At 41.6% G+C, this 247,927-nt stretch overlaps 1 protein-coding gene across 3 annotated transcripts; it reads left to right on the forward strand.

Annotated features, from left to right (window-relative positions):
• The first annotated feature begins 71,299 nt into the window (after positions 1-71,299).
• On the forward strand, positions 71,300-221,221 carry ralyl (RALY RNA binding protein like). Of its 3 annotated transcripts, none has more exons than XM_014180970.2 (9): positions 71,300-72,263; positions 128,344-128,617; positions 191,749-191,824; positions 194,159-194,206; positions 204,974-205,161; positions 212,440-212,556; positions 212,920-213,089; positions 214,172-214,210; positions 218,631-221,221. In XM_014180970.2, exons 2-8 carry the CDS (start codon positions 128,362-128,364, stop codon positions 214,202-214,204), a joined length of 888 nt encoding a protein of 295 aa, XP_014036445.1. In that variant the 5' UTR covers positions 71,300-72,263; positions 128,344-128,361; the 3' UTR covers positions 214,205-214,210; positions 218,631-221,221. The 3 variants fall into 3 exon arrangements, with proteins under 3 accessions (XP_014036445.1, XP_014036444.1, XP_014036446.1); XM_014180969.2 differs by having other exon boundaries at positions 71,302-71,557; XM_014180971.2 differs by having other exon boundaries at positions 71,303-71,557; positions 212,443-212,556.
• Positions 221,222-247,927: the final 26,706 nt, after the last annotated feature.

Consider the following 247,927-nt stretch of genomic DNA (forward strand, 5'->3'; position numbering starts at 1 on the left):
AATACTGTCTGGGATATGCAAAGAAAAACTGCTGGATAATGTTATTATGTACTATACATAGCCCTACTTTATTGAAGTCCTAATGCTTTCTTCTTGTTCCAAGCCTGGAATATATGAACAGAGCACAAGGGAAACTAGCAAGTCTCTACTGTTTTATACCACATGTTAAATTACTTCTGTCTTGCAGTATGTTAATGTTTTGCTACCAGTCTTTCTCATTTTGGAGTGATACATACAACTGTAAGGACTTCGAAGGGAACTTGGGGGATTGTACCACTGCTACATCTTATATTTTATTTTCTTAAAAATACAACATTTCTACTCTAAATATATCAGACAAAATCACTAGGCTATTTCAGTTTCTCAGAATTCTAGTCACAGAACTGGTGGTTTTGCCATTTCAGATCTCTTCAGAACAAACTTTGAATCATCAATTTGTTCTTTGATTATTATTTCATACTGTATTTGTGAAACCTTTCAAGTCATCCATTAATAAAAATGAACTTTGATACCAACAGGCATCTTCACAGAGACTGTCTGGGATCTCTTCAAGGTGCAGACAGGCTGCTAATCCTTCTGTCTCACATCTCTAAAATCAAGGCTTATTTTTCATCCTGCAGGGGTTGTTGATGTTCATGAGCTTGGCATTTTGTGCCTGCAGTGAGATGAACTGCAGAGGAGGTGATGGGGATTGGCTAGACAGAGTGTTCTAACATGCATTAAATGTAGGTATCCATTGCATACTCCATTCCTTAGTTGTCTATGGTTGTGGTTTACCATTTTCAACTTTTCAGCTCTGTGATATTTCCCTTGTCTGTTCTTTTCAAATAAAATAGAATATGTTATTTGTCACATACACATGTTTAGCAGATGTTATTACGAGTGTAGCGAAATGCTTATGCTTCTAGTTCAAACTGTGCAGCAATATCTAATAAGTAATATCTAACAATTTCACAAGAAATACCTAATACACACAAATCTAACAGTATATACATATGAGATGAGTAATGCAAGATATGTAAACATTATTAAAGTGACTAGTGTTCCATTTCCAATGATTTCAAGTTTGTGTATGTAGGCACCAGCCTCTCTGTGCTAGTGATGGCTATTTAACAGTCTGATGGACTTGAGATAGAAGCTGTTTTTCAGTCTCTCGGTCCCTGCTTTGTTGTACCTGTACTGACCTTGCCTTTTGGACAATAGCGGGTGAACAGGCAGTGGCTCGGGTGGTTGTTGTTCTTGTTGATCTTTTTGGCCTTCCTGTGACATCGGGTGGTGTAGGTGTCCTGGAGGGCAGGTAGTTTGCCCCCGGTGAAGCGTTGTGCAGACCACACCACCCTCTGGAGAGCCCTGTGGTTGTTGTCGTTGCAGTTGCCGTACCTGGCGGTGATACACTTCGACAGGATGCTCTCAATTGTGCATCTGTAAAAGTTTGTGAGGGTTTTAGGTGACATGCCAAATTTCTTCAGCCTCCTGAGGTTGAAGAGGCGCTGTTGCGCCTTCTTCACCACACTGCCTGTGTGGGTGAACCATTTCAGTTTGTTATTCATATGTACGCAGAGGAAATTAAAACTTTCCACCTTCTCCACTGCTGTCCTGTCAATGTGGATAGGGGGGTGCCCCCTCTGCTCTTTCCTGAAGTCCACGATCATCTTTTTTGTTTAGGTGACATTGAGTGAGAGGTTGTTTTCCTGAAACTACACTCCCAGAGCCCTCACCTCCTCCCTGTAGGCTGTCTTGTCGTTGTTGGTAATCAAGCCTACTACTTCTGTGTCGTCTGCAAACTTGATGATTGAGTTGGAGGTGTGCATGGCCACGCAGTCATGGGTGAACAGGGAGTACTGACTTTTTCTGACTCTGTGCAGCATGCCACTGTTTGGTGATGAAAGTCTATGTACAGCAGGGTTATTTGTCCTCATTCTTCCACTCAGGGCAGTGTGTCTGCCTCTGCCACGGTACTGAACACTGGAAACGGTGGGCTGATAGATCGCAGGGCTGCCGGCATCCAGGGCAGCCAAGCACCGGTGCTCAGCTCAGCTCTCTGCGACACAGTGACACCCTTTAGCCCAGAGGTATGGCTTAGTGTGCTACTATTGGAGTGCCCCTGAAGATTTAATGAGCTAATTACAGCACAGTGCTGAACAGCTGATAAAGTACAGCATGTACTGTTAGGAATATTTCATTGTGGTTAGGGGAAAGGACGTGTGCAGGTCTTGTTTAGCAATAGCCCTTTTAACACCCAGTGGCTGGTAAAGAGATCTGCACTTAGCTTTTGCTCTAGTTGGGTGAAACATCCCATTGTATCTTTTTCTTCTGCATCCTGCCAATTGAAACAATGCCAAGCTGTAATTCTCTCCTCTCCTCTAGATCCCCTCACTGACATCAAGTGAAACAAGTCAATCTCTCCTGTCTCCGGAGGCAAGCTGCCAATTGATTCCATGAACATGTCTCTGGAGCCAGGAGGACTGAAATAAAAGTGATGGAACACATGCACAGAATTTTCAATTTAAGTGGAGAAGTACTCCTAGAACGTATCACTGTTGGTACACTTACAAATAACACAGCATAAACAACCTAACAGAAACATAGGGATATAGTATTCCAACAGTTTAGAAAGGTACGGCTGATAGCGCTTGCCTACAATACATCGTTTTTATTATTTTCATGCAGGTAATATTACCTGGAGGGTGCATAACTGACAGTAAAAGAGTAGACAATAAGTCTTGCTGTACAGATGAATCAGAAACAGACAGAACCAGCCCAGATGTGCTCCACCCTAACTGTTAATTAGCAGTTAATTGAAACAGGCCCAGTGGCCATCATCATCATCATCATCATCATCAGCTGTTCGGGTCTTGGAAACTCCTGGTCTTCACAGAGGAGTCACATTAATGACCTCTGATTGGCTACACAGCCTCTGATCCCCCCCAACCCCTCTCCCCCTAGTTACCAAGCTCCAATCTGTCCCTTTCTGTTAATTGCATGTACACTCTCAGTAATCACACTGGACCAACAGAGAGCCAAAGGCGCTGCTGACCTCTCACTCTCCACTACACTAAGTGTAGTCATTATAATGCAGTATGTGTATGAAGACTCAATATGCTTTATGTGGTTGCAATTATTGTGCAATGAGCACCCAGCCTACTACAAATGGACAGTCCTAACAATTACTGTACTGTATACACTGAGTGTACAAAACTTTAGGAACACCTTCCTCATATTGAGTTGCACCCCCATTTGCCCTCAGAACAGCCTCAATTCGTCGGGCCAAAGCGTCCACAGGGATGCTGGACAATGGTAATTCCAATGTTTCGAATAGTTGTGTCAAGTTGGCTTTATGTCCTTTGGGAGGTGGACCATTCTTGATACAAACTGTTGAGCATGATTTGTAGTTTTGACACACTCAAACCGGTGCGCCTGGCACCTACCACCATACCCTGTTCAAAGACACTTGAACAGGGTATGGCACACTGAATGGCACACATACACAATCCATGTCTCAATTGTCTCAAGGCTTAGAAATCATTCTTTAACCTGTCTCCTCCCCTTCATCTCCACTGATTGAAGTGGATTTAACAGGTGACATCGATAAGGGATTTGTATTTGTATTTATTAGGGATCCCCATTAGTTCCTGCCAAGGCAGCAGCTACTCTTCCTGGGGTCCAAACACATTAAGCCACTTACATCACACATAAAAAAAAAAGACAAAACAGTACATCATATAACATTATTACACCACTTTACATCTACAATACAAAATGTATAAAATCACCATACAACAATATTACAATGTATGTGTGCTAGCGTGTGTGTGTGCACATGCATTTTTCTGTATGTGTCTCTTCACAGTCCCCGCTGTTCCATACGCTGTATTTTTTTCTGATTTTTAAATCGGATTCTAACGTTTGCATCAGTTACAGTACCTGATGTGGAATAAAGTTCCATGTAGTCATGGCTCTATGTAGTATTGTGCGCCTCCCATAGTCTGTTCTGGACTTGGGGATTGTGAAGAGACCCCTGGTGGCATGTCGTGTGGGGTATACATGGGTGTCATAGCTTTCACCTGGATTCACCTGGTCAGTCTATGTCATGGAAAGAGTAGGTGTTCCTAATGTTTTGTACACTCAGTGTATATCTTAAAATCCCTATAAAACCTCCTTTGGGTATTTCAGCTCTGCCTTGTATAGAGTGTTAATAATTCAATGCGTTAGACATGTGTAATAAGGCAAACATTTCTAGCTATAGCACATCTTACAAAATGAAGAAAAGATGAAGCGCACAATGTCAACAAAAAAAAATGGGTTCTTTTTTTATTCTGAACGTTGCTGGTGGTTTGGTGTAACTATCAAGACTAACATAACCTACTTGAATTAGTGTTTAGCTGTGAGATGTGTTGTTATACACTGTATAAAGCTTGCCTAGGCTATATATTGCTATACATGTGCTCGATGTTACATCCTTGTAAAGAACCACAGTCCTAACGAGGTCTTCAGTTCCTATAGTTTAGCCAAACTCTGTCACTTGATCAACAGTTGACTTATCCATCTGTGATGAAAGACACTCGACATATGGCTGCCTAGTTAGCTCTGATTTATATACAATCCACCATTGGCCAATGCTGACTCACTACCTCAGTGATGAAAGCCAAACAGTTTTTTCTGAGACATTGTCCTCTCTTTCAGTCTACTTAGCCCCATAAAATTGTGAGATATTCCTCTCGACTCCTGTTAGTGTGGGCCATAGCCATTTATAAAGCAACGGCACAATTGACAGTGAATGCCTGAGTGCAGAGTTGGATGTTACAACCATTGGGAGCATTTTTGTACCCTAAAATAAAGCTGTCTTATAGGAATAAACCTGTATGAAATAAAGGAGTTAAAGCTAGTTTATGTTAAATACATTCAGAAAGTATTCAAACCCCTTGACTTAGTCCACATTTTGTTGTTACAGCCTGAATTCAAATTTGATTCAATTGAGCATTTTCTCAATTGAATCAAATTTGAATTCACACTTAAATGTCACACACAATACCTCATAATGACAAATAGAAAACATGTTTTTAGAAATGTTAGCAAATATATTGAGAATGAAATACATGAGTATCTCACTTATATAAGTGTTCACACCCCTGAGTCAATACATGTTAGAATCACCTTTGGCAGCAATTACAGCTATGATTTCACATTATTCTTTTAAGAAATTCTTCAAGCTCTGTCAAGTTGGTTGTTGATCATTGCTAGACAGCCATTTTACATTTTTACATTTACATTTTAGTCATTTAGCAGACGCTCTTATCCAGAGCGACTTACAAATTGGTGCATTCACCTATAATATCCAGTGGAACAACCACTTTACAATAGTGCATCTAAATCTTTTAAGGGGGGGGGGGTTAGAAGGATTACCTTATCCTAACCCAGGTATTCCTTGAAGAGGTGGGGTTTCAGGTGTCTCCGGAAGGTGGTGATTGACTCCGCTGTCCTGGCGTCGTGAGGGAGCTTGTTCCACCATTGGGGTGCCAGAGCAGCGAACAGTTTTGACTGGGCTGAGCGGGAACTGTGCTTCCTCAGAGGTAGGGAGGCGAGCAGGCCAGAGGTGGATGAACGGAGTGCCCTTGTTTGGGTGTAGGGCCTGATCAGAGCCTGAAGGTACGGAGGTGCCGTTCCCCTAACAGCTCCGTAGGCAAGCACCATGGTCTTGTAGCGGATGCGAGCTTCGACTGGAAGCCAGTGGAGAGAGCGGAGGAGCGGGGTGACGTGAGAGAACTTGGGAAGGTTGAACACCAGACGGGCTGCGGCGTTCTGGATGAGTTGTAGGGGTTTAATGGCACAGGCAGGGGAGCCCAGCCAACAGCGAGTTGCAGTAATCCAGACGGGAGATGACAAGTGCCTGGATTAGGACCTGCGCCGCTTCCTGTGTGAGGCAGGGTCGTACTCTGCGAATGTTGTAGAGCATGAACCTACAGGATCGGGTCACCGCCTTGATGTTGGTGGAGAACGACAGGGTGTTGTCCAGGATCACGCCAAGGCTCTTAGCACTCTGGGAGGAGGACACAATGGAGTTGTCAACCGTGATGGCGAGATCATGGAACGGGCAGTCCTTCCCCGGGAGGAAGAGCAGCTCCGTCTTGCCGAGGTTCAGCTTGAGGTGGTGATCCGTCATCCACACTGATATGTCTGCCAGACATGCAGAGATGCGATTCGCCACCTGGTTGTCAGAAGGGGGAAAGGAGAAGATTAATTGTGTGTCATCTGCATAGCAATGATATGAGAGACCATGTGAGGATATGACAGAGCCAAGTGACTTGGTGTATAGCGAGAATAGGAGTGGGCCAAGAACAGAGCCCTGGGGGACACCAGTGGTGAGAGCACGTGGTGCGGAGACAGATTCTCGCCACGCCACCTGGTAGGAGCGACCTGTCAGGTAGGACGCAATCCAAGCGTGCGCGGTGCCAGAGATGCCCAGCTCGGAGAGGGTGGAGAGGAGGATCTGATGGTTCACGGTATCAAAGGCAGCAGATAGGTCTAGAAGGATGAGAGCAGAGGGGAGAGAGTTAGCTTTAGCAGTGCGGAGAGCCTCCGTGACACAGAGAAGAGCAGTCTCAGTTGAATGCCCAGTCTTGAAACCTGACTGATTAGGATCAAGAAGGTCATTCTGAGAGAGATAGCAAGAGAGCTGGCCAAGCACGGCGCGTTCAAGAGTTTTGGAGAGAAAGGAAAGAAGGGATACTGGCCTGTAGTTGTTGACATCGGAGGGGTCGAGTGTAGGTTTTTTTCAGAAGGGGTGCAACTCTCGCTCTCTTGAAGACGGAAGGGACGTAGCCAGCGGTCAAGGATGCGTTGATGAGCGAGGTGAGGTAGGGGAGAAGGTCTCCGGAAATGGTCTGGAGAAGAGAGGAGGGGATAGGGTCAAGTGGGCAGGTTGTTGGGCGGCCGGCCGTCACAAGACGCGAGATTTCATCTGGAGAGAGAGGGGAGAAAGAGGTCAAAGCACAGGGTAGGGCAGTGTGAGCAGGACCAGCAGTGTCGTTTGACTTAGCAAACGAGGATCGGATGTCGTCAACCTTCTTTTCAAAATGGTTGACGAAGTCATCCGCAGAGAGGGAGGAGGGGGGGGGGGGTGGAGGATTCAGGAGGGAGGAGAAGGTAGCAAAGAGCTTCCTAGGGTTAGAGGCAGATGCTTGGAGTTTAGAGTGGTAGAAAGTGGCTTTAGCAGCGGAGACAGAAGAGGAAAATGTAGAGAGGAGGGAGTGAAAGGATGCCAGGTCCGCAGGGGAGGCGAGTTTTCCTCCATTTCCGCTCGGCTGCCCGGAGCCCTGTTCTGTGAGCTCGCAGTGAGTCGTCGAGCCACGGAGCAGGAGGGGAGGACCGAGCCGGCCTGGAGGATAGGGGACAGAGGAGATCAAAGGATGCAGAGAGGGAGGAGAGGAGGGTTGAGGAGGCAGAATCAGGAGATAGGTTGGAGAAGGTTTGAGCAGAGGGAAGAGATGATAGGATGGAAGAGGAGAGAGTAGCAGGAGAGAGAGAGCGAAGGTTGGGACGGCGCAATACCATCCGAGTAGGGGGAGAGTGAGAAGTGTTGGATGAGAGCGAGAGGGAAAAGGATACAAGGTAGTGGTCGGAGACTTGGAGGGGAGTTGCAATGAGATTAGTGGAAGAACAGCATCTAGTAAAGATGAGGTCAAGCGTATTGCCTGCCTTGTGAGTAGGGGGGAAGGTGAGAGGGTGAGGTCGAAAGAGGAGAGGAGTGGAAAGAAGGAGGCAGAGAGGAATGAGTCGAAGGTAGACGTGGGGAGGTTAAAGTCACCCAGAACTGTGAGAGGTGAGCCATCCTCAGGAAAGGAACTTATCAAGGCGTCAAGCTCATTGATGAACTCTCCAAGGGAACCTGGAGGGCGATAAATGATAAGGATGTTAAGCTTGAAAGGGCTGGTAACTGTGACAGCATGGAATTCAAATGAGGAGATAGACAGATGGGTCAGGGGAGAAAGAGAGAATGTCCACTTGGGAGAGATGAGGATTCCAGTGCCACCACCCCGCTGGCTCGATGCTCTAGGGGTATGCGAGAACACGTAGTCAGACGAGGAGAGAGCAGTAGGAGTAGCAGTGTTATCTGTGGTGATCCATGTTTCCGTCAGCGCCAGGAAGTCTAGGGACTGGAGGGTAGCATAGGCTGAGATGAACTCAGCTGTTGAGGTAGATTTTCAAGCTGATTTAAGTCAAAACTGTAACTAGGCCACTCAGGAACATTCAATGTTGTCTTGCCTAGCAACTGGCCTTGTATTTTAGGTTATTGTCCTGCTGAAAGGTGAATTTGTCTCCCATTGTTTGTTGGAAAGCAGACTGAACCAGGTTTCGTCTGGCTGTGATAGGACAAAACTGAGGATGGATCAACAACATTGAAGTTACGCCATAATACTAACCTTTTGCTTGTGCTTAGCTCAATTCCGTTTATTTTTATCCCCCACAAAAAACTCCCTAATCTTTACCGATGACAAGCATACATGATACAGCCACCACAATGCTTGAAAATACACTGCTCAAAAAAATAAAGGGAACACTTAAACAACATAATGTAACTCCAAGTCAATCACACTTCTGTGAAATCAAGCTGTCCACTTAGGAAGCAACACTGATTGACAATACATTTCACATGCTGTTGTGCAAATGGAATAGACAACAGGTGGAAATTATAGGCAATTAGCAAGACACCCCCAATAAAGGAGTGGTTCGGCAGGTGGTGACCACAGACCACTTCTCAGTTCTTATGCTTCCTGGCTGATGTTTTGGTCACTTTTGAATGCTGGTGGTGCTTTCATTCTAGTGGTAGCATGAGACGGAGTCTACAACCCACACAAGTGGCTCAGGTAGTGCAGCTCATCCAGGATGGCATATCAATCCGAGCTGTGGCAAGAAGGTTTGCTGTGTCTGTCAGCGTAGTGTCCAGAGCATGGAGGCGCTACCAGGAGACAGGCCAGTACATCAGGAGACATGGAGGAGGCCGTAGGAGGGCAACAACCCAGCAGCAGGACCGCTACCTCCGCCTTTGTGCAAGGAGGAGCAAGAGGAGCACTGCCAGAGCCCTGCAAAATGACCTCCAGCAGGCCACAAATGTGCATGTGTCTGCTCAAACGGTCAGAAACAGACTCCATGAGGGTGGTATGAGGGCCCGACGTCCACAGGTGGGGGTTGTACTTATAGTCCAACACCGTGCAGGCTGTTTGGCATTTGCCAGAGAACACCAAGACTGGCAAATTCGCCACTGGCGCCCTGTGCTCTTCACAGATGAAGCAGGTTCACACTGAGCACATGTCTCCAGACTCTGTCACGTCTGTCACGCCGTGGAGAACGTTCTGCTGCCTGCAACATCCTCCAGCATGACCGGTTTGGTGTTGGGTCAGTCATGGTGTGGGGTGGCATTTCTTTGAGGGGCCGCACAGCCCTCCATGTGCTTGCCAGAGGTAGCCTGACTGCCATTAGGTACCGAGATGAGATCCTCTGACCCCTTGTGAGACCATATGCTGGTGCGGTTGGCCCTGGGTTCCTCCTAATGCAAACAATGCTAGATCTCATGTGGCTGGAGTGTGTCAGCAGTTCCTGCAAGAGGAAGGCATTGATGCTATGGACTGGCCCGCCCGTTCCCCAGACCTGAATCCAATTGAGCACATCTGGGACATCATGTCTCGCTCCATCCACCAACGCCACGTTGCACCACAGACTGTCCAGGAGTTGGCGGATGCTTTAGTCCAGTCTGGGAGGAGATCCCTCAGGAGACCATCCGCCACCTCATCAGGAGCATGCCCAGGCGTTGTAGGGAGGTCATACAGGAACGTGGAGGCCACACACACTACTGAGCCTCATTTTGACTTGTTTTAAGGACATTACATCAAAGTTGGATCAGCTTGTAGTGTGGTTTTCCACTTTAATTTTGAGTGTGACTCCAAATCCAGACATCCATGAGTTGATAAATTGGATTTCCATTGATTATTTTTGTGTGATTTTGTTGTCAGCACATTCAACTATGTAAAGAAAAAAGTATTTAATAAGATTATTTCATTCATTCAGATCTAGGATGTGTTATTTTAGTGTTCCCTTTATTTTTTTTGAGTAGTATATGAAGAGTGGTAGTCAATGACGTGTTGTGTTGGATTTGCCCCAAACATAACGCTTTGTATTCAAGACATAAAGTTAATTTCCTTGCCAGATTTTTTGCAGTTTTACTTTAGTGTCTTATTGCAAACAAGATGCATGTTTTGGAATATTTTTATTCTGTACAGGCTTCCTTCTTTTCACTCTGTCATTTAGGTTAGTATTGTGGCGTAACTTCAATGTTGTTGATCCATTCTCAGTTTTCTCCTATCACAGCCATTAAACTCTAACTGTTTTAAAGTCACCATTGGCCTCATTGTGAAATTCCTGAGCGGTTTCCTTCCTCGCCAGCAACTGAGTTAGGAAGGACGCCTGTATCTTTGTAGTGACTGGGTGTATTGATTTAAAATCCAAAGTGTAATCAATAATATCACTCTGCTCAAAGGTATATTCAATGTCTGCTTTTATTTTATTTTTACCCGTCTAGCAATAGGCGCCCTTCTTTGTGAGTCATTGGAAAACTTCCCTGGTCTTTGTGGTTGAAGCTGTGTCTGAAATGCACTGCTCGACTGAGGGAGCTTACAGATAATGGAATTTGTGGGTTACAGAGATGAGGTAGTCATTTAAAAAATCATGTTAAACATTATTATTGCACACAGAGTGAGTCTATGTAACTTATTATGTGACTTGTTAAGCACATTTGTATTCCTGAAGTTATTTAGACTTGCCATAACAAAGGGGTTGGATATTTATTGACTCAAGACATTTTAGCTTTAAATTTGTAATTAATTTGAAAAATGTATTTAAATAAAAACATAATTTCACTTTGACATTATGGGGTATTGTCTGTAGGTCAGTGACACAAATTCTCAATTTAATCCATTTTAAATTCAGGCTTTAAACACAACAAAATATGGAAAAAGTCAAGGGGTGTGAATACTTTCTGAAGGCATTTTATGTTGTTCCTTGGTTTGACACATTGTAACTCCCTATCCACACTCATAGTCACTCTAGGTTAAAGATACCCAGGTTAGGACAACCTAATAATTCCATGAAAAATAAACAGATTAAAAAAAAATTGTATTATGTCACATTTATGCAACGAGTTATGGGATATTAGAATCCTCATCTTAAAGGGATACTTCGTGATTTTGGCAACGAGGCCCTTTATCTACTTCCTCAGAGTCAGATGAACTTCTTGATACCATTTTTATGTCTCTGTGTCCGGTATGAAGGAAGTTGGAAATAGTTTTTCGACAAAATACTGAAGTATCCCTTTAACCTTTGTCATCTTCAACCTATAGGTTGAGTGAAATAGGAAGTGGGTGTGTCAGTAAAGGGAGAAGCTATCTTGACAGAATTTTGTGGTTAGAAATATTTGGTAACTTGGACAATCTTTTTATGTTTAAAAGCCTAGTTTTCTCAACTCCATACATCAAGAGAAGCTTCCATTCTGTGGACTATTAACTTCCAAGAACTACCAACTGGGCACATACTGGTTGAATCAACGTTGTTTCCATGTCCTTTTAATGAAATTACGTTGTACCACGGTGGAATAGGCATTGAATTGACGTCAATGCCCAGTGGGTATAGTGTGGAAGGCTATTTCTAAGTCCAATTTATATATTTTGGGGGTTTCATTTGGATTATTACACAGACTAACAAATGAACTGGAAAGATTTCTCCGTATTTCATTTTCTTGCGGCTGGATTATTTCGATTTTAGAATTTGGGAGGGATTTCTTTATGGATTTTGGGACTGAACTGAATTGAACATTTAATTGGAAGACAAATACCTTGTTGCTCAACTAAAACAGACTTGATTTTGGATTTTCATTTGAGACTGAGAGACTGAGCCTACACATTTGAGTTGATTTTGGGGGTATTTTGATTTGATTATGTATGCCAGTTTATTCAACTGTAACACCTCATTCTTTTCATGACATTTGTGCCTTCCCTTATATTCCTATTAGCAGTGTTGGGTTTAGTGCTCACTGACCATTATAACGTCATCATTGTCAGTCGAACAGTTGCTTAATGATGTGCAACTATTTTCAGATTTGGGGGTTCATTTCAAGGGTCCCAGCCCAAGCAGTGGGCGCTCCAGTAAGCTCCAGTAAATAATGGTGCATGTGGTAACGATTATTGACCGCACATCAATCATTATTTAATTCCTCTGCTATCAATGAACACCCCTTTGTAATTGTCATTCAGCGAGGTTTCCTTATTTAGTTGGTGAGGGATGGAGAATGACTGGGTCAATGTTAGTGTCTGTTGTCTGGTTGTCTCCCCAGCCAACATGTTGAGCGTCTTGTCTACTGCAGTGCACACTAATTTAATTTGGGTGAGAACAAAGTAACTAGCCTAACGCACACTGACTTACAGATCGACACGGGATTGTGCTTACCTTGATTAAAACATTTGGATCAGCACAGTATGTGAATGTCCTGTATTACACTCCATCTCCTCTGATCACATTAACTCTTGAAGCATTCAACCCAAATTGTATCTCGATAAATAAATATTTTTGTGGTGGAGGTCTGAATGGAACAGAAAAAAATTCTGAATAGCAAGGCACTCACTTTCAAAACTTATAATTAATGTTTGAACTATTGACTGTCGAGCCATGACCACAAACATCTCTATGAATGCTTATTACATCATGGTTGATGGGCTTCTTGTCACTTAGGTAATTTATATTATACATTTCTTGTCCTGAGCACTTTTAATGATGAAAACAATTCGTTTTTTAGTTCTCCGCTTCTCCATTGTTGAAAATTCCATCATGTCATAGAGTCTACTATGACACCTAAAGCCACAGAAAAAGAGAGACAGTGAGTGACTCAACAGACAGTGCTTTATTGACAGTCACCACTGATTCTGACATTCCCTCTGAAGCAGACTTCAAAGGGGAGGACAGGTTTGCAATTCTCTCACGATTCTGTGAGAAATGTCCTTTGCTTGGCATGAAGAAACAGTGGGAGCCTATATTCAGTGGGCCTGTTGTGAATCTCATCAACTATGGCTGAAAAACACATTGTGCTTCATTAGGTGAGCGCTTGAAATAGGTTTGGTCAAAACTTAAGCATTATCTGATGATTACCTAAGTTACTTTGGTTACCTGAGGGTAAAATTCGTACATGTAATATATCTTGAATGTTGGAAATACAATCTGAATAACATTGGACTTGAAACACCCTTATGGAAAAACAACATGAATTTTACGTGATGTTAATGTGATAGCATGTGAAAACACGATCACATCTGAAATAAAATTTCAACATGTGATAACATGAAACGACATGTGATAACATTTGAGCACGTGAAAACCAAGGTGTCAAATGTCATTGAGAATATTTTACTTTAAACTGCTTAATTGACAGTACTTCAATTTAAACAGTCATGGTCTCATGCAGGTTTGATTTAGTTACCAGTTTGTTTCAGTGGCATACCAAGACTGTTTTTGGAACATTGTGTCATGGTTCCCTGGATTACTTGGTACTCCACCTCACTTGGGATTTGAAGTCACAGCCTCTTGGTTGCTAAGTACCTGAAGTTCCTGCTTCACCACCTGGTCTTTGGAAATGATGGAGATTGGCTTTTCATACACTGAGTGTACAAAACATAAGGAACATCTGCTCTTTCCATGGCATAGACTGACCGGGTGAATCCAGGTGAAAGCTATGATCCCTTATTGATGTCACTTGTTAAATCCACAATGTAAATGAAGGGGGGAGACAGGTTAAATAATGATTTTTAAGCCTTGAGACAAACTGTAGATTGTGTGTGTGCCATTCAAAAAGGGTGAATGGGTTAGAAAAAAAATATGTAAGTGCCTTTGAACGGGGGATGGTAGTAGGTGCCAGGCGCACCAGTTTGAGTGTGTCACCAACTGCAACCCTGTTGGGTTTTCCACTCTCAACAGTTTCCTGTGTGTATCATGAATGGTCTACCACCCAAGGACATCCAGCCAACTTGATACAACTGAGGGAAGCATTGACATCAACATGGGTGTTCCCTGTAGAACGCTTTCGACTCCATGCCCTAACAGATTGAGCAATTCAATTTTAGCAAGGTGTTCCTAATGTTTTCTACACGTATATTGCCAATAATACATTTTTGCACTTTGCCTAAAGTTTATACAACAACTTGAAGGTGTTATTTCTATAACATGACAGTATGCTGTTGCATTCTTATGTCAATTAGTGTAAAAAACAAACAACCATGGTAATATGACCACACTTGGGACTCAGCCTAACCTGGGATTTGTACTTAAAACCTCTTGGTTGTTAGCAACCTAAAATGTTTAGCTACAGTACATGTCCTGCTACACCATCAGATATGTGAGCATAGAATAGATATGGCTACAGACTTATTGGCAATAATATATTCCTGTACTTTGCTAAAAGCTGCTGAGAATCAAGTAAATAATTGTCCATTGATCACCACCAACGTTGCATCAACGTAAAACTAGCAGTACTCAACGACACTTGACATAGACTATACACTAATGCTTTGAACTTGCAACCTCTCGGATGAGTGCATCAATGTTTCTGCAATGGCATCAGGTTGACTCTTATTGCTTGGAACATGTATTAACAAATTCAAAATATAAAAGGTATGATTAGGGTACAGTGTTGATCCCTGGGGTACAAAAAAGTAAAAGGTACACTTCACAGGTACAGTAACTTGCAGGCAACTGGCTGCCACTAGCAATACATGCCAGTAACCTACTGTGCCTTCACTGACAATATGCTACATTACTTGCTAATTGGCAGCATACTGTTGCAGGGGCAGCCTATCAGAATTGCATGCATGGCTTATTGGAGGCGTGAATTTCAACTACTGTAGGTCTTTTTGGTCTCCCATGAGAGGGAATGCAATCCCAGTTAATCATGTCTAAATACTAGGCATTTACACGAAGTCCATGTGATGCCAAAGAGCCAAACAATATTTCATTAATAGCTAGTTACCATCAGATTGTAATACTCACTTCACAGCCCCACCATTAGGTCAATGAGTAACAGAAACTAGAGTAACTTAATGCAAAACATATAATTACTGACTTGCAGCTAGTTGACAGCAAGTTATTGAAAATTAAACATTACATTTCTGTGAACCAGCTGCCGTTAAGCTACTAGAATATGCACAGCAGCCTATAAACAGTGCAGTTCTTGATTGCCACAAGTTCTTACACAGCTAGCATCACAAACATTGTCCAAAGAGGTGCTTAACCTTGTTTCGCATAATGATAAACTCGTGCATTTCCACTGACAGTTGGCACAAATACAACATATTTTACACCATGCCCCCAAATATGTTAATGAGCCCCAGACAAAACAGTTGCAACACATGACTTCATATGGAAAATGACATGATTTCACAAGGGAAATCATGTGAAATCATGTGAAAACGTGTTTTCGGGAACACTTCACGTGACATTTCACATGTAAAAACATGTGAAAACATGGTTTTGGAACACCACGTGACATTTCATATGTGAAAATGTGTTTCCTTACATGTGAAAGCATGTGTTTTTGGAACACTTGAAATTCCTATACACATTCATTACCTATTATAAACTGAGTGGTTTGAGCCCTGAATGCTGATTTGCTGAAAGCCGTGGTATATCAGACCGTATACCATGGGTATGACAAAACATTTATTTTTACTGCTCCAATTATGTTGGTAACCAGTTTATAATAGCAATAAGGCACCTTGGGGGTTTGTGATATATGGCCAATATACCACGGCTAAGGGCTGTGTCCTAGCACTCCAGGTTGCATACTGCCTAAGAACAGCCCTTAGCCGTGGTATATTGGCCATATTCCAAAACCCTTTGGGCCTTATTGCTTAATAATACATCTCTGCACTTAGCAAAAGAGTGCCATCTGCACTGCTATTTTAGTTATACATTAATCTGACTATTCTCTCGACATTGATTTAATTTACATATTTCACCAATTTGAGGGTTTTCTATATAATTGTTTAATGTTGGTGGGGCATATTATTCTGATCCAATTTCATTTCTGAATCTCTATGATAAATATAATCATTTTTCTTGAGTTTAATTTTAACAAAGCTGAGATTCATTTTAAAGTCCAAACTGTAAGAATACAGGTGAAATCAGTTAGTGACACAGATGTGGTTTTGTAGCAGGAAGATCGGAAGGCCATAAACCAAGAGGTTGTGAGTTCAAATCCCAGGTGAGGACACGTTGAATAATAATGACTGTGTAAATGAACATACACAATGCGTGTGTCAAATATGTACATTGAAAACACTATGTTAAAAGTACTGTGTGTTTCATAACGATTCATTTTTGTTTTGACATTTGTTCCAAAACTAAGTTTTCACATGTGAAATGTCACATGAGAAGTGTTCCAAAAACACGTTTTCACATATGAAATGTCAAATTTGAAGTGGGCCAAAAATTTCACATGTGAAATTGTGTATTTTTTTTTTGTAAGGGCAGTATTATCATATTTGTACTTTTACCTTCAAGATATATTACATTTTGTTTCCTCACGCATATACTTCATCAAGGCAACATGAGAAAAAATCTGAACCTCTGCAATCCTAATTTGTCATACATTTTAAATGTTAATAGTAGTGATGGGGAGATTGGACTGTCTGTCGTGTTGTTGCTGCTAGAATAAAAGTATGATTATATTCTGAGCTTATCTTTCTTTCATTGAATTCCATCACTCTGTGAGTCATGGCAAAGGCTTCCTCATTTAGAATCCTTATCAACTTCTGCTTTTCAACTCTACTAGGCCTTTGTGAAAAATCTCTCTCACAGATGTTCCTCTCCCTCTCCCTCCTGCTCCATTCCTCCCTCTCCATCCCTGTGGCATTGAAGACTACACTTGATGCCCCAGACACATTACAGATGTCACATTCTCTGAATTGCCTTCTGTCTATTTAGTTAGTTGCCCACTCTTTGTTGACAGTAGCACCCCTGCAGTCTAATGTGCAACCAAAAAATAGCCCTTTGTTCCAAAATAGCAAAGACATTTAGTATGAAGCTAAGCCCAATGTTACACATCTAAAGCAAGTGTTAGGTCTTGTGAAAGTTCCTTGCTTTACTGTAGTGAACATTAATATACCTCCCTCGGCCACTTGATTAATTATGCCTTAACCGAAAGGCACAGTTAACTCTGTGGGGTAAACTTTGTCTTCCAGAGGCAAGCAGCTGACCCAAGTTTGGTTTCCAGTCAGTCACATATACGTTCATAGGCCTACATTAGCAAGCCTTTTTGAGGCCAACAATATCTAATATCTACCATGTCATATGTTGACATCAGTTCCCCAGGCTGATCCGAGGCATTCACTCATTTCCTGACTATAGGATGAGCAGTCCATAATCAATTCCAGAGGTAGCAAACTTTTTTGGTGATTGATAGCGAGTTGTCACTAATGGCAAAATAATAAAAAGTGTGGTACGGCTCAATCATGCCACTGGGGTACCTGACAAGCGATGGCATCTACAAAAGATGAATTCATTACACATGTCAATGCTGAAATAGTCAATGGACTGCACTGCTTCAATACATCACAATTTTAAGTAAAAAAAAGATATACAGTCCATTCGGAAAGTATTCAGACCTCTTGACCTTTTCCACATTTTGTTACGTTACAGCCTTATTCCAAAATGTTTTACATTGTTTTTTTTCCCTCATCAATCTACACACAATACCCCATAAATGACAAAGCAAAAACAAAGGAAATATCACATTTACATAAGTATTCAGACCCATTATGCAGTACTTTGTTGAAGCACCTTTGGCAGGGCAGCGATTACAACCTTGAGTCTTCTTGGGTATGATGCTACAAGCTTGGTACACCTGTATTTGAGAGTTTCTCACATTCTTCTCTGCAGATCCTCTCAAGTTCTGTCATGTTGGATGGGGAGCGTCGCTGCACAGGTATTTTCAGGTCTCTCCAGAGATGTTTGATCGTGTTCAATTGCGGGCTCTGGCTGGGCCACTCAAGGACATTCAGAGACTTGTCCCGAAGCCACTCCTGCATTGTCTTGGCTGTGTGTTTGGGGTCATTGTCCTGTTGGAAGGTGAACCTTCACCCCAGTCTGAGGTCCTGAGCGCTCTGGAGCAGGTTTTCATCAAGAATCTCTCTGTACTTTGCACCGTTTATCTTTCCCTCAATCCTGACTAGTCTCCCAGTCCCTGCTGCTGAAAAATATCTCCAAAGCATGCTGCTGCCACCACCATGCTTCACTGTAGGGCTGGTGCCAGGTTTCCTCTAGATGTGATGCTTGGCATTCAGGCCAAAGAGTTTAGTCTTGGTTTCATCAGACCAGATAATCTTGTTTCTCATGGTCAGAGTCCTTTAGATGCCTTTTGGCAAACTCCAAGTGGGCTGTCATGTGCCTTTCACTGAGGAGTGGCTATCGTCTGGCCACTCTACCATAAAGGCCTGATTTGTGGAATGCTGTCCTTCTGGTTGTCCTTCTGGAAAGTTCTCCCATCTCCACAGCGGAACTCTTGGTCACCTCCCTGACCAAGCCCCTTCTCTCCCAATTGCTCAGTTTGGCCGGGCAGCCAGCTATAGGAAGAGCCTTTGGGGTTCCAAACTTCTTCCATTTAAGAATGATGGAGGCCAGTGTGTTCTTGGGGACCTTCAAGGCTGCAAAAAATGTTTTGGTACCTTTCCGCAGATCTGTGCCCCGACACAATCCTGTCTCGTAGCTCTACGGACAATTCCTTCAACCTCATGGCTTGGTTTCTGCTCTGACATGCACTGTCAACTGTGGGACCTTATACAGACAGGTGTGTGCCTCTCCAAATCATGTCCAAATCAACTGAATTTACCAGAATCAAGTTGTAGACACATCTCAAGGATGATCAATGAAAACAGGATGCACACTAGCTCAATTTCGATTCTCATAGCAAAGGGTTTGAATACTTATGTAAATGTTTTCAGATTTTCATTTTTTATACATTTGCAGAAAACTCTTAAAACCTGTTTTCACTTTGTCATTTTGGGGTATTGTATGTAGATTGATCCATTTTAGAATAAGGCTGTAACATAACAAAATATGGAAAAGTCAAGGGGTCTGAATGCTTTCCCGAATGCACTGTATATTTACACTTTTAGATAACTGAACTAAATGACTATCGCCCTGTAGGACTCACTTCTGTCATCATAAAGTGCTTTGAGAGACTAGTCAAGGATCATATCACCTCCACCTTACCTGTCACCCTAGACCCACTTCAATTTGCTTACCGCCCCAATAGGTCCACAGACGATGCAATCGCGATCACACTGCACACTGCTCTATCCCATCTGGCCAAGAGGAATACCTACAGTATGTAAAAATGCTGTTCATTGACTATAGCTCAGCATTCAACACTATAGTACCCTCCAAGCTCATCATTAAGCTTGAGGCCCTGGTAGGAAACAATGTCTCCACTTCCCTGATCCTCAACACTGGGACCCCACAAGGATGCGTACTCAGCCCCCTCCTGTACTCCCTGTTCACCCATGACTGCGTGGCCATGCACGCCTCCAACACAATCATCAAGTTTGCAGATGACACAACAGTAGTAGGCTTGATTACCAACAATGACGAGACAGCCTACAGGGAGGAGGTGAGGGCACTCAGAGTGTGGTGTCAGGAAAACAACCTCTCACTCAATGTCAACAAAACAAAGGAGATGATTGTGGACTTTAGGAAACAGCAGAGGGAGCACCCTATCCCCATCGACAGGACAGAAGTTGAGAAGGTGGGAAGTTTCAAGTTCTCAGGAGGCTGAAGAAATGTGTCTTGTCACCTAAAACCCTCAAACTTTTACAGATGCCCAATTGAGAGCATCCTATTGGGCTGTATGACCTCCAGGTACGGCAACTGCACCCCCCACAACCGCAGGGCTCTCCAGAGGATGGTGTGGTCTGCAAAACGCATCACCGGGGGCAAACTACCTGCCCTCCAGGACACTTACAGCACCCAATGTCACAGGAAAGCCAAAAAGATCAAGCACAACAACCACCCGAGCCACTGCCTGTTCACCCCGTTACCATCCAAAAGGTGAGGTCAGTACAGGTGCATCAAACCTGGGACCGAGAGACTGAAAAACAGCTTCTATCTCAAGGCCATCAGACTGTTAAACAGCCATCACTAACACAGAGAGGCTGCTGCCTACATACAGACATGAAATCATTGGCCACTTTAATAAATGGATCACTAGTCACTTTAATAATACCACTTTAATAATGTTTACATATCTTGCATTACTCAACTCATATGTATATGCTGTATTTTATACCATCTACTGCATCTTACCTATGCCGCTCTGTCATTGCTCATCCATACATTTATATGTATATATTCTTATTCCATTCCTTTACTTAGATGTGTGTGTATTAGGTAGTTGTGGAATTGTTAGATTACTTGGTAGATATTGCTGCACTGTCGGAACTAGAAGCACAAGCATTTCGCTACATCTGCTAACCATGTGTATGTGACCAATAAAATGTTATTTTATTTTAGCACTTTTATGCCCTTGAAATGAATGACTTGAGGGCTCTAGATATTCAGAGGAGGAATAGTATGTGCAGTGGCTATTTTTGCATGTAAATCATGGTGTGTCAAACTCCCCCCAAATTTCTTTAGATGCATGCCTGCAAAGCCACTACACAGCACAACACTAAACAATACATTCAACGGTGACAAACGGTGCCCACAACACTGGGCGAAAAGTATCCATATCAGGTGATATCGTAACGTTTTGATGTTCTACAGAATACAGGCCATTTCCAATGCATATTTTGAGTTTTGTGGATAAGCACCATATCCTGACAGATTCAGAATCCAGATGTGTCTTTTAGACAAATATGATATTGGGATTACTCTGAATATCACACATGGACATTTCCTATTGCCTATTCAATATTCTGAGATACTGTATGTGACATCCTATTTTCTTTCTTCGTGTTGACAAATATTGATTGTATACATCACATGTGTGTTTTCTCAGTACAGTCAAGATATTAAACTATATTAATTCCAGATATGCTTCTCTTGGCTGAGGTTCATATCCGGATTTTGATATGCTTTTTGATTTGATGAAAATAAGGACGATTTCTGATGCATTTCTGAGCTTTCAGCATATGCTCAATAATTTGTCAAATATGACATCCATATTTTTCTTTCATGCACAAATCCTTTTTGATTCTCTCCAGATATCATACATGTAATGGCCGGTTATTGACTCATTAGATATCCTGAGATCGGCCTATGTGGACATTTTATTTTCTCTATATGATGAAAAATACTGACAGTAGGCCTACATAGTATATTTTCTCAGCACATACAATTCATATGCTAAAAAAGGACAATTTCTGACGCTTGTTCGAGTTTTGTGGACATGTTCAATACCTTACCAAATATTAAATCCAAAATATTTCTCATACAGAAGCTAAAGTTTTTATATTACATCTGCATAAAGACACAGGTAAACCCCAAGCTAACAGCTCTTGTAACTGGTAGCCTAGCAATAACAATCACATTTTTTATGATGCTGAATTCTAATTGTCATTTTTGAATTTGGGAGCCATATATGAGTTTGAAAATAGCGTGTGGTCGAACTGACAACTGGAGAAACAAAGAAGTGAAAAGCTGTAAAGAAAATACCTCAAAGAAGTGAATGCTAAAGTGAGTAGGTCATTTGAGATGTTTTATTTATCTTAATAACTAGAATCAAGAACATTAACTAATTTGGCCAGCAGCCAGTAGGGCTAGCTAGCTACTAGGCTTGATATTGGGTGAAAGCTAACTGGTAGCCTAGATCTCTATGGAGGACCTTGATGAAGAAGGAAAGGGCCAGTTATTCTCTTTACAAGTAGAAATGGACCGAATGTATGAAGATAGAGCAAAAGGGGCATTTGTAAGATCAAGAAGGAGATGGTTGGAGGAAGGTGAAAAAAATACAAAGTACTTTTACAATTTAGAAATACAAATTCTGAATTTGCATCTATTTATAAGATCAATATAGATGGCAAAGAAAATGAAAACCCCAAAAATATTTCAAAATAGGTTTCAGAATTCTATGGTAACCTTTATACCAGTAATGCCTGTCCTACTAGTGACAAAGACTATGCAAAATTCATAGATGAAGACTTCCAAAAGTCTTGTGATGAAATTATTTCTATCAATGAAATAAAAAAATGTATCAGCAAGTTAAAAGAGAACAAATCTCCAGGGAATGATGGCATTATCAGTGAATTCTATAAATATTTTCAGGAGGATATTATTGAATTTATATTTAATGTTTTTAAGGTGGCAATTGATTTAGGGGTCCTGCCTGTTTCTATGACACAAGGCCTAATTTCTGTAATACCCAAACCAAACAAAGATTCTATGATGTTAGAAAATTGGAGACCAATCACATTAATGAACAATGATGGAAAGCTACTTGCATCCATCTTTGCAGAAAGACTTAAAACCTGTTACGGCTAGAAATATTTAGACAACATCCGGTTGAAATTGCAGAGCGTGAAATTCAAATTAAATTATTAGAAATAACTTTCAAAAAATCACAAGTGCAATACACCAAAATAAAGCTTACCTTCTTGTTAATCCAGCCACCATGTCAGATTTCAAAAAGGCTTTACGGCGAAAGCAAACCATGCAATTATCTGAGGACAGCACCCCACCATACAAAAACATGAAAATCATATTTCAACCAAGCAGGTGCGACATGAAAGTCAGAAATAACGATATAATTCATGCCTTACCTTTGAAGATCTTCTTCTGTTGGCACTCCAATGTGTCCGAGAAACATCAAAAATTGTCATTTTGTTCGATAAACTCCTTTTTTATATCCCCAAAATGTCCATTTGATTCAGAAAAACACCGGTTCCAACTCGCCCAACATGACTACAAATTATCTAATAAGTTACCTGTAAACTTTATCCAAACATTTCAAACAACTTTCCTAATCCATCCTTAGGTATCCTAAAACGTAAAGAATCGATAAAATTTAAGACGGAATATACTGTGTTCAATAGCGGATAAAATCAAAGTGGCGCAAGCTACAGGTCGCGCACCCCAAACAAAAGAGTCCTCTTGGCTTGACACTCATTCTGAATAGCCGTACGTCTTCATTTCTCAAAGGAAAAACATCAACCAATTTCTAAAGACTGTTGACATCTAGTGGAAGCCATAGGAACTGCAACCAGGTCCCTCATAAATCTAGTTAACCATAGACATTTTTAGAAAACACTGAACTCAACAACAAAAAAATCCTGGATGGTTTGTCCTCGGGGTTTCGCCTGCCAAATAAGTGCTGTTATACTCACAGACATTATTTTAACAGTTTTAGAAACTTTAGAGTGTTTTCTACCCAAATCTACCAATTATATGCATATCCTGGCGTCTGGGCCTGAGTAACAGGCAGTTTACTTTGGGCACGCTTTTCATCCAGACGTGAAAATACCACCCCCTATCCCAAAGAGGTTTTAAAAAAGGTCTTGACCAAATCATTGATGATACCCAGTCTGATTTTATGAAGGGCAGACATATATGTAATAATATTGGACTAGTATCTGACTTGATAGACTACAATGAGCACATTATGGAAGATAGCTTTATTTTATTTGTAGACTTTTACAAGGCATTTGATACAGTTGAACATTTTTCTTTTTGAGACTTCGATTTTTTGGTTTTGGTCAATATTTTCAAAGTGTAATTAAGACACTTTTCAATAACAGTAACAGCTCTGTTAAATTATCCCATGGAACTTCAAAGATTCGACATTTGACGTGGAATTAAACAAGGATGCCCATTTTCTCCTTTCTTATTTTTATTGGTCACAAGTTATGGCACTTCATATAAAAAATGATAGTTTTAGGGGTATTCAGATACAAGACAAAGAGATAAAATGTTCACAATTGGCTGACGACACCACCATTTTTTTGAATGATCATAATGAAGTCAATTAAGCTATTGAGTGTATTAATGCCTTCTCACATGCATTAGGTTTATCTCTGAATATTAGGAAATGTGAATTATTTGCATTGAAAAGATGTGACTTAAACTCAGTATGTAATATCCCTGTAAAATATGTGATCACATATCTTGGTATTACAGTTAGCAAAGATCGGAAAGAAAGGGCCAACTTAAATCTCTTTCCAATTTTCTCTACAATAGGAGAGAAATTTAACTCCTGGTTATTAAAACCTGTTACGGATCCCTTAACGCTCCAATCCCATAGCGGGATAGATTTGACAACATCCGGTGAAATTGCAGAGCACCAAATTCAAACTACAGAAATATAAATATTTAACATTCACGAAAATATAAGTGTAATACATAAAAATAAAGCTTCACTTCTTGTTAATCCAGCCGCTGTGTCAGATTTCAAAAAGGCTTTACGGTGAAAGCACACCATGCCATTATCTGAGGACAGCGCCCTGCATACAAAAACATGAAAATAATTTTTCAACCAGGCAGGTGTGACACAAAAGTCAGAAATAACGATATAATAAATGCCTTACCTTTGAAGATCTTCATCTTTTTGCAATCCCAAATGTCTCAGTGACACAATGAATGTTCGTTTTGTTCGATAAATTCCTTCTTTATATCCCCAAAATGTCAATTTATTTGGCGCGTTTGATTCAGAAATACACCGGTTCCAACTCGCCCAACATGACTACAAAGTATCTAATAAGTTACCCGTAAACTTGGTCCAAACATTTCAAACAACGTTTCTAATCCAACCTCAGGTACCCTAAAATGTTAATAATCGATCAAATTTAAGACGGGATAAACAGTTTCCAATACTGAAGAAAAACAACAAGGAGAGTGCTCTTGTTCAAGCGCACCAAAAGACTAGAGACCTTCTGAGTGACACATAGAAAGAATAGGACTACTTCTTAATTTCTCAAAAGAAAAACATTGAACAATTTTTAAAGACTGTTGACATCTAGTGGAAGCCATAGGAACTGCAATCTGGGCCCAAATAAATCAGGTTTCCCATTAAAACCATTGGAAAACACAATGACCTCAAAAAGAAATTTGTTATGTTACTCTCACAGACATTATTTTAACAGTTTTAGAAACTTTAGAGTGTTTTCTATCCAATACTACCATGCGTATGCATATCCTAGCTTCTGGGCCTGAGTAACAGGCAGTTTACTTTGGGCACGCTTTTCATCTGGACGTGAAAATACTGCCCCCTATCCCGAATAAGTTTTTAAGAGATCTTTCTTTATCTGGACGTTTACTTTTGTCAAAATCTGAAGTTCTGTCCAGATATGTTCATTACCTCCCTTGCCATGGATGTTCCTCTGTCAGTAACTAAAATGGTTGATACTCAATTTTTTAACTTCATATGGAGGAATAAACCTCATTATTTAAGAAAAACAGTAATATGTAGCACCCAAGGTGAGGGAGGGTTGAATGCTGGATCTCTGGATTTTAAAACCGCTAATATAATATTTAAGATTAAATGGATACAAAACTATTTAAGAAATAAGGATTGCATTTGGAATATCACCCCTAATTTAATATTCCAACAGATTGGTGGTCTAGAATTCTTACTCAAATGCAACTTTGATATGGGTCAAATCAATTATTAAACAATTATTGAACTATATGATTATCCAGAATTTATTAGAACACACAATGTTACATTCACTCCTGAGGAGTATCAAATTGTTGTTAGAGTTATCCCTGAATGTGCTATTCTTCTTTTAGGAAAATATAACAATACTCCAAGTGCAACTGTTGAGGATTTTGTAGCCTTAATACAGTTAGAAGGAATTTACATTTTAAACTCTAAATGTAATAACATGTATATAAGGAAACTATGTCAATATGTTACTATTCCCTCTGCTAAAATGTACTGGAATGCAGCCCTAGGACAAGTGAACTGGAACAAAGTTTTGTTGTTATCTGGTAAATATTGTATATCTAATAAGGTGAAAGAAGTATCATACAAACTCATTCATAGAATCTACCCTGTAAAGACCTTTATTATACACAGATTTAAAATAGCTATTGATAACAAATGTGTATTTTGTGGTTGTGACCCAGAGACTCTTGACCATTTATTTTAGGACTGTTCTTATGTCAGAAGACGTTGGTGTGAGTTAGCAGATTTTATTTTAAAAGAAACTATAAATGTTAATTTGAAAGACTTTGACATTATGTTTTATTTTGATTCAAATGATATGGACCCTGATTTAACTTTCATTGTTAATTTGTTTATCTTTCATGGAAGATTCTTTGTCCATAAAATGAAGTGGGCAGAGAACAAACCCCTCTTCACATTGTTTAAGATAGAATTGAAATATTATTTTAAATGATCAGTAAATGTAAAAACAAAAAAGCAATACGCACCATAAAAGTATTTAACAAATTGAAAATTAATCTTGATATGTAGTCTGTTAGGTTTATGTACTCTTGTTTGTATATTTCTGTTTTTTTGTATTTGTTGTGTTCATAATTTTAAATTATAATAAAATAAGAATAATAATAACAATAACAATAACTGGTAGCCTAGCTAGCTAGCTTGGTAACAAATACAAACATTTCCTTCACTTCAGGGAGTTTTTTTTTGGAACCCCTATCAAGCCTCAAGGTGACAGCTAACATTTTAAAACATTTGGGTATATTTTGTATTACCGGTTAATATAGCTAACGTTAGCTAACTCATTTAGCTAGCAACTTGGCTAGCTAGCTTGTTCCAGTTAGCGTTCTCGTCATGAATGAAGCAGGAAGAGTAGCTACCTTGGGTATGGTTATGTGAAATGATAATATTTTCTTGCTATATCGACACAATTTTAATGAATGATTTATGCATTGACAGTTGGAAGTTGATCACAGACCAACACTACCACCACGTTGCGTCTGGACTGCGAGGGACCACCGCCGACGTCACTAATGACTCAATCGCATCCATCGTTGATAACAAACAGGGCAGGCAGGGGTATTGAGAGTGTGCAACTTATTTTAAATAAATAAAATACATTTTTAGCAAAGATTGACCTATGTTTACATTCTTACGGAAAAACGTATTGTGATTGTAGCTCTGGATTTGCTATGCTGCATTTTTCAAACAGAAATAGCCAAGATGTCCTTTGCATTAAATATGCCGATGTTTGCTTTTCCGTGCCTTGACGCCTCCTACTGAATATAGTTCAAATTTATGCTCTATGATGTCACCTTCATGTGAAGAAGCACAATGATTTTAGGCGCCTGAACAGGCAAAATAATTTGGGCACCGAACATTAGCCCATTTTTGATCAGACATATGATACCAATCAAAAGTTTGGACACACCTACTCATTCAAGGATTTTTATTTATTTTTACTATTTTCTACATTGTAGAATAAAAGTGAAGACATAAAAACTATTAAATAACACATATGGAATCATGTAGTAACCAAAAAAAGAGTTAATCTAAATATATTTCATATTCTTCAAAGTAGCCACACTTTGCCTTGATGACAGCTTTGCACACTCTTGGCATTCTCTCAACCAGAATGTGTTTCAATTAACAGGTGTGCCTTGTTAAAAGTTAATTTGTGGAATTGATTGTTGAGACAATCAGTTGTGTTGTGACAAGGTAAGGGTGGTATACAGAAGATAGCCCTATTTGGTAAAAGACCAAGTCCATATTATGGCAAGAACAGCTCAAATAAGCAGAGAAACAACAATCCATCATTACGTTAAGACATGAAGGTCAGTCAATGCGGAAAATTTCAAGAACTTTGAACGTTTCTTCAAGTGCCGTCGCAAAAACCATCAAGCACTATGATGAAACTGGCTCTCATGAGGGCCTCCCACAGGAAAGGAAGGCCCAGAGTTACCTATGTTGCAGAGGATCAGTTAATTAGAGTTTCCAGCCTTAGAAATTGCTGCCCAAATAAATTATTCACTGAGTTCATGTAACAGACACATCTCAACATGAACTGATAAGAATAAGAAGAAGACACTCGCTTGGGCCAAGAAACATGAGCAATGGACATTAGACCGGTGGAAATCTGTCCTTTGGTCTGATGAATCCAAAGTTGAGATTTTTGGTTCAAACTGCCTTGTCTTTGTGAGAGGCAGAGTAGGTGAATGGATGATCTCCGCATGTGTGGTTCCCACCGTGAAGCATGGAGGAGGAGGTGTGATGGTGTGGGGGTGCTTGCTGGTGACAATGTCAGTGATTTATTTAGAATTCAAGGCACACCAGCATGGCTACCACCAAATTCTGCAGCGATATGCCATCACATCTGGTTTGTGCTTAGTGGGACTATCATTTGTTTTTCAACAGGACAATGACCCAACACACCTCCAGGTTGTGTAAGGGCTATTTGACCAAGAAGGATAGTGATGGAGTGCTGCATCAGATGACCTGGCCTCCACAATCCCCCAACCTCAACCCAATTGAGATGGTTTGGGATGAGTTGGACCACAGAGTGAAGGAAAAGCAGCCAACAAGGGCTCAGCATATGTGGGGACTCCTTCAAGACTGTTGGAAAAGCATTCCAGGCAAAGCTGCTTGAGAGAATGCCAAGAGTGTGCAAAGCTGTCATCAAGGCAAAAGGTGGGTACTTAGAAGAATATAAAATATATTTTGATTTGTTTAAAACTTTCTTGGTTACTACATGATTCCATATGTGTATTTCATAGTGTTGATGCCTTCACTATTATTCTACAATGTAGAAAATAGTAAAAAGAAAGAAAAACCTTTGAATGAGAAGGTGTGTCCAAACCTTTGACTGGTACTGTATATATCCCCTGATATTGACCCTTTTCACCCAGTACAAACTGTTTCGGACTGCGGAGCTTTCCTTTGCACACCATGGAGTGAATCCTTACTACCGCTACACATGGCCTCATCTGGCATCGGAACAGTTAATTCAGCCTCATTTACTGCCTTTTTGAAAAACATAGCTGATATGGCCGACTTTCCTCAATAACAACCTGGTCTCAGAGCATTTTGTATTATTCTTTACGTAAGTCTGAGCTAGTCCATTTAGTATGATACGTTACATTTGGCATAATTAGCAGACGGTTACTTATGGCAAAAACGAAAGGAAGGTGGTTAGTCGAGGTGTATGGGTGCGTGTTTAACATGAATTCTAATCTCATCACGGATAACTTTAGTAACTTTTCAACTACTTAAAACTTTTTAGATACTTTGCAACTACTTAGCATGTTAGCTAACCCTTCCCCTAACACTAACCTTAACACTTTTAGCTAACCCTTCATCTAACCTTAACTATTTTAGCTAACCCTAACGTTAACCCTTTAACCTAACTCTTAACCCTAACCCCTAGCCTAGCTAATGTTGGCAAGCTAGCTAGAATTTGTAACATATCATATTGTCACGTCCTGACCAGTAAAGGGGTCATTTGTAATTGTAGTATGGTCATGGCGTGGCAGGGGGTGTTTGTTTTGTGTGTTTTGGGGTTGTTTGGTTCTAGGGGATTTTGGTTCTAGTTTTCTATGTTTCTTTTTCTATGTGTGGCCAGGTATGGCTTCCAATCAGAGGCAGGTGTCTTTCGTTGTCTCTGATTGGAAGCCATACTTAGGCAGCCTGTTTTTACTGTGTTTTTGTGGGTGGTTGTTTTCGGTATAGCCTATGTGCCTTACGGAACTGTTTATTGTCGGTTTGTTATTTTTGTTTAAGTGTTCACTTTATTTAAATAATAAAAGAAGGTGAGCACTTTACCCGCTGCATTTTGGTCCCCCTTCATCGACACTTGTGACACATATGTTTTGCAAATTCGTAACATTTACTTTTTGCAAATTCATAACATATTGAACGTTTTGCAAATTTGTAACATATTACGAATTGTAATTCGCAACATATCACACAAAATGGTCATCCACAAATTAATACATACCATACGAAACGTATACATACTGCATCATACTAAATATAGTGTCTCGGAGTTACAGAATGATAACCAATGCTCTGAGACCAGGTTTTAAATTAATATGGTTTCTACTGACTCCTTGTGGATTTCTGTAACTCAATAAGAACAGCATTCTCCTTCAATATTAACAAATGCCAACATGAGTTTTGACTTTTGAACCATACACAAACATTATATTTATGTTCAGTAAATTCATAATGTTTGTTATTATATCATTAAAACTTCGCTCTAAGCATAAGCAAGTGCAAACAAGCTGCGACAAGTTAAGCCGATTCGTTCAGCTCTTTCGAAATGGACAGTTACAGAAATTCAGATAGACGTTTGAACAGATAAATTCAGCAAGATGTTGAGACCTTAACTTTACTCTTCTTTAAGTCACCACAGACAGACAGACAGACAGACAGACAGACAGACAGACAGACAGACAGACAGACAGACAGACAGACAGACACTCAGCAATTAGCCTACCATTTGAAGTATTTTATTATGTGTTCTAAAAAGGGAGGAAAATACAATCACAAGGATCAATTTTTATAGACTATATATCGACGCACACACAGCGCATCGCGCAAACAAAACAACCCTCACAATATGAATTGGAATTACATGGGTCAATTACTGAACTTTTTTTTGAACAAAGATATTTAAATTGACAGATACTGTCTCTGGCAAACATGGTTATAGACCCAACAACATCATATATTATCCCTCTTACTGGCCAAAAGTTATACCAGAGACAGTTCATCACTTGTAACTCTACCAATGTGTGTGTATATGCTTACGTGCCCGTGTGGACCAAACAAATAAGAATATCTGAACATAGAACTGCAATCCGCACTGGCAATATTGAATATACTATGGAAAAACATTACTTAGAAGCCAAACATGGCCCATCATCCTCTTTGCGCTTTGTGGGTCTGGAACAGATCACATGCTATAGACGTGGTAACCTCCCTAAAATGCTCTCACCACGAGAGATGTTTTGGATTGATAGATGAAATACCATGCATCTTCGAAGTCTAATGATGATTTCTCATTCAGACCTTTTTTGTAGATTATATGGCTGCACTGTGTTTTGAATGCTTATGTCACAAGCGTAAGAGACAGACCAAGGCACAGCGGGTATAGTGCTCATCTTCTTTTATTAATGAGTAAAGTGAACACTTAAACAAAAACTAACAAACGACAAAACGACAGTTACGCAAGGTACTTAGACTATACGAAAAAACAACCACCCACAAACCCAAAGGCAAAAAGGGCTGCCTAAGTATGGCTTCCAATCAGAGACAACAAAAGACACCTGCCTCTGATTGGAAACCATACTTAGGCAGCCATTTTTGCCTTTGGGCTTGTGGGTGGCATCTATTTTTGTAGGCTTTACTGTGCAATAGGAAGTAAATAAATGCGCCCAAATTTCTGACATTTCCTACATGTCATCATGATACCTAAATGGTATTTTTCAAGTTTATTCTGCTAATCTATGTATTTCTATATGTATTTGTAAGTATATTGTAACAATTGTTGGTTCACTAATGTTTTTATTACCACAATGTACTGCCCTCACACAGGTGTGGGCAATTGTAATTATCACCTAGGCACATTTATACCACACTATGAGTCATAATACTCACAAAACATAACGGTCAAACAGGGAAATGGTTCCAATAGTTTTTCCACCATACATTTTTCCCATAGGGGATTTTAGAAACACTTAAACTAAGGTCTGTGTTTTGTGAAGGCTTACCCTGGCATGACTTTTTGATAACTGTGTAAATATCTCTCAGACAAGGTGACTTTTATCAATATATTCGGCTCTATTTACTCTCAGATTCGAAAAGGCTAATTAGTATCAAAGTAGACATCATGCTTAAAACCTCTCTAGGGTATGTGGGACGAATCGTCCCACCTAGTCAACAGCCAGTGGAATCGAGTGGCGCGATATTCAAATACCTTAGAAATGCTATAACTTCAATTTCTCAAACATATGACTATTTTACACCATTTTAAAGACAAGACTCTCGTTAATCTAACCACATTGTCCGATTTCAAAAAGGCTTTACAATGAAAGCAAAACATTAGATTATGTCAGGAGAGTACCCAGACAGAAATAATCACACACCCATTTTTCAAGCTAGCATATAATGTCACAAAAACCAAAACAACAGCTAAATGCAGCCCTAACCTTTGATGATCTTCATCAGATGACACTCCTAGGACATTATGTTATACAATACATGCATATTTTGTTCAATCAAGTTCATATTTATATCAAAAACCAGCTTTTTACATTAGCATGTGACGTTCAGAACTAGCAAACATACCAAAAACTTCCAGTGAATTTACTAAATTACTCACGATAAACGTTCACAAAAAACATAACAATTATTTTAAGAATTATAGATATAGAACTCCTTTATGCAATCGCGGTGTCAGATTTTAAAATAGCTTTTCGGCAAAAGCACATTTTGCAATATTCTGAGTAGATAGCTCGCCATCACGGGCTAGCTAATTTGACACCCACCAAGTTTGGCACTCACCAAACTCAGATTTACTATAAGAAAAATTGGATTACCTTTGCTGTTCTTCGTCAGAATGCACTCCCAGGACTTCTACTTCATCCACAAATGTTGTTTTGGTTCAAAATAATCCATAGTTATGTTCAAATATCCTCTGTTTTGTTCTTGCGTTCAAGACACTATCCGAACGGTGACGCGCGGACGCGTATCGTGACAAAACATTTCAAAATATTCCATTACCGTACTTCGAAGCATGTCAAACGCTGTTTAAAATCTATTTTTATGCGATTTTTCTCGTCTTTGAACGTCTTTTTCGTTCAAAGACTGAAAATGTAAAATGGCCTCTTCACGTGCACGCGCGCACCCGTCTCATTGTTCTCAGATCGACCACTATCCAAATGTGCTACTGTTTTTCAGGCAGGGGCTGCAAAGTCATCATTCAACGTTCTGGCGCCTTCTGAGAGCCTATGGGAGCCTTAGAAAGTGTCACGTTACAGCAGAGATCCTCTGTTTTCGATAAAGAGAGTGTAGAAGGCCAAGAAATGGTCAGAGAGGGCACTTCCTGTACAGAATCTTCTCAGGTTTTGGCCTGCCATATGAGTTCTGTTATACTCACAGACACCATTCAAACTGTTTTAGAAACTTGATGTTTTCTATCCAAATCAAACAATTATATGCATTTTCTAGTTTCTGGGCAGTAGTAATAACCAGATTAAATCAGGTACGTTTTTTTATCCAGATGTGAAAATACTGCCCCCTACCCTAGAGAGGTTAAATCACCAAAGCTTTATTCAAATATCAGCTTTGAGAGGAGAAAAACAGTGAGCTGGCATTCCCTTTTTATCTATGTATTGTAGGCAGGCCTACATTATTTTATCCATGATTTGGTCATGCGTAAAACCCCCTCCTTGATGGAGACTACATCTGTCCATGCCCATCATGAAACAAGAGATGAGAACCTCGGTGAATACCGGCGAATCTATTTCGAAGTTATTTTCCTGTAACAATTGTTTGTTTTCCATTTCATATTTGTAAAACCCAAGCCCTCTGTAGGCTACCCTTACTTACCCTAAGGCTACTATAACGAAGGCTGGTTCAACAGCAATATGTTGTGTTGTTTTTTATTCTGCCGATTTTATGATATCATTACATTTTACATGTATTTTTTGATAATTATTCACTGACCTGGTTTCATGGTGAGAACGTTAGTGGTGCGCATGTCATGCAACTTCTGGAGAAGTGTGAATGCGATCTGTAAGATGGTTCCAATATGTATATAAAACATTATATTTGGGAGCAGCGTAAGGGTGAGTGGACATTCCCCCTTTCTATTTACAATGGGTCTTTGTCAAGCTACTGTGAAGAGTTTAGTGTGCGTAAAACCCTCCATTCATATTATATGCCCACGGGAAGCAATTATAGTGCCTGTAAGTGTATTTAGCCTATTTAAAACAAGTTGTTTTCGTTTTGTAAAAAACATTATTAGAATTTTTCACTCTTTTAGTGAATTTAATCTTGCTTATTGACAACATTTGTCATGTTCATGCTCAGCCATAATGCAATTTACAGTAGGCCTAGCCCCTATATCAGTGTGAATGCTATGTATATATTTAAACATTGAAGCCATGCAATTATTTAAAACAGTGGTTCCCAAACTTTTTATAGTACCCCTTCAAACATTCAACCTCCAGCTGCGTACCCCCTCTAGCAAAAGGGTCAGTGCACTCTCAAATGTTGTTTTTTGCCATTACATTTACATTTAAGTCATTTAGCAGACGCTCTTATCCAGAGCGACGTACAAATTGGTGCATTCACCTTATAATATCCAGTGGAACAACCACTTTACAATAGTGCATCTAAATCTTTTACGGGGGGGTTAGAAGGATTACTTTATCCTATCCCAGGTATTCCTTAAAGAGGTGGGGTTCCACCATTGGGGTGCCAGAGCAGCGAACAGTTTTGACTGGGCTGAGCGGGAACTGTGCTTCCTCAGAGGTAGGGAGGCAAGCAGGCCAGAGGTGGATGAACGCAGTGCCCTTGTTTGGGTGTAGGGCCTGATCAGAGCCTGAAGGTACGGAGGTGCCGTTCCCCTCACAGCTCCGTAGGCAAGCACCATGGTCTTGTAGCGGATGCGAGCTTCGACTGGAAGCCAGTGGAGAGAGCGGAGGAGCGGGGTGACGTGAGAGAACTTGGGAAGGTTGAACACCAGACGGGCTGCGGCGTTCTGGATGAGTTGTAGGGGTTTAGTGGCACAGGCAGGGAGCCCAGCCAACAACGAGTTGCAGTAATCCAGACGGGAGATGACAAGTGCCTGGATTAGGACCTGCGCCGCTTCCTGTGTGAGGCAGGGTCGTACTCTGCGAATGTTGTAGAGCATGAACCTACAGGATCGGGTCACCGCCTTGATGTTAGTGGAGAACGACAGGGTGTTGTCCAGGGTCACGCCGAGGCTCTTAGCACTCTGGGAGGAGGACACAAGGGAGTTGTCAACCGTGATGGCGAGATCATGGAACGGGCAGTCCTTCCCCGGGAGGAAGAGCAGCTCCGTCTTGCCGAGGTTCAGCTTGAGGTAGTGATCCGTCATCCACACTGATATGTCTGACAGACATGCAGAGATGCGATTCGCCGCCTGGTTATCAGAAGGGGGAAAGGAGAAGATTAATTGTGTGTCATCTGCATAGCAATGATATGAGAGACCATGTGAGGATATGACAGAGCCAAATGACTTGGTGTATAGCGAGAATAGGAGTGGGCCTAGAACAGAGCCCTGGGGGACACCAGTGGTGAGAGCACGTGGTGCGGAGACAGATTCTCGCCACGCCACCTGGTAGGAGCGACCTGTCAGGTAGGACGCAATCCAAGCGTGGGCCGCGCCGGAGATGCCCAGCTCGGAGAGGGTGGAGAGGAGGATCTGATGGTTCACGGTATCAAAGGCAGCAGATAGGTCTAGAAGGATGAGAGCAGAGGAGAGAGAGTTAGCTTTAGCAGTGCGGAGAGCCTCCGTGACACAGAGAAGGGCAGTCTCAGTTGAATGCCCAGTCTTGAAACCTGACTGATTAGGATCAAGAAGGTCATTCTGAGAGAGATAGCAAGAGAGCTGGCCAAGGACGGCACGTTCAAGAGTTTGAGAGAAAGGAGAGAAGGGATACTGGTCTGTAGTTGTTGACATCGGAGGGATCGAGTGTAGGTTTTTTCAGAAGGGGTGCAACTCTCGCTCTCTTGAAGACGGAAGGGACGTAGCCAGCGGTCAAGGATGAGTTGATGAGCGAGGTGAGGTAGGGGAGAAGGTCTCCGGAAATGGTCTGGAGAAGAGAGGAGGGGATAGGGTCAAGTGGGCAGGTTGTTGGGCGGCCGGCCGTAGCAAGACGCGAGATTTCATCTGGAGAGAGAGGGGAGAAAGAGGTCAAAGCACAGGGTAGGGCAGTGTGAGCAGGACCAGCGGTGTCGTTTGACTTAGCAAACGAGGATCGGATGTCATCAACCTTCTTTTCAAAATGGTTGACGAAGTCATCCGCAGAGAGGGAGGAGGGGGGGAGGGGGAGGAGGATTCAGGAGGGAGGAGAAGGTAGCAAAGAGCTTCCTAGGGTTAGAGGCAGATGCTTGGAGTTTAGAGTGGTAGAAAGTGGCTTTAGCAGCAGAGACAGAAGAGGAAAATGTAGAGAGGAGGGAGTGAAAGGATGCCAGGTCCGCAGGGGAGGCGAGTTTTCCTCCATTTCCGCTCAGCTGCCCGGAGCCCTGTTCTGTGAGCTCGCAGTGAGTCGTCGAGCCACGGAGCAGGAGGGGAGGACCGAGCCGGCCTGGAGGATAGGGGACAGAGGAAATCAAAGGATGCAGAGAGGGAGGAGAGGAGGGTTGAGGAGGCAGAATCAGGAGATAGGTTGGAGAAGGTTTGAGCAGAGGGAAGAGATGATAGGATGGAAGAGGAGAGAGTAGCGGGAGAGAGAGAGCGAAGGTTGGGACGGCGCAATACCATCCGAGTAGGGGCAGAGTGAGAAGTGTTAGATGAGAGCGAGAGGGAAAAGGATACAAGGTAGTGGTCGGAGACTTGGAGGGGAGTTGCAATGAGATTAGTGGAAGAACAGCATCTAGTAAAGATGAGGTCAAGCGTATTGCCTGCCTTGTGAGTAGGGGGGGAAGGTGAGAGGGTGAGGTCGAAAGAGGAGAGGAGTGGAAAGAAGGAGGCAGAGAGGAATGAGTCAAAGGTAGACGTGGGGAGGTTAAAGTCACCCAGAACTGTGAGAGGTGAGCCATCCTCAGGAAAGGAACTTATCAAGGCGTCAAGCTCATTGATGAACTCTCCAAGGGAACCTGGAGGGCGATAAATGATAAGGATGTTAAGCTTGAAAGGGCTGGTAACTGTGACAGCATGGAATTCAAATGAGGAGATAGACCGATGGGTCAGGGGAGAAAGAGAGAATGTCCACTTGGGAGAGATGAGGATTCCAGTGCCACCACCCCGCTGGCTCGATGCTCTAGGGGTATGCGAGAACACGTAGTCAGACGAGGAGAGAGCAGTAGGAGTAGCAGTGTTATCTGTGGTAATCCATGTTTCCGTCAGCGCCAGGAAGTCTAGGGACTGGAGGGTAGCATAGGCTGAGATGAACTCAGCCTTGTTGGCCGCAGACCGGCAGTTCCAGAGGCTGCCGGAGACCTGGAACTCCACGTGGGTCGTGCGCGCTGGGACCACCAGGTTAGAGTGGCAGCGGCCACGCGGTGTGGAGCGTTTGTATGGCCTGTGCAGAGGGGAGAGAACAGGGATAGACAGACACATAGTAGACAATCTACAGAAGAGGCTACGCTAATGCAAAGGAGATTGGAATGACAAGTGGACTACACGTCTCGAATGTTCAGAAAGTTAAGCTTACGTTGCAAAAATCTTATTGACTAAAATGATACAGTACTGCTGGCTGGTGGAGTAGGCTAGCTAGCAGTGGCTGCGTTGTTGACTTTGAACGTGTAGCTGGCTAGGTAACCTCGATAGTTTCAGTACTACACCTTGTCATGATACAAAGCAACTTTGTAGCTAGCTAGCTAACATAACACTAATCAAGACGTTCCTTGTAATGTATTTAGTTTCTACAATGCCATCATTGTAAGCCTGCCACACACACACACTATACGATACATTTATTAAACATGAGAATGAGTGTGAGTTTTTGTCACAACTCGGCTCATGGGAAGAGACAGCTCTTATAAGACCAGGGCACAAATAATAACATAATCATAATCAATAATTTTGCTCTTTATTTCGCCATATTACATATAAAATCAAAAATTGTGAATAACTCAGCACAAGGTAATTTGAAGGGTGTGCTTGAAAGGATGCACATAACTCTGCAATGTTGGGTTTTGTTGGAAAAAGTCTGTCTTAAATCATTTTCCACACACAGTCTGTGCCTGTATTTAGTTTTCATGGTAGTGAGGGCTGAGAATCGACTCTCACATAGGTATGTGGTTGCAAAGGGCATCAGTGTCTTAACAGCGCGCTTTGCCAAGGCAGGATACTCTGAGCGCAGCCCAATCCAGAAATCTGGCAGTGGCTTCTGATTAAATTCAATTTTCACAGAACCGCTTGTTGCAATTTCGATGAGGCTCTCTTGTTCAGATATCGATAAGTGGACTGGAGGCAGGGCATGAAAGGGATAATGAATCCAGTTGTTTGTGTCATCCGTTTCGGGAAAGTACCTCCGTAATTGCACATCCAACTCACTCAGGTGCTTCGCTTTATCACATTTGACATTGTCCGTAAGCTTGAGTTAATTTGCACACAAAAAAATCATACAATGATGGAAAGACCTGTGTGTTGTCATTGTTAATGCAGACAGAGAAGAGCTCCAACTTTTCAATCATAACCTCAATTTTATCCCGCAATCCTAGATTCAAATCATTTAGGTGAGAAAAAATATCACCCAGATAGGCCAGGCGTGTGAGAAACTCGTCATCATGCAAGCAGTCAGACAAGTGAAAATGATGGTCAGTAAAGAAAACTTTAAACTCGTCAATAAAAATAAAAAAAAGTGTAAATACTTTGGCCCCTGATAACCAGCGCACTTCCGTATGTTGTAAAAGTGTTACATGGTCTCTGCCCATATCACTGCATAGTGCAGAAAATACACGAGAGTTCAGGGGCCTCGCTTTAACAAAGTTAACCATTTTCATTGTAGTGTCCAGAACGTCTTTCAAGCTGTCAGGCATTCCCTTGGCAGCAAGAGCCTCTCGGTGGATGCTGCAGTGTACCCAAGTGGCGTCAGGAGCAACTGCTTGTCTACCTGTCATGGCTTTTGCGCCATCAGTACAGATACCAACACATTTTGATCATTTGATGTCACAAAGCTGTCCAGTACTTTTAAAATATCCTCTCCTGTTGTCCTGGTTTCCAGGGGTTTGCAGAAGAGGATGTCTTCCTTAATTGACCCCCATAAACGTAACGAACATATACCAGGAGCTGTGCCAGGCCCGCCACTCATCCAGCTGTAACGCATAGAATTCACTGGCTTGTATGCAAAGCAGTAATTGTTTCAAAACATCTCCTGCCATGTCACTGATGCGTCGTGAAACAGTGTTGTTTGATAAAGGCATTGTCTGTATAGTTTTTTTGGCCTTTTCCCCTAGCATTGTCCCAGCCATATCCACGGCAGCAGGAAGAATTACGTTCTCCACAATAGTATGGGGCTTGCCTGTCCTAGCCACTCGGTAGCTCACCATATAAGACACTTCTAGCCCCTTCTTATTAATGGTATCTGTTGCTTTTATCCATGTCTTGCTACTCGAAAGTTGTCTAAATTCTCACTCAAAAAACTCCTGTGGCTTATTTTTCAAATTGGCTGATGGTTTAATTTTATTTTTGGCAGTGAAAAGAGGCTGCTCAGGCGAGAAAAAAAACACACCCAAATGTATAGCCCCGTTGGAAAATATAAATAGACTGTTTGAATATGTGAAGACACTTTTTTTATGTGAATCACATTTTTATTTGGCGTACCCTCGACGGCATTCCCAGTTTGGGAATACCTGACTAAGAACAATGTGGACTGCAAACAGGTTTAAGTTATCAAATTTAACAAAGATAGTCTACATTTTGTTATTTTGTTTCTGTAAGCTGTTTAACAAACTATACTGGACTAACATTGGAATTTGAGTTGATTCCAAGGCAATACATAAAAGACCATAAATACTCAACTTCAAGCAACCATATATTTAGCCATGGAGCACGTTCTGATTGGCCAGCACGTTCTAATTGGCCACCCACAACTTGTTCATTCATCAAAACCCAGCCCTTTCGCGCCAACGCCAGCAACTGCGGCGATAATTGTGCTTGTGAAAATAGCTCAAATATTTATGACACACCCCCGAACCTATAGCGCTCGAACATATCGCCGGTGCTTAGATTGATCATTGCATTAGGTTTGTTCAAATAGAGCCCTTTATATCTGAGTTCTCTCGAGAATGCAATGCATATTCATGGCATGAGGCTAGTAGCATAGCATTTCTGCATTGAATAGTCCTTTGACGTCAAAAAGTAAATCTGTGGCAGCACCCAAGGAGGGCTTGAACAGCCTAGCTCTCCAGTAGATTCTGCGGTGACGTAGTGTCCCCATGAGTGACAGAACCCTGAGCCAATCATGGCGCAACCAGAGAATATTAACAACGCCTATGCTCTGTGCTTTCACTTGCTGGCCCTCCACCTCAGAAAGCACTGAGCTAGGCTGAAACAGCTGCATTTTTGAGATGCCTTATTCAAAGAAAGAGACCAAGTTTGTATGCTGCTCTATTAACTCAATATTATTTCTTTACATTGTTGTTTGCTGAACTGATATGTGACACAAATTAATGCCAGAATTACATGCCAAACAGACCAATTACTATAGATTTTTCTCAAAGCAGCTTCTGCCCTACCTGCCCTAAATGACAGGTCGCCACTGCAAAGGTGAAATGAAAGGCATAAAAAAATAACTACTAATGAATGAAATATGCAAATGCATTCATTTTCTTTTTTAGTATGAGTGTGAATTATATATCACATATTTATCTTAGATCTATATTTCATCTTGTTCTCAAGATCAATGCACACCGTGGCATCATACTGGTCTGGTCGCAAGACTTCTATTCTTCACTTGGCTTCATTGAGCATACAGTACTGCTCCAAGATTCAATTACAAGGGTGATCCAATGAATGCCTAGTGCTGCCCTTACTTTCTGGTCAATGTCACTGTGGTTATGTGGGGGCAAATAAAGAGATGCCAATCACGACCTTGTTAGCCAAGCCTCAAAGGTGATGATCATGATTTCCCTTTGTCCCCGTGAACCTGTCCCCGTGAAGGTTTTTCCACAATCCTATGAAATAATGCTAAATGAATCTCAATGACACTGAGAGAAGTTTCTACTGAGAACAGCATGTGCCTTTCATCATGGCATGAGCAACAAGTCAGGCACAGTGTGGAGTCACCTAAACACTAAGTGTGCACATGAGGAAGATGGACAACAATATCTCAAAGAAAGTGATGGCAATATAAAGGAATATGGTATGTGCATGCACACAAAATGTGCCTTTAAAGTGCATTCTCTAACTTTTTTGTCCCCAGATTCAAGTTCTAAATAGGGGATGTGTAAGGTAATATATTTACAAAATAACTAAGACATGTAACAAAACAAAATAACAAAACTCATGTTTTTAACATGACCAGCTTCAGTTTGTGCACAAAGTGTGCCAGACATACAGTTGTGATGCATGGTTCCATCATCGGTGCAGTTCTCCCTCCCCAAGATGAGCCGTCTTACAAATCTCTCTGCTGTTTAATCCCACTATCACACTTTAGCAGTAACATGAAAAATACATTTACCCTCTAAGCTCTAACACTGAAGTTCTTTTTTTGACACATGCCTAAGGTTCTTTAGGAACACTTAATCAAGCCTACAAGGTCATTGTATTTCCAGGGAGCACTCAGAATGGTACAAGCAGATAAAACTTAAATGTTCAATTTAGCTTCCTTGCCAAACCCCTTAGTTCAATACGCAGGGCCTTATTCAATGTCATAGTTCTCTCTCATGGTGGGTGTGTCCAAGGCATGGCCTTTCGGTGTGATTCAGTGCAGACTATAGTGCCTCGCAAACTAAACTCCGTTTTGGCTGAATGTTTTATCCAGTTGTGCAATGACATAATTTAAGGATTTCTGAAATTATTTTAATCCCTTTCTGTACTCCCTTTGGTAGCAATTAATATGAGTAGAAAAAGTAGTGGCTAAGCTCCCTGTTTTTCAGTATCCCTTGCTAGGCAGTGAAGATAGTGCCATAGTCTGTCTGAGATAACTCTTTTGTCTAATTACCTTATCTTTACCTGTGGTTTCCTTTGAAGATAGCTGCCTCACAGTGTGTCCATGGGCATAATCAATTTTACATCCAGTACATGTTCTGAGGAGAACTGCCAAGCCTTTCAACTGCAATGTGTCTTTTTTTTTCTCATTTAATTTATTTCTGGGTAAAAGATACATAGTTGGATTTTTTTTTATATATATATTTTTAAATAGATTGATTTGGAATTCAGAAACTTAAGAAAATGGTTCAGTCTATTTACACATGTATTCTGTTTTCGTCAACAGGTTCCCAAGACAAGGCTAACAGAAGGCTAACACATAGTTGAGGTTTGTAATCTTATCTTTTAGGACAGAATTACAATTGCAAACAAGGCTGAGCCACTCAGGGGCATTTTGTGTTTTGAAGATTTGGGTGTGCCAAATAGACACAAAATTACCTGAAGACAAACACGTCTTTGCATATTTATAATCAGTAAGCAAAAGTCTTACACTTTTGGACTATTGTTAATTTCATGATCAGCACAATCCTCTCTCTGCTAACGATGGATCTATTGAACGTTTGCTAAACGAGGTGTTTTGGGAACCCCTTGTCAAAATGCACTGGTGTGATGTGATCCTTCATAAGTTCTATGGTACATTGTAAAGATCACTTCATATGGGATGGATCAGCTAATACTGAATCACTTGCTGTTTATTTACCTGTCCCTCAGTATATTATCATAAATTGCAATTCATTGGAGCAGTGTGCATACTAAAAAAATAAGCTTATTAGGTTTAATTAAATAGTTGTTCTCAGGCTCCCCGGTGATTGGGGGAGAGTCATTGATCTGTAGAAAACAAACCTTATTAGTACAGATTTGACTGTGATTTGGTTCACAACTAATATGTTGCAGTGCTAGGAAAAATCAAGTGAGAATTTTTGGATAGTAGTAGTTATATCAAGTGATACTCTCATCATCAATTGGTCCACAATCATGCACTGGACCACTGTAATTAAACTTACGGAATTGTGACCAGCCAAACAAAAATAATGTCCTATTCTTGGTTAAGGTTTTCTTATCATTACCTTAGTCTCAAAAGGGCTCATTCAGGCTCAGGAAATGTATGCCTTTCCTATGCACGCCTTTCCTACGCACTTCTCAGTCATTGGTATTCATGCTAACCTTATGCAGGCGCATAATGAGTTTTGCAGGCGTGGTTCCCTTGCGCGGGCTGAATACATTTTATTCAACAGCTGAAAACTCTCCCACTTGCTGGCCAACACATTTTCTCATGAAGCTTTAATTCAATAGTTTTCAGTACAACTGGTTTATAAATCTTGTAGATTATTTTGGCAGATTTTAGGATTAGGGAAGTATGTAGGACTCATAAAAAAGGTTTGGAGAGCCTTTATGTACAAAATATATTGGTGAATCAAAAATACAGTGGCTTGATTCATTTGGAAAGTTGCCATATTCAAGTTCAATCCATGAACTATTGGAAGGTGAAAAAAAGTGTACAATAGGGGTTGAACAATAGGCTAGTCCTATAAATGTACCCTGATCCTCAATCATCATGGAAGGGTAATGACAATGGTCCAGTCATCGTGATTTGTGCGTCAGGCTCCATGTTTAATAAAAGTTTAAAGATTGGAGGGGGGGTTACTAAGCTAACATATGGAACTGTTTTAATATGGTCATACCATGGATCGTTTAGCTATTTGATTTCGATTTTTAGGACCTCTTTAGGTATCCCCAAATAATATATAAATAATATTTGATACAATATTGAATTTGGCCTTTACTACTATAGCTCATAGAACGCATTGAATAACACATTCATAAATGGTCAAAATTACATTCTTTATGATACATTTTTTTACTAAGGTTTTGAAGTGTCTGTCCTATATCTAGGAGATATAAGAAATATGTGGTTTTTTTGTACACATATTTAACCCCTTATTTTTTGGGCGCAAAACTACCTCCATACTTCCATTCGTTTGTATGGGTTACCTTCAAATGAGTCCCGTCACACTTGTGGGGGTCGTAGAGCAAAATGGAGAACATCATCGTGAGAGTCTCCCCTTTCCTTAGTTTGTAGGCCAAACCGTTCAGACACTACAACGTTTTCATCAGAAGACCGATTTCCGTGATGTCTCATTGTTTGATGAACACCGTTGTTGTCACATGTGCTCCCTCTCTGGCCTCTAGGTCACCAGGCTGCTCATTATGGCGCACACCTGTCAACGTCGTTACGTGCATCAGCGCATAATGGCACTCACCTGGACTCTATCACCTCCTTGATTACCTGCCCTATATATGTCATTCCCTTTTACTCCTTCCGCAGGTGTCATGGTTTCTGTTTCAGTTTCCTGTCTGTGCGTCGTTCTTGTTTCTTGTTTTGTTTATTAAATTATGCACTCCCTGAACTTGCTTCACGACTCCCAGTGCACAGCTGTAGCTCGGTCATCTTCCAGCGCAGATGCGGGAAGGCTAACATAGGCAAATGTGGTGGATTGAGATGCGACCATTGCAAAAAAATGATATTTACAGCATAACTGATGGATTTTGATTGGGATGTTTGATATGTTTTTATTATTATTTAGATTGACGCATGGATTTTCAACTGTTATGTGTGTTCTGAATTCCGTAATGATTCAAATAGACTACATGTCCCAAATTATTAAACATCTTGTAATATGTTAACCTAATATGATCCACTATTGCTAGTGATCCTCAGGAACAACCACATGAACATGACAGAGGAAAGAAAGGTAACCTAACGATGTAATAGAATGAAGCAAAATGTAAGGAAACTAACATTAAATTCAGTGGCAGTGATACATATGTGTGTATAACTGAGGGAAAAGTCTGGGCATATAATTAACATATTCTAGAAATCATAAATCAACTCAGGTTTGGCACTAAACTTTAATTTGCGCATGGCTACAGAAGCCTATTGCTTGGATCTCCAAATTTTAGTTATAAGGCCAGCATTTCATAAACTTCACTGTGGAAAGGGTGATATGTTGATATGCTTCAGTTTGCTGCAATATGACTGGTTCCACATTTGTCTCCAGTGATCATGAGGTAAAATAGATCTAAAACAAGTGTAATTTATATTTACAATCACTTTATCCAAACGGCTTACTGATTTACCTAGCTCTTATCAATATCTCTTATCGATTTGTAAATTACAGTGCATGGAGAATGGTGTTAATTCTATCAGAAAAGATAAAGTAGGTGTTGTTCCACTTGGAACCGACCGGTTGCTAAACCTTATTTATTATCCGTATGAGGGAATTAAGTCAGAGTCAGAATTCAGTCCGAATTAGGTCAGAGTTCTGCGTTTCTGTAGATACTCTTCCACCACACTTTAATTTCTTTGATCTTCACCCACAACGAATAGTGGGTGAACAGCACGCTATTCTCATGCTTAAGTTCAAGGTCAGAATACGCTAGAGAGAAAAGTGCCTAAAAAGGGAATTACATTCCATATATGCGCTTAACTCAGGTTGTAATCAGCCCCCAAAGGAACACTGAAATACTCAAATATATTTCTCAGAGGTCCAAATTAATAAAACATTTACTCTTGCATTTGACGTAGCAACTATTCATGTGACTGCGCTTGAAAATGCAGCTGAAATCAATAATTAGATGAAAACCAAGTCTCTTGTGAATGGTTAGTGTTGTGAAAACGTAATTAGTTTTTATATGTTTAATAAGCTCCAATTCTCTGCAGAGTTGAGCAGTATTTCTGAGATAACCTGCTAATGCTGAAAGACGAGCAATGTGTTGTCAGCATCTGCCTTTTGCAATAAAGCATACACTGACTTTTTTTCACTTAGAGCATATCTTCATTAATGATTACAGTCTAAACTTGTCATGGTCATCTCTTGGGATGATATCCTAATTCACAATACTGTGCTAATCAACCATGGTCCCTAACTGTCACAGGGACCAAGATGAACAAATCAATATTGGCAATTCATGCGGGACATATTTTCAAAATGACCCTTTTCCCGATGGCCGATGCTGTGGACACGTAGGTAACTGCCCCCTTCCGCCCCCATCCCGCCCCACTGGAACCCTCTTCCCCAAAGCTAAAGATCCGTTTCACATTCTGCTCGTGTTTCTTTACCTCTATTTTATTTTATGCACACATTTTTGTGGTCACCTTCTCTTCACATTTCTCACTGTCAATCATGAATGACAATTCTTCAAGTTTTACCGGTGAAATGTCCATGCAGCATCTGCATGCCAACCATTTGATCTTAATCAGTTTTATGGAAATATACATTTAGATCTACTTAGCTATGTACAGTGTTGTTTAGAAGTGGCCGACAGTGTTGTTTTGAATTCTGTACAGTGAGTGAATTGTGTTAAGAAACCATAGTATACCTGTGTTTTGTTTCAATCAAAGCACATATTTTGCTGCACTGTTGAGTTGTGGCCGTATGAGAGAAATTCGCACAATCATCCTAAAATCTCATAATAAATTAGGTGGTGTTTTTTGTCTTACAGTAACATCCTACTACGCTTTTTTTATTTTTATTTTATTGAACATACAATCTACATGCAGTGAAGCCGCTCAACATTTACATTACATTCAGTCATGTAACAGACTACCATCCAGAGCAACCCACAGAAGCAACCAGGGTCAATGCCCTGCCCAAAGGCACATCGACAGGTCTCCCACCAAGTCAAAACGGGGACCCGGCCCAAGCTCCCAACCGTCAGGCCTTCAACCCTACAAGATCCCCCCACACTTCCTTGAGAGCTGCCCTTCAACCATCTGATACCCCACCCACCTCAATTTTTTTTTAAATAAATAATAATAATAAAATACTTCTCCCTCCATTCCAACCCCTCCCAAGCCACTGTCCCCAATGCACCAACAACCAACAAAATGAACAAAAGACAAAAAAGAGAAAAACAACAGAAAACAACAATGCAAAAACAAAAGACATCAAGGACAACAAAAATCTAAACAGCAAGGCCAACTGTATACATTTGAGTGCATGTGTGGCACTATTTGTGTGTGTGTGTGTCCATGTGTATGCACATGTGTGCGTTTGAATGCGAGCATGTGTATATGCACGTGTACACGCGTACAAGCACCTGCGCAGCATTATTCTTAGACAAACATGCATTGGATGTAACAGCGTTGCCCCTCTGTGTCATTCAAACCAACGTTTTCGTTGAGTTTATTTTGACTTATCTTTGACCGTCATTCTATCCCCCGTCCAGCAACTCCACTCCCACTTGTCTCCATTTCCACATCCCAACCCTCAGCTTCCCTCAGCTCATCCCATCTATCTCTGCTGGGCACCCTCTTCGGATGTCTACACGCCGTATATCTTTCAACTATGCTGTGATGTTTAACATACAATTTGAATCTCCCTAATCGAATAGAATCCACAGATTGCGTGTTGAAGATTAATACTTTTACTAAGAGTATTAGTATATTAATAATTGACTCACCAGATCTCTGCAGATCTCCTAACAATGCTATTTCTATGGTAAATTTTAGATTAATGTTATGGTTTTTCAGCCATTCCTGAAACAGAGACCAGAAACAGGCTGCCTGAGGGCAATACCAGAAAAAATGGTCTATTGATTTTGTATCCTTACAACAAAATCTGCAGCGCTGCGATGATTGCATGCCCCAAATATTCAACATTTTCTTGGTGGCAAGAATTCTATACAATCATTTTAGCTGAAAAGTACCAAGTCTTGAATCTTGCGTTGTTTTATATTGTCACGCCCTGATCTGTTTCACCTGTCCCTGTGATTGTCTCCACCCCTCCAGGTGTCACTTATTTTCCCCAGTGTATTTATCCCTGTGTTTCCTGTCTCTCTGTGACAGTTTGTCTTGTATGTTTAGTTAAGTCAACCAGTGTGTTTTTCCCCGTACACCTTTTCTATTCTCTTTTGCTAGTTTTCCTGGTTTTGACCACTGCCTGACTCTGGACTACTTTCCCGCCTGCCTGATCATCCTGCCTGCCCTGACCTTCAATCTGCCTGCCCTTCGGTACCTATTGGACTCTGAACTGGTTTTGATCTTTTGCCTGTACACGACTATTCTCTTGCCTACCCCTTTTTGGATTAATAAACATTGTAAGACTCCAACCATCTGCCTCCTGTGTCTGCATCTGGGTCTCACTGTGTGCCTTGATAGTACGAACTGGCAATGACAGACCCAGCAGACTTGGAATAGCTCCGCCACGATTTTTCCCTGCAGGGAGCCACCATTGGGAGACATGAGGAATTGTTACAGGGCCTTTCGGAAGGGCTCAGTTCCTTGATGGAACGCCACAACCATTGGTTAAAGGTTATTGTGGAGCAAATCAGGGAGTTAGCTCAGAGGCTGCCTGCCATCTCTGAAAAACCCCAATCACCCAGTAATTCTTTTCCCTATCTGTGGTGACTTTGTACAGCCTTTCTTGGCTCCCCGAGAACCCCGCTTACCTCCTCCGGAGCGATATTCGGGGCATCCTGGTACCTGCCGGGGTTTTCTTTCTCAGTGCTCGCTTATTTTTGAGCCACAGCCATCTTTGTTTCCTTCAGACCAATCAAAGTTAGTGTATATTATTACTGGGCTATGGCAGTTTGGGAGAAACAATCTGCCATTTGTGGTCATCTGGAGGAATTTATGGCAGAGGTGAGAAAGGTATTTGAGTCTCCGGTATCCGGGAGAAAGGTAGCCAGTAAACTGCTTGACTTACGTCAAAACTCCCGTAGTGTGGCAGACTACGCGGTTGATAGAGTACATAGAGGAGTCTCTGGCCACTGGGGCCGTCCGTCCGTCCGTCTGCATCTCCTGCCGGAGCAGGGTTTTTCTTTGTGGAGAAGAAGGACTAGACCCTGCGTCAGTGCATTGACTACCGGAGACTTAACAACATTACTGTTAAAAACCGTTACCCCCTACCTCTCCTCTGCGTTTGAACCTCTCCAGGAGGCCACCATGTTTTCCAAGTTGGACCTTCGGAATGCCTACCACCTGGTTTGTATATGCGAGGGGGGTGAGTGGAAGACAGCCTTCAACACAGCCAGTGGACATTATGAGTACCAGGTCATGCCATTTGGACTCATCAACTCCCCCACTGTTTTCCAGGCTTTGGTCAACGATGTGCTCCGGGACATGCTAAACCATTTTGTGTTTGTTTACCTTGACGACATCCTGTTTTTTTCCCGATCTGCCCAAGAACATGTACTTCATGTCATACAGGTCCTTCAGCGCCTCCTGGAGAACCAATCGTTTGTGAAAGCTGAGAACTGTGAGTTCCACCGCTCTACTATCACCTTTCTGGGATATGTCATTGCTGAGGGCAATGTTCAGATGGATCCTAGAAAGGGGAAAGCAGTAGTGGATTGGCCTCCACCAACGTCCAGGGTGCAGTTGCAACAGTTTCTTGGTTTTGCTAACTTCTACCGCCGTTTCGTTCGGGATTACAGCACCCTGGCAGCCCCCCTCTCGGCACTCACCTCTCCCAAGGTGCCGTTCAAATGGTCTACAGCTGTCGACAAAGCCTTTGTGGACCTGAAGCATCGGTTCACAACAGCCCCCATCCTCATCCATCCGGACCCCTCGCATCAATTTGTGGTGGAAGTTGATGTTTCGGATGTTGGAGTGGGGGCCATCCTGTCCCAGCAATCTGCCCACGACCAAAAGCTTCATCCCTGTGCCTTCCTGTCCCGTTGTCTCAATCCTGCAGAGAGGAACTACGATGTTGGCAACCGAGAACTCCCGGTGGTTAAGATGGCGTTGGAAGAGTGGAGGCACTGGCTGGAAGGAGCAGAACAGTCATTCTTGGTCTGGACCAACCATAAAAACTTGGAATATCTCCATACAGCCAAGTGTCTCAACTCCAGGCAGGCCCAGTGGGCCCTCTTGTTTACCAGATTCAACTTCACCATTTCCTACCACCCAGGGTCAAACAATGTGAAGCCTGATGCTCTCTCCCGCCTAAACCTTCCTCTGCCACACCCTCGACCTCCGAAACCATTCTCTCTACCTCAGGCCTTGCTGCCACTGTGGATTGGGGTATTGAGAACCTGGTGCGTGAGGTGCAACGCTCCCAACCTGGACCTGAAGGGGGCCCGGCTAACCGGCTGTTTGTCCCTAACCCAGTCCGGTCCTGGAATGGGCTCATTCCTCCAGGCTGAACTGTCATCCAGGGTCCCGTCGTACACTAGCCTTCCAACGTTTCTGGTGGCCCACAATGGTTCCTGACGTCTCTGCCTTCGTTGCCTCATGCCCTTCGGTACCTATTGGACTCTGAACTGGTTTTGACCTTTTGCCTGTACATGACTCTTCTCTTGCTGACCCCTTTTTGGATTAATAAACATTGTAAGACTCCAACCAGTCGTGAAGAGGGCACGACAAAGCCTATTCCCCCTCAGTAAACTAAAAGAATTTGGCATGGGTCCTGAGATCCTCAAGGTTCTACAGCTGCAACATTGAAAGCATCCTGACTGGTTGCATCACTGCCTGGTACGGCAATTGCTCAGCCTCTGACTGCAAGGCACAACAGAGGGTAGTGCGTAGGCCCAGTACATCACTGGGGCTAAGCTGCCTGCCATCCAGGACCTCTACACCAGGCGGTGTCAGAGAAAGGCCTTAAAAACTGTCAAAGACCCCAGCCACCCCATTCATAGACTGTTCTCTCTACTACCGCATGGCAAGCGGTACCGGAGTGCCAAGTCTAGGACAAAAAGGCTTCTCAACAGTTTTTACCCCCAAGCCATAAGACTCCTGAACAAGTAATCAAATGTCTACCCGGACTATTTGCATTGTGTGCCCCCCCCCCCCCCAGCCCCTCTTTTTACGATGCTTCTACTCTCTGTTTATCATATATGCATAGTCACTTTAACTATACATTCATGTACATACTACCTCAATTAGGCCGACCAACCAGTGCTCCCGCACATTGGATAACCGGGCTATCTGCATTGTGCCCCACCCACCACCCGCAAACCCCTCTTTTACGCTACTGCTACTCTCTGTTCATCATATATGCATAGTCACTTTAACCATATCTACATGTACATACTACCTCAATCAGCCTGACTAACCTGTGTCTGTATGTAGCCTTGCTACTTTTATAGCCTCGCTACTGTATATAGCCTGTCTTTTTACTGTTGTTTTAGTTCTTTACCTACCTATTGTTCACCTAATATCTTTCTTGCACTATTGGTTAGAGCCTGTAAGTAAGCATTTCACTGTAAGGTCTACACCTGTTGTATTTGGCGCATGTGACAAATTAACTTTGATTTGATCTGCCTCCTGTGTGTGTATGTGTGTATATGTATATGTATATATATATATATATATATATATATATATATATATATCTCAACTCATAAACCCTGTGCCATGGAATCGGTACATCAAAAATCTCTCTTGAGTTCAACCATAATATTTGGTCTATCTTTTCAAGGGGATGATATTGGAATTGTAACCAGGTCTGCAATGCTTATTTGAAAGATAATTTGAAAAAGGTTTCATTTTCAATTAATCGAAAATGAGACATGGCAATCTGCACAAAGGCAAAAGTCAATTTTTAAACAATGGGTAAGCTTTTCTTAGTAATCTACTTGAGAACCGTTTTGGATTCAAGTAAAACATTTGTATAAGTGAAGCTTTTAGAGAGGTTTGGTGTGTTTATATTTAATCATCTCAACCCACCCAGATAATATTCATTTTATAGTTAAGATAAAGAGTGCCTGTCTGGTTTAGCATCCCAGATAAATTTAAATATTTTTTTCTCATATGATATGAAAAACGAATAATCAGGAGTAGACAGTGCCATAAGTGAGTAAACTGAGATATAACTAAGAAGTTAATCGGTATAATTGTTTCATAAATAGACAGGTATTTATCTCTCCATGGTTGCAGGATTGTGTCTATTGTTACAACTTTTCTATTGACATTCATTGTGGAGAGCTCATTTATATATTTTGTGATATGAATACTAAGTATGTCTACTTCACCGTCAGCTCTTTTTATAGATAAACTGCAGGGTAATGTAAAAGTTGTATTTATAAAGTTCCAATAAGTAAGATGGTACACTTATCATAATTAGGTTTTAGTCCAGAGAGTCCAGAAAAGTTATCTTCAATGAGACATTGCAGGGATCTAGCTTGCGGACTTAATATAAAACTTGAGCCTTGGATTTCTAATCCTCTAATGTTATTTGATCTGATTTTAATAGCTAGCATTTCGATGGCCATAACGAATAGATATGGTGACAGCGGACACGCTTGTTTAGCTCCTTTTGACAATACAAAACTCTCTGAGAACAAGCCACTATTTACTATTTTACACCTGGGGCTACTATACATTACTTTTACCCATTGAATAAGAGAATCACAGAAATTGAAAAAAATCCAGGCATTTATATATAAAATCCAAAGGCCTTTTCAAAATCCGCTACAGTGGGGGGAAAAAGTATTTGATCCCCTGCTGATTTTGTACGTTTGCCCACTTACAAAGAAATGATCAGTCTATAATTTTAATGGTAGGTTTATTTGAACAGAGAGACAGAATAACAAAAATATCCAGAAAAACTCATGTCAAAAATGTTATAAAATGATTTGCAATTTAATGAGGGAAATAAGTACTTGACCCCTTTGCAAAACATGACTTAGTACAAGGTGGCAAAACCCTTGTTGGCAATCACAGAGGTCAGACATTTCTTGTAGTTGGCCACCAGGTTTGCACACATCTCAGGAGGGATTTTGTCCCACTCCTCTTTGCAGATCTTCTCCAAGTCATTATGGTTTCAAGGCTGACGTTTGGCAACTCGAACCTTCAGCTTCCTCCACAGATTTCTTTATGGGATTAAGGTCTGGAGACTGGCTAGGGCACTCCAGGACCTTAATGTACTTCTTCTTGAGCCACTCCTTTGTTGCATTGGCCATGTGTTGTGGGTCATTGTCATGCTGGAATGCCCATTCACGACCCATTTTTAATGCCCTGGCTGAGGGAAGGAGGTTCTCACCCAAGATTTGACGGTACATGGCCCCGTTCATCGTCCATTTGATGCGGTGAAGTTGTCCTGTCCCCTTAGCAGAAAAACAGCTACAAAGCACAATGTTTCCACCTCCATGTTTGACGGTGGAGATGGTGTTCTTGGGGTCATAGGCAGCATTTCTTCTCCTTCAAACACGGCGAGTTAAGTTGATGCCAAAGAGCTCCATTTTGGTCTCATCTGACCACAACACTTTCACCAGTTGTCTTCTGAGTCATTCAGATGTTCATTGGCAAACTTCAGACGGGCATGTATATGTATTCTTGAGCAGGGGGACCTTGCGGGCGCTGCAGGATTTCAGTCCTTCACGGTGTAGTGTGTTACCAATTGTTTTCTTGGTGACTATGGTCCCAGCTGCCTTGAGATCATTGACAAGATCCTCCTGTGTAGTTCTGGGCTGATTCCTCTCCGTTCTCATGATCATTGCAACTCCACAAGGTGAGATCTTGCATGGAGCCCCAGGCCGAGGGATATTGACAGTTATTTTGTGTTTCTTCCATCTGCGAATAATCACACCAACTGTTGTCACCTTCTCACCAAGCTGCTTGGCGATGGTCTTGTAGCCCATTCCAGCCTTGTGTAGGTCTACAATCTTGTCCCTGACATCCTTGGAGAGCTCTTTGGTCTTGGCCATTGTGGAGAGTTTGGAATCTGATTGATTGCTTCTGTGGACAGGTGTCTTTTATACAGGTAACAAGCTGCGGTTAGGAGCATTCCCTTTAAGAGTGAGCTCCTAATCTCAGCTCGTTACCTGTATAAAAGACACCTGTGAGCCAGAAATCTTTCTGATTGAGAGGGGGTCAAATACTTATTTCCCTCATTAAAATGCAAATCAATTTATAACATTTTTGACGTGTTTTTCGGGATTTTTTGTTGTTATTCTGTCACTCAATGTTCAAATAAACCTACCATTAAAATTATAGGCTGATCATTTCTTTATCTGTGGGCAAATGTACAAAATCAGCAGGGGATCAAATACTTTTTCCTCCCACTGTATATCTGGCGTGGCTTCTTAGATGTTTCATGTTCTATTAGTTCTAGTAGTATGTGTAATATCGTCAATGTATCGTTCATGTAAAAAAGCCTGTCTGATCAGGAGGAACAATACCTGGTAAAACATTTTTAATTCTGAGTGCCATGCATTTTGCTAGTATTTTGCATCACAACATTGAAATGTAAGAGGCCTCCAGTTTTTTTAGATGAACTGGATTTTTATATTTGCCACCTGGGTCTTGTTTAAATAGTGAAATCAGACCTTCCTGCTGATTACCTGACAGACTACCATTTCTTTAGGTGTTGTTAAAACATGCTAATGAAATCAAATTTTATTTGTCACATACACATGGTTAGCAGATGTTAATGCAAGTGTAGCGAAATTCTTGTGCTTCTAGTTCCGACCTTGCAGTAATATCTAACAAGTAATCTAACAATTTCACAACAACTACCTTATACACACAAGTGTAAAGGAATGAATATGTACATAAAAACATATGGATGAGCGATGGCCGAACAGCATAGGCAAGATGCAGTAGATGGTATAGAGTACAGTATATACATATGAGATGAGCAATGTAGGGTATGTAAACATTATATAAAGTGGCATTGTTTAAAGTGGCAAGTGATACATTTATTACATCCAATTTTTTAATTATTAAAGTGGCTAGAGATTTGAGTCAGTGTGTTGGCAGCAGCCACTCAATGTTAGTGATGGCTGTTTAACAGTCCGATGGCCTTGAGAAAGAAGCTGTTTTTCAGTCTCTCAGTCCCAGCTGTCATGACGTTGGCCTGTGGGTAAGGTTTATGACCCCCCCCATAAATACCTTTCCCCCTTCCCCTCTCTTACTGACCCTACTGAAGGACTGCTGTCCTGTTAAATATAGAGAGTCTGTGAACATCAAACAAATGGGGAAAGGTACCACATATTTTGTTAATAAAACCAGTTGGAAATATGCTTGGGAACGTAATGAGTATGTATGTCAGTTCGGTTGTCATCTGAGACATTATGACTGATGACAGGACGACATAAACTGTACCTGGGAAAGTATCCACCCTCTAGTTATCAGAGTCACATGGAATTGTTATGCAATTGAAATGTTTGATATTGAAAATGTTTGTTAGGAGATGAAATGTAATTTTAGCTTCCGAATGAGAGATTTGGGTTTTCATAAGGAAAGTGCCCTGCTCGATCAGTGGCCCAACCCTGTGAAGAGACAGGGGTTATAAACGATGAAACACCTCCCTCCCCCTCTCCACTATATAATCCTCACCAATATCCAATGGTATAGCGTGGCGCGAAATACAAATACCTCAAAAATGCTATAACTTCAATTTCTCAAACATATGACTATTTTACACAATTTTAAAGACAAGACTCTCCTTTATCTAACCACACTGTCCGATTTTCAAAAAGGCTTTACAGCGAAAGCAAAACATTAGATTATGTCAGGAGAGTACATTCCCAAAAATAATCACACAGCCGTTTTCAAAGCAAGCATACATGTCACAAAACCAAAAACCACACCTAAATGCAGCACTAACCTTTGATCTTCATCAGATGACACTCATAGGACATTATGTTATACAATACATGCATGTTTTGTTCAATCAAGTTCATATTTATATCAAAAACCAGCGTTTTACATTAGCATGTGATGTTCAGAACTAGCATACCCACCGCAAACTTCCGGTGAATTTACTAAATTACTCACGATAAACGTTGACAAAAAACATAATTATTTTAAGAATTATAGATACAGAACTCCTTTATGCAATCGCGGTGTCAGATTTTAAAATAGCTTTTCGGTGAAAGCACATTTTGCAATATTCTAAGTACATAGCCCGGCCATCATGGCTAGCTAATTTGACACCCACCAAGTTTGGCCCTCACCAAACTCAGATTTACTATAAGAAAAATGTGATTACTTTTGCTGTTCTTCGTCAGAATGCACTCCCAGGACTTCTACTTCAACAACAAATTGTTGTTTTGGTTCGAAATAATCCATAGTTATATCCAAATAGCTCCGTTTTGTTCGTGCGTTGAGGTCACTATCCAAAGCGTGACGCGCGGGCGCATTTCGTGACAAAAAAAATTCAAAATATTCCATTACCGTACTTCGAAGCATGTCAAACGCTGTTTAAAATAAATGTTTATGCTATTTTTCTCATAAAATAGCGATAATATTCCAACCGGGCGACGTTGTATTCATTCAAACACTGAAAGAAAAACATGGAGTCGTCTCGTGCACGCGCGCTCCAGTGTCATTGTTCTCAGCAGGACCACTCACAAAAACTCCTGCTGTTTTTCGCCCAGAGACTGGAGAGCTCTCATTACACTTTCTGGCGCCTTCCTAGAGCCAATGGAAGCCTTAAATGTCACGTTACAGCAGAGATGCTGTATTTTTGATAGAGATGCCCTAGAAGGAGAACAAATTGTCAGGCAGGGCACTTCCTGTATAGAATCTTCTCAGGTTTTGGCCTGCCATATGAGTTCTGTTATACTCAGACACCATTCAAACAGTTTTCGAAACTTTAGAGTGCTTTCTATCCAAATCTACTAATTATATGCATATTCTAGTTTCTGGGCAGGAGTAGTAACCAGATTAAATCGGTTGTTTTTTATCCGGCCGTGAAAATACTGCCCCCTATCACAAACAGGTTAAAGCTAGTGAGGGAGATAAGTGTTTCCAGTTTCAGAGATTTTTGTAGTTCGTTCCAGTCATTGGCAGCAGAGAACTGGAAGGAGAGACGGCCAAAGGAGGAATTGGCTTGGGGGGTGACCAGAGAGATATACCTGCTGGAGCGTGAGCTACAGGTGGGTGCTGCTATGGTGACCAGTGAGCGGAGATAAGGGGGTACTTTACCTAGCAGGGTCTTGTAGATGACCTGGAGCTAGTGGGTTTGGCGACGAGTATGAAGCGAGTGCCAGCCAACGAGAGCTTACAGGTCGCAGTGGTGGGTAGTATATGGGGCTTTGGTGACAAAACGAATGGCACTGTGATAGACTGCATCCAGTTTATTGAGTAGGGTATTGGAGGCTATTTTGTAAATGACATCGCCGAAGTCGAGGATCGGTAGGATGGTCAGTTTTACGAGGGTATATTTGGCAGCATGAGTGAAGGATGCTTTGTTGCGAAATAGGAAGCCAATTCTAGATTAGGTCGATTAGAAAGGCTTGCTCACTGAAATGTTTCAGGTTGCGTTTGACAGTGATGAGTGGAGGTCGTTTGACCGCTGACCCATTACGGATGCAGGCAATGAGGCAGTGATTGCTGAGATCTTGGTTGAAAACAGCAGAGGTGTATTTAGAGGGCAAGTTGGTTAGGATGATATCTATGAGGGTGCCAGTGTTTACGGCTTTGGGGTGGTACCTGGTAGGTTCATTGATAATTTGTGTGAGATTGAGGGCATCAAGCTTAGATTGTAGGATGGCTGGGGTGTTAAGCATGTCCCAGTTTAGGTCACCTAGTAGCACGAGCTCTGAAGATGGATGGGGGGCGATCAGTTGATTGGTGAGAGACTTGTTTTTAGAGATGGATTTTTAAAAGTAGAAGTTCAAATTGTTTGGGTACAGACCTGGATAGTAGGACAGAACTCTGCAGGCTATCTCTGCAGTAGATTGCAACACCGCCCCCTTTGGCCGTCTATCTTGTAGTTAGGGATGAAGATTTCAGAGTTTTTGGTGGTCTTCCTAAGCCAGGATTCAGACACGGCTAGGACATCCGGGTTGGCAGAGTGTGCTAAAGCAGTGAATAAAACAAACTCAGGAGGCTTCTAACCTGTTATGGATAGGGGGCAGTATTTTCACAGCCGGATAAAAAACGTACCCGATTTAATCTGATTATTACTCCTGCCCAGAAACTAGAATATGCATATAATTATTAGCTTTGGATAGAAAACACTCCAAAGTTTCCAAAACTGTTTGAATGGTGTCTGTGAGTATAACAGAACTCATTTGGCAGGCCAAAACCTGAGAAGATTCTGTACAGGAAGTACCCTGTCTGACCATTTCTTCCCCTTCTTGATTATCTCTATCCATTACAAAGGATCTCTGCTGTTACGTGACACTTCCTACGGCTCCCATGGACTCTCAGAAGGCGGCAAAAAGCTGAATCGTGGCTTTGCAGGCTCTGGTTGAAACAAAGTAGCGCGTTTGGGTAGTGGCTGGTTACAGTACTGTGAGACTCAGGCGCGTGCCCGCGTCGACAGAATGCTTTGTTTTCTTTCCTCTGTTTACCTAAACGCAGATTCCCGGTCGGAATATTATCGCTTTTTTACGAGAAAAATTGCATAAAAATTGATTTTAAACAGCAGTTGACATGCTTCGAAGTACGGTAATGGAATATTTAGAAATCTTTTGTCACGAATTGCGCCATGCTCGTGACCCTTATTTACACTTCGGATAGTGTCTAGAACGCACGAACAAAACGCCGCTATTTGGATATAACGATGGATTATTTGGGACGAAACCAACATTTGTTATTGAAGTAGCAGTCCTGGGAGTGCATTCTGACGAAGACAACAAAGGTAATCAGACTTTTGTAATAGTAAATCGGAGTTTGGTCAGGGCTAAACTTGGTCGGTGTCTAAATGGCTAGCCGTGATGGCTGGGCTATCTACTGAGAATATTGCAAAATGTGCTTTCACCAAAAAGCTATTTTAAAATCGGACATATCGAGTGCATAGAGGAGTTCTGTATCTATAATTCTTAAAATAATTGTTATGTTTTTTGTGAACGTTTATCGTGAGTAATTTAGTAAATTCACCGGATGTTTGCGGGGGGGTATGCTAGTTCTGAACGTCACATGCTAATGTAAAAAAGCTGGTTTTTGATATAAATATGAACTTGATTGAACAAAACATGCATGCATTGTATAACATAATGTCCTAGGGTTGTCTTCTGATGAAGATCATCAAAGGTTAGTGCTGCATTTAGCTGTGGTTTTGTTTTTTGTGACATTATATGCTAGCTTGAAAAATGGGTGTCTGATTTTTTCTGGCTGGGTACTCTGCTGACATAATCTAATGTTTTGCTTTCGCTGTAAAGCCTTTTTGAAATCGGACAGTGTGGTTAGATTAACGAGAGTCTTGTCTTTAAAATGCTGTAAAATAGTCATATGTTTGAAAAATGGAAGTTTTCGGATTTTAGAGGAGTTTGTATTTCGCGCCACGCCCATCATTGGATATTGGAGCAGGTGTTCCGCTAGCGGAACGTCTAGATGTAAGAGGCTAATGTTAACATGAATGAAACCAAGGCTATTACGGTTACAGAAGTCATCGAAAGAGAGCGCCTGGGGAATAGGAGTGGAGCTAGGCACTGCAGGGCCTGGATTCACCTCTACATCACCAGAGGAACAGAGGAGGAGTAGGATAAGGATACGGCTAAAAGCAATGAGAATTTGTTGTCTATGACGTCCGGAATAGAGAGTAAAAGGAGCAGATTTCTGGGGGCGATAAAATTGCTTCAGGGTATAATGTACAGACAAAGGTATGGTAGGATGTGAATACAGTGGAGGTAAACCTAGGCATTGAGTGATGATGAGAGAGATATTGTCTCTAGAAACGTCATTGAAACCAGAAGATGTCATAGCATGTGTGGGTGGTGGAACTGAAAGGTTGGATAAGGTATAATGAGCAGGGCTAGAGGCTCTACAGTGAAATAAGCCAATAAACACTAACCAGAACAGCAATGGACAAGGCATATTGACATTGAGAGGCATGCTTAGCCAGGTGATCATAAGGGTCCAGTGAGATTCAGACAGCTAGCCGGGCCATAGGTAGCAAGCTGGCAGAAGATGGAGGGAGGTTCCGTCTGTAGATTAGTGGGGTTCCGTGTGGTAAGGGGGACCAGTCCAATTGGCAAAATAGTTATAGTGGCCCAAGAAAATTGTCCAATAGACCTATTCAGATAGCAGCCGATAAGACAGCTAACAATTAGCGGTTAGCTCCGGGACCGACGTTAGCCAATAGTCACTCGGGTAGCAGCTAGCAAGCTGCAAGATCCAGGTGGAAATGTCCAGAGCCTGCGGTAGAAATCCGGGGTTTTGGAGAGAAAATAGGTCCAGGATGCTCTGGTCTGAGTCGCGCTGTACAAAACTGGCGATAGCTTTTCAAGCTAAGGGATAGCTGATGACCGCCAACCGTGGCTAGCTGAACTCCAACGTTAGCCAGTGAACTGGCTAACCTCTGGCTAGCTTCTGTTGTGGATTTCAGATTTGAGGTAAATAATATATATTTTTTTTTATTGGTGAGGCGGGTTGCAGGAGAGTGTTTTGAGGTTGAGTTTTTTGAAAATATATATATATATATATATATATACATACATACATACATACATACATACATACATACATACACACACACACACGGGACACAACAAGAGGAGGACAAAGGACATCTGACTGCTATGCCATCTTGGAAATATGATCTAACTTCATTAAATGAGCACCAGCAGCCTGTTCTCTGGGCAACCAAACGAGTAGAGCAGAGACTGTGCGTAAAGTAGAAAATCTTGCACATGTGCAGAAACTCCAGACCTTTAGCTATTGGAAAGAGGATTCTAGAGAATCTGGACCCACAGCCACTATGTTTCCCGATTCCCTGTTAAATGTATGTGCACTAGTGTTGTGTTACGATAGACGCCACACACACACACATATATATATATATATATATATATATATATATATATATATATATATATATATATACATACATACATACATACATACATACATACATACATACATACATACATACATACATACATACATACATACATACATACATACATACATATATATACATATGGTGACCTAAACTGGGATATTTCTTTTTATATATATATAAAGAAAGCATCCTGAGTAATTAATGCTCAGAACATAGCATTCATGGGACAGTAGACTTCACAACACAAACTTCCCATCAGTTCAATGTTGACAACTTTACTTCTATCTATCACAACGTGACAGAAAAAACAACTAAGTATAGACTCAAGTGTATTAACCCATGCAAGGGTGACATTTAAAGAACAGTGGTGTTTCAAAATCTGTTCAAATATTCTTCAGAAAACATACACGCAAAAAAACAAGGTGACCTTCAAAGAAAGTGTTGTCTTCAGTAAGGTCATCAAGCTTAAATAATTGTTGTTATTCAAACTGTTTTTATCGCAAAGTGTTTTTGTTTAGTTCATTTTGTTTATATTCACACAATTCCTTTCTCACAGAGCAGCTTCAGGTAACAATAACTTAATAACTACATGATTTATGGTTAATTAATTTAATGAATAATTCATTGATGGGTTTTGAATAACTGATGTAAAAATACCCCAGCTAATTGAAAAAAAAATATTATAATGGAAGGTTCCACTAATTGGCTTTCTTTATGCTTGACATCTGAACTTTGTATTTCACCTGGAATGAGCTTAAGTCTTTACCTGAATATTGACACATTAAAATGATAAGGCAGCAAATTAATCAGGAACACAGGCTGTGTCTACACAGGCAGCACAATTCTGATATTTTCCCACTAATTGTTATTTTGACCAATCACATCAGATCTTTTCACATCAGATATTTTTCAGAGCTGATCTGACTGGTCAAAAGACCAATTAGTGAAAAGAATAGCAGAATTGGGCTGCCTGTCTAAACGTAGCCATGGCCTACTGTATCATATACAGTGGTTAGTAAAATTATTGCATCAGGAGCATTGCAGTGCCCAAATGGCATTGTTGTGAACAGCCACAGCCACAGTAGTGAAAAGCGTGTGCCTTTGATGTAAATATACTTTGTATGTCATTATACTCTTCTTCAACCCACTTATCACACTATAGCCTACATCTTTAGTGATATTTTTCCAAATCGAAATGGGAAGCACAGTGACAGTTCATGGGACATCTAATAATTTCCTGAAATAATTGCCTCTATGAATCCACTTGACTTTAGACATTGTAAGTCATTTTGTCTGGGGATAATTCCCCTACACTCAGCTTTTATCTTATGGAATTTGTTCATTGAAAGAATTGGCCAACTTCGTCACTTCAAGATCCATCATCACTCTGACATTTGCATTTTCTCTCCCAGGCATGCCACGATGGCTTTACATATATATATTTTTTATCCAATGTAGACCTATATTACTGATGAAGGCAGAGACTATTCTCAAAATTTCTCAATATTTTTATGCATTAAGTTTTTCTTTTTACTCTGGGCATGTTCTGAGCTTACACCGAATATGAAATGGTGATGGATTGTTTACATCATTGGAATGATCAAATTTCCAGACAGATTAAGTCATTTAGTTTCCAAGTTGATGAAAACAAGAGGGATTGTGCAGCTCACCTACCGTTATACGCTCTAACCTACCCAGGTGGGCCTTTTGGTGTTCAGGAAAGTGTTTCCCTGAAGGTGTCATGATGTTGCCAATGTGAAATGGATAGATAGTTAGCGGTGCATGCTAGTAGGGTTCACTCAGTGACTTCACCTGCTCGGAGACCTAGAAGTATTTGTTTTGTGGCATGACTAGTTAACTTCATGGAGACACATGTCGATGTGTTGATCAGAAGGTCTCTGGTTTGAGGCCAGGTAGGTGCAAGGAGAGGGGTGTAAGCAACGATGTTACACTCGGCCATTAACAAAATAATTACATTTACATTTAAGTCATTTAGCAGAATAATAATGGATTTCTTTGTCTATCCAGCTCATGTAATTACCAGAAACATATCTAACAATGTTTTGAGTAGCCTACTTTTATTCACCATAACAGGAATATACAATGTCATTATATACAGAAATATTTACAAGTAGGCTATGCAAGCTGCTAACTTAATGTTTTGAAGGTAATGAAATTAAAGCAGTGGAAGGTTTGAATTTAGAACATGCAGCTGTCAGGTTACCATGACAATGTTTGCAACAACAGGGTCAAAGTTGAATGTCTCTTGCTCCTATTTAAAAGGTGAATTCAGACAAGAAAGAGGTAAGAAATGGTGCTGTTTGAAAGAAACATTGCCCAATTGTTTTTATTGGCAACATACCGTGTATCCAATGTGAAAGCAGTATAAGTCATCTCCAGATTTGAGATCGCCCCCAGATGAACTTTTCTGCTTCAGTGACACTTACAGTTGACTTTAGTGTGTGAAGTTGATGGAAGAAGTCTGAGCATTGCATCCAGACAGGTTGGTTGCTACATACTGTATTTGCTACATGCTTCATTACATGCATATAGGGTAACGTGGGGTAACCTAGCCCCCCTAAGAACAATGTCCAATTGCTGACACAAAAAAGCAACGTTTGGTAAATATGTGGTACGTGGGTGATGGTCATAAAGGCAAACTATGAAGGGAAATAAGTGGCTACAGTTTCCACATTTTTTGTTATTTAATGAAATGTTGTTTTTAGAAAACGGGCATCTTCCCCAAGTACCGGGGTAACTGCTCCCTTACTTACCTTCATTACCTTGAGGTGACAGAGAGAGTGAAAGCTACTTTATCAACAACCACTGCAAATTAAACCATTTTTATCCTAACCTCAGGCTGATATGGGATCGTTTAATGTATTTCTATCTTCTTTACCTCTACAAAGCTAATGCCTTGTCACATCTCAGAGATATCAAATCATTGCATTTGTCTTCACCTTCACTCTTGTAATGTTGCCACCCAGACTCTGGAGGATGTTAATGGGAGGAAAAGCGGGAGAGATTTGTTTATCATATTGAAGAGCAGGGCCCTTGTGATGTTACTGTAGTCATAACAAAGATAGACAGGACTGTAACGATCTAGAAGGGAGCATAACTGAGGGGCAAAAAGACACCTGTAAATGTATCAAGAGTCATAACAATGACATATGAGGGATTAAATGTGTTAAATAAAAGGTGATGGTCATGGGTGTAAAGACACAAACAGAACCTCCCACCTTAGGCACAATAATGCCATGTCTGTATCATATGAGTATAGAAGGCAAATTGAAACACACAGGGGCTAAAGCGATTTTTAAGTAACTTATTAAAAGCCAACGGACCGATATTGTTTTAGCCACGCCTAATTAATTCACTACTAAGTCTCAGTTTAGCCAATTTCATGCTCCTGTGATCTGACAAAGTGCTTAAATGGTTTAGCATCTGCGAAAAACTCCAATAAGGCGTCCGTCATTAGTAAGGGTGCATTCATAAGAGTGGCTTGATCTCTCTAAGCATTCTCCTGATCTACCCAGAGCACCATATGGTCCAGTGTGCAACATAGTCAAGAACAATGCTAGAATACAAGAACATAGTCGAGGAGAAAGTAAGATGGCATTCACACATATTTAGTGTCTCACACACACACACACATATCTATTAACCATAAGGATGGTATAAATAAAACATTAATACAATCTGTTCATCTCTCAAGGCTGAAACCTCACCTCCTGCTGACACTGGCTATGTGTATGATATAAAGATCCACATTACAGTGTTCCTTTGTGGCCTTGTGTAAAGGTCACTACTCCATAGTTTTAGTGGGTGGGCATAACTGAGACATTTGAGTGAGTGTGTTATCTGTGAGTTATGCTAATTAGGTAGATTACAGTTGTGTAACAAGGGAAATACGACGACAGATGTGGATGTGCTTGTTTGGCAGAACCTCTCCTTGTTTTGAAGCACAGTTGCCATGGAAATGTTGTAACTATTTTCCGTGTGTTTATGTCTTGTCTTCTGAGCCAATTATTTTGCTCATCAGAATGTAACATTGTGAGTGACTTATTTTCAGAGCTCCTTGTGTCACTGACTGAATGCAATTAATCCGATATGCAAAGGCCACATTTGTTTTTGCAAGTCTTAATTTTAAATTAACCAGAAGCAGAACAGCTTTATAATACAGTATAGCATCAATAAATTGGCATAGTGAAGCATACCTGATGGTAAAGTGTGTGTGTGCATGAGCAAGTGATCACATGTGAGCAAGGAACACTGATTCATTCTTTTGTATAAAACCTCTCGACAACACATCAAACCCTGCGTTGGTAGGACAGGAAGCGAAGCATATGTTCACTGCAGAGTGACAGAATATGAAACACCTATAATTGGGTCTCCTCTACAAACAGGCTGTGTGAGAGAGAACCTCAGTCTGAGTAAAGGAGAAGTGGGAAGTTGACTGTTGCAGTGAAAGAATTGGAAATATGCCTGTATTCAACAAATGTTGAAATCACATTGCAAAACTAACATTTGCAAAAGAAAGTAGTTTACCAAGGATATGTCACCAACTTTAGTGCATGCAGATCTGAATATCAGCAATGTAAATACTATCTAATTCAAACACATTTCTGGAAGCTCCAACCTGTAACAGTAGGGACAGTGTAACAATGAGGGACTCAGTTGGGTTTGTGGCTTTTTCCATGTCAGTGTTGCCAACTTCACTTACTTAATTGCTTGATCTTTTCAGACCCCAACAGCAGAAGCTACAAGACACAAAGTTCAATAATTATATGGATTTTGATATTCATTTTGTGAATGCAAGACTAATAAGAAGGGTTTTGTCCATTTTCTCTTCTTTGCTGTCATTCTTTTCAATAAGTACTGTATTTTCTCTCTCATGTTTCCTGTAGCTTTCAGACTCTTCATTGTTTAGGGCCATTATGCTCAGAAGCAGAGAGCTATCTGTGCATACTCAAAATAAAGTGCTGTGCTGTATTTAGTGTATCAGACAGCCAAAGTCTACCGACAGCTCCGGAAATCTTTTTCAATTGAGAATCATCACCATGATGCTACATATACAAAATGGCCTGCCATCAAATATAAGCTAATCATAGACAACACCAAATCGCACACAACATGGAATGCGATGGGGAGCAATAATCACCTAGTAACACTTTGCATCCAAATACATTCAATTCAATAACATATGGAATGAAATTCTCATCTAAGTCCTTTGCTAAAGTATGTTCAAACATCAGAATACGGAATGTAGATAACAGAACGAAGATGTAGACCATGTAGCCATGATCCTTTCCCTATGTCAGGTAAATAGTGCAAACCCCCTTTAGCGTGACATCAGTGGTGATAAGACCACATCAAGCTAATGAGTACAAATCCTAGCTGCTTCCTGCTTCCAGGCTGGCTATGGCATTGAGGAACTGAAGTAGAATTAATTTACCTTGATAAACACAGAAAGGTGAGGTTCTGCACTGGGATGGGTCATGTTTGGCATGTGCTGAGTATAAATCATCATTAAACTGTGAAGACATATTGGATTACTTTTATATGTTGGTAAAATAAGAGGCAGAGCTTAGCCGACTTATCAAAGCAGACTTAATTTTTTGTTGGGTTCTAAACCTAGCTCTTCATTAAAACATACATTAAAATACCCAACATTGTTAATCAAAGTTAATTACCCTGATTTTCATGCATGCTATTGTTCCTTACCAACTCTGCCATATGTTATTTATTTCCTCTGTCTTCTCAGACTTAGTGGCTGCGTTTCTACATGCCCACCCCTAGCAGGTGTTGAGTATCTGATATGAAAGGAGCATAATTTGTACCTGTGACAAATAAATTTTTTGGGAACCTATGCGATTCACTCTTAGCATTGAAAATAGGAAATCCAAGTGGGAGTTTATACATCATTGGAAAATAAAGACATTCAAACTGTAGGTGTCTTTTATTGTACTTATTTTTGATTGGATTAACATTGTAAGAATGTTTACAACGTAATCCCTGGTTACATTCCCCAGCCTTAAGGTAAAGTCACCCCCATGTTACAGTATTAAAGACAAACAGGTTCATTGACTTAACCAAAGGTCAAATTTAGCTTATTTCCCAGAAAGCACAGTTGGCGCACTTATAATTCACCCACAGAATTGACTTTGCTCAAGCTGATTCTAGTTAGGGAGAGGAATCCACTAGCCCATAAGCCCTACCTGAATCTTTATGGCATAATATGAATATTTCATTCCTAAACCCATTTTGCCAGACATGGACACACTGTACCCAACACGCCTCCATCCCTCCATGTTTGGCTGCATTGGAGATTCAGTAAGACGTGTGTTTAATAGTAAATACTTTCAAGAGACGTCTCAGGTAGGACACATGGTGTAACCGTGACCAAGAGAAGTTGTAGGATACAGGATATTTTAATTCTCTGTGTAAGTTGCCTAAAAGGGTTATTTGGCTGTCCCCATAGGAGAACCATTTGAAAAAAAAGGTTTGGTTCCAAGTAGAACCCTCTTTGTTCTATGTTGAACCCTATTGGGTTCCATGTAGAATCTAAAAGAGTTCTACCTGCAACCAAAAACGGTTATACCTGGAACCAAAAAGGGTTCTCCTATGGGGACAGCCGAAGAACCCATTTGGAAACCTTTTTTCTAAGAGTGTAAGGGTGATTTCTGAGACTTTCGAAGGTGCTATTGTTTGCCTTTCCTTGTGGGGCAAGGGCCATTATGGCCACCAGAACGGACGCAAACAGCAAGTTGAGGCAAGCAAAGACCAAACTGTCCTTATTATTGCTGCCAGAAAGAAACATTTAGGATAAGCATCATTGTGTGGATGAGCAGAAGATCAGCCAACTCCTGCTTGGAGAGAGTGCAGCTGCTGGCAAGCCTTTGCTTATTTAGTCAAATCATGCTTTAAAACTAATGGGAGTTGGGGAGGAAGCCAAGGGAATGTGGCGTATATAGGTTAATGGAAAACGAATTACAAAAAAAATATGAATAGCTGCATAGTCTGTGTGCATCAAGTGAGAAAATGTGTTTATGACTGAAAAGAAAGAGAAACAACTCTGTGTATATATTACCAATGTGTATTTGCTACTACCTCAAAAAAAATCACATAAACGAATGCAAGAAAATGACAGTTATCGCATGATCGTGCTTTAAGATGTGCATGAGCACATATGATTATTGATTAACACATGCTGTGTTGTTTGAACAGGTAAATAAATAGTTTGCACATTGGTGCCGCGCTGACACCACAAAGGTCCTTTTTCCATTGTGATATCAATTAACAGAATCCGTTCATCTCAGACTGTAAATTGTGTGAATATGGCATGGGAAGAACCCAATCCCCAATAATGACTTGTTAATCCGAGCACCGTTGTGTCTGTGCAGTCCATTTGTTTCTGAATTGAGTGCAATATCCATTGGCAAAAATTACACATTTCCTAGGAGTCCATAACAAAACTATCATTTAGAAAATGCTAAATCCATAATTGTGACAGTGGAAATTAATTCAGTCCATATTGTGTATTAATCAACGCAGCGGGAGCTTGGACTCTGTTGGCAAAGCCGTGACTGGGCTGTGACCATGTAAGGAATCAGTTTCCCTTGTCTAAGTCTGAGAAATTCAATCTCATTCCCAGCAATAAAACTCAAAATGCCATAAATAGTCAAACCTTAATCAATGGTCTCTTTTGGGTCTTGTGCCATGTGCTTTGGCTATTAATTCATTTTAGAATATGGATTAAACCTTCACTTAAAAATTCCCGAAATGATTCCCATGGTGTGCATTTGTTTCTTCAGCTCTTGCGTGTATTTGATTACAACATTGTATGAAGCTGAGACACGAGTTATTACCATAGCAATCAAGCTCATTTAATTTCCAAAACATGTACACCTGCATAGGAGAGGCCATACAAATAAAAATGTCCAGGTTTTGCTCAAAGCGAAAAGGCAATTATTAAGTGGAAAGTTGTATTTTCAGGCATCTCAAACCGCATATGTTTTAAATGCCTCAGGTGATATCCAGACATTCATTTTTTTCATCTCTCTCGGGAGACATCACAGAGAAATCTCAATCAAGCTTAAAAGACAGTCAAACAGGTAGCATTTATGTCCTTAACAATGATGACAGACAATCATAAAACATCAAACGAAAGTCAAATTAAGCAGGCCTCTGAAAATTATGAGAGATAATTTTGACATTTAGTATGGGAATATGAAGGTAGAATTCCATAATACAGTACCTCTTTTTAGAAGATAAGACTAATCTCCCTGCATTTTACTATTTTATTTTTTATTGCAGTTCAGTATGAAGCTCCATATAGTACAACAATTTAAAAAAAAGGTTAAAGCATTCGGTTAAACAGAATATTTTATATTGATTAGATACGCACATAGACTGACAACAATGAATCGGTCCATAATTAATGCACACACATTTATTGATTCATGTTTCCCTTGGAGGATGAGGATGTTGAGTGTTCAGAGGCCCAAAGGTTGATTGAACTTTGACCCTGGCTGTCTCTGTGGCTTCTTTATGCTTTATGGTCTTGGGGGAAAATGGTTTCAAAGGATGTGACATATTTACTGTATTTCTGACTATATTTACTGTATTCTCTTAACTCAAATGAATCTGTTCTTGGGTCAAATTGTTAAATGTTTCCTTGTTTTTGATCATTGACATTATCGAGCTAAACTAAGCCAGTTGTTATTCATAACTCCAAGGGGTCCAGGTTTAGATAACGGGGCTGGCTAATATTGGAATATACAGTACAGTGGATAGGGAAAGCTTACCATATCGCTGTGACAACAATGATAAAAGCCGTTATTGATATATCTTATTTCAGATATTCATAAAGGGCATTCCTTTAACCTTGGGGCTCTTTGTACGATGCATCAGCAAGTGATAAAGAATGTTCGCCGCCACCTCTGAATAAAAATGGTCTGTCATTGTAAACATTATGCCTTATATTCTGTTTATTGTGATGTACATAAAATCATGTCAAAGTTGATGTAAAATCACATGTAAATAACAATCGTAATATCACACTGCTTTGTTTATTTTGTTTTAACCAGGTAGGTTGACTGAGAACACATTCTCATTTACAGCAATGACCTGGGGAACAGTTACAGGGGTGAGGAGGGGGATGAATGTAAGCTAGGGATGATTAGGTGACCGTATGAAGGCCAGATTGGGAATTTAGCCAGGACACCGGGGTTAACACACCTACTCTTACAATAAGTCCCATGGGATATTTTAGTGACCACAGAGAGTCAGGACACCCGTTTAACATTCCATCTGAAAGATGACACCCTACACAGGGCAATGTCCCCAATCACTGACCTGGGGCATTGGGATATTGTTTTAGACCAGAGGAAAGGGGGCCTCCTACTGGCCCTCCAACACCACTTCCAGCAGCATCTGGTCTCCCATCCAGGGACCAACCCTGCTTAGCTTTAGAAGCAAGCCAGCAGTGGGAGGCAGGGTGGTATGCTTTTTGTAATAAGAAAAAAGATTGGCTGCAAAGGGGGAAAAAAATGCAACCATGCGTAAGTCATAACCTATTGTATTATCTTAACAGGCAAAAATGAAAAAGATATGGTTTCCATTTTGTTATCTTCCTTGTTGGTTACTGGACTCAGGGAAATGTAGAAAATATCAGGGTTCGTATGTATCAAACATCTCAGAGAAATAGTGCTGATTTAGGATCAGTTTTGCCTTTTAGATCACAATGATTAAGAATACATGGGCAGGGGGGACTAGTCCTAGATCAGCACGCCTACTGGCCTCTGATATCATGATGATCTGATGGGATCACTATGTGCCGTTGAGGGGCAAACCACAGCCATGTCCACATATGGCTTTGAGGCAAACTACCTGTTACCACCCATATTCCATTAATGAGTCATACTGTAGAGGTCTGGGACCCAAGGCTTCCAATGGTTCTTCCTATAAGGTCATCAAGACCACTAGGCACAGATAGGCATTAATCTGATGAGTACAATATATTTTAATGAAAAAAGTCAGATACACTCTGGAGCAGGAACGACAAACTATGACAGGTGCCTCTATGATGTAATCTTAGCAGTTAGCACATTGGGAATGTCATATTGAATGACATTAAATGTCCCAGTAGTGTATTTAGGTAAATGCGCTGGTTCTGAATCTGATGGACTGTTGCAGGTACACAATGCTGTCGAATTCCACCCTGGGGATAGCAGTGTGTTCTTAGATGTTAGATCACGAATAACAAAATAACATGCTTTACACTGTAGCCTTTAGAGAGGTATGTGACACCATAGTCATGCACACTATTGGCATTCAAACTGCATGGTCGAACAGCTTTCATTTGCCACACTGATTTAGAGTGCACAGCTAAAGTGCAGCGCAATGCTGAGCAAGCATGCACTGAAAGGAGTAATGTTAACTGTTGCCTTCAGTGCATGGACAGCGCATCTTGTATTTTCAGTTACCGAAGAGTTAAGTCTACTGTTCACATTCAGTGCATGCTTAGTCTGATTAACGTTGCTGTATGCTACTTTACCTGTGCAAACTCTACAAGCCACTCCTGGTACACTTGTAACAAGAGTGGCTTATACCAAACGAAAATAGCCAATATCATACAGCAAGACCTACTTGGCCTTACAAATCGCTGGGATACAGCAACAATCACGTCCAAATGACTGCTAGGTAGTGAAGGAATCAACCAGAAGTTGAAAGAACAGCCTTGATGTTACGTAGGCTCTGACATCGAGTGAGCGCTGCATCTTTAAAAAGAAAAAAAAATCTAGAAGAAAAAACACAACCAGCTCAGTCATAACTGTAGAATGATAAGGACTACCTCTTTTACTTTTGGAGAGCGGCGAGCCGTTCGGAGAGTATTCGGCTTCAGCTGTTCTACGCTAGTCGCTCATTGCTGGATGTCGGGCTGATTCTGAGTCACATGACAGAACCGGAGGCTGAGATCTAGAGAAAAGCACATCATTTCGGGCTTGCACCGCCATACTGTATTTTGTGCCATATCACATTTTTATTGCAACATTTTACTCCCGCTCGGTGAGTACATTTCCAATGGCTTTTTCTAAGCATTTTTTGTCTTTTTAATTACTCTTTTTATTTTTCCTCCTTTTGCTGGTGTTTAAGATGATATTTGAAGTGGTGGTTTTTAGCGTTTTTCCATCCAGGCTTCAAGTTTTTAGCATGCAGTGATTCTGAATCTTGTGTACCGAGATGGGTAACGGTTTGCATCGGGCACTGGAGATTCGTGCTTGCAGTCTTGTGAAATCATGAAACTGGTTTTTCAACCAAGCGGGTTGTCAGTCTAATATTTTTCTAATGTGGTTTTACTGGTGGTTTTCAAACATTTTTATTTTTTGTTTCTGTCGACTTTTGCTGTTGCTATGCTTTGCTTTGTATTTTGCAGTGTTGTTTATACGAGTTTTGTGATTTTGGTGTCTCGGTGCTCACTGACCAAGCCTTTGCTTTTATTTTGGTCCTCTTTTCTTTAAAGGAGTCATTTTTAAACCTGATGACGTTTTAACTTGAAACTTTTCTTGCAGCTCACTGATCACAGGTTTGTTTCTTTTTGTGTTTCTTTCATTTTTTCGATTTATTATACTTTTGCAGATATCAGTGTCAAGTATTTTTGGAAGTATCATTTTTCATAGATGGTGCTGAGTGGACGAGGAGTGTTTTGATTCTTGGGTCAATGCGTTTTTGTTTTCTGTTTCAACGAGGATGAACAGACATTCTCCCTTTGCAGGTATATAATGAGTGGATTAGTTGTCACACCTTTAGTGCCTGTGTATTTGCAATAAAAAGCAAGGTGGTACAGAAATATGCACCTGTGGCTGATGCATTATTTTGTGAGGGAATATTGCGTTTATTACTGTATAGGCCTGATGCATTTGAAGGTTGTCTGAAGGTTTTGCACAATAATACTTGGTAATAGGCCAACTCAATGAAAACGAATAAAAAACACATGCAGGTTGGTACAGTATAATGAGTTTCCTTCTGATCAACAATCACCAAGTCGCCGCATGAAGATGGTAAAGGATAACACTTCTGATGTAAGAATGTAAGTACGGTTCTCTGAAATTCTACCATGGTCCCGATAATAAGTACAGCAGATCCAAAGTCTATTGCTCACTTTATTAAATATGCACCATATGACATGCCGTAGCCTATAGGCTATCCAGGCTGTTGCACCGATACAGTTTAGCTCCGCGGAAAATAAACCGGCGCTCGAGCCAATTACATCCACATTTCCTTCAGAGTGCATCATTGTGGATTAGATGAAGAAATGAGTGAGAAAATAATTGGCAATACAATGCACGCGCATAGGCTACCCTGTGGACTAATGGTACTTAAACAATGCGTCCGTGCATGGTCTTTCCGTTGAAGGCAATCCATTTCGATACAGCTTTTAAAGGCTATTAGGCATGGTCCTTATTCCCTTTACCCCCTCCCCTCGCCAGTCATGGTCTGTTTGTGTGGTTCACACTTGTAGTCAATCTCTTTGTTATGATTGCAGTAGTGAAGGTACACTGTAGAGAGGTGTTGCTATGTGGTTATTGTGATTTGGTCTAAATTAGATTATGATTTGGCATATTTGTAGTAATAGTAGCTGTAGGTTACTGTTTACATAATAACAGCCAACTCCAAAATGCTGTATAGGTATCATAATCTATCAATAAGATGTATGTACCCTCTGTAGGTGTTGAAAGGTATTTCTGCCATATTGATAAAAAATACCTCCAACACGTCTCCTGCTGGGCGTTATGATGAGGCTGCATTACTTCCTGCAGTTGTTGTGTCTGCCCTCTAGGCAGCTCCCCTGTTATCTGGGCCCAGCCAGCCTCGCACAGCCCTCGCTATAAATGAAAACTGAAAAATATGATAGCTCATATGTGGAGATACCTTGGCTCTCATCATGAATAATACCTCTGACAGGAAAGTCCTGTTGACATAGAGTTGAAGTCGGAAGTTTACATACAGCTTAGCCAAATACATTTCAACTCAGTTTTTCACAATTCCTGACATTTAAACCTAGTAAAGATTCCTTGTCTTAGGTCAGTTAGGATCACCACTTTATTTTAAGAATGTGAAATGTCAGAATAATAGTAGAGAGAATGATTTATTTCAGTTTTTATTTCTTTCATCACATTCCCAGTGGGTCAGAAGTTTACATACACCTAATTAGAATTTGGTACCATTGCCTTTAAATTGTTTAACTTGGGTCAAACGGTTCGGATAGCCTTCCACAAGCTTCCCACAGTAAGTTGGGTGAATTCTGTCCCATTCCTCCTGACAGCTGGTGTAACTGAGTCAGGTTTGTAGGCCTCCTTGCTCGCACACGGTTTTTCAGTTCTGCCCACAAATGTTCTAAAGGATTGAGGTCAGGGCTTTGTGATGGCCACTCCAATACCTTGACTTTGTTGTCCTTAAGCCATTTTGCAACAACTTTGGAAGTATGCTTGGGGTCATTATCCATTTGGAAGACCCATTTGCGAAAAAGCTTTAACTTCCTGACTGATGTCTTGAGATGTTGCTTCAATATATCCACATAATTTTCCGTCCTCATGATGCCATCTATTTTGTAAAGTGCACCAGTCCCTCCTGCAGCAAAGCACCCCCACAACATGATGCTGCCACCCCGTGCTTCACGGTTGGATGGTGTTCTTTGGTTTGCAAGCGTCCCCCTTTTTTCCTCCAAACAAAACGATGGTCATTATGGCCAAACAGTTCTATTTTTGTTTCACCAGACCAGAGGACATTTCTCCAAAAAGCACGATCTTTGTCCCCATGTGCAGTTGCAAACCATAGTCTGGCTTTTTTATGGTCGTTTTGGATCAGTGGCTTCTTCCTTGCTGAGTGGCCTTTCAGGTTATGTCGATATTGTGATACAGTGAATTATAAGTGAAATAATCTGTCTGTGAACAATTGTTGGAAAAATTACTTGTGTCATGCACAAGGTAGATGTCCTAACCGACTTGCCAAAACTATAGTTTGTTAACAAGAAATTTGTGGAGTGGTTGAAAAACGAGTTTTAATGACTCCAACCTAAGTGTATGTAAACTTCCGACTTCAACTGTACTTGCGTGCCTTGTCCATGATGTGTGTGTGTGTGTGTGTGTGTGTGTGTGTGTGTGTGTGTGTGTGTGTGTGTGTGTTTGTTTGTTTGTTTGTTTGTGTGTGTACTGTTCAGGGTCACTGCACACAACCCAACTGGCTGGGTCAAAATAGTCCAGTGTATGTTGTGTCCAATATTTATCCAGCGCTGGGTTACCAAATAACCCAAATTGATTTGTTTTTAACCCAGTCAGTTGGGTTTTTGAGGGTGTATTCAGAATATTGTTGTAGTTTTATCCCATGTAGCCATTGAAAAGGTTAAGGCTTCTAACTCTGTCAGTATATTCTGTATCCATGAAAATGCGCCTTCCTCAGATCCCCATGTCATCAAAGCTGCAGGGTGTGTGGGACAGGAATCAAAGAGTCTTTCAACAGAACTGTCTGATCTCTTAGAGGATTGGCCACAAGTAACCAATATCTGAGTCCATGAAAAGGAACTCAGGGCTTCAAGGATGGTGGCATGCATATGGGATAGGAAGCTATTTTCACTTCTGTTACCTGAGTTCCCAGTTACACATCATGGTGAAGAGAATCAAATTAAATAAGTCATGAAATCACATTCTAAGGTTTGGTGGGAAAGCAGGGCCTGTGAGTTTAGCCTCTGGTATATGAAGGCCTTCATTGCAATGTAGTTATCAATTATTCAGTAGTTCTTCATTTTGATTGTTGAATATTCTTTGCTTCATCTCCTTGGGCTTTAGAGCTTGATATTAGTGAGTGTGTGCATCCTAAATGGGACCCTATTCCTTATCAAGTGTGCACCACTTTTGACCAAGGCACATAGGGCCCTATATAGTGCACTATATACTATATAGGGGATAGGGTGTCATTTGGGACGCACAGATTGTTCTGTCATTCCTGTTGTCAAAGACACCAGCCACCCAAGTCATAGACTGTTCTCTCTGCTTCCGCACGGCAAGCGGTGCCAGAGCGCCAAGTCTGGGATTAAAAGGCTCATGAACAGCTTCTATCCCCAAGCCATAAGACTGCTAAACAGTTAATCAAATGGCTACCCAGACTTTTTGCATTGACCCCCTTTTCCTTGCAGTGACATTCTTGCACTGGCTCTATGCACACTCTCTGGACTCCACCCACATACTCACACATACTGCACTGACACACAAACACACACACACTCACACAATATATACGCTCCACACACACACACACACACACACACACACACACACACACGCATATATACGCCACACTCATACATAGACACACTTTCACACTCTTCATATATGCTGTTGCTACTCTGTTTATTATCTATCCTGATTGCCTAGTCACTGTTACCCCTACCTACATGTACATATTACCTCAACTACCTCGTACCCCTGCACATTGACTCGGTACTGATATACTCTTTGTATATAGTCTCGTTATTGTTATTTTATTGTGTTACTTTTTCCTTTATTTTTTTGCTAATCTTTTGTTACTTTTTAACTCTGCATTGTTGCGAAAGGGCTCATAAGTAAGCATTTCACAGTAAAGTTGTATTCAGTGCATGTGACAAATTTTTAATTTATTTTCATTTTTTATTGCTCATTCGCAGCCACTCTTTTTTTTTAACCTTGTATGGGCTCTGGCTCCATTGTCTATGTATGGCAATCTCCCATAAATAAATTATTCCTTATTATGAAAACAAACTCCCATATTTTGCACTCCACTCATATCTTAATGAGTGGTTGGATTATAAATGAGTAAAACAAATATTTTCTCTCAATGAGGCGTTCCTCTTCTTAGCTCCATTCTCCTTTTGAAGAGATAAACAGCTTACCCATTCCGCTTTTTTTAACCGTTATGTACCTCGAGGTCCCCTTTTCTTAGCTGTTAATTTGATAAGTGAAAGGATATCTCACTTAGTAATCATATTCTATACAATTAAACCCGTATCTGAAGAATTGGACCGGACTGAACGACTTTTCAGTGCCAATTATGTGGAACCATTTGAGTTATAATTCTCCACTTAAATGAGCCGTTCATGACACATTGGGACTCAATTGTGTGTGAGGATTGCTGATGAAATAGTGGTTTTAGAACAAATGACATTTCATTAGTTCGTTAATATCATGATTGATTATGGAAACTCATTTAGAAAGACACTCTTATCCAGAGCTTCCCATGTTAGTTTTATATTTTGTTTTTAATGATTGTGTATGCTGAAGGTGGTAACTTAATAGCGTAATGCTTACTTCTGGGCAAGCTTATCCACATACTATTGCAAAAGAGCTTCTGAATAGACACTACTGAAAAAGGCAAGTTGTCACTCAGTCTTGATATTGCTGTTGTCGACTGTGGACAACAGCAGTCAATTTTGTGCTGCATTACGGGGAGTGACTGAATCATCCCCCCATGATTTCACCTCTCTGTTTAGGACAGTATGTCTCATCTGTCTGTCTTCATGGCTCTTTATAAGGTTGACCCCCCACTTACCCCCATCTATCTGGAGCTAAAGCACACTGCATCTATCTCTTCTCTATTGAATGCGATCAGAGTAGAGCCCCACAATATTGATGATAGGCCTAGTCTATATCTACCCGACAGCAATATCAACTCTCTCTCTGTCTCTTTATTTTTTTATTTCGCTCTTGCCCCAGCTGAGTAAGTGTGTGTGTGTGTGTGTGTGTGTGTGTGTGTGTGTGTGTATATGAGTGTGAAAGAAAAGAATAACTGAAAGCACCATGTCACGCTCCATTCATTTTAGGTCTGGCAAATTAGGCATTGCACATAATCTCTTTCTTTCCTTCTTTCTCTCTATTCTGTATCCCCAAATCCACTCTTGGGATGATTCCTAAATGAGTTTTGGAGAAAGAGAAATCATATTTGCAGCGAGTTTTAGTCTTCTTCATCCTTCAGACCTAATTTACTCTCTTCTCTATTATCATTGGGTTGTGACTGGTGTCATTTTTCAAATAGTTATATTTCTCCCATATCCACCAGCATGGGACCAGGGATGTATACACACCAAATACCCAACAAATCACAGGGAACAGTACACTTAGTGAATTGCCTTTACGTGTGCCAATACATTTACAGTATATCACACATTATCTGTCCTTGCTTGGAAAATATTTATGATTCAAAGTTATTTCCCCTTGCTCACAGATTCACTGAATCTTAAACAGAAACCCAACTGGCAAGAGACCATCCAACGGGTTTTGTCATTACATTTTTTTTATCGTAAAACGTTTTCTTGGTGTTAGATACAGTCTGTGAACAAACTTAAAATGTATGACTTAATGCTTCGGATTACGGGATGGCAAGGCCATATTTTACCATAGTCTCTTCCAGTTAAAGTGCTGTTCAGATTCAATTAGATCTGTGGACCATACTTATTTAATGGCTAGCTCAGAATATGAGCTTTCCAAAAGTTATTTATATATTATAGAGATCAGTCCTTTCAGGAGCCCAGATCATTTATAAACCCCATCATTGGATGGTGCGGTAGTTGAATTTCCCAAAGGACAGCATAGCTGACATAAGTTGTAAATATAGAAAAAAATGAGTTGCCTGGTATTGCGTATGTATCTTTAAAATCTTGGAATTTTCAGAAACCATAATTGTTCAGGATATCGGTAAGCGTACGGGTTCCACATTTGGATCATTGGTGGGATGAAAAGGGGTACCCTCCAGATCGCAAGGTATTATTGTGAAATATTGGAGTATGAGCATGCCATTTTGATTCCAAGTTACTTTGTTTTTCAATTTTGCACCAAATAGAAATTGTTTGAGCAATAATAGGACCAAAGCATAGTTTACATTGTTTAAAGGATATATCAATGAAGACCACCTTTGCATTTTATTAGGAAATCTGCAGTTTTGCATACATGGATGTATATAATTATGGTATGTGGGCATGTAGGGTAATTTGCACCACCAAATTAAATAAAACACTGAATTATATGATGTCTATGGATTGCACACCAAGTGCTAACTTTGGCTTGTTCATAACCATAGAGACAGTGATTGAGCAATGAAGCAAATTTCAGGACCATGGACTGGTTTTGTGATAAGGTACTTTCAATCATGGACAGTTCAGGACAATCGACACTGATTTTGTGAAAAACTATTTCAGGACCATGGACAGTGATTTAGTGATAAAGCCCATTTCAGGACCTTGGACAGCGCTTTTGTGACATTCTTTTCAAACCCAAGGACAGTTCAACGTTAGAGCATTGCATGATAACCCTTTATCAGAACCACGGACAACTCCAATTTCTGCAGGAGTACATTTCTGCACCAAGGACTCATAATAACTGTACACTTATCTCTAATTAGAACAAATATACCAGACTACTATATACCAGACTACTGTAATACAAAGATAACATTTTCTGGTGAGAGTGAGTGTGTTTGCTTCTATTGCTCTCTCATTGTGTATCGATGTGCACATTATTTTATCCTTGCAGCTGATTATATCGGGATTCACTTCATGGAATCGATTTCACAGCCTATTTCAGTAGCATCCCTTCCAAGATCAGACTGAATGTCATTTTAGAGAATGATTTGTCTCGCTTCAGGTGCACAAGCTTTTCCAATGTATATACTTTTCTCAATGTATCATATTTGCTTGCAGGAAAGAAAAATCGTAATTAGTGTCAAAAGACTTACCCTCGGGCTTGAGTACAACTAGACAGTGACTGCTCAACAGTCTCAACATATACATCTTCTCACACTCTGGATTGTATTATGTTCGTAAAATGCTAGAGAAATGATTGGGCAAAACAAACAAGTTAACACGCCTGTACGCACGAATGCAAACACACACGCACGCACACACACAGAGTACACACACACCGTTGCTAGTGATATTTTGGGAATATGTGGAGTGAGTAATGACAACATTCGTGACACAGTAACGCGCTAACTGGTTTTGACAGTCACACACAACACAACTCACCATTTACGTTGCTGTAACAAGCTTTGATGATGACAATGTGTCTTCATGACATGTCTGTGCGCTCTGTCTGGTTTGGGTGCTGACAGTGACTTCCCTGTCTGTGTGTGTGTTCTGTCTGTATTTGAAGTTGACAGTCCACGTGTCTCACTCCTGTGTCCTAATGGAGACAAAGATGGTTTCTGACTCTTGAGTACACAAAGCTAAAATAATGGTGACATCTCAGTGTCTTTGACTTCAACACACTCACATTCATCTCTATTTCAGATGTGCTGTCTTCATTCTATTTTGATATATTTATTCCTGCCTTTCTCTACCTCTATCTCCATCCTTTTTTGAGCCTGTCTCAATCCGTCTGAGCTTAGCCATTGGAATACACCAATAACTTAATCTCTTACCTAAAATAGTTGGCTATATTGAACGATTTAGTAAATAGTTTAAATCTCAATATTTCTTTATTGTGATGTTGTTATATGAGAGAGTTCATATAGAGCTCATTCCAATATGTCCCTTTTAGACACATTTATTTAAAGTGACGTTTAGGGGAATCTGCTGAATTTTGGATGCTGAGAGCTGGGTCTTCACAACCAAATTGTACTTTTGATATTTGGTCGTAAGAGAGTACTCAGTGAAGCATTTTCTACTTTAAAGAGCTCAGTATTTTACAAAGGGTTCCACCTAAATACAATGATTCTAGGCATAGTAAAAGCAAAGGACTTGATCCATGTTCCTCAAGCACGTATCGGACATGGCTATGTGACTGTGTGATATTTAGAGAGTCTGGGAAAGAACAACAAACAAACCAACAAGGAGGCAGATGAGAGGTCTGTGGCCCTCCAGAGCAGGTGGTGAAGGCCGACAGATGCTGCAGAGAAGCACTGAAGCAGATAATGCCCTGCCTGGCTCCCCAGATGACCTCTGGGACCCGATTTAAGGAGGATTTTTCCCCATCTAGGTCAGCTCCATGCTGGCTCTACCACTGGACTCATCTGTTCTGACTAGTTCTGTTGGACTCAGCTGTTCTGACTGGTTCTGTTGGACTCAGCTGTTCTGACTGGTTTTGTTGGACCCAGCTGTTCTGACTGGTTCTGTTGGACTCATATGTTCTGACTGGTTCTGTTAGACGCAGCTGTTCTGATTGGTTCTGTTGGCTGGTTCTGTTGGACTCAGCTGTTCTGACTGGTTCTGTTGGACTCAGCTATTTTAACTGGTTCTGTTAGACTCATCCATTTTGACTGGTTCTGTTGGCTGGTTCTGTTGCATTCAGCTGTTCTGACTGGTTCTGTTAGACATAGCTGTTCTGGCTGGTTCTGTTGGCTGGTTCTGTTGGACTCAGCTTTTCTGACTGGTTCTGTTGGACTCAGCTGTTCTGACTGGTTCTGTTTGGAGTATGGTAGTAGGTGCCATGTGCACCGGTTTGAGTGTGTCAAGAGCTGCAACGCTACTGTGTTTTTCACGCTCAAAGGTTTCTTGTGTGTATCAAGAACGGCCCACCACCCAAAGGACATCCAGCCAACTTGACACAACTGTGGGAAGCATTTAAGTCAACATGGGCCAGCATCCCTGTGGAACGTTTTCAACACCTTGTAGAGTCCATGCCCCGACAAATTGAGGCTGTTCTGAAGGCAATATTAGGAAGTGTTCTTAATGTTTTGTACACTCAGTGCACTACTTTTGACCAGGACCCTGGTCAAATTCAGTGCACAAACTAGGGAATAGAGTGCCATTTGAGACAAAGATTAAGAGTTTGTTGTTAGTCAGACCCACTACTATTCAAGAGTTTTCCACTAGACAGGGTTTATCATGGTTTCATAACATCTCCTCGCTCTTTCATTTCACACTTTCCACTACATCTAGTGTGTTTCACTGCCTGTCTGTATTGGTTTGAGAGGGAGTGGCGGGAGTGTGAGAGATAGAGACAGTGTGTTATAGTGTTAGGGTTCTTCCTTTCTAGTTAATCTGCCTGTTCTCCATTGGGGTGTCACACCGTGTCATCTCTGTACACCTCACTGTGTCACAGAATCACACCATGTCTTCAAGGTTGGTCACACAGCTATGCCCATAGACGTTCACCCTCTGTCACCATGTCCCACTATATCTCTATTCTGTAGCGTTCACCATGCACAATGCAATCAAGAGCTAAGATACTCCAATACTAAGAGATTTGCACTTTGCCTTCTGGGGGCAAATGTATCAAGTGTCTCAGAGTAAGAGTGCTATTTTAGGATCAGTTTTGCCTTTTAGATCATAATGAAAAAGGTTACATTGGCAGGGAAGACCTGATCCTAGATCAGCACTCCTATTCTGAAATATTTGATACATACGGCACTTGCAGTATTTCTGAAATAGAGGTGCTCCCTGAGTAAGATATCTCTGCACACTTATGAGGATCATGACCTCAATTTCCAGAGTCTATCACCAGGAAAACAGAGGTTCATTCAATGGGAGAGAAGGAGTGAAGGGAGATGTGTTTGTCTTTAAGCACGTCCAGGAAGCAAACCTTCTCGGGCCCTCTCCCAATGGTTCACTCTAGCCCATCGAAAGTTCATTTTTTTGGTAGTGATCTTTGATTTTACTCCACAGGATGTTGTTTTGAACTGTGTTCCTGATGATGATTAGCCTCAGGGGAGTGCAGGAAGTAGACTCACTTGAATCTAGTGTTTGGACTGATGTAGTATGCTATGACTGCTGTAGTGATTGGAATTAGTAGCTGTCCATGAGGTTGATTCAGTGTGTGAACCCTCGACAATGCTCTTAAAGGGCCCCAGAAAGCCAGGGCTAACAGGGAATCAGGATGTGTTCCAAATAGCACCCTATTCCAAATATAACTTTTGACCAGAGCCCTGTGTCCATGGGGGAAGAGTGGAGAAGTGTCATGGGGGTAAGGATATGGATGCAGCTAGGGAAGTCAGACATGAATGTGCTGTACACATTCAGTGGTAATGAGAACCAGCTGGGGGCTGTGAATGGTAGAGCTATGACTATGATAATGTGTGAGTGCGTGCGCGCGTGTGTGTGCGCGCATGTGTGGGGTGGGTGAGGGTTTAAGCATAGCAGTTGCCTCACTCATTTCATTCCGTCTGCATAGTAGGTTCCCTTTAAAACCTATGAAAAAGCCCAACCATCTGGCTGTTCAAAACATCACCATTCTAAAGTGGAACAAAATTGTCCTCTGATTTAATTTCCCTTCGCTTAGCACAGCAATTTTCTCTGGGATATCAATAGCTTGTTGACATCTTGCAGTATGCCACAGTCCATCAGGTGACGTGTGTAAACAAGACTCCATTCTCCCTATTGATTTTCTCTCTGTTTTTGACATCAGATGAAACCAAGGTGCTTAGTGGTTATTGTTCTATTAGATGCCAGGAGCCATATTGCTCCTTAATTGTTAATTTCCCCTGTTCAAATGAGTATTTAAAGCCATACGCCATTTTTGCTCCACAAACACATTGACTCGGTTGATGAATATGGCTATGATCCACTGGTATTACGGGAAATGGATGCAAGTGTTCACATTGATTGCAATAGATATATAACAAACCATTAGCATATTGCATCCAGAAGTAATTTAGAACATCGTCAAATGATCCTCCTCCACGCATCTCCAATGACTTATGTGCTCTCTGTCTCACACACACACATACACATACACACACACACACAAACACACACACACTCACAATTTTATCAGCATTTGATCTCAGGTAATGTGGTCCACTAAGCCGCTCTCCTGTATATCAATACCGGCATCTGAAGTTATTAAGTGTGTAGGAGGATCTAAGAAAATTGTATTAAATCGTGTGTGTGTGTGTGTGTGTGTGTGTGTGTGTGTGTGTGTGTGTGTGTGTGTGTGTGTGTGTGTGTGTGTGTGTGTGTGTTCCACATTCCTATCCTTCAGTGCAATTTCAGGTCCTTTGTTGTTTTGATTCAGCATCCCTCTCACTCTGAGATTGAAAAATCCTATCCAATATGTCCATGGATTAAACCTTGCACAAAAAAAGGTAGTAGAAAGCCATTATTTGTATGTAATGAATTGCTTTGTCTGTTAAGCAAACAGTAGCGCAGGGTGTATTTGTCTCTATCGTTATTATTTTGCTGTACTGTCAAAGACACATGACAATAGCATCGTTAGAGATTACCAACATAATTAAGTAATCAAGCAGACCCATTATGCAAATGGTGCTAATTAGAGACATGGGTTTAAAATAGTCCTCTGAATTAGTCACAACACTTAGATAGTGATCTCTCAAACAAATGTAATCATGGTGCTAATTAGGTCAGTCAACGAAAGTTGAAACAATTTGAAAAGCAATTCCAGTTTCCAATTACTTGTTCAGTGATACTGCCCTATAACTGGGTAGAATGCAAATATAGTACTGTCGGAGGATGCAGAGAGCTCTTTGAGCTTTGAATATGATCTCATGAATATAAGACTATGTCGCTATCATGGACTCAGTCATCCTTCATTAAGTGAGGTTGAATGTATTGTGGATATATGTATATTTGTCATAGTTTGATATTCAGAGCACAATGATGTAAATGTTGTCCTGTCCATGATGTGAAATTCCTGTCCACCCTATTCCCTATATAGCAGGGGCATAATTTTTAGAAGTGGGGGGGACATCACATTTTTGAATTTTTTATTTTGTTATTATTTTTTCCTGTCAGATAAACCCTCCAAACAGCCTACCCGACCGCTCAGAGTCGTCCGCATGGTCCTAAAGCACACCGTTGCCCCGTTTTTGTATCACATTCTAATAATAAAACTGGGACAAACAAAAATGCAATTTCTTTCACTGGGGACATATCCCCCCCATCCCCAGTGAAAGTTGCGCCCCTGCTATATAGTGCCCTTGTTTTGTCCAGACCCATATGGATACAGAACAAATGCATGCCTAGCAGTCCAATCTAGCTCCACCCATTATCAGGAGGACCTGCTAGAACCTGAGTGAATAGTCCATCCTCATTCGTCACATACTAGCGTAGCCTAGTGGTTAGAGCGTTGGACTTGTAACCGCAAGATTGCAAGTTTGAATCCCTGAGCTGACAAGGTACAAATCTGTCGTTCTGCCCCTGAACAACCCACTGTTCCTAGGCCGTCATTGAAAATAAGAATTTGTTCTTAACTGACTTGCCTCGTTAAATAAAGGTAAAATAAATAAACATTTTACCTGTAGAATCATCCCAGTAGGTTAGTCTCCTCTCTATAGCTTATCGTTGAGGGGTGTCTGCGCCCTAAGCGCTAGCCTGCTGAATACCATCAGAATAATTCAATCATTATCAGAGATCTCATTATGGGGCCAGCGCCGGGGCTTTAGCAGTCAAATTCCCATACAGTACAGTGGGTCAAGTGATTGACAGACTGAAGGTTCTTTCAGGGTGAGTTCATCATTAAATTGCGTTTCACTTCCCAGACTGTCTGAGTTGGCATTCACCCATCCAGCCTCACAAGTTACTTGGATATTTTTAATCCTCTGTGTGTGTGTGCATTTCTTATGGTAATCTGTTTTATAATCTACAAGGCATGAAGCAGCAAGGCAACTATTTCTGTGTATGTATTTCCAGAAGAAGACCATTGACTATTCACATGCAGAAATAAAGAGAGTGATGAATTGAATATAATTTCTTTTTTGGGGCATCGGTCTTTATTCCCTGTCTCCATCACTTACCAAAGCTCCTGACTACTACTGCCTGAATTTGATATCATTAAATTCCTTGTTCACTTTTCACTTCTTTCTTTTCCAACTGCGTTTACACAATATTTTTTTTTTGGAGACTTCTTCATCAATAGATATTCCTTCTCTGATGATAGAGCTCCTGCGGTGCACACAATAGGCTTTTTTTTGGTAATATCTCAGAGCCCAACATGTACTGTATATTGTCACATAAAAGCACTTCGCTCTTGAAATGAAACCACAAGCTAGCTTCAAGGCCTTCCTCTGAAGTTTTGATAGTGGTCCCATTGCGTTAAGTAAGTAAGTAAGTAGATAGGTAGGTAGGCAGGTAGGCAGGTAGGTAGGAAGGAGCATAGTGTACTGAAGTTTTCCAAAGAATACACACAAGGGCTCTCCTCATGCAACTGCAATCAGAGAGTTGGTTCTGGATCGTCTCATGAGAGTGCACTCGTGGATCATGGTGTGCATCTTTCTTCATCTCTGCACACTTAAAAATAAAGCAGCAAGTTGGACCCCAATAAGGTTCTTAAGAGCGATGCCATATGGGAACCATTATAGAGTCTCTGAAGAACCATAAATGGGATGGTTCTTTGAAGAACAAAAATCCCAAACCAGAAATGTTTTGACCCTCCAGGACCTTATTTGCATATTTCCTTTCAGGTGAATTTTAGAGCTACAGTACTAGTACCACACTTGACTGTTTGCTAGTGACAGAGACATGGTTGTTGCATTCATTCATTTTCAGTCCTGTGGTGTTCACCAAGTGAGATTCTAAGTGAATATATTGTCATTAAAATGAATTTGTTTAAAGGTCCAGAACAGTCATTTGGATTCCCATTTAAAATAACCTTTTGAGTGACTAAAATGTCACCGTAATATTTTTTTTGCAGATAGAAATGCTTGAAATTGGTGAAAAATAACATCTTCTCTCATTTCGAGCTACCAAGAAGTTTGAAAAGACAGGCTTAGTGGGCGGGGAGCTTATATTCATGAGTTTGCCTTGACTGACAGCTCTTTGAAATGCCTATGTCAACAAACTTGGATGCAGTGTGCAGCATTGCAGTGAAAAACTCTCAAGCTAATTTGGTGATATACAAAGCAATTCGAACATTGAAATTGCATCAATGATATATATATATTTTTATACAGCTCCTGTTTGACATGTCTCTTGTGATGCAATTCACAGCAGCACTGACAGATGTGTTGACATGACAACTACGTCAGAGTTTTGAACGACTCTTTTGTTCCATGCTGTTCCCTTTTGTTCCATGCTGGCTGAAGACCTAGCTAGCCAGGAACTAGCTAACACCAGACACAGATGATAGGGGAAACATAAGTATCTTTGCTACAGATAAATAGTGTACATTTTTTATTATATTTGCTGACACCCTACAGTCAAACGTTGGCACCAGTAGAGTAGCTATATAAACCACTCTCCTCTGCAAACCCACCTTCTCCGATGTTTGTTAAAAGGCGGAACTTATTTAAATTAGTTAAGAAAATATCATGTTACCATTGGTGTATTACAAATGTTGTTATATAATCCCTGAATCCAAGTGTTTGACATGGGGGAGGGGACCAGTAACTTTATGATCAAATTTATCAGTGTAGAAGCAACAGTCATTGTTCATACTTTGGTCATCATACTTCGATCTGGTTTCATCCAAATATTATTCAATTTCATAAAAAACATGATTTTGACTGTTCATGACCTTACAATACAATACATATTTAATAAGGCCTTCTTTTGAGGGCCTAGTTTTATCCTAATACAGTGGCCTGAAACTCATAGTTTACAAGTCACATTAAGCTGGCTTGCAAAGTGATGTGTAATTCCTATTAGAATGCAGCCAGAGTGAGGATATCCAACATTTTAAATTTGTATTCACCCGCAAACTGCATTCAGAAAATGACTGCCAGGATTCAGAAGACTAAAATATGAGAATACCTTAAGCATCTTAACTGGAACAACCATTCCAGTAATGGGTGCAATATAAGTCCAAGTAACATATTGGAATGGTTTAGAAAAATGTATGTTATTTATATTTGAGTAGCATGATTAATTAATCAATCACTGTACATGCAAAAACATAGATATTGAAACAAACAGTTCTAAAAATTAACCTGCAATAGAGCATAGTGGAAAATATGATAATGATGGGCATGGTTTTGGTTCAATTCTGGTTATTAACACCAACACTGGGGTCATTTTACACCACTGGGTGTTGTCTTTACAGTGTTAATTTAACTCTTGAGTCAACACTAGAAATGTTACACTGAAAAACCAACACTAGTTAACACTGGCCAATTTGCTGTGTGGTATGAAAGGGGCACATCTGCAGGCTTAAATACATTTGTAAAACACTTTTAGAATTCTGAAGAAATGTAGATGCCACAAAAATAACCCCACACTTAACTCAAATGTTATTTATTCAGGCAAAAGTTATCCAATGAAACTGAGCAAGAGCTGAGGAAGAACCATTTAAGAACCTTTATTTTTTTTCAGTGTGGCCCCCAATGGAATACACTATTTCACACATTATTCCTCTCTCATACACTCCCCCCGTCTTTTACATACTTCTCCATGCTCTCATAAACTCCCCTCTCCTACTCTATTACTCACAACCTTTCTCCCACACGTGACTCTGGGCCCCCTGAAAAGTTACCTGTGGCCTGTGAAGCTTTGGTCATTTAGTGTAGCAGTTTTGGTCATTCAGAAGTTTTGGGCATTTAGCAGATTTGTCATTTAACAGCTTTGGTCATTTAGCAGCTTTGGTCATTTAGCAGCTTTGGTCATTTAGCAGCTTTGTCATTTAACAGCTTTGGCCATTTAACAGCTTTAGTCATTTAGCAGCTTTGGTCATTTAGCAGCTTTGGTCATTTAGCAGCTTTGGTCATTTAGCAGCTTTGTCATTTAACAGCTTTGGCCATTTAACAGCTTTAGTCATTTAGTAGCTTTGGTCATTTTGAGCATCCACTGTGGTCCTGTCGATGCGTTTTTCTGGATTTTTTTGTTGTTATTCTGTCTCTCACTGTTCAAATAAACCTACCATTAAAATTATAGACTGATCATTTCTTTGTCAGTGGGCAAACCTACAAAATCACTTTTTTTCCCTCACTGTATGTACAGTTGAAGTCGGAAGTTTACATACACTTACGTTGGAGTCATTAAAACTCATTGTTCAACCACTCCACAAATTTCTTGTTAACAAACTATAGTTTTGGCAAGTCGGTTAGGACATCTACTTTGTGCATGACACAAGTAATTTTTCCAACAATTGTTTACACTTATAATTCACTGTATCACAATTCCAGTGGATCGGAAGATTACATACACTAAGTTGACTGTGTCTTTAAACAGCTTGGAAAATTCCAGAAAGGGATGTCATGGCTTTAGAAGCTTCTGATAGGCTAATTGACATAATTTGAGTCAATTGTAGGTGTACCTGTGGATGTATTTCAAGGCCTACCTTAAAACTCAGTGCCTCTTTGCTTGACATCATGGGAAAATCAAAAGAAATCAGCCAAGATCTCAGAAAAAAAATTGAAGACCTCCGACAGTCTGGTTCATCCTTGGGAGCAATTTTCAAATGCCTGACGGTACGACGTTCATCTGTACAAACAATAGTACGCAAGTATAAACACCATGGGACCACGCTGCCTTCATACCGCTCAGGAAGGAGACACATTCTGTCTCCTAGAGATGAACGTACTTTGGTGCGAAAAGTGCAAATCAATCCCAGAACAACCGCAAAGGACCTTGTGAAGATGCTGGAGGAAACAGGTACAAAAGTATCTATATCCACAGTAAAACAAGTCCTATATCGACATAACCTGAAAGGCCGCTCAGCAAGGAAGAAGCCACTGCTCCAAAACCGCCCTAAAAAAGGCAGACTACGATTTGCAACTGCACATGGAGACAAAGATCGTACATTTTGGAGAAATGTCCTCTGATGACCATCATTATGTTTGGAGGAAAAAGGGGGAGGCTTGAAAGTCGAAGAACACCATCCCAACCGTGAAGCACGGGGGTGGCAGCATCATGTTGTGGGGGTGCTTTGCTGTAGGAGGGACTGGTGCACTTCACAAAATAGATGGCATCATGAGGAGGAAAATTATGTGGATATATTGAAGCAACATCTCAAGACATCAGTCAGGAAGTTAAAGCTTGGTCACAAATGGGTCTTCCAAATGGACAATGACCCCAAGCTTCCTTCCAAAGTTGTGGCAAAATGGCTTAAGGACAACAAAGTCAAGGTATTGGAGTGGCCATCACAAAGCCCTGACCTCAATCCTATAGAAAATTTGTGGGAAGAACTGAAAAAGCATGTGCGAGCAAGGAGGCCTACAAACCTGACTCAGTTACACCAGCTCTGTCAGGAGGAATGGGGCAAAATTCACCCAACTTATTGTGGGAAGCTTGTGGAAGGCTACCTGAAACATTTGACCCAAGTTAAACAATTTAAAGGCAATGCTACCAAACACTAATTGAGTGTATGTAAACTTCTGACCCACTGGGAATGTGATGAAATAAATAAAAGCTGAAATAAATCGTTCTCTACTATTATTCTGACATTTTACATTCTTAAAATAAAGTGGTGATCCTAACTGACCTAAAACAGGGAATTTGTACTAGGATTAAATGTCAGGAATTGTGAAAAACATGAATTTAAATGTATTTGGCTAAGGTGTATGTAAACTTCCGACTTCAACTGTACATAGACATGGAATCACTGGTCACTTTAAATGGAACGCTAGTCACTTTAATAATGTTTACATACTGTTTTACTCATTTCATATGTACGGTCCCTTCGGAAAGTATTTTGACCCCTTCACTTTTTCCACATTTTGTTACGTTACAGCCTTATTCTAAAATTGATTAAATAAAACTAAATCCTCAGCAATCTACACAGAATACAACATAATGAAAGCGAAATCAGGTTTTACAATTTTTTACAAATGTATTTAAAATAAAAAAACACATACCTTGTTTACATAAGTATTCAGACCCTTTGCTATGAGACTCGAAATTGAGCTCAAGTGCATCCTGTTTCCATTGATCATCCTTGAGATCTACAACTTGATTGCAGTACACCTGTGGTAAATTCAATTGATTGGACATGCACACACATGTCCATATAACCACCCAGCCAAACTGAGCAATCTGGGGAGAAGGGCCTTGGTCAGGGAGGTGACCAAGAAAGCGATGGTCACTCTGACAGAGCTCTAGAGTTCCTCTGTGGAGATGGGAGAACCTTCTAGAAGGACTTTCTGGTAGAGTGGCCATGCGGAAGCCAATCCTCAGTAAAAGGCACTAGACAGCCCGTTTGGAGTTTGCCAAAAGGTACCTAAAGACTCTCAGACCCTGAGAAACAAGATTCTCTGGTCTGATGAATCCAAGATTGAACGCTTTGGCCTAAATGCCAAGCGTCACGTGTGGAGGAAACCTGGCACCATCAATACAGTGAAGCATGTCGGTGGCAGCATCATGCTGTTGGGATGTTTTTCAATGGCAGGGACTGGGAGACTAGTCAGGATCGAAGCAAAGATGAACGGATCAATGTACGGTGAGATCTTTGATGAAAACCTGCTCCAGAGCGCTCAGGACCTCAGACTGGGGTGAAGGTTCACCTTCCAAACAGGACAACGACCCTAAGCACACAGCCAAGACAACGCAGGAGTGGCTTCAGGACAAGTCTCTGAATTTCCTTGAGTGGCCAGCCAGAGCCCAGACTTGAACCCGATCGAACATCTCTGGAAAATCGCTGTGCAGCAACGCTCCCCATCCAACCAGACAGAGCTTGAGAAGATCTGCAGAGAAGAATGTGAGAATGTCCCCAAATACAGGTGTGGCAAGCTTGTAGTGTCATACCCAAGAATACTCAATTTTGTAATCGCTGCCAACGGTGCTTCAACAGCGTACTGAGTAAAGGGTCTGAATACTTATGTAAATTTGATATATCCATTTTTTCATACATTTGCAGAAATTTCTAAAAACCTGTTTTGCTTTGTCATTATGGGTTATTGTGTGTAAATTGATGAGGGGAAAAATGATTTAATCTATTTTAGAAGAAGGCTGTAATGTAACCAAATGTGGAAAAAGTCAAGGGGTCTGAATGCTTTCTGAAGGCACTGTATATACTGTATTTTAGTCAACGCCACTCAGACATTGCTCATCCTAATATTTATATATATCTTAATTCCATTCTTTTACTTTTAGATGTGTGTATTGTTGTGAATTGTTAAATTCTACTGCACTTTGAGCTAGCAACACAAGCGTTTCGCTACACCCGCAATAACATCTGCTAAATGTGTGTATGTAACCAATCAAATTTGATTTGATTTGACTCTCACATTGACAGAATCCTGAGTGAATGTGTTGAGAAACATTCTGTCAGAGAGGACTCCATGTGCAGGGAGTGAGGGACAGGTTCTGAAAGGGTTAACTATGTTGGTAATCTCTAATGATGCTATTTGACCTCGTTAGAGATTAGCAATTTGATCAGGTGTGGATTAGCATGTTAGCTAGCAGTAGGACAAGAGTAGGGGTGTGAGAGAAAGAAGCAGCCTTCTCATGCTTGGTTTGTCCTTATGTAAATCACAGAACACTCTGAATCACAGACATCTTTTGCCTCTGCTTCTCTCTCCACTGAAGAATGTTTGCATTGTCAGGAAGTTTTGCAGTGTTCTCATGGGAACATTTGAATGTATGTATTGAATAACAAAGACACTAACAATACTGAAGAAACAAACAAACACAATGCAAATATTACAGTACACATGAAAGCAATAGGGAATAAATTATTAAGGAAACATAAAGCAGTAGACCTGTTCTTTTTGCACTATTTATATGCTTCCCATGCGTACATTTTGTTTTTGCATCTTTTACTTTCGGTTTTGTACAACAGCTTCAAAAATCTGAAAATACAATATTTTTGATTATGGAAAATATATTTTACAGCAGTTTAGATGGTACAATGATTTGCTACACTATACTTGCTTGTTTTGTCACATAAACTGAAAATAGGTGAACTAGTCGGATTTTAGCAACCAGGAAATGGTGGAGACATTTCTGCATAGTTCATCTTTAATACATTGTGGTAAATGGGTTATTAAAGCTTTAACATTGTCACAGTGTTTTAGAATAGCTACATTCATTCTCCCATTTATTTTCTCAAAAAAGGAAGATGGCCTTGTCAGAAAATCACAGGAACAAATGCCTCTGGGCTTTTCTCTAACATCAATCTTCATTTTTTTTCTAAATTTCCTTTTCTCCTTTTCTCTGTGAGCCTCACCAGCTGTTGTTGCAGATGGGCGAAGCAGGAACAGACCCCACTCTAATAACACTATCTATTCCCACATAAGCAGACAAACAAATGGAAGCAGCTTGGCTAACCATGTGAGAATAGCAGCAACCTTTTATAATTACGCAGACAGAGAGGTATAGTGATTGTGATGACGTATGAAATGTTAGACACCTCCAATACAGCGTAAATAACCTGAGAGAAATAGGGTCGCACAAGCCACATTTTTCCTCTTGTTATCACTAGCTGTTTCCCTCTGTCTAGCTCTATGCTCACGATCTCACCATATTTCACTCTCTACCTCTCTTGCTTTATTCAGTACCTTTTCTCAGAATGCTCTTCTTTTCCTTTATTCTCTGTCACGCTGCTGTTTATTTCTATCAATGCTTCTCTCACTCATTCCCTCATCTCCTTTCCAATATCATCCGATACCTCTGCTTTGGATTGGGACCTTCGATAAGGAGGAGAGAAATGAGTGACCCTTTTTCTCTCCTCCTTGTCGAGGGTCCAATCTTGCCAGCGTGTGACGCTGACATGTAAGCTTTTAGCTCCGTAAGCGCAGAGATTTAAGGCAAAGGTGGCTTCTATTGAAAGGCCTTTGTGAGCATCCGCCTTCTACGTGGTGATAGCATCAAGTGTCACAGAGCAGAGTAGAGGTTTGTTGTGTGTGTGTGTGTGTGTTAGGAGATTCAGACTGAAAACGTTGACTTTAGATCAGATTTAATTCAAGACCAACCTAAATACAAACTGAGGATAAATGGTGTGGGGCTATTTTATGAGAAAGTCACTGTTATACAGTTCTAAAATGTGGAAAATCAGTTGTTGTGAATTGTAATATTCATTAATTATCTACCTAGTAACTAATCTACTGTATTCAGGCTGGTCAGATATTGTTAATTGCTTTAGGAAGAACAGGAAGTAGTGGAGTTAATGCATGGGTCTAACGGTGGTCAATTCATCATTAAATCTGCAAAAGAGTAATCAGTCTCCATCCAGTGTTTGTTTACATAGCCATTCATCCTCCACCATCTAAAGAACCCTCCAACTACAATGTATCTTCTGTTTTGCAGGTACTGTCTGCAGCTGCTTGGAAGTACTGTATTGTCGCTGTCTGATCAAAATCTCGTAACTACATTTTTGCCAATGTAATATTTTTTGACATTTATTGAAAACGGTAACTCCTCTCAATGTACTCTGAACATTTCATGACTCTAGGACCAAAAACATGTATTCAAAATAGCTTCTAAAGTTTAATAATTGTATGTTCATTAAATATGCAATATGTAACTTTTTGAGCGACCCCACCAAATTCACATAGACATTTTTGTCTATAGATCTGTCATTCTCATTGAAAGCAAGTCTAAGAAGCGCTAGATCTGTTCTATGTGCGCTATTTCTTTTACTTTTGGTTTTGAACACCAGCTTCAAACTGCTGAAAATACAATATTTTGCGTTGTGGAAAATATATTACACAGCATTCAATGGTACAGTAATTCTCTACACAAAGACTGCTTGTTTTGTCTCAAACTGAAATTAGGGAAACTATTTGAATTCTAGCAACCAGAAAATGGCGGCAGCGATTTCTGCATGTTGCACCTTTAAAAGTTTCTGCTTTGGAGATTAGGTTTTCATCAGACAACGACGGTATAGGTCAAGGTTTTATATCTAGACTAAAACTGTATTAGGCACAACATACTGTATGTACTAGAGCTGTTTGTATTGTTAAGGTGGGTGTTTTAGATCATACTTACTATTGTGTGTAGCCTTTGTTATTTTTAGATACAAAACTAGACAGCACTTCAAGTAGTTGACAATTATCAACCTTAATATAATCAGTAAACTGAAAGTCTTTTTTTGTTGTTGCTCAACTGTCAGACGTCACAAGAATGATGATAATGAGTGACACTGTTAACCCAATGGCAAATGAAGCAACATGAGTAAATAGGCACAACCTTAAAGCCAAGATGCATCAAAATAGAAAGCTAATTATAGGTACACCATGTATATTTTGGCTGTCCGTCTTCATATTTAAATGCCTTTTCCGCTGTCTTTGACTTCCTGCCCTTGTCAGTCTTAATGAGGAGTGGTCGAGTGGATCACATGTCTTTGTGGAGCCACACAGGGTAATGTACTGTGATGCTCTGAACAGAGGGAGACAGGCTCCATGTTGAATTGGAGTGACTGAGTAGTTTGAACCTTATTGATCTCTCAGATCAGAAGTGTCGACTGGCGGACCTTAGTGAAGGTGGACCTGACAATCAAGAGCCCGTAACGTTGAAATATCATATTGATTGAAAGTAATGGGCTCATTTTAAAACCAAAATGGAGGCAGTTGTGTATGTGCGTGCGTGTGTACTGAATGTGTGTGTAATGAATGTGTGTGCATTTGGGCTCTCTGGCCAATGGGATGACCTGCCTCATGCATTGAGCGCCCCTCAAGCTTTAACCCCCTATTCCACGTAGAGCTGTAGCTTAGCTGTGACTGCAGCCTTGACTAGCTCCGTAGCTGACTTGACTCTGTGCCAAGTTTTTTTTTCTCCATTTGGCCATCAAGGAGATTCACAGCCCCCTTTGAGAGGATGGGTTTATAATAAACAAACAGGATGAAGCCAAGAATGATGTTTGAAGGCCCAGATAAGTAGAACGGGTCATACCACATCAGCTCAATGGGGTCGCACAGAGTAGTGACCTGGCACCATGAATTCCATTGATAATATTTTAAAAGCTTGTGTGGACAAAAAAAGAAAGGGTGACAAAGGGATGGACTAGTTTTGGGGTGAAACACGAGTCAGAGGAATCCATATTTATGATTTATAATTTTTATTACAATCTCTATTAGCTGCTGAAGAAGCAGCAGCTACTCTTCCTGGGGTCCACACAAAACACAAAATATTCACTGCTGTGTTTGAATGATCAAGGTAGAGGAATCGAGGTGTGGAGAGAAAGCTTTGATAGTAAAATGACTGTCTTTCTTCATTGAAAACAATGTCGTGGGAATCTATTTACCTCAGACGTGTCAATATAAAATGAGGTGGAATGGTTCTTAATGATGAAAGGATGTTTTGAAAGCAGAGAGGATTGTGTGGAAGAGATACAGCTGGATTCGGGGGTCATAGCATCTCCTGAGTGGCATGTTGATACTGACAGACAGCCCAGACTTTTTTATTTATCCAGTAAAGCGCTGTATAGAATAAGAGGATGTACAGTGCATTCAGAAAGTATTCAGATCCCTTCACTTTTTCCACATTTTGTTACATTACAGCCTTGTTCTAAAATGTAATAAATATTTTTTTCCCTCATCAATCTACACACAATAACTCATAATGACAAAACACAGAGAGTTTTTTAGAAATGTTTGAACATTTTACATAAGTATTCAGACCCTTTTACTCAGTACTTTGTTGAAGCACCTTTGGCATCGATTACAGCCTTGAGTCTTCTTGGGTGTGATGCTACAAGCTTGGCACACCTGAATTTGGGGAGTTTCTCCCATTCATCTCTGCAGATCCTCTCAAGCTCTGTCAGATTGGATGGGGAGTGTCGCTGCACAGCTATTTTCATGTCTCTTCAGAGATATTCAATCGGGTTCAAGTCCGGGCTCTGGTTGGGCCACTCAAGGACATTCAGAGACTTGACCCGAAGCCACTCCTGCGTTGTCTTGGCTGTGTGCTTAGGGTTTTTGTCCTGTTGGAAGGTGAACCTTTGCCCCAGTCTGAGGTCCTGAGTGCGCTAGAGCAGGTTTTCATCAAGGATCTTTCTGTACTTTGCTCCGTTCATCTTTCCCGCAAACCTGACTAGTCTCCCAGTCCCTGCCACTGAAAAACATCCCCACTGCATGATGCTGCCACCACCATGCTTCACCGTAGGGATGGTGCCAGGTTTCTTCTACACGTGACGATTGGCATTCAGGCCAAAGAGGCCAATCTAGGTTTCATCAGATCAGAGAATCTTGTTTCTCATGGTCTGAGAGTCCTTTCGTCTGGTTGAGTGCAGCAGAGATGGTTGTCCTTCTAGAAAGTTCTCCCATCTCCTCAGAGGAACTGTGGAGCTCTGTCAGAGTTACCATCGGGTTCTTGGTCACCTCCCTAACAAAGGCCCTTCTCCCCCGATTACTCAGTTTGGCCAGGCGGCCAGCTCGAGGAAGAATCTTGGTGGTTCCAAATGTCTTCAGTTTAAGAATGATGGAGGCCACTGTGTGGGACCTTCAATGCTGCAGAAATATTTTGGTACCCTTCCCCAGGTCTGTGCCTAGACACAGTCCTGTCTCGGAGCTCTACGGACAATTCCATTGACCTCATGGCTTGGTTTTTGCTCTGACATGCATTGTCAACTGTAAGATCTCAATTTCGAGTCTCATAGCAAAGGGTCTGAATACTTATGTAAATAAGGTATTTCTGTTTTTTATTTTTAATAAATGTGCAAAACAATTTACCAACCTTTTTTCGCTTTGTCATTATGGTGTATTGCATGTAGATTGATGAGGAAAATAAATAATTGAATACATTTTAGAATAAGGCTGTAACTTAACAAAATGTGGAAAAAGTGTAGGGGTCTGAATACTTTCTGAATGCACTGTAGTGTATATCAGCTTCTAAATGTAAATGAATCATCATTTAATGTTGCACAAGCATTTGAAATGGTTTCTGCATCATCATGATGTTGATTTCACACTACGTTGAGGTAGAAATCTGAGTATAATGCTTGTATGGATGTCAACCACAACACATTAATGTCATCGTCACTAATCAACTGCATTACAGTTAAAAACAACGTTGACTACCACCACTGAGTTCTGTATGCTAGCTATGATAACCAGCTTGTACAAACAGGAGTTAGCATTTAGCAGTCACTTCTTCTAAACCTGGAAAGGGACAACTTCTAAATCTTATGCAGCGAAAACAGCCAAATATATCCAAATTGGACTTAAGTACCCACATTGTGGGCCCGTTACAATACATAAATCATGACGTATTTGACGAATATACACTTTGTTAGAACAGATTTGTTGAGTGTGTGCCAATCTGGTCATGGTAATGGTCTGCGTTCCGTTGACCCCTTTACCGCATCTATGTCATAAACCCTCAAAGTTCCAGAATGGGTGAAAATGGCAGCCGTATTAGTCAGGGAGAAATCCAAACCAGTCTAATTGGAATGAATGGCAGTGGAGGCATAATCCTGATTTTTCTTATGCAGGAAAATAAAAGTAAGGCATGTGATTTATCATAAATTGTGTAATATAATTATTTTCAACCTAAAATACAATTATAAATAAAGTTTGAACGGGTTTAATCAAATATTTTCTGTATAAATAGCCTCTAAAATATATGTGAACAGACCATAAATGTCTAAATGTTTTGTTTTCTTCCAAAGCTATAAGTGCTATTATATGATACAATATCAGTACCTGTTGCATTTACAATTTGTCTTTCATTAACTGATTTTAGCCAGTGTATGCATTGTTTGGAATGTTGGCATATTGGCAGTTAATTTGAAATATGTATGGAATCCTTCCTCTAAAACTGGTTGGCTGGCTAACTAACAAACATGCAGTGCAGATAGCCTAGTGGTTAAGTGCATTAGGCCATCAACCAGAAGATGCTGGTTTGAATTGCTATTTTTAGACAGCACTTAAAGTAGGTAATAATTATCAACCAAAAAATCTGCAAACTGAAAGTCTTTATTTTTTTGCTCAACTGTTAAATCCCACAAGCATGATGATAATGAGTGACACTTAGTCCAATGGCAAATGAAGCACCATGAGTAAATAGGCACAACCTTAAAGCCAACATGCATTAAAATAGAAAGCTAATTTTAGGTACACCATGTATATTTTAGCTGTCCGTCTTCGTATTTAAATGCCTCTTCCACTGTCTTTGACTTCCTGCTCTTGTCAGTCTTAATGAGGAGTGGTCGAGTGGATCACAAGTCTTTGTGGAGCCACTCATTGTAATGTGCTGTGATGCTCTGAAGGCAGGCTCCATGTTGAATTGGAGTGACTGAGTGGTTTGAACCCTGTTGATCTCTCAGATCAGAAGTGTCGACTGGCGGACCTTAGTGAAGGTGGACCTGTCAATCAAGAGCCCATAACGTTGAAATATCATATTGATTGAAAGTAATGGGCTCATTTAAAAACCATATAGGGAATAAAATGTAGGCAGCGGTGTACGTGCGTGCGTGTGTACTGAATGAGTGTGTACTGAATGTGTGTGTACTTGGGCTCTCTGGCCCATGGGATGACCTGCCTCATGCATTGGGTGCCCCTCAAGCTTTAACTCCCTATTCCAGATAGAGCTGTAGCTTAGCTGTGACTGCAGCCTTGACTAGCTCCGTAGCTGACTTGACTTTGTGCCAATTTCTTTCTCCATTTGTCCATCAAGGAGATTCCCTGGCTGGCTAGCCAGCTAACAAACATAAAGGGAAGATAGCCTAGCGGGTAAGCACATTAGGCCAGTAACTGAAAGGTTGCTGGTTTGAATCACTTAGATAACTAGATGAAAAATCTGTCGATGTGCACTTGAGCAAAGCACTTAACCCTAATTGCTCATGTAAGTCGCTCTGGATAAGAGTTTCTATTAAAATTCATTATTTTACACTATCTTATCACAGCACTGGCAAACCATGGTTGACCAATTCCCTGACCAAAATGGCTGACCTTTAGAAGGTTCATGTAAATTCTAGTATTCTAATTCCTAACTCTATGGTCAGACAGAGTATCATGGTGTGTATCTCTAGTCAGTACAATCCTGTTGACAGAAATCTGCTTCAGCAGCCTCTGTACTGGATGTGAGGCAAAACTCACAACATGTTTATTTTTAGACTCCAGAGTGCTGATTGAGTTGAGAGTGATTTATTAAGCAGGGGGAGATTGACGTTGCTGGGTTTTAGACATAACACTGGAAGGTTAGCCACATAAAGCAGACCTTTAGGAGTAGGAGGGAAGAGGAAGGGAGGCTTCGCCGTTCACTGCACTGACTGACGCACGTAAGTGGTCACCTGGGGGCCTTACTTAGAAACCGTGCCTAAGTACCAAATATACCCCAAAATGTGTGTGTGTTAGAAAACGTGTGCTTTGCTATATTATACTGAACAAAAATAAACAGCAAAAAAAGAAACATCCCTTTTTCAAGACCCTCCTCAAAGATAATTTGTAAAAATCCAAATAACTTCACAGATCTTCATTGTAAAGGGTTTAAACACGGTTTCCCATGCTTGTTCAATAAACCATAAACAGTTAATGAACATGCACCTGTGAAACAGTCGTTAAGACCCTAACAGCTTATGGACGGTAGGCAATTAAGGTCACAGTTATGAACACTTAGGACACTAAAGAGGCCTTTCTACTGACTCTGAAAAACACCAAAAGAAAGATGCCCAGGGTCCCTGCTCATCTGCGTGAACGTGCCTTAGGCATGCGGCAAGGAGGCATGAGGACTGCAGATGTGGCCAGGGCAATAAATTGCAATGTCCGTGAGACGCCTAAGACAGCGCTACAGAGAGACAGGGCGGACAACTGATCGTCCTCGCAGTGGCAGACCACGTGTAACAACACCTGCACAGGATCGGTACATCCGAACATCACACCTGCGGGACAGGTACAGGATGTCAACAACAACTGTCAGAGTTACACCAGGAACACACAATCCCTCCATCAGTGCTCAGACTGTCTGCAATAGGCTGAGGGAGGCTGGACTGAGGGCTTGGAAGCCTGTTGTAAGGCAGGTCCTCACCAGACATCACCGGCAACAACGTCGCCTATGGGCACAAACCCACCGTCGCTGGACCTGACAGGACTGGCAAAAAGTGCACTTCTTTTACGAGTCGCGGTTTTGTCTCACCAGGGGTGATGGTTTATCATTGAAGGAATGAGCGTTACACCAAGGCCAGTACTCTGGAGCGGGATCGATTTGGAGGTGGATGGTACGTCATGGTCTGGGGCGGTGTGTCACAGCATCATCGGACTGAGCTTGTTGTCATTGCAGGCAATCTCAACACTGTGCGTTACAGGGAAGACATCCTCCTCCCTCATGTGGTACCCTTCCTGCAGGCTCATCCTGACAGGATGACAATGCCACCAGCCATACTGCTCGTTCTGTGCATGATTTCCTGCAAGACAGGAATGTCAGTGTTCTGCCATGGCCCGTGAAGAGCCCGGATCTCAATCCCATTGAGCATGACTGGGACCTGTTGGATCGGAGGGTGAAGGCTAGGGCCATTCCCCCCAAAAATGTCCGTGAACTTGCAGGTGCCTTTATGGAAGAGTGGGGTAGCATCTCACAGCAAGAACTGGCAAATCTGGTGCAGTCCATGAGGAGGAGATGCACTGCAGTACTTAATGCAGCTGGTGGCCACACCAGATACTGACTGTTACTTTTGATTTTGACCCCCCCCCCCCCCTTTGTTCAGGGACACGTTATTCAATTTCTGTTAGTCAGTTTTTGTCTCAGTTGTTGAATCTTGTTATGTTCATACATATATTTACACATGTTAAGTTAGCTGAAAATAAACGCAGTTGACAGTGAGAGGACGTTTATTTTTTTGCTAAGTTTATAAATGCAACATGCAACAATTTCAACGATTTTACTGAGTTACGGTTCATATAAGGGAATCATTCAATTGAAATAATTCATTAGGCCCTAATCTATGGATTTCACATGACTGGGCAGGGAGACCAGCCATGGGTGGGCCTGGGAGAGGCCCACCCACTGGGGAGCCAGGCCCAGCCAATCAGAATAAGTTTTTCTCCACAAAAGGGCTTCATTACAGGCAGAAATTCTCCTCAGTTTCATCAGCTGTCCAGGTGGCTGGTCTCAGATGACATTGCAGGTGAAGAAGCCGGATGTGGAGGTCCTGGGCTGGCGTAGTTACACATGGTCTGTAATTGTGAGGCCGGTTGGGCGTACTGCCAAATTCTCTAAATCGACATTGGAAGTGGCTTATGAACATTAAAATTCTCTGGCAACAATTCTGGTGGACATTCATGCAGTCAGCATGCCAATTGAACGCTCCCTCAAAACATGAGACATCTGTGGTATTTTGTTGTGTGACAAAACTGCACATTTTAGAGTGGTCTTTTATTGTTCCCAGCACAAGGTGTACCTGTGAAATCATCATGCTGTTTAATCAGCTTCTTGATATGCCACACCTGTCTTGTAGATGGATTATCTTTGACAAAGGTGATATGCACACTAACAGCGACGTAAACAAATTTGTGGACAACATTTTAGAGGAATAAGCTTTTTGTACATATGGAACATATCTGGGATAAAAAATGGCTCATGAAAAATGGGACCAACACTTTACATGTTGCGTTTAAATTTTTGTGCAGTGTGTATATATATATATATATATACACACACTGAACAAAAATTTAAACGCAACATGTAAAGTGTTGGTCCCATTTTTATATCGATCCCTGCGGTGTAGAGGGGATACAAGTCTGGATGCTTCAATATACTGAACAAAAATTTAAACGCAACATGTAAAGTGTTGGTCCCATTTTTCATGAGCCATTTTTTTATCCCAGATATATATATATATTTCATATCTTAAAGTCTGGCAGCCTGCAGCAAAGATACGCTCTGGGACTGACCTAGTGACATTCAAACAGAAGGCGTGTGGCATAGAGCAAGGCACCCTGGGACTAGGGCATTGGCCCTCCAGACATGCCAGATGGAGTCTCAGGAAGGGTGATATAAAGCGTGCTAACAGCCCCTGAACACTTCCTCAGATACAGGCAAGCACTGTGGCAGGCAATATGAGAGATTAACCTCTCGATATCTATATTGAGCACACTGCTGCATCACATGCATAAAACAGCACAGATGTAGGCATAGAGATCTACATTACACAGACATACACTGTACATGATGATGATAATACAACTTTACTCCTATTATCCAAGCAGTCCGCAACCCCACTATCCTTCAGAAAGTTGGTGATCTAGTTAGTAGTGTTACAGGATATTGGCAGATATGTGTGGTAGGTCAAAACCTATTTATGCTAACATCGATACACCTTTCCATGTAGTGTATTGATCGAACAGAGTGCCACAGCACTAGCCTACAGATAAATATATAAATAAACAGTGTATTGACCGAAACTGTACAGTAGGTAAAAAGCCAGCAACACTACCAATTACACACCCATACCCATATCGATCACATAGACTTCAACTGTAGCACTGTCCTTCTGAGATTGAAGCATCCAGACTTGTATCCCCTCTACACCGCAAGGATCGATATATATTGACTAATGAGACTGCTTTATGAGATTCACCCTCCGAGAATAATTATTGCCTCCGACTAAGCAGCGGCTGTATCCAGGGACATTGGTGTTCTAAGACAACAGAGCTCATCTTTTTTAAAAAAACAAACACAGTAGAATCAAGAGGATATTTTTTGTGGTGAAATTTTGTCATCATCGATCAGAGACAAACATTATTTGATGATGCAGGGAGAGGTATGTTACAATTAGTGATGCTCCAATATTACATTTTTGGCCGATACCGATATCCGATATTTTCCTTGCCAAAAAGCCCTATACCGATAACCAATATAAAAAATGTAGCGGCCTTTTAAGCATTCTAGTACAGTTAAATTGTTAACACACACACATGGATGCAGCGGTCTAAGGCACGGCATCTCATTGCAAGAGGTGTCACTACAGTCCCTGTTTCGAATCCAGGCTGTGTCACATCCGGCCGTGATTGGGAGTTCCATAGGGCGGCGCACAATTGGCCCAGCGTCATCCGGGTTTGGCCGGGGTAGGCCATCATTGTAAATAAGAATTTGTTCTTAAATGACTTAACTGCCTAGTTAAATAAAGCTTACACACAGACACCACACTGACCAAAAAGTTATTTTGTTGGCATTTACGTATGTCCCCATTACCAGTAAAACATAATCAAAACATATTTCTTTCACTTACTTGCTGTGCTGTTTCGTTGTTTATTTGTTCAGTCGTTTCATTCTCAACCAGGATTTCTATGGAACGCCGTTTGAGTCTTTGCGTGTCAAAAAATATACTATTTAACACTATTTGACGTGTCAAATAACACTATTTGACATGTCAAATAAGTTTGTTGACCAATCAGGACCTGAATATGACTGAACGTCACAATAATTTAACGCGTACATACATTTTCTACGTCGTTATTACACATTGATGACACTATCACTCGTATTTCATATGTCACAACGATTCATCGATACGTATGCTATGATGCTGATAAAGTTGTCTCGCGCACCTACAGTACTGGTCATTTTTTTTTAAAAGCATGGATGCAAACAATGTTCTTCCCCAAAAACATATAAAAACAACAATCTGTTTCAGTAGCTATAGTTAGCTAGCTAACTATATATCTAGGTGTCATCTAAAATAACCCTCATTTATAAGACAGTTCTTATTTGATTAATGGTGGTTGGACCCATCTATGTGAAGCTAACCACAATAGTGGACTTTGCGCTTAGCCTTCAAAATAAAAGTATGGCATAATTCTACTATTTGTATTCATTTGCATCACTGTCAATTACATACTTTTATTTAGATTTTGAAGGCAAACCGCAAGTTGCACTATTGTGGCTGGCTTCACAACACATAACCCGGTCCGGTCGACCCTCACTAGCCAGATGAAGCTTGCTGGCTGCTTATAATGTTAGCTTTGGGCAACAGGGTTAAGTAGCTGGCTAGCAATTTATTGTCATGAACTGAAGTTCAATTTCAATAGGTGAACAACAAGTGGCAACCTAGCTAATACTTACTCACAAAGATTCCTAAATCATTGCTAAGAATAATGAAAATGACTGCAGTTTCTACTGGTCATTGTTTTCAGGCTGGTTGTATTGGTGCTAGCTAGCTACCCCAGAAGTTGCGGTCGAACAAATGATGCTTTATTACCAATGCGGTATTGTAAATACATTGTTCGTGTCCGGTGTTTGCTTGTTTGTAGACTTTTTTGTACATCTTTGACAGTGCTAGTGTATATTTTTTGACACGCAAAACCCAAACGGTGTTCCATAGTATGTATGTCTTGAAGCTAATAGCAGTGACACTATTACTGTGTAACTCCAGAAGGGCAACATCTGAAAAATAGCGCACTTGGTAGTGTGTACCGGTGCTCGACCAGTCGGCGAAAGCCAACATCACCCATGACCGAGAACGGTTGATTGGCAAGGGCAATGAATTCCATTATCTTGGCTTTAATGGATTTCGCCTGTTGAGTTGTCTCGCTGAAATGTTCTTACTCTTTCGAATGACTGCTCGACTTGTTGACTGCTCAATCCACAGAGCAGACATTGTGGGCTAGGTTATGAATGCTTTGTTGCACGTGTAGTGGAACATTTTACATGTCGTCATTATGGCATGTACCTACGTTATATAGGTATGCATGTCAGCTTTGACATCGGTTTTGCACATCAACGCTAAACTAGACATCGGCCAATAACGATGTTGACATTTTTAGCTAATATCGGCCGATTCCGATATGTTCACCGATATATCGTGCATCCCTAGTTACAATAATTGTCAAATATTGCCGTTGTTTGGTATAAGACACATACGAGGTGTAAAGGTACAATATGTTCCATGAATATATCATGCAGACCACAGTGAAGGGCAATCTTCGGTTATTGAGCAGACAACAGCCTTCTTGTTAAACTAAGCCTACTGATTGGGTGGTACAAAAGACCATCTTGTGCTTGTCACACATCGATGTTTTTGTTAAGTGTTATAACACCACTATCAATACCATATCAGTACGCTACTCACTTATCAGTACTTATAGAGAACAAAAATATAAATGCAACATGTAGTGTTGGTCCCATGTTTCATGATCTGAAATAAAAGAGCATTTGTCCTTTGCCAAGATAATCCATCCACCTGACAGTTGTGGGATATCAAGGAGCTGATTAAACAGCATGATCATTACAAAGGTGCACCTTGTGCTGGGGACAATAAAAGCCCACTCTAAAGTGTGCAGTTTTGTCACACAATACAATGCCACAGATGTCTCAAGTTTTGAGGGATAGTGCAATTGGCACCCTGACTGCAGGAATGTCCACCAGAGCTGTTTCCAGATAATTGAATGTTAATTTCTCTACGATAAGCCTGCTCCGAGATCGTTTTAGAGAATTTGGCAGTACGTCCAACCGCCTCACAAAAGCGGAACATGTGTAACCACGCTAGCCCAGGACCTCCACATCCGGCTTCTTCACCTACGGGATCGTCTGAGACCAGCCACCCAGACAGCTGATGAAACTGAGGAGTATTTCTGTCTGTAATAAAGCAATTTTTGTGGGGGAAAACGTACTCTGATTGGCTGGGGCTGGCTCCACAGTGGGTGGGTGTATGCCCTCCCAGGCCCACCCATGGCGGTGCCCATGCCCAGTCATCTGAAGTCTATAGATTAGGGCCTAATGAATATATTTCAATTGACTGATTTCCTTATGTGAACTGTAACTCAGTAAAGTTGTTGAAATTGTTGCATGTTGCATTTATATTTTTGTTCAGTATGTATCAGTATCGTATTAGTACTCCAAATCGCAAGCTTTAAATGCCCAAAATATGTTTTCATAAGTGCACTGCTTACTCATTCACTTGTATTTAACTTTGTGGTACAATAGTGCTCTTTTGAATTATCTGACATCAGCACACTCAGAGAGAGATCTAGGGACATATTTCACATTCTTGCCTCGTCTCAAACCTTTCTCTGATACAACTGTCACTTTTCATTGTGGCCCTTTTCATATATATATTCATGAAGTCTAATAAGAAGAACATTTGTTTTGTTTTTATCCTGTTTATCATGTTCTGAAGGGCTATTTCATTTCACACCAAACTTGAACTTCATCCCTCTCTTTCTCATATTCATCTCCTCTGTCTGTTACAGACAATCTCCTTTCATAAATAAGCTCCAGAGAGAGTCATTAATTACAGGAGAAAGTCATTACATGTCTTCCGCATACTGAATGATGAAGCTCAGCGGAGACTCGTGTGTTAGTCGTTAATACATTCATTACCGGGCTTCAATCTGGCCTTCATCAGGAACAAGGATACAGCTGCATAATCAGCCTTCTCTTGATGCTGCCCAGTGACAAGACTTCCTTCATGAACGTGTTGGCTCCTTCACATCACAACCAACACAAACATTCCTAATTGGCCTGGTGCTCTTTAGGACACTTTGTTACTCCTGGGGAGAAACACACATTGGAATCATAGACCCTCTTGCAAAGTGAAGATTGAAGTGAAGGCTGAACAGATTCAGTATGTTAGACTTTATAGGAACTAACTATCTATGGCAGAAAGTAATTTGTACCCAGTGTTCATGTTTGAAGCTAGTAGAAGGACTATAACATATTTACTCCACCCTCTCAAACCCATGTATTTACAAGTCAATTAAACAATTCAATTATTTCATTCTCTCTACATAATGATAAGTCCTGTATAATATGCATTCAGAGGCTATTGATAGTGCATATAACCCTATAACCATATTGATGAAACATACAGTAGATGGTACACACATACCCTCAACTGCAAGGGCGGATAGCCAAAAAGCAGCAAACAGTACAATGCTATAAATTAAATGTAACAAAATGATTTGCAGCAGGTATTCAAGAGCACATTAAGTATCTCATAAAAAGTCAATGGTTTTGTGCAAGCTCAATTTGAGAGAGCCAGAACCCCTTTTGACAGCCTGCAAATGGAGCGTGGCTTATAAGGTATTTTCTACAGTGTGGTAGCATGCCAGTTTCTGAATAGCTTAGTGCTGGCTAACAGATTAAACTGTCTATAGGCATTGAACACAATGGGATCGTATTACGTGGGGAAATTATGTTTTTATGCTTCTGACGTTATTGCCTCATTGTGAAGGAACAGAACATTGGATGGGGAGGCTGAAGAAAAGGCTGCAGCAAGTCTAGATGCACACCACTGGTGTTTGTTTGTGTGTGTGTGCGAGATAGACAGAAAGTAAACATGTTGTGTGTGTGTGTGTGTGTGTGTGTGTGTGAGAGAGAGAGAGAGAGAGAGAGAGAGAGAGAGAGAGAGAGAGAGAGAGAGAGAGAGATCATCCAGGACCAGAGTTCCCCACATTCCTCAGAGAGATGGGGAACAGTAAACACTAAGCTGCCTGCAGCCCTGTCATAAATATTATTGGCTTTGATATGATGAGAGCCTCCAAATAATCCTCTTGCACTCTGTTAGGCGATTTGGAGAATGAATGTACACTGAATAAACATATGATGGCATATTGTGTGTGTGTAAGAAAATAATAACTGAAAGCACCATGCCACACTATGTGTGTCATATTGAGAATCAACAACTTCTGCCTTTGGTCAGTGTGGTCAATATACTTTAAATAAAATAATAGTTTATTTATGAATGTTTTCCGATAGCTAATGTAGCTATAGAGTAAATACCCTGCCATCCATCCACTCTCCCATAATCCTTACTCTGCATTAGAAGGCCTATCAGCACTTCTCAGTTCTCACTCTGTGTTGCATTATTCACTAGGTACTTCATCCAATGGTAATAGATTGAGCTGACAGATTTTGTGTCTTGCCCAGATTTGGATGCAACTGGTAAAAAGCATTAAATGAGTGAGAACATTTCCTATGTTAGTAGCCATCACATCATACTGTAGTAGGAATATTTTTTTATTCTCTGCGATTATGAAATACTTTGCTAAACTAATAATTAACACAGGATATGCCATATATGAAAATAAAGAGTATGGGCACTTGAAGAGTCTCCTTCCAAAGCGCTATATAAACACATTTTTCACATTTGTGTTTTTTCATCAGAAATTATTGTTTATGGGTACCCCCATTTGTGTGTTAAATATTACTGTTCTCAGATTTTGTATTCATACATTTTAGATGTGTATTAAAATGGGTTTTGTTGCAAAACGCTATATATCCATTGTTTAGATAGAATGGAATGTGTAAAACATAGCAGTACTACTTATTCCTCTGAGAGTTTGCAACGAAACATGATTGTTTGTCCCACTGAAATGAAACCATCAAGTGATAGATTAAAAAAAAAATACTTGTCTGTCATTGAACAACCCCATGCCATGATAAATTCTGTAGTAATCAATAAAAGCTAATTTACTAACATTTCTGAAAATGGAAATTTTGCGTTTTGTAACGAAACTCTTCACTTTTAAACCCACAACAACTACTATTCTTTTACTTGCAATGTTCAACGTGTGTATAACTGGGTTTTGCCCCGTGCAGTGGTCAGGTTAATAAAGTTAATTAAAGTGCTAACATGTTCTATTGCTTTAACTCATTCATCTTGATGACTTTAATTCAATCACAGCAGATAAGGCAAAACGTGTTGACAAGTTCCTAGAGCAATACCAAGAAGCACTAAATATGTCACTTACTTCATTTGTTTTCTTTATTCTTGGTGTTTACCTTATCTTGGTAACTGTCTGCCTCTCAGACTTATCACTGGAGTCTTGTTAGACACTGTATTACAGCAGCAATTCACAGGGTCACATTTGATGATATGAACTTCTGATAAATTATAAACATGGTGGATGGCAAAATGAAGAGGCGAGAGGGGGCCTCCATTTCAAGCATTAAAGACTGTCCCCTAAATGGTCTATTTGTTTGGAACATATACGGTGTCAATGTACTCTTGTCAAGCATTAGGCACATTAACACTGTTTTTAAGTGTCATTCACATTACGGATCCTACTGACATGAAATAACGTTACTGTCGATCATGTTTCAGTTTCTATGCAGTACAAATGGTGAGGTGTAAGTGTGGCAGGGTGTTATGATTTTTGTGTTGAAGGGTGAATGCAGAAGTGGGAACATTCCTGCTCACGTTTAGTGTTATCGCCTGGCTTTAGCTCACCCCTCCAAGACGCTCCTGTCACTAAAGCAACAGGACTAGGAAATGGTTTGAATACTATGCTGCTTTATCAAGTCTGACCTCCAAAACAGCCAGGCTGACATTTGGACTGAGATTGCTGGTGGACTTGGTTGAATTCAGCTCATAGACTGTAGTGAGGCTACTTTTATTAGGATTAGATTTTGAATGGTTTCTTGATGACCAGATAATGGGGGATTATTTTAGGAGGTCAATTTGACATTAAGTTTACATATGTGTAGTTTCTCCCTAATGTAATTCATTGGCATAAAAAATCAGTTTCCTGTGCTGTGATTCAAAGGAGAAGACATACCGTAGTAGAATTTGGTTTAAATATAAATGTGCTTTTATGCCTGAGGAGTTGCACAGCAATTTATGTTCAATTAAATTAGTCATGTTGAAAATTATAATTAGTCTTGTTAAGTGAAAAGATTGCCCAATTCCATATAGTGATAAAGCATGTCACGATTATAGCTGCTAGACTAGTTTTATTTTATTAATAGGGAACGAATCAAGACATCTAAAAGTATGAAGCAATGTACTTCTGAAATCAGTATAACATGGCATGTGAAGCATAGTTATGCTCTCTGAAAGTAGTGGGGTCCCTGCTGTTAGTAATTCCAACTTCAGAATGCACACAAGCAATTTTTTGTATGTCAACTTCATCACAAACACCTTTGTGAGACACAATCACAAAATAAAATCAAATTGAACCAATGATGAGACACTTTCTTTGACATCTGATTTTTGCATTCCTTCACATGCATTGTTTTTTTTCAGAAGTGGGGAATGAAATTGACTCGTCTACAAAGATTTGATGTTTTTCAAAGCACCCAAAGTTAAAATGTTCCTTATCTTTAACTACACTGTAAAGGGGTTACCATGAATTTGACAGTAATTTACAGGCAGCTCGATTGCTAGTCAAATTCTGTATTTAATAGATTGGCTAGCTCCTTTGAACAGAACAGTGTCCTGACGAGAGGGCACATGTTCTACGCCAGGCGAAATCGCGCATCATTAGCTCATTGTCATGGATGTATCCAAATAAATGGCACTAGAAAACAGCTTAAACAAACGCAAATGCAGCTACTTTGCTGTTATTCTGGCTGCACTGTTTGACATGAACGTGTTAGCCATAGTTGGCTAGCTAGCAAGTAAGGGATAAGAGTGTTGCCAGCCAGCATGGCAACGGAACATTTGGAACAAACACGTGGGTCGTGTATCTGGCAACCTAACCGATAGAATGAACGACCAGACGGCTTGGCTAGCAACCATAGATTTGTGTCGGGACTAGGCCTATATTTTCACAGTGGGGTGACATAGTAGCCTATGAATACATTTATCAAAATAATGTTTTTTATTATATGGTAACCCGTTGTAGAAGAGCAATTTTACACTTTAGATTGTGCCAAACTATTTTTTTAGCACGGCTGTGCTGATCTATGGTACTTGGCGGACTGCAGCACAGCCGTGCTAAAAAAGTAGTTTAGTACACGCACTTGTGTACAATTGCTTTAGTATTCTGTGGAGTGGAATTACAGTACCAATCGAAATCTAACAATTTTAGGGCGGCAGGTAACCTAGTGGTTAGAGAGTTACGCTAGTAACCAACAAGGTGAAAAATCTGCCGATGTACCCTTGAGCAAGGCACTTAACCCTAATTTGCTCCAGGGGTGCCGTACTACTATGGCTGACCCTGTAAAGCAACACATTTTACTGTCATTTACAATATACTGCTGTAAAACGTTTCAGATACCTTTTTGTTTTACTATTGATAATACCTCAAATTACCCTATGAATAGCAGTTTTTCGTTACAGTGTAGTAGTTCTACTACAACTGTAAGTATCAAAAAGCAAACATTGATAATTAATAAAGAACTCCTCAACTTTTGGCTTTATGACTTGTGTCTTTTGCATATGATCTATTCAGGTAATTAACTACAGGGAGATACATAAAGGGCTGCTGCAATGCCAATGTGTTTTTTTTATCTCTCTGTGGAGAGGAAGACAGGAAGATACATGTTTCAACAATCCTCAAAGTACACACAAGGAAGAGAGATTGCACTGTCAAACTGGCCACATTTTTAAAGTTATACTTTGAAGACTGTGCGTGCATGAGCACATGCGTATGTGCATGGGTGTGTGTGCATTTCTTATGATAATCTGTTTTAGTCTACAAGGCATGAAGCACTAAGGCAACTATTGCTGTGTATGTATTTCCAGAAGCAGACCATTGACTATTCACATGCAAGAATAAGGATAGAGTGATGAATTGAATATAATTGGTGTCTTTGTTCTCTCTGTCGCCATCACTTACCAAAGCCTACACACAGCTCCCAATTACTGTGTGTGTGTGTGCGTGCATGGGTGCATGCCTGCGTGCGTGAGTGTGTAAGTAGTGAGAGTGCACCTACTTTCTATACCAGTGGTGGTCGGTGCCATTTAAGATTAGGGAGGACTTATTTCTAATACAACATATTCGATGACTGTCATTCATATTCCATTCACCCAACTCATTCTAACATCGATTGTCAAGCTGGTATAAATGATTCGGGAGACAGGCGCAGGAATGCGTAATATTTGTTTTTATTATGCTCCAAATTTCAGCGTGCCGTGTAAAGCCACGGGGACGAAGACCAAACAAACACGTAACAAAAACACAGGGTTGAAACCCAAACAAAAGAGAGAGGAGTACCTTGAATAAATAACACTAGTGCACAATGATTGTCACACGGGACGAGACCTGTAATCATCTGCGCAATCCACAACGGTACGAAAGCCCAAAACACACAGCACAGGTACTCACATGCACCAAAGGACATTGTAACAATAATCGACAGGACCATGGTGAACAAAGGGCACATATATACAAATACAATCAGTGGGAATAGGGGCCAGGTGTGCACAATGAAAGTTCCAGAGGGATCCGTGACAGTACCCCCCCCCCGTGACGCGCTGCACCAGCAGCACAACAACACCAGTCTCGAGGACGATCACAGGAATGCAGTGCAGGTCGATCAGGACCCGATGCAGCTGCCGAAGTTGCGTCGTCATCGTCGGACTGGCCAGTTGCCGCTGCCGAAGGTGCGGCGGCGTCGGATGGACCAGTAGCAGTGGCGTCGGACGGACCGGTTGTGGCGGCATCGGACGGGCCAGTTGTGGCTGATGAAGTTGCGTCGTCAGACAGACCCGTTGTGGCGACGTCGGACGACCCAGTTGCAGCTGCCGAAGTTTCGGTGGCGCCGGACGGACCAGTCGCAGCGTCGTCAGACGGGCCATTCCCGCTGTCTCCCTCAATGGTCGATTATTCTGTCACGCTGGTATAAATGATTCAGGAGACAGGCGGCAGGAATGCATAATAGGGTTTTTTATTACGCCCCAAATTACGGTGTAACACACAGCACAGGTACTCACACGCACCAACGGACATAGTAACAATAATCAACAGCACCATGGTGAACAGAGGGCACATATATACAAATACAATCAGTGGGAATAGGGACCAGGTGTGCACAATGAAAGTTCAAGAGGGATCGGTGACATTGATAGGTTTAGGCTATTCCATGATACTCGAATTTGAACTATAGCCATCATGAGGTTGCTATAACCCAGCCTACAAATGAAAGCTTATAACGTAGGTGCACAGGTCGAGAGGACAAATTGGAGTAATCAAGACGACTGATGGTGACACGCTCTTGCTTCCATCTAGCTGATCTTGGTTGTAATCATTAGTCCAAACAGTTGCTAAACGTTGCATTTTGCAACTAAAATGAGAGTTTCTTTTAGAAAAAGTTACTGTAGGTCCATCCCGTTTTGTTCTGTTTCCCAAGCCTCTCTTTGGGTCAGTTTCTACCATAGAAGACTCAAACCAGTTTATCGGGAAAAAAATATATGAAATTCACTGAGTAAAATGGTCCTCCTCTGAGGAGCCTCCACTGTTCTATACTTATTCAGCTTGTGTCCACACACAGTGAGTTTGTTACATCCGTCATAAAGATTGGACCAAGGTGCAGCGTGGTAGGCGAACATTTTACTTTTATTTAAAATGAACACCGACAAAACAACAAAATACAAAACGAACGTAAAGTTCTGTAGGCTACACAGCAACTATACAAAAACAAGATCCCATAAACTAAGGTGGGGAAAGGGCTGCCTAAGTATGATCCCCAAAAAGAGACAACGATAGACAGCTGCCTCTGATTGGGAACCATACCTGGCAAACAAAGAAATAGAAAAACTAGAATGCCCACCCAAATCACACCCTGACCTAACCAAATAGAGAAATAAAAAGGCTCTCTTAGGTCAGGGCGTGACAGTACCCCCCTCCCCCAAAGGTGCGGACTCCGGCCGCAAAACCTGACTCTATAGGGGAGGGTCCGGGTGGGCATCTAGCCTCGGTGGTGGCTCCGGTGCGGGACGTAGACCCCGCTCCACTCGCGGATCCGCGATCTTCGGTGGCGACTCTGGTGCGGGGATCATCGCCGGAAGCTCCGGACCGTGGTTCGTCGCCGGAGAAACTGGACCGTGGATCGTCACCGGAAACTCTGGACCGTGGGTCGTCACCGGAGACTCCAGATCGTAGGTCGGCGCCGGAGACTCCGGACCGTAGGTCATCGCCGGGGACTCTGGACCGTAGATCATCGCCGGGGACTCCGGACCGTAGATTGCCACAGAAGGTTCCAGACTGGGAACCCCGCTGGAGGCTCCGGACTGGGAGCCGTCACTGGAGGCACCAGACTGCCGACCGTCGCTGGTTGCTCCGGACCGCCAACCGTCGCTGGAGGCTCCGGACCGCAGACCGTTGCTGTAGGCTCTGGACTGCAGACCGTCGCTGGAGGCTCCGGGCCATGGATCAAAACAGGAGGCTCCGGTCCATGGATCATCACAGGAGGCTCCGGTCCATGGATCATCACAGGAGGCTCCGGTCCATGGATCATCACTGGAGGCTCCGGTCCATGGATCATCACTGGAGGCTCCGGTCCATGGATCATCACTGGAGGCTCCGGGCCATGGATCATCACTGGAGGCTCCGGGCCATGGATCATCACTGGAGGCTCCGGGCCATGGATCATCACAGGAGGCTCCGGGCCATGGATCATCACAGGAGGCTCCGGGCCATGGATCATCACTGGAGGCTCCGGGCCATGGATCATCACTGGAGGCTCCGGGCCATGGATCATCACTGGAGGCTTCGGGCCATGGATCATCACTGGAGGCTTTGTACTGCGGAGGCGCACTGGAGGCCAGGTGCGTGGAGCCAGCACAGGGCGTACCAGGCTGGGGAGACGCACTGGAGGCCGGGTGCGTGGAGCAGGCACAGGTCGTACCGGGCTGGGGAGACGCACTGGAGGCCGGGTGCGCGGAGCTGGCACAGGATATAGTGGGCCGTGGAGGCGCACTGGAGGTCTGGAGCGTAGAGCTGGCACAACCCGTCCTGAGTGGATGCTCACTTTAGCCCGGCAAGTGCGGGACGCTGGCACAGGACGCACTGGGCTGTGAAGGCGCACTGGCGACACAGTGCGTAGAGCCGGCGCAGGATATCCGGGACCGAGGAAGCGTACTGGAGGTCTGGAGCGTAGAGCTGGCACAACGCGTCCTGAACAGATGACCACCTTCGCACGGCAAGTGCGGGGGGCTGGCACAGGACGCACTGGGCTGTGGAGGCGCACTGGAGACACGGTGCGTAGAACCAGCACACATTGTACCGGAACGGTGACACACACCTCAGGACGAGTGCGTGGAGGAGACACAGGACATACCGGACTGGGGAGGCGCACTGGAGGCCAGATGCGTGAAACTGGTGCATATGACACCGACTGGTGTCACGCTCCTCAGCACGCCCGCTCTGCAGCGCTCTCAACGCCAACACCTCTCTCCGGAATCTTTCATCGAGTTCCTCACTCGACTCCCTGACTGGCTCTGGTTCACCCCTCGGCTCTGCCGACCACTCCGTGTGCCCCCCCCCCCAAAAAACAAAATTTGGGCTGTCTTTTAGGACTTGCGTCCTGGTTTCGAACCCCGGAGTCGTCGTTGATCCTCCTTCGCTGCCTCCACCTGCTTCCATGGCAGGGTCTTGTCCCCTGCCATAACCTCCTCCCATGTCCATGATGTCCTCCACTCCCTTTTCTCCCGGGCCCAGGATCCCTGCTCCTTCTGGCCACACTCCTTGGTCCTTTGGTGGTGGGATCTTCTGTTACGTTCGTCGTAAAGATTGGACCAAGGTGCAGCGTGGTAGGCGAACATTTTACTTTTATTTAAAATGAACACCGACAAAACAACAAAATACAAAACGAACTTAAAGTTCTGCAGCCTACACATCAACTTTTCAAAAACAAGATCTCACAAACGAAGGTGGGAAAAAGTCTGCCTAAGTATGATCCCCAATCAGAGACAACGATAGACAGCTGCCTCTGATTGGGATCCATACCTGGCAAACAAAGAAATAGAAAAACTAGAATTCCCACCCAAATCACACCCTGACCTAACCAAATAGAGAAATAAAACGGCTCTCTAAGGTCAGGGCGTGACAAAGTTTGTGTATTCAGACAGTTAATCTCAGCCTGTGATATATTCCACTGATATATGTGGCCTTGCAGTGTGCAGTGATAGACTCACTCTTCAGTAAAAGATGAACAAATCCGGAGTAATAAAGCAAGCCACTACCCTCAATGAAACAGCAATGACCATCTAGCAGCTCTGGGGACCCATGGAGGTGTCCCCTGGGCTCTGCATGGCTACATCCAGAACCTTCTCTCTGTCTTGTATGTTTACCCACTAATCACAGCTCTGAGTCATTGGTCTGTCCACTAAATTAGTAGGCAATTAGACCAGTCATTCAGGGCTACAGACCCTCTACTGCACACATTTAGGTTTTTAATTGAAAAAAATATGCCATCCTATTTTCTGGAAGGTTTTCTGATAATGCATCAGTAATTTAAAAAATAACTTTTACCCTTCACAAACAGATTATTTTTGGTTGCCTCAGGGCAACGTGGTGCCATAAGGGTCCTAAAACACAAAGGAAAATCCGATATTTTCAGAACATTTATTAAGTGAAACATAGTAGAAACAAGCACTCTTTTTGTAAGAAAATGCAAGTTGGGCATAAACTAGTATTTCATTGCCTCTCAAACCTGATTCTGGGGTCCATTCTTCCTCGCTGTCACTGTCCTCAAGCTCACTGTCCTCACTATCAGAGGGTATGATCCCTACTGCTCGATTAGGCTCAAAACATTGACCAAGGCCATCATTTTACATCAAATGGCATGTCTTTCATTGAGCATGATATTACCCTGAAAAGTAGCCTAACTGGACATCGTTGCCCCAAGGCAACCAAAAAAGTAGCCTAACAGCAAAACAATTCCCCAAGGCAAAAAAAAATATATATATATATATATATTTTTTTTTTTTTTTTTGCTGTTTTGCTGTTTTGACTAAATAAGCATTTTTGATAGATTGTTTTATATATTTTTATATATATATATATATATATATATATATATATATATATATATATATATATATATATATATATAAAAATATATAAAACAATCTATCAAAAATGCTTATTTAGTGGTTCCTAGACAAGTGTTTTATTGTGAAGTTATCTATTTAAAAATGCAAAAGAATGAAATGTATCTTACCCTTTTCTCACACCATTCGCTCGGGTCACTCTGCTTCCTGAAATAATGTCCCTCCCCCAATTTATACATCATACCAACTTCTGCACCTCATTGGATTGTTTACAGACATGTCATCACATATTGTCATGTGTAGGATTTTTTTTATTATTTATATGGGCGGATGTCAGGGGCAAAAAGGTTTTCTCTTGCCTGAAGGCAATGATGTGCAGTAGAAGGTTAAGAAAACAGTGGGGCATAAAGGGCAATTTTTCCAGAATACCACCAGAAAGGAGATGAAGAAAAAAGATAGGAAGAAGAAAGAGAGAAAGACTGTGGCTAATATGGAGAGACATACTTAGCGTGACGGTATCTCTCATTAACCCTATCTGATTTTGCCTCTTCGTCATTCCTCTTATGGAGTGCTTCCCCAGACTTGAATAATTCAATGGGCTGCAGACATCAAGTGCACCTCTGCTGAAAGATTCATACACAGTGGATGGAGGAGCCATCAAATATGGAGGACCCTTTATTTGGGCTTTCTCCATTACAAACACTGTGCAATTAAAGGAAAGTGCTATGAATGGGAGTAATGAGGATTCTGCCAGGAGAGGGTGAGGGCGTGAACCATGCTTAATATAGACACCATGCACTGGCACCCAATTAAATAATGCAGTTGAACATATAATTTACCTCTCGGAGACAATTTACTTCTCAGCCTGAAGCATGTTTTAAGTTGAACCATTCAGCCAGCAATGGGGATATGTATCTACCTACAGGGATAGGTATCTACAATGTTCCCTTTCTTAGAATTGACTGCGTTTTGACAGAGCACTCTCCTTGGAGTCAAAATATGGCATCTTGGTTCATAGAGAGTTAATGTGTTTGTTCCGGTTCAGACTGGTAAATGATTGGGTGGAATCGATTTCTTTGTCTGACTTCCCCACCTGGAGGACTTGCATGTCTCGCATGAATTATTTGACAACAAGGCTCTGGTTGGACAACTCCTTCTAGCCCAGAGGAGAATACATGTTACACCTTCCTCCACAAACCTAAAACTGGTATATGGGTGGTTATCCCTTTATCTGCATTTCATTTGAATTGCCCAATGTTCTAACATTCAGTAGTTAGCCTACACATTAAGCTTATAGGGGATCAAGTGATTGAACTCAAATAAACAGTGAAAATTAGAGTCGGCAGCGATATGGTTTTCGGACATGCTGTTAGTCAAATTGTTGATTGTTGATGTGTTTTCTCAGACTTCTAATAGATCACATGATCTCAGGGAAAGGACCTAAGCCTGTCTGACAGACAGATCCATCAACATGCAGTTGTCAGTTAAGCTTCTTGTTCATCTCTGTAACCTCACTGCAGGGCTCCAAAAGACAAAAACATCAGTCCTCCCCAAATAGAACAAAGCAAGCTAGGAAAGAAAAATAACCAGTCTTTTTACAGCGGAAAGGGGGAAGGATATTGATTCACCAGGTACAGTGTAAGAAACTGTGGACTTTTTGCAAGAAATCAGTCTCAAAGAAAAATATGGAAAAAACTGCAGGTACATAGTTACAGTAAAGATGAGATTAAGATTGTCCTAGACAATTCATGGGGTCATCCTCGTGTCTGGACAACATGATGTAGCCAAAGTGTTCAATTATGACTATGAATATAAGATATTGCAGGGGCGTTAATGACAGCTAGATATCCTAGAATCTCCCTTAATGGCAGCACTTAACCTGTGATTGCACAATCGTTCGACTGATTGGTGTGTTCTGGCAGCTGTAATTACCAAAGTGTCTTCAGCCAACGGAAGGGCAAAGAATGCAGGCTAGGGGCAGTCTCTGTCTCAATTAGTCTTCTCTGTTTTATCAGCCTCACTCCAAACACACTTCAATGGCACCGAGAAGGACGTCTGTCCCAGCAAAACACAGCTGGTGGGTATGTCCTGTCGTCCTTAAAACAGAACTGGAGAAATTCAGTGAGTCCCAGAGAAGATTAAAGCTGTCATTGAATTCTGGGAGATTCTTTGAAGTTGATATTGGGTATCTTGAATTGATGTTACACAAAGGATTATACAAGCCCTTTTATGCATAATACAGAGTAACATGATACTGTAACTAATGTACTTTTTGACAAACTGCACACTTTCTTATCAGGGTATTCCTAAATTGGGGGGGGGGGGGGTTGGACTATGGTCCAGAATAAGCTATGCATGATGGAAGCCTCTAAATTTCTCCAGGTAGAACCTTTTTGGATTCCATGTAAATCCCTCAGTGGAAAAGGTTCTACATGGAACCCCAAAAGGTTCTACCTGGAACCACAAGGGTTCTACCTGGAACCAAAAAGGGTTCTTCAAAGGCTTTCCCTATGTGACAGCCAAAATAACCATTTTAGGTTCTAGATAGCACCTTCTTTTCTAAGAGTGCACCTTGCATCAACCTTTAACAGAGTACAATATGTTAATGATGAAATTACAAGCCAATAAAAAAGATGCAAATTGACAAGCTCTTCTGTCTGTGCTATGGATATATGTCGATCATGAGAAAAGCATGGCGAGGCAGAAAAATGGCAGGGGAACGCAGTAGTATGCAGATGAGCTCGAGGGCCAGAGAGGTTCAGTAATTCTACAAGAATCTAACCTTGAGTTTGTAGCAGAGGTACGCATCAAATCAAACTGAATTGTGTGGCTAGTCTTAGTAGATAGTTCTCTACTGTATATGCACATACTGTGGAAAGCAAATAGTTTGAGGCATCGTTATGACATACACACACATGCGTGCACAACATGCACGCACACTTGCGCACACACACACACATAGACAGACACACACAACACACACGCACACATATACATACCTCAGAGCTACTTCACAGCTGTGTTTTTCTGAGTGAGAACAGGGGAGGGAAAATCAGAAGCAGGTCTGTGTGCGCTCCCTGTCTACCTCATCGTGCATTACTTCTGCATGAGAAATATGCACTGTAGAAAAAAAAGAGGTTGAGACGCAGAACTACCAACATGGCATCACTGTGGTGTCAGAGATGAGAGGAGTACTGCAGTGAAGGAAAGTGGGTGGTGGTCTGGTGGATGAGGAGATTCCTTACTCATGGGTCAAGTCAAGACTACTGATGTTTCACATGCTGTCAACATAGCACCATTGGAGAACAGAGAAGGAGAATCTAATACAGAGTAGAGATAATGTACAGTAGTTGGATATTTTTATAATGGTACACTGCAGAAACACATAAAACTTAAAGGGTCAGTATTTGAAAATAGCGGCACAATTCCCAGTTCTGGGAGATGGTCACTTCTGGTCACTAACTCAGTTGGGAATGTTGCCTTTTGTGTTTGTCTGAGTATTTTTGTCCATTTGCAAATGATTTCCATTTCTTCCTCCTTCTAATCAGACTCAGGCTGTCTCAGGCAAGCCTTGAGAGACACAAAATGGACTGTCATCATGCTGATAAAGACAGGCATTTCAGCACTTACAGCTCTTTCAGAGCACTTTCAGACTCTTTGTAGTCAAATGTTTTGATTTCCACCAAGCAAATATGTCTCAGACAACCGCCAATACTTTTGAGTGAATATCTTTCAAAAAGTGTTATTGATGAAACAAGAATGTGTTCCCTCAAATGCTAATTGTCCTTAAACCCCACTCATCGGTGCCAAAGAATGTTTCACCATCAGATGGTATCAGTTCTGATAGAAGCATACCTTTGATAACCAAAATGTACTCTGTATATTATATATTCAAAACTTTGCTTGTTGAAGGAGCCACTAATAATATTTGGACTGGCGATTATCTGTACTAATGAAGAGTTGAGACACTGTTTTACTTCCCCTGCAGAGTGCAACATAAGCTAATGCTAATTTCTTCCCAATTAAAGCACTTTCAGTTGCACCTGGTACTAAGAGTTCCAATCATGACATAGATTCTAACGAGGGAAGAAGAGCATCCCTTGAAATCAAGTACACCCAAAACAGCTAAGACTCAGTCACTGCATTACCAACCTTAAGCATGTGTGTATGATTGCCTGCTTTGACCCGACAAACTGATAGATGTTTGGTGGTACCTTTGAATCAAATTGATACATCTCTGCTGTACCTCAGATCGCATATCTGCAGATCGATTCAAATAGATACTGAACTCGGTGACATTCACACTGCCGTTACAGGCTGACAATGTTGATACCATCTGTCTCACACTGGTATATTCCAAGCGAGGTAGTAGCTAGACATATGTCCAATGTCCAAGGGTAAGCTGGGGGCAAGCGTTTTGCAGACCAAGGCATGTTTGCAGTAGATAATGGATTGGCCTGGAGCCCACGGATTTGACCAATCACCTGAGGCAATACACAGGGGTCAAATAAGTGGGGGTAGACAGAGAGGTGAGATCTTCAGGTTAAGTCATCAGAAGGGGAACCTGTTGACTTCACACATGAGCAAACCCTGAGCTGACTACAAGCATTATCATCACTCATCCCAACGTCTGTCTCCAATGCAGAGGGTTTTTCTTCCATTTTCCCTTCTATCGAGGAGATTTGCATGTCCATCTTTTACGAAGAAGTTGGTTTCAAATTCTGATAAATGACACCTATGCTGGGTTAAAAACAACGCAATTTGGGTAAATATTGGACAGAACACACGTTGGGTTATTTTGACTCAGCCAATTGGGTCACAAACAACCCATTTTTTTCTTGAAGTTGGGTTGTTGTTGCTGGTTTATTAAGCTATGATCCAACAGGGCAGATCAGAAGACCGGAGGCGTGACTTAGTAGGTGTGTGGCTTTCAGATAGTTATTTTTGGCCACCTCTGAGAGTAAATGTAAATCCAGTTCTGTTGTATTGTCAGCACATGTTAAGATTCAGCACTAACACGTTTGTAGCTTTAATAAGGCTTACGCAAGAGTATGAGTTTCTTAAGTGCCTATGCATGTCCTAATGTTGGGATAGTTACCAATATGTTATAATAGTGTCAGGAATTTTATATAAAGATAATTAATGTGCAAAAACAGAAGGAACATTTTTATTTTCAGCGTACCAACTTATCATGATGAACATGAATGACCGAAAATAACTTTCTGAAAGCCACGCCCCCAATAGCCCAATTCTTTGAATTAAGAAACATGGGTTAATTTAACCATCAGTTGGGTTTTTATTCACTTTCATGCTACAGTAGGTTGACCCAGCAGATCAGTCTTTAGAAGTGGTGACCTAATGGGGGCGTGCCTTTCAGATAGGTATTTTTGGCCAACCGTGACAGTAAATGTAATTCCTATTCATCATATTATGTTAGTACACTGCAAATTAAAATGCCCCTACAATATTTTACACATTATGTATTTTAATACGCAATCATTTACATTATTGTTTAAATATTCTAAAACCAATAACTATCCCAACTTTGGGATATACGTAATCACTTGAGAAACTCAACTTCTGCAAGTGTCATTAAGCTACAAAAGTGTCAGTGTTCAACTGTAACATATAGTGTATGGACAATACAACAGAACAGATTAACCGGAATAACATTTACTCTCACGGGTGTCCCAACTGGCTGGGTCAAAAATAACCCACTGTTTACCCAGCACTGGGTTGTTTTTAACCCAGCATTTTTTAGAGTGAACGTGCCAGCCTTACCAATCAAGTGGAACTGCGACCAGACAGGGATTGATCTTTTTTTTATTAGCACTTCTTTGTGTTCAGAGAGATTGGTGTAAATAATGTGTAGCTCGACCGTACGTTGGAAAGCAATTAAATCCAGTCACTGCAAAAGTGTTTCCCTGTCCATCATGGACAAGTGATTCCGTTCAGGCAATTTCGAGTTCCACAGTTATCCATTTGGTATTTGCAATGCTCCCAAACACACACTCCTGTAGCTCCCTTTCCTCCCCTTGTCCCACACCACACCTTTGTTCAAGGTGAGGAGAATACTCCTGCAGGGAAGGGTTTTAGTTCCGTGTTGGAAGAAGAATGGTGTTCTCAGTCTTAGTAATGTCATGTTACGGAATTCATACACTGAACATTAGCTACAACATGGACATCGCAGCCGACAATAGTGACATGTTGTCCCACATTCCACAGAAGGCAATGAATAAACCGAACCTAAAGCAATTGCATATCTTTGAGTGAGGGTTATAGAGAGAAAGACCTTTTGCATATTGCATGTCATGGTCCTTGAGTTATTTTAGGCCCATTGCTGTAGAATGAGGAAGGCAAGAGACAATGTATTATCGGCAGTCTATACTCATTACACTAATAGAGTGAAGTAATTTACTGTATCGAGGGATCTTGATGCGGTGTTGTGCACAGTGTCCAGTCACAGTGGGAAAAACAGGTGAGTGTTTGACTGAGCTTTTTCAGGCTGATTGTCACTATGACAGGCTGCCTTGGCAACAGTCAGAGTAGGGCGACTGTGGCAGAGGGGAAAATGAGCAGTGGCAGAGTTGTAAATTACACAGAAGTCAATTCTGGAGAATAGCTTAATGAACCCACAGGCAGACCTCTTCAAAACTCAAACGGTTCCCTTTTGAGAACCTTCTCTACCTTGGTACAATCCATTACACTGCCAGTCCTAGCACTTGCCCTGCGAAGTCTGTCATCCAACTCTCTCATCCTGTGAGGCTTTTACTTTGCATCAGTCTGTTATGCTGGTGAAGGTTATGAATTTCAGTCAACTCTTGGAGAACCAATATCATTATGGCCTTATTTCAGAGGCAGAGAAATTAGTTGGAGAGTATTTCTGTTAGGCTTATGACCAGGGGATATTGGGAACAGGGAACTAGGACATTGCATAGTGGGCTAGTCACTGAAATGGCTTAGGTCATTGTTAGAACTTTTGCTGTACCTATTCCCACAGCATTTAGTATTTCCCATACATAATCAGTTTGCGCCATGTTTGACGTCCAAGTTGTTATCTAATGTTCTCTTCATTGCAATGTCACTCAAGTGGTTGGACAGTTTAATGCAGGTTGTAAATAAAGTAAACAGCAACAGGAACAGTGGAGATAAAATCTATTAAGAGGCCCGTGCTGAAAAAAAGACCGGAACTCTAACAGTGATGAGGAGGCCGTGGTGAGGAAGAGGGCACATGTGATTACCCACGTGTGATTTATCGGAGATTGAGAGGCAATCTAACGGTTCAACGCTTATTTGTGGACTTTGTTAATTCCCTGTCCACAACGTCCATTTGGGTGTCAGAGTTGCCGGCCTAAATTACTGTTCGATGCTCATCATGACAGTAAAGTCATAAAAAATGAGTGTGCGTGTGTGTGTACCTGCACCAGCATTATTTTATTGCTTGCCAATAAATATCAAGGCTATAAGAGAAGGTAACTCACAGCAGTGTAATCAAGCTTAGAAACAAGTCAAACACATACTTTAACCTAGAGTCGATGTCCGCTCCCCCGCGGAAATGTACTTAGCATAATAAAGAAATACCCATAAAATCTGACTATTTAAACTAGAGATATCTGGGGTTTTTTGCATGGGCTGCATCTCAGTCCACCACATACGCTAATGGTGGCCTTCCGCATCTGGGGTGGAAGGTTGCCGAGCTACAGCGATGTTTGTCAGACCATGAGACATTCCGAAAATTGGTCTTCTCACGAAAATGCCTGAGCGGTTTGGCCTACAAAACTAATACGGCCACTCTATGGAAAGATGAGACAATCACGATGGTGTTCTCCATTTTGTTTTACGACCCCCCCGTCACGGGACTCTTCTGAAGTAGGTACCCGACGATCTGCAAACTTCTGTCTGTAGAGTCCGAACAGTTTGGGCTACAAACTAATATGACCCCGCTATGGAAAGGTGAGACTCTCAAAAACACATACATGTTTTGCTCTCCACAAGCCTCACAAGACTCGTCTGAAGATAGTCCGGTACTAGTTTAAAAAAATTATGGAAGTATACTTGTAAGCAGTGCCAAAGACAGGGGTTAAATATGGGTAAATGATCCCCACGCATAAACTCTTAAGGATTACAGGGGTTGCTGTGAATTTGACAGTAATTTACAGGCAGCGTGGTGGCAAGTAAAATATGCCAACTGCATTATAAATACTTTATCAATGGAAGTACTGTGTAATGACACACAGTACAATACAGTAAAATTTACTGAATTATACATTAAAAAAGTAAATGCTACCGTAATTGGAATGAATGGATGAATGAATGAAATTCATTAAGGGAGGGAGTTTGTATTTCACAGTATTTTACTGTAATTACAAGGGATTGTTGCAAGCATTTTTATGTTTTATGTCACTTGCACTTTTAGAGGCCTTAACAAAGGAATCCAAACTGGGCAAAACAGATCAAAAGGACATGGCAAAATGCTCAACCATTTGAGGTTTAAGCCTTGCTGTCCCTCCAATCTGTCCCCTACACATTTTAAATTTCCCGAACAGTCATTCTGATTTCCATGTAAAATAGCCTTCCAAGAGACTAAAATATCTCCCATAATATTTGTTTTGGATAGAAATGCAAAAAATGTGACAAAAGCAAACAAGCTTATATTCATGAGCTTGCCTTGACTGACAGCACTGTCAAAGGTGTTATCTTGTCAATGGAGAAATGCTCACTAACAGGGATATAAACACATTTGAGAGAAATAAGCTTTTTGTGCATATGGAACATTTCTGGGATCTTTTATTTCAGCTCATGAAACATGGATCAACACTTTACATGATGCTTTTATATTTTTGTTCAGGATATATTTGCAATGTAGAGTATCTATGGAGATATATAAACCACACCCCTCTGCAAACACGCCTTCTCCGATGTTGGTTACAAGGCGGTACTTATTTAAATTAGGTAAGTGAATATGATGTTACAATTGGAGTATTAAAATGAGAGTTAGGATGAAGGGGATGTCAACCTACCCTCTTAATAGTCCCGAATCCAAGTGTTAGACATGGGGGAGGGGACCAGCAACTAAATGATCAAACTTTATCAACGTAGAAGCAACAGTCATTTTTTATACTTTGGTCATCATACTTTGATCTAGTTTCCTACAAATATCATACATTTTCATGAAAAACATAATTTGACTGTTTATGACCATTCAATTGTTGGGGCATTATAACCACATATGAGTCAAATTGATACAACATTCTTACTCACGGGTGCAACAAATATAGCCTCTTCCAAGACACGCCTAAAAACGGGTTAATGAGCCAGAAACAACAATACCATGCACCCACTAATTAATGGTCAAAAGGTTTTTGGTGCTCCAAAGATATGGTACGGTACTGTATTCTGTGGGGTATAATTACAATACCATTTGAAATACTGCATTTTTCATACAATGCACTATAATTTACAGTATACTAAAGTTAAACGTTTCAGAGATTTTTACTGTTGATAATACCTACAATTACCGTATATATTACATATATTATAGTACACACACACAAACACACACACATTGCAGAAAGGTTTTCTTCTTGGATTAACCATATTTCCTTTGATTGTCTCCATTCTTTGATACTTTAGATTTAACACTCACAGGACAGTAGATGATTTTGAAGTGTAGATGGAGTGTGTAATGGCTTACGCATATACTGTACTATCGCAAGTCAGAGAAAGCCATGAAGGAGTGGTGTTTATGTTCCTGAGTGGGCTGCTGAACAGCCACACTAGAGTGATCTCAGTCTCAGGTGTAATGGACGACTGACAGAGAATCTCTCCCCTGTAAATCACATGGCTGCTCTCTATTTAGCGGCTGACTGAACAGCTTCCTCCCTCGGCCAGGTACAAAACAAGCTAGTTTTGGAGAGAAACTTCACTCAATGGTCAGGGACAGTTTTATTGGTAGTATTTCACTTGGGCACATTGCATCTTATTGAAGGTTAGAAATAGTCACGCGTGTCAAATGGTGGGAAATATGCATGTTTAGCCATGAGATTCAGGTTGGAAATAATGCCATTTTACCTGTTTATAAACAGATCATGAAACCTTACAAAGGGTGAAGTATTAGTCAATTAGTGTACTGAAATGTAGCTATAAGTTATAATTAAGGAAATACATAAACTGAGAGGAGAGTGAAATGTGTAGCGTTGTGCAAATTCTGGGAGATAGAGATGTTTTATCAGACCACAGACCACACATTGTGTTTGTCTGAGCTTTGAGGAAAATGGGAAAATTTCAGCTGGTAAGTCACCTTGGTGGAAAATGAATGAAAACCTACATTTCTGGGACCTCACAACAATGCAACAGTGCATGTGTGCGTGTGTGCGTGCGTCAGTCAGTATCTGTGTTACCATGGTAACTAATCCTATTTACTGAGAATTGGACCCATTATTCAGGTATTTGGTCTCCTGTCTCAGGGACACTGAAGCAAGAGACCAGGACGATCATTGATTGTTTTCTCTGTTACTGAATATTGCACTTAATTCTGTTATTGTATTCCAAGGTCAATTCAATTATACAGCATGGTACTCTTTTAGACATTAACAACGGTGGCTGCAGTTTGCTTGTTTGCCACGGGGTAAATGCTTATGTGGTCCCCTATATCACAACAGGTGTCATTTTACTCACATTATTGGTTGTGCAAACCTTTACAACAACTGCTCCCCGGGCGCCGATGACGTGGATGTCGATTAAATACGGAAGACACATTTCGGTTGAATGCAGCCAGTTCTGCAACTGACTAGGTATCCCCTTTTTCCCTAGTAAAATGTCTCAATCAGTGCGATGAATGCTAGTCTGAGAAATTCCATTGAGATGCTGAAGACAGCCTTGAAGGAGATTAGTGAACTTCGTATAGCAGTGACAAGCATGGTGTTTTGCGCTCTAGGTGCAGGGCTGTCACATCGAGAAGCATTGAATGAAGTGCTGTTCAGCCCAAATCTGTGTATTGCAAGCCTATTCCTGTTGACACAAGGACTCTGTGCAACCCGATGATATCTTTATAACTGACAATGCTACAATGTTATGTAAGGGCCATGACAAGTTCACTTAAAATGGTTGTGAGGGCGGCATTCAGAACTCATACTTCATTTCAGGAGACATTTTGACGTCACAAAAAAAAAGAGATACTGTTATAAAAATAGACGTATCACTTCAAATAGTTGTGCAAAATGTATTCAAAACAAATTCGTGACTGATCACTAGTATGCTCAATATGTGATATAAACTTTTTGCAGTCGTATCACATGGTTTAGTTGTCTGTGGTGTTCATTATTGCTACTCTCACTTGACCATTGCACTAGCATAAAATAAACCAAAGTTGAACATGCTGTCTTCTCTCCATTCACATTAGATCAACTCTCAGCAAAGGGGTTGGGGTTGACTAGTGACTCTAAAGCCCTCTACTCCTTGTATCTGTCTGTGTCCCAGGAGGGCAACCGGAGGAGGATGACCGGTAAGATTCAGACCAGCAACGTGACCAACAAGAATGACCCGCGCTCCCTCAACTCCAGAGTCTTCATCGGCAACCTCAACACCGCCATCGTCAAGAAGACCGACATCGAGGTCATCTTCGCCAAGTATGGCAGGATCGTAGGCTGCTCTGTTCACAAGGGCTTCGCCTTCGTCCAGTACATCAGCGAGAGGAATGCTCGCGCCGCCGTGGCCGGAGAAAACGCACGTATCATCGCTGGACAGTCGCTCGGTGAGTTGCCATTTTGATTTTCCCTGGTTTTCCATGTGAGCATCAGATTTTCTTTCAGTGTTGAGTGAATTGATTTTACAGCTTTTAGCCATCATATAGCCAGGAAATGGCTTGGTAAACTAGGACATTTGGTTTCAAGTGCATTATGTAATGCCTGCATCTGTACTCATTGCCATTGAACACAGCAATAGTTTTATTATAGACTGTGCTATTTTAGAGTAATGGACTATATGTCCCTCATGGGGACCCATCATGCCTGAGACGTCTTTTAGGCTTGTTTAGATGCTCTCATGGTTCTTGAGGTTGAAGAGTATGTATGTCGTGCTGTTCTCAGGAAAGGGGACCTGCTGAATCCATTAGTTTAAGTAGTAGTGTATGTCAAAACAGTTAGAATGTGGCTCACTAAAGTATGTCAAGTTTCTTTAAGAGTTCCTGTGGCTAAAACCACTAAAGGAAAAGCACAGACCTGTTTTCTTTTTGGAAAAATTCCGGCAGTAGCTACCTCTTTGTTCACTCTGTTTCAAAATGTTTTCTTTCTACTGGATATGACCTTGGTTGACACACTGCAATGCTAGTTTCAGTTTTTTTTGCTGTGCCACGGTTTGCATTTAAAACCCTTTCTGTGACTCTAGAGCTATGGATTTTGTGTAGTTGATTCTCTAAACGGCAGCCATTTTGGTTCTCACTTTTAAAAATGTCTTCAGTGTGTTCCCTCAGGAGACATAAAGATAAATTACAGATGCGCTGCAGCAGTACACCGTCTAACTGAAATCCCTGACCTCTCTTGGGACCACTACTTTTAACAAGGAGGTGCTACAGATAACTTACCCTTTAAGTGCAGTCTCATTATCCAATTGACCTGCTTTCAGAAAAGTTGTTTTGTTTTTGCAATGCAAATCTGTGGCACAAAAAATCAGCTCTCTATACATAATGCAGAGTATAGCCAAGAGACCACTATTAAAACTAGCCCATTTGGTTAGATGTAATTGCATGCAAGGGCAGTGAGAGTGTGTCAAAGAGAGAGAAAAAGTAGAGGATAAAAAGGAGAGAAATTATGGTGTTGTGGAGAGAGGAAGCAAGAGAGGGAGTGAAAGAGAGAGAAAGCGAGACAGAGAGTGAGAGTGTGAGAGAGAGTGAGAGAGATGAAGTGGGAGAGAGAGATCCTCCCATGCCCCTTATATAATCTTCCACCAACACACAGGTCTGTTGGTTATTACATGAGTGATAGCTGGCTAGATGACTGATGATGGCTAATGCACTGAAAATGTCTTTCAGTATTTTAGGCCTCTCACTTGCAGTTTCCGTGTTAGCGTGAACTTGTGCATTCAGAATGTAAACAGAACAGACAGAACCATTGGCTAATGGAATCCAGTCAGGGAGATAGATACCATCGCCAAGCCTCTATTACGCCAAGCTCCCTCTTTCTCTCTCTGCAGTCATGGTGAGTGTCCTGGAGAGCCCTGCCGGATGTTACATATTTATACTGTCCGACATTGCTTTACGATAAGCAACTTGAATATAAATATTTATTTTCATAAAGCCACTCGCTTTGCGGTTTCCTGAAGACGCACACAACCTCAGGCTGTTTTCTATTTACAAACCCCATATCAGAATACAAATGTTGAAGCTATTCAGCGTTCAATACTCTTGTCACTAGCTCTACTTTGGTGATTCTGTCACTGAAGACCCATTAGTAGAGAAGGAGACAAAGATTAATCTCAGGCATACTGATGTGGGTTTATGGAACTACCTGAAATGCTGTGGTGTCCACCAAGGCAGTGTGTGGTTGTTTTTTGGGTGTTACATAAAGACCGACATTACTACATATTTCTGTTAACTTTCCCAAATTTCACAGGTTTTCCAGAAATCCCGGTTGGAAGATTCCCAGATTTCTTTCTTATTCCCTCCAGATTCTGGGAATCTTCTATCCGGGATTCCTAGTAAACCTGCACATTTTGTGTAAATTACAGGACATTTGGAACCCTAATGATGACCCGTTTTGTCACAAGGTTATCATGATACATTGCCTTCCAAATAATCTAAAAACTCCTTGAATACTTTTAACGTGACAGGTAATTTTCCATTAGATTTTTTTGCAGATGACACTGCATTTCTTGTGCTCTACTGCTCTCTGCTCTTTCTACCTACCTTATGAATGGTAGTGCACGGTATTTTCATCACTTCCCAAAGGTCATCGACATGATCACTCACAAATCATGTGGCAGAGTAATGTTTGAAAACACATCCCCGATTGATAATTATGGATACTCATTCTCATTCTCCTGGACTGATATGTTTTATTAACATTGTGTAGAGTTGTGAATGTGCAGTACAATTATATATCGAGGACCGGCTCTCCCAAATGGACTACTGCTGAACCTGTTCTCCCTCTCCATAAATTCTCATTAAAGGAAATGGTGCTGTTAAGCCTGTCAGTTGCTTGTGGCCTAAACACCATGGTGAAAATAGTCATATAAGTGTGATGTGCCATTGTAAATCTTGCAAAAAGGAGAGAGTTGCAACCCACTACTAGTGTTACGGCATTGGAAGGTCAATTGTCATTGTCTAGCATTAGGGGTTATGACATTTGTCATGTCTTGCAGGCTATTTGATGCCTATTTTAAGAGCCACTCTACCCTTCTCCTTCTCATTCAGTTCATGTTGTTAGAGTAGTCCTCCCCTTTGGCTGATGGCTGTGTGGAAGTTTCCCGTTGGCACCATAACGACAGCTAACATTCATGCCACCATAACGCATTATCTGAGATGACAGTTCCCTTACCTCACCCTTCATTGGGCTGCCGTGGTTACGTCACTACAGAGACCGACTCGCAGCCCTGAGCCATCCCAGCATGCAGTGTACCTTTCCATGTGTCAGCACAGCGCAGTGTCCAAATCCACATATGCTCAACGAGAGGAACTCCAGGAGGTCCTGAGGACGACACAACACGCTTCAACCTACATTTCTGCCTGCAGCACTGCAACCTCAGAATAGAGAACGACCAGAGAAAATAAATGCTTTTGTCTTGGAGAGATGCTTACTGGACTCTTGCTGCAAGTAGACCTGAAAGGAAATTGAATTAGCATTCCATCTATAATTCATCAAAACATACGTCCTCATTTTATATTTATATCGATTTGTCGTACGTTTGAGATGGCAGATCTTGTGCTTCATGTCTTCCTTACTGAATCCATAAATTGACCAGTAGCATTCTCAGCTTAGTTTTCCCCTGTTTCTAGTGTTGTTTGTTACAAGACTTACTGCATTATGGAAGTTCTTGAGAGCTTAATTGAGATTGCACTGAACCTGTCAAGGTTATACCGTACAAAGGTATGTGAATATGGATGAATTTTGTATGATGCTGCCCAGCTTGCTGACCGGGTTGGAGTTGGTTTAGTTTTCCCTCTTGACTACTACAGCATCTTCCCTTACTGTAGGGTTTGGTCAATGGGCAGGAGGTTTTATAACGACTGTGAGTTCCATACACTGTAAAAACAAGTGTTTAGGATCTGAACACATAACTAAACACTTTTCTGTAACACTTTTTACATGTGTCAAGTCATTTAGAATTTCAATAAAAATAGTGTGTGTTTAGACCTGTTTATTTGCATTTGGGTTTAAAAAATGAAACACTGGGGGTGTTGTTTTAACACTGTGGTGTTTACAGCTGTATTTGCATATTTCCCAGCATCCATTTCGAGTGAATGTGTGTGGTACCCACCCATGATTGTGTTAGTCAGTGAGAGACACATGGTTGTTGCATTCAATAATTTTTTATTTAAGGGCTTTCACTAAGTGGTTGCTTAAGTGAATGTGGTTCAATTAAAAGTTAATGATTTATTACTTTATATTACACATGTCATAAGGCCTTTAGATATGGCTTAGTTATCCACAACATTGTGGTCTGAAAATCCTGGCTCATGGGTCTCATCAGACCTCAATGTCACAATATGATGGTTTGTGAAATTATTATTAATTCCTATCAAAATACAGCCAGAAAGACAATATCCAACAATTTCAATATTTTATCACCCACAACCTGAAATCAGAATGACTGGTATGGTGAAGGACTTAACAGATAAGACTACCGAAACCTAAACTGGAACAACCATCTCAGTAATGGGTTCAATTAGTTTAGAAAATGTAAATTATTTATCTTTGTGTAGTATAAGATCAATTAATCATTCAATGTGTATACTCTAGATATTATAACAAACTTTTCAAAAACAAATCCAATAGTCCGTGACTGCATCCCGCAATTTGGGGCATTCAGATGAAGGAACGCCCCCATTCGAGCATCCCATTGGTTCCTTCATGAACACTCCCTCCCCTCGAGTATCCCATTGGTTCCTGCATGTACAAGACAAAGCAAGACAAAGGAGCTGATCATGGACTACAGGAAAAGGCGGGCTGATCAGGCCCCCATTAACATTGACGGGCTGTAGTGGAGCGGGTCGAGAGTTTCAAGTTCCTTGGTGTCCACATCACCAACGAACTATCATGATCCAAACATACCAAGACAGTTGTGAAGAGGGCACGAGGAGACTGAAAAGATTTGGCATGGGTCCCCAGATCCTCAAAAAGTTCTACAGCTGCACCATCGAGAGCTTCCTGACCGGTTGCATCACCGCCTGGTATGGCAACTGCACTGCATCTGACCGTAAGGCGCTACAGAGGGTAGTGCGTACGGCCCAGTACATCACTGGGGCCAAGCTTCCTGCCATCCAGGACCTATATAATAGGCGGTGTCAGAGGAAAGCCCATAAAATTGTCAGACTCCAGCCACCCAAGTCATAGACTGTTTTCTCTGCTACCGCACGGCAAGCGGTACCGGAGCGCCAAGTCTAGGACCAAAAGGCTCCTTAACAGCTTCTACCCCCAAGCCATAAGACTGCTGAAAAATTAATCACCAGACTATTTATATTGACCCCACCTCCATTTGTTTTGTGCACTGCTGCTACTCAATGTTTATTATCTATGCATAGTCACTTCACCCCTACCTACATATAGTTTATTTGGTAAATATTTTCTTAACTCTTCTTGAACTGCAATGTTGGTTAAGGACTTGTAAGTAAGCATTTCACGGTAAGGTCTACACTTGTATTCGGCGCATGTGACAAATAAAGTTTGATTTGATTTTGATGAACGCACCCCCTCGAGCACCGCATTGGTTTCTGCATTAACGCAAATAACTACACAGTAGAGTAACAACAACACCACGCAATTGCAAAGATTTATTGAATCAAATGTCCTATTCAGTTGTGTTGAAATGTAGGTGACATACGTTCCTAACACTGAAATAAAAGGCATGGAAGTCACATCATTTTCTAATGACTAAATACGCTCTAAATAGGACGATGGGAAAGTAAACATTAGGGTTTAAAGTCATTAGTGTTCAAACATTAGTGTTCTCCTGGTTGGAAACGGCTTCGAACAAGTTGACTTTCATTTTTAATTCTTGTGATAACACTTATTTTCAAATCTAAATTCCTGATATTTACATTTTAAACACTGACGTTTAGGTTATAAACATGTCACATGTTTCATGATTTTACAGTGTGCCCAGATGTTCTGGAGAGAAAAATTATAATCATTGATTGACTAATTTCTATCTTGATGGAGGTAAAGAGAATATTACAAACAGAAATATTGTTTTGTACCTCTCCTGTGTCTTGTAGTGTTTGTTGTAACTGTGTTTAGTGTTTGTGAGCCTGGTGGCAGCAGGATTGTGTGGCTGGCAAGGAGAGATGGAGACACTGGTAGAGGAGACTGATAGGATAACACAACATGCTGTTAGAGTGGCCGGGTATAAAGAGTCCTGAGCCTCCAGCTTCAAATAGAGCGAGAAGGAGAGGAAGAGAAAGGGAGAAAAATAGAGAGAGCGTACAAGCATTTCCAGAGAGACTCATCATTAATGTTTTTCTGTTTCCCCCTTTTAATTCTATGGAGAGAAATGAACAACCGAGTCCAACAGAAATGTATTCACACATCACAAACAATAAATGTTGATATGATGTTGTGTTACCTCCAATCATCTAATAGTGTAACTCTATATCACCTGCTGCCATCCAAAGCTCTAACCCAAGGTGCAATGGCCAATATATGGCCCATATTGTATGCACACCTTGTGTGCACTTCACCTGAACAGTAGAGGGGCTTCTGCTATTATATTACAGCGGTAATGAGCACAGTGAAGGGTAATGAATGATGGATCACCTATCGCTGTGTCTCCAAATGGAATTGGCAAGAGTTAGGCACATACATAACAAAGTGATTTAGATGCAAAATCCATCCTAAGCGGATTACAGTGGCAGCGACTCCGCAATCAATCGTCATTTTGGGCCAACATGATGCATGGCAAGTAGAAACACACATAGAAAATAACCAGTGGAGTGGAGGGAGGGAGGAAGGTAGGGAACGAGGGAGGGAATGAGGGAGTTAGGGATGGACGGAGGGAGGGAGGGAGGGAGGAGCAGGATGAAATGACAGTAGGGCCTCTTCCAAACTCTACATAGTATCTGTGTCTGCCTCTGTAATCTCTCTTTCTCTCTTGCTCTCTTTCTTCATCCCACTCTCCCACCTGTCTGTGCCACATTGCTTTTGGAACAGGAAGGAAAGGTCACACCATCTCTTCACAAAATGGCAGCTTATCCATCTCCTCCATTCAAATAAATCATTCAGTCCCACAATCTTACACACTACCATAGTCAGCAGATTTAGTCAAATGTTGAACCTGAAAAGGTCCACATGTCCCTATGGATGCTGAACAAAAGAACAGCATGGAGCTTTGAAATGATTTAAGAATAAGCTTCAGAGGCTAGTATGTAACCAGTGATGGCAGATACTGTATTAGGCGATCACTCGAGATACATAGGTGTACGATAGTTTCCATGAATCAAAAGATACTCGGGATTTTATTAGTTGGGGGCCTATTCAATCCGTATTGCAGAAGTACAGCGTAATTGAAATTTCAAGGCAATGTTCCCGCGTTAGCGGAGACTGCATTGACGGTAAACGCTGCATATGTCGGCTCAATTGGAAATGACCTTTACATTTCCATTGTGCAATCTATAATGCTTCAGTGATGTAGATTGAATAGAGCCCTTGATCTTCAAGGTTACGCCAAGGAAACACGAGGACGTTTCAGTCAGGGGTGTGCAATGCCGTTTCACTATGGCCCTCACCTATGGCCCTCACCTATGGCCCTCACAAAGTTGTGAGGGCCATAGTTAAGCAGCATTGCACAACCCTGACTGAATGGAGTTCCGTGGGGATTGTAGTATGGAACTAGAAAGGCCAATCCTTCCTGATCCACTGGACTGAGTTTTGCCAGGACTAACCCCATAAGACCCACTCTCTGTCTTTTATGTCCCTGTGTTTGGTTCTGAGGCTTCGACTCTGTGTAGTGTGTGCGTGGGCGTGTGCGTGCGTGTGTGCGGGAGGGAGGGAGGGAGGACATGAAGGAGGTTTCTACTCTTTGCTCTCCTCCACAGGCAAAAAAATAAGGAATTTAAGACACCTCACTGGAATGATAATTTCAAAACAACTCTCTCTCTCTCTCACACACACACGCACACACAAACTTGTCTGTATAGTAGAGAGTCCTTGTGGGTGATTAAAATGCACCCTGACTGTCTGTCTGCTCTCTCATTAATCACACACTGACACACTGAGGTGGACTCACAGTGTGATCACAGTGTGTGAATATACGCTGTGTTCTCATCACACCACTCCACACAGCTATTATGATGAATATTCACCTGAAAGAGCTCCACGTAGAACCATAACACTTAATATAGAGCATGTAAGAACACTGTGACCATAATGCTGAAAGCAGTGAGTCTTCAGCGGGATACTGCAGACACAAGGCTGAATATACAGCAGAAAAAGGGAACTGCACAGGGATCCTATTCTGTATATAATAGGATAATAATTCGGAAGATACAGCACACAGTGTGCTTTGAGAGAGAGAGAAATAAAGAGAGAGAGAGAGAGAGAGAGAGGGAGGGAGAGAGAGAAAGAGGGGGGGGGGGGCTTGGCAGGTCTATTAAAGCTCTGTGTGCTGTGACTCTGATTCACTGCTCAGCTTTTCCAGCCTCCTGAACCCAGATTTCTAATCACAGAATTAGCAGTGTTTGTCCTGCCAACATGCAGCCTATAATCCATCTCACTTTGCCCAGGCTGTGCTTCTGTATAGCCCCATGGAGAGGTGTGTGTGTGTGTGTGTGTGTGTGTGTGTGTGTGTGTGTGTGTGTGTGTGTGTGTGTGTGTGTGTGTGTGTGTGTGTGTGTGTGTGTGTGTGTGTGTGTGTGTGCGTGCTTCTGAGTCTTTGTTGGCCAGCAATGACCACAGCAGGGCTGAATCCACTCAGCTAAACATCTCTCTCTCTCTCTCTCTTTCTCTTTTTCTCACTCTCCCTCATACACTGTAAACCCCAAGGCATTTTGAACTCAAAGTCAATGAAAAGTCATTATTACTTAAAATGTTCATGTGATACTGACTCAAAACTAAATGAGAAGTCACATCAACTCTAATTTTCTTTCCCTTTATGCTCTACTGCAGGTAGATCTTTTTAGAATAGTTTTTAATATCTGTGTTTTTGCATGTCCGTTGAGAAATTGATTGATTGATCTTATGCTACACAATAATAACATACATTTTTCTGCTGAAATGATTGTTCCAGTTTAAATGGCTTAGGTATTCTCCTCACACTTTTCCTAACCCTGGCAGTCATTATGAATGCAGGTTGCGGGTGAATACAAATGTCAACTGCTGGATATCCTAACTCTGGCTCGATTCCAATATGAATTACACTTCACTTTGCAAGCAAGCATAATGTGACTTTTCGGTAGGGTTGCAAAATTCTGATACATTTCCCAGGTTTTTGAGAAATCCCTGTTGGAATATTCCTGGATATCCTTCAACCAGAATTTTTGGGAAAATCTGGGAAATTTGGGAAAGTTACTGGAATTTTGCAATCCTACTTGCAGGCCTGAAGTGGCCTGTATATCATTAGTTTCAGGCAGACCTTCCCAAATTCCTGGAGATGGTCTAGCCTCTTTGGTGAGGCGCCAGGCAGCCTGGGAGTCCTTCCGGAGAGAAACGAAGACGCTGGCAGAGAGGTGGACGTGCGGGGATCTTAGCGAGACGCAGATCGACCCGTCCACCATTAGCGAGCATACTACTCGCAAATGTTCAATCATTAGTGAATAAACTTGATGAACTCAGAGCGAGGATCTCCTTCTGGAGGGACATCAGATTCTTCCACATACTCTGTTTTCTGAGACTTGGCTTTCCCCCGACATCCAAATGGATTATATGTAACCAGCGAGTTTTACAGTTCATCGAGCGGACAGGAAGAGGGCTCTCTCTGACAAGAACAAAGGCAGTGGTGTCTGCTTTAGGACCAATAACAAGTGATGCGATGGGGGAAATGTACAGGAACTCCCAACTTGGAATACTTGGTTATCAAATGTTGCTCTTTTTACCTTCCGAGAGAGTTCCCAGGGATTATTGCCACGGCTGTGTACATCCCGTCCCAAGCCGACACAAAAAAATGCTCTCTAGGATCTTCATTGGACAATGAACAAAATGGGGATTGCGTACCTGGAGCCAGTGTTCATTGTTGTGGGGGACTTTAACAAAAGTAATTTAAGGCCCTCTCCTGTCCTCCTTTCGGCATATGTGTGACTCTATTTTGCTTCTCCCCGCCTACAAACAAAGACTCAAGAGGGACGTTCCGGTGGTCAAGTCTGCGCAACACTGGTCTGACCAATCAGAATCCATGCTCCAAGACTGTTTTGATCACGTGGACTGGAATATGTTCCAGGTCATTTCTGGCGATAACATCAATGAATACGTCAACTCAGTCACTGGATTCATAAAAAAATGCATAGATGATGTGATACCGATGGTGACTTTCAATACTTACCCGAATGAAAAGCTGTGGATTGACGGCAGACCTTTCAGAAAATTGAAGGAGAGAGATGCTGCTTATAAACACTGAAAAGTGACCGGGACAAGCCTATGGTTAAACAGTACAAATACGATCTACGCAGATCGATCAAGGTGGCGAGACAAAAGTATAGGGACAAAGTGGAGGAGCAATTCAGCGAGTCATACACAAGGCGTATGTGGCAGGGGCCTCTAACAATCACAGATTACAAAAAGAAAGCCAGTCACATTGCGGACAACAACGTCGCCCTACCAGACAAGCTAAACACCTTTTTCTCATGCTTCAAGCATAACGAATCTGAGCCTCTGAGGATAGCCCCTGAGGACGACACGGTCTCCATGAAGGACGTATGTAAGTCATTCAAACATGTTAACCCTTGCAAGGCCGCCGGCCCAGACGGCATCCCTAGCCACACCCTCAAGCATGTGCAGACCAGCTAGCTGATGTGTTTTCTGTCATTTTCAATCTCTCTTGCTCAGGCCGTTATCCCCACCTGCTTCAAGATGTCCACTATCATCCCCATTTACAAAAAAGGGAAACTAACTGAACTGAATGACTACTGACCTGTAGCACTCCCTTCTGTCATCATGAAGTGCTTCGAGATGCTAGTCAAAGACCACATGACCTTCTCATGCCCCGGTACTCTCGACCCTCTCCAATTTGTCTACCGCCCAACAGATCCACGGACGACACAATCCCGATTGCACTGCATACTGCCTTGACCCACCTGGACAAAAGGAATACCATACTCCTCCCTATGCAACTAGTCCTGAACTTCCTGATGAGCCATCCCCAGGTGGTGAAGGTAGGCAACATCACCTCCTCTTGTCACCAGCAAAGCACCATCACACCTCCTCCTCCATGCTTCATGGTGGGAACCACACATGCAGAGATCTATTCACCTACTCTGCGTCTCATAAATACACGGCGTTTGGAACCAAAATCTCAAATTTGGACTCATCAGACCAAAGGACATTGCGCGTGTTTGTTGGCCCAAGCAAGTCTCTTCTTATTATTGGTGTCCTTTAGTAGTGGTTTCTTTGCAGCAATTTGACCACGAAGGCCCCATTTCACGCAGTCTCCTCTGAACAGTTGATATTGAGATGTGTCTGTTACTTGAACTCTGTGAAGCATTTATTTGAGCTACAATTTCTGAGGCTGGTAACTCTAATGAACTTATCTTCTGCAGCAGAGGTAACTCTAGGTCTTCCTTTCCTGTGGCAGTCCTCCTGAGGGCCAGTTTCATCATAGCGCTTGATGGTTTTTGTGACTGCACTTGAATAAACTTTCAAAATTGTTGACATTTTCTGGATTGACTTAAAGTAATGATGGACTGTCATTTCTCTTTGCTTATTTGAGCTGTTCTTGTCATTATATGGACTTGGTCTTTTACCAAATAGGGCTATCTTCAGTATACCAACCGTACCTTGTCACAACACGACTGATTGGCTCAAACACATTAAGAAGGAAAGAAACTCCACAAATTAACTTTTAACAAGGCATACCTGTTAATTGAAATGCATTCCAGGTGACGACCTCATGAAGCTGGTTGAGAGAATGTCAAGAGTGTGCAAAGCTGTCATCAAGGCAAAGGGTGGCTACTTTGAAGAATCTCAAATATAAAATATATTTTGATTTGTTTCGCACTTTTTTGGTTACTACATGATTTCATATGTGTTATTTCATAGTACAATGTAGAAAATAGTAAAAATAAATAAAAACCCTGGAATGAGTAGATGTGTCCGAACTTGACTGGTACTGTATATATATACAGTGCCTTCGGAAAGTATTCAGACCCTTTTACTTTTACCACATTTTCTTACGTTACAGCCTTAATTCTAAAATTGATTACATTTTTGTTTTCTACACACAGTACCCCATCATGAAAAATCAAAAACAGATTTTAATATATATATATATATATATATATATATATATATATATAAAACTGAAATATCACATTTACATAAGTATTCAGACCCTTTACGCAGTACTTTGTTGAAACACCTTTGGCAGCGATTACAGCCTTGAGTCTTCCTGGGTATGACGCTACAAGCTTGGCAGAGCTGTTTTTGGGGAGTTTCTCCCTTTCTTCTCTGCAGATCCTCTCAAGCTCTGTCAGGTTGGATGGGGAGTGTTGCTGCACAGCTATTTTCATGTCCCTCCGGAGAAGTTTGATCAGATTCAAGTCTGGGCTCTGGCTGGGCCACAAGGACATTCAGCGACTTGTTCTGAAGCCACTCCTGCGTTGTCTTGGCTGTGTGCTAAGGGTTGTTGTCCTGTTGGAAGGTGAACCTTTGCCCCAGTCTGAGGTCCTAAGCACTCTGGAGCAGGTTTTCATCAAGGATCTCGCTGTACTTTGCTCCGTTCATCTTTGCCTCAACCCTGACAAGTCTCCCAGTCCCTGCCACTGAAAAACATCCCCACAGCATGATGCTGCCACCACTGTGCTTCACTGTAGCGATGGTGCCAGTTTTCCTCCAGACGTGACTCTTGGCATTCAGGCTAAAGAGTTCAATCTTGATTTCATCAGACCAGAGAATCTTGTTTCTCATGGTCTGAGAGTCTTTAGATGCCTTTTGGCAAACTCCAAGCGGGTGGTCATGTGCCTTTTACCAAAGAGTGGCTTCTTTCTGGCCACTCTACCGTAAAGGCCTGATTGGTGGAGTGCTCAGAGATGGTTGTCCTTCTGGAAGGTTCTTCCATCTCCACGGAAGAACTCTAGAACTCTGTCAGAGTGATCATCAGGTTCTTGGTCACCTCCCTGACAAATGCCCTTCTCCCCCAATTGCTCAGTTTGGCCAGGCAGCCAGCTCTAGGAAGAGTCTTTGTGGTTCCAAACTTCATCCATTTAAGAATGATGGAGGCAACTGTGTTCTTGGGGACCTTCAACGCTGCAGACATTTTTTGGTACCCTTCTCCAGATCTCGACACAATGCTGCCTCGGTGCTCTACAGACAATTTCTTCGACCGCTTGGTTTTTGCTCTGACATGCACTGTCAACTGTAGGACCTTATATAGACAGGTGTGTGCCTTTCCAAATCATGTCCAATCAATTCAATTTAATACAGGTGGACTCCAATCAAGTTGGAGATATATCTCAAAGGATGATCAATGGAAACATTATGCACCTGAGCTCAATTTCAAGTTTCATAGCAAAGGGGCTTAATACTTATGTAAATAAAGTATTTCTGTTTTTTAATTTGAATACATTTGCATAATTTATTAAAACCTGTTTTTGCTTTCTCGTTATGGGGTATTGTGTGTAGATTGTTGAGGGGAAAAAGTTTATTTAATCAATTTTGGAATAAGACTGTAACGTAACAAAATGTGGAAAAAGTCAAGGTGTCTGAAGTACTATATATGCCGTCTTGCGATCTTTTTCATATTCTATTATTTTACTTAGTATTATTACTATTATTATTATTATTGTTTCACTCACTTCTCTTTAACCTGCATTGTTGGAGCTCACTGCGTAAGAATTGCACTGCCCTGCATTTACATATGCAACCCTGTACATGTGACTAATAAACTCTGATTTGATTTGGGTAAAGCTAGGCCTCAAAATAAGTCCTCATGAGATATGTAATGTATTGTCATAAAGACTTTAATTATAATGATACTATTGAACTAGGAACTCACTTTGTGAAGGCCACTGGACTGAAAATTAGTGATGCACCGATATTACATTTTTGGACGATACCGAAAACCGATATTTTCCTTGCCAAAAACAAAACCGATAACTGATATTTACATTTTTAGCGGCCTTTTAAGCATTCTAGTACAGTTAAATAGTTAACACACACACATGGACGCAGCGGTCTAAGGCACTGCATCTCAGTGCAAGAAGCGTCAGTACAGTCTCTGGTTCGAATCCAGGCTGTATCACATCTGGCCGTGATTGGGAGTCCCATAGGGCGGCACACAATTGGCCCAGCATCGACAGAGAACGATTGATTGTCAAGGGCAATGAATACCATTATCTTGGCTTTAATGGATTTCGCCTTTGAGTTATCTCGCTGAAATTTTGTTACTCTTTCATATGACTGCTTGACTTGTTGACTGCTCGATCCACACAGCAGACATTGTTGGCTAGTTTATGAATGCTGTGTTGCATATATAGCACAACATTTTACATGGTGTCATGTACCTTCGTTATATAGGTATGCACGTCAGCTTTGATATCGTTTTTGCACATTGGCTGATACCGATGTTGGCATTTTTAGCTAATATCGTCCGACTCCAATATGTTCACCGATATATCATGCATCCCTACTGAAAATGATCAAATTCAACAACCATGTCTCTGTCACTAACAAATACTGTCATGGGTGGTAACTCTACAATTCACTCGAAAAGGCACACTGGGAAATTATATTGGAGGCGTGGCTTAGTGGGTTCGTACTCAAAATGTTCAATCTGATACAACTAAAATCTTGACCCGCCACACTACAGGGTCACAGTGACTCTATCGGTTTGAGTAATGACTACAGAATCACTGTATCCATTTCCTGCAGTCAAATGACCTACAGTAGTGACTCCATGAGTGGAATGTTATTCATATTTTTCATACTTTCATAATTAATAAACAATATTTTTTAAATCCTGCCAAAAATCCGGTGTTTCTATGTGAAACAGTTTTGTTATATTTCAGTCTTGATGTATAATGTAATATTGGGATGCAAACTCAAAATTGAATAGATTTCAACTCTATATCTGACATGGTACAGGTGCAATGTTCTCTCTCGCCAGCTCCCAGGGACTGCTGCGCAGAAGCAATATCAGCCTGCAGCAGAGAAGCACGAGATTGAACTTCACTCAAATTTCTAGTTTTTCTCTTTAGTTAACATTATCAATGCTTCCCTCTACTGTGGGAATTGCCAATATTATCCACTTTCAATGCAACATACCGAAATAAAATGAATTATGCAAGACTTAGTATGCAAAACTAACTATGAAAGAGATTTTCTTGTAGGCAGAACCCACCGGAGTAGTATTCTATTGCATTGACAGGCAGGACTCAGCCCATACTCTACAGACCAGTGCGGCATAACCAGTCACAACTGCAGCATCCTTATATGCAAATAGTACATTGCCATATATGGATCTGTGCCGTTCACTTTGAACTGAACTGTGTTTACAGCACGAGTGGTCGTGAGTAGATGCGCTTGTTTTGAGATCAAAGCGAGAGCTTCATGTAGCCATGTGTGCACATTTGTTCATATTCTTTGATAGTAAGTGTGTTACTAGCCCAGTTATAGCTAATTTCTAGTCAGCAATGGGGGAGTGGTTGCTTCTTACAAGAGCACACAACGTGTGTGCATTTCTAGCTATGTTTGAAAAGCAAGTCAGGTAAAGAGAATTTGTTATGTCTTAAAGGGGTAGTGTTGTATTTTGAGACAGGCTTGAATAAGCTAGCAAATAAGTAGCAAATATGCAGAGGGTAGCATAATTTGTCTGATTCTCTGTAATAATGGTATGGGAATAATAATTCACTTTATTTTGTAAAGTAGTTTCTTGCATCAAATAGCACATTTTCAGTCACCTCCTTGTCTGAAGGACAAGTGGATAAACAGGTTAATGTCAAGCGCTGCATATTTTTTCCAAAAGTGTCACAGAATGTAGGCCTACGGGCTACAGTAGGCTGAATGATAGAACAGCTGTTTCCATGTTCAAATGTTATGGGATGCATTTTCTCCATTGTTTTTGATGGTAGTCCACTCTGATAGGCCTAGATTATGATCAAATAGCCACAGTAGCCTACTTGGCCACTGTTATAACTGTAACTTAAAGCGGGTACAGCCTCAGTGTTCACAGTAAATCCGAGCCAGAAGTTGCACAGAATTTTCACAACGTTCAAGTTTGCACTCAGCAGACCTGACATTTGCTCAGTGCCAAAACATTTTTTGAGGGAACATTGTACAGGTGTCTTCTTTTTTTAAGCCCATAACCATCTGTGTGAGGTGCATACTTTTGTTTCAAAGCAGATTTGTTTAAGACTACCAAGAAACACTCTGTGTGACCCTGATTTAGCCCACTGCAGTAAAAGGTTATTAAGTAACTGTACTCAGATATATTAAGTACAACGGGTTTCTTCAAAAGGTTTGAGTAATGACAAGTTTACAGTGTACACAGATTTAGACTAGACCAGGGACATCATTGAGAAGATTACTGGTAAAGTGGAAAAAATACAGATGTGTGCTATAATTACACAACAACTTCAGTCTTCATGCATCCTTCCTCCATTTCATTTTGCATTTGATTCTCGCAGCAATTCTACATTCATAGATATAACATTTGAGTTTGAGTTCAGTAATCAACTTGAATGGCCCTGAAGATGTTTGTTTTCTTAGGGCAAAAAAATTGTTTGAGTGTGTTAAATGAATAATACATAATATGAAGAAAAAAAATGATGTTATTTTGGGTCATGTTGACAACTAATCCTTCTATTTTCATTTTCAACTGAGACCACAGATTGGCTCTGACAGATTGATAATCATCCACGATTATGAGCACCTTGAGGCATTGAAGAATTAACAAACCACTCAATGGAGATTGTGTCATGTATTGTTATTGCAGTGTGTTCTAACTGTGTAGCATGTCTGCTTGTTTTTTTAAACATTTTTGTTTCTCTTCTTCACTCCAGTTCTCTCTTGGTGTATCTTCCATCTGACTGGTCTCTACAAGCTGCAGGACGACCGAGGTTACAGTTATTCCCCTTAGCGTTACACTGTGCAGTAAACAGCACACAGAATGTCTGTCCACTTTGAGACCGCATGGGGGAGTGTGGCATGAAGGACCAGCTCATAGCCCAACAAGAAACACTGTCTTCCAGGGACACTCATTACAAAACACACACATGCGCACACACACACACACACACACACACACACACACACACACACACACACACACACACACACACACACACACACACACACACACACACACACACACACACACACACACACACACAGGCAAGCAGGCACACACACATGTGCACACACATACACACGCACACACACACACACACACACACACACACACACATACACAGCTCGGCTCTCTTATACAAACACAGAAGAGTCCAAGCTGTGAGGAGACTGCAGAAGTGCTGAGTTTGAGTTTTATCAGGTCATGGAAGGCTGGCATTGCAGTATTTCCCCTGGATAACTTTATCAAAGATATATGCTTGCTTACAGATGAGGTCTGGAGTTCACATAGAGGTCAATTACACCTGTGGGAGAGGGGTGGGGGGGGGGGCAGGACAGACCCCTCCGTGTATCTTCGTGGATTTGCTATTGGTCACTTGAGGGGGATAATGAACCAGTCGCGAGTTTTGTCATGAAAATACAGAACTCTTTTAAGAGTTTGAAGTACATAGGCTACATGGACATTTTGCTATAAAAAAATAGGTAGGGGAACAATTTTAGTGGTTTGGAATTGGTCCATTGAATCGTGGATTTCCAGGAAATAAAACTCCATCTCCTAGTATACACAATAATGTTTTCTAATGGACTGGAATAGAAACTCTCTTCTGCAAGAGCATGGTTGATAATGGCTTGGAACAGATCCCTGGACTACAAGGGCATGGTTTGAACTGAGTTTTAACGGGAATCCTGAGGGTATGTACTGTAATGGATTGGAACGGCTCTTTGTCTTTAGGATTAGGACTAATGGAGATGTCACAGAGTCAGCCAGCGCGACAATGTGTGTGAGGTAGAGGCGAAGACTGTGTGTGTGTGTGTGTGTGTGTGTGTGTGTGTGTGTGTGTGTGTGTGTGTGTGTGTGTGTGTGTGTGTGTGTGTGTGTGTGTGTGTGTGTGTGTGTGTGTGTGTGTGTGTGTGTGTGTGTGTGTGTGTGTGTTACAACAGGACAGCAGGTGACCTTTAAACGGAGCGAGCCTTTACAGCAGAACAGATCTTTATGGGCCTCATATGGACCCCTGGAATAGAAAAGCTGCCCTTTTTGCTCTCCATCAGGATTGATCTGCTCGCCATGCTTGGCTCGTTATTAACACCATAATCATCGACTGGTTGTGTCTGAGAGCCTATTCAACTGAGATTATATGACAGAATTAACACTAGGAGCGCGATAAGAGCAAATACAAATTGTAAAGATTACGTATACTGTAGTCTACATCGCGGTTCATGGTTTCTAATAATTCATGCTAGGATAATTACTTTGACCCTTGAGGTTTTTCTGTGACTGTGGAATTGCTCTTCTGACTCCCACAGATTAAGAATGGCTTTGACACATTTTCTGATGTACGCAGCCCAGGCCCGGAACAAGATGGACATTGTAAACAAAATAACACACTCACACATAACACACACACACACACACACACACACACACACACACACACACACACACACACACACACACACACAGTATCACACAGTACTGTATAGAGCCATAACTAAATGCAATTCTCTTCCACCTCAGGTAAATCAAGCTAGCAGTAAAATCAGATAAAAAATACATTTTTAAAAAGATAAAACAACACCTCACGGCATGGCACACTCACGGACTGTGAAGAGACACACTCACACACACCCACACATTATTCTTAGTAATGTAATGTAGTATTGTAATATTGTAATGTAATAATGGAGCAATGTCCATTTGTATAATGCACAATCATTTGTTTGATGTAACGTTTTATCTCTGTTTGAACCCCAGGAAGAGTAGCTGCTGCCTTGGCAACAGCTAAGGGGGTTTCTAATAAAATACTAAATACTAAACTAACACACTCACACACAAACACAATTAGCGGCTAAGCTACGGGGCAGTGCATGAGTCACTGCAGTCACTGGTCTTCGGTGTTGTCTAATTTGCGAAGGAGCAGGAAAGCCTTGGGCCCGTCTGGCTACCAAAAGGTCACATCAAGCATATTTCAATAGACACACATTACCCCCTAGTTTATGTTGAATCACCTCCAGTTTGTTTCTATAGATACCACACATTCATTCATTATTTTACAGCATTTCTAACAATGCTACCAGCTAGCGTTAGATTTTATAGCATTGTAGACACCATCTTCTTGACCTTTGACTTCAACCAAGTTATTTTGTGTCTATATGCCAGAGGAGACGCTCGAGTCTATTTGGCCAAATTACTGATGGAGCAGAAACTGTGCATAACACTGCATTTAGAGCACCCTGAACAGCTCTGTTAAGTCGTGTGTTCCTTAAAGTGTGCCATTGCTCTAGCCCTGTGGGATCACTGAGCGTGCAGTACAGTGGGACCACTGAGCGTGCAGTACAGTATGTGTGTTCTCTAAAGTGTGCCATCTCTCCCAGGCCTGCCTGTGTGACAGCATTATTAGTAGACACTGTCCATAATTATTCAACTTGTAGTCCTGGTAGAAGAGGAGCTGAGCTGACTTATTTGAGAAGTGGGACTGCTGTTGTCAAATGAAATTTGGGTCTGGGCTAAGATGATAGGCTCTTGTTATAACTAAAGTGGAACTTGATAAAATATTAATTACTTTTGAAATGATGCTGAAGAAATTCTCAATCAAGTCTTGTGCTTGTTGAATGAATGAATGGTCTTTATGAAAATGCTAGACATGCCTTCCAGCTCTGTCGAGATTAGATGTTCTGCTCCTTTACCTTTGTGGTCCTGAAGCGCCACTCTGTGGGGGAAATTGGTACTGTTACAACACCTAGAGAAATGAATGCGTTATGCATATTTGATATATTCTCCTTAGATTTATTTGATAATCTACATTTAATCATATTATACTGAACAAAAATATAAACACAACATGTGAAGCTTATTTCTGTCAAATTTTGTGCACACATTTGTTTACATCCCTGTAAGTGAGCATTTCTCCTTTATCAAGATAATCCATCCACCTGACAGGTGGGGCATATCAAGAACCTGATTAAACATCGTGATCATTACACAGGTCCGCATTGTTCTGGGGACAATAACAGGCCAAAAATGTGCAGTTGTATCGCACAACACAATGCCACAGATGTCTCAAGTTTTGAGGGAGCGTGCAATTTGTATGCTGACTGCAGGAATGTCCAACTGTACCGGGCAGATGGCAGACAGTGTGTATGGCATCGTGTGGGCAAGCTGTTTGCTGATGTCAACGTTTTGAACAGAGTGCCCCATGGTGGTGGTGGGGTTATGGTATGGGAAGGCCCATTGTTGTGCCATTCATCTGCCGCAATCGCCTCATGTTTCAGCATGATAATGCACAGCCCCATGTCTCAAGGATCTGTACACAATTCCTGGAATGTTCCAGTTCTTCCATGGCCCGCATACTCACCAGACATGTCACCTATTGAGCATGTTTGGGATGCTCTGGATCGACGTGTACGACAGCATGTTCCAGTTCCCACCAACATCCAGCAACTTCGCCAGCCATTGAAGAGGAGTGGGACAACATTCCAAAGGCCACAATCAACGCCCTGATCAACTCTATGCGAATGAGTTGTGTCGCGCTGCATGATGCAAAAGATGTTCACACCAGATACTTACTGGTTTTCTGCATTATGCACCTACCTTGATTTAAAGTATCTGTGAGACATAGACAGATTGAGAGAACTTGCCTCAGTTCCTCTTACTGACGCACCATAACTCTTTTGACTTACAAATGTAATTTACCAGTACATCACAGAATTACACTGAGTATAATTTCAATGTATTCTTTGATAGGTTGTTTGTTGGTAGCATTTGAGAGGGAGTAGGGCTAAGGTTAAAATGTTGGCCATGTGTGACCCAATCATAGTTTTTTTTCTGGATTATGGCAGTATTTCCTTAACCTTTTACTGCAGTGGGCTAAATCAGGCTCAGTGTTTCTTGGTAGTGTTAAATAAATCTAGTACTTTGTAACAAAGTAATACACCTCACACACATGGTTATGGGCCTAAAAAAGAAGACACATGTACCATGTCAAATATAGAGTTGAAATGTATTTAATTTTGAGTTTGCATCCCAATATTACACTTTATATACATCATAGAAGACTGAAATATAACAAAACCGTTTGACGTAGAAACACACAATTTTCTGCGTTTTTTTTTTAATAATGTTTATTCATTATGAAATGATGATGATTTATAACATTCCACCCATGAGGCCACTAGGTCATTTGACTGCAGGAAAGGGCTACTAGGATTCAACACACACAATAATTAGTGTGTATGTAAGCCATTTTCTCTCATGTTCTTCCCGAAGCTGTGGCTATTGCTGTGCTGTACAGTGCACTCGGAAAGTATTCAGTCTACTCATCAATCTACACACAATACCCCGTAATGACGAAGTGAAAACAGGTTTTTAGAAATATGTTAAAAATAAAAAACGAAATACTATATTTATATAAGTATTCAGACCCTTTGCTATGAGACTCGAAATTGAGCTCAGGTGCATCCTGTTTCCATTGCTCATCCTTGAGATGTTTCAACAACTTGATTGGAGTCCACCTGTGGTGAATTCAATTGATTGGACATGATTTGGAAAGGCACACACCTGTCTATATAAGGTCCCACAGTTGACAGTGAATGTCAGAGCAAAAACCAAGCCATGAGACAGGATTGTGCCGAGGCACAGATTTGGGGAAAGGTACCAAAACATTTCTGCAGCATTGAAGGTCCCCAAGAACACAGTGGCCTCCATCATTCTGAAATGGAAGAAGTTTGGAATCACCAAGACTCTTCCTAGAGCTGGCAATCGGGGGATAAAGGCCTTGGCCAGGGAGCTGAACCTGATGGTCACTCTGACAGAGCTCCAGACTTCCTCTGTGGAGATGAGAGAACCTTCCAAAAGGACAACCATCTCTGCAGCACTCCACCAATCAGGCCTTTATGGTAGAGTGGCCAGACGAAAGCCACTCCTCAGTAAAAGGCACGACATCCCGCTTGGAGTTTGCCAAAAGGCCCCTAAAGGACTCTGACCATGAGAAACACGATTCTCTGGTCTGATGAAACCAAGATTGAACTCTTTGGCCTTTATATATTCATAATTCCATTCCTTTATTTTGGATTCGTTTGTATTGTGTGTATTTTTTTGAAATTGTTAGATATTACTGCACTGTTAGAGCTAGAAACACAAGCATTTCGCTACACCGCAATAACATCTGATAAACATGTGTATGTGACCAATATAATTGGATTTGATTTGATTTGAATGCCAAGCGTCACGCCTGGAGAAAACCTGGCACCATTCCAACGGTGAAGCATGGTGGTGGCAGCATCATGCTGTGGGGATGTTTTTCAGCGGCAGGGACTGGGAGACTAGTCAGGATCAAGGGAAAGACGAACATAACAAAGCACAAAGAGATCCTTGATGAAAACCTGCTCCAGAACACTCGGGACCTCAGACTGGGGCAAAAGTACACCTTCCAACAGGACAACAACCCTAAGCCCATAGCCAAGACAACGCAGGAGTGGCTTCGGGACGTCTCTAAATGTCCTTAAGTGGGCCAGCCAGAGCCCGAACTTGATCCCAATCTAACATTTCTGGAGAGACCTGAAAATAGCTGTGCAGAGACGCTCCGCATCCAACCTGACAGGTTGTGATGTTTTTTATTTGTAATACATTTGCAAACATTTCCCAAAAACATTTTTTGCTTTGTCATTATGGGTTATTGTGCGTAGACTGATGAGGGAACAATTTGTTTTTAATACATTTTAGAATAAGGCTCTAACGTAACAAAATGTGGAAAAAGTCAAGGGGTCTGAATACTCTCCGAATGCACTGCACGTGTCCACTTTTAGGATATCTTTATAACCCCTACTAATGCAGTTAATAACTAATAACTCATCTTTAGCAGAGGGCCCAGCTCATCATGGTGATAAAGCCCAGCTCATGTGTGTCATCATTAAGAGAAAAAGAAAGTGATTTTTTTACTTGTGAAATGTGGTTTTGGAACACTTCACATGCCATGATATTTTACATAAAGTTTCACTTGGATATTTTTCACATGAGATTTCACAGGTGATGCCATGCAAACGAAAATGTGTGGTTAGGAATTTCCGGGAATGTCAAGCAGTCGCATAGTTTTCAACTTACATATTTGACATAGAATACCAGTCAGAATTTTGGACACACCTACTCATTCAAGGGTTTTTCTTTATTTTTACTATTTTCTACATTGTAGAATAATAGTGAAGACATCAAAACTATGAAATAACACATATGGAATCATGTAGTAACAAAAAAAGCGATAAACAAATCAAAATATATTTTATATTTGAGATTCTTCAAAGTAGCCACCCCTTGCCTTGATGACAGCTTTGCACACTCTTGGCATTCTCTCAACCAGCTTAATGAGGCAGTCACCTTTTTTTAAATTATATATATAATTGAGAAAAAAAAAAACCTTCCAACTGACCCTACACTCATTAAAAACACATTACCTCATTCCACTACTTTGACCCTATCTGCTCCTGCAGGAAGGACACCACAACTCAACACACCCTGTAACTCTTCTGAAGTCAAATCTTGTATACCCAAATACTTCTCTGCAGCTGCCACCACAACATCTATTTTATGTGATTTATGTTCCATTTCTGCGGTACAGTTGATAACCATTGAAATGAACGCTAAAAGGCTAACCTTACTGAAGCTTACAGTATATCACTCGTTGGCCTATCCCGCTAATCTGGCACAGATCTACTACTCACAGGGATCTTCTAAGTATCCTTCACCCTTGACCCATCCTCCTCTACTTTCTTCAATGCCTCAGCATATGACACCTTCTGCACTACTCTGACTCTGGCCACCTCAACCTAGAATCTCTCTCCTGTGACACACTGACCGGAAACGTTGCATTTGAAACACTGCAGTGGATTCGGCACAAAAGCTCTAACAAGATAACTGATATATTCTAACATGACTTTGTCTGGTAAATACTCAGATACTCTGACTCAAAACTCAAAAGGCCTGACAGTGACTCCTCTGTTTCACCTCGCTCACCAACGGGGTCTGCGTTGCACCAAACAGCGGGCATCACAAAAAACAGGAATCTTCAACTTCAATTGATCCACATCCACAATTCGCTCTACCCCATACCATCACTCCTTTCAATCGTGCCCTATTCCTAAGCACAAAGCAAGAAACAGATCTTGACCCAAGTTGCGTGACATGGAGCGCCCGATCCCTCAGGGCAGAATAAACACAAACAAATATCACAAGTCCACCAGCGGCAGTCAGTGCCGTTTAAGATGAGGGAGGATTATTATTTATTTTTTATTAGGAGCATGGCCTTATTTCTATTACAGCATATTGGATGAATGTCATTCAAATTCCATTCACTCAGCTTAATGTAACATCAGTAGGTTTAGGCTACTACATGATACTGAAATTATCCCTGTACCCATCATTTGGTTGTTACAACCTAGCCTATGAATGAAAGTTTACGACGTAGGTGGACAGGTCGAGAGAATTTTGAGTAATCAAGATGACAGACAGTGACACATTTAATATCACCTTGCACACTCTTGCCTGCATCTAGCTGATCTAGGATGTAATCATTAGTCCAACAGTTGCAAATGAGGGTTTCTATTGGACCAATTCAGGTATGTTTATCCCCGTTTCATTCTGTTTGCTTCCGTTTAAGAAACGTTTTTCAACAGAATCCGCGGATTGAATACATCCCTGATCACACACAAACAGTTCACTTTCATAGCAGCCACATAAAAACAGCATGATCACTTTGCTCATTGTATATATAATTCCTTCTTGCAACTATTTACGCATTGTCCTCCTCTCACGTTTTCCCTTCAGCTGTCGGTTACCAGGTGAAAGAATCTTTCCAAGCCAAACCTTCATATCATGACCGCTATCCACTACAAACAGCCTACATCATTGTCACGCCATATTCAACTAGAACTAATACAACTAACACGTTAGTAAACCCACTACAACATGCAGTAAAGTGTACATTCAGAAAGAAATTGAGCAGTTACACCGGTGGGCCCCGGTGGCAATAAATTAATAAAATCAAAAGCTTAACTTGATTTGGAAGAGTTCCAGTGTTGGATAACCATAGCCAGGTAGCTAACAAAGCATCCCTCTCTGTTTGAGCTGGGTATTTGAATAGGCTAACTAACTCTCTCTCTCTCTCTCTTTCTCTCTTGCTTCTACTTAATTTTTTAAGAAATTAATTTGTTCAAAACTGTTAAACTATTGTCTTTCTCTCTCTTCGAGTCAACTACTCACCAGATCTGATGCACTGCAGGACTCGCTAGCGGTAGCTTATGCTTTCAGATTGGGTGGACATGTCAGTTCATGCAGCGAGAGCTTTTATAAGTCTATGGAAGGGGTTGAGAACCATGAGCCACCTAGGTTTTGTATTGAAGTCAGTGTACCTAGAAGAGGATGGATCTAGTTGTCCTCCGGCTACACCATGGTGCTACCCTACAGAGTGCTGCTGAGGCTACTGTAGACCTTTATCGCAAAATCTGGTGACGTGACTATACACTGCTCAAAAAAATAAAGGGAACACTTAAACAACACAATGTAACTCCAAGTCAATCACACTTCTGTGAAATCAAACTATCCACTTAGGAAGCAACACTGATTGACAATAAATTTCACATGCTGTTGTGCAAATGGAATAGACAACAGGTGGAAATTATAGGCAATTAGCAAGACACCCCCAATAAAGGAGTGGTTCGGCAGGTGGTGACCACAGACCACTTCTCAGTTCTTATGCTTCCTGGCTGATGTTTTGATCTTTCACTCTAGTGGTAGCATGAGACGGAGTCTACAACCCACACAAGTGGCTCAGGTAGTGCAGCTCATCCAGGATGGCACATCAATGCGAGCTGTGGCAAGAAGGTTTGCTGTGTCTGTCAGCGTAGTGTCCAGAGCATGGAGGCGCTACCAGGAGACAGGCCAGTACATCAGGAGACGTGGAGGAGGCCGTAGAAGGGCAACAACCTTGCAGCAGGACCGCTACCTCCGCCTTTGTGCAAGGAGGAGCAGGAGGAGCACTGCCAAAGCCCTGCAAAATGACTTCCAGCAGGCCACAAATGTGCATGTGTCTGCTCAAACGGTCAGAAACAGACTCCATGAGGGTGGTATGAGGGCCCGACGTCCACAGGTGGGGGTTGTGCTTACAGCCAAACACCATGCAGGACGTTTGGCATTTGCCAGAGAACACCAAGATTGGCAAATTCGCCACTGGCGCCCTGTGCTCTTCACAGATGAAGCAGGTTCACACTGAGCACATGTGACAGACGTGACAGAGTCTGGAGACGCCGTGGAGAACGTTCTGCTGCCTGCAACATCCTCCAGCATGACCGGTTTGGCGGTGGGTCAGTCATGGTGTGGGGTGGCATTTCTTTGGGGGGCCGCACAGCCCTCCATGTGCTCGCCAGAGGTAGCCTGACTGCCATTAGGTACCGAGATGAGATCCTCAGACCCCTTGTGAGACCATATGCTGGTGCAGTTGGCCCTGGGTTCCTCCTAATGCAAACAATGCTAGACCTCATGTGGCTGGAGTGTGTCAGCAGTTCCTGCAAGAGGAAGGCATTGATGCTATGGACTGGCCCGCCCGTTCCCCAGACCTGAATCCAATTGAGCACATCTGGGACATCATGTCTCGCTCCATCCACCAACGCCACGTTGCACCACAGACTGTTCAGGAGTTGGCGGATGCTTTAGTCCAGGTCTAGGAGGAGATCCCTCAGGAGACCATCCGCCACCTCATCAGGAGCATGCCCAGGCGTTGTAGGGAGGGCATACAGGCACGTGGAGGCCACACACACTACTGAGCTTCATTTTCACTTGTTTTAAGGACATTACATCAAAGTTGGATCAGCCTGTAATGTGGTTTTCCACTTTAATTTTGAGTGTGACTCCAAATCCAGACCTCCATGGGTTGATAAATTGGATTTCCATTGATTATTTTGGTGTTATTTTGTTGTCAGCACATTCAACTATGTAAAGAAAAAAGTATTTAATAAGATTATTTCATTCATTCAGATCTAGGATGTGTTATTTTAGTGTTCCCTTAATTGTTTTGAGCAGTATATTTAGTATAGTTTTATCTACAAAGGATAACTTTTTTTTAATGTTTCACTATTTAGATTTTTATGACATTCACTGAGGAGGATGGGCCTCCCCTTCCTCCTCTGGGGTCCACAACAGGTTACCTTCACTGATTCAACACCCAACTCCTTTCCCACCCACCTTGAAACCACAAATGGATCCACCCAAAGGCGAGGATCCACTTTCTCCAAAAATGTCACTCCTACTGGACCAGATTCTTCTTTATCAGGTCCATCCATGCCAGGCTCGGGCTCTGAACTCTTCACAACACCTTCCACCTCACTTAACTCGCCCTCATTCACTTCCATTTCACCTCCAGAACTCAGTCTGGCGTACGGTTCACTAGGTTTTCACTTGACACCTATCTTCTTCGACACACCACCTCTTTCCTCCATCTTCAAAAGATTCAGACTCCCTCATTCTCTTCAAACTCTTCTTCCTCTCATTTTCCCTCCATGGTACATTCCTCTCTTGCTAGATGCGCAATTATACAGGAATTACACTCAAACATTTGACTGTGTTTCTTCTCATGTGATTTAATCCTTGACATGGACTCAGAACATCCATTTTCATTGTTTCTCTATGAATAATTGTAATATTGATAGTACAAAACAGAAACAAATCCCAAACCAGGAAAAATTAAACAGAGAAAACAGAATTCAGGAAAATAGAATTAGAGTTGTTTATTAGCCATTATTTTACCAGGTATATAGACAGAAAACATATCTCTTGTACACCAAGGACGCGGGAAAGAGAAGAATGTGCCTGTTTGAATGCTATAAAAATATATATATATATCTCATGATAGAAAAGGTTGGAGACGCCTGCCCTAAGAGTCCTCCAAAATCATCATTTAAAATAATAATTATTGGGTCAGTGGAGCCAAACACAGGCAAAGTATACACCCTCCAAAGGAGGTGAGTACAGTATCAAAAGCAATTGAACTAACCAGCTAATTTACTAGTGGCTAATAAGCAAAAGGAACTCATGGCCTTGGACCTGACCTGACACCATGTATTTATGCCGTATATCAACCAATGGCAGGCATTGGTTGATATACGGCATAAAGAAGTACAGAACGGTCTCTAAACTATAACATACAGAATTCCATCTAGCCTAATTAGGGGTCAAAGGCATTTTGTAAGACAGCTGCCACAGCCCCCCAGGGGCCAAAGCAGTGGTACCTCAATATCTAAATATTTTCGGGGTACATCAAATCAAATCAAATATTATTGGTCACAAACACATGTTTTGCAGATGTTATTGCGGGTGTATCGAAATGCTTGTGTTTCTAGCTCCAACAGTGCTGTAATATCTAACAAGTAATATCTAATAATTTCACAACAATACACACACATCTAAAGTAAAAGAATGGGATTAAGAATATATAAATATTTGGACGAGCAATGTCGGAGCGGCATAGACTAAAATACAGTAGAATAGAATACAGTATAGACATATGATATGAGTAATGCAAAATATGTAAATATACTGCTCAAAAAAATAAAGGGAACACTTAAACAACACATCCTAGATCTGAATGAAAGAAATAATCTTATTAAATACTTTTTTCTTTACATAGTTGAATGTGCTGACAACAAAATCACACAAAAATAATCAATGGAAATCCAATTTATCAACCCATGGAGGTCTGGATTTGGAGTCACACTCAAAATTAAAGTGGAAAACCACACTACAGGCTGATCCAACTTTGATGTAATGTCCTTAAAACAAGTCAAAATGAGGCTCAGTAGTGTGTGTGGCCTCCACGTGCCTGTATGACCTCCCTACAATGCCTGGGCATGCTCCTGATGAGGTGGCGGATGGTCTCCTGAGGGATCTCCTCCCAGACCTGGACTAAAGCATCTGCCAACTCCTGGACAGTCTGTGGTGCAACGTGGCGTTGGTGGATGGAGCGAGACATGATGTCCCAGATGTGCTCAATTGGATTCAGGTCTGGGGAACGGGTGGGCCAGTCCATAGCATCAATGCCTTCCTCTTGCAGGAACTGCTGACACACTCCAGCCACATGAGGTCTAGCATTGTTTTGCATTAGGAGGAACCCAGGGCCAACCGCACCAGCATATGGTCTCACAAGGGGTCTGAGGATCTCATCTCGGTACCTAATGGCAGTCAGGCTACCTCTGGCGAGCACATGGAGGGCTGTGCGGCCCCCCAAAGAAATGCCACCCCACACCATGACTGACCCACCGCCAAACCGGTCATGCTGGAGGATGTTGCAGGCAGCAAAACGTTCTCCATGGTGTCTCCAGACTCTGTCACGTCTGTCACGTACTCAGTGTGAACCTGCTTTCATCTGTGAAGAGCACAGGGCGCCAGTGGCGAATTTGCCAATCTTGGTGTTCTCTGGCAAATGCCAAACGTCCTGCACGGTGTTGGGCTGTAAGCACAACCCCCACCTGTGGACATCGGGCCCTCATACCACCCTCATGGAGTCTGTTTCTGACCGTTTGAGCAGAAACATGCACATTTGTGGCCTGCTGGAGGTCATTTTGCAGGGCTCTGGCAGTGCTTCTCCTGCTCCTCCTTGCACAAAGGCGGAGGTAGCGGTCCTGCTGCTGGGTTGTTGCCCTCCTACAGCCTCCTCCACGTCTCCTGATGTACTGGCCTGTCTCCTGGTAGCGCCTCCATGCTCTGGACACTACGCTGACAGACACAGCAAACCTTCTTGCCACAGCTCGCATTGATGTGCCATCCTGGATGAGCTGCACTACCTGAGCCACTTGTGTGGGTTGTAGACTCCGTCTCATGCTACCACTAGAGTGAAAGCACCGCCAGCATTCAAAAGTGACCAAAACATCAGCCAGGAAGCATAGGAACTGAGAAGTGGTCTGTGGTCCCCACCTGCAGAACCACTCCTTTATTGGGGGTGTCTTGCTAATTGCCTATAATTTCCACCTGTTGTCTATTCCATTTGCACAACAGCATGTGAAATTTATTGTCAATCAGTGTTGCTTCCTAAGTGGACAGTTTGATTTCACAGAAGTGTGATTGACTTGGAGTTACATTGTGTTGTTTAAGTGTTCCCTTTATTTTTTTGAGCAGTGTATTATTAAAGTAACTAGTGTTCCATTATTAATTAAAGTGTCCAGTGATTTCAAGTCTATGTATATAGGACAGCAGCCTCTAAGGTGCTAGTGATGACTATTTAACAGTCTGATGACCTTGAGATAGAAGCTGTTTTTCAGTCTCTCGGTCCAAGCTTTGATGCACCTGTACTGACCTCTCTTTCTGGATGATAGCAGGGTGAACAGGCAGTGGCTCGGGTGGTTGTTGTCCTTGATGATCTTTTTGGCCTTCCTGTGGCATCGGGTGCTGTTGGTGTCCTGGAGGGCAGGTAGTTTACTCCCGGTGATGCGTTGGCAGACCGCAACACCCTCTGGAGAGCTCTGCGGTTGCGGGCGGTGCAGTTGCCATAACAGGCGTGATACAGCCCGACAGGATGCTCTCAATTATGCATCTGTAAAAGTTTGTGAGGGTTTAAGGTGCCAAACCAAATTTTCCTCCCGAGGTTGAAGAGGCGATCTTGCGCCTTCTTCGCCACAATGTCTGTGTGTGTGGACCATTTCAGTTTGTCAGTGATGTGTAGGCCGAGGAACTTGAATCTTTCCACCTGCTCCACTGCGGTCCGGTCGATGTGGATAGGGGGGTGCTCGATCAGCTCCTTTGTTTTGTTGACGTTGAGTGAGAGGTTATTTTCCTGGCAAAACACTCCTGGGGCCCTCACCTCCTCCCTGTAGGCTGTCTCATAATTGTTGGTAATCGGGTCTACTGCTGTTGTGTCGTCTGCAAACTAAAAACTACATGAATCTACCTCTGTGCCACATTTGGTGTGTTTAGGCCCATCTAAAAAAAAGGCCCTCAGAACTGTAATACTGTATTACCAACAGTGACCATTGTGTAAAATGCCATGACTCCCAGGGGCTAAATATGTGGTAGCTCCATATCTAAGTCTTGTCAGGGTCCATAAAACTATTGACAATTGAGTCAAACAAGTCCATGTCACAAAGATGATAATGGGATTGAAACTCACAACCAACCAATACTTCTGCTTCTTTCACCCCTTCATACCTGGTTGTGCCCCTTATTTGAAACCCATTCCACTCACTCCAATCTCTCATTAGGAAATATTAAGCTGCCAATCTGAGAGAAGCTCTATCCAACAACATCCATCATCCATGCTGTATTAATCTCAAACTGGCTGCCATTACGCTGAGAAGCAGCTCTCCACAATGGAACATCAGGAGATGATAGCCTTTTCATCATTAACCATATTACATGATGAATGCAAAGCTTAGTGGGGTGGATGGAATGAGAGAGGATGGGAAGCGTGAAGACAATTAAAAGAGAGGAAGGAAAGAGAGGAAGAAAAAATTTAATGTGCCCACAATTTTCTTTTTTTCCTAAATTTTTCTCTTTATTTCTCTCTCTCGCACTCACTCGCTGTCTCTCCAAATATCATTCGATGGGTGCTGCGTCTGCCATTAGAAGCTCCATTATTTTGAGGAGACATTATGTTGCGTGGGGCAGGTTTCTCTAACCCCGCTGCCATGTGTGGTTTGTATTATCTCTGCTGGCTCGATGAGTGACTGCGAGAGTGATAGAGTCTGAGGCATATTAGATTAGTCAGTTTCTAATGCCTGTCTGAATAGCAATCGGCAACATTTGAATATTTCTTAATGTGATGCTTTGCACTCTGCTGCCCCTGACAGATGGAGAGAGAGAAATGGATGGAGAGGAGTGAGAGAGAAGAAAATAGAAGGAAATGTTTGCTTACAGATCTTCGTGACAAGAATAGGAAATTATTTGTCTCTTTTTCAAGACAGTTTCTATAGAGTTCAATGTTTGATGTGTTTTGCTGTAGAAAACTATACATACATTATAAAACTATAAATAGACAATACGAATATTACTATATTTCTGGATGCATGGTTGATTAAGAACTTGAGTTGAAGGTTGTGGTAGGGTGACATGGTACTGTGTAGGCTGTCATCAAAAAATTGAAATAATTTGAGATATATTTACTGGGGAGACAAGAAAATGGAGGATGTGATTAAATCCAGCCATGTACTGTACACTGAGTGTTCAAAACATTAGGAAAACCTGCTCTTTCCATGACATAGACTGACCAGGTGAATCCAAGTGAAAGCCAACATCCCTTATTGATGGCAATCCACTTCAATCAGCGTAGATGAAGGGAAGGAAACAGGTTAAATAAGGATTTTAAGCCTTGAGACAATTGAGACGTGGATTATGTATGTGTGCCATTCAGAGGATGAATGGGCAAGACAAAATATTTAAGTGCCTTTAAACGGGGTATGGTAGTAGGTGCCAGGTGCACAGGTTTGAGTGTGTCAAGAACTGCAACGCTGCTGGGTTTGTCACGCTCAACACTTTCCCATGTGTATCAAGAATGGTCCACCACCCAAAGTACATACATACAAGCCAACTTGACACAACTGTGGGAAGCATCGGAGTCAACATGGGCCAGCATCCCTGTGGAATGCTTTCAACACCTTGTAGTGTCCATGTGCTGACAAATTGACACTGTTCTGATGGCAAAAAGGAGTGCAACTCAATATTAATACAATATATTTGTACACTAAGAGTATGTGAGCTGCAGCCACTGCTACTGTTGCTCAGCTCGCCACTGGGGGATGCTCATTCCCATCTCAGGCTCTAGAAGCACTATGACTCTTCATGTAAAATTAAAATAGACCAAGGATAGGAGGCATTGCGTTAAAAGGAATAGGCCTAACAGTATCCCATAGAAAAAGTAATGGTTTATACTATTCTCGATAATTTGCAGGATTCTGTCCCCAAATTGCCCATGTTTTTGTTCAGACCTGGTTTTCATGACTGAGTTGAGTTCTCTCAATTTGTATTTTTCATAGCATTAAATGTAACAGATGCTTAGCCTAGACGAGAGCACCTGTTCTAATGCAAACTGTAGCAGTGTGGTGCTTCTAATGCAAATTTGATTGACGATCAAAACTTTCCTCTAAACGAGGTTGCAATGCAGGAAATTAGTTTGTACTTGTCATCAAAGTTGAGTTACAAAGACGAGTGCGTGCATGTGTGTGTGTTTGTGTCTGAAACTATTGCGCAACACATCGTGCAGTACAGTAAGTTCCTCTAATGAGCTATTAGAAGTTATGCGCCAAAGGTTAATGAGATTGGATGGTTTTACCAGCTGGAAAAACCACCATGTAGACATTCTATCCTGTGGACAAATTGCTGTATCTCTGTTCCAGTGTGTGTCATTTGACTACAGCAAGCCTCGTCTGTAACATCAGTGAATCATAGTGGAGAATAGCAGACTTCACATGGTGCACATGAACTCTGAATGGTATACATTTTCACCAAATTTGGCAAAATACAAAAGATGGCACAGTTGGTAATCTAAAAATGACTTTTCATCCAGATCAAGTTTGTGGCCTGAGATAGTGAAGATCAAAGGTAAGCCCCACATCAACAATTGAGCCCCTTGATAAAAGTCGAGCAAAGTTTAAATGCCACGGGATAGCTGAACATCATTGCCAATCAGGTGAATCCCTTCATGGCAGCAGTGTATCCATCTGCGAATAGATTTTTTCAGCAGGATAATGCCCCATGCCACAAGGCTAGGATTGTCCCTGAATGGTTCCATGAACATGACAGTGAATTCAGCTTACTGCAGGGGCCTGCTCAGTCCCCAGATCTCAATCCAAGTGAGCATCTGTGAGATGAGATGGAACGAGCTATTCGAAGTAGAGATCCACTACCAGCCAAATTGACACCACTGTGGAAAGCATTGGAGTTAACATGGGCCAGCATTCCTGTGGAACACTTTCGACCCTTTGTAGAGTCCATGCCCCGACGAATTGAGGCTGTTCTGAGGGTGAAAGGGGGTGCAACTCAATTTTAGGGAGGTGGATTTAACATGTGACATCAATAAGGGATCATAGCTTTCACCTGGATTTACCTGGTCAGTCTATGCCATGGAAAGAGTAGGTGTTCCTAATGTTTTGTACATGTACTCAGTGTAGATGAAGGGGAGGAGCCAGTTTAAAAAAGGGATTTTTAAGCCTTGAGACTATTGAGACATGGATTGTGTATGTGTGCCATTCAGAGGGTGAATAGGCAAGACAAAATATTTAAGTGCCTTTAAACGGGGTATGGTGCCAGGTGCACAGGTTTGAGTGTGTCAATAACTGTAACGCTACTGGGGTTTTGACGCTCAACACTTACTTATGTGTATCAAGAATGGTCCACCAGCCAAATGACATACAGCCAACTTGACACAACTGTGGGAAGCATCGGAGTCAAAATGGGCCAGCATCCCTGTGGAACACTTTCAACACCTTGTAGTGTCCATGCCCTGACAAATGGATGCAATTCTGAGGGCAAAAGGGGGTGCAACTCAAAATTAGGACAATATATTTGTACACTCAGAGTATGTGAGCTGCAGCCACTGCTGCTGTTGCTCAACTCGCCACTAGGGGATGCTCACTCCCATCTCAGGCTCTGGAAGCACTGTGACTCTTCACGTAAAATTAAAATAGGATAGGAGGTGTTGCGTTAATAGGAATAGGCCTAACAGTATCCCATAGAAAAAGTAATGGTTTATACTGTTCTCGATAATTTGCTGGATTCTGTCTCCAAATTGCCCGTGTTTTTGTTCAGTCCTGGTTTTCATGCATGAGTTGAGTTCTCTCAATTTGTATTTTTCATAGCATTAAATGTAACAGATGCTTAGCCTAGACGAGAGCACCTGTTCTAATGCAAACTGTAGCAGTGTGGTGCTTCTAATGCAAATTAGATTGACGATCAAAACGTTCCTCTAAATGAGGTTTCAATGCAGGAAATTAGTTTGTGCTTGTCATCAAAGCTGAGTTATAAAGCAGAGTGCGTGTGTGTGTGTGTTTGTGTCTGAAACTATTGCGCAACACATCGTGCAGTACAGTAAGTTCCTCTAATGAGCTATTAGAAGTTATGCGCCAAAGGTTAATGAGATTGGATGGTTTTACCAGCTGGAAAAACCACCATGTAGACATTCTATCCTGTGGACAAATTGCTGTATCTCTGTTCCAGTGAGTGTCATTTGACAATAGCAAGCCTTGTCTGTAACATCAGTGAATCATAGTGGAGAATAGCAGACATCACATGGTGCACATGAACTCTGAATGGTATACATTTTTAACAAATTTAGCAAATGGCAAAAGATGGCACAGTTGGTAATCCAAAAATAACTTTTCCTCCAGATCAAATTTGTGGCTTGAGATGGTGAAGTTCTAGATCAAAGGTAGGTCTACATCAAGAAGATTCCTGAATATATTAATCTCAGAACTATAATCAAAAGAGTATATATTCTATTCCTTTTCATTTTCAGTTGAGGAAAAATCTTGGTGGGTACATTGAAAGACTAGCGTTTGTATTCTGACACACACATTTTACTCCAAGAGACTATTTTCGTCTACAAAAATATTTAGTTTGAACGGGAAAATATAAGATATAAACTATACATTGTATGGATTATCATGATGCTCTCAATAATATGATACCCTGCAACAATCCCTTAAGACCAGTAGAGGGCCCCACAGGAAAGGAATGAATGATGGCTTGCCAGTGGAACGTTTCATTATGTTTTTAACCCTTGCCTCAAGGAAGGCACACTGATTATAGCGTTCATCAGTTTGTTGATTGTTTTTTGTACAGACGGGAACACCGATTGACTGTGTAGATTTGTAGGCTGTAGGTAGGCTAAATGCATAGTGATATGTGAAAAAATGGCAAATAAAAAATCTGAGTGTCCATTATGTGCAGAATTTACATTGAATCCATTTCGTGGGAATTCATCCTCCTTCCATTTGAGGAGAAAAAATAAACAGGTGTGATTTATCATTTTAGAGGAGAGCTGTAGACACAGAGCTGTAGAATATTGATGGGCTTCTAGCTATTTCCATACAATGCAATTGGATTTTATATTGTTCATCTTCACTGCATAATTCTTTACAGGCCCCCTCAAAATTGTAATTCCACCCGCATAGAGACAGTGCACAATAGCTGAATAAATAGCACAAGATCAACATACTGATCCCCTTCTGCTTTGTCTCCTTAGCAACCCAATCCCCTTTATAGCCTGATAAAAATGTCCTCGAGTATATGCCTACCCAGAGATGGTGCATGATTGAATATTGTAGCGACCCTGTCTAGAGGCTAGGTTTCCATCCAATTGGCGACAGATTTCCATGCGAGTAGTCTAAAATCCGCATAAAAACAATATGCGCATTTTCCCACAAAACATGTTTCAATCAAATTGATTTATTACAGATAAAAGGATGTGCGTGATGAGGTAATGCACATGTACCGAATAAATAACACAAGTTAAATGGTTTCTATTGTATTTTCAACTCTACTGATGGTTTTCTCATCAAAAATGTTGCGTTATATATAGCAGGTGTGCAAACTAGCATTGGCACGTGCGCTCGAGTGCACATATAGCCTACATGATGAGATTATTACGGACAAAAGAGCGAGATTATTTTTTTTGTCAAACGGCAGCCAAGCATCGATGATCAGGTCACCAAAATATTTATTGGAAACGAGCATAAAGCTCATCACCTATCACCACCCTGTGATTTTCATAAGAACGTATTTTATCTGTAGCCTATTCAACTGCATGCTTTCCCGACGAGTCGTTGTGGGAGGACAACACAACATGTCATCGCGTGTCTCCACGTTTACTTCGACCTGATGATTATTAAATCAATATTTGCACATGAAAGCGTTTCCACTGAAAGCGTTTTCATTTTACTGCCACAAAAAGAACACACCTTGTCTAGTGTATTCTGTTTTGTCAACATTTGGAAAGTCCAGTCAGGGCCATAAATATTTGGACATTGACCAAGTTATTATTGTTTTAGCTGTCTACCACATCATATTGGAGCTGACATTAAATCATGAATATGAGCTGAAAGTGCAGACTTTCAGCTTTAATTTCAGGGTGTTTACATCCAAATCTGGTGAATGGTGTAGGAATTACAGCACTTTTTTATATTTTGTCCCCGCTTTTTAATTAAGAGACCAAAAGTAATTGGACAATTGCTGCTCAGCTGTTCCATGGCCAGGTGTATGCTATTCCCTCATTAGTTAATTTACAAGTAGGCAGATAAAAGGTCTAGATTTGATTTCAAGTGTGGCATTTGCACTTGGATTCTGTTGCTGTTAACCCTCAATAAAAAGTCCAAAGAGCTGTCACTGCCAGTGAAGCAAGCCATCATTAGGCTGAAAAATCTAAACAAACCTATCAGAGAGATAGCAAAAACATTAAGTGTGGCTAAATCAACTATTTGGTACATTCTTAAAAAGAAATAACGCACCGGTGAGCTCAGGAACACCAAAAGGCCCGGAAGACCTTGGAAAACAACTGTGGTGGATGACAGAAGTCAACAATCAAGAGAAGACTTCACCAGACTTCATCCGAAGCATACCACCTCATCTGTGAAGCATGGTGGAGGTAGTGTTATGGCGTGGGCATGCATGGCTGCTAATGGAACTGATTCCCTTGTATTCATTGATGATGTGACTGAAGTGTTTAGGGATATATTATCAGCTGCAGTAAAGGCCTGGCAGAGCATCACCACGGAAGAAACCCAGCATCTGGTGATGACTGTGGGTTCCAGACTTCAGGCAGTCATTGACTGCAAAGGATTTGCAACCAAGTATTAAAACTCTCAATTTAATGTATGATTATGTTAGTTTGCCCAATTACTTTTGAGACCCTAAAATTGGGGGGCTATGTATAAAAATGGTTGTAATTCCTACACAGTTCATACAATAACTTTGACAATACCCTTAAATTAAAGATGAAAGTCTACATTTAAAGCACATCTTGTTTGTTTCCTTTCAAATCCATTGTGGTGGCGTACAGAGCCAAAATGATGCAAATTGTGTCACTGTCCAGATACTTATGGACCTGACTGTATACCGAAACATATTCTGTTTCCATCAGGCCTGTAGTGACATTTATTTATCCGACATGTACTTTACTCGCATAAAAAGGTTGGCTGGAAACCTTGTTATTGGTAAATAAAATACAGTTTTTGTTGAGTGAGTTAATTGTATTGGCACAATAACACATTGTGGATGCCCCTCACAAGCGCATTCTTCTGAGTTGATGTACCTCACCCTTAGGAATTTACTACGCTTGTGTCAGAAGTGGGATTGGGCTGCAGTTGGGCAATTGGTTATGCATCTGGGTGGTAGTCTGAAAGGGCGTGAAAGAAACACAATCAGCCTACTGCAGTGGGTTACCCCTAATAGCAAAGGAGCACGCCTTGTAGACAGATGCTTTTGGTCTCCAATGGGAGAATAAAGTAGTAGACTGGATGAATTACTATTTATCATTAATAATAGCGACAGTAATGGTTCATAATATGTCCAAATTTAATTACAGTGCTTTCAGAAAGAATTCACATTCCTTTATTGTTTTACATTTTCTTGTGTTACAGCCTGAATTTAAAACTAGTTAAATTTAGATTTTTTGGTTACTGGCCTACATACAATACCCCATAATGTCAAAGTGGATTTATGATTTATGAAATGTTTACAGGTTAATTAAAAATGTAAACCTGACATGTCTTGAGTCAATAAGTATTCAACCCCTTTGTTATGGCAAGCCTAAATATATTCAGGAGTAGAAATGTGCTTAACAAGTCACATAAGTTGCATGGACTCTGTGTGCAATAATAGTGTTTATCATGATTTTTGAATGACTACCTCATCCCTGTACCCCACACATACAATTATCTGTAGAGTCCCTGAATTTCAAACACAGATTCAACCACAATAACCAGGAAGGTTATGTAACTAGTCAAGTCAGTTAAGAACAAATTCTTATTTACAATGACAGCCTACACCGGCCAAACTCGGGACAACGCTGGGCCAATTGGGTACTGCCCTATGGGACTCCCAATCACGGCCAGTTGTGATACAGCCTGGATTCAAACCAGGGTGTATGTAGTGACACCTCTAGCACTGTGTAACGGTTGTCTTCTGTAGAAATGGACCAAGGCGCAGCAGGTACGTGAATACTCATCTTTAATTAAAATAAAGGAGTAAAGCATCCACTTAACAATTCAAACAAAGTAACAACAGCTACAGTTCTGCAGGCTAGAAACGCAGTGCAAAAAACAACCACCCACAACCCCAAAGAAAAACACACACATCTATATAGGACTTCCAATCAAAGGCAACTATACACACCTGCCTTCAATTGGAAGTCCCAATCATCCACCCAACATTTAACCAATACAAACATGCCACGACGTGACAGTACCCCCCCCTCAAGGTGCAGACCCCGGAATGCACCTACCAACAACAAAAAAAACAACACAAAACCCATAAACAATAACCCTAAAACAATAAGGGAGGGAAGGGAGGGTGGCTGCCGTCACCGACGGCACTGTGCTACACCCTCCCTCCCCAACCCACCTATCCTGGAGGTGGCTCAGGTGCAGGGCGTGGACCTTGCTCCACCGTCGGCGTAGCCCACTTCGGTGGCGCTGCTAACTGCGCCGGGCAGATGGGCCACTTGGGCTGACCCTGGCAGACGGACCACTCGTGCTGGGCCGGAGGACAGGAGGACCCCTCGGGCTGGGCCGGGGGACAGGAGGGCCCCTCGGGCTGGGCCGGGGGACAGGAGGGCCACTCGGGCTGGGCCGGGGGACAGGAGGGCCACTCGGGCTGGGCCGGGGGACAGGAGGGCCACTCGGGCTGGACCGGGAGGGCAGGAGGGCCACTCGGGCTGGACCGGCGGGCAGGAGGGCCACTCGGGCTGGACCGGAGGGCAGGAGGGCCACTCGGGCTGGGCCGGAGAGCAGGAGGGCCCCTCGGGCTGGGCCGGAGAGCAGGAGGGCCCCTCGGGCTGGGCCGGAGAGCAGGAGGGCCCCTCGGGCTGGGCCGGAGGGCAGGAGGGCCCCTCGGGCTGGGCCGGAGAGCAGGAGGGCCCCTCGGGCTGGGCCGGAGGGCAGGAGGGCCCCTCGGGCTGGGCCGGAGGGCAGGAGGGCCCCTCGGGCTGGGCCGGAGGGCAGGAGGGCCCCTCGGGCTGGGCCGGAGGACAGGAGGACCACTCGGGCTGGGCCGGAGGACAGGAGGGCCACTCGGGCCGATCCTGACAGGCAGGGCACCCTGGCAGATCCGGGCAGTCTGGCACCTCTGGCAGTTCAGGGCAGTCTGGCCACCCTGGCAGTTCAGGGCAGTCTGGCCACCCTGGCAGTTCAGGGCAGTCTGGCCACCCTGGCAGTTCAGGGCAGTCTGGCCACCCTGGCAGTTCAGGGCAGTCTGGCCACCCTGGCAGTTCAGGGCAGTCTGGCCACTCTGGCAGTTCAGGGCAGTCTGGCCACTCTGGCAGTTCAGGGCAGTCTGGCCACTCTGGCAGTTCAGGGCAGTCTGGCCACTCTGGCAGTTCAGGGCAGTCTGGCCACTCCGGCAGTTCAGGGCAGTCTGGCCACTCCGGCAGTTCAGGGCAGTCTGGCCACTCCGGCAGTTCAGGGCAGTCTGGCGACTGTTGACTGGCGGGCAGCTCTGACGACTGTTGACTGGCGGGCAGCTCTGACGACTGTTGACTGGCAGGCAGCTCTGACGACTGTTGACTGGCGGGCAGCTCTGGTGACTGTTGACTGGCGAGGCTGGGTTGACACACTAGACTCCTGATGCGTGGGGCTGGTATAGGACGTGCCAGCCTGGAGACACGCACCTCCATGCTAGTGCGTCTGGCGGGAAACACCGGACCGAAAGGGCGCACTGGCGGTCTTGAGTGCAGGGTTGGCATCACCCCTTCCGGCTCGATGCTCCCCTTGCCCTGGCACCTGCGGGGCGCTGGTACTGGGCGAACTGGGCTGTGCGTCCGTATAGGCGAGATGGTGCGCACCTAAGCGTAACATGGCGCCCTCCACCTTGTACGCAGCTCCCTGTAGTCACGGGTAGCTGGCTTACGGCTCTTCCCTGGCCTGGCCAAACTACCCGTGTGCCCCCCCCAAAAAAAATCTTGGGGCTGCCTCTCGGGTTTCCTAGCCAACCGTGTTCCAGCGTAACGTTCCCGATGGTTCCTCTGTCCAGCTGCCTCCACTCTCCTGAGTGCCTCCACCTGTTCCCATGGGAGGCGATCCCTTCCGGCCAGGATCTCTTCCCAGGTGTAGGCTCCCTTGCCGTCCAGGACGTCCTCCCATGTCCATTGTTCCCTTTTTTCTCTCCTGTGGCTTCCTCCTCTTCTGCTGCTTGGTCCTTTGGTGGGTGGTTCTGTAACGGTTGTCTTCTGTAGAAATGGACCAAGGCGCAGCAGGTACGTGAATACTCATCTTTAATTAAAATAAAGGAGTAAAGCATCCACTTAACAATTCAAACAAAGTAACAACAGCTACAGTTCTGCAGGCTAGAAACGCAGTGCAAAAAACAACCACCCACAACCCCAAAGAAAAACACACACACCTATATAGGACTTCCAATCAAAGGCAACTATACACACCTGCCTTCAATTGGAAGTCCCAATCATCCACCCAACATTTAACCAATACAAACATGCCACGTCCTGACCCCAAAACTAAAACACTAGCTCCATCTGCTGGTCAGGACGTGACACACTGAGATGCAGTGCCTTAGACCACTGCGCCACTCGGGAGCCCAATGCCTTGCAAAGAAGGGCGCCTATTGGTAGATGGGCACAAATAAAAAAGCAGATATTGAATATCCCTATGAGTATAGTGATCAATACACCCAGTCACTACAAAAATACAGGCATACTTCTTTACTCAGTTGCTGGAGAGGAAGGAAACCACTTAGGGATTTCACCATGAGGGCAATGGTGATTTTAAATAAGTTACAGAGTAATATTCCAAAACATGCATTCTGATTGCAATAAGGCACTAAAGTAAAACTGCAAGAAATGTGGTAAAGAAATTAACTTCATGTCCTGAATACAAAGTGTTATGTTTGGGGCAAACACAACCCATCACTGAGTACCACGCTTCATATTTTCAAGCATGGTGGTGGCTGCATCATGTTCAGTCTTCTTTCCAACAGACACTGAGAGACAAATTCATCTTTCAGCAGGGTAATAACCTAAAACACGAGGCCAAATATACACTGGAGTTGCTAATACCAATACAACATTGAATGTTCCTGAGTGGCCTAGATACAGTTTTGACTTAAATCAGCTTGAAAATCTAAACTATGGCAAGGGTTGAAAATGGCTGTTTAGCAATGATCAACAAGCAACTTGATAGAACTTGAAGAATTTTGAAAACAATAATGTCCAAATATTGTACAATCCAGGTGTATGAAGCTCTTAGAGACTTACCCAGAAAGACTCAGCTGTAATCGCTACCAAAAGTGATTCTAACATGTATTGACTCAGGGGTGTGAATAGTTATGTAAATGAGATGTTTCTGTATTTCATTTTCAATAAATGTGCAAACATTTCTAAAAACATGTTTTTGCTTTGTCATTGTGGGGTATTGTATGTAGATATGTGAAAGAAAAAAAAAGCTATTTAATCCATTTTGAATTCAGGCTATAACACAACAAAATGTGGAATAAGTCAAGGGGTATGAATACTTTCTTTAGGCACTGTACATCTATGCAGTATTATATGAGGACTTCTTTCAGTATTGAAAATCCACGAATCAAGTAACTACTGATGCAGAAGAATGAAGGGGATTTGAATAATTAACCCCAAGGCTTATCGTGGCTTGAGTAAATCGTCGTGTGTACTGCCTGCTTGGCTACTGGATATCCGTCCCCAAATAATTCATTCGAGAGAGCATCCCAAAATTGATGATGGGCCAGCCATGGGCTACTGGCATGATCCTAAAACGAAGAAACCCCCCTCTCTGAATGCTGCGATTGGTATGGCCCTTACTCAAGAAGTGGTTTCAATTCTCCCCTGAAAAGGCAGATTTATTTCAAGGCATATACCAGGTTGGATGAGGCTGACATTCTTGTGCATCGACGTTGTTTCAAAGGGGTTTTCATCTCGCAAAACTGGACCCGTACAGAATGACTATGTATAAAGGAAAGCGTCGTAATCAACGATGTAAGTCGCCCTCCATCCGTACCAGTCTACTTGATTAGAAAAAAAACATCTGTTTTTGTGTAGCGCGTGCTTTTATAGATTTTCTGAAGTTAACGATATGAACTCCGTTGTATTTGCTGTTTAGTTTTTTTTTTACAGTTTTATTTATTTTGATAATTCCGTAAAACTATAGATTTAGGGGATGGACCAACCAAATTCATCTGGGATTGGTGCGATTCGATAAGAACTATACATTTTATAAATTCACGTTTCAGTGTGGGTTAACGCTGAGCAATTGAATAATTTCACATTAACACGCAGATGTTTTCAGAGGTGTTAACAACTTGATTGTGAAATTAAAATTATTTAAAAAAAGTTATATTATAGCCTGTAGCTTTAGGTTATGAAACCTGTACTAGGCTATTATGAAATACAGGTATAGGTAGGGTACCTGATATTAGTGTCACTTTAAGTGTGAAATAATTAATTTCGTTTGTAAAAAGAGTTATTTTAATTTTAGTAAAGTTATTTATCTAAGACAAATATTAAAGTCTATGATAACAATCCTGTATTCTTGGGTAATGGGTATTGTAGTCAAATGTCAGTGAAAGGTGTCATTATAGTGCAATTGTGTGTGCATAATGAGATTGCATATTTGGGGTTAGGAACACAGACCAGATAGCATTGGTCTGTGCCTCTGAACAAAATGCTTTCTGCCTCTTTTCCATGTCTCAGTTATAGCTGGGATTTTGAGTTCTTAAATCGTAAATATCTAAGACTTTGCATTTAAGGAATCTTCTGAGATCAGCACATCCATGTGTTTGTGGCCATACCCACACCCTTGCAACTCAGTAGAAACAATTTACAATGTTCACAACTGGCTCTAACGTTATAGCATTTGAGAGAAATGTATTTTTGAATGTTTGCTGCAATAGGTTCTGTTCAAAGTCTGATAGCTACCCTTTTTAGACATCCTCTGTGCGTCACGAGTTTTGACCCTCCAGACGTCTGCAGCTGTCTTTTGTTTCAAGTAGGCATTTTCACCCAAGAGTCCTAGTTGCAGTCTGCAGTGCAGGGCAAATTAATGGAAGCCCGCCGTCTCCTGCTAAACCTCTGCAGATGTTATCTGTGTTCTGTCTGTCTTGCCCTGACAGAGAGGAAGCGGGATGGAATGATAGAAACATGGCAAAGAGTGGCAGCACTAAGATCCTTAATAGCACCCTGTGTCAAGCCAAAGGCCCAAATTAGTTCAGTGTAATATCGCCTAAACAATCCTTATAGCATACAACAGCAGCATATTACTGTATCTTCGTTTACATCTGCCACCATAGCAGATCCTTCCTTACATTGATGGTTAAAGGGATAGTTCACACAAATTACAAAATGACATATTGGTTTCCTTAGCCTGGAAATAAATGTATTGGGAGAAGTGTATTTTTTTAAATATTTGCTGCAATAGATTCTGTTCAAAGTGTGATAGCTAGATATGACAACAATCCATGCTTTGGTTTAGTTTCCCTGGCACGGTTTCCAAAATGCATTTGTGGCACAAATCCCGTTCAAGTCATGGGAAATCCTTCAAATCCAATTCATAGAATTTTTTGCACATCATATTCACATCATCTATAAGTGACTTTGATTAGCTTTTTTATTTTATTTAGTATTTTAGATACTTTCGGGTGATTTGGACATGAAAAATTGTAATATCAGTCCCATGACTTAAATGAGATTTGTTCCACAAATGCGAAAAAGAGCCAGGGAAATGAAAACCAAAGCATGGATTACTGTCATACCTGAAACCAATGTGCTATTTTGTAATCTGGGTGAACTATCCCTTTAAGGCAGGCCTATAACTTCCAAGTGCTCCCAGTCTTAGTGCTTAGACCTTGGTATTTTGGTATTTTATTAGGATCCCCATTAGCTGTTGCAAAAGCAGCAGCTACTCTTCCTGGGGTCCACACAAAACATGAAACATTACATAATACAGAACATCAATAGACAAGAACAGGTCAAGGACAGAACTACATCATCTTTGTTTTAAAGGCACACGTAGACTACATGTCAATGCATACACAAACTATCTAGGTCAAATAGGGGAGAGGCATTGTACCGTGAGGTGTTGCTTTATCTGTTTTTTGAAACCAGGTTTGCTGTTTATTTGAGCAATATGAGACGGAAGGAAGTTCCATGCAATAAGGGCTCTCTAAAATACTGTACGCTTTCTTGAATTTGTTCTGGATTTGGGGACTATGACATCTCCCTAGAGACACTCAACTCAATGATGTAAGCCTGAAAAGTGTCACTAGTGAAACAGAGATTGTGCTTGTCCTGGACATGTTAGGTGTCTGTCAGCATGGGTCTAATGAGGTCCCCTGTCTGATGAAGTTGGCTGACATATTAAACTACTTTTCTCCCCGAGTACCTCTCCAGTCTCCATATACACACTGACTACTGCCTCTCCACCTGTCTCATCACCAGCAGTGTGTGTGTGTGTGGGTGGACAGTCGCCAGGGCAAACACAAATAATTAGTCTCACACACACACACACACGCAAGAATGACTGGCAAAAATGTACACACATACATTCTGGTGCAAGAATGACTGCTAGCTTCTAGTTCACATATTTTAAACTTTATAATGAGGTCTGATTTGTGTGAAACCCCATAGGAAATCCACCAGCTATATAGAGCAACAGGCTTGTGTGACTGACATTTTCTTGTATTAGGTCTAATGTGAGAAGTTAATGGATATGTAAACGACTCGGGGTTGCCACAACAATATGTTCAACACTGAAGTAAATGGCTCATACTGTATAATATATGTCAGATGTTGTACTTACTTGGTAGCAAGAGCACTTTCAGATTTTTTAGGGCAACAAGGAATAACTTGATATTGACAACAAACAGACAAACCAGCAACCCTTTTGATTTGAGGTTCTCCCATAGCTTGTCAGTACTTAGATGTTATGTTCCTACCGTACTTTTATTAACTGACACTGTATATCTGTGTTATTATCAGATATGCTCTTTATCCCCATCTTGAAATGAAATATACATGTTGTACAGAGAAGTGCAAGGTGTTGTGATGTCAGCCCTGTTCAAAGAGATCTTTGTCATACGTTTGATACCAGAGAGTTAGCTAGTGACGGCCTATTTTTAGAGTTCATACTAGGCAGTCAGAGAGTTGCGGTAGAGAGATATACATTTGTGGTGGTAACCTGGTTATCATGGCCTATCATGATTACATGTATTTCAAACCACAGAATATCAAAGAGAAAACACGTTCTAAAATGTGTTCATATTTGTTTTCTCCTACACGCCTCATTGCTCACAATCAAATTATCACAAGCCTTTAAGCTAATTAGGTTCCTATCCCTCTAGGGCCTTGCACACTGCAATATTTATCAGTCTCTGAAGGGGAATATGGTTCAAGCCTGATTTCTCTGCTTTTTAACGAAGTGCATCATTGTTTACGGAATGGAAGTTAGCCAGCTCGCTTGATTTCACAGTTCATATCAAAGTGCTATCTCACCGGGATACCTTTTCCCTTATCTATTATTCCGGTCCCTGAGGGGCATGGATTTGGAGTTGATCCATTTAGACTATGTGGTACTCATAGTGTAGAGCTTCAGAGACTAACTGGGACAGGGGAATGAGACTAAGTCCTCTGTGTTCTGTTCACTGTAATGGAAAAAGGTGTCATAAAGTCCATGCATTTTCCACTGAATGGACAAGTCGCTTATGCAGAAGAGATAAGAAACTCTGCCAAGCATTTAACATCTGTTCCATGTTAACACTATTTATGGTTTATAGCCAAGAAAACCAGGTTACAATACAAAACTAAAATATAAACACAACATGTAAAGCAGGGCTGCCCAACCCTCTTCCTGGAGATCTACTGTTCTGTAGGTTTTCAGTCCAACCCTAATTTAGCAGTTCTGATTCAGCTAGTTAAGGTCTTGTTGAGCAGCTAATTAGTAGAAGAAGGTGTGTTAAATTAGGATTGGACTGAAAACCCACAGGATGGTAGATCTCCAGGAAGAGGGTTGGGCAGCCCTAATGTAAAGTGTTGTCCCATGTTTCATGAGCTGAAAATAAACATCCCAGAAATGTTCCATACACACAAAAAGCTTATTTCTCTCTCAGATGTTGTGCACAAATTTGTTTACGTCCCTGTTAGTGAGCATTTCTCCTTCGCCAAGATAATTCATACACTTGACAGGTGTGGCATATCAAGAAGCTGATTTAGCAGCATGATCATTACACAGGTGCACCTTGTGCTGGGGACAATAAAAGGCCACTCTAAAATGTGCAGTTTTGTCACACAACACAATGCCTCAGATATCTCAAGTTTTGAGGGAGCGTGCAATTGGCATGCTGACTGCAGGAATGTTGCCAGAGAATATAATGCTCTACCATAAGAAATGTCGTTTTAGAGAATTTGGCAGCATGTCCAACTGGCCTCACAACCGCAGACCACGTGTAACCACACCACCCCAGGACCTTCACATCTGGCTTCTTCACCTGCAGGATTGTCTGAGACCAGCCACTCAGACAGCTGATGAAACTGTGGGTTGCACAACCAAATCATTTTTGCACAAACGTTAAGAAACTGTCTCAGGTAAGCTCATCTGTGTGCTCGTCATCCTCACCAGGGTCTTGACCTGACTGCAGTTCGGCGTCGTAACTGACTTCAGTGTGGAAATGCTCACCTTCGATGGCCACTGGCACGCTGGAGAAGTGTGCTCTTCAGAGATGAATTCCGGCTTCAACTGTACCGGCAGATGGCAGACCGCGTGTATGGTGTTGTGTGGGTGAGCGGTTTGCTGATGTCAACGTTCTGAACAGAGTGCCCCATGGTGGTGGTGGGGTTATGGTATGGGCAGACATAAGCTGCGGACACAATTGCATTTTATCGATGGCAATTTGAATACACAGAGATTCTGTGACGAGATCCTGAGGCCCATTGTTATGCCATTCATCCACCGCCATCACCTCATGTTTCAGCATTATAATGCACGGCCCCATGTTGCAATGGTCTGTACACAATTCGTGGAAGCTGAAAATGTCCCAGTTCTTCCATATATATTCACCAGACATGTCACCCATTGAGCATGTTTGGGATGCTCTGGATCGACATGTACAACAGCGTGTTCCAGTTCCCGCCAATATCCAGAAACTTCGCACAGCCAATGAAAAAGAGTGGGACAACATTCCACAGCCCACAATCAACAGCCTGATCAACTCTATGCGAAGGAGATGCATGAGGCAAATGGGGGTCACTGGTTTTCTGATCTACTCTCCTATCTTTTTTTTAAAGGTATCTGTGACCAACATATGCATACAGTTGAAGTCGGAAGTTTACATACACTTAGGTTGGAGTCTTTAAAACTAATTTTTCAACCACTCCACAAATTTCTTGTTGGCGGTTAGGACATCTACTTTGTGCATGACACAAGTCATTTTTCAAACAATTGTTTACAGACAGATTATTTAACTTCAAATTCACTGTATCACATTTCCAGTGGGTCAGAAGTTTACATACACTAAGTTGACTGTGCCTTTAAACAGCTTGGAAAATTCCAGAAAATGATGCCATGGCTTTAGAAGCTTCTAATAGGCTAATTGACATCGTTTGAGTCAATTGGAGGTGTACCTGTGGATGTATTTCAAGGCCTACCTTCAAACTCAGTGCCTCTTTGCTTGACATCATGGGAAAATCAAAAGAAATCAGCCAAGAACTCAGAAAACAATTGTAGACCTCCACAAGTCTGGTTCATCCTTGGGAGCAATTTCCATATGCCTGAAGGTACAATGTTCATCTGTACAAACAATAGTACGCAAGTATAAACACCATGGGACCACGCAGCCGTCATACCGCTCAGGTAGGAGACTCGTTCTGTCTCCTAGAGATGAACGTACTTTGGTGCGAAAAGTGCAAATCAATCCCAGAACAACAGCAAAGGACCTTCTGAAGATGCTGGAGGAAATAGGTACAAAAGTATCTATATCCACAGTAAAATGAGTCCTGTATCGACATAACCTGAAAGGCCGCTCAGCAAGGAAGAGGCCACTGCTTCAAAACTGCCATAAAAAAGCCAGACTACGGTTTGCAACTGCACATGGGGACAAAGATTGTACTTTTTGGAGAAATGTCCACTGGTCTGAAGAAACAAAAATAGAACTGTTTGGCCATAATGACCATCGTTATGTTTGGAGAAAAAAGGGGGATGCTTGCAAGCTGAAGAACACCATCCCAACCGTGAAGCACGGGGGTGGCAGCATCATGTTGTGGGGGTGCTTTGCTGTAGGAGGGACTGGTGCACTTCACAAAATAGATGGCATCATGAGGCAGGAAAATTATGTGGATATATTGAAGCAACATCTCAAGACATCAGCCAGGAAGTTAAAGCTTGGTCGCAAATGGGTCTTCCAAATGGACAGTGACCCCAAGCATACTTCTAAAGTTGTGGCAAAATGGCTTAAGGACAACAAAGTCAAGGTATTGGAGTGGCCATCACTAAGCCCTGACTTCAATCCTATAGAAGATTTGTTGGCAGAACTGAAAAAGTGTGTGCAAGCAGCAAGGAGGCCTACAAACCTGACTCAGTTACAACAGCTCTGTCAGGAGGAATTGGCCAAAATTCACCCAACTTATTGTGGGAAGCTTGTGGAAGGCTACACAAAATGTTTGACCCAAGTTAAACAATTTAAAGGCTATGCTACTAAATGCTGATTGGGTGTATGTAAACTTCTGACCCACTGGGAATGTGATGAAAGAAATTAAAGCTGAAATAAATCATTCTCTATACTATTTTTCTGACATTTCACATTCTTAAAATAAAGTGGTGATCCTAACTGACCTAAAACTGAATTTTTACTTGGAATAAATGTCAGGAATTGTGAGAAACTAAGTTTAAATGTATTTGGCTAAGGTGTATGTAAACTTCCAACTTCAACTGTATCTGCATTCCCAGTCAGGTGAAATCCATAGGGCCTAATGAATTTATTTAAATGTACTGATTTCCTTCTATGAACTGTAGCTCAGTAAAATCTTTGAAATTGTTGCATGTTGCGTTTATATTTTTGTTCTGTGTAATTGTGATTGAATATGGCTAGGGATACACTCAATGCACCGATAATGAAATTCTAGGCCAATACCGTTTAGCAATATTTTCTCGATCATGACGGCAGATACTGATAATAATTATAGCAAACAAACTGACATGTTTTCTCATCGTGCGATAAGGCCAACTCATGCAAAGAACAGCGTTGTAGAAGTTACACAGAAAATAAACTATGGATGAGCAACCGGCATACCATAATGCACACAGGACCATACAAACATACTGTGCACACTATTAATTATCCAGAGACATACTGTTTACATAACCCTGCTTAGTTAAAAGAGGGACAGACGGACAGACTCACTGTTTTACTTTAATATGGTTTTTAATGAATTGCCTTGTTCTGTTTGATTTGCGGAGGTCTACAGGAAAACACCTTGATATGCAGAGTGCTCAAGCCTCAATGGCAGCCAAGTGTTTTACTGTGTAATGAAATCACAGTGTAACCTCGGGCTGCATGTAGCCTTTCCCCACTGTTACCCTCTTTAGTAGCCAGCCCTGATTAGTAAACAGGTAGGCTCTCTGTTGAAAGGTCTGGCATTGAGCCAGCAAAGAGGAGAAAAGAGACGGAAGTGTTCAAGTGACAAAGGACAGCGTAAATGGTTTTGGCAAGATGGGCGACGCTTTCTATATGTGACCTCGGTTGAAGGCCGCACTGCTCGAGGAAAGGGAAGGGATAATAATAGTGTCTCCGACTGGAGGGAAGGAAAAGTGATGTCTGTATTGCAACCAAACCAGGGTACATGAAGTCTTTATTTGTCTGAAGGACAGGCGGTGATGTTAAAGGCAGGCATTTTATTTTATTTTATTTTATTTTATTAGGATCTCTTTTTGTCCTAATTTGCACTAATCTTCCAAGACTCCTTAAACATTAAAATACAATTTATAATACGATCACATTTTCACATAAAACACACTGTTACAAACAGCCATAACACACTGACATATTGACCAGATAAATACTCTTAACAGTTTGAAAAGATAGATTGATTCCTTCATCTACCATAGTCCTGCACAACCTTCCGATTTATTATATTTAAATGGTTATAAAGTATTGTTTGAATTTATATGTTGAAAAGCTGGTTTACTGAGAAAAATTATGCTATTTCTTTATTGCTCTGAATCGAAATGTTATTTTCCCTATTTCTCTTTTCTGTCTGGAAAGCACATAGATGGTGGACAATCTATTCTTAGTATTTATTGAATGTCTGTCTCTTACCAACCGAATATTGTTCTGAATGGAGTTGGGCCGTTATAAAGGGTATACATTGTGAAATAAAATAAGCATGCTTTTTTTCAATTATCTTGCTGATTGATTACCAACCAAGCTCATTTTCCATGACTACAACAAAGAACCATATATCCACCTTAAAACAATCCTTGCTGCTTTGTTCAGTGCAATCGGCAGCCTCCTAATTTCACTTGCTGATGCATTTCCCCAGACCACAGAACAGCAGTTCACCTGACTCCCAATTAGTGCTTGGGTTATTTGCTTAAGAATCTTTCCCTGTAAATATTTAGCTATCCTTTTGATCATGCGTGCAGTTTAAATATATCTTTTTTTACATAGATTATTTATTTGAGATGACCATGATAAGCAGTTGTCTAGCTGCACCCCTAGTAGTTTGGTTTTTGCCACTTCCTCAGTTAGTACTCCCCCCATACTTAATTGTTCCTGGTGAAACAGACCAACATAACCTTGGTTTTCTTGGTGTTCAAAACACGTTTGTTCCGGCATACCCACTTCCTGATATTTCCCAGATCTACTTGTAGAATTTGCTGTACCTATTGTACTGATTGTCTTGCTGTATAAATTCTAGTGTCATCTGCAAATATAGTAGCTTGAGTTTCAGATAAGGCATAAGGAAGGTCGTTGGTATATATTAAGTAAAGAAGTGGCCCAAGGCAGCTGCCCTGTGGTATTCCACAGTTTAAAGCATGAGGGGAAGAAAATGACCCATTGATATAGGTGGACTGTTTCCTGTCAGTTAGATATGACTTTACCCGATTCAATGCTGCCTCCTTAAACCATAATGTAATAATTTTGTCAAAATTATTTCATGATCCACTGAATCAATTTCTGCACTAAAATAAAAAAATAGTACACCAAAACATCTGCCATTATCTATAGCATTGAGCCACTGGTCAGTCATGTCAACCAATGCAGTGCTAGTGGAATGGTTTGTCTACTCACAATACCCTCCGATATCTTACTGAGTGATGGAAGTAGACTAATTGGTTGACTATTGGCAGGCGTAATGGGTTCTTTGCTGTCTTTCAGGATTGGACACAGTTTAGCATGCTTCCATACATTTGGAAATGTCCCCTTTTCCAGTGACCAATTAAATATGTATTTCAGTGGAGCTGCAATCTGTAGAGCAGTATAGCCAAGTAAAGAATTGTCCATAAGATTATAACCTGTAGATTTACCACTGTCACACTCTGACCTAAGAGAGCTGTTTTTTCTCTGTTTAGTTAGGTCAGGGTGTGATGGGGGTGGGCATTCTATGTGTTTGTTTTCTATGTTTTGGCCGGGTATGGTTTCCAATCAGAGGCAGCTGTCTATCGTTGTCTCTGATTGGAAGCCATACTTAGGCAGCCTTTTTCCCTTGGTTTGTGTGGGTAGTTGTTTTCTGTTTTGTTAGATTAACCTGACAGAACTGTCGGCTGTCATTTTTGTTTATTTGTATTCAGTGTTCTATTTTCATTCAAATTAACGATGAGCACTCAACACGCTGCGCCTTGGTCCCCTTCATATGACGCCCGTTACAACCATTGGGTAATGACTACAATAGGTTTAACACCTCCTTTACTGACACCATTTGTAGACTAAAAGAGCCAGGGTTTTTTGCTCATAATATGATCACCAATCAATTGGACAATAGCTTGTTTGGAAGAATGGGTGTCAGCAAAATGATTGGCATTATCAGCTTGTTTTGTTATTGTTCTCCCGTCAATCTCCACTCTCGATGGGCATGATGAGATAGCCCTTTACTGTATTCCATAGCTTTTTAGAATAATTTTTACAATTAAATAAAAGCATTTTTGTAAAATAAAGTTTTTTTCTTACAATTTAATTTAACTGCATAATTACGTAGTGTTCTACAATTCTGTTAATCAATTTCTAGTTTAGATTTGGCTGCAAAGACTTTTGCCATATTTCTTTGTGAAAATGCCTCACCCAGTTCATCATCAATCCATGGAGATAGACGAGCCCCAACTGTACTCTTTCTTACTGGGGCATGATGGTCCATTACCTCAGTGAGCAAATCAATAAAACATTCTGTAGCGTGATTTAAATCATCCTCTAGATAAATCAGCTCCCAGGGTACAGCAGCCAAATCCTTTTGAAGTAGCTCATGATTAAATGTTTTAACATTTCTCTTGACCACAATCCTCAGGGGTTTCTTTGGAACCTTGGTGTTTATGGTTACGGTCACAATATTATGGTCTGTCCAGCCCACTGGCATTGATCTGGCTTTTAAGCAGTACAAAGGTATATTACAGAAGATCAGATCAATGCACGTGTCTGAACGGTGACCTAACTTAGTTGATGATCTACTATTTGTTTCAAACCACCGCTCTCTGCATGCCTTATTAATTTAGTTATATATGGAATTATTATGATCCTTTCAATTTATATTAAAATCACCCAAGATAAGTACATCTCTGTTACTATCTTTGGCCTGGTCAAAACCAGTGTATAAGTCATCCAGATAGGACACCTTAGACTAGAGCTTGGAGATCAATACACACATCCTACCAATATGGGTACCTGGTAAGGCAGATGTACTTGAGCCCATAGTGCCCCTATTTGACATACATTAAGGTCATCCCTCCTCTTAAAAGGTATATGATTCTGAATGTACAGTGCTACACCCCCACTATTCCTGTCCCTTCTAAATAGACTATATCCATGAATGTTCATTTGCCCATCATTTACAGATGTATCCAAATGCGTTTCGGTCAAAGCCAAAATATGAATATTATTTATGTTGACCAAGTTAAAAGCCCCATGTATTTTGTTAGGAAGGCTACATACATTAACCTGAGCTATATGCAGCCCTTTTCTTGTCAAGTGAAGATTTGTTATAGTTGAAGTTGTCATGATACACTACAACACACAAACTCAGATTTGAACATTGGATTACAATATCGAGGGAGTTACTCTGGTGTCCCAATACAATTGGCCGTTGATGTAAAGTTTATCCATCACCAAGGAGACTCGTTGGTTCAGGCCACGCTTTTCTTTCATGCTGGGCTTTTTTTCTCCTTTCATTGATCTCCGTGGGGAAAAAATAATTAATTCCAAAATCAGTGTTCCTGAGTTCACTGCCCCTGCTCGTCGCCATTACCTTTTGCTTAAAATGTTCAAAACATGCAATAATAGCCCAAGGCCTAATCCCAGAGGCCTTACCCATTCTATGGACTCTGGAGAATGTGGTATTACACACGACATCTGTGAGCAGTTTCAGTTGAGTTAACAGTGTCGGACAGTGTCCTCACAGCTTCTGCTGTTGTCATTCTCCGGTATCCCTGAAAATATGAGATTGTCTCGCATTGATCGACACTGTACATCCAGCAAGGTTTATTTAAGTTGTTTGTTCTCCCTTTGGACCACCTCCACCTTGCCATGAATATAGTCTATAGTACCTTTCAGCTCCGTGTTCTCATCAATCTGACATTGGCTGATTTCTAGACTGGCACATAATGCATTCATGTCCTCTCATAGTATATCCAAGATATCAAGTTTGGCAAGCCTTTCATTGATGGATTTTAAAAAGTCAACATTCATATCAATAAACCTCTCTTCACTCTCCACGCTTGGGGATGGTTTGACGCCATCATTGATACCGCTTGGCCAACTTGGCTTTGGTTTGTTTTGTTGATTGGGTTTGTTGTCCTTAACAGTGCTTGAATCCTCCAAAACCTGTGACATGTTTCTTTGAGCTCGTAAGTATCTCTCGTCAATCATCCGCTGGATGATTCAATGGATTCTGAATCATCCAGCGTGTTTGCAGGCAGAGTAAAACAATAATTAACAAAACGACGGATATATCTTTCCGGACAAATACATTCCAATACAAAAATAAAATCAAACGATTGTGTACTCACTCCTGCCTGTTAAATTGCAATATTTTCCGCAAACAATTAACCGAATCTGCCACCAATTTCACCTTCGTGTGTCAGCTTGATTTGGCCAGAGGGAATCAGAATGATATTAGCCAACTAGACAGCTGTTTCAGGTAATCTCTTTGTGGTAGCTATTCTGTCGGATCTTGAGCATAATACGTGTTCTCAGGCCTTTGCTCTAAGGGCTAGGTGGACCATACATCTTCTTTCTCTGCATCAACAATTCACATTCTTTGTACCTCACCCACGTATGACATAATAAAACCAAGTACATTACGTAATTCCAGTGTTCAACATTGTTTATATAAGAGGCTAGAGATGTATTTTCTATAGATGGAAAAGAGATTTAATTTTTCTTTTTAAAGGCAGCAAAAATGTCAACGTGAACACCAGCGAGAATCAAAGGCGGTTTGAGTCGGACAATGTTCTTCCCACAGTTATTTATTCTGAAGACAATGTGCCGTCTTTTCACTGAGTATTACACTGAACAACTTCACCATATCCTCCCTCCTCCTCATCTTTCACCTTACCTACTCTCACGTCTAAGCAGCACAGTCTCGGTTAGAAAGCTATTTCAAACCATCTTAAAAACAAACTTCTGATGAGCTGTGTGGGTTGGCCACTGGGTGGTCTGACAACAATCTATTCTACTAAACGCTGCCAGCTCTCCCGCCTCGCCTCACGTCCATCACAAGCACGTCTCCTCCTCTCCTCCTCTGCTCCTCTGTTCTTTTTTCCTTCCCTCCCGCCGCTTCTCGCTTTCCATAATTAGTTACTTCGTTCAATTAATTAAGACGGAAGCAAGATTGGCGGCAGCAGACAATTCTCTTTCTCCCTCGCTCCCTTTAAGGTTTATCTTGTCAAAGAGACAGCAGGGTTAGGAGGGGGGAGGAGGGAGGGTGCATGGTCAATTTGACAAAGATGTATTAGGAAACACCAGTATTCGGGGATACAGAGTCTGCGTCTGTTTGAGGGAGATGTAAGGGATGTGTTTTTCAATGAGAGAGAGAGAGAGAGAAAGACGGAGAGAGAGTCAAAACAGCAGGTCCGGGACAAAGTAGCACAACCGGTTAATCAGGTCAGGGATCCACAGCTGCAGGCAGAGAGAGAGAAAGAGATCAGCAGTCACGCCGGATCAAGAAACGCCTGGGATGCTTTTAGACCAGGCAGAAGCATCGACACTGTGGTTAATCAAGAGATGCTGTTGTAAGAGTCTGATGCACTGTAGGTCTGATTTTATCTATGTGTTTACCGTGGAGCTGTAAAACAGATGGTAGCCTAGGATGACTCAGTCTAATGTCTGGCCGGGACAACTGTCGGAGATGAGATGTGACTGTAATATATAGCGAGACCGCATTCAATGGAGCTCATTCCATTGAGTCACTGCCCAATGTCAAGCCAATACTAAAGCATTTTTCTTAAAGGTGATGCTGTTCAAGGATGGAGTACTTGGTTTATCTGGTGATTGTACATGGGTGGCACAGTATAAGACAACTAGAAATACAGTTATGAAAATAAAAGAGTAGACCTATGGAAAAGAGACCATATTTTGCTAATATTTTAATCTTCATATGACCAGCAAATTGATTAAATAGTAAAACGCTCCCACTTTTCGCTTCCAGGCTCCATGTCTCTCACTTCTACACTTTTGCTCCTGAGTGGCGCAGCGATCTAAGGCACTGCATCTCAATGCAAGAGGCGTCACTACAGTCCCTGGTTTGATTCCAGGCTGTATCACATCCAGCCGTGATTGGGAGTCCCATAGGGCGGCGCACAATTGGCCCAGCGTTGTTCGGGTTTGGCCGGGTTAGGCTGTCATTGTAAATAAGAATTTGTTCTTAACTGACTTGCCTAGTTAAATCAAATTTAAATAAAAACGTTCTATCTTGGTCTCTTCCTCCTTACTCACTCCTTTTCTCCCTCCACTCACCCACTTTCTTTTCCATTAACCCTCCCTCTCTGAAGTAATTCTGTATCTCCCACTCCCACTCTGTAAGTGGGTGTGGGGTTTCTGCCCCCTCTCCCTCTGACCTTGAGGTGATCTGCCAGCTCCTTTCTCAAGCCCCAGGCTCTGTATGTATGTGTGTGTACTGTCTTATAGAGTGGGTGTGAGAGTGCCTGTGTGAAGAGAAGGTCTGACCTCTCAGAGCACTGGAGAAGTGCCCTTTCTAGCTGTCTGACTGTGCGTGTGTTGGGGGGGGGTAGTTAGGAGAGAAAAATGTCTGACCTTATTGCCTGGACTGGGTTTGTTCTCGATCTGCTTCAGTACCTTAGGTGGAATCCCTCCCAGCAATATGAGTACGTTTTTTTATTTTCTCTCTCTCTCTTTTCCTCTGTGCTGCACCTCCATCCTTATCTAAATTGTGGTCGTAGCCCTAATTTTATTTAGAAAATGTGCTACTGCTGCTATGGGCATTGCGTCAGCTCATTTGATCCCTCACTTTGTAGTAGTACTTACTCTAATATGCCTAAGTGCTATTACCACAGTTTTATATGTCTGTGCAAAGGCTACGTTGGTGAGGTGGTATAACTAAATGTTGCAGTCATGGCTTATAGTCAAGGCCTCCACATATTGATACGGTATTATTCATTCCTCGCTTCTGGGGATAATAAGAAAAGGGAGAGAGTGAGGCATGACATGCAAGTCTCTCTTTGGCAGCAGAGGTCAGATATGAAGGGCACGCGGGTAAGGCTCGGCATTAAGTGAAGCTCTCGCTCCTATGGGGAGATGTGAGGGGCACAAATAAGTCCAATAAAAAAAAGCAGGCCTCCGTACCCCAGGGAGTCACGGTTGCATGTTCACTTGTCAGAAAAACACAGCTGAAGCCGAAATGATTGCTCCCTCGCGCTCTTTCCCTGCCTCTGTGTCTCTCGAATAGATTTCACCTTGTACCCACTTCTTTTATTTATTCATCCTTTCAGAGAAGATACAGTATGGCTTTCACTTATTCATCCATGTGGATCATTTATGTTGTAGGGCCTGCATATGATTACGGAAGTGAATGTATTGCAAGTGCAATGACAAATATAGTTTTTTTGTGTGTGTGTGTGTGTATGTGTGTGTGTGTGTGTGTGTGTGTGTGTGTGTGTGATACAGAATACATACACACACTACCGTTCAAAAGTTTGTGGTCACTTTGAAATGTCCTTGTATTTGAAAGAAAAGCATTTTTTTTTGTCCATTAAAATAACATAAAAATGATCAGAAATACAGTTTAGACATTGTTAATGTTGTAAATGACTATTGTAGCTGGAAATGGTCGATTTTTTTATGGAATATCTACATAGGCGTACAGAGGCCCATTATCAGCAACCATCGCTCCTGTGTTCCAATGGCACGTTGTGTTAGATAATCCAAGTTTATAATTTTAAAGGCTGATTGATCATTAGAAAACCCAGAGTTGCAAAGAAAAAGCCATATCTTAGACTGGCCAATAAAAATAAAAGATTAAGATGGTCAAAGAACACAGACACTGGACAGAGGAACTCTGCCTAGAAGGCCAGCATCCCGGAGTCACCTCTTCACTGTTGGCGTTGAGACTGGTGTTTTGCGGGTATTATTTAATGAAGCTGCCAGTTGAGGACTTGTGAGGCGTCTGTTTCTCAAAGTAGACACTCTAATGTACTTGTCCTCTTGCTTAGTTGTGCACCGGGGCCTCCCACTCCTCTTTCTATTCTGGTTAGAGCCAATTTGCGCTGTTCTGTGAAGGGAGTAGTACACAGCGTTGTACGAGATATTCAGTTTCTTGGCAATTTCTCACATGGAATAACCTTCATTTCTCAGAACAAGAATAGACTGACGAGTTTCAGAAGAAAGTTCTTTGTTTCTGGCCATTTTGAGCCTGTAATTGAACCCACAAATGCTGATGCTCCAGATACTCAACTAGTCTAAAGAAGGCCAGTTGTATTGCTTCTTTTATCAGAACAACAGTTTTCAGCTGTGCTAACATAATTGCAAAAGGCTTTTCTAATGATTAATTAGCCTTTTAAAATGATAAACTTGGATTAGCTAACACAACGTGCCATTGGAACACAGGAGTGATGGTTGCTGATAATGGGCCTCTGTACGCCTATGTTGATATTCCATAAAAAATAAGCCGTTTCCAGCTACAATAGTCATTTACAATATTAACAATGTCTACACTGATCAATTTTATGTTATTTTAATGGACAAAAAAGGTGCTTTTCTTTAAAAAACAAGGACATTTCTAAGTGATCCCAAACTTTTGAACAGTTGTGTGTGTGTGTGTGTGTGTGTGTGTGTGTGTGTGTGTGTGTGTGTGTGTGTGTGTGTGTGTGTGTGTGTGTGTGTGTGTGTGTGTGTGTGTGTGTGTGTGTGTGTGTGTGTGTGTGTGTTCCGGTATAAGGTGTGTAATATTACTGTGGTCAGCAAGTTCAGTGATTACAGAGTATTGAATGTAGCCATTGAGATGAAGAATTAGTTCTTGTTGCGGATGCTGCGAATGATTCGGTGTGAAAGCCGGTCTGAATGGGAAGCTTTCATTTCTCCTGCAGCCAAAAGTCACCAAGTTTTCTCCCCCTCCTCCTCTCCACGGAGCTCTGATTTAGCACCATGGACAGCGCCCTTCCTCTCTACGTGTCAAGACTTAACTTGACACCAGCGAGCAGAAATTGAACATTTGTATAGTCATGCCTTGAAATCAATGGGGAAATCAAATTAAATGTGCATGCGTGTATGTCAAGTTAGGATTTGGCTGAGTGGAGTGGATGTCTGCTTTAAGTCCATGGACAGTACTCCATATTCTCCGTAGTAGTGGTGCTTGATATCAGTAGTACGGACAGCCACACTCATCATAGTGCTTGATATCAGCACCACGGACAGCGACAATATTCTCTGTATTGCACATTATCAGCACCATGGACAACCCCTCTTTTTGACCCTGGGAATCTGATTCATTGCAAGTCATTGTCTCTGTCTCGTACTGTGCTGATGCTCCAGCGAGAGAGCCCTAAGGGCTGGTCTAGGATCAGCCTTCGCTTTCCTTGTCGCTTCTCAAATGGTGTTGCTGTAGCATTGATGGATCTCCTTCCTCCAGTAGAGTTAGCACCTGAGTCAGGTTTATCCTGACAGCCCAGTCAAACTGTTCTAAACCCTCTGGCAAGTGCCAAGTGGAGCCAATGCCGATAGACAGTCTGTCAGGTTGCTGGATGAAGTGCTGTATGGCACAGTGTCAAGTTGTGTGTGCGGGCTTTAAGCCATGCAGAGATTGCTCTGTGTTATCCTAAAGTACTACAGTACCTGATCTTTATACCTGTTATCACCTGGGGCATACATGACTTCAAATGGATCTTAAAGGCACTCATTTTATAAAATGAGTGTACAAAACATTAAGAACATCTTCTTAATATTGAGTTGCACCCCCTTTTGCCCTCAGAACAGCCTCAATTCATCGGGCATGGTGTCGAAAGTATTCCACTGGGATGCTGGCCCATGTTGACTCCAATGCTTCCCACAGTTGTGTCAAGTTGGCTGGATGTCCTTTGGGTGGTGGACCATTCTTGATACACACGGGAAACATTTGAGCTTGAAAAACAGCAGCGTTGCAGTTCTTGACACACTCAAACCTGTGCGCCTGGCACCTACTACCATACCCCGTTCAAAGGCACTTTGTCTTTCCTGTTCACCCTTTGAATGGCACACATACACAATCCATGTCTCAGTTGTCTTAAGGCTTAAAAATCCTTCTTTAACCCGTCTCCTCCCCTTCATCTACAATGATTAAGGTGGATTTAACAGGTGACATCCATAAGGGATCATAGCTTTCAGTCTATGTCATGGAAGGAGCATGTGTTCCTAAAGTTTTTATATATATATATTTCCACACTATGAGGTTGGAATAATACTGTGAAATTGTGAAAATGATGATAACGCCCTTCTAGTGTAAGAGCTGTTTGAAAAGGCCACCTGAAATTTCAGCCTGTTTTGGTGGGATGGAGTTTTGGCCTTCCATGGTGACATCACCATGCGGTAAATTAGTTAAAAGACCATTTAAGAAAGAGGGTTCCAAACCTCTCTGCCTGTAGCAGCAAATGTTCAGTTTTCCTCTCCCCACTCAGACCACTCCCAGACAGTACTTGCTAAATTCTTGTTTGAGAAATCTCTCTTGGCCAAGAAGCTATTTTTGTTTCATTTTGACCATTTTTAATTGAAAACAATCACAGTAATGTACTTAACTGTTACCCCAAAATGTTTGATATCTTTTTGTGTCATTACTGTGGAAGAAATCAACCAAGATAAAAATGATTATTTTAGTCACACACACACCTATGTAATAGGATTATATTAAAGACATCCTCACTGATAATCCCCACCATACACACACACAAACACACATATACACACACATATATACACACACACACACACACTATCTCTCCCACATTCTAAATGAACAAGGCGGTGTTTTAGGATGTCTGACAGGGTAATGTACAAACAGCCGTGGGCATAATCACATTTCTGTGGAGAGCGGAGGGGCGGGAAGCTAGGCTGCAAAATCCTCCCGCCGTTTATTCTGCCTCTCCCTGCTATGATCTCACTAGTGAGGTTCAGCTTCTCCCGAGTGAACCCAGCCGGGTCCACATGCATAATTTAGACTAACATCTGCTTAGATAGGACTGACTAGAAGTGCATCTTAAACAGTGAGATGTGCATACACATGGTATTCTGTTGGGCACAAAAGGCTTTGGTGAACATCCTGTACTGTCGCTCTCATCGAGGGTCTTGTTTTGTGAGGAGTGATGTATTTTCCTGTTCCTGTCTCTCTTGTGTACTGGGTTCCTGTCTCTCTTGTGTTGCCATTTCAGAACGACCTTGCAGCTCAAACAGGTCTTGAGCATCTTTGACATGCAATAAAAAGGGATGAATTGTACAGAAGGCAGAAGTTGTGAAGGAGACCTTGTAAAAGCCTTGCTGATATAGAGATAGCGATTTGAATAGCCTATACACTCGGTGTTTGTGATCACAGGACATCTGATAAAGCGAGTCGGATAAGTTGAAACCTTCAAGGGTGACGGTCTCATACGCACATGAGAAAGTACATAGACAATAGGATACCAAAGGGAGGGAAATAGTTGATGTCATATAATACTTGTGGATAACGAGAAATATAAAAAAAACTGATGTCCTTTCCTTCAACTATCTATTTTCTATCCGAGAAATGGATGGTTGTAAATGAAAGAGCATTCGCTCTACAGCATCCTTACCTTGTTGGGTTCTCTTCTCTCCCAAGGAAGCCCATTCTGTAAATGAGTAATGAAGGACACTCTGTATTCTCTCCCTCCCCCTTACACCTGGGCTCGTACTGGTACCAAGGTTGTTATGGCTATCTTCAGAGTACTTTAGAAAAGAGCTTCAAGCAGGAAAGTTTCAAGGAGGATGTTGGACATTTTCGCATATAGACTACTATATTATTTGAAATGGTAAGTTACCTGGAATTGTTCAATTAAAGGTATTTGAATCTCCCCAGGACTGAAGATGACAAACCTTGCTCTGTATTGCATCAAATCAGTTCTCATTGTACACCATATGTTAAACATTTAATTTACACACTAAATAATGATGTCTGACGCTATTTTTGCATCCCCTTACTGAAAAGGGTTCTTCAAAAACCTGACTTTTTCTTGTAATTTACACTGCACTGAAGTGTTAAATTGGATTAGATGCCGGAACGGTTTTTCAGTGACAGGATTGGTACTGACATGAGTTGCCGGTACTTTAGGTGTTTGACTGTTTTAGGGAGGGGAGGAAAGAGTGGATGAAAAAAAGAAAAGCTGAGTAAAGAACTGCTTTTTATTTGTATGTTTTTTACAGACATAAACATGGCAGGGGAGCCCAAACCGTACCGGCCCAAGCCAGGCTCCAAACGGCCGCTGTCGGCTGTTTACAGGTAAACCCGTAAAGATCTCTCTCACTCACTCTGTCTGTCTGTCCCTCACTCATTTCTCCCTCTCAGCTATGGAGAGATGAGGAACCTGTCTAAAGTGTGTGTCTGAGGCTTTCTCCTGCTGTAACAACTTGTAAAGGAGTTGGATTAGTGTGTGGTGTCAGGTGAAGGCTAAGGAGTGATGCAAATTCAGATTATGTCTAGGAGTTGGCGAATCAGCAAGAACCTATAGAAAATTGGGGTTAGCAGCTACATTAGGCTAAAGATACTCTGGCTTTGCATGGGAACTCTGGCATCATTATTTTGTTAAAGGTCAGTGTTCTGTGTTGGTTTAACTCTAGGATTGTGAGGAAAAAAATCTATGAAATCGATATGGTTTTAAATCATTAACAATATGGGATTTAGTTTGCTCATGTTTCTCAAGAGCACAAAAAATAAGAACCATGAAAACTTCTGGTAAAAATGTAAATTCTCATTTCCCAATTTACTTTACTTCCCAGGTACTAGTTATTCGACTCTTGACATAAAACAGATCCAACATAAGAGACAAAAAAATGCAGAAAATGTTGAATATGAAGGCTTTATTACACATGGCCAAATTTTTCTCACATACACGTCTCATGATCATCAAAGCTATATTTTTTTGTCAATGTATAATACACTCAGTGGTCAGTTTGTTAGTTACACCTCCACATTCACGAAAATGGTTCGTTCCTACAGACAGTGAGTCACGTGGCCGTGGATTGCTACATAAATCATGCAGACAGCATTGAGGCATTCAGTTACGGTTCGATTGAACATTAGAATTGGCAAAAGAAGTGACCTAAGCGACTTTGAGTGTGGTATGATCGTTGGTCCCAGGCCCGCCGGTTCCAGTATCTCAGAAACGTCCGGCCTCCTGGGCTTTTCACCCACGACAGTGTCTAGGGTTTACCGAGAATGGAGCGAAAAACAAAAAAACATCCAGTCAGCGGCAGTCCTGTGGGTGAAAATAGCCCATTGATGAGAGGTCGAAGGAGAATGGCAAGAATCGTGCCATGTTAACAGGAGGGTCACAAACAGGCAAATAATGGCGCAGTACAACATTGGTGTGCAGGACACCATCTCGGAGCACACAACTTGTCGATCCTTGTCACAGATTTGCTATTGCAGCAGACGACCACACTGGGTTCCACTCCTATCAGCTAAAAACAAGAAGAAGAGGCTCCAGCGGTCACTAACACTGGGCAATTGAGGAGTGGAAAAACATTGCCTGGTGCGACGAATCCCAGTTCCTGTTGCGTCATGCTGATGGCGGAGTCAGGATTTAACTTAACTTTATGTAAGCAGCATGAGTCCATAGCCCCATCCTGCTTGGTGTCAACAGTTCAGGCTGGTGGTGGTGATGTAAAGGTGTGGAGAATGTTTTCCTGGCACACGTTAGGTCCCTTGATATCAATTGTTTCTACGCCCGAAGAATTCAGGATGTTCTGGAGGCAAAGAGAGTTCTGGCCCGGTACTAGATGGGTGTACCTAATAAACGGTCCACTGAGTGTATAACTGATGTGCAGCCATATTGGTCTATTTACTATGACTAATGGTTAACAGACTGTTGTATAGTGGTCCCTTGACACCCTGTCAACCCATAGTTGTCCCATTCATTGGCTTGTTCCATTAGGCCTCTTTGTTTTCTTATTTATGAATTTGCACATTGTTTTTTATGTTACAAATTCATTAAACATTAATTTGCATTTTAATACCACAGCTCAAAACAGCCATGATGTAACATGGTAATTAGAGAGCCAAAACCAACACTAGGCTGCACTAAATGGAAATGACATTTGCATGAATCTTAATTAAAAATTATCCCTGTGAAAAAGAAATGTGAACTTCTCTCCTGTTCTGAATAGGTGTACATTTTTTTCCCTTCTCTGAAATGTAGCTTATGTGTTCTATTTTTTGTTAGTACTAATATTTTCATGATTACTCTGAGCTCACAATTGACGTGAGATTGACAAATGTGTTGTTGATGGCGGTACCTTAGTTCTTGTGACCTTCCTAGGTTTATCCACAGGTTGCAGCCTTGAATGTAGAACCACTCTGAAACCACTCTTATTCCTGTCAGTCAGTCTTTGGCCTCCGCATGTCAGATTAGCTAAGGTTTTCTCCATCTGCGGTGGCCTTAAGACTTGACCTACATGTCTGTTTGGATCAAACGGTTTCTGTTTTGATATGTTAGCATTTGACAGAGCTTATAGTAGACATTAAATGCTAAACACACTCTCTCTTTTCTCTCTCTCTCTCTCTCTCTCTCTCTCTCTCTCTCTCTCTCTCTCTCTCTCTCTCTCTCATCCCCAGTGGTTATGAATTTGACTATGACTACTACAGGGATGATTTCTACAGTCGGTACGTATTGAATAATTCACTTACTTTTATGACGTTTGAAAAAACTGTAAATTACGTTATGCCAAATGCAAAACCGGTCAAATGAAAAATTCCCGGAAATATGGAAATGTACTCAGCAAAGTACCTTCTGCTTCAAGTAGTTTTTGCTAAGCAACCTTCTCTCCGAATATGAATAAGATAACTTTTCAGTCGTTTCATCCATTTGAAAAGACTGAGTAGAGCACGTCCTTAAACTTTATCAACCCGTGTTTTCTTTCTCTAATTTGTTTTGGTGTTCAGTGCTTTAATCTGCTGAGACATTTACTAAATGTCAACTCGGACAGAGCTGTGACAAAAATCAACTGGCGCTGTGAAATGAGTCAAGGAAGACACATCACTTTGACATTTACATCTTATTTTATTTATCCCCCTTCTTTTAAAGATGGATGGGAAGATAATTGATAGTACATTAGAGTGTAATAGTAATTTGATCAGTGTGAAAAATAATGAAAAGTCAGGCTTGTGAGAGATTTGACATTTATTTGCATCCAAAAGGACACACTTCAATTGGAATGTTTCAAAATGGTAGAGTACAGATTTGTACGTCATTGATAAGGAACAATTTAAGAAGTCATAGAATGAGATAAAGTATACTGTATAGAAAGATAATGTGAGACAGAGGCATAGGCTATGAATAATAGGTTGTACAAATGGATTGCCTGCATTTGAAAATATGACAATTTGATAAGCAAATCCATGTCAGATAGACCTACAGTAGATAACCATTACACAGCTACCATCAATGTTATATGTAATAGATAGATTGTTGGGAGATATACTTCATAAGTCATTGATGACAAAATACATACTGTGAGGTGTAATCATTATAGTCATGCCGGTTGGTGCGAATACACAGTAGTAGGGATTGATTGAAGCTCAATGTTAAATTCATATCTAAGCCAATATGACACCAATGTCGATGAAAATTTGCAAATCAATTTGATTGGAGGTACACGACTCACTCCCCGCCTCACGTCATGATCCGTCCGGCCATTACAGAGAACCTTTATACCGTATTTTCAACAGGGTCGTTATCATTAGGGTCGTCCAGATTCTTGGGGCCCAAGATTAAAACGAGGCTGCGGCGTCCACAAGGTGACAATTACACTTGGATATATTTGGACTCAATACGTTTGTAGGTGCAGCAGTTTTTATTAAATGTATAATTTATCGCTCACATGCACATTTCAGTCCTTTAAGAACCAACGAAGTGCTACCTTTTTGTAACATTTTTGACAATTAAATCAAATTTTATTAGTCACATGCACAGAATAAAACCGGTGTAGACCTTACAGTGAAATGCTTACTTACGAGCCCCTAACCAACAATGCAGTTTAAAATGCAAATAGTCTGGGTAGCCATTTGATTAGGTGTTCAGGAGTCTTATGGCTTGGGTTAGAAGCTGTTTAGAAGCCTCTTGGACCTAGACTTGGTGCTCCGGTACCGCTTGCTGTGCGGTAGCAGTGAGAACAGTCTATGACTAGGGTGGCTGGAGTCTTTGACAATCTTTAGTGCCTTCCTCTGACACCGCCTGGTATAGAGGTCCTGGATGGCAGGAAGCTTGGCACCAGTGATGTACTGGGCCGTTCGCAATACTCTCTGTAGTGCTTTGCGGTCGGAGGCCGAGCAGTTACCATACCAGGCAGTGATGCAACCAGTCAGTATGCTCTCGATGGTGCAGCTGTTGAAACCTTTGAGGATCTGAGGACCCATGCCAAATCTTTTCAGTCTCCTGAGGGGGAAAAGGTTTTGTCGTGCCCTCTTCACGACTGTCTTGGTGTGCTTGGACCATGTTAGTTTGTTGGTGATGTGGACACCAAGGAACTTAAAGCGCTCAACCTGCTCCACTGCAACCCCGTCGATGAGAATGGGGGTGTGCTCTGTCCTCTTTTTCCTGTAGTCCACAATCATCTCCTTTGTCTTGATCACATTGAGGGAGAGGTTGTTGTCCTGGCACCACACGGCCAGGTCTTTGACCTCCTCCCTATAGGCTGTCTCGTCATTGTTGGTGATCAGGCCTACCACTGTTGTGTCATCGGCAAACTTAATGATGGTGTTGGAGTCGTGCCTGGCTGTGCAGTCATGAGTGAACAGGGAGTACACTAGGGGACAGAGCACGCACCCCTGAGGGGACCCTGTGTTGAGAATCAGTGTGACGGATGTGTTGTTACCTACCCTTACCACCTGGGGGCGGCCCGTCAGGAAGTCCAGGATCCAGTTGCAGAGGGAGGTGTTTTGTCCCAGGGTCCTTAGCTTATTGATGAGCTTTGAGGGAACTATGGTGTTGAACGCTGAGCTGTAATCAATCAATAGCATTCTCACATTGGTGGTCCTTTTGTCCAGGTGTGAAAGGGCAGTGTGGAGTGCAATAGAGATTGCATCATCTGTGGATGTGTTGAGGTGGTATGCAAATTGGAGTGGATCTAGGGTTTCTGGGATAATGGTGTTGATGTGAGCCATGATCAGCCAATCAAAGCACTTCATGACTACAGACATGAGTGCTACTGGTCGGTAGTCATTTAGGCAGGTTGCCTTCGTGTTCTTGGGCACAGGCACTATGGTGGTCTGCTTAAAATATGTTGGTATTACAGACTCGGACAGAGAAAGGTTAAAAATGTCAGTAAAGACACTTGCTAATTGGTCAGCGCATGCTCGCAGTACACGTCCTGGTAATCCGTCTGGCCCTGCGGCCTTGTGAATGTTGACCTGTTTAAAGGTCTTACTCACATCGGCTGCGGAGAGCGTGATCACACAGTCATCTGAAACAGCTGGTGCTCTCATGCATGTTTCAGTGTTACTTGCCTTGAAGCGAGCATAAAAGTAGTTTAGCTCGTCTGGTAGGCTCGTGTCGCTTGGCACCTCTCGGCTGTGCTTCCCTTTGCAGTCTGTAATGGTTTGCAAGCCCAGCCACATCCGACGAGCGTCAAATCCCGGTGTTGTACGATTCAATCTTCGTCCTGTATTGACGCTTTGCCTGGTTGATGGTTCGTCGGAGGGCATAGTGGGATTTCTTATAAGCTTCCGGGTTAGAGTCCCGCTCCTTGAAAGCGGCAGCTCTAGCCTTTAGCTCAGTGCAGATGTTGCCTGTAATCCATGGCTTCTGGTTGGGGTATTTACATACGGTCACTGTGGGGATGAAGCCAATGACTGATGTGGTGTACTCCTCAATGTCATCGGAGGAATTCCTGAACATATTCCAGTCTGTGCTCGAAAAACAGTCCTGTAGCTTAGCATCTGCTTCATCTGACCACATTTGTTATTGATCTTGTCACTGGTGCTTCCTGCTTTAATTTATGCTTGTAAGCAGGATCAGGAGGATATTATGGTCAGATTTGCCAAAAGGAGGGCGAGGGAGAGCTTTGTATGCCTCTCTGTGTGTGGAGTAAAGGCGGTCCAGAGTTTTTTTTCCTAAAACAGATGCCCTGTTTTATCCTGCCGGTACAGCGTATAACCAGCCAGCTGTATGTTGATAGTGTTGTCGTTCAGCCACGACTCCGTGAAGCATAGATATTACAGTTTTGAATGTCTCATTGGTAGTTTAATCTTGCACGTAGGTCATCAATTCTATTCTCCAAAGATTGTACGTTTGCTAGCAGAATGGAAGGAAGTGGGGGTTTATTTGATCGCCTACGAATTCTCAGAAGGCAGCCCACCCTTTGGCCCCTTTTTCTCCGTCTCCTCTTCACGCAAATCACGGGGATTTGGGCCTGTTCCTGAGAAAGCAGTATATCGTTCGCGTTGGGCTCATCAGACTCATTAACTTCTCTAGGGCCAGTGGGACGATTTCGTCCCACCGACGTAACAGCCAGTGGAATCCCGTGGCGCATTATTCAAATACCTTAGAAATGCTATTACTTCAATTTCTCAAACATATGACTATTTTACACCATTTTAAAGACAAGACTCTCGTTAATCTAACCACACTGTCCGATTTCAAAAAGGCTTTACAACGAAAGCAAAACATTAGATTATGTCAGCAGAGTACCCAGCCAGAAATAATCAGACACCCATTGTTCAAGCTAGCATATAATGTCACATAAACCCAAATCACAGCTAAATGCAGCACTAACCTTTGATGATCTTCATCAGATGACAATCTTAGGACATTATGTTATACAATACATGCATGTTTTGTTCAATCAAGTTCATATTTATATCAAAAACCAGCTTTTTACATTAGCATGTGACGTTCAGAACTAGCATACCCCCCGCAAACTTCCGGTGAATTTACTAAATTACTCACGATAAACGTTCACAAAAAACATAACAATTATTTTAAGAATTATAGATACAGAACTCCTCTATGCACTCGCTATGTCCGATTTTAAAATAGCTTTTCGTTGAAAGCACATTTTGCAATATTCTAAGTAGATAGCCCGGCATCACAGGGCTAGCTATTTAGACACCCAACAAGTTTAGCCCTCACCAAAGTCAGATTTACTATAAGAAAAATGTTATTACCTTTGCTGTTCTTCGTCAGAATGCACTCCCAGGACTTCTACTTCAATAACAAATGTTGGTTTGGTTCCAAATAATCCATAGTTATATCCAAATAGCGGCGTTTTGTTCATGCGTTCAAGACACTATCCGAAAGGGTAAAGAAGGGTGACGCGCACGACGCGTTTCGTGACCAAAAAATTCTAAATATTCCATTACCGTACTTCGAAGCATGTCAACCGCTGTTTAAAATAAATTTTTATGCCATTTTTCTCGTAAAAAAGCGATAATATTCCGACCGGGAAATCGTGTTTTAGTACAAAGAGAGAAAATAAAAACATGGTGTCGCCCCGTGCACGCGCCTCAGTCTGATGGTCCTCTGATAGAGCACTTACCAAAGGCGCTAATGTTTTTCAGCCTGGGGCTGGAATTACATCATTCAGCTTTTTCCCGGGTTCTGAGAGCCTATGGGAGCCGTAGGAAGTGTCACGTTACAGCAAAGATCCTAAGTTTTCAATAAACAGAGCCAAGAAGAACAAGGAATGGTCAGAGAGGGTACTTCCTGTACAGAATCTTCTCAGATTTTTGCCTGCCATATGAGTTCTGTTATACTCACAGACACCATTCAAACAGTTTTAGAAACTTTAGAGTTTTCTATCCAAAGCCAATAATTCTATGCATATTCTAGTTTCTGGGCAGTAGTAATAACCAGATTAAATCGGGTACGTTTTTTATCCGGCCGTGTAAATACTGCCCCCTAGCCCTAACAGGTTAAAGGAAAAAAGATTCTGCCAGTCTATGGTGAGTAATCGCAGTCCTGATGTCCAGAAGTTGTTTTCGGTCATAAGAGATGGTAGCGGCAACATTATGTACAAAAGAAGTTTAAAAAAAAGAAGTTACAAAAAACACGAATAAAAAAAATAAAAAACACAATCGGTTGGGGACACGTAAAATGTCTGCCTCCTTCTCCAGTGCCATTCAGCCAAATCTGAGTTCTGAAACCTGGACCAACAACTCCAGTTTCTGAGTAACAGCAGCAGCTAGCTAGTAGCAGGCTAGCAGCAGCTAGCTAGTTAATACCAGTATATGAGAAGCAAGCTACATGCAAAGGAAGCTAGCTAGCTAGGTATATTTTGCTATGGAAGGTTTTCCATATGGCTGAAGTCATCAGTGTAAACTAAATCAGAGCACAAATAAATAAGCTAGCGAACGTCCTTGGCTGCTATTATAGCACATTGCTCATCTAGCTACTCCGGAATGATACAGCCGAACTGGCTAGATAGCTACGTGTGCAGCCAGATGTTAGTTTCAGCACAAACACTGCTAACATTTCCTCAACCAAGACCAGCCTATCACAACTCAAACTGTTGCTGATAAAACAAATTGTCTTGCTAGGAAACAGTTGAATCTAAACCCAGCCAATGCACATTGGGCTCCCGAGTGGCACAGCGGTCTAAGGCACTGCATCTCAGTGCAAGAGGCATCACTGCAGTCCCTGGTTTGAATCCAGACTGCATCACGTCTGGCCATGATTGGGAGTCCCATATGGCGGCAATTGGCCCAGCGTTGGCCGGGGTAGGCCGTCATTGTAAATAAGAATTTGTTCTTAACTGACTTGCCTAGTTAAATAAAAAAAACATGCAAGTAGTGCATCGGCTGTGCATTGCAGTGAGTGTGCACATGCTAATTAGCTATATCAGCACACGAGACAGAAGACACGTCTTTGTTCAAGCATCCAGAACAAGTTCCAGCACTTACCTTATGATGCATTAATTCAGTACACCTTCCTCGGTCAATGCAATTTTCTTCATGTGATTTTAATCCGAATTTGCACTGACTGACCAACAGTGCCAAGTTACTTCTCAGTGTGTTCCCATTTTAAAATATGTATTTTCCAGACGTTGAAGTTAGGTTCATTTTAGCTTTTGAATGAAAGGTTAAAATAAGTATTTTCAGGAAGTTTTAAATATGTTTTTTTCAGACATTGCAAATTCGTATTTTCCAGACATTGAAAATACCTATTTTCCGGACATTGAAAGGTTTTTCTTCGGTTGTTGAATGTTGAAAACACTTTCTCTACTTTTTTTAATGTAATGTACTGCACTTTTCTGTGCTCTACTGCAGTGGTTCTCAAACCTCTCCTCGGTGGCCCCCAGATGTGTCACAATTTTGCTGTAGCTCTGAACTAGCTATTGAGATTCAGGTGTGCTAGCTCTGGAATAGATCAATTAAATGGAACAGCCTAGGGTCCCCATGGAGAGATTTAAGAACCACTACTGTACTGTACTGTGCTGTCCAAACTTGTGAAACATAGATGTCTATGATTGGTTCAGATTTGGCCCGTTTTCCCATCTATGTATGGGCCAAATCAAGGCCAGTCCAGATCGGACCAAATCTCAACCAAACATTAGACGTCTATGATTGATTCAGATTTGGTCCAGACGAGATTCCCTAAAAACAAGCCACTTGGATACAGCTACAACGTTTTTGTAATGCTCTCCTAATTAAGTAGCAGTTTAGGAGTATTCGATTAAGTTTAGGAAAAGGGTTAGCAAAAATGCTGCAAAAATGCTTTCCTAACCTGCTTTGAAAAGTCACTTGAATCATAGCGAGTCCTGTCCGTGGACATTGAAATCAAGGCTGGTCCGGACTGCACCAAACAAACGAAAAAAGACGTCCAAAAGACGTCAGCGTAGGTCCCCCTTTGTGGGAAGTAGCCATCAACTAGTAGAAACCTGGAGGGGGGTCTGGGGGTACTTCCCCTGATATATATATTTTTTTTAATTCTCCAAATGCTCACTAAGCCAACTTATTCAGTACTTTGAGAGTCACTTACAGGAACTGGTATTTGCTTAATGTAAAGCAGCTGTTGATATTCACCCCCTCCCCTCTTTAAAGGAAGAATCCATATGTTTTGCATAAAGACAAATAGACATGTCTATGAAGTAATAGCCAGGGCCCGTTTACAAGTGTTTTAATGATGCATTGTTTGTATAACGGCCGAAGAACTAACATGCGTATCCCAAAATACCACGTAGGGAACTTATTGAATGTATGAAGAACTTTCAATAAGTGCGTTGTCAGAGCATGTGTCGATACTGATAGGATCGAAAGAAAGGCAGTACTGCTCTCGGATCAGCGTTCTCCATTCATTAGATACTGATGATGGATCAGCTCCGAGAAAGAAAGGATCACCTATGGCAGCAAATATTGAGGCAGTTAATTCTAATGCTTAGGCTATGCACTAAATGGAATATTTGGAACATCATTGCGCACATGTTGTTAGGCCTACACATCATGAAATCGAGGCAAGAATTACAGACAGTAGCCTACAATTAGAAAAATAAAACTCAATCGATTGAACTTGAAATTGATTCAATATGATTGAAATACAGTGCCTGCAAAAATACTTTTCCCACATTTTGTTGTGTTAGTGTTACGCTCTGACCTAGGAGAGCTGTGTTTTCTCTGTTTAGTTAGGTCAGGGTGTGATAGGTGGGTGGGCATTCTATGTTTTTGTTTTCTATGTTTTGGCCAGGTATGGTTTCCAATCAGAGGCAGCTGTCTATCGTTGTCTCTGATTGGAAGCCATACTTAGGCAGCCTGTTTTTCCTGTGTTGGTGTGGGTAGTTTATTTCCGTTTTGTTAGTATACCTGACGGAACTGTTGGCTGTCGTTTTGTTGTTTTTGTTTAAGTGTTTTCATTAAAGTGAAGTATGAGCACTCTACACGCTGCGCCTTGGTCCCCTTTATACGAACCTCGTTACAGTTAGAGCTTAAAAATTATTCAATGGAGATGTTTTGGTCACTGGCCTACACACAATACCCCATAATGCCAAAGTGGAATTATGTTTTTTCAAATATTTACAAATTAAATAAAAATGAAAATTCAACCCCTTTGTTATTACAAAGCTAAGTTCAAGAGCAAAAATGTGCTTAACAAGTCACATAATAAGTTGCATGGACTCACTCTGTGTGCATTAATATTGTTTAACATGATTTTTGAATGACTACCTCATCTCTGTACTCCACACATATTATCTGTAAGGTCCCTCAGTCGAGCAGTGAATTTCAACCACAGATTCAACCACAAAGACCCGAGAGGATTACCAATGCCTCGCAAAGAAGGGCACCTATTGATAGATGGGTAAAAATAAGCAGACATTGAATATCCTAATGAGCATAGTGAAATTATTAATTACACTTTCAATACACCCAGTCACTACAAGGATACAGGCGTCCTTCCTTACTCAGTTGCCGGAGAAGAAGGAAACCGATCATGGATTTCACCATGAGGCCAATGGTGACTTTAAAACAGTTACACAGTTTAATGGCTATGATAGGAGAAAGCTGAGGACAGATCAACAACGTTGTAGTTACTCCACAATACTAACCTAATTGACAGAATGAAAAGGACGCCTGTACAGAATACAAATATTCCAAAACATGCATCTTGTTTGCACCAAGACACTAAATACTTCAAAAAATGTGGAAAAGCAATTCACTTTTGGTCCCGAATACAAATTGTTATGTTTGGGGCAAATCCAATTATTGAGTACCACTCTTCATATTTTCAAGCATAGTGGTGGCTGCATCATCATATGGATATGCTGGGGAGGTTTTCAGGGGGGGGGGGGAAATGAAACAGAATGGAGCAAAGTACAGGCAATATCCTAGAGAAAAACCTGCTTTCCACTCGACACTGAGAGATTAATTCACCTTTCAGTAGGACAATAACCTAAAACACAACGCCAAATCTACACTGGAGTTGCATTCCAAGAAGACCATGAATGTTCCTGAGTGGCCAAGTTACAGTTTTGACTTAAATCGGCTTGAAAATGATGGCAAGACATGAACATTGTTGTCTAGTAATGATCAACAACCAACTTGACAGAGCTTGAAGGATTGTCCAAATAAAAATGTGAAAATATTGTACAATCAAGGTGTGCCACCATCTTAGACTTACCCAGAAAGACTCACAGCTGCAATCGCTGCCAAAGGGATTCTAACATGTATTGACACAACGAAATGTAACACAACAAAATGTGGAATAAGTCAAAGGGTATGAATACTTTCTGAAGGAACTGTAAATGCAATCAATTTTATCCCACTTTGTAACACAACTACACACAGTAGGCATAAGTCTACTGTATGTAGCTTACTGTATTTATATTTGAATGCAGTCATCTCGGTTTTCATTTGAGGCATCTTTTTTACCCTTTGCTTGTTTATAACAATTGCAAAGACATTGGCAATTTTAGATTTTAGTAAACTTCGTTGTGAAGTTATCGACGGTCACAGAGGGACAGATAAACATCTTTATTCTAGGTTTAGCAGAGATCTTCTATGTATGAAGTGGGCAAAAAAGCATCTAATGACCCAGTTATCTGTTCTACGGGTGGTCTGAGGCAGTCGATAAATAACGAGTGTTTTCAACTTTAGTAAAGATGGTTTTGGGAAACAGCTCTGAGATGTAACCATGTGCCTACAAAGGTTTTAACGATGAACTTAGCCTTAAGATGCTTTTAGGAAACCGGGCCTTGGACAATAAATCGTGTGAGACAAAACACATAATTTGAAGCGCAAATTACATTTTTGAAAGTTACTTTTTGCATGTGGAAATATTTTTGATAATTTTGTATAATCACCTTTCAGTGTAAAAACGATTGAAATTAAAAACAAAAAACAATGTTTTCAGTGAGAAGTAGGCAGGGGTCTGAAGCTGAAAAAGCAAGGAAATTCACATGAGCACCACAATGCCTACACCACCCATGCTCTACTAAACAAGTGTTTCTGAGCTTACTGTATGTCAATGTTACATAGGTAAGCTAATGGTTACAGAAATCAGGAATGGCGACATGCTCTATAGACCTCTATATGAGTGACTGTGTCCAGCACACCACCCTGTTGTTATGTTGGGCACCTACTGACCAAACAAGTATGTTGGGAAATATATATTTTTCCTCAATGACATGTATTGCTAAAATAAATGTTTAAGAACATACAGGCAGGCACCACATTACTACATTACAAAACAGCTTGCTCAGTCAAGTATGATGGCCCTTTAAGTATAAAAGCAAAGCTTGCTTTCATACAATAAAAAAGCTTGAAAAGGTAGTGGAATGGGATTAGTGGATTCCAATACTTTAACTTGTATGCGATGCAAATCACATTATTGTGGGAGCACCTCTTCTAATAGTATGAATTAGGCTGTTTGATCTCTATGGGTGTAATTTCCTCCTGTCCTCAGGCTGTTTGATCTCTATGGGTGTAATTCCCTCCTGTCCTCAGGCTGTTTGACTACCACGGCCGGGTGGCCCCACCCCCCAGGGCGGTGATCCCCTTGAAGCGCTCCCGGGTCCTGGCTCCATCCACACGACGTGGGAAGACATCCTTCCCCATCAAGACCACCTCCTCTTCCTCCTCTTCCTCCAGACCACCCACCTCCTCCTCCTCCTCTACCTCTTCCGGACTCAAGTGTAGGTTCACCAACTGTTATACTGTATATGTGGCTGATTCCAATGTAGCAATACTAGGATTGGAAAATGATTAACACATATGGCTAACATTCAGCTAAACATAATAGATATTGTATCGTCGAATGTGAGGGGGATAAATAATCCAATGAAGCAGGAAAATATGTACAGACAGATTAAGTTGCTTAATATAGAACAAGTGTTTCACATTGGTAAACCATCTGAAATAAAAGAAGACTTACCAAGTGATTTTACTCTCCCTTAACAAAAGGAGCTGTCATGTCCCAACCTACCTCAGCACAACTTGCACTTTCTCTGCCGCTATAAAAAGCAATGCCGTTTCCAGAGACAACAGGAACGAGCAACAGCAATGTAGAGCGCAAACAGAACGCTGTATCCTTCCAGTCAGAAACGATTCGTCCATATCTGCCTCTGACCCACATTGAATCGTTTGATTAGCAAATGAACAATAAGACCACGTTTTACATTTAACGTGCTGATCAGAGTTCTGTGTTCCTGAACAGCAGTCTATAAGGAACGGGCTGTATAATTGGACTCAGTGTGTGGTCTGTACGGTTTCTGCTTCTCCCTTATTCAGTGCAGTGTTATCAGTACCCACAGCTTGCTAACGTCAGTCAAGGGGCTCTGATGCAGTGGACTTATGGAGGGAGCGGAAAAACATGTTTTCCTCCTTTTTTGGATAGACTATATTGATTTTTCTCCAAGCCGGGCATCACGGTTCTATATCTGGTAGCCACAGTCGCTAAAGTCAGAACCGTGAGAAATTGCTGTTTCTATTGACGTAGATGGATTGGGAGCAGGCTATGATTTGGGTAGGTGGATCTATATAGTTTGTAGGGGCTGTGGTGCATAACAGCCATTCAGATCCTATGTAAGCCATAGCTGTCAAAGACAAGGCCTAGCAGACAAATGGACTAATATTCACAGTATTGACCTCTTTGTCCTCTACAATTCAATAGAGATAAGCTCTGCATACGACAACAAAAGTAATGCCAGTGGCAAAACAGACCATATTGTTCAGAGCATGCTGGAGATTTCCCTAGCGCTCTATTTGACTTAAAGCTATCCAGGGTTTGAAATGACTTCGGTAAAAACAATCTGAACTCTCCTTGTCTAGTGCAATCTTCATCTTGCAGTGATTCAAAGAGACCGTCGCTATCTCCAAGAACACATTCCTCTCTATGGGTCATCGTTAAGTCCCAGAATAAGATCCATCCATCCACCCCATAGAAATAGAAGAGACTATGTTGTATTTCTCTGTAATGCTGAGCTATCAGAGGGTGCTGTTGATGAAATTATGTTGGATTAGGCTGGGTATGTTTGGAGTCTCTATATCTGTGGCTCGTGTGGCTTATAGCACAAAGGAACAGGGCCTGAAGTCACTGATAAATTAGAAATGGCTCCACACTTTCTTATCATCAAAGGACAACTATAGTAAGTTGCCCAAAGCATACGCAGTTGTTGTTGACTGTTGAAATAACAAATTGCTGTGTGTGTGTGTGTGTGTGTGTGCATGCATGCATGCGTGTGCGTCTGTGCCTGTGCGCGCGCCTACCAAAAGCATTGAAGGAGGGAGACTTCATTGTATCCTATCACACCTCCTTGGCACCATTCTCTATCTCCACTATATCCTCTATACTTTCTATTTTCTCTGTCTGTGGTATGGTTGATCCAGAGCTCTCAACGCTCAAACAACAGAGTCCATGGCCTCTTTAGGGAATAACAGGTGGCTGGCTTGTGATTCCAATACACACGTTGACTCTGCATTGCATCTGAAGTAGGATTGCATACCAGACAAGCACAATGCTGCTTTGAATGGAGCGAATGCATTTACAAACACCACAGAATGCAAACACACGTTCTGTCCACACGTATGTCCTTACCGACCAATACTTTCAAGTACCCTCCACTTTAATTAAGATCAACAAGGGGTCATGTCACCTCTAGGGTCAGGTGCTTGTGGTTTGATGTTGGACTGGGCAAGAGAGACAAAGACCTCTATGGCTTCAACTGTGTCCAGGTCGTCATTGTAAATAAAGTTAAATAAGTTAAACTGATCAGCTAGGAAAGGGGCAATAGAAATAAGTTCCACCAGCCATATCTGCTTTCCCTAGAGATAAGGCTCTTTCTCCTGATCTAACAGCAACACTGTATACGCTTAGAAAAAAGGGTCCAAAAACGGTTCTTCTACTGTCCCCGTAGGAGAACCCTTTTGGTTCCAGGTTGAACTCTTTTGGGTTTCATGTAGAACTCTCTGTGGAAAGGGTTCTACATGGAACCCAATAGGATTCTCCCTGGAACCAAAAGTGTTCTACCTGGAACCAAAAAGGGTGCTTTAAAGTGTTCTCCTATGTGGACAGACAAAGAACCTTTTTAGGTTGTAGATAGCACCTTTTTTTCGAAGAGTGTAGGACATGTCCTTGGTGAAAAAGTAGAGGAGAGAACAACAGCAGGGAGCTTAATGATGTGCTTTTGTGTAATAAATCAATGTTTTAACAATAAATAGTGGCTACAAAGCACCATGAGATTGCACATAATGAACATTTCTACAACATTTATCAGAGGCTTCTGATTCGGCAACTAAAGCCCCAGAATTAAGTAATGGGAATGCTTCACACAGCCACTCATGCGTCCTCGTTCTGACACTGACCAGCTTTGATTGGTGTCAAAGTCCATTTTCTTATATCAGACTTGTGCTGTCTGTTTTTCCCTATTTTGACAGTTGTCAAATTTTCAACCATAAAAAAATTGACAACTGCACCATATAGATTGTAGAATGTTATATATATATATATATATACACATTCTTTCAACCAATAGAATGGTATAAATTCTTTCAACCAATAATGTTTATATATATATATATATACATACATACATACATACATACATACATACATACATACATACATACATACATACATACATATATATATACGTATGCATATATATAGTATGCCCCATACTGTATATGGGGCATACAACCATCCCAGCTCGGCAGATTTTTCTGCGAAAAGAGAGAATCATTAGATCATTTGTTTTGGTACTGTCTATGTACAGTAGCTTGTTTTTGGTCACAGGTCCAGGTATGGCTGAAGAATTCCAACATTTACCTGGAGCTAACTCTGCAGATAGCACTGCTGTGTGATATGAAAAGTCATAGTCAATCTATCAATGATATAATAATACTCTTAGCATAAATGTTATCTTTAATTTACAATCTTTAGAAACTATGAGAATAGAAAGGTTCAGAGCTTTTGTTGAACTTCAGAGCACAGTTCAAAAATATATGCCTGATAGAAATCGAAACTGAATGGTGTTCAGAGAGAGATGGAAGGGGTTGAGTGGAGCTGAAGGGTGGGACTAAAAATAAGAAGATAACTAATGTAAATTATAAACTGGGTGGTAAGGCACCTCGGGGTTTGTGATATATGGTCAATATACCACGGCTAAGGGCTGTGTCCAGGCACTCCGCTTTGCATTGCGCCTAAGAACAGCCCTTAGCCGTAGTATATTGGCCATATACCACATCTCCTCAGGCCTTATTGCTTAAATATACAGTGTCCGTAAAATGAATATAGGTTCAAAACTTTTGTGAAACAGCACAGTTGGAAAATATGTGAAAAATAGAAATCAAAACTGCATGGTCTTCAGGGATAGATGGGAGGGGTTGAGGGTAGCTGAAGGATGGGACTAAAAATAAACAAAATATAACAATTGTAAAATATACTGTGTCTGTAAAATGTATATAGTATGTATTAGCTGGAAGTAGAAGCCTAAGTGTTGTTGTCCCTTAGTTAACACCAATTAGGGGAGGGGTGGTAGGGTTAGTTGAAAATAATAAAGGAAGATATATTTAAAAAATATATATACAATAGCAGTGAAAAGTTTGGACACGCCTAGTTATTCCAGGGTTTTTCTTTATTTTTACTATTTTCTACATTGTAGAATAATAGTGAAAAAAATCAAAACTATGAAATAACACAGAATCATGTAGTAACCAAAAAAGTGTTAAACAAATCAAATCACATTTATTTATATAGCCCTTCTTACATCAGCTGATATCTCAAAGTGCTGCACAGAAACCCAGCCTAAAACCCCAAACAGCAAGCAATGCAGGTGTAGAAGCACGGTGGCTAGGAAAAACTCCCTAGAAAGGCCAAAACCTAGGAAGAAACCTAGAGAGGAACCAGGCTATGAGGGGTGGCCAGTCCTCTTCTGGCTGTGCCAGGTGGAGATTATAACAGCACATGGCCTAGATGTTCAAACGTTCATAAATGACCAGCATTGTCAAATAATAATAATCATAGTAGTTGTCGAGGGTGCAACAAGTCAGTAACACAAGAGTAAGTGTCAGTTGGCTTTTTCATAGCCGATCTTTGAGAGTATCTCTACCGCTCCTGCTGTCTCTAGAGAGTTGAAAACAGCAGGTCTGGGACAGGTAGCACGTCCGGTGAATAGGTCAGGGTTCCAGCAGGTCTGGAACAACAGGTCTGGGACAGGTAGCACGTCCGGTGAACAGGTCAGGGTTCCATAGCTGCAGGCAGAACATTTTGAACTGGAGCAGCAGCACGGCCAGGTGAACTGGGGACAGCAACGAGTCATCAAGCCAGGTAGTCCTGAGGCATGGTCCTAGGGCTCAGGTCCTCCAAGAGAGAGAAAGAGAAATCAAAATATATTTGAGATCCTTCAAAGTAGCCACCCTTTGCCTTGATGACAGCTTTGCATACGCTTGGCATTCTCTCAACCAGTTACCTGGAATGCATTTTAATTAACAGGTGTGCCTTGATAAAAATTAATTAGTGTAATTTCATTCATTCTTGATGCGTTTGAGACAATCAGTTGTGTTGTGACAAGGTAGGGGTGGTATACAGAAGATAGCCGTATTTGGTAAAAGACCAAGTCCATATTATGGCAAGAACAGCTCAAATAAGCAAAGAGAAATGATAAACCATCATTACTTTAAGACATGAGAGCAGTCAATCCGGAAAATTTCAAGAACTTTGAAAGTTTCTTCAAGTACAATCGCAAAACGCATCAAGCGCTATGATGAAACTGGCTCTCATGAGGTCCGCCACAGGAAAGGAAGACCCAGAGTTACCTCTGCTGCAGAGGATAAGTTCATTAGAGTTACCAGCCTCAGAAATTGCAGCCCAAATGAATGCTTCACAGAGTTCAAGTAAGAGGCACATCTCAACATCAACTGTTCAGAGGAGACTGCGTGAAATGGGGCCTTCGTGGTCAAATTGCTGCAAAGAAATCACTACTAAAGGACAGTAATAAGAAGAAGAGACTTGCTTGGGCCAAGAAACACAAGCAATTGACATTAGACCGGAGAAAATCTGTCCTTTGGTCTGATGAGTCCAAATTTGAGATTTTTGGTTCCAACTGCCGTGTCTTTGTGAGACGCAGAGTAGGTGAACGGATGATCTCTGCATGTGTGGTTCCCACCGTGAATGAGTAGGTGTGTATACATATATATATATATATATATATATATATATATATATATATATATATATATATATCTTTATTTTTACTACACTTTTTTTGGTTACTACTGTGTTATTTTATAATGTTGATGTCTTGTGTCCAAACTATTGACTGGTACTGTGTGTGTGTGTGTGTGTGTGTGTGTGTGTGTGTGTGTGTGTGTGTGTGTGTGTGTGTGTGTGTGTGTGTGTGTGTGTGTGTGTGTGTGTGTGTGTGTGTGTGTGTGTGAATGGGGCATTGGAAATGATGCAGAAAATTACATTGATGGAATCCACAATCTATCAGCAATATTAAAGCTGATCTACCCCCTTAAAAAATATATATATATATAATGTTCAACCATCAAGATAGTGAAGCAGGATATAATTTTTTTAAACCCGGAATTCCTAGTACTTCCAGCGACTTAAGTATACAGCCTAATGTGTACTGTACATCAGAGAGATGGGCCTGCGCAGAATTAATCTGACGTCCGTCAGATATGGTTTATTTGGTAGGCCTATTTTTTAAGTGGATGTGATCTGCATTTCAAAGTCAAATCCCATACTGTGGTTGAATCCCAAATGGCACCCTATTCACTACCTGGTGCACTGCTTTTGACTTGAGGCTGTGGTCAAGAGAAATGAAATATATTGGAAATAATGTGTCATTTGGGATGCAGGCATTTTAGGTTGGCCAATTCTTACTTCAGCGTCTTTGGTTATGTATAGTGTAAGAATGCAGCCAAATAACATTTGACCACACCTCCACAAGTTCACAAACATCATGATGCTTATCAGTTTAGTTCTATTTTTATATATCTGTTTGAAATACATTACTTATTCACATAAGACAGAATTTATTCTATATTTATCAGCTTATTGTTATTATTAGCTTATCATATTTGAACCATGCAGTGCATTAATTTATTTACTGTTCATTGTTTGTTACAAAGACCTGGGTTAAAATACTATTTAGGGTATTTCAATTATTAAAAAATATATTTGGAAGTAAGTATCTGGATATTTTTTATTTGACAAGACAAGTTGAGTATCGGAATGTATTTGGAAATATACTTGGAAAGTATTGGCATGTATTTGAAAATACTCAACACTGACTCAGATACACTCCCATGCATTTAACCCAGGTATTTGAAAATAGTATTTGAAATAAGTATTTGAAAACAATTTCAAATATTAGTATATTTAAATGAAATTATTTGAAAATACTTTCAAATACTTCCAATAGAAGTAGTTGATTCTGCCACATTATTTAAAAATACTCAAATACACAGAAAATGTATTATTTAAATAACAAATAATGAAATACACATGTATTTGAACCCAGGTCTGTTGTTACATAATGTCAAAATGGCATCATCCCCTTTATGTTGTCTTATTATGTTCCCAAAAAGTAATCAGAAATTATAAGGAGAGAGGTTAGCTACAGCCACTAACGCAGGTAATGAGCAGGAATCAGACATCATGGTGGATGTAAGCCATGAACTAATCTCCTAATTGAAAGCAGTGGTTTCATATTTGGAATAGGAGAACTGTACACGGTCGGATAAATTGATATGTTCACCCCTGGAGAAAATGTAATTTGGCTTGATGATAGAATGATAGGGGGGTCCTGGGGTACGATCAGATGATAACATAGTTCTGCGATACTCGGTTTATGAAAATGAATCGTGGAGTGGTGTTTAAAAGAAAAATTATCTTGTAAAATAAACCCACACTATGGTATAATAAATCGATTTATTGTCTGTTTGTGTTTTTGATTATGTCTCAGCAGTGAAGACGGACCAGCTCCAGACCATTAAACGAGAGCTAACTCAGATCAAGATAAAGATCGACTCCCTGCTGGGTCGCCTGGAGAAGATCGAGAAACAGCAGAGAGCCGAGTCCGGTGAGGGGGGAGGGGGAGGGGGGACAAAGAGGGTAAGGGTGTCAGAGAGAAAGAGAGGGCAACGGGGGGAGAGAGAGATAGAGACGGAAAGAGAGAAAACATGTCAAAGAGAGAGAGGACAGTCTCACAGCAGGGGAGGTGAAGTAGAAGAACATTTAAAGCTTGTTCAGATGTTAAACACATTTTCACCAAGACTGATTAGTATGATGGCAGGAATCTCAATTGCAAGTCTCTCCTTATCCCCTCAGAGTAGCTAGTCAGCATCTTGTTACTTTTTGTCACCAGTTGTTACTTTGGTCTCATTTCTTTGTCCTCCTCTCACTCTTTCTTTCACGCTTTCTCTTCTTTTCACGTTTTCTCCAGAGGCTCAAAGAAAGTACGAGGACAACTGTGACTCTCTCCATGAGGAGTCTGTGTCGGAGACAGCTGAGAACTCCGGGGAGGAGGCTGGCAACAGGGCACTGGATGTCGAGGCCGGAGAGATGACCGACGGGGGCGAGGATGACTACGACGAAGAGGGCAGCCATCATCTGGTAAGGGAAATGGGTGATGAAAGGGAGCCTGGAAGAGGGTCAGGGGAGATAGTGGTTTTAGGATAGGAGATTTAAATTGGGCACACCAGTCTTGCCCTTAAGAAAGTTAATTCTGACGAATTATTCAAGGCTCAAGATCTGAAAAGCAGTGTGAGGTTGCTCATGAGTAAATGATGAGTGTGCCACCACTGACAGTTTCTCCCTGACAGCCAAACTCAAGTGAAGGCGGTGGCAGGTCCCTGTTCATACACACACAAACGCACGCACGCGCGTGCACACACACACACCCCACACCACACACACTGTGATGGGTTGTAATTAAAACAGGGCGCTGCAGACATACCAGGGGGACTTGGAGGCCTGTCTTAACCGGTCCAAATATGAAAATGAAGATGGAGTTGCTACTGAGGGAACTGAAAGTGTTCTTCAAAGTCACCATTTTATACTCTATAAAGAACTAGACTGAGGGAAAAACGAAAGTATTTTTGACAACTTCTGGAACAGCTAAGATGACAGCTACAATTATTGATCCCTTCAGTCAACAACTCACCTTATTGATATTTCTCACAGTTATTATCACAAATAGAATGCTATTTGAGCATGTCATTTTCCTAAAGAATTATATGATCCCTGTTGTGTCACTAGAGTCTTGCTCCTCATAGAGTAAACATTATTTCAAGTTCAAGCAGGAAGATCAAAGGAATTATCTGTGTGGTTCATCTGTGGTTCAATGCCACCATGCTTTCCCCATTATGCGATATTTATGACCCATTATAAAATGGAGCGGGTGCATGCCGTCCAAGAGCTAAGCCTTGTCTTCTCGCTAATAGAAGAGATTATTTTTCCCAGCGAGTGTGTGGGATATTTATTTGTTTCTTCATTCAAGGTCATATTGATCAGATATGGTGGTAATGTGAAATGACCCAGGACATTTTTTTTTTCAAGTTGACAGTACTCTCCAACAACTTGGAAAAACCCTGATTTAAGTTCTGATTTGAGCAGGGTTTGTTTTATAGCTGATTACATTAGAACTGCCAAAATTGGATTTTAAATACTGATGCATTTTGTCCTTTTCTTTTCAGATAGAGAACCATGTTTCTGACATTGACAACTGAGAACAGGTAATAATTTGGAACCAATAAACTTTTGAAAATTATATAATCCAAGCTTGTTTCGTCAGTCATTTTAGGTTCTCTAACGTTTTCCTTTAGTTTCATGAACCTTAGTAAATCACAAATGACACAATTATTGGAGTTTTTCTTTAGTCCTAGATTCAACCAGATCAAGCATTAACCCGCGGTAGCGGACACACACATAGCTGGTATTTTGGCGATGTCGGAAGTGTAACAGCGTTAGAGCTGTCAAATCGGTGAGCGGTTGCGTTTGCTGTCATTGTCACAAAGCCACACCCATCCCACTCGCATTAGAAGTTCAGAATGAGAAAGTGTAGGCTACTGAGAAATAATGACACTCAAATTGAAAAACATTCAACGAAATTACGAGGATCTCTATAAGTCTAACCGAGGTGCAGATTACATCTCACATTCCAGTGTTCAAACTTGTAAACAAGGCTGCATGAGATTTCTCTAAATGCGACTCTGTGCAGCCAATGACAATGTCCGCTTTAGGTTTAATGCCAGGAGCCGCTTGTGGATTTGACAGCTCTAACGCAGTTCCACCTCCGACACCGCCAAAACAACTGCTATGTGGAGGTTGGCTCGCGCGGATCTGATAGAATCTAGCCCTTAATCTTAACCATCACCAAGCATCGACTCATCAGTCATGTCCTAAAGTAAAAGCACTGTGACAGACGTAGGGCCAGTTAGCTCCAGTGAAGGGCAGCTAATGCAGACACTGACAGAGAGCGTAGTAATGGAGTTGCAATGGGCCAGAACTGGCCACAAACAACATTCATCTCATTTAATAGTGTGGAAGTGGAGAGACTGAATGAATGGCAGGGCCCGAGGAAAATTGTTTCTTCTCGCCTGTCGTCCTCTCAGGCTCAGGGTAATGACCAAGGAAGCCACATCATCACTAGGCCTAGCATGCAGAGTTATCCTAGCAGGGCTATTTAGTAGTATTTATGACTTCTGTCCAAATGATGCTACATTAATCCAAAGTTCTCTTAGAGACTGGCTGATAGATGAGATCACTAGCCTTGATGTAGACTAGAGAAAATGTTCTATTTATGGTTGTTACAGTATTCATTACTTTTTATTATCATTGAATGTGTTGTCTTTCTTTGGTTTAAGGTTGATGGAGGAAATGTTACATGGGAGATCATATGTAAAGTACTATGTTGGCCACATATGGTGTTAAAAGTCATAGCATATGGCTGTAATGGACAATGCCAAGTTATCTTTCTCTTTATCTCTCTGCCTCTCTCTGCCTATCCATTCATCTGGAGAGCCAATTCCCTTGCTCATCCACATATAAAACAGCCATATGTCACACTGCCATTTCCCATTTCCTTTTGATATGTTTGCCACTTTCAAATTCAATCAGTGGCCCCATCCATATGCAGCGCAACCTCAGAGCGCAGGCTTTAAAAATACCTAAAACACTTAAAACACAAACTGTTCTGCTAAGACATAAGACTGTTCTCTAAAACACATAAGACCAATTACAATGGAGGGAATAGCAGCCGTTTTACTGACTCCTGACCAATTATGCTATTTTGTGTATTTTTTGGCACTGATCTTATCTTTTTTTGTGCATAAAGTTTCCACCATAATTTCCTATGACCAAAAAGAGCTTCTGCATATCAGATCAGCTATCACTAAAGTTGATTTGGATGAAAACTTACACTTCAATGAATCGGAGGCAAAGGACATATTGATTATCCCGGACCAGGCCCAAATCCCCAACACTTGGAGGAGGCGGCGCTATAGAGGTGGGATACCTGTGCAATCACTGGAGAATAAACTGGACGAGCTCTGTTCGAGACTATCCTATTAATGGGATCTGAAGAACTGTAATATTATATGTTTTACCGAGTCCTGGATGAATAAGGACATGGAAAATATAAATCAAGCTGTTTTTTCAATACATCGGCAGGACAGAACAGCAGCTTCGGGTAAACTCAGTTTCTTTGTTAACCACAGCTGGTGCGCAATCTTTAATATCAAGGAAGTCTCGAGGTCCTGCTCGCCTGAGTTAGAATACCTCACTATTTTCCAAGTGAGTTTTCATCTATATTTTTCCTAGCTGTCTATTTACCAGCACAAACCGATGCTGTAACTAAGACTGCACTCAACAAGCTGCATAGGGCAATAAGCAAACAAGAAAATGCTCACCAGAGGCGGCGCTCCTTGTGGCCGGTGATTTTAATGCAGGAAAACTGAAATCCATTTTACAAAATGTGTATCAGCATGTCACCTGTGCAACTCTAGATCACCTTTACTCCACACACAGAGATGTATGCGAAGCTCTCCCTCGCCCTCCATTTGGCAAATCTGACCATAACACTATCCTCCTGTTTCCTGATTACAAGCAAAAACTCAAACAGGTAGTGGTCCATTGTAGTGGATGCTAAGCGACAGGACCATTTCACTAGCACACTGTTCTGGGATTCATCCGATGGCATTGAGGAGTTTACCACATCAGTCACTGGCTTTAATAATAAGTGCATCTACGACGTCATCCCCACAGTGACCGTACATGTCCCAACCAGAAGCTATGTATTACAGTCAACATCTGCATTGAGCTAAAGGCTGGAGCTGCCGCGTTCAAGGAGCAGGACACTAATCTGGACGCTTATAAGAAACCCTGCTATGCCCTCCAATGAACCATCAAACAGGCAAAGCGTCAATACAGGACCGAATCCTACTACACCGGCTCTGATGCTCGTTGGATGTGGCAGGGCTTGCAAACTATCACGGATCACAAAGGGAAATCCAGCAACGAGCTGTCCAGTGACTGGAGCTTACCAGATGAGCTAAATACCTTCTATGCTCGCTTCTAGGCAAGCAACACTGAACCACGCATGAGAGCACCATCTGTTCCGGACGAATGTTTGATCATGCTCCCCGTAGCCGATATGAGTAAGACCTTTAAACAGGTTAACATTACAAGGCCTCAGGGCCAGACGGATTACCATGCGCTGACAAGTGTCTTCACTGACATTTTCACCCTCTCCCTGACCCAGTCTGTAATACTCTCCCTTTGCCCAAGAATGCCATGGTAACCTGTCTAAATGACTAACTACAGCTCAGCGTTCAACACCATAGTGCCCTCCAAGCTCATCACTAAGCTAAGGACCCTGGGATTAAACACCTCCCTCTGCAACAGAGATCAGAGATCTGGAAGTGTGGTGCCAGGACAACAACCTCTCCCTCAACATGAATAAGACAAATGAAACGGAGGGCCAAGCATGCCCTCATTTACTTCAACAGGGCTGTAGTGGAGCGGGTTGAGAGCTTCAACTTCCTCGGTGTTCACATCACTAAGGACCTATCATGGTCCAAATACGCCAACACAGTCATGAAGAGGGCACAACAATGACTCTTGCCCCTCAGGAGGCTGAAAAGATTTGGCATGGGCCCTCAGATTCTAAAAACGTTCTACAGCTGCACCATTGAGAGCATCTTGACTGGCTGCACCACTGCTTGGTATGGCAACTGCTTGGCTTCCGACCACAAGGCTCTACAAAGGCTAGTGCGTACTGCCCAGTACATCACTGAGGCCGAGCTTCCTGCCACCCAGGACCTCTATACCAGGCGGTGTCAGAGGCGGTGTCAGAGGAGAAGGCCCTAAAACTTGTCAGACTCCAGCCACCCAAGTCATAGACTGTTCTCTCTGCTACCACACGGCAAGTGGTACCGGTACCAAGTCTGGGACCAAAAGGCTCCTAAACAGCTTCTACCACCAAGCCATAAAACTGCTGAAAAGTTAATCAAATGGCTACCCGGACTGTTTGCATTGACCCCATTGTTTTTGCACTGACATTCTTGCACTGGCCCCATGTACACTCACTGGACTCTACCCAAACACTGACACTCCAACATACACATAGTCACACACACAAAAACACACTTTCACACTCTTCACATTCACTGCTGCTACTCTGTTTATTATCTATCCTGATTGCCTAGTACATACAGTATTACCTCAATTACCTCGTACCCCTGCACGTTGACTCGGTACCAGTATGCCTTGTATATAGCCTCGTTATTGTTATTTTACTGTTTTTATTTGCTAATTTTCTTACTTTTTAACTCTGCATTGTTGGGATATGGCTCATAAGTAAGCAGATCACTGTAAAGTGTTGTATTCGGGGCATTTGACAAATAGCAAGGATTGGATTGAACATCACAGTGAAGAGCGCTAGATAGAATGTCTGGAAGGATTATGGAAGTTCTAGTCCCTACTCCCAAAAGGATCAACAAACTTCCCCAAATTCTAACTATGCGAGCATTAAGCACCGTGTAATAGTCCATTTTGCGGTATTATAAATAGTCACATTAATACAAAGGAAAGCCTGCGGCTATTTCCTGTTTTCTCATCTGCATTTTTGTCATTGTCATTTGTTTATATCTTCAGGATGAGGGAGCGGACATCTCTCCGTCTTCTCTACAGCATCAAGAGACATCCTCATCACCTCCTAGAGAAAGCAAAGGATCTCTGGGGAAGGAACCATTGTGTGGTGTAAAAACAAGATGGCAGTCTCCTTCTTTTCCATCTCTCTCTCTCTGTGTAGCGGAGACGTTGAACAACATTCAGATGCCCCTCTGTGCAGCAGTAACTATATGAATATGGCCTGCTGCTGTCAGAAAAAATATATTATTTTACTGCATCTGCCCTAATTCACTCCTAGATATTCAATTTGCAATTGTTTTCAAGAGACTGATTCAATCATATTGATGCTAGAGAGAGAAGAAAATACTCATTAAAATTGTAGGGGAGTGGGATATTTGTTGATGATAACTGTCATTCCCTTGAGTTATGTTCATATCTGTTTGTGTATGGCTTTTATTTTCAGTGCTGAACACAGTCAAAGAGGATCAGCGTTTACATTTTCGTCCTGTCGATTTGATCTGTTTTTTTCCCCCCATTTGGCCCGAAAGTAATAAATTATGATAGATCATGCACTATTGAGATCACAAATGTTTAGCTTTTTTAAGGATTTGGAAAGGTACAGAGGAGCATCAGTCTTACCCATGCATAAGCGATCGCTTTAGCGTAACTTTTGCAGATTTTTCCAGATTATCCATTTATCACATGCATGCCCTGGGGGGATGATCCATTCTTTATCCTGAACTCCTACCAAATTTCAAAGGGGAGAACGGGCTTCCTGTGATAGCCAGCCAACATCTGCTTTGGCTTCCTACCAGGGAACAGTGTCTCGCTGTAGTCGGCCCCGCACAGTTTGTACTACCCAGCATGTATCCCTCTGTAGGAAGCTGTGCCCTCTCTCTCCACACGGATCTGACCTGTACTCGGGAAAGGAGACAAGGAGAGAAACGTGTGTTCTTTTGCCTTATTTGAGCTCACTGCACCACCACCGCAGCACCACATGCGCAGAGGCTTCAAAACCTATCCGAGCAAAAATGAAAAGAGGGAGAATTATAGTGCTGTACTGTCACTTATCTCATCCAATTTAGAAAATCAGCCAAATTGAATAATTAACAGAATTGGTCCCAATGAACTAATTAGACTATTTTTAACTCATTATTGGGATTGGATGTTGAAATATTTTTTTCTGTTACTGAAATTAGTATTTTTATGTTGTTGATTTTGCTGATTTTTCATTGTTATTGAGTCACCTGATAGGTGAAACAGATTCAAGGTTTCAGATAACCTAAATAGAAAGAGAAGAGGATTATATTGATACACATTCTTGTACACTTTGTAGGTTGAGATTTCTCTGCTGAAAGAGGTGTTTGTATTTGGAGTAGAATTAAAAAGGTTCAGAAACTGCCTCTGCACAATAGTTGATTTTCGTACAATCCACACAAATTTGACTTCTGCTTATTAATATTATCACTACTTTTGTATTGTGGAATGTCTTTAAGAAAATGGTCATACCACTACCTGTTTTGATTTCACAATGATATATCCCATTCATTACTCTCAAAAACATAGTTTGAAATTCAATCAGGCCGTCACTGCAGTACATCCACACTGCAGAAACACATTGTCACTATACCACTCAAAGCATATTTTAAGTAGATAAAGTAATACATTAGATAATTATGTAGGCCTACTAGGTGGATCAAGAGAAATGCTCATTTTGATTCTATTGAAAGGGTTTTTAGCCTCGATGGTTCAGCAGTGTGGATTTATTGAAATGTAGGCTTTGATTGAATCCTTAGCAGACACCATTGAGTGGAGAAAAAGAGTCTCGATAGACCAATTATTTGGGTTTGTTTGTTTATTGACGGGTAATGCAATTAGTTATATGTCATGTTTTGCATACAAGGTCATCTTTAACTCAAATCTAACTCCATAATTTTGTCTGCGGTTTATGCTACTCTGCACCTTGCAAATCAAAGCAAACCTTGCTATCAAAAGCAACAAGTGTAATTTGGTGCCAGTGGAGAGGATTAACCAAAAACCATGGAAACATCACAGAGTTGGATATGATCTTAAAGCCCGGAAAATTAGATGATCGTGACCTTGTTGCAATTGACCCCCTGTGTTTAAAATAATACTGTACTTGGGTTGGGAGTGGAAAAGGGTATTTTAGAGATGTGCAATTAAAAAATATTGTTGCATAGAAATGTACATTTTTGTAAAGATATTTTTATGAATGGCATGTTTAATCTGTGTTTTTCATTTGAATGTATATGGTTGCAACTGTTGTATGGCTATAGGGTCCATTGCATAGAACATAATACGATGACGTGTCATTGAAAATAAAAGTGTTTTATTTGTTTTCTCTTGTCGATAAAATGTTTCTGATTTATGTCATGTAATTTGAATGACACACATTTTATTTTACTTTGAAAATAAATATAAACTGAAAGACAACTGAAATGATAATATATTGTCAATAATAATGCAGTTATTGATAGCTATTTACAATACATTATCTTTGTGTTAAATTTCATCACACATTTTAGATGTTCTAAATTCTCTTGGTAATGTTAAGGCAAACCTAGAAAACTATTATTAAATGGGCAGACCATGAAGTGTGTGCTTAGTGCCGTCCTTTCATTCTTTCTCCTCAGAAAGTGTTATCTAGATTCTAGACAGGTCACTGTATGAATTCACATTCCATACCCAAATAAGGTAATTCCTAGAACAACTCCAAATAGATGGGTTAGCTGACAACATCACGAAAATGATGCTCACCCTCAATGGGGCAGAAATTAGTGTGTTGTTGTGATTCTGGATGGCTAGATACTGTAGCTAGCAACAATGACAAGAAGCTGCCATGTAGCTTGTTTCAGCTAGTTTTATCTAGTTCGTGATACCATGTCTTGTTTTGAGGTGTTTTGACTGATGTCATGTCTATGCTATTTGATTTTGAATTTTAGGACCCCTGTATGTATAAAAACATTTAAATAAATTACTACTATAGCCCATAGAAACGCATTGAATAACTCATTCATAAATAGCAAAAAAGACAGTAATATATATATATATATTTCTAAATGTCTGTCCTATATCAAGGGGATATAAGAAAGCTCAGGAAATAGTTTGGGTTTTGGAGAAATTTAACAACTTTTTTGCCACAAAACTACCTCCATACTTCCATTCATTTCTATGGGTTACCGTCACACGAGTCCCGTGATACTTATAGGGGTCGTACATCAACACGGAGAACACCATCGAGTCTCATCTTATATGAGTTAGTAGGCCAAACCGTGAGTTAGTAGGCCAAACCCACCAAACCGTGAGTTAGTAGGCCAAACCGACCAAACCGTGAGTTAGTAGGCCAAACCCACCAAACCGTGAGTTAGTAGGCCAAACCCACCTCTTTAAGGAATACCTAGGATAGGATAAAGTAATCCTTCTAAAACCCCCCCCCTTAAAAGATTTAGATGCACTATTGTAAAGTGGTTGTTCCACTGGATATCATAAGGTGAATGCACCAATTTGTAAGTCGCTCTGGATAAGAGCGTCTGCTAAATGACTTAAATGTAAATGTAATGTAAATGTAAGACGTTTTCGTGAGAAGACTGATTTTCGGGTTGTCTCCTGGTCTGACAAACGTCGCTGTAGCTCTGCCATTTTGCACCGCAAATGCGGAGGGCCGACAGGCGGATGTGGGGGATTTAGACGCAGCCCATGCAAAAAAAAACAGATATCTCTAGCATAAACTGTTGGATTTTTTATGATGTTAATTAAATTGATGCACGGGTGCGTCAATGGACTCTTAAATCAAATCAAATCAAATGTATTTATAAAGCCCTTCTTTCATCAGCTGATATCTCAAAGTGCTGTACAGAAACCCAGCCTAAAACCCCAAACAGCAAGCAATGCAGGTGTAGAAGCACGGTGGCTAGGAAAAACTCACTAGAAAAGCCAGAACCGAGGAAGAAACCTAGAGAGGAACCAGGCTATGAGGCGTGGCCAGTCCTCTTCTGGCTGTGCCGGTGGGAGATTATAACAGCACATGGCCAAGATGTTCAAATGTTCATAGATGACCAGCAGGGTCAAATAATAATAATCACAGTGGTTGTTGAGGGTGCAACAGGTCAGCACCTCAGGAGTAAATGTCAGTTGGCTTTTCATAGCCGATCATTCAGAGTATCTCTACCGCTCCTGCTGTCTCTAGAGAGTTGAAAACAGCAGGTCTGGGACAGGTAGCACGTATGGTAAACAGGTCAGGGTTCCATAGCCGCAGGCAGAACAGTTGAAACTGGAGCAGCAGCATGGCCAGGTGGACTAGGGCCAGCAAGGAGTCATCAGGCCAGGTAGTCCTGAGGCATGGTCCTAGGGCTCAGGTCCTCTGAGAGAGAAAAAAAGAAAGAATTAGAGAGAGCATACTTAAATTCACACAGGACACCGGATAAGACAGGAGAAATACTCCAGATATAACAGACTGACCCTAGCACCCCGACACAAACTACTGCAGCATAAATACTGGAGGCTGAGACAGGAGGGGTCGGGAGACACAGGGCCAAACAGGCAGGACATAACCCCACCCACTTTGCCAAAGCACAGCCCCCACACCACTAGAGGGATATCTTCAACCTCCAACTTACCATCCTGAGACTAGGCTGAGTATAGCCCACAAAGATCTCCGCCACGGCACACCCCAAGGGGGGGCGCCAACCCAGACAGGAAGATCACGTCAGTGACTCAACCCACTCAAGTGACGCACCCCTCCTAGGGACGGCATGGAAGAGCACCAGTAAGCCAGTGACTCAGCCCCTGTAATAGGGTCTAGGGGCAGAGAATCCCAGTGGAGAGAGGGGAACCAGCCAGGCAGAGAGAGCAAGGGCGGATCGTTGCTTAAGGATTTTAATGAAAGAGCTCTTTCACATAATGCTGACTTGTTAAGGTATGACAATGTCCTTGAAAGGTGTGCAGTACATCCTATGCCTTCAACAGGGTACCTTTTAAAGGTAGCAACGCAGCAACAGATGGCTAATTTACACCAGTCAATTAATCAACAGTAAAAGGTAATGTCCCACTGTTAACGAGGGCCAACTGTGATGTCACAGGTAATTAGCCCACTGTATTAAATGGTTCCACAATACCTGGTCTGATGGTTCACAGCTGTTTCATTTAACCCGTATTTATGAAGCCATTCACCCCAAATAATGTGTTGGTAATGTGCTCAGCTCCTTTGGGTGATTGAATTACAGACTTTAGGATGGAAGCCAAATGGAGATTTAAAAAAAAAATTATCCTGTGAAATATGAAAGTAATAAGGGATATATAGGTATTAAATAGTTACAGACATAATTTCATTGAATTAAGTTCTGATATAGTGTAGGTTTAGACTTTCTATAGGTATTAATTTGTTGAGCTGTAGCCTACTCTGTGTTCTCATTCATACAATTCGACCTAAATGCATAATAATCAGGTGGCTTTTTTAATCCTTCAATATTGATTTGTTTGTCTACGTTTGGAAAACAAATAGACATACCGATGTCTTATAAGCTTATCAGCTCAGTCACAAAATCCTATCTTAACATTAATGCGCCTGTTTGCTGACAGATTTGCCAATCTGCAAATGTTCATCATATTCCAATTATGCTTATTACAAATGTGAATTATTGAGGGGGGGAATAAACTTCATTTGGAGGAATGCCAAAGTAAATGAACATTTTGGCATCGAAATGGAGCAGGCATTATGCTGATAACAACTTTTCTTTTCACACTCCAACATTTTCCTATTGGTCTCATTATTCATCTATTCCCTACCTACCATTTATTTACATTCCTGGACATTCCAAATGTGGAAGAAAAAACCTAATACAGTATCCAATTTCATATCCAAAAAGTTATAGAGGATTTGCCATATTGCAAATGTTCATCTCCCCAGCTCACTGCACAAATCGTCATTAACATTTATATTATATTAGCTCAGGGGTGGATGATGTGCATATTTGCAAGGTCTGATTTGAAAAATATTTAAATGAGTGTGTAGTGTTGTGTGTGCGTGCATGCATGCATGTGTGTGTGTGTGTGTGTGTGTGTGTTGCCAATAATCTTAGTTTCAGGCTCTAGAGTAAATCAGAATAAAGTGACCTGATTTCTCGTATCTCTCAACGGATTCATGAAATATGACAAAATTAGAATGACAAACACCACCGACAAAGACTGAAGGTGAAATTGAGAGAACCGGTCAATTACATCCAACTGGCCATTCATTTTGGAATGTTTTTTCCTGCCACATCACAGAGCATAGAATGAGTCGGTCAAGTCATTGAACGAGTCATTTACTGCAAGTATATTTTTTAACAGCACTTGAGATGTAATACCACTTAAACTTTGAAAAACAGCACTATTAAGAGAATCATTTCCTGGCTATTGATGGATAACATAAAGGATTTAAAGCTGAGGTGGAACAATTCTTTTTCCTGAAAGAGTCATTGTGAAAGTCATTCAGATTGGCCCCTTATGTATCCATCAATGGATAATTTAACATGGAAAATATGCCACTGTGATGAATGACAGGAGGATAATGGGAGAGAGGTGGTATGCAAAGGTCAATTTTGACTAGCTAATGGGCAGACATATGGGTATCTGGGTGAGGCTTCTCACTTTGAGACAAAACATGTATATTTAAAGTATTTTGGGAAACAAGTGTTATAGCGGAAGTAAAACACTATTTTAGGCTACAGAGTGCATGACACTCATGTGATGATTGTAGATGGTAAATATTCTGAAAAATCTCAAACTGTATACTGACATTAGTATACCAACACTGACTACTTAACTCTGACATTGACAGTTAATGAGAATTGATGACCATTAGTCAATACTGCGGATGATTCATCGATCAACTACATTCAGCACTGATGACATTAGACAGACGGTACAATGATACAATCCCTAACGTGCAATGCATCTATGTAGTCTCTTCTCTGTGCTAAATGTGCTGAATTAATATGACTATATAATCCAGTCTAATAAAAGTTTTCTGTACAGCTTGACCTTGGGGCCGTCTTTGCTTCTTGACAGTGACACTGACAGATCTATTCTACCGGGGAGAGAAATTAACAACCAGAGAGAAAGCGAGAAGAAAGGGGAAGAGAGCGAGAGAGGAAGAGAGCGAGCGAGAGAGTAGTAGGTTACAATGGAACAAGAATTTGCCTAAGAAAGTTCTCTCTTTTAAAAAAGCCCAGCTCCCTACATACCTTTAGGTGGGTGTGTGTAATTGAATCCCTCCACCTTGGCTTCACGGTCAGGGGCCCCTGGGGGCCGAGGTGACAGGCTCCCATAGATAACACACTATCACCAGCCTGATGACTGCCTGTGGACAGACTCATTATGCCACCAGACTATTGTGCATCTGAATGGAGAAATGATAGCGTTTGGGAGACAGAATTGTCATATTATAATTATGAACACTGGGTGGAAAGGAAAAAAAAAAACAAAGAGTTGTGGCGATACACCCACAGCGACACCAATTACATTTTCAACAGGACAGAGTCCATTCACACACAACTGCAAATGAGATTTCCAATTTAATAGCACTACCTGTCTTTATTATCGTTCACGGCATGACAGAACTTTCAGCTGAAAATCAACAGGCTGGAATGGCAATATCCAATAATAAGAAAACAACCACATCAAAACACCAATATTCAGTGAGTGTACAAAACATCCATGACATAGACTGACCAGTTGAGTCCAGGTGAAAGCTATGATCCCTTATTGATGTCACTTGTTAAATTGACTTCTATCAGTGTAGATGAAGGGGAGGGGACAGGTTAAAGAAATATTTTTAAGCCTTGAGACAGTTGAGACATGGATTATGTATGTGTGCCAATCAATCGGGTGAATGGGCAAGACAAACAATTGAAGTGCCTTTGAACCAGTGGAGGCTGGTGGGAAGAGCTATAGGAGGACGAGCTCATTGTAATGGCTGGAATGGAATAAATAGAACAGTATCAAACATATGGAAGTCACATCTTTGACTCAGTTTAATTTGTTCCATTCCAGCTATTTCAATGATCCGATCCTCCTATAGCTCCTCCCACAAGCCTCCACTGCTTTGAACGAGGTATGGTAGTAGGTGCCATGTGCACCGGTTTGTGTCAAGAACTGGAGCGCTGATGGGTTTTTCACGCTCAGCAATTTCCCATGTGTATCAAGAATGGTCTACCACCCAAAGGACATCCAGCCAACTTGACACAACTGTGGGAAGCATTGGAGTCAATATGGGCCAGCATCCCTATGAAACTCTTTCAACACCTTGTAGAGTGACCCGACAAATTTAGGCTGTTCTGAGTGCAAAATATTAAGAAGGTGTTCTTAATGTTTTGTACACTCAGTGTATTAGCCAAAATGTGATTTAAAAAAGGTTATGATGACAGAAATTATGGAAGAATTCTAACTATTATCCAAGAATATAGCCGACAAAAGAAGCACCGCTGTGTGCATGCATTTATGTTTTCCTCTCAGAACATGTCTGCAAAGATATTTTAGCTCCAAAGGAATTCAAGCCATTGTGGTAGAATTAAAAGTAGCCCTATCAGTCTGGATCTGTCTAGCCCATATACTGTAAGATGGCAGAGCCACTGAACGAACAGCGTGAATGATGCACTTCTTTACAGATATAATCGACATCTGTGTACTATCTTAGCATATAGCGCTGCCTCCCTGAACTTGCTTCCGACTTGGCTTGAACCACGGTCCTCTCGCCAACACACATGAGCGCCCACTTGCCAACGTACGAACCGATTGAGCTGTACAAAAGGATCCAATTTGATAGCTCCATCGGCGACATTTTAAGCTGTGGAGTGAGCTTAGAGTACGTTCTTACTTTGTTACACACATATGGTCATACATATTCATCATACTTTCTTCTAGCTCTCCGAGTTATTTGGAAGACAGAGGAAGAGAATAAAACAAATTCCCCTCTGATCCAGTTCAGCTTTTGAGGACGAAAATTGCATATCGACCATCACCGCGGTGATAGCGGCTTATATCTCACTGTTGATTGATTTCCTGCAAGTCGTGACTGGCTCGGCCAAACCACCAGTGATGTGAGATGGGTTTCAGGGGTTGCAGAGCCGCGAGGTCGATACACATAATCAGATACAGCAAATTCACTGTCCAACTAGTCTGATAGACTTTCATGAAGTTTCTTATGCTTGATAGTATTGGAGATTATGAGCTCTGTTTTTCAGGGTTTTTACCCCCTTTCTTCTATTTTTGTGGCTATATCTGAAGATAGAAAGGGGATACTGAAATGAAGGTCATTCCGTTCAACTCTGTGAAGGGGCTTTGTGTAATCAGTGCTGTCAGAGTGAAAGTGACTGAGGGTTGTGGACAAGGCTGGGGCAAAGAGTTCTCTGGTATTGTGTAGGAGAATGGCAGGACTGCGACTCAGTAGGGGGGCAGTCTTTCTGATGACACTTTTCTATGCATTCTCAGATTCTCGATGGAGCCTTGTGGCTTTCGTAGGATTAGTAATTCACTGACCATTGATTTTCATACAAAAATTCATTGCCTTTTGGCATGGCTGTCAAAAAAGAAATTGACCAATCATATGCCACACATTTTGATCAGTTTCCAAATTTGATTGTAGAAACTGAGGGTCTAGACTGGTGAGCAATTTGACTCCCATTTGGCCTCAGATATGCCGTAATTAAAATGGCAACACAATCCATAATCTACAGAAGGCACCACAGACTGCCCCACATGCCATAATTAAACCCTTTACACTTGTACCCTTCTACGGGTTGAAAATGTCAGATTTGGACACTGATAAGCACCTAAATTGGAACGCAGTGGCTGTACAGTAGCATGCTATAAACGACATCAGAGCTCAGGCTCTGCGCTTCACAGCAATGTATGGGTTTTGATTGACAGCTGTTCTGAACTGAGCACCGCATGCAACAAGAGGTTGCCCTCGTCCCTCCCGCTAATTGGGAAACTTTTGCAAATGTTTTTGTCTGAGTGAGGGAAATTAGGGAAATTCTGTAAATTAAGAGGACTCAATGTATTTTGAAAGATGAAAGGATTATAATAAATACCACTTTTATGTCATACAAGCAAGCCAAACACCCATATCATAAAACTCATGTCATCTATAGTGTAAAAGTTTATGATCACTATGTTTGATGTAAAGTCATACACTGGGTTGTTCTGACCAGAATGAGTCTATGTTTGTTTAATGTGAAGAAAATTCACAGCGAAACACGTACCTGAGTGCACCAGAATTACGATCTGTTTCTCTGAATTGCCTTGTGAAAGCATAATACTGTAAGATTGTATTTTATAACTTAGCTAGTCATGTTTGCAATAGAACAAGCTTTCAAATTATGCTCACCTGACCCAGATTACGATTTATAATGGGCCGTTTTTTGGATTGCATAAACAACAACAGTAATTGTGTGATGGCGGGGATACAGGGTTGTGTTACAAACAAACAACTACAAGTCTGCTTGCTCTAGTTCAGGGGTAGGCAACTAGATTCAGCGGGCAATTTTTGTCGGAGCGGATGGTCAGGGTGCCAGACCATAATTAAAGTAATTTGTACAGTGCAAATTGACCACAACTAACCACCAAAACAGAGATTGTATATCATTTCATACCCTGATTATATTGAGACGCGATCTCTCTTTATTTTTGTGGGAATGCTTGGTGAACAGATTTTCTAAATAAAACACATTTCTAGCTGAATTCATGAATTTTCACCAATAAATAAAATGGTGGCCCAAAAATTTTTACTCGGGACAGTTTTGGCCTGTTACCGACCCCTGCTCTAGTTCCTCAACGACAGGAGAGCTAAAAAAACAAAACATTTACAGTAGTTGAAGACTATTCTTTAGGTCATAAAAGTGCATTGAAATATCTTAGGAATTGTACACACTTTAGAGAGGTTAGTTGAAGACTCTTCTTTGAGTTATAAAAGTGCATTGGAGAGGTGATCCTGTGGAATGGCGAGTAATGGGCACCGGAGGGGATGACTACCGTTTTACAGGCTCCTATCCAATTGTGCTATTCTGTGTGTTTTTTTGCTTTGTTAGTAACTTTTTTTGTACATAATGTTTCTGCCACCGTGTCTTTTGACCGGAAAGAGCTTCTAGACATCAGAACAGCGATTACTCACCTCGGACTGGACAAAGTTTTCTTTAACGAATCAGAGGTGAAAGATTTAAGGCTCCTTCCAGACCAGGCCCAAATCCCAGTCATTCACATGAAGAGGAGATGCCGATACAAGGGGCGCATATCCAGGTGCTTGGTGAGAATTCGTCAACAAGTGGATAATCCGCCATCCATCCTACTGGCGAATGTGCACTTACTGGAGAATAAACTGGATGAGCTCCGTTTGAGACTATCCTACCAACAGGACATTAAAAATTGTAATATCTTATGGTTCACCGAGTCATGGCTGGGTTTTCCATGCATCGGCAAGACAGAACATCAACCTCCGGTAAGATGAGGGATGGTGGTCTGTGTAACGGTCGTTGTATGAAGTAGACCAAGGCGCAGCGGGTTGAGTGCTCATTTTTAACGTTTTATTTTAATAAACTTGAACACTTAACAAAAATAACAAAACGAACAAAAGACAGGTGAAAAAAGGACTACCTAAGTATGACTCCCAATCAGCAACAACGATGTACAGCTGTTCCTGATTGAGAGCCATACCAGGCCGACAAAGAAATACACAACATAGAACATTACCCAACCGGAACACATAAAACAAACACCCCTCTTACATAAATACATATCCCAACAAACCCCGAACCACATAAAACAAACACCCCCTGCCACGTCCTAACCAAACTACAATAATAAATAACCCCTTTACTGGTCAGGACGTGACAGTCTCTGTCTATTTGTCAACAAAAGCTGGTGCGCGATCTCTAATATTAAATCTTAAGGTTTTGCTCGCTTGAGGTAGAGTACCTCATGATAAGCTGAGGATCACACAATTTATCAAGAGAGTTTTCATCTATATTTTTTGTAGCTGTCTATTTACCGCCACAAATTGATTGTCTCAATGTTTTATTAGTTAATGTGACGACTGCTGCTCATCGAATGGTTAACGGTTTATAATTGTGTGATTAAATGAATCAGGCAATTATTAACTCATTAACCTGGGGCACCTTAATGTGACGACTGCTGCTCATCGAATGATTAACAGTTTATAATTGTGTGATTAAATTAATCAGGCAATTATTAACTCATTAACCTGGGGCACCATAGGAAAATTAGTTTTATTGAGTTTCTATTTCCCAAATTAACTCAAAGAATATCAGAATATCGATTTTACAACAGTCGCTAATTAATCAATTTCCTCTACAATCTCATTCTGAACGTCGCATAATCCGGGAATCTGCACAAACCCGAGTCCCACCAATTTTTATTTTTTTATTTCACCTTTATTTAACCAGGTAGGCTAGTTGAGAACAAGTTCTCATTTGCAACTGCGACCTGGCCAAGATAAAGTATAGCAATTCGACACATACAACAACACAGAGTTACACATGGAATAAACAAAACAAACAGTCAATAATACAGTAGAACAAAAGAAAACAAAAAGTCTACATACAGTGAGTGCAAATGAGGTAAGTTAAGGCAATAAATAGGCCATGGTGGCGAAGTAATTACAATATAGCAATTAAACACTGGAATGGTAGATGTGCAGAAGATGAATGTGCAAGTAGAGATACTGGAGTGCAAAGGAGCAAGATAAATAAATAAATACAGTATGGGAATGAGATAGGTAGATACATCGGCTGTTTACAGATGGGCTATATACAGGTGCAGTGATCTGTGAGCTGCTCTGATAGCTGGTGATCAAACCCAGTGAGGGAGACATGAGTCTCCAGCTTCAGAGATTTTTGCAGTTCGTTCCAGTCATTGGCAGCAGAGAACTGGAAGGAAAGGCGGCCAAAGGAGGAATTGGCTTTGGGGGTGACCAGTGAGATATACCTCCTGGAGCGCATGCTACGAGTGGGTGCTGCTATGGTGACCAGTGAGCTGAGATAAGGCAGGGCTTTACCTAGCAGAGACTTGTAGATTTGGCGATGAGTATGAAGCGAGGGCCAACCAACGAGAGTGTACAGGTCGCAATGGTGGATAGTGTATGGGGCTTTGGTGACAAAACGGATGGCACTGTGATAGACTGCATCCAGTTTGTTGAGTAGAGTGTTGGAGGCTATTTTATAGATGACATCACCGAAGTCGAGGATCGGCATGAGTGAAGGATGCTTTGTTGCGAATTAGGATGCCAATTCTAGATTTCATTTTGGATTTGAGATGCTTAATGTGAGTCTGGAAGGAGAGTTTACAGTCTAACCAGACACCCAGGTATTTGTAGTTGTCCACGTATTCTAAGTCAGAGGCGTCCAGAGTAGTGATGCTGGACGGGCGAGCAGGTGCGGGCAGTGATCGATTGAATAGCATGCATTTAGTTTTACCTGCGTTTAAGAGCAGTTGGAGGCCACGGAAGGAGAGTTCTATGGCATTGAAGCTCGTCTGGAGGTTAGTTAACACAGTGTCCAAAGAAGGGCCAGAGGTATACAGAATGGTGTTGTTTGCGTAGAGGTGGATCAGAGAATCACCAGCAGCAAGAGCAACATCATTGATGTATACAGAGAAGAGAGTTGGCCCGAGAATTGAACCCTGTGGCACACCCATAGAGACTGCCAGAGGTCCGGACAACAGGCCCTCCGATTTGACACACTGAACTCTATCAGAGAAGTAGTTGGTAAACCAGGCGAGGCAGTCATTTGAGAAACCAAGGCTGTCGAGTCTGCCAATAAGATTGTGGTGATTGACAGAGTCGAAAGCCTTGGCCAGGTCAATGAATACGGCTGCACAGTAATGTCTCTTATCGATGTCGGTTATGATGTCGTTTAGGGCCTTCAGCGTGGCTGAGGTGCACCCATGACCAGCTCTGAAACCAGATTGCATAGCGGAGAAGGTACAGTGGGATTCGAAATGGTCGGTAATCTGTTTGTTAACTTGGCTTTCGAAGACCTTAGAAAGACAGGGTAGGATAGATATAGGTCTGTAGCAGTTTGGGTCGAGAGTGTCACCCCCTTTGAAGAGGGGGATGACCGCGGCTGCTTTCCAGTCTTTGGGAATCTCAGACGATACAAAAAAGAGGTTGAACAGGCTAGTAACAGGGGTTGCAACAATTTCGGGCAGATCATTTTAGAACGAGAGGGTCCAGATTGTCTAGCCTGGATGATTTGTATGGGTCCAGATTTTGCAGCTCTTTCAGAACATCAGCTATCTGGATTTGGGTGAAGGAGAAATGGTGGGGGCTTTGGCGGGTTGCTGTGGAGGGTGCCGGGCAGTGGACCGGGGTAGGGGTAGCCAGGTGGGAAGCATGGCCAGCCGTAGAGAAATGCTTAATTAAATTCTCAATTATAGTGGATTTATAGGTGGTAACAGTGTTTCCTAGCCTCAGAGCAGTGGGCAGCTGGGAGGAGGTGCTCTTATTCTCCATGGACTTTACAGTGTCCCAGAACCTTTTGAGTTAGTACTACAGGATGCAATTTTCTGTTGAAAAAGCTAGCCTTAGCTTTTCTAACTGCCTGTGTATATTTGTTCCTAACTTCCCTGAAAGTTGCATATCGCGGGGGCTATTCGATGCTAATGCAGAACGCCACAGGATGTTTTTGTGCTGGTCAAGGGCAGACAAGTCTGGAGTGAACCAAGGACTATGTCTATTCCTAGTTCAAAATTTTTTGAGTGGGGCATGCTTATTTAAGATGGTGAGGAAGGCACTTTTAAAGAATAGCCAGGCATCATCTACTGACGGGATGAGGTCAATGTCATTCCAGGATACCCCGGCCAGGTCGATTAGAAAGGCCTGCTCGCAGAAGTGTTTTAGGGAGCGTTTGACAGCGATGAGGGGTGGTCGTTTGGTCGCAGACCCATTACGGATGCAGGCAATGAGGAATTGATCGCTGAGATCTTGATTGAAAACAGCAGAGGTGTATTTGGAGGGTGAGTTACTTAGGATGACATCTATTAGGGTGCCCGTGTTTATGGATTTGGGGTTCTACCTGGTAGGTTCATTGATAATATGTGTGAGATTGAGGGCATCAAGCTTAGATTGTAGGATGGCCGGGGTGTTAAGCATGTCCCAGTTTAGGTCACCTAGTAGCACGAGCTCAGAAGATAGATGGGGGGCAATCAATTCACATATGGTATCGAGGGCACAGCTGGGGGCAGAGGGAGGTCTATAGCAAGCGGCAACAGTGAGAGACTTGTTTCTGGAAAGGTGAATTTTTAGAAGTAGAAGCTCGAATTGTTTGGGTACAGACTTGGATAGTAAGACAGAACTCTGCAGGCTATCTTTGCAGTAGATTGCAACACCACCCTTTTTGGCAGTTCTATCTTGGCGGAAAATGTTATAGTTAGCGATGGAGATTTCAGGGTTTTTGGCGGTTTTCCTAAGCCAGGATTCAGACACGTCTAAGACATCCGGGTTGGCAGAGTGTGCTAAAGCAGTGAGTAAAACAAACTTAGGGAGTAGGCTTCTAATGTTAACATGCATGAAACCAAGGCTTTTACGGTTACAGAAGTCAACAAATGAGAGCACCTGGGAAGTGGGAGTGGAGCTAGGCACTGCAGGACCTGGATTAACCTCCACATCACCAGAGGAACAGAGGAGAAGTAGGATAAGGGTACGGCTAAAGGCTATACGAACTGGCCGTCTAGCACGTTTGGGACAGAGAGTAAAAGGAGCAGGTTTCTGGGCACGATAGCATAGGTTCAAGGCATAGTGTACAGACAAAGGTAAGGTAGGATGTGAGTACATTGTAGGTAAACCTAGGTATTGAGTTATGATGAGAGAGATATAGTCTCTAGAGACGTTTAAACCAGGTGATGTCATCGCATATGTAGGAGGTGGAAGAACATGGTTGGTTAAGGCATATTGAGCAGTGCTCTACAGTGAAATAAGACAGTAATCACTAACCAGGACAGTAATGGACGAGGCATATTGATATTAGAGAGAGGCATGCATAGCCAAGTGAACATATGGGTCCAGTAATTGGTTGGGCTGACTGGGGACCCGGCGATTCAGACAGTTAGCAGGCCGATGCTAACAAGCTAACAGTTAGTAGGCCGGGGCTAAACAAGCTAGCAATTAGCAGACCGGGGCTGGCATGCTAGCAGTTAGCAGATCAGGTTAGCAAGCAAGCAGTTGGCAGACCAGGGCTAGCAGTTAGCAGACCAGGGCAGGCAAGCTAGCAGTTAGCAGATTGGGGCTAGCAAGTTAGCCTTTGGGGGACGTCACGATGGGGGTAAGTCTGTTTTTGCCTCTTCATGCGGTGACGTCGATAGACTAGTCGTGGAATTAGTAGGGTTCAAGTAGCTCTAGATAGCTAGCAGGCCGGTTAGCAGAATGGGCCTTCAGCGGACGTCGCGCCTGAGGGGCCTGTTGGAATCCTTGGGCAGATTATGTCGGTATTCCAGTCGTAGAGGATCGGAGGGGTTCCGTGCCCCTTACCGGCAGAAGAAGGGGTCCAGATATTGTCAGCTATGCTTATTTTAACCCTAACCTTGCCCCGAACTGCCACTCTTATGGGTCAGAATATAATGATGTAATTACGTGTTGAAGGTCTCCTCTGTGGGTCTCTGCGTGGACCGTTTCGTCTTCTCGGATGGCGCACTTCTCTGGTTGTCTTCACGATGTCAGTGTCCTTTTTGCTTAGTGGTCTGATTCCTCTCCCTTGTTCTGAAAGGGGTCTTCTGAGGACAGCCAGCCCTGTAGCTCAGGGCTCACAGCGTAGGAATGAAAACAGTGTAGGTACACGCTTCGATGGGGAGTGGAGACTTCTGAATTCACCCTCTTAGACGCAGCTACTCCTCCGTAGCATGGATAGAATAAGGTTCCTTTGTCTTCAACCTCGTGTTGCGTTTTGAGTTCGTTGACTACTCAGACCTTTGCTGCAGCTTGGGTCACTTAGCCTGATATGTTAATTCTTAACTCACATGTCTTATACCCTCGGGTCAGAAGTGGGCGAAACCACCTGTAGGGCAATTCTCTGGGCGTACCAAGTTATGAGGTAAGGTCTAGATTTTACTCAGATCCAATTTAGACAACTAACTTCACATTTCATCTTTACAAAAACATTCTCTTTGATTTGGACATTTTCCACACAAAGTACAATGTATAAACATCAAGCACATATTAGGAAAACTCTTAAAGTTACAATGTTTTCTTTATAACGTTGTCCTTTGACTTTTATTAACATAACAAAAATGACATAAATTTTCATATTCCATCTATCGTCATTACCACCATTGTGGCTGATAAAACCATTGTTCCAAAGTCCATTTACTGCATGTTTAATGTTCTGAGGCAGGTTCTCCATAGTGAGAGGACAAAGGAATTTTGTCTGTTGCCTAAGATTTACAATGGGCGTGAGGGATCATAAAACCCCCACATCTTCATACCCCTAGATCTCTCCTCCTCTGTTGGGGTGAGAGATAATCTGTAGGGTTGTGGTCTCCTGTAACCTGACCTGATCAGGACAGTCATGACACGATGCAGGCACTAAGACCACACTCAACAAGCTGCATAAGGCCATAAGCAAACAAGAGAATGCTCACCCAGGAGCTGAACTCCTAGTGGCCAGGGACTTTAATGCAGGAAAACTTAAATCCATTTTACCTCATTTCTACCAGCATGTTACATGTGCAACCAGAAGGAACAAAACTCTAGACCACCTTTACTCCACACACAGAAATGTGTACAAAGCCCTCCCTCACCCTTTGGCAAATCTGACCATAATTCTATCCTGCCTACAAGCAAAACTCATCAGGAAGAACCAGTGACTCACTCAATACAGAAGGGGTTTGATGATGTGGATGCCAAGCTACAGGACTGTTTTGCTAGCACAAACTGGAATATGTTCCGGGATTCATCTAATGGCATTGAGGAGTATACCACATCAGTCACCAGCTGTATAAATAAGTACATCGACATCCTCACAGTGACCGTATGTACATATCCCAACCAGAAGCCATGGATTACAGGCAACATCCGCACTGAGCTAAAGGCTAGAGCTGCCACTTTCAAGGAGCGGGACCCTAATTCGGACGCTTATAAGAAATTCCGCTATTCCCTCTGATGAACCATCAAACAGGCAAAGCATCAATACAGTACTAAAATTAATCCTACGACACCGGCTCTGACGCTCGTCGGATTTGGCAGGGCTTGCAAACTATTACGAATTACAAAGGGAAACCCAGACATGAGCTGCCCAGTGATGCGAGCCTACCAGATGAGCTAAATGCCTTCTATGCTCACTTCGAGGCAAGCAGCACTGAACCATGCATGAGAGCAACAGCTGTTCCAACTGTGTGATCACGCTTTCCTTATTAACCGAGAGTATGACCTCTAAACCGGTCAACATTCTCAAGGCCTGCAAGGCCAGACGGATTACAAGGACGCGTACTCAGAGCACGCACTGACCATTTGGCAAGTGTCTTCACTGACATTTTCAATCTCTTCCTGAACGAGTCTGTAATACCTACATGTTTCAAGCAGACCACCGTAGTCCTTGTGTCCAAGAATGCCAAGGTAATTGGCCTAAATGACTACTGCCACGTAGCACTTACATCTGTAGCCATGAAGTGCTTTGAAAGGCTCACATCAACACCATCATCCCAGAAACCCTAGAACTACTACAATTTGCATACCGCCCCAACAAATCCAAAGATGACACAATCTCTATGGCATTTCACACTTCCCTTTCCCACTTGGACAAAAGGAACACCAACGTGAGAATGCTGTTTGTTGACTACAGCTCAGCGTTCAACACCATAGTGCCCTCAAAGCTCATCACTAAGCTAAGGACACTGGGACTAAAGACCTCCCTCTGCAACTGGATCCTGGACTTCCTGATGGGCTGCCCCCAGGTGGTAAGGGTAGGGAGCAACACATCTGCCAAGCTGATCCTCAACACGGGGTCCCCTCAGTGGAGCATGCTTAGTCCCCTCCTGTACTCCCTGTTCACCCACGACTGCGTGGCCAGGCACGACTCCAACACCATCATTAAGTTTGCTGACGTCACAACGGTGGTAGGCCTGATTACCGACAACGATGAGACAGCCTACAGGGATGAGGTCAGTGACCTTGCAGTGTGGTGCCAGGACAACAACCTCTCCCTCAACGTGAGCAATACAAAAGAGCTGATCGTGCACTACAGGAAAAGGGGAGCTGAGCACGCCCCCATTCACATCGACGGGGCTGTAGTGGAGCGGGTCGAGAGCTTCAAGTTCCTTGACACCCACATTGCTAACAAACTATCATGGTCCAAACACACCAAGACAGTCGTGAAGAGGGCACAACAATGCCTATTCCCCCTCAGGAGACTGAAAAGATTTGGCATGGGTCCTCAGATCTTCAAAAAGTTCTACAGGTGCACCATCGAAAGCATCCTGCCCGGTTGCATCACCGCTTGGTATGGTAACTGCTCGGCATCCTACCGCAAGGTGCTACAAAGGGAAGTGCGTATGGCCCAGTACATCACTGGGGCCAAGCTTCCTGCCATCCAGGACCTCTATATCAGGCGGTCAAAGGAAGGCACTAAAAATTGTCAAGACTCCAGCCACCCTGGTCATAGACTGTTCTCTCTGCTACCTCATGGGAAGCAGTACCAGAGTGCCAAGTCTAGGTCTAAAAGGTTTCTTAACAGCTTCTACCCCCAAGCTATAAGACTGCTAAACAGTTGATCAAATGGCTATCCGGACTATTTGCATTGACCAGCTTTTTACGCTGCTGCTACTCGCTGTTTATTATCTATACATTGTCACTTTACCCCTATCTACATGTGCATATTACCTCAATTACCTCGAATAACCTGTACCCCCACACATTTTGTCGGTACTGGTACCCCCTGTATATAGCCTCGTTAATGTCATTTTATTGTGTTACTTTTCTTCTAACATTTATTTTTGTATTAGTATTTTTTTTAGCAACTATTTTGTTACTTACTTTTTTTTTACAATTCTGCATTGGTATTAATCATTTCACAGTAAGTTGTTGTATTCTGTTGTATTCGGCACATGTGACAAATACAATTTGATAGAATTTTGATTTTGGTTGAAATTTCACCAGCAAAACAAGTTTACCTTGATGACTTTTTGCAAATCCAATGTATTTTCCATGTAGTTTCCACATCACAATACTTTGAAAAATGACATTGAAACAATGTTGATTCAACCAGTTTGTACCCAGTGGGGTTAGATGCCGAGTCTCACAATTCTCATGATTCTACTGTCCTGTGCCTTCAGAAAGTATTCACACGATCACACCACTTGACTTTTTCCACATTTTGTTGTGTTACAGTGAGATATTTGGTCACTGGCCTAAACAAAATACCCCATAAAGTCAAAGTGGAATTAAGTTATCTTTTACAAATTAACAACAATTTTAAAGCTGGATTGTCTTGAGTCAAAAATAATTTAACCCATTTACTATGGCAGGCCTAAATAAGTTCAGGAGTAAAAATGTGCTTAACAAATCACATTACAAATAATTTAACCCATTTACTATGGCAGGCCTAAATAAGTTCAGGAGTAAAAATGTGCTTAACAAATCACATTATAAGTTGCATGGACTAATAGTGTTTAACTCCTTTATGTCTGTACTCCACACATAAAATTATATGTAAGGTAGCTCAGTCGAGCAGTGAATTTTGTAATATATGTTGGAATGTATTTAAAATGTTCTGTATATTACACAAAAAAAGAATACATCATTTTTATGTTTCACATGTACAGTATCCTAAAAAAAGTTATATATATATATATATATATATATATATATATATATATATATATATATATATATATATTTAGTATATATATATACTGCTCAAAAAAATAAAGGGAACACTTAAACAACACATCCTAGATCTGAATGAAAGAAATAATCTTATTAAATACTTTTTTCTTTACATAGTTGAATGTGCTGACAACAAAATCACACAAAAATAATCAATGGAAATCCAATTTATCAACCCATGGAGGTCTGGATTTGGAGTCACACTCAAAATTAAAGTGGAAAACCACACTACAGGCTGATCCAACTTTGATGTAATGTCCCTAAAACAAGTCAAAATGAGGCTCAGTAGTGTGTGTGGCCTCCACGTGCCTGTATGACCTCCCTACAACGCCTGGGCATGCTCCTGATGAGGTGGCGGATGGTCTCCTGAGGGATCTCCTCCTAGACCTGGACTAAAGCATCCGCCAACTCCTGGACAGTCTGTGGTGCAATGTGGCGTTGGTGGATGGAGTGAGACATGATGTCCCAGATGTGCTCAATCGGATTCAGGTCTGGGGAACGGGCGGGCCAGTCCATAGCATCAATGCCTTCCTCTTGCAGGAACTGCTGACACACTCCAGCCACATGAGGTCTAGCATTGTCTTGCATTAGGAGGAACCCAGGGCCAACCGCACCAGCATATGGTCTCACAAGGGGTCTGAGGATCTCATCTCGGTACCTAATGGCATTCAGGCTACCTCTGGCGAGCACATGGAGGGCTGTGCGGCCCCCCAAAGAAATGCCACCCCACACCATGACTGACCCACCGCCAAACCGGTCATGCTGGAGGATGTTGCAGGCAGCAGAACGTTCTCCACGGCGTCTCCAGAGTCTGTCACGTCTGTCACGTGCTCAGTGTGAACCTGCTTTCATCTGTGAAGAGCACAGGGCGCCAGTGGCGAATTTGCCAATCTTGGTGTTCTCTGGCAAATGCCAAACGTCCTGCACGGTGTTGGGCTGTAAGCACAACCCCCACCTGTGGACGTCGGGCCCTCATACCACCCTCATGGAGTCTGTTTCTGACCGTTTGAGCAGACACATGCACATTTGTGGACTGCTGGAGGTCATTTTGCAGGGCTCTGGCAGTGCTCCTCCTGCTCCTCCTTGCACAACGGCGGAGGTAGCGGTCCTGCTGCTGGGTTGTTGCCCTCCTATGGCCTCCTCCACGTCTCCTGATGTACTGGCCTGTCTCCTGGTAGCGCCTCCATGCTCTGGACACTACGCTGACAGACACAGCAAGCCTTCTTGCCACAGCTCGCATTGATGTGCCATCCTGGATGAGCTACACTTCCTGAGCCACTTGTGTGGGTTGTAGACTCTGTCTCATGCTACCACTAGAGTGAAAGCACCGCCAGCATTCAAAAGTGACCAAAACATCAGCCAGGAAGCATAGGAACTGAGAAGTGGTCTGTGGTCCCCACCTGCAGAACCACTCCTTTATTGGGGGTGTCTTGCTAATTGCCTATAATTTCCACCTGTTGTCTATTCCATTTGCACAACAGCATGTGAAATTTATTGTCAATCAGTGTTGCTTCCTAAGTGGACAGTTTGATTTCACAGAAGTGTGATTGACTTGGAGTTACATTGTGTTGTTTAAGTGTTCCCTTTCTTTTTTTGAGCAGTGTATATATTATTTTTAGATTTTTTTCATATGGGTTAAACGGACCAGCCATGCCATATCAATGTTGCTGCATTGATGGCCAGTTATGGATTTTTTCTTTGGAGATTGCATTGATATTTTGTTAATTTCTCAGTTGTGCTGAGAGCAATAAACGAAATAGCATTCAATGTACAGTATTCTCTCAATAGCCACATATTGCCTCGTTAGATTATCGAGCCCAGTAGCTTTAGATTGTACAAAACAACTCAATTGGAGGCAGTGAAATTCCCATTTCATTACACACTCAGTGTCTATGGTGTAATCTATAAGACTCAACAATACTGTCTATAGGCATGAGGATGTGTCATGTATACCAAACTGTACAGACATGCATGAAGAGGGAAATAGTATTGGAGAATCAATATACAGCAGACCAGATTCAGTTAGAAGATAGTGCCATGCACAACTGCTAAAAAAACATTAGTTTAAACTTCCTCTCCCGTGAATATTATGTTGCCGACGTAATAATGTTCCTCAGCTCTTGCAATTAGGATTGTGAACTCCCTAATCACTCGAGTTTAGAGCTGAAGGCTCATTTGACATGAGAAACTCACATAGCCTTCAGATGAAATTATGCATGTAATACTGTTAACACTTGATTAACTATGTCAAAGACCAGCTTGGAGCACGCTTAAAGGCAATTTAAATGAAAAATGAAAGTAGTCCTCACACAGGCATGTTCTATTTAAGCAATAAGGCACAAGAAGGTGTGGTATATGGCCAATATACCACAGTTAAGGGCTGTTCTTATTCACGACGCAACGCGGAGTGCCTGGATACAGCTCTTAGCCGTGGTATATTGGCCATATACCACAAACCCCCGAGGTGCCTTGTTGCTATTATGAACTGGTTACCAACGTAATTAGAGCAGTAAAAATAAAAATGTTGTCATACCCGTGGTATACGGTCTGATATACCACAGCTGACAGCAAATTAGCATTCAGAGCTCGAACCACCCAGTTTATAATATAGAATATTCTAGGTGTGATAACATAGACAAGTGCCTCCCTGACTATACCTCGAAGAGGGTAATGCATCCAATGGATGCATTACAAGAAATCATGGCACATTTATTTCTCGCCTTCTAGGTCTCGGGAGCTTGTTGAAGAAATATATGAGTTATGCCACACATTGATGACGTGCCTGCAGAAGCAAACGGTCCATTTCTAAAATGTCAAATGAAAGGCTGTAACCTTTCAAAAGGTTAGGTATAATAGGAAATGCCCCCACTGCAAAAACTACCAAGCATGTCTGTGTATGTATCCATGATTCGTCTCCCAGCCAACTGTCATCAAGATGATGAAGATAACCCAAGATGTAATGGCATCGATCTCAAATTGAGTTATAAGAATCCTAATGGTGATATGAATGGCTCCTGCAGTGCGGTCATTTATAAATTATGCGAGGGGGTTGCTGAATTTGAATTTCCTGCTTCGCGTGCATTAATTGATTTACTAAACAGCTGCGAGCGCATGCAGGGCAGTGTGGTGGGCTTCATTAGAAGGTGAGGGAGCAATTGGTGAGGAAAACAAGGAATGTATGTGTGGGGGTGCTTAGGTACAGCTCGATGTGAATGTCAGCATTTGTGGTCTCTCTGAATTTAATTTTTAATTAAGGGAGGTGGCACAATCGATTCGGGGCCGGCCCATCTACCTCTGGAATGACTGCAGTTGATTTGGTGAGAAAAGTGCATGTTGTGAAATGGGATAGGGTTAAGCAGTGTCTTGGCTGTAATTGCAGGTGCTGAAGGTGAAACGCTTGGCTGCATTCCAATGTCTTGCTAGAGAAAATATGAACGTAGTAACTGTAATGTTATGGAGGGTCTTCTAGTTTTCCTCATTTGGAAAAAAAACAGTGCAGATTTGTAGATTGAAGTGTGATTCTCATCTGATAAATGTAGGTTACATAGTATACTGTTTACAGTGTATACCAATGTGGAGTCTCCATTTTTCTGTTATTCCACTTGGAATATTCAAACAAAATGCTTTTGACTGTCAAAACAGACCACTGATGTCACTTTTTGGAGTCCCATGGCACACGCTTTGCCTTGACATGCACTAAATCGATTTTTCAGACACCTGTCACTGGGGTTTACTTTGAGTTGTCTGCCAGGGACTGTCTCAAGTTGACTGTTTGAACAAGGCACACCAAGATCGTTACTTGTCATTCAGTGGCCCGCCTGACAGAATAGAACTAATGGAAGTTTCCAAAGAGTACAAAGACCGACAGGAAAGGTGAAAAGTCTGGAAGAAATAGGACACATTTTGTTACCATGGTGACTACCAAAGAACTGTGAGAGAATTGAATGTAGCTTCCTCTGGAAAGAGTGTCTAAAAGGTGAATTATCAGAACAATTTGTCTCTCACTCTCAAAGGAAACTCAATACATTTCATAAAGGTGTTGAATCTTACTCAACACATTTCTGAGATGGGTGGTATCCTTACAGAGCTATATGCTTAATTTATTAATACCGCCCTGAATACATGCAAGGTGCCACCTAGTACAGTTACCCAGAAACACTCATAGAAAACTGAGAACAAAGTTGCTGAGTGTGTGTTTGATTTAGGTATGTGTCTTTCTGCTTTAAAAATCCTTAGCCCCTATGACACAATTGTAAATACATGTATACACATTTGCAACCGTTGCCTCCAATACACTAACACAGGGCTCTCCAACCCTGTTCCTGGATAGCTAGTGTCCTGTAGGTTTTCCCTCCAACCCTAATCAAGCGCACCTGATTCTAATACGTAATTAGCTGGTTGAGAAGGTGAATCAGGTTCGAGCAACTGAGGTTGGAGCAAAAACCTACATGAGGGTAGCTCTCCAGGAACAGGGTTTGAGAGCCCTGTACTATAATGTCGTTTTTGGTATAAATATTACATAAGCATCAACCCATCTGTCACCTCACAGGAAGCTCACACGGTGTCATGCAGAGTATTGGAGCTCTCCCACGGATTATGTTCTTATTGAGTTGTCCTGAGTCTTCAGTGTGCTATCGAGCTCTGATAACGGCCCTGGCTTAATGTCCATGGGTGTTCACACCTGTTTGGTTTGAGAACATCCCTTTTTTTCTTTCTACCGGCCCGGTCACGAGGAAATTTGTGTTCAAAATGATGTGTGATTCATGAGGTCTGATGGGTGGAGGAAATCTATAGGGTTGATTTTGGTACCTGGACTCGGTTGTAACTTTGAATTTGTAGTGCAGAGCATCGTAATAGAGAAACCAAGGTATTGAATGTTGCTCAGTTGCATCGGATGGAATTGTATTTACTCCCCCTTTCAATGGTAGCTTCTCAGGAAGATCGCTCTAGTTTAAAGTCAAAGTTAGACATCCATCCAGGTCCCAAGAACGTCTAGATCTGCCTTCAAAACCGGCAATTATGGGCAACGGTGAGTGCTTTTACCTTGACGTAAAAGCGCCAAGGATTGCCTTTACCAAACTTTAACCCTTAACCACTCAGAATGAATTCCTAAACTTAACCCTATTTTAACCCTATCCCAAACCGTAACTCTTAACTTACCGAGACCAGCCCGAGGCTAATGTTTTTGGTTTCACTTTTGCGGAGTTAGGTAACAGTGAATCAACTTAAACATCTTACCTTGACTTCACCCATAGACATTTGGAAAAACAATTTGATAATTGCACTTTAATCCTGCCACCTTATTTTTTGGTATTCTTTTCTTTTCACATTTTTAAGTTGGGCTCTGCCTGTCATCATCTCCTGCCCTTTCGCCCTGGGGTTACAAAGGTGCCCACTTTGTATGCAGGGCCCAGGACGGTCCAGCCCACAGAGGCTCACTGAAAAGGGCTTTGTTAAGACTTGCTGCAGGGCCAGCCTTCATCCAACAGAGCCTCAAGACTCATGAAGAGTTTTCACAGAAAGTCTGACTTCTCAAAAAGTCTCACCATGGACAGAATGCTAATCAACTGATCTACATATAAAGGTGTTGAAAACACAGTTATGCATACTAAATGGTAATATACAAATATTCTGAACATTAGGGCTGGGAATTGCCACGGATCTCACAATACCCTACTTCCCACTGGGAACACCATGTTATTTAACCACGGCACTTTGGTTAAAATTTGGTTGAGATGTTGATCAATAGGATTTCAACCTTTATTCATCCACTCAAAAAGACAGCCAGAAGTTTGGGAATTCAACAATGTGTTGTCACTACGCTTTCAACCATTTAAAAGCATGACCAAGTTCAAATGGGAATGCAATGTCAGATATTTAGCATTTATACAAAATGTTTTATTACTGTACTTCATCTAATAGCACAACCAAATGACCTGGATTGCAACAGAGATTACATTAAAAGTACACAGTACAAGTGATCAATGCTGTTTATTATAGCAATTGTGAAGATCTCCACAGACCTGCAACCTTTGCATGCAATCTTGAACATGTATGCTTTCTATGATTACATAATAAGAAAAACATTTTATAGTTACAGTAAACTAGAAATGTGGCCATGTATGTGTTACTCATTTCAAGGTTATCAAAAATAAAATAAAAATGAAATATCACATTTACATACAGTGCCAGTCAAAGGTTTGGACACACCTACTCATTCAAGGGTTTTTCTTTATTTTTACAATGTGTGTGTGCAAAGCTGTCATCAAGGCAAATGGTGGCTACTTTGAAGAATCTCAAATATAAAATATATTTTGACTTGTTTAACACTTTATGGGTTACTACATGATTCCATATGTGTTATTTCAAAGTTTTGATGTCTTCACTATTATTCTACAATGTAGAAAATAGTAAAAGTGAAGAAAACCCCTGGCATGAGTAGTATACACATTTTTGACTGGTACTTTAAGTATTCAGACCCTTTACTCAGTACTTTCTTGAAGCACCTTTGGCAGCGATTACAGCCTCAAGTCTTCTTGGGTATGACGCTACAAGCTTGGCATACCTGTATTTGGGGAGTTTTCTCCCATTCATCTCTGCAGATCCTCTCAAGCTCTGTCAGGTTGGATGGGAAGCGTCACTGCACAGCTATTTTCAGGTCTCTCCAGAGATGTTCAATGAGGTTCTGGCTGGGCCTCTCAAGGACATTCAGAGACTTGTCCCGAAGCCACTCCTGCGTTGTCTTGGCTGTGTGCTTAGGGTTGTCGATCTGTTGGAAGGTGAACCTTTGCCTCAGTCGGAGGTCCTGAGTGCTCTAGAGCAAGATTTCATCGAGGATCTCTTTGTACTTTGTTCCGTTCATCTTTCCCTCGATCCTGACTAGTCTCTCAGTCCCTGCCGCTAAAAAACATCCCACAGCATGATGCTGCCATCACCATGCTTCACCGTAGGGATGGTGCCAGGTTTCCTCCAGATGTAACGCTTGGCATTCAGGCCAGAGAGTTCAATTGTGGTTTCATCAAACCACAGAATCATGTTTCTCATGGTCTAAGAGTCTTCAGATGCCCTTTGGCAAACTACAAGAGGGCTGTCATGTGCCTTTTACTAAAGAATTGGCTTCCGTCTGGCCACTCTCCCATAAAGACCTGATTTGTTGGAGTGCCGCAGAGATGGTTGTCCTTCTGGAAGGTTCTCCCATCTCCACAGAGGAACTCTGGAGATCTGTCAGAGTGACCATCGGGTTCTTGGTCACCTCCCAGACCAAGGCCCTTCTCCCCCAATTGCTCAGTTTGGCCAGGCGGACAGCTCTAGGAAGAGTCTTGGTGGTTCCAAACTTCTTCCATTTAAGAATGATGGAGGTCACTTTGTTCTTGGGGACCTTCAATGCTGCAGACATTTTTTGGTACCCTTCCCTAGAGCTGTGCCTCGACACAATCTTGTCTCGTAGCTTTACGGACCATTCCTTCGACTTCATGACATGGTTTTCACTCTGAAATGCACTGTCAACTGTGGGACCTTATATAGACAGGTGTGTGCCTTTCCAAATCATGTCCTATCAATTGAATTTACCACAGGTGGACTCCAAACATGTTGTAGAAACATCTCAAGGATAATCAATGGAAACAGGATGCAGCTGAGCTCAATTTCGAGTCTCATAAGTTCTGAATACTTATGTAAATAAGCTATTTCTGTTGTCAAAAATGTCTAAAAACCTGTTTCACTTTGTCATTATGGGGTACTGTGTGTAGATTGAGGAAAAAAGTAATTTAATCCATTTTAGAATAAGGCTGTCAAGTAACAAAATTTGGAAAAAGTAGAGGGATGTGAATAGTTTCCGAATGCACTGTATGACAAAGTATGGTTACATTTCATTTGCTCTGTTAAACCTACCCTTCAGACAGACTTCGATAGCAACAGTGAATCTATTTAATTATTGAGAGATCTCTTAATAATCATTCTCACAATAGCACATTGGTAGCAGTCAGTGAAAAATATCAAAGCTGGGCTTGGTTAAAACCCTTGATGGGAGACCAAATGGATAGCTGTAGATAAATTCTCCAGTAGGAGACGCTGCCCAGCCTATAGTTTTTTACTGATAGTGGATATAACGTTGAAGATCTGACATTGTTTCAAAAGTCAACATATTTTATACAAGGTTTGTCTAGTTTGAAAAATGCTTACCATGACATACACAACACTTTACATTGATAACTTTTTGCAAATCCAATGTATTTTCCACGTCACAATATTTGGACAAATTACGTTCAACCAGTTCGTACCCAGTGGGTTGTGCACTTCATTGCGATTTAATGATCCAAACATATATCTCACGATATGTATCCTGCAGAAAGAAGAGAGAGCATGAGAAAATTAGCTTTGATCAGCCATGGAAATAAAAGTTCTGAAAACATGTTGTCTCACTATTTAAAAAGAAGAT

Source organism: Salmo salar, chromosome ssa29, assembly GCF_905237065.1.
Source record: "Salmo salar chromosome ssa29, Ssal_v3.1, whole genome shotgun sequence".
In the NCBI taxonomy this organism is placed as follows: domain Eukaryota; kingdom Metazoa; phylum Chordata; class Actinopteri; order Salmoniformes; family Salmonidae; genus Salmo; species Salmo salar.

Excerpts from the sequence above, each read along its gene's own strand:
- ralyl (XM_014180970.2), top strand. The coding sequence starts at position 128,362 with ATGACCGGTAAGATTCAGACCAGCAACGTGACCAACAAGAATGACCCG. Across the intron at positions 128,618-191,748 it reads CATCGCTGGACAGTCGCTCG|ACATAAACATGGCAGGGGAG; the intron begins GTGAGTTGCCAT and ends TGTTTTTTACAG. Across the intron at positions 194,207-204,973 it reads AGGGATGATTTCTACAGTCG|GCTGTTTGACTACCACGGCC; the intron begins GTACGTATTGAA and ends TCCTGTCCTCAG.